The sequence below is a fragment of the Meleagris gallopavo genome, chromosome 21, assembly GCF_905368555.1.
Source record: "Meleagris gallopavo chromosome 21, MGAL_WU_HG_1.1, whole genome shotgun sequence".
NCBI lineage: Eukaryota > Metazoa > Chordata > Aves > Galliformes > Phasianidae > Meleagris > Meleagris gallopavo.
The window spans coordinates 2,463,856-2,681,080 of NC_139424.1; the positions used below are offsets into that span (position 1 = coordinate 2,463,856).

The 217,225-nt window shown below is 44.3% G+C and overlaps 4 protein-coding genes across 16 annotated transcripts; 1 reads left to right on the top strand and 3 right to left on the bottom strand.

The window, feature by feature from the left end:
* Positions 1-38,196: 38,196 nt before the first annotated feature.
* CASTOR2 (cytosolic arginine sensor for mTORC1 subunit 2) lies at positions 38,197-127,971 on the top strand. Of its 2 annotated transcripts, none has more exons than XM_085240541.1 (9): positions 38,197-38,646; positions 91,106-91,176; positions 120,131-120,324; positions 120,739-120,871; positions 121,729-121,852; positions 122,253-122,363; positions 123,546-123,628; positions 124,515-124,609; positions 127,444-127,971. In XM_085240541.1, the coding sequence occupies exons 1-9, from the start codon at positions 38,534-38,536 to the stop codon at positions 127,507-127,509; spliced, it is 990 nt and encodes a 329-aa protein (XP_085096667.1). In that variant the 5' UTR covers positions 38,197-38,533; the 3' UTR covers positions 127,510-127,971. The 2 variants fall into 2 exon arrangements, with proteins under 2 accessions (XP_085096667.1, XP_085096666.1); XM_085240540.1 differs by lacking the exon at positions 38,197-38,646 and adding an exon at positions 59,070-59,246.
* A 262-nt stretch (positions 127,972-128,233) lies between these two features.
* On the bottom strand, positions 128,234-147,757 carry RCC1L (RCC1 like). 9 transcript variants are annotated; one of them, XR_014887509.1, is made up of 14 exons: positions 147,419-147,756; positions 146,644-146,773; positions 144,221-144,349; positions 143,312-143,378; positions 142,153-142,204; positions 140,972-141,056; positions 139,876-140,057; positions 138,687-138,771; positions 137,536-137,709; positions 136,157-136,242; positions 135,276-135,326; positions 133,013-133,064; positions 129,970-132,185; positions 128,234-129,850 (listed from the first exon to the last, which is right to left on the bottom strand). XR_014887509.1 is itself a non-coding variant. In XM_085240535.1 (13 exons), exons 1-13 carry the CDS (start codon positions 147,713-147,715, stop codon positions 131,797-131,799), a joined length of 1,779 nt encoding a protein of 592 aa, XP_085096661.1. In that variant the 5' UTR covers positions 147,716-147,756; the 3' UTR covers positions 128,234-131,796. The 9 variants fall into 9 exon arrangements, 7 of the variants coding, with proteins under 7 accessions (XP_085096661.1, XP_085096662.1, XP_085096664.1 ...); XM_085240535.1 differs by having other exon boundaries at positions 128,234-132,185; XM_010721915.3 differs by lacking the exon at positions 128,234-129,850 and having other exon boundaries at positions 132,052-132,185; positions 132,914-133,064.
* A 581-nt stretch (positions 147,758-148,338) lies between these two features.
* NCF1 (neutrophil cytosolic factor 1) lies at positions 148,339-157,833 on the bottom strand. Its single transcript, XM_003211658.5, has 12 exons — positions 156,563-157,833; positions 155,023-155,168; positions 154,728-154,808; positions 154,368-154,443; positions 153,255-153,420; positions 153,094-153,149; positions 152,658-152,780; positions 152,071-152,178; positions 151,404-151,521; positions 150,958-151,062; positions 149,275-149,414; positions 148,339-148,927 (listed from the first exon to the last, which is right to left on the bottom strand). Exons 2-12 carry the CDS (start codon positions 155,092-155,094, stop codon positions 148,809-148,811), a joined length of 1,164 nt encoding a protein of 387 aa, XP_003211706.2. The 5' UTR covers positions 155,095-155,168; positions 156,563-157,833; the 3' UTR covers positions 148,339-148,808.
* A 145-nt stretch (positions 157,834-157,978) lies between these two features.
* GTF2I (general transcription factor IIi) lies at positions 157,979-213,472 on the bottom strand. 4 transcript variants are annotated; one of them, XM_085240637.1, is made up of 34 exons: positions 213,290-213,472; positions 210,079-210,184; positions 208,960-209,098; positions 199,623-199,757; positions 197,599-197,782; positions 197,390-197,418; positions 197,022-197,070; positions 196,287-196,330; positions 194,990-195,067; positions 189,900-189,959; positions 187,518-187,580; positions 186,189-186,290; positions 185,064-185,129; positions 181,966-182,149; positions 180,060-180,118; positions 177,370-177,441; positions 176,621-176,804; positions 176,226-176,293; positions 173,876-173,947; positions 173,179-173,362; positions 172,655-172,713; positions 172,143-172,226; positions 171,556-171,651; positions 170,564-170,629; positions 169,537-169,720; positions 168,564-168,616; positions 167,759-167,869; positions 166,988-167,071; positions 166,011-166,194; positions 165,101-165,129; positions 163,703-163,771; positions 162,377-162,415; positions 160,566-160,641; positions 157,979-159,103 (listed from the first exon to the last, which is right to left on the bottom strand). In XM_085240637.1, the coding sequence occupies exons 2-33, from the start codon at positions 210,175-210,177 to the stop codon at positions 160,583-160,585; spliced, it is 2,988 nt and encodes a 995-aa protein (XP_085096763.1). In that variant the 5' UTR covers positions 210,178-210,184; positions 213,290-213,472; the 3' UTR covers positions 157,979-159,103; positions 160,566-160,582. The 4 variants fall into 4 exon arrangements, with proteins under 4 accessions (XP_085096763.1, XP_085096761.1, XP_085096764.1 ...); XM_085240635.1 differs by having other exon boundaries at positions 157,979-159,107; XM_085240638.1 differs by having other exon boundaries at positions 160,544-160,641.
* Between the last annotated feature and the right edge of the window lie 3,753 nt (positions 213,473-217,225).

The window sequence follows — 217,225 nt, forward strand, 5'->3', positions numbered from 1 at the left end:
TTACCATTCTGCACCTCAGTTTCCCCATCTGTAAAATAAGGAGGAAATCACTGCGTCTGTGTTTTATAACCTAAGACCTATCTGGGAAGAGGTGTTATTTGAAAGGTTGCTGTGCCTCTGAAGTTTGCCTCCATAAGCCCCTGCTCAGTATATCAGGCAGTCACCTTGAATCCCTGAATCTCCTGTAATCAAATTCTGGGATTCAGCACTGGATGCCACAGAGCTATAAAATATCTTGTTTTACTAACATAAATAATGACTGTCAAGTTGTTTACACATGGCCGGGGCGGGGGAAGGAGCACACCACAATATTCTGTTAATTGCACTCTAAATATTAATGTAGCTGGTGACATTTACACCATTCTGAGTCACACACTTCCAAACAATTGCCACGCAAGTCCTTGTAAACAAGAGCAAGTAAAATATGAGCAGTAGCAGAATGCAAAATACATCGAAGCTGCAGGATAAGCCATGCTAACATTATGACAGCATTAAGACAAAACTTTCCTAGAACAACAACCTAGTCAACACAGGGAGAGAAAGAAGAGTTCATGTCAGCAGTATGCTAGCAGTATTTCCATCATTCCCAGGCAGTATGTAGGAATGTTTGAAACCCTGCACATGTTCAGAGGTGACCTGGTCATTCATACCTTGTTGTTTTATTCAAGCAAGGGTACTATTTTTTGTTGTTATTAATCATGCTTAAGGTTTTATATATGAACCAAGAAGCCTTTGTCGTAGCTACAATCCAAGCACAAACTTACAAGCGTTACTTACCCCTGTTCTTGCAAGTATACAATCATTATTTCAATAATCATGCATGTATTTGAGACCTTATACACAGTTCTCCCATGTTACATGGCCTCCCTCCATGTGGCATCTGTGTTTCCATTGCCTCACGGAGGACTCCCAAAGAAGGACTGTGTCAATGCTTATCACTTAAAAAAATGCATCACTTCATCAGAAACAATCTCAGTTCTCTGCAGAAGCATGACCCAAAACCAGTTTAAAATCAGTGGGAGCTTCCCATTAGGCACACTACGCCTAATCTCCCTGAGGAGTCATCTAACCTTCATTACTTTATGCACTGATTTGTACTACAAATGAACCCTCCTGCTGTTCTCCATCCTTCGCATTGTTTCATCAGTTTCTACCTTCCTGGACGTTTCTGTTGCTTTTAATATATAAAGGTAAAAATCTGTTTTAACCTCATTCTCCCTTATTAACTTCAGAGGAATCAAGAAAACTAGATAGGCACCAATCAAACCACATCCTTTATCCATCCATTGCCCTCAGCTGCTGCTTCCTACAGTGTAAGCAGTTCATTCCCAGGCTTGCTCAAAAACACAGTTTCCATGGAGAAAGCTTTAGCAGAGCCTCTCAGGGTAAACAGGACACAGGTAACAAGTTTCTTCTGCTAGAAAGAGCCTCGCTCACTGGTACCACTCTGCAGATGACAGCCTCCTCAAGTTTGCTGAGCTAATATGTATATAAAGGGAAACCCATCAGGGGGTTCCTTCAGACAGAAATATGCATCCTTGGCAAAATATAAAATGATGGAGAGGGGGAGAGGAAGCACCAGGAAAAGCTTTTAGAATAATGAGATTACAACTCTTACCCCCAGTGTTTAGGTTCACTTTGGTATGCTAGGCTGCACAGCAAGATCCACAGCAGTATATCATCTAAGTTTTAGCAACACAGCTGTGCCTCATCTCCCACAGCTGTGAATATAGAGGTGCTCATGCCATACTAAGGAGTCTGTTAAGGGAAACAATTGGAAAGAACTTCACTGTTTGAAAAGCAGGTCAGTTGTTATGGAGTTCCCAGTAAATGTTTGCACTGAAAGCCTCATATTTGTTTTCATCCTGCATCAGAATGAGTACTTAAAGTTTCCAACACTTCAATCTGTGGGGAAATCAGAAGCTGACTTCTATCAGTTGCAGGACTGTCAGTTGAACTTCACCCAGATGCAGCACTGCAAAACCTTGGTAGAGTTCACTCTAGCTTCAGGCAAAAGGCATTGGTGCTGGGCAGCTTGCTGTTACTTCTAGCATCATTTCCCCACCACAAGCAACGAACCTGTATTTTCAGAATAAGCATATTTGAAAGCATAAAGTATTCACTTTATTACAGGAAAACCACCATTCTGACCATGGTGTCCCTTTGCCTGAACCAGGCCCTTGGAAAGTTGTATTCACTGAAGTTAGGAGTTGGCTTGAAAACACAGCTCCATCCTCCTGAGACTGCCTCCCTCCCAGGCATTCTGTATGTATGCATACTTTACCAGCGAATACAAACACTCAGGTCTCTCAGAAAGATAATTTTTGCTGTAAATGAGAATTACTTTCACACACAAAGGACTTGAAGACAAAATCTTAATGGTACCTTATGGGTGAAGTAGTTACTTCAGGCTGCTTAGACCCACATATAAAACTTCAGTTTAAAAGAAACCAAATTACTGAAGCGCACAATGTTATCTTTTTTGCTTCAGGACAAAAGAAAGAAGAAAGAGGAAGGCAAAATTGCCACATACTTAAATTTTACTCATTTTCATCATTTTGCACTTCATGGTAAATCAACTTGTACTGCTCCTGTGAGGGTTTAGGAGTTCTCCCTTCCTTTCATCTCACCACCAAATTCTTATCTAATTGTTCTGTGCTCCCACCTCTCTGAAGCAGTGTTCCTTGGGGATGGAGGCAGGGTTCTCAGGCTGTAACTATCTAGCACAAAGGTTTTTGTTTTCTTTTGTTTTGCTTTGTTTTAAAATGTCTCACACACAGTACCAATATGAATTCTCCCTTTAAAATACCACCAATGAGTTAAACCTGGGCAGCCACATATTCTTATTCAGCAAGCTTCCACCACAGGTTGGTAGGGAGCCAGAAAACAAGGAATGGGTATCTGTGTTAGCAGCAAAATAACTGATCTCACTAAATCAACACGAGTTCTACAGAGCAATTAACATGAACAACCACACCACGCTGCTTGTTGCATTTCCAGGACTGCCAACAGACAGCTAGAGCAGGATTAAAAAACACTGAATATGAAAAATACTTCTAAAAATCACATTGCTCTAGCTTGATACCAAAAGTGCAGGAAAGCAATACTGTTTGCTGTGGAACTGCAACACAGAAGTCACAAAACAAGTTCTAGAATCATCGAATCGTTAAGGTTGGAAGGATAATGAAGATCATTGCCCAGAGAGAGTGGGGATGTGTTGGAATAGGCTGCTCAGGGAGGTGGTGGAGTCACTGTTAAGATGTAGTGCTTAGGGACATGGGTTAGTGGGCAGTACTGGTGGTAGGCAAAGGGCTGGGCTAAATGATTTTCGAGGTCATTTCCAACCATAACGATTCTATGATCTCCAGTGTGATTTCTTCACCTGTGTGCTTTGATCCCCTGTGCTGCTGTGCCTCATGCCCATCACCTGATTTAATTCTGTAGGGAAGATGTACCCATCTGTTGCTCAAATCCTTATTTCCATTTGTACGGCGCTCAAAGGGCTTCTGTCATTGCCAGATAGTCACTGTCACATAAACAGACGCTAATGTTATTTTTCTGCAATAAGATGTGAAACTTAAGTTTAAATAAATTGCCCCTGTGCTCTAAAAGGCATCACTAAAAAAAATTGTTTTTCTAGTGTTTCAGGAACACTTATGTAACGTGGAAGCAGGTGCAGTGAAAATTACCTATTTCTCCTGTTGAGAATTCTGCTCCCACGTAACCTTCGTAAGGCACCACTTTTTCCATGTGTATCATGGCTCCAGCAGTCTCTAGGCAGAAAATGCTGAACTGTGAATGACTTTCCTTGCCTTCAGGGATTCTGGCAAGTCTGAGTAATGATCGCTTCCATTCTGAAAACAGTTGCAGCAAGGAAAGTTTTGGACTGCTAAAGATTTCCCTGACTAATAACCCCTGGCATTTTTTTTATTTAAGGCAGAGTGACGTTGTCATTTGTCTGATAGAAAAGTTCCAGAGCTCAATAGGCCACCGAAGATATAAAGCAGGGTATATGTGTATTGTCTGCATGCGAACCACCTGTATTTAACCTACAGAACTTAAAGATAGTCCTGGGAATATCATACCAGCCTATTAGAATAATCTTTGAATGGGAAGCAACGTAGATCTCTGTTTCTTGCATTAGTTGGCAGCTAATTTGTTCTAAATGAAGTAGCAAACTTTCATTGCATTTGTGAAACTCCGTATGTGTATTTTTAAGGCTAGAAGATTCTGGCTGGAGCAGGAATGTCCCCAGTACATTTGTCTCCCTAATTAGCTGTCTGGAAACCAATTGAACTTTCATAGGATGTGCATTATTGACTCAACCAAAGCACTGGGTGTGTAACTCCATTTTCAGGTATGCTTTAGGAAGGGGCTTTGTAGCACTGAGTTAATATGACACATTTCCACATATGGGATAAAAACAACTTTCCCATCAGGAGAAATGGTAAAAAATAATAGCATAGAATTAAGTTTAAAGTATTTAATGTTTAAGGAAATCTCAAATGCATAAAGCTTGTAACAGCAAAGCTTGTCTCTCCGTTGTTGCTCTTTGATATTAGTTGAAATACATTCCACCAAACAAAACTACCAGCATAATTGACCCACTTGGGAACAACTCGCCTTTGTCTCATAGATGTAGTATGAGCTACTGAGGTGTCCTTCTGTGAGCTAAGACATGAGATATCTCCAATGGGACCAAGGCAATCTATAGGTATGTACAAGTAGTCACTGTTTTGAATTTAGACTGAAACTCCCAGAGGACTGAACACAGTGAATTTTTTGTTGTTGTTGATTCAACACAGAATGTTGGTAGGTCTCTTTAGCAGAAGGCATCTTTAAAAAAGACATCTGTAAATGCCTCCTCTACGTCATTTCAAGTTAGCAGTAATTCACTTAGCTGATTTGACGGGGGCAGCTCTTTTTCAGTTACCAAGCCACTCCAGGTCCTTGCCTTCATAGAGATGGCAGCAGCAGTCAAGAAGTTCTAAACTCACTCTCCTCCATTAAAAGGTTTTTGCACTGTAGCAGTTTGGTTTCAGAGTGCAAATGACATTTGCATGAAGTTGTTATGAGTCATGGTTTGACATCTTTAGGCAGGATGGGGTGGTAGTCCTGTCTCAGGAATAGTAGTGGTGGCATCAATAGCTCAGGTGTAGTACTGCTTAGCTCAGTTATCAGTAGAGGACTCTGAACTCTATGGTTTTCAGCTTTCTACATTTCATTCATGTTGAGTAGTGAAACTTCAGTGCTCCCTTGCCATGTATTATGTAGCCACTGAAAATTAGAAGCAGCATCTATCAAGCCATGGACTAGAAAAGAGCTTGCAAGGTCATCTGATCTGTCATCTTCCTCCAAAGAAGAATCATTGCTGCTCTAATCGCAGAACATGGAAGGTGACACAAGCTCTTCCACAGTCTGAAGACAGGGGTATCCATCAGAGACAGTTCTGTGAGATGACTGTGGTATTTATAGTTCTGAATTCTCTATTTTGCTCCAGTTTCCTGTCACATAGCCTTTGGCAATCGCTGCTGTCTCAACTGTTCCCTTCATGTTTCTTAAGATAAAAGTATCTCTGCTATTCTGAGGCCAAGCCGTGAATCCTCCGAATTCAGCAAACTGGAAGTAAGGAGACTGCTTACTGCTATGAGCGAGGGAGGATTTGGAGTCTGGACATTCTACAAGCTGCACTGTTTGACCTTCAGCTTGGGTGGTCGGAGCAATCTGCCTGACTCCTGTTTGGTGCGTGGGAGTCATGCAGTGCAGGATCATGCGTATGTTTATCCCTGAGACCAAAGAGTACATTAGTGAAACTGCATGCACAGCACTGGCTAATGATGCCGTTTCTGCTGGTGACGGAGTCAATGGTTCGAAAGGGATTATGTTTGTTGACAGAGAGCACATCTGGCTGCCACGCAGCCGTGTCCTCCAGAGAGCTAATTCTGTCCCGATTTACTCCCATCCGGTTCATGGCTCCAACTCTTCCAGATGTGCCACATGTTGAGAAATAGAATTATTTTATCAGTGACTAAATCTGGATAGAACTTGATCTTCTGTTTGTGCCTGTAGTTTTGACTTGATTTTAGTGATGCATTTTGAATCGGGAGGCTCAATACAAGTGCTTGCTGTATGTCTAGGTCTGTAACGTCAGCACTCCTTGACAGAAATGCAAAACTGTTAGAATGAAGACTTCTCCAAGTGCCCTGTTTTATTTAAAGAATTGTTTCTCCTCTTTAAAATTTTAATTTCTGGGTTAAAACAGCTGCACTGCTTAAAAAAAGAAGTTTTTATGTGAATATAAAGAATGATACTAGTAATAATCTCTTGGCTGCTTAAGAACTCCATGCGTTAATTTTATGGTTGCTTAATGTTGCAGGAGGAACAGAACTGGAAGATGGCACTTTTGGTTTTCTTTTGTGTGTCTGTATGGGAAGTTCTGGTACTACACTGTTAACTAAATATGAACTAAACATCTTATTTACCTATGTCATCATTCATCCTGGTTTTATTTCTTTTATGATTACATAAATTGTTTCTTCTCTCTAATGGCAGCTCAGCTCCTCCAAGTTATAAAATAAATTGTACCTGGAATGTACTAAAGGAAATTCAATTACACAGTTACATATCTTAATTCTCACCTTGCTATGACCGATTTCTCTCTGTTTTCTCACTCACTTCAGCACATTCTCAGGAAATCTTTTGTTACATCTTCATTTGCTTGTAAGAATTTCCCACTTCCATCCTGCCAATGTCTGGCTAGGAAGCCAGGTGAAATCTGGACAATGACTGTTGAATTTGGGGAAAATATCCTGTAAGTGTGTTCTACCTGCTTGTAGGCCTTCTCTGACAGCACTATTTCTGCACTCTTTTTGGCCCTCTAGTGAGGCAGAAGATTGCAACCATCACTTTACAGATGAAGAAGGTATTTTTGACCAACTAGTGAATTTTTCTTAAGCAAGTTTCAGGCTTCTTTGCTCATGTGCATACTTTTGATCTTTCATATTATATTTCTGTAGAATCATAGGATATCCCAAGTTGGAAGGGACCCATCATGACCATCGAGTCCAACTCCTGCCTCCACACAAGGCCACCCAAGGCTTTCATCAGAGCTAGACAGCTTGCATGTTCTCTGTCCATGTCCTCATCCAACTGGCCACCCTGTGTGCTCATATATAAAAACAAATAGTTCTTCCACTTCTGATTATAGGTTACTTCTGTATCTGCACAGAACTGAGATAATGGGATCATGAATGTAGAACAAATTGAATGGAGCTCATCTAGTAAGCAGGAGCCAAAGGAATGAAGATGAAACTTAGAGCTGCGTACTTCTGTGTTCAAATTTAAGTAATGACAATGATTTATGTTTCTGCTCCATCTTTCCTATCTGTGAAACAGGCATGGATGTGTTTATACCTTTCTAACAAAAGCTTTGAGTGGCTTAATTACTACATTGAACATGTCAGCTGCTAATATGGGTGTTGCATCACTAATTCTCTAATTGCAGCTTGCTTTAGACTTCCACAGCGATCCCAAATGTGATAACTCACCCCCTCCCTTTTTTTTTCTTCCTTAAGAGAAATATTCTAGCAATGCTTGTTTTCTGTTTGTTTCTTTCTTTTTTGGAAAATGCCAATGATTTACAAGTGTAGTGTAACTAATTCTCCACTGTAATTTCCTTATGCTGAACAGACTCATTCTTCAAACACCAGCCACAGTGAGCTTGCAAAGTAGGTTAAAATACATAGTTTGCTGCTTTGAATGAAACAGTTTCCTGATGTCTATCCTAAAGTCATTTAGGGAAGAAAACAGCAGTAATACAGACTATAAACCTGCCCATGCAGGGGGTTGGACTCAGAGATCTTCAGGTCCCTTCCAACTGAAGGCATTCTGCTATTCCATGATTCTAATTCAACAGCAGTACCAGAAAGCCTGCAGACCGAGTTCTGGTCTGGAAGAAACAAGGCAAAATCTCTGCTGAAAGAAAAGTACAGCATAAAGGTCTTGGTTCGGGTAAGAATCTACGGCCTTCAAACATCCTTCTCATCAGTTGAGTAAGTTTTAAAGGTGTGAGCTAGAGGTGAAGGGGCAGATGGTTGTGCAAAACTATAAAACCAGAGGTTCTAAATCTCCTTCCCACTACTCTGAGTTCAGTTCAGCTCCCTTTGACCTCCCCAGAGATGTGTGTACCATTGTGTAATGCATTAGAGAATCCTGTCTACACAGATTCTACAGTTGTTTAAATCAAAATGATGTTTAATTAAATGTCTGCTGTGGGCTGCCCTGATAAGTATATTGAAAATACAGCAGTACTACTGATCTTAAGTAATCAGAAATCTAATCAACCATACTAATCTGCAGAGCCATAATTCTGGTTGTAATGACTGAAAATTATTTCTTTGTATACTGTGCTTCTTTAACCTACAGCCATTTCAGGCTTTCCCTTTTTCTTTCTCCTCGTACTTAGCCAATGCCTTCTTCCCTGTCTACTTCATGCATTTCAATTAGAATATATTTTTTTTTACTAAATCTGTTCTCTGACAATATTCCATGGCGTACTTTATAAGAGCATATCTGCATGGGGGTTATGAGAAAGGATGGATCTTTTAGCTTTGAGATGATCATCTCATTAAGAAATAGGTGAAGAAATAGGTTATTCTCAGCTCTGCTCAGGCCTTCTTGTTTCCTGCTAATGTTTAGCAGTCTCTCCTTCAGAGAATCAAAATGAATCAAACCAATAGTGTACATACGTGGTTCATCTTAGTCAAAAGTGTAGCCCGTCCTAATATTTATTGTATCCTCCTGAAATAGTACAGTTAAATGTATCTAATAAATTTGGTTTATAAAGAATTAGCTTGATCACACTCATGCTGTTCAAAGATAATAAAAATAAACTCTCTGGTTTCTCTGTTCACACTGAGGACAAGCTAATGTTCATGGATGCTATTTAGCTCTAATCATCTCACCATTTGTCTCCATAGGCAGCAGTGAACTGTGCCACTTCTGTGAGTCACACTCTCAGCCATAATCTGACTACAAAAGACCATCCTACTTGGAGTAAGTAAACATTGCCTGGAATGCATCTTTTACCTGGGAATAACATGTTCTCAAGTGTTTTGTGCAAAGAAGGTGACAGGCTGCTTTCAAGTAATGCAGTCTGTGGGAGCTTGTCAGCTCAGGTTAGGGCAGTTCTGGCTGTGTTTTTCTGCACTAGAAAGGCAGACTGAGTGCACTGCACTGTGGGGCTTTGCTTCCCAGCTTAGAGCAAGGATACTTCTCCTGGATTCTGCTGTGCCCAAATAAGCTGACAAACCTGATGAATGGAAAAGCCTTGTACCTCTGAGTCAAGAAGAGCACTCAGCAAATGTTCCGTTCCAAATGCACTTGGATTATCAACTGTAGCCTAATAGCAGCTGAGCAAATGGCTCAGCCTTCAGAATACACCTTTGGAACCAAAGCCACTCGTGTAGCTGGGGATCTGTCAGTCAGCCTGAAAGCAAAAAGATCTCACTGGCAGCATGCAGTTGTGATACTTGGGGTCTGTGTCTGTTTTCTTCAGGAGGAATACTGCAAATCTCCTGAGTATTTAAAACATTGAAATTCTTGCCTTGTTTCCTTTTCAAGAGTTGAAGGACAGTGTTTCTCCTCAAGCTATATACTCCAAAAAAGCAACCTTGCTGAGCATGTGTTCCTGGTACTCTTCTGCTTCTGATCTTGAGATTAGACACCTGTGTGTGTAGCACAGGTCATGTGCATGACTTCTTACCTGATAGAGCAGGGGAAGGAAGCAACATTGAATCCCAGGCTTTGCTGCACTTCTGGGGCTGTAACCCCGTGTAACTCTGGCAGTTTTTCATCCTGATTATTTCAGGGTCAATATGCAGTAGATCCAAGCAGAGTAGCATAGTGTCTTTAAAGAGGAGCTGAAAGAAGCAGACTTGAGTTTTGCTAAGACTGCAGAAGGGGGAAAGACTGCAGACAGAGGGGAGTCAGCCCTAAGGCTCACTGCTCTGTCACTTCTATAGAACTGTATTCATTAAAGCAGAGTATTGCATTTCTTATCCAGATGATCAGCATGTCACAGTTTTACCTGCCTCTTCCTGTACATAAGTCTCATTTTATGAACACGTGAGTTCATCCTGTCTTGTCTCTGGTGTATCCCACCAACCTCTTAGCATCCCCCTGCAGGGCATGTTGCACAGCCTCACATCTCACTTTCTTTGCACAACCTTCTGCCTGTTGCACACACGTTGGCAGTGATGATGGCACAAGGCATTATTCTAAGCACGGAGGGAAGAGAATAAAGCTGGGAGCTGAACTTCTGCTTTGTGCTTCCAGCTTTGCTGCCTGGCAGTGCAAATCATTTAGTTGGGAATACCGAAGCAAAGAGGGATAACTTCCAAAGTGGCTTCACCTTTCTAAGGAGATGCTGATTTTGTGGTTGTTCAGCCTTGTTCAAATAAGCTGCAGAAGGCTGGAAGTCAGCTGACTCAGACTTCAAAACTCCCAGGTGGGGGAGGTCAAGTTGCTCTCTAAGAAGGAGAGACAGGTTTGGTTTTTTGGCCTTCCTGATTTCAGCTGCATGTGGCAGGAGAAGCTGGCTGATAACGCAGATGCCCAAAAGCATGCCTGCCAAAATAAAGACCTTTCTCTCAGTGATATCGTCTTCATTTAATAAATGAAAACCTGCCACTCACAACTCAGGGCATGGGAGGAGATGGCCTCTTCTGGTAATGATTTTGTTGATTACTTTATCTTGGATTTAATTGCAACATGCACGATTGGTATGTTCCAGGCAGTGTGTCATCTGAGAAACAGGGGAAAGTGAGTTGTTTGCTCTGCTCAGAGGTCAGGCATTTTTCTTCTTTTCTTCCTGTGATCTATTTTGTGTGCTCTCTACTCATGCACATTAATCAATGTAGGCAGCCTTTAATTATAGGCAAATTGTACTTTCCAGATCAGCACATACTCTAAGGGATGTGCTCACATACAAGAAAAACTCCATGAGCAAAAATGAAAAACTCTGCTTTGTACTGGAAGGCATCTTTGTGACCTCATGAAGTCTCACCTGACCTTTCAAACAGGTGGACTTCAAGGAAAGAAAACTTGTTTTCCTACCTCTGTAAAACACATAAGTGATTCTACAGTCCAATACTCTTATGATCAGAAGAAACAAGGAGAAAGCACATCAGTGAAGTGTCTCCCAGCAGGTAGGTTTCAGTAAGTTTGTTCAGCAGACTCAGTGAACTGTGTTGCATTTTGGCCAGATTTCTTTGATGCTGAACGTGTGTCTGTATGGGGGATCAAGCAAAGGCTTGCAAATGGAGTTTCATGACCCTGAATTCCACAGTTTTGCTTTTGGCTGCCTGGCAGCTGCTGGCTCTATCCTCCTGTTAATCTGCCTACTGTTAGTTGTAGGTAAAATTTGGTGGTACACAGGGGGTGTAGGATGCTCAAGCTGTAAGGAAGCATAGAATTGTGAAGGTTGGAAAGACCACTGAGATCACCAAGTCTGACCATCAACCCATCCCCACCATCCCCCAATAACCATGTCCTCAGCCACATTTCTTCAACCCCCATGGTGCATCCAGTGTGTTTCAAATAGAAAACTAATCCTGAAGGAATTAACTGTTTGGGCTGTAGCAATGTCAGAAAGGAACGCAGAGATGTTAATTAGTACACAGGCTGCTACTGATGTATACAAAGGGGTCTGGAGTTTGGAGATGGGGGAATTACTGATGAAGTCATGCATGCAGTTCTTCAACACAAGGTTCTTCTTCCTTGGAAATCTCTCCCTAACAATTTTAGAATTCAAGGATGACTGTGAGTGAGATGTTTACTGGGAGGAATGCTTGCTCTGCAAACTGGTGCACTGTGTGCCTGAACAAATGGAACGCTCGCACCAAAAGCTCACATGCTTTCCAATCAATATTCTGAATTTCTGTTCCTTTGTTCTTTGGGCACTAAGCTGTACCTAACGAAGTCATACCTAAGACCTTGCCTTGCCATATCAATAGTGTTAGATCCCTGTGCCATGCTTTCCATTGCACTGTGGAATTGAATACAGACAACAGCAAGGGGTTCTGCCTGCTTTCTGTTGATACCTAATAGGATGTCTATATTCTCTTCATTTTGCACGATTTTGCAGCATTTTCTTGTCATACATGAGCTTTTTCAGAACAATTCAAAGTATAATGTGACATTGTCACATTGCCTAGATTAAGCAGTGGTGCAAGGGAAAAAAGGAAGGCATGAAAGTACTTAGGTTTTTGAACCAATGCATTAACTATTCTCCATTGTCCTCGGGAGCTGCAACATCCTCCTGCTTTACATCTGCCTGCCCACAGACTACACGTGGTCAGGGATATGAGCTGCAGCTCGCTGTGTCTGAATCCTGCCCAGAGACAGCACTCAACAGTTCTCTTCCTTCAGAATTAAAGCTGCTCATGTGGTTTACCTGGCAAATTATACAGCTGTAAGTGCAGCCATCAAAAAGATAGTAAATATGTATCTCGTGTAGCAAAACATCACTGCAAGTTACCCTGACAGCTCATGACAATCTGATGTATTACAAATGCACATTTTAGAGTGTACTTAACCCTAGCACAGAAGTATGCACGAAAAGCTCAGCTCAGCTCAGCTCAAATGGTACAAAGGAGTGCATGTTGTAGAATGCAGCAGTGATGCGTTAGAACCAGTGATACGATTTTTAAAGTGAGCAGGCTTAAAGACTTGATGTGTGCAAAGAATTTATCAAGTGGGCCAAAGGTAGAGAGGGAACTGAACTGCATAGTCTGAGAAACTCTGTCTCGCCCCACTACTTCTACCCTGGACAGTTTGGCACAGCTACCTGTAGCCATCAGAGATTTCAGGAAAGCCACTTGAGCTTTTCTCTTCCAGTCACTTGTTCAAATTGCTTGATCATCTGGGAGTTCTTGAGTTAGACTGTTAAATACATGCAATGCCTCTAATAAAGGATCCCTCACATGAACTGCTTTATCAGATAGAATTCCAGGCACCAAAACTGCAGGACCTGTTGCTTCCTCTTCCTCTTGTTGCTCTTGGATACTGCAGAGACATTGGGATATCTGGTCATGCAGTTGTTTGCAGCCATTTGTTCCTGCTATGTTCTGTTTCATCTCACCAGCAGGAGTTCATGATTCACATTAATGTGAAATGCACGCTGGCTAATAGAATTCATCTAACTTGTACCAAAACTAGGGTTAATACCACGGCCATTATCACTGCAGCTCTGAGAGGAAACGCTGTTAATGTGAATAATCTTGTAATGAATAGTCTTTTTAATAGCCTTTGGTTTTGTATCTCATCCAAAAGGCAGGCACATCGTTCGATAAATTAAAGGGCTACCTAGCTCTTGTGAAGCTGTTATCACAGAGCTCGTTAATTGCAATATCCAACATTTAGTGGGCTTCCTTAAAAATCCTAGGTTAGTCACCTTCACTTTGGCATCATCTGGCCCTTATCTGACTGCACAGAGTGTTCTTTCCTACTGCACCACTCATTGGTAGTGCACTGGTCGTGATCTTTGCCATTGAAAGTTCTGTAGAATTAAGAGCAACAAATTTATAGCTGAAAATGAAATAACGTGTTTCCTTAGCTGGAAGCTAACATGCATTCACATCGTCTGTGAATTAGGCACAAAAGGGAAAAAGCAATGCAGGCTGAATAGCACCTTACATCACTGTCTTCTCTTAAAGCTTAGAGAAAGTAGAAATCTAGGCTGAAGAAAGTTTCATGTACCTTAGTGCAAATTTTCTAGAGAATACAATGTTTGATGAATTTGTTTATTAGTTTGCTTACAAAACTACTATACATTGATTTATTCTGAGAAAGCCTCTCCTTTTGTAGACAACTAGTTTACTACAGATAAAGCTCTTGTTGTCTCGTTATAGTAATCTGCAATAAAAGGACACTAAAAATGTCTTCAGTGAGTCCCATAATTATGAAAATAATAGTAATAACAGTGCATTACAAACACTTTCTGCATTTTGCTCCTGGCTGGAGAACAGAAATGAATTGGAGGCTTGAGGTTGGAACAGAGATGATCTGGTCACCTGCTGGGCTTCCTCATACAACAGTCGTAGGGAAGACTAAAAAAGATGATCAATGGCAAGAATGAGTTCATGAGCAAGACTGGCAGTTCAGTAGAGCTTCAGATCTGTTTGCACCTAATTTTGAACCAACATTTTGTTTCATTAGCATCCACTTGGCCTCGTCTTCCAAGGCGTGCACTGCCTCGCTCTAGCGCAGCCTGGCTAACTTCTATCTTCACCCTGTTTTATAAGAACAGGATGGATATTTCTGTGCAGTTCTTTCAAGATCTGAGCAAGATAACTAAAGAAAACTTCAGATCTTACTATCTGCCCCAGAAGGGTTATCGTTACATTAGTTAGGAGTTAGACTGATTAAAATCTGTGTCAATCCTTAATGAGATGCCCTCTGTGACTGATCATTTTTAATAGTCCCTTTATGACCCTCTGGGAGAAATTTAATTTCTTAACTACATTTATAGCAAAAGGCTTCCATGTGGGCACCAAGAATTTGTTGGATTTGAGTGCTAGATCTAATTTTTTTTTAAGGTGGAGTAATTTTATGACGATGATGATCTCACAGTTAATCTTAGTGGCTGTTTCCTGAGCTCTTCTAAAATTCTGAGGTGGGTCTTGCTCAACACGACTCATTGCGGAACTTCTCTCCTTTTTGTTACTGCCAAACAAAACCATGCTATAAGCCGCAGCGATGCACCGAATCATCACTGCCCGGATAGAGAGGCAATCAGTTTTTATCTTCTGCTCTCTGTGCTTCTCAACGTCTGAACAAGCTTTGGCAAGCTAATTTGCCATGGGAATTTTCATCTCAACGTACCTGGGGAACTGGTTGAAGTGGAATTCAGGTACTGGGTGTAGACAGCACCTCAGCAGGCTGCCTGAGTCAACCAATGCCACTAGGAAACAAATTTCCCCTCACCCATCGTGTTATACGCAGATCTCTGATCAAAAGGCACCAGAAGCTGCCACAGAAATCTTCACATGAGAGCAGACTGAACGTGGAACAACATCCAACATTTTTTTCCACGCAATTAAAAAGGATTATGGACCAAGTTTGGATATTTTCCAGATCCCTTGAACTCTACTTTGTCAGGAGTCTCATTTATCTGAAAGCAAGGAGATTATTCAGTCTCAGTCCCTACAAAGAACCTTCTTTCACCCAAGCAGCACATTCCTACTGAAAGCTCAGGGGGTCCTTTCCAGGCTAGTTTGCATGACACGCAGGAAATGCATGAGATCTGCATAGGTATGTTTAATGAATCATGATTTTTGCATGTCAGCAGTGAAATTTGAATAATGGATAATGCATATAATCTCTGCACATCATCAGGGGGGTTGTTAGAACATTAGGATACTGATCCCCAACCTCTTCCTGCCTACCATAACAGTAATTTACACAGGCTGCTCTTGCATAATTGGTTTAGAAGCACAGGAGATTTAACTTCTCTACCCACCTCTTCCACCCAGCCTTGCAATCTAGACAGCATAAAGCCCCTCCTGTCTTATGGATGCAGTGTGAGGGCACCCGCCTCTTACATCATGGCTGTGTTTTGTATGGCTTCTCTCTGCACGTGCTGTTCTCTAAGATTTGTCGTCACTTCTAAGGCATAACGCAGACTTTAGCACTTAGAAAAGATGTAGAAACAAAGATTTAATTGATTAGCAAATGTGCAAGATTTGGGATAAAATTTCAGTGGAAAATTTGCAATAAGGAGAAAGCTCGTGCTCATCTCTTTGCATGCAAGTTATCCAGAATATTTGTATCTACAGCAAATAACTGCACTCAAGACACAAGACTAAGGTAGAATCTTTTTCATTATCTCTGTTCCCTTTTATGTGAGTGCAGGGACAAAGCATCTCAAAGGCATTTATTGAATTCCTCCCTTTTCAATAAAGAAAAGAAAAAGGTTAGTAAATGTATTAGCTGAGCAAGAAGCATCTCAGATGAGCCACTGTGGAAAGAAAAAGCTGCAGCAGCAGCAGTGATATTCACAGGATGAAGAGTTTGAGTAACACGTTTCTTTACTAAGAGAACTAATCTGAAGGTCAAGCATTCATGCGTTTGGTAACAGTTCTCCATGGAAGGCTGTACCTCAACTCCAATAATGCTTTCTTTCTAACTCATGGGAGAATGAAATGGAAGGCTATAGAGTTTTGAAGCCTCCCGATGACTCAGCTTCAGTGGGAATAGATGGCTTATTGCTGCGTGTGGGCAGATCTCGATCTAGCTTCCATTTCTCCTCAATAGAAAATTCATGCCCTCAATAAAGAACAGTTTGTAAGAAACTCTTCCTTGCACGCTCTTATCTTTGTGCAGACATATCTCTCCTATCATCGTCGTTTTAACTAATCATCTCCGAGGTTCGAAAAGAAATTCTACATTTGTTGCAAAACATGGCTGATCAGCTGTTTGGTAACTGGTTCTCTATGTAAGTTGAGCGGAGGGCATCCATCGATCTGTAGTGCTTGGACACATGGTGCTTCTGTTCCTGATTATCTTAACATAAATAACTGAAGAATGATTTGAGCTCTTCTGTAAGGAGAAAAAAAAAAAAAAAAAAATTGAGTTTCTGCAGTTCATTTCTATCCAGGATCATGAGATATATGTCAAATTTCATACAGGCCACACGTGTCTTGGGAGCTTGTTTCCCTTCCAGAGTCAGTGCAGTTGACTCTGCATGCTGTTTTGAGGTTTTAAGTGGTTGCAGATTGAATGTGGCTAATGTTGCATGTGCAGATTGCAGTATTCACATAATGAACCCTGTGTCAACCTTTATTTCTTTCTGAGTGATGTATGAGTTCTTTTTTGACAAGCATGTTATACAAATTGGAGCAAGTGAAGCACTACCTAATGGTTGAATATTATTCAAAGTATTTTTGCAGCCTGTCCTTTTAATTGTTCTATGAAAAGGTATTGAAGGGTTGCACTGCCCTCTTCGGAGTGGGAGTTGATCAAATTTCCTGTGTGGGTATTCTGGCAGGAGAGCCTTTTCAATGCCAAAGGTGTAGGCAAGTTGTAATCTCAACTAGTTCTTGATTTGTTGGCCTCATAAAAGCAGGTGGGGAACTGGAGCCTGGCTTGGTTGAGTTGATTGTGCACAGCCGTGCTGCTTTCTGCTCTCTGATGCAGAATTATTAGCAGCAGCTTCCCTATTATCCTATTGCTGTCTGTAAGCACCTGATAAGGAGCAGGAAGCACTAGAAGATAAGGAGATGGAAGCTGCCACAGTTTTCAGCCCTGAGCATTTGGAGAGACACTGAAAATTGAGTGCTACATTCTTGTAATACCTGTTTGGAGAGGGAGAGAGCCTTGGCAACGTGGTGCTTCTTTTGACTCATCAGTTCCTTGTGCAAAATATGAAGGTAGAATCTTGAGCCGTATTCCTTATTGTCTGTTACATTTAGACATGTTATGACCCAGCTTATAGATTCAAAACAACATAGCCTCATATAATTTACTAAGAGATGTGGTTGTCTGAGTGTTTGAATTGTTTAAAGTACCTTTTTTAGAACAAGAGAGCACTTGGCTAGGGGGAGAACAACTGGATGGTTTCCTGAGAAGATTCTGCTCTGTACAGCCACAAATAACTGGTTTGGGTTACAAAGCTGTATCTCCTTCACTGTTAGCCTTTCTGAACCACTAGGAGAGAGTCAACGTGGTGCATGATTCAACAACGTGCAATGCAATGGGGCTCATGCTCCTTTGCACTTCATCTTTCAAAAAACAGGGAATTCAATAAGAAATCTCTACTCTCACCCTATCGTGTTACGGAATAAATTAATTTTTTATTTTCCTTTGTAATTTGGTCTACTACATGGTGTCCAGTTAAACTCACTGGAGGCTGTCAGGCTCAAGTTAACGAGATCTTGAAATACCAGTGAGGCCAATGAACCTTTTCAAAAAAAGTCCACTGGTGTTGTTACTTGTAAGCTTTTCACACAAAAACTGTCAGGTCAGCAGGTATCCATTGTATAGCTAATTATAGCCCATTCCACTGGTGGTTGCTATTGGTTTATCAATACAGATATCTATTTGCAGAGGTCTGGGAACCCGTATTATTTCAGGGGTCACAGTTTTCCACCTGCCTGAGACTATCAGACAAGAAAGCTTGTTACACCGCATAACACAAATGCAAGCACAGCAAATGTTCTTCTCATTTTCCTCCTCATTATCCCCACACCATGCCTTGGAGGAGTAAGTAGAAGTGCAGGCAGCTGGTTTGGCCAAGAGCTGCCAAGGTAAGATGTGTAGATGGCAGAAAAATCTCACTCTTCTGGAGCTGTCTGACCTCTGATGGATGTGGACAGCCACAGATGGCTGATAGTTCTGCAACAGTCCTCGAGCTGAATGAACTTTCATCCATGCACAGATTACTTCTTGTGTAGACTACATTTATCTGAGGTTCTACTGCAATTTTCCCAAACAAAACAAACGCCATGTTTTGCTCTTTAACAAAAGAAAAACAGATCAGGGAATATGGCTGTGCTGTTTGTGTCTAGAAGCTGAGATACTGGTGTCCCATCACTAATACAGCTGGATGTGAGAACAGGTTGCAATTGTTTTCTCCTTTCATTTATGACTTTTGAACAAGATGCTCATGTGTTTTTTGGACTATATATTTATAACAATGGCCCGGAAAGTAGTGAATTGCTTTGGGGGAGACTTCACTGCCCATCTTGAAACTTCTGAAACACCTCCATTGCACGATGGGAGAAAAAAGTTGAAGACAGAATACACGCAAGTACTGATTAAGAGATACCGTGAATAATATTTGCACAGCAATGAGAATGCTACAATCATATTATTTTTAAAAGCAGGTCTGTCATTTTGCTTCATGGCCCTGCTCGCCATTCCTGAGTTTACTTGGGGAACAAAAGGAAACTCTAATAAATCATTGGCTGTCAAATGATACGGAGAGCAATAAAGGAAAGAAGTCATCGCTGTTTTGGTTCCAAAGCCAAGAGCACTCCAACAAATTCAAGGTCACCCATGGGTGCTGGCTGGAAGATGAATGGCTCAGTGTCATTGCAAGAGGGTTTTCCTGCAGTGCCCAAATCCAGACCAGCAGTCAGAGTTATCTGTCTTCTGGAGGTCTCCTGAAAACCACAGTGAGGCCAAGGTCACTGGAAACTGCTTGGATAATGGATGTGTTCTCCATTGTAAAGGGCAGGGAATTGCTGAACAGGACAATTAATGGGTACTGCGTGGGGGTGGGAAGGTGAGAGGCGAGGATCAGGAGAGCTGCTCTCACCAGAAGGTTTAGCAGTGTCCTTTCACAGCTGAATGGAATAAGGCACAAGGAGGAAACAGAAAAAACATTCAGAATAAATCAGCTACAAGCAATTAGGTGCAAATATTCTGCTCTGTTGCCCACGTGCACCCTATGGATGTCCTACGTTTTCTTTACTACTCATACTTGGAAATGACAAGTTCCACTGAAGCTGACACATGCTAGATGCATCTGGTAGTCTGCAAATCGAGTTATCACCTCCAAAATGTACTAAGTACAATTGCTCCTGCATAATGGGAAACAAACAATGAGAGTAGTTTCTGTGCTTACTTGTTAATTATTGCCATGTTTAACTTTTAATTTATTCAATTTTTAAGATGCATCATCTTGAACATCTGTTACAAGGATATTTGGGGTTTCCAAATGTGAACAGAAGCCAATGAGATCAAAGGATGAAAATCTCATTAAAAAAGAATGTTCCCTCCTGCACTGTCATGCAAAATATCACTTCTAAGAATTACTAATAAACTCATGTGAAACTGAGAATCCTAAATTTCCTTAGCATTCTGGAAAACATGATGGTCATTGTTTTGCCCAATTCTGGTTCCTCAGTCCCAGCAGATTCATGTAATGGAATCAGTGAAAGAGAGACTACAAAATAAATTCTTGCTTTTCCCTAATGTTGATTTAGTGACCATTTCACAACTGTTCCCTTAAAAAGGGAAGAAACTTCTATGCCAAGGAGAATTATTTGTGGCTTAGCTGCTGCAGAATTAACTGCTCTAGCACATCTAACTTTCCTTCAGTTCTCAACCAAAAATTAACTTTTATTTTGCAGAGGTGTGTCTGAAGCTGCTTTGGGTGACTGAGCTGTGCTGGAAGGAGTTGTGTGAAGTAGTTGCTTTGTAGTTAAGGAGCTCGGCTTCCCCGAGGAATAGAAAGGCCTGAGTGCCTCCAAAGTCCAAACAGCTCTTTAAATAAATCAACATATTTCTTTCTTGAAATTCTAAGAATCTGAATTTGAAAATCCAGCCAGGTTATGTATGTTAGAAGTACTCTCCATCCTTAAGGAGCCTGCATTTCATTAGGAAAAAGACGTGTGAAAGACCTTCAGAGTTGGGGAAAACACTTAACTGAGCTGTAAACAGAAGAAAAAGCCAAAGCTGTTATGAAGAATACAACTGAGAAATATTTTCCCATTAGATACCAGAAGATATCTTGAAGTTCTACCAACTCCTTCGCCATCTTTCCTTCCCAGGGCATAGACATGGATTTCTAACAAAATAGGATTCCAGTAAACCCAGATCTTAGTTACTGACGAGTGATCCCGATAACCTCATTTGTGGGGGTTTGTTAAAGCTCCTCAGAGATATTTGTTGTCTTTCATTGCTGCCTTCAAAAATAGCATCTCAACCTACAGAGACTGCAGTCCATCAGACCCCGTTCAAGCATCAGTTTGTGCACTGAGCAGAGCCCTGAGCACACGCCACGTCCCTTTGATATCAAGAAGACTTTCAGAGGGGGTTAACAGTCAGCATGGGCTGAAGTGCTCTGGTAGATGGGTGCCAACGATGTTCTGTCACTGTGTTGGACAGCATCACTCTGTTGTCAGCACCACTCCTGGGCCAGAACCCTTTGCCGGCCAAAACCACGTTTAACCCTGTGGTCAGACCTGGTGTCTGTGCAGTTGGCTTTGCTAGTCTCAGGGAAGCTTGCCCTACACAAAGAGAAACTTGTTGTTGAAAAGGGTCTGTAATGAAAGCTGACTGCAATAATTGCAGGCTGTTACATTTGCACATTTGAAGGTTAATTCACGCACTGCATTCCAACAGCCAAATATCCAGGACATGACTGTTTTTAAAAATAGACTGCTTGGTACAAAACAAAATGAGAGAATATGGATGAAACAGCAAAAGCCCACCTGATTCCAGTACTACAAAGCCATCAATGACATACAGCAAGGAAACTTGTGCCTATTTAACTACTGTTTTTGGTTTTTTTTTTCTGGCATGCCACAGAAACAAGTCTGGTGCTAGAACAGGGGATCCACAACATCTCCTTATGTCTGAGCCCCCTCTTTTTTTTTTTTTTTTTTATTCTAGATGTGAAACTTGTGTGTCCAATTGTGATTAAGCAGAATACAGCCAGGATGGGCGTTTCAATAATGCTTCCTCAAGGCCTGCAGTCAGAAAGTGGAGGGTTGTATGTACAAAACAACACATAGCAAACCAGGGGGAGAGAACAATCTTCTAGCAAACATATACACACATATCTATATGCAGGACATTGCTGCAAAATGCTGACCTTTTCATTCCCTCTTAAAGTACTGGCAGTACTAGCTTCATTTCCTTCTCTGCTGTTTGCAGTGTCTCCTGGCTGCTGCTTTGCAGTTTGTGCTCCCAGAGCCAAATCTCAGTCCCAGTGAAACTAAGGGAGTTCCTCCCTGCAAGGGAGGGGTAACCTCTCCAAGGAAGATTACAACTTGGCCCTGTTAGGATCCAGAAGATCCAGCCAGCAATATAAATATAATGGCAGAGCTCTGTGTTTCCTCCTAAACGCAGCTCTCATGAGGATTAGTGGGTGGGACATGCATTTGTTTTTATGTTTGTTAGATTATATTATCATGACAGGGAGTTGTTTTTTTTTTAAAAAACAGATACTGCATTTACACAGATATTATGTACCTCACTTATAAAGATAATACACCCTTTGTGACGAGCTGAAATTGGATGCAGAGCCAGGGAAATGAGCTGGCTGACTGCTCTCTGGGCAGGACGCTCCCCTGTGGGCACTGGCTGTGGTCACTGTTGTTTTCCTGTTGATAGGATTGTGTGTGGAGCATGTGGAAAGGAAAGGTATTTGTGTTTGGTCTTCAGCTTTCCAATAAACTGCCTGTTTTTTGTATATTTCTTCCCCACCACTACCACCACCATGGTCTTCTCAACAGTAGAATTCAATCCCTTTGCTTTGATCTAGGTTACTGCCCTTGGGCTTGTGATGAAGTAGCCTCAGTCCCAGGCTAAGGGGAGGATGGATGAGACTGGAAGCAGTGGGCTGAGTGATTAGTAAGTGTTCTTGATTGTACTGGGCTCCAATCCTGCCTTACCTGTCTGTGGCCTACTTGCAAAGCATCCAGCTCCTGCTGGAGAGAACTGCAGTGACCCTAATGCAGTCACCTGCTTTGGAAAAGAGATGCTCATGCATAACTTCTCAAACCAAAAAAGGCAGCAAATTTGCAGCTCTCTGTCTCATCAAACTCCTCCAGTGTTGTTAACATCTGACAGAGCAAGGCTGAGTGTTTGCCCTGACCTTCCAGTGTTCTACTTCTGTCTTTCTACGATGGACCCACTTCCTGGGGTGGTATGTTTGGACCCATAATAGTGAATGGTTAAAAAAAAACAGAAAAATTCTCACCTGCTCCAGCACTGCAGTGGTTCAGAAACATTTCTTTGGATATGAATAAAAATGAAAAATTTTCTTGATAAGCTTCTACATTTTATATGTAATGAGAGATTTCTCACTGTTGGGGTCTTAATGTGTTGTGTAGGACAAAAAGGGAGGAGATCATGGAAGCAGATACATCTCTGATAAGGCCTTATGAGCCTCATATGAATTTCAGCCCTCATGTATGCCTTCCTTCCCCTCCTCAGTGCAACACAGCAGAACACAGGACGTGGTCACTTCTCTCTTCTCAGGCAAAGAGCTGAATATAGTCTTGTTTATAAGGTTTGCCAGCTGTGGAAGCCTGAGAGATGAATGGAGGTTACAAACAGAAGTTTTGGCTTAAAAATATACAGGTGAATGTTTTCAATGTGTTCGATTCCTTGACACGTACAAACTTCTGTTCAACAAACCACCATAGATGTGACCTTCTGGAACTATATTAAAGTTCATCTGGCAAGGCTTTGGCATTTCATAATCCAATAGTTGTTGCCAACGTCCTTTTCCTTCTCTCATCTATTAATAACATCTGTATTCCTTTAAGGTTTTTTCTGTAATTTGCTGCTGCGTAATAAGTATAGAAAGAGGCAGATTCATGCTGAGAGAGTCTAAGCCATGTGGGCAGACCTTTATCCACCTGCCCAGAGAAGAAATGTGTGCAGGAGTGAATAGTAAATCCTGAACTGGGGGCACATGGGGAGGGGAGGAGATAACTGAAGGGCTGGCACTGGGAGATGGCAAGTGGGAGGTCTGACCTATTCTCTTGCCCAAAATGTGACCGTTTTCCAAGTCATTCGAGTAAATATGAAAAGCAGACAGCAGCACGTCTTATTGCATCAGCTGTAGTGGAAAGCTTTCATCACAAAAATGTAATTGAAGCTTTCATTTTCACGGCAGCTCAGTGTTGCAATGGCGGTGTACTCCACTGATGAGTGGAATCTCAAGATTCAGAACACGATTCCTTTGAGGTTAGCAGGGGGAGTTGGGAAGGAGAAACAGCCAGGTGGCTTTGAGCACATACCTATCTGTAGCACCCTTCAGCTTATTCCTCAGTATTTCCAGCCTCAGAGATATGTCAAAGGATGTTCCTCCTCTAGAGGTTATTGGCAGGAATTAATCAAGGATTTCTCATTGAAACGTCTCTGTTGTAAAATAATTCATTAAAATCAAGCCTGTTTTCAGGAGAGGGCTTGTTCTGAGGCTATCCTATCACATTCTGTCTTTTTTAATCATTCTTACAGGGGAGGTTTTGACATTGTTGAAACATCTGCTTTGAACAATTTCTTTTATAAACTATGCTCCTTGAAATATGTAAATGGAAGTCTAAATTGAAAAAGATAAGACAAAACGAAGACTTGCGCTGGAAAAAAAAAAAGAGAAATGAAGGTGAATTTTTCATTCCAGTATAAATGGGAAAAAAAAAATTTAAATCACATACATATTGGATGGAAGGACGTTTCTCCTTTTGTTCTCAAAACGGATGGGTAAACATTTAGCTGGAAATAAGAGCATCGAGCAAATTAGCACTTAATTTCTGCTCTGTGTAGAGAGCACTTAATTCCTGATATCAATATGTGAGTGTGTGATGTGACCATTTACTGCCCCTGGAGCACTGTCAGGAGCACTGGGCTCGCTGCTGGCCCCTGCCCTCACCATGTTGCTGTTGGTGAGTGATCTTTAATAGTGAGTTTTGCACACCTCAGACAAAACCCTCTGGGTGTTCCAGCTTTGTAACGACTGCGGGGTCCACACAAAGGATTGTTTGCTGTTACTCCGCAGTAAATTTGTGTTTCTCACCCAATTTCAGATGCAGCTGTTGCACAGTGATAGGTCAGCAGAGCAGAACCAGCTTCCAGCTTCGTTTCAATACTATGAGGGCAAGCTGGGTTAATATCTGAGTCAGCTGGAAATGGGCAAAACATGATGCAAGAAAACACAGGGCAACTACAGAACGATGCCAGTCTTTTCATTACGTCTCTCACAATTGTTTCCATGCAATCATACTGGTAGGTTGAGGGTAAGGCTGAAAATCAGAGCTGGTGTACACTAATGTCATCCCAGCAGCCTGGTGGAGTTGTGTTATCTGAAGCAGCTTCCCAAGAGGGGCTTGCACAAAAAAGACGACAATATGGAAGTGACAATGTTATCCTGACTGCTTAAATTTGCTCCACCTGCTGCTGCAGCAGATAAAACTGGAGGTAATGTGAAGAATTTACTGGAAGACATTTCCTTGAAAAGTCTTTGCAAAAGCCGTCGGAGCTACAGCAACATGTTTCTCATTTAATTTGGATTTGAGGTCATATTTGATATGCTTAAATATAAGGAACAAATGAGGGAAAAGAAAACAATTATTGTTTACGTGTACTGCTCTTATGCAAAACCCAGCACTGATTTATAGCTGCTTGGAAAAGCAGCCTCAAAACAATTGCCTTTCTCTGCACAAGAAGGTACAGATTATGGCTGGGAGGCAGCTGGTGTTGTTTGCTCAGCTCTTTAGCAGTGCCATTCTCTCCAAACAGTCTGGATAGACTCTCTTTAAAGGAACAAAGAAGGCAAAAAATACAAACAAACAAACAAAAAACCTGTAATCATTTCCTCAGCAAAGGCACCTAAAGGAACTTGAAGCCATTTCCCCTTGTCCTATCACAACAAACTCTGCTGAAGGGTCTGTCCCCTTCCTTCTTACAGCCCCTTTAGATACTGAAGGCCATGCTCAGCTCTCCTCAGAACCTTCTCTTCTCCATGCTGAGCAGCCCCAGCTCTCAGCCTGTCCTGTAGGGAGGAGTTCCATTGCTTGGTGCACTTTTGCAGCCCTCCTCTGAACACACTCCAATAGGTCCATGTAATGCTCATATTTTTCTTGCCCATCAGACAATGCCACCTGTGAGCATGCTTGATACATGCCTTATAATTTGTCATGGATATTTCTGTGTTTCCAAGAAATTATTTTGACTGCAAGTTAGTAAGGAACAGACTTAAAAGGCTGTCAATGATTTTAAATACACAGAGAAGACAAGTATGCCAAAATCTGATTTTGAAGTGTGACTGAATCAAACTCCCCATGATTCTATTATGGTTCTCCCTTTTACCATTAGCCAAAAATCTCATAGCCAAACTTCAACATCATGCAAAGCTTATAAGTATTCAGACTGGATTACCTACACAAGTGACACTAGCATTTCCTGAAGAAAAAATCTGATGAGGCAAAATGAAGTCAATCACTAATGTATTTTCTTCCATTGTCATTTTCAGAGTAAGATAAAAGTGAGGCAATAGATTTGTTGTTCTTTTTCTAGCTGTACCTTTTTAGGTGCGAAGCAGCACTGAAGGAGGGTGCACACATACTGCTAAGGAAATCCCAACCTTCAAATCAGTCAGGTGAGGATCTGTGGGTGCTGGATGCCTATATTGTGGCTGGACTTAATAATCTTGTGGGTGGACTTGATGATCTTGAAGGTTTTTTCCAACCTGAGCAATTCTATGATTTTATATCCTAACAGTGACACGAGGGCAAGTTAGTGTTACTGCTGTGATCAGATCTCCTTGTCCCACTCTTTGGGAGATCGCCCATCCCTCTCATCCAGTGGCTCTTGAGTTTTCTTGCCCTTTCCTAACCTTTGACTCCTACAGCTCAAACACCCAATGGGCAAACAAAGCTTGGGACCAATGTGTACCTGCTAGCCTTTCTTTGGATAATTTCCTGTGAAGGTTTGATGGCACAGCACCATGCTTTCACTCTCCTCAGCCCTCTGTACGTGGCTCATGTGTGGGTTGCTGCTTTCTCCCTGGGCAGTTTCCTCCAGGAGTGGTTCATATGTCAGCAAACCCTGAAGTGCAGGGCACTGTCACTCGCTGCCACAACAGCAGCCGTGCACATGGAATGAAGGACATAAAAATGCATTTGCGTTTGGACCGTTCCATACATTCCGTGTAAGCTTTGGGCCAAAGCTTATTTTGGACCAACAGAAGGATGTGAGATTAGCTCATGCAGGGTTTTTGGAACAAGTGTGATTCAGCTAACAGTGTGCTTGTGTCAGGGTGGCTATGGGCTCAGGGCTCCTTTACTTGGAACATCAACTAATTTAAACTCAGCTTCGTTCCTGCACACAATGCCTTGAAGACCTTGCCTTTGATATTGAGAAGGTAATCCTTTCACTTGTTTTTGCCCAAGTTTATAGCAATTTGAAGCTAGTTGATAGTGCTGCCTTGGAAACAGATTCAGGCATAAGCACAGTTCTCTCTGGACTCTGAACAACTACAATGAAATGTGCATCACCTGCCTTTAGCAAGGATGCTACAGAGCAGCACACCCAACTCTCCAACCCTCAGCACACTCAGCAGCATCCCCCAGTATGGACAAGAGCATAGCCAGGCTGAGTTAACTGGGAATTTTCCAGGCAGCTGAAATGTTCTAAAAGATTTTTGGAGCTTCTGAACATCAAGAGAAAATGCAGCGGCCCTGGTTTGGGGGCCCATCTTGCACATTCCACTGATGGAGTGCAATGGGGCTGGCAGCCAGCATAGAATGTGCATGTAAGGGGAGTCAGCCTCAGGCTGAAGGGTAGAAAGAAGCAGGATTTTGTTCATTTTAAGACTTGGGCTTAATCCTTCTAAATGTAGTGCTACTGCACAGAGCTGCAAGGGTTTGTACTTGTTTAGTTTCCCTTAGTCAAAATAATTCTCAAATCCCTAGTGCAAGTACAATGAAACCATTTATGTTAAAACTAGAGAGTGGGAATGGGAACTGAGTGCTGTTTCATGACAAGTTTAATGGGTTTGTCTTTTTGTTTCCTCTCTTTTTTTGAAACAGAAAACCAAAATGCCAGAGCTCATTTTCTTGAAAACAGATTCAGAGACAGGATCCAGCCCCTTACCCGTATGGCAGTAGCTTGGTGGGAAAGGTCAGGTTCAAACACCTCCTTTAAATCTGGCCTTCCACACTGGAGGTTGCCCTTGCTGCTTTGTGTTTTTGTCTGTCTGCTGGTCTGTCTGCCCTCACAGTGGATGGATGGTGCAGAAGAACCCCATAAGGAATGCTTTATCTGCCTGGCTCTGCCAAGCAATTGCACTGTGAGCACCAGAACCTCTTCCCAAGTAATATTTCACGGAAGCTGATGTTTTTCCACAGAAGGCTTTGGTTTCAACAAATCAGCACTTTCCAACGGGGAAGTGTTTTGCCAAAGAAATTCCCCAAATATTTAGTTGTGGTTGTGGTAGCTCCTCAGTAGGGGGAGTTCTGGTATGCTTAGTTATAGGTTCGCATCCAAGGATTTGGAGAACGTCACAAAGTGCTTCCATGAGTGTGGCTGGTATATGAGGAAGGAATGAGATCCCCTAGGGCTTCTGCTCTTCTTTAGCCTTCATTAACACCCATTTTGCTTTTTTTTCATGTTCCTACATTAAGCAGATACTGTGTACCAGTGTGCTCCGCTCTGATTCCCCCTTGGGACAAGTTATTCCAGGGCAGACACCTTTCTACCATTCATCCTCTGGGAACAAAAGCAGTGAAATAATACTCCGATGGACTTGTTGCTTTACCTTCAACTCATCTGTTTGTTCTGCAAACACGAGAACCCATTTAAAACGTTATCTCTGTCTCAGAAGTTCATCCTGCTTCTAGCTCTGCCCCAGAAGCAGATCATGTAAGCACTGCTAATTCCACAGCAGGAGCAATCAGAGCGGGAATGGAGTAATGTGGGAAGAGAGGGAGGGAGGGAAGACAGTAGGCAATGCCAAGAACTGAGAAGGCATATTCCTCAGGTAAGAAGCAGATTAGGAAGCAGGCGTTGGTCTGAAGCCTTTTTTCTCTCTCTTTAACTCCAGCTGTTTCTTCTCTGCTCTCTGCTAGTGATGAGCAGCAACGCAAAACAAGCTGCTACAAGCAATCTGCTTTCAGTTCAGAAAATGGCTCTCCCTGCCCTCCCACCTGGCTGCCAGATCTGGCTCTCCCCACTCAGCAAGACCTGTCCTCCCTTTTACGTTTGTCAGGCCCAGTACGTAGCAGGAGACATTGGGTTTCAGCGCACGGCATTTGTTCCATCTCTGCTTTTCCCCACCCATCCCCCTCTGCTCTCTCCCCTCCCTCCTTGTTAGACGTGATTACATGTTGTTTGGCCTCATTCCACTTAGGTTACTTTGCTGTATCATCCTGAATTCGTGCATGGCAGAACAACTCCGAAGATCTCTCAGTTCGACCTGAATGATAGAGTAAGCAGAGTTCGTTAAGATAAATAACAGCATGGCATGAAACGTAGCCCTGAAGTAATCAAAACTGAAGTTTGAAACAGTGGCTGAGTGTAAAGAAGTCTGCTGCGCTGCTGTCTGAGACAGCCAGAAATGGGGTCTCAAAAACAGCCTGTTTTATATGCTCTATTTAAACCTGTCAGCTCTCCTAACAAAGATATGGACAGAACAAGGGGAGAAGAAGCAGTTGGGAGGGGGATATCTGTGACCATATTATAGCACCGAGCACATAAATTCCTCCCTCGATCCCTAAAGCTGGGACGGTTTTCATGTTGTTGTTGCTGTTGTTTTTACTGGGGCCAGTGGCAGAGGAAAGCTGTGATTTTAGCCCAGGAGTGGAAATGTTTTCTATAAGGCAAACTTTCTGTGCCATTAAATGCAGCTGAGTGCCTCCTCCTACTTGCTCTCCCGTGTGCCTGTCCCATTTCTTTAATCTGTTTGTTTGCAGTTTTTTTAGTGCTCCATTTTAAACTTTCTGTGACTTTTCCCCCGTTGTTTTTAAACCTCTTTGTTCCTCGATTCAGCTTTTTTTCCTCCAAATGTTGTGTTATTACTACTAAACTTTTGCTCTCAGAGCAAAGGTTCGAGGTCCAAAGAGTAGTTGAGAAGAATGTGAAGTTTTGTACCTGTTAGGCACTAGGCAGGGTGCAGCAGAGGAGACCACAAAGCTGACTTATTCTTGCATTCTGCTATCAGCATTTACCACTGTCAGAAACAGGATTCAAGGCGAGATGATCCAGTTCTGCAGCTCTTTATGTTCATCACTGAATTTATTTTGGCAACTCCTCCCCTGCAGCTTCCATGAATCTACAAATCTGGTGTAGATTCCAAGAGGAAAAGTATAGCCTGGTCATCCTGAAGGAGCACACAATGTAAAGATACGAAGATTTAGTCACAGGCATGGGTTGATGGTCAGACTAGCAGATGTTAGAGATTTTTCCAACCTCAGTGATTCCATCATTCTAAGAAAAACTCATTTCTAATTCTCTGCAGAGGTATTCTTCTCACAGCTGAGACATTTCCATGATCTTTGGGCTTGCTCACTGGAAACAGAAGCAATTACACCTGACTCACAAGTGCTGTAGGAGCAGGCATTGTGTAGGTAAATACCTGTGTTACTCAATCGTGAAGAGATTTTGACGTCCTCTGACTCCGTCCTTCATTTTGCTTTGGGTCTACCTCTGACATTAAACTCCACAAAGCACATGAGTAGTAGCTGTGCCTGCTGCTGTATTCTGTTCTCAAAGGCTAATAAGGGGTTAAAAGCCTTGCATGGTCTGAGAGGCAACAGGAGGAGTGTTTTCAAGTATTTGCTGGAATGCACTGTGTGAAATCAAAGGCTGAGACGCTTGAATCATAGAATCACAAGGTTGGAAAAGACCTACAAGATCATCTGGTCCATCTTGGAGGAAGGCTCCATGTTACAGCCAACAGGAACAACTGGTTTTATCCTCTACACCATTCTAGGAGGGTCCACACCTCTCTCCAGTGACCAAGGCCCCGTTTCACTTCTGCAGGACCTCCTTGCCTCACTGCCCCATTGCAATTCCTGCAGCTTGCCTCAGCTCAGAGGCACAGGCAATTCCAGTATCTGCTTCTCTTTGCTCATTTTCTGTTGCTGGAGCTCCCTGTCTGTCCTGCAGCCAGACAAAAGCTTTGACTAGCGCAGCAAATGTGTAGGAATTAGTCCCTTAGGGCAGGATGCAACTTCTAAAGCCGGCTTCGACAGCAGTAAATGCATTCCCACAGCCCAGAACTCTCTGCAAGTGAAGAGCATGGCACTTGTAGGCCAGTAGACAAAAATAGAGAAGCCCCAGGACTCATCCAAAGGTTTTAACAAGATTTGGTTATGCTGAGAGATTTCAGAGGTGGAAAGAGCAAGTCCTTAACAAAACCCAGTGAGCCCAACTTATCACACCAGTTGTAAAAGAAATCTTAGAATCATTAAGGCTGGAAAAGACCTTTAAGGTTGTCTAGTCCAACCATCCACCTCCCACCAATACTGCCCACTAAATCATGTATCCTCATTTCTTGAACACCTCCAGGTTCACTGACTCCACCACCTCCAAGTCCAGGGTGGTCAGAAGCATACTGCCTTCTGTACTCATAAGCCTTCTCTTTAAATACATGGGCAAGTAAAGCCTACTCACCATCTAGATGTGAAATATGATTTCTTGATTATGTGAGAGGTGACACACAGGGAATTTTTCCATGTGGTATTTCATCCAGGATTAAATCTCAAAGATACCTTCAGTAGAGCGTACAGGATTTTCTCTTATGGAACAAGATCTTTCCAGAGTGTAGAAAACTGTTCTGGAAGAATTTAATAGCTCATATTTTAAGCTGGTCTATAGGAGGTCCAAGATTGCTGGGGAGTCCTACCTAGTTTACCTCTCTCTGAGCATCTTCCATGTGTGGTGCAATCAGAAGAGACGTGTTCTTCACTGAAGGTCTAGCAAAGGACAATCACATTGGATATTGGGAAAAATTTCTTCTCCAAAAGAGATGTGATGCAGTGGCACAGCTGCCCAGGGCGGTGGTGGTGTCACTGTGCCTGGAGTTGTTCAAGAACTGTGAAGATGTGGCACTGAGGGACACGATCAGTGTATGGTGGGATGGGCTGGGGTTGGCTAGATGACCTTAGAGGTCTTTTCCAACTTTAATGACTCTATGATTCTATTCAACAAGATGCTACTCAATGCTTTTTGATGAAACCTTGTCCCCACCAACAGGCAACATATTGCAAAAAATGCATGGTCCACTGCCTCCTGTAGTGTCAAGAACTGGTCTCTTGTTGCCTTGGGTTTCTATAGTGCAAGAACAGTGTTGGATTCAGTGCAAAATGGTGAGGTTAAGGGGGATTGGTGGATAAACATCATCACGCGAGTTCCAAATCCTTAATTTGCAGATCATCAGCTTCACACTGTAACTCTTGGGAGACAAGGTCATCTGCTTCATGTACTGGGAAGGTGCTTTTGCAAATAAGGGTGTTTGTTCAACATTGCTGATCCCTGCTGATCCGTTATGAAAGCCACATTAGTTATTGTACCCACACACTATGTGCAGTCATGTGATGCTTGAGGCCTGAAATACATTTAGCGAGTCAGAAGAGATAAGGCAGGCTACAATCTGGCTTTCTTCCCTTAGGTTTGCAGAACGTGTTTGCAGATGTGTTGATCTTTAGGAGGCTGGCAGGAGGAGGGGGAGCATTTTCTCCCATTGCCTATTTCAATACCAGAAGATGAGGTCATCTTTAACACCTCCAGTAGCTGTGAAGGCGTCCCTCCCACAGCCAGAGCTGTGCTGTCTCCATTTTGCATCAGTGAGGATTTCCAGCCATCGTGAAGTGGACGTGGCTGTGGTCATTTCACCCGTTTTCATGCGTGAGCTGAACAGGTTCCATCTCAGTAATGCCAACTGCAGCCAATGGGTCAAAGCAAATTACCTAATTATTAAACCAGTGTGCAACCAGCATCTCATCTAGACACAGCTCGCAGCTTCTATGCCACATCATATTTTGGTTCAGCAGCACACGCACAGCTTTTCTTGTATTTGTAAATAATCCTTCTCCCTCCCAGACTTTAAATGTTTCCTGTAAAGCCATAGATGCAACTTATCAACACCTCCATGTCTTACTGCAAATGAAGGATTCATAGCAGTGGCTGAAGCCATTGAATATTCAAGGATGTGGGCAAGCTTTGTCAGCCACTGGCTAAGAGAATGGCACAGATGGGATCCAGGAGGAGAGGTATTCTCCTCCCTGAGCCACGTATGCAGGTGCAGTCTCTATTCCAGCTCTCTTATGGGACAGTTGGGCTCTGAGGTGTTGGTGCATCACCGGAGGCTCATCTGCACCTCTGCTGCCCCAGGAGCACGCAATGCCTGACCTGCTCGGCCCACTTTGCACTGCAACAGTAAATTAAACATCTTCATTAGCTTATTTGATAGTTGAATAAAATGCTTTGAAACACTGGCACATTAACTGCAATCAAGTTTTGAAAGGTCTCTGGTTGCTGGAAGGAAATTAGCCTGATAAATCGCTCTTTTCAATTAAACAAATGGGTAATTCTTCACAAGCAAGCCCAGAAGCTATCATTTGGGAAGGGTGGTTTTGTGTTGTTTTTCTTTTTCTCCTTTTTCTTTTTCTTTTTCTTTTTCTTTTTCTTTTTCTCTTTGTCTTTCTCTTTCTTTTTCTCTTTCTTTTTCTTATTCTTTTTCTTTTTCTTTTTTTCATATTTTACAAACCATTTTTGTTAAAGAACGGATTTATTCAGGGACTGATTGTCACCAGAGGTGTAAGACAGCAGCATGTAAAACCATCCTGTCCGCCTGCCCCACACAACCCCACGGGGGTCTCACAGCACAGACTGCTGAATTGTTCTCCCATAGTGATAACAGCTAATGGTGTGACCTTGGTTCTTTGCCTGCCTTTATGCTCCTCTGTTTACGTGTTTGTGTAAGGAAGCATTACCCTCCCTGGGTCAAAAAGGCCTGTTTAACTGAAGCAAAGAGTCCCAGGATAATTATAGTTACTAAGTAACTTTCATCTCAGAATGAACTGGTTAAGGCTATTGAGTTGTGTTGACTTCTCCTTTGGTCCAAACCATCTGACCTCAATATACCTCCAGTCCTCAACACTCTGAAGACAGCCTGCATTCAAAAACCATTCCCCGAGCTTAGAAGCCAGAACAGATTGTGTCCATCGTGTACTAAGTCTGGATGGGACTCCAGAAATGCACACTGTCCTCAGTTTCACACCAGAGCTTTAGATGTGCTAAGAACTTCATATGCTCTATGGCAGAAAAGTGAATGTTAGTGTAAACAACAGCGGCTCTGGATTTGTCTCGCCTTGGGCATATTTATCCAGGGCACTGCCATTACATCATTCACATTAAGACTTGTGTTATCGGCTGTTTCAGATCCTAGAAGCTGACACAAGCTCTAGTCCATAGGTCAAGATGCTGTCAGACATCAGATGATCCTGAAAGAATAACAGAACTCTGCCAACAGCAGGGAAATAGTAATTGCAGCAGTGCAATGTCAGACGAATCGCGTGAGGGAATCTAAATTATATTTATTTTTTGAAAACGAGGCTTTATTGCTGAGAATTTAGATACTGCGTGTCAAAATCCATCTGTAAAAGGCTACCACAGCTTCATCTTTGAGGACTGAATACGGTAATTTGGGGCTTTTTATGGTGTCGGAAGAGACCACAAATGATATAAGAACTTCCTTCCACCAACTATATAAAAAAAAGCAAAGATATCCTACTGTACTTTGGAGTAACTGCATAAAACATGATGATTCATGTGATTAGAAATTCTCCTTTATTTTTCCTCTGTGCACAGCGCTGCTCTTGGTGAACTGTTCATCACAGTGCGTAATTACATTCCTTTCACCTCAACTGTTTCTACGTTTTTTCATTTCTTTTTTCTAAAATGCTGATTGTTCTGGAGTGTTTTGATGTCCTGGAAGCAATCTGTATGCAGAGACTCTGTTGGCTTATGAGAAATTCAGCCCTTGGACAAAAGATTGCCTAGATGTGGAGTCCCTTAGCGGTCTGATGGTACCCAGCTCTATGTGGTTGCTGCTGAGATAAAGGTTCAAGGCAAAAGTACAGAGCGTCTTCTTGAACTTAGGGTTATTGTACAGCCCTGCTTTCCTCCTGAGGACCTCCACTGTAGGCAGACAGTGCCCTGGGGTCAACAGGACATGGCTCTTACCCTGCTCACCAGCATGAAGCTCCATCATGAGCAGAAGTGGAGGTGTCTGAGAACTGTTTGAGTACAGCTTGCACTTCTGTGGGGAAACCCACCCACCTCAGCCTCAGGGCTTCTGCACTTAGATTTCATTAGTGTTATTGGTGGTCTCTAACCTGGAGCATTCATCTACCAGGATGGTCTGTAAAGGCTCTGCTCTCCCTCGAGCACCAAGTGACTCACAGTGCCTAGTCCTCCTAGAATCATAGAATCACAGAATCATTACGGTTGGAAAAGACCACTAAGATCATCCGGTCCAAGCACCATCCCATCCCCACCATAGCACTGACCACATCCATTAGTGGCACATCTCCATGGTTCTTGAACACCTTCAGGAACAGTCACCCCACCACTACCCTAGAGCTGCTGTGCCAATGCATCATCACCCCTTCTAAGGTGAAGTTTTCCCTGAAACTCTCCTGGCTCAACTTCAGCTCCCCGAGCTCTGAATGGGCCGTGCCTTTTATCTGAAACACAAAAATGGCATCTGTCCAAACCCAGATCACAGCCTCACACTGAGGTTTGTTTTGCTGCTATCTCATCTTCCTGTTTTCTTGTCCGCTCTCCCCATCTCTTTGTTCTGTTTGCCCAGACTGTGCTGTGGTAACTGACGTTGGGAGCTGTGTGGGCAGGGAATGGGTTTTGTTTTTAATAAAAAGAAGAAAAAAAGAAAAGGAAAAAAAAAAAAAAAAAGAAGCATGGTTACATCATCTTGTACAACAGGTCCCCGCTCTGTGGCTGGGCCAAGAGAACCCGTAGGAGCTGCAAAAAATATGAAAAACTCAGAATGGCAATAATTAAATGATATCACAGCGTGTTGTATGTAATAACAATACGTTCTAGTCTGCTCCTTGCATGGAAACTCCCAGGTATACCTGGCAACAAGGGAGAGAGAGAGCAGAATGCTAACGACAGCGGAGGAGGGGGCACCTAATAGCGCTTTGGCTAATTGCCAGTTTGCCTGCACTGGAACAATCTGCCCGTGCTGAGCTAGGCATATTTTTGGCGTGTAGAAAATGGGGCTGGGTGTTGTTAGGGCTGTATGTTTTCCTAACGCTTCCTACAGTCGGTGGTGTGAAGGTCTGAGGAGCCACGAGGTCTGCGTCCAGCCCAGAGAGGCCTTCAGGGTTTGGAAACCCATAGCAGCGAGTCAGACCCAAGGAAAGAAACTGCAATTGTGGAGAGCACCAGATGTAAACTTACAGAATGGAGAAGTATTTTTGTGTTTTGTGGGTTTGGGGGGATTTTTTTTTTTTTCTTTTTTTGTTGCTTGTTTGCTTGATTCTTCTTTTTTTAGTCAATCCAGATGACTGACTCAGGGCCTCTTTTCTCCTTCCCCGCAGGCAGGCAGAACAGAAGTCTCTGCTGATTTGCTTTGTTGCAAAAGGTCCCCGCTGACTTTACCTTTGGGTCTGTTCTACCATCTCTCATTGTTTCACGTTAGCATTTCTCTGGTAATTAGACTGGTAATGACATAATCCCTGGTGGCCCTCCCGGAGCATCAGCCCTCTCTGGTTGAGAAAGCTCTGCTCGGGGGCAGCGTATTTTGTCTCTGAGTGGGGAGTCCGAGTGTTGTGAATGTTGCCCCGGTTATGATGGAAAACCTTTTAAAAGAGGAAAGTTTGTGCTGCATTTCCTAGAAGTGATTCAGAATGCGTTTGCCTGGTTTCCTCTGGAAGCTCACAGCAACCCTGGAGGTGAATGTTTTGTCCCTGGCTGCTTCCTTCTGGACTCTGCGGTCTGCACTGTCCCGGAGGAGCACAGATAGCTGCAGGTGCAGGCACTTTTTGTAGCTGGGCACAGATATGTTCAGGGCTTTGAAGACCAAGACCTTGAACTAGCAGTGGAAGCAGATTAAAAACTCTCTTCAGCTTCCTAAATTGCAACTGAACTTCTGCATGAAGCGACAAAGGAAAACAACCCCCTGGTTTCCAAGGGCTTTTTTAAACACAGCAGAGATTTCATGTTTTATCTTTGTTGCCTTTCCTCTAAATGATTTCAAACTACCCATGGATACGAATGCCTCTAATTTCAAGGTTTTCCTTTTGGGATACAACAAAGTGAAGGCAGCAACTCAGAATTTTGGCTGCAGGCAGGAGAAGAACAGACATGTCCATGAGGGGACACAGCCATCCGTGGCAGCTGGAAGAGTAGAGAGGATTGGGAAGTTCTGGTTTCAGAAGCTTGTCCTCAGAGCTGGATGTAAGGGGGTTCTGCCCTAAGAACATAGGCTCTACAGGCTTATTGTACAGCAGCGGCTCCTCTGTCTGTGTTGGGAGGAAGAAGAGCCTGGTGATGAGAGGCTTGGCCATTTGCCCTGGCCACAGTCTGCGCCTCAGTTTTCCCCATGTGCAGAACAGAAGGGTTGCTATTGGTGGTCGTTATAAAACCCATTTGAGGTCTACTAATGAAAAGCGCTATGGTACTATTGGTCTGACTTTTATTCCTGCAGAATTAGTGCAGCCTGAAATCAGAGGGAGCCCTTCTGCAGGGAGGTTAGGATCACTTTTGTTCAAGGTTCTAACACCACTCGCTTGCCCTTGATTTCCATTTTAGTCCATGTGGTGTCAGCAGGGCTGTGGGAAACCACAGGCTGGGTCTGGTGCCTGGGTTCCCTCTGCTCTGCCTGCCATTGCTGATGAGTGGCAGGGACGGACAGCCCACTGCCTTCCAGTTGTTGGCTGCTGTACACACAGGCTCTGAACAATTGTGACTCCACTTCTGATACACTTGCATGGAAAGTGGGTTGTTTCTTGTTCTTTATTTTCCACTTTAGAATCATAGAATGGCCATCTGGTCCCACTCCCTGCAGTGCACAGGGGCACCCACAGCTCCATCAGGTGCTCAGAGCCCTAATCCAGCCTGACCTTGGGTGTCTCCAAGGATGGGGCATCCACCAAACCCTTGGGAAGCCTGTGCCAATGCCTTACAATCCTTATTATAAAAAACTTTTTTCTTGTATCCAATCTAAATCTCCCCTCTTTTAGTTTGAAACCATTCCCCTCGTCCTATCACAGCAGACCCTGCTAAGGAACCTGTCTCATTCTTTCTTATCACTCCCCTTTTTCTTTGTAGGGAAACTGATGCAGGCTGCGTATCGACAATGTAGGAGAATGAACTGGGCGAGAGGAAAATATTTATTTATTATGAGAATGTCTGAAGTTTTCCTTTCTGCTGGCTTTTGGGTTGAGAAGGAGCACCCTGTGTGCTACCCAGAAGCAAACGATAAGTGCAGAGAAAATAACAATCAAAGAAAAAAAAAAACAGCAAGTAAAAAGAAAAAAAAGAAGAATAGAAAGGAAAAGGAAAGAGATAGCATTACAAGTAAAGCTTAAAAATTTACATTAAGAAGAAGAAGAAGAAAAAAAAAAAGTGGTTACAATGGGACAGACTGGGCTCCGAGTCCCGCCCGCTCCCGTCCCGCGGCGGCGCGGACTCCAAGGCCCGGCATGCGGCGGGGCGGCGCGCATGCGCGTTGCGGCGGGCTTGAGTGGCAAGTTGTTTGTTCAGCGAGCCCAGCTGCTCGCCCCGCGCTGCTGCTCTGCCCGGCTCCGCTCCGCGCCCGCCCCGCAACTTCGGCACCCGCATCCCCGCCCCCGGAGCCGGGTAGGGGGAGAAGGAGCCGAGGAGAGGGGAGGAAAAAAGGAAAAAAAAAAAAAAAAAAAGGAGGAAAAAAAAAAAACAACCACTACGAACGAGGCAGCGACAATAACAGCCCCCCCTCCCCCTCCCCATTCAAAAACACAAAATAAACCCCGGGGATAGATGAACTACAAATGAGAAAGAGGAAAAGATGGAACTGCACATCCTAGAGCACAGGCTCAGAGTGGCCAGCATAGCCAAGGAGAGCATCCAGTTGTTTACCTATGGATTAATCAAACTTGCTTTCCTGTCCTCCAAGACGAGGTAGGTGTCGGGGATGGGGCACCGGGGGGGGGAACAGCTCCTATTTGCCGAGTGGGGCAGCGTGCCGGGGTGGGGGCAGCCCCGTCCTGCTGGGTGCGAGGGGAACCGGGTGCTGTGAGGGTGGGGGGCACTCAGCTTCCTGCAAGGGTCACCCTCACTGCCATGGGGCGGGGGGCTGTGCTGGGGGTACCCTGGATTTAAAGGGGATGGGGGGAGGGAGTGAGGCAGCCGTCCGTGCGAGGAGGCAGGGGGCTGAGGCCAGGGGTACCTTCCTTCCACAGGGCAGGGTTTGGGGGGGAGTTAGCGGCTCGCTGCGTGCCCCCCGCAGCGCTCTGTCCCCGTCCCAACACGGGGCTTAGCGCTGGATTTGGGGTCCCGCAGTCACGTCGGGGCGGCCCCGTGGGGTCCCATCGCTCGGCCCCGGCTGGGAACAGGTGGGGGGGCCGAACAACAAAGGACAACAGCGGCAGCAGCGGGAGGAATGGAGCTGCTTTTTATCTTTTTTTTTTTTTTTTTCTTTCTTTCCTTTCCTTCTCCCCCCCCCCCCCCCCCGTTGTTGTTGTTGCTTGCAGCACTTATTCCTAAAGCCGTGTTTGCCTTAGGAGGCTCTTCTTCAGCGCTGCCAAATTGGTGGATGGGGGTGGTGGGATGGGGGGGGGGGGGGAAATGCTCACCTTGCACTTGGTCTTCTATAAAACCCGTGCTGTTGGGATAGCTTTGTGGAGAGAAGGGAAAAAAAAAAAAAAAGAAAAAAATGTAGTGGAAGGCACCGGGAGGAATTTTCCTTTTTTTAGAGGAAGGAAAACCCCATCGCTCTGCCCGGTTCCTTGCATGCATTTCAGCGCCTGGGCCTTCCCCAGCAAAACAACTGGAATTGCAAATGCTTCTTCTCGTGGCTTCCCTCGGCTGGTTGACTTTGTGGCTCTATTCAGAAAGAGGAATGGCAATGTAAATAATACAACCCGAACTCTTCTTGTTTTTCCAGCCTGGTAATTAGTATTTCAGCTTTCTCCTCAGATTGCATTCTTGTGACGAAGGTGGGAAATTTTCTTTGACAGTGGGACAATAATAAATAGCTAATACATTTCCTTTTTATTCCTGAAATTGTTTTAGCCCGAGCTGTAATTCAATCCTCTCCCTGCAATAACGCTCACGGATGAATGGATCTATTTGTGGTGTAATTTGATTACGGTCCCTTATCTTCCAGCTAAACTTCATGCATTGAAATCTCACTCTGATTTGGGGCTCATCCCATTCGGTTCAGCGCTGTGCAGTGTGTGCATATCAGCTCCTTGCTTACTGCCATCCCCGAGTGCTCCACGGGGTACCCAAAGCTCTTCAGGCTGATATTGCTCTTTTTCATGTGCTTTTTCATTACTTATTAAAAGTGGTTGCTGACTAGGGGATGGGTGGGGGGTGCTAATGCATAAAGTACCACCATTCACATCAGCAAGGAGACCTTTAAACCTGTCTCTTCTATTGCATGGGTTGGGTATTGGTGGGGTATTGACTTAGTTGTGTATTTCAAGTTCACGGCCACTTTTTCTTTTTTGCTTGGTGTTAAATTCATCTCTGGTGTTGCAGAGGGGTCAGGGCAGCAGGCAGTGTTGATCCAGGTGTGCCATCCCCTCCTGCATGCAGCACTCACATCAGAGCTGTGCCTGCTTGCCACTATGGGCTCTGACCCTTTCTGTGCACACAGAGCACCACCAGCAGTTCCATGGAATCTCACTGGTCAGGAAAAGCAAACTGTTTGTGGAAAGGTTTTGCTTGGCTTGGGAAGCTTGTGTTTATTTCCCTTCTGCTTGGTTGGTTTTTTTGGTTTTTTTTTGGAGGTTTAGGAGAGAGGAGGGAAAGCTGGTGCTGCTCTTGGGACAGCAGGTTGTATCACACGCAGATGGGATGCCCACCCCATAGCCTGGTGGTGTGAGAAGGGTGGAGGTCTTCAGTGCACCTGATCCCCCCCACTTCTTTAAGAAGTGCCCTGGGGATGGCAGCTTACTGCAAGGCAAGTGCCCCCTCCTGAGCACCCTGCCTGAAAAGGACCTGGGAGTGTGGGAAGGAAAAGGGGAGGGTGCCCCGTGTCCCTGCTGCTCTTTTCTGGTGAGGTTTGAAAGTTACTTTTACCACTGATGCTTTTCCCATTGAGACCTTAAACAGAGTGTTTATCTGTGCCCATGGGAGATAATGATCTGCGGGATGGATGCCATCCAGAGAGGTGGCAATGACATCGCTGGGATCCTTGTGTTAGGAAACGCTATGGTTTTACAGAGGCTCTTACTTCTGAGGGGTTATCTGGGAGGAGTATTGGAATCTCTTTCACATTCTTATACACTAAGGAGATGGGCTGGAACAGATTTTAAAATCTTGAATGTTTTTCTTGATCCTCTCGGGAAGGAGCAGTAACAAATACCCCACTCTTTAGTTGGCCTTTCGCCACTTTGTCTGCCCCTGTTCATGTCGTGAGCCTTTTAATTTAGCTTCTGTTACAACAGCAGTATTTTATTCAATTTTTTTTTTTTTTTTTTTTTTTTTTTTTTGCACAAAGAGCAGCAATTTTGGAATGGTTCCGATGGCCAGAAGCAAGAAAGCAGTTAACGAGGTGAGGAGGTGAGAGCAGCAGTGAATAAAGCAGCAGGCTGAGCGGAGCTGCAGGAAAAACAGTGAATCATAACTTTGCATTTTATGTAAAGCTGCCTTAAGACAGGTAGCCCAGTGGTAACTGATAGTGAAACTCCAGCTTAGTTGTGCTGCTAGTGCTCTGTTTGTGTAAAGGAGCACAGATCTATTGATTGTAGCTCTGCCGGGCACCCTAGTGGAGGATCTGCTCCATGTCATTTGTAGATGCATGCTGAAATTTGCATCTATCTCATCTTCTTTGCTCTTGCTCTCCTCTTGATCCTTGTAGTGCTTTGCTGGTTGCGGTATGCCTGTGTTTGGCTTGAGAGTTCTTCAGTGCCAAGGATCTCCAGCCTGTTCTGAAGGTGTACGTTGTGTTGGTGGGTGTCAAAACACCTGTAAGGGCATCTTTGCCCCATCCCTGGAGGCATTCAAGGCCAGGCTGGATTGGCTCTGGGCAGCCTGGTCTGGTGGCTGGCGACCCTGCACATAGCAGGGGGTTGAAACTAGGTGAGCATTGTGGTCATTTTCATTCCAAGCCATTCTACGATGATTCTATGATTCTCTTTTTACTACATTAATTATGAATGGAGAAAGAGGACTTGGACAGCTCTGAGCCACCAGTGTGTGTGGTAAGGAGGAGTAAAGTGAGCCCGACCTTCTCTTTTGGGTTCATAAACATATACATGGAGAGTTCGAGTCCTAGAGAACAAAGTGGGGTCGGGGTTCTTCCAAGCACTGTATCTGTATAATATAATTAGCCCCTGTTTGCTGGTATCTGGGTAATGCTGTGATGGACTGTTGAACATCAGGAGTCAGTGAGTTAGCAAACAGCCTGTCCTCTTTTGGTTCCACTAACATAACGCTTCGGTGGTAACCAAGGAATTACAGTACCTGAGAGAGAAAGGTATTCCTTAGGTTCTAACGACAATAAGTTACAGCTAGGATGAAGTTGAGTGCAGTGAGAAGTAAGGAATGATAAACATGCAGAACAAACTGGATTTTCTTCCGCCTTTGAACAAGCAATGGAACCAGGTTTGTTATTCTTGCTAAGTTTGTGATAGTATTTTTGGCGATCTGTCCCTTTTGCTTGCTGTGTGTAAGGAACTGACACTGCTATTTACAAACAACGTGGTGTTGCTATTAATTATGAGTGTTTGTCATTCCCTGATCACTTGCTTGCTGCCCAAGTGCCCTGAAATCGGAGGTGCTGTAATAAAGGTCCACTTTGGGTTTCAAAGCACGAAAGGACAAACAGATGTTTAAAATCTGTGCACTGTCTGAGGTCAATTCAGGAGATCATCCCTTTGGTAGAACCTCAGCTAAATAAAAGTCATTTGTGCCCTCTATATAAAGTGTAGATCAGTCTGCAATGTGGGGTGATCTGGCAAGGATGGGTTGCTCCTGTTATTAAAGCCTCCTTCTTTTGGCTTGTGCCATTCAGCAGTCAGAGGAAGGCCACTGAATAAAGGCTTTGGAGGTGTTCTCTCACCCAAAGCAGGTTGCTTGTGCTGTGTGGCAAAGACTCTCAAAGGACTTGAGTTGGGTTTTATTTGATGTGGTTGCTGAGGTTTTGAGCCTTTCTCAGCCCCACTCGTTGACCATCTGCTGTGGAAGTATCCACACACTGTTGTCCAGATGCCCTGGGAAGCCTTAAGCTACCTGCCTGCCTTCCTATAGCATTCCCATCTATGTGTGGGGTGGGCAGTCAGCATCGTAAGAATCCAATGGATGAGAAGGACAGAATAGATAGTTTGTGTTGGAGCCTCATGAAGGGCATAAGCTCTTGAATTGTGCATGTCCTCAGTTTGTGTTCCGGGCTGCTGGGTGTCCTCACTGGACTGTGAGGACATTCTGCACTATTTTAATACACTGAGCCTTGTAAAGAGCAGGTTTCCTTCCTGGTGGTCTCTTATTGTTCATCTTCAAATGCTGTTATTATTTCCCTTTCTTTCCCTCCCCTGGTGGGGAGGCTGCCTGGTGGGGCCCTGCTTTGTTTTCCTCCTTCCCTGCCATCCATCCCAGGGAACCAACTGGAGTTCCAAAGGCAGAACAGCAACGCTGGATCAAACCACACCTGGCTGCGGTTGTAGTGGGGTGGTGGTTGTTCCTCATTTCCCACGTTTAGCTGTTTCCATCCTTCAGTAGTGATATTGCACGGACACAGTGCATCATCTGAGGGTACAGTGTTGGATACAACCCTTGTGCCCACCAATGTTGAGCTGAGAAATATTTAGAAAAAAAAAAGGGGGGACAAAACATCTATCTTTTGCTGCGTAACTCATCAAAACTCCCTTCAGCTGAGTATTTATTACTTTAGGATGGAAGTCAGTATTTAAATGGAAAACGTAGCTTTCATTAATTCCTGGATGGCTCCCTCTGCAATCTAGGTGCTCCAGGTCTGTTAGGGCAAGTGTGACAGCTGTGCATTTGTCATCCGGAAGGAGCAGTCGAGTTGTTCATTAACACAATAGTTTGAATCCACAGGCAGTTCCTACCACTGAGTTATAACTTAAATTAGGCCCCGTTTGATGGCTGAAACTATTTGACAATGCCTTGCTTGTGCTCTATAAATACGTAAATCTTTCCACTTAATTCGACTTCTTTTTTTTTTTTTAATCTGTTGAGCACACTACCTCATTTATCTCGTACACAACTCCTTAATCGTCCTGCATGTTTTAATGCGTGTGGACAAGGGCTACAATTCCTTTTTTCAGGGGAAAACAGTGCGGATTTGTTCTTTTGTTTACTGCAAACTCCAGAGTAAACTCCAACTCTGATCTGCTGATAGCTGAGGGCTGGTGAAGGAAGGATTATACAGCAGGAATCTGAGGAAATAACTCCATTCATTGCAGCATCAACAGAGCAAAGCCTGTAAGTTGCAGTTACCATCAGTGCTCGGATTGGATGGTCTTAGCCATCTTTCCAACCTTAATGATTCCATGCTTTCAGAGTGGAAAAGATCACTCCCCCTGAGCTCAGCTTGGGTTTATAGAGCTGAATAGAAGGTGCAGTTGTTGGGAGAAAGAATACCAGACAAAAATTATGGCATGAAAGAAATGAAGATTGATTAAGCCTTTTTTGTGACTGTACGATCCCCTGTTGCTATTGGACTTGCTGTGCAGTGTTCTGTTATGGAAATAAAGAATCTGATCTCATTTTTGTGGTCTGATGTATAATAAACATTTCGTATGGGTTAATAAGTTTGTTTTTGTTTTAATTTCACATCCTTTTTTTTTTTTTTTTTCCTTCAATTCACATCCTAAATTTCCTCACCAACCAGGACTGACTTCTTTGCTTTGGTTAATTATGTTCAACTGGAGATTAAAATAAAGTATTTCTGGCTTGCTGCTTTGGAGGGCTCACTGCAGTAGTGCTGCTGAGCACGAGGTTGGCACAAGGAAAAGATGAGTGGCGAGTCTGTTTGGTGACAGCAAACCATTTGTTAGTCTTTGAGGGACTCCTGAGATACACTTGTATGGGCATGGCTGCATTGCTTGGAGGCCAAGTCCTTGTTTTTCAGACCTTTCTGGTCCAGTTCAGTTTCATTAATGTGATGGAATTGATGTTCTTAAGATGCATGTGCTATTCTTGTCTGGTACTTATAGGGATATGTAGGCTGTTAGTATTGGTAGGAAGTCCTTGACCCAAATACTTCCAGTACAAACTGTTGATTAAGTGGGGACCCAGCCCTTTCAGAAGTGTGGATGTGTGGTTGATTAAGATATATCTGTAAAAGAAAAGTTTTTTCTTCATTCACAACATGTTAGCATCTCCATCAGAGAGGATGCTGGGGAGGTGGTAAGGAGTCGCAGGCTGCGCAACGTAAGGATAGAGCAAAATGCAACCTTAGGATGTTATATGAAGTATTAAAATACGTGAATTTAAAAATAAAAGATGCTGGGGGAGCTTCTATAGCTTGGAGGGGAAAATTTACGGGTTTTGATAGGATAGAACAGTTAAGATGGAGGTGTGACTTTCTTTCCATCCTTTTCTGTCCAGGCTTTATGGAAGCACTGCATGTCAGAGAATCTGGGTGGTGATACGCTCCGGTTTTGGTGATGCCTGAATACTTACCCTACTTCGGTGCTTAAAAGTTGTGTGTTAACGCTGTATTATGTCACAGAACAAACCCTGTCACAGAGAGGGAGTTGGTTGAGGTTGACCTCAGGACCTTGATGGAAATGGCCCATGTTAATCTTCCTTAACATTTGTAGTTTTTATTTCTTTTCCTAAATAAAGATTGACTCTCCTCTCTTGATAACCTCTGAAGCGCTCACTTGCACATAAATACGGTCTTAGCAAAAAGAAAAAATATTGTTCTTAATAATGAGAGATACTCTGTATGCATCTAAGCAGCTGTATGCATTTACATAGATTTACTCAGTCTTTATTTTTTGAAAATGATGGATGACTTATTTATTACATGATTAATCTTTCAGTTGTGATCTTTTTCGAGCAGCTTTTGGGTGGAAATTGAAGCTTGAGTTTAATGGGGTAACAAACAAGCATTTTCATTTGCTGTTTCTTAAGTAATAAACAAAGGCAAATGTGCTGAGCGCTTAGAAAAATATCTGAACCTATTTAGTGTTTATGGCTAAGCAATTTAATGTGATCTGTACTGAACAAACTGAACTGACAGTGACTGGAGACTATGCATGTCAAGACGTGGGGCAGTCGGTCTCAGCCCCCCAAAGGTCTGCAGAGTGGGAGAGGGGGAAAAGCAAACAAACAAACACCGACTTGCTTGCATTTTCAGTTCCTAATTTGTTTCTCAACCCGGAATGAACCAGTGATCGTTCTGAACTAAACTGAGTAATTAGCAATGAGAAAACATTCTCTTTGCAGAAGGTGCTCTCGCTGTCAAAATCTGGCTTATTGCGTAAATGGACTGGTTCCAGTTGCCATGTCACCCATTCCTCCTCAACTGCCTCGTTACGTGTGCTGTGCAGTTTCAGCAATAAATACACTTCCTTTGATAATTCTTATTCTTACACCTCAGATGTCATCGCCCCAAAAATGACTTCAGGTATCTTCAAATCAGACGTGTTGATGTTAAAATGAAATCATACTTTTGTTCTCAAGTCTTAACTACTTTGCTCTGAAGTGGGCAGGTTAGAATTAACCTCTCACCACTGTGGAGATAAATGTGGGACAGATTATGATAGACTGAGATGGTGTGGCTCTGGATTTTGTCTGGTTCAATCTTGCACCTGAAGCCGTGCACGTGGCTTTGCTATTTTTTGTCTTGTGTTGGTCTTCTGAACATCACAACTCTTCATTCTGTTGGCACTATGTTTTGTATCCCGTATAATTTGTGATTTAATGCCTTGTTTAAAGAGGACAGAGTGTTTTTTGAAGTGAGGTTACGTGACCCCTCAGCTTTGGAGAGACCCTTCAGTATGGAGGAATAACTGCTGTGTTGGTTTATTGGTCCTTTTTGTTTCCTTGTGAGCATTTTACTCCAGACTGCGTAGTGGCTACATGCTGCTTAAAGGGAAGAAAGAAGTAGAAGGGGGGGAAAAAAAAAAAAAGCAGAAGTTTGAGCAGCCTCAAGCCTGCTCTGATTTAAACAAAATAGAAGCCAAAAAATTCCATAGCTGGATAACAGCAGAGCTGGCCTTCAGAAAGGGCACGTGCTCATGTATCAGCACAGACATGGAATTACAGTTTTAGGAGTGTTAGATGGATGTATGAGGCCAATGGAGCCTTTCCAACCCCAGCCCTCTTCGTGGAAGTTTAATTTATGTCCTTGATGTAAGTCAGGGAAAGTATTAGATTGGCCTGGAGTCCAGCTGTCCCCTGGTTGACTCAGCATACAGCACTTGTGGTGGATGCTGTCCCGTGGTAACTCTTGTGCTGGCATAGGCCAGGAATCCTTCTCCTTTGCACAGGAGTGTGAAATCAGCCTGGAATGATAAATATAAAAAGACTTTGTGCATCCTGGACCCGTTTGAATGGCTTTGTTCATTCAAATGGCAGCTGAATTGTAATCTCCTGCAATGATTTAAATATGAAATAGTCTCAAAACAATATGGTTATCTATTAGCTCCTAATGGGCTCGTGAAGCAGTGTATTTTCAGTGGGTGTCTCATTATGGAAGTGATAATGACCTACTTACTGGGAGGGGTTGGGGAGGGGAAAAAGTCAACATTGACAAATAGCAGGTATGTGTAAAATGTTTCGTGTCAGATTGGTGTCCTTCTGTGATATACTTGTACATCAGCATATGCTTTATGTTCATTTTCTTCTTTGTTCGTGGTATATCATGTTACGTACATCTGTGGCTGTTAATCCGTGTCTGAGAGCCTTCCATGCCGTGTTACTGCTGCTCATCTCCTCTGGGGCTTCCATGGGCTGGAACATGACTGTGTGGGGCTGGAACATGACTGTGTGGGGCTGGAACACGACTGTGTGTTTCCTTATGGCTTTGTAGACGGACGCTCAGAGCAGGTACAAGCTCTGTCTTCAGAATCATAGAACAGAATCATAGAATTGCTTGAGTTGGAAGGGATCCCCAAAGATCCGACTCCCTGCAATGCACAGGGACACCTGCAGCTCCATCAGTGCTCAGAGCCTCTCCAGCCTGACCTTGGCTGTCTGCAGAGATGGGGCACCCACCTCTGGGCAGCCTTTACCTTTCACAGTCCTATAGGTGCAGTCTGGGTGTTGTTGGAGGATCACAACCAAGCAGCTGATGAAATTCCCGGCCCTGAGACAGCAGCTCCCACCTCCAGTGTTGTGGAGCGTGTGATCCAAGTTTGGGGGATTTAAAAAAGGAATAAAGGCACCTTTTGAAGGCAGCTCGTTTGGGTTGTGTTTATGGCACGGGCCCACAGATGGTTGCTGTAGTGCAGCCGTGGGTTAGTTAATTTTGAAGAAATCCTTGTTGGACTTTCTAACCTTTATTACCGATCAGATGGTTAGATCATCTTGTAGGGATAAAATTAACGTGTGAAGGTGTGAGTAATGTAGTAATGGCTTTTCCAAACTAATAGGATAGACACAGCTTACACGTATTACTAGTATGCTTTGAATATTACATTTGCTCCTTTTATGTTTTTAATTCCAACAGTAACACTTTTTTTCCTTTAACTTGTCTTTGAAAGAGCTCAGTGACAGGAATAGAACAGTTCCTGGATTCAAAATAGAATGGTACTTTTCCCTTGGCTTGTTTAAACATACGGCGGATTATGTATTCCTTCCAGGATCAGCACAGAGAAAAGGACAATGAAAGAATTTTGTGCTGTTCCTTAAATGAATCTTCCATGAAGCAGAGCTTAAATTGGGTTGGAACCTTTTAGTCACTTGTCGAATGTACGCAGTGTCAAGTTTGCTTCCCACTTAATGTTCACTTTAGAGCAAATCTAATGCGGGTTACCTGCTGTAATATTTTTGGAGACCAAAGCACTTGTACCCCAAGGCTCACTGGGGACAATGGGGCATAGACTCTGCAATACCTGTTACTGTGGGAGGGAAAGGATGCTTAGGGGTTTCTTAATAATCACCTCCTGGACAGACACACTGACAGCTTTCCAGGGCACAGGCATGGTGTGCCGAGGTTCGTGGTGCTTCATGCAGAAGAGAGCAAAGATGCGCTGCTGAGAATTAGTTGGGTTGATCAGAATGGGAGTCTGTGCTTTTTTGGTGGGAGAGGTGAAAGCCATGCCTCCAGTTTGTATCAGCCACTTGAAGCCCCTGTTGTCTTGCTGCTCCTGCCTTCGTTTTCACTTGCCTTTCTGGGCCCTGGTTTTTCTGGGTTCATTAGTGAAAGCATGCTCTGCTGTCTTTGCTTATATATTGAGTTGAAAGATGTCCATCTGAGCTGCCAGTAATAACAGCAGTCTTCCTGAATATCATAAAGGAAACAGGAATATACTTGTATGAGTGTGTTTACGTATGTGTGTATTAAAAAACCACATGTATGCAAGTGTACATACATAGTACGTACGTATATACGTTATTCCACAGCCAGAGCACCCTTTTAATGGGAATTCTCCCAACTAGAAACGAGAGCTTGTGCAGACAAACAAAACCACATGCTTTAGGGGCTCTAATAGCTGTGCTTCAGGATGGAGAACGTCTCTCTTCCCCATCCCCTTCAGCTGACAGCTGCTACAGCGGAGGCTGAATGTGAAGAATACATTTTCAGGCGGCTGTATCCTGGGCTCTGGGAAGGCTGTGGAGCTCAGAACAATAGCAGAATGCGGAGCTGCCAGCAGGGAGTCTGAGTGGACAAGTATAATCATGCACCGCTCAGCTTTCAAGGAAATTACAGTTAGTGCTCTGACTTGCTCATAATAGCGACGCATTGTTTGGCTTAATAACTTATCAGCTCTCCAGGAACCAGCCAGCGATCACTGTCATCATACCCTGCTAATCATTCTGTTCTCCGTCTGCCCTGCCATGAACTGAGGACCTGTCACATCACCTATAAAACTGGCAAATTGAGTACACTGTAATTTAAAAAAATTTTTTTTTTTTTTTTTTTTTGCTCAGAAAGAACAATATCGCCCACCTTTTTTGTTCTTTTTTCTGTCTCGGATGTGATTGCACATTTAGAGTTTTTTGGTTTTTTGTTTTTTTTTTAAGTGTCAGGTTAAAAGCCCGAGCTTGAAAGGACGTCATGAGATTGTGTTGTGTCGTTGTTTTTTTTTTTCCCCATCTGTAGAGTCTGTGTTAAATTGCTCTTCTTTGTAGTAACTCCTGGGGAACCAAATCTGAAACCTGCTTTTTTACAAACGTTGCTTTTCTGTAAAGCATTTGGGATGGAGGGGCAATTTTCTGTCTGCAGTGCCTGGACTTCTGTCCGTCACTGGTAAGCAGCTCTGTAATAGCAAAGAGTGATTATCCTGCTACAAAACATGGAATTTAGGCACAGGAAGGTGAAGTGATTTACCCCCAGGCATGCAGGGAGAAGCAGGCTGGTGTGAGTCCTGCTCCCAGTAGGTCGTATATCCTCCCTGAGTGCGCTGGCTCCTTGTCAGGGCTGTTTGTCAGCAGCCAGCAAGGAAGGAGCTATTTCTGAGCATTTGTTCTTAAGGAACAGCGGCCACTGAAATTCAAATGCATTTTACTGGATAATATATCCACGCCTTTTCTTTAAGAGGTAACGCTTTAAATTCTTCTGGCTCTGCCTCTTCTTGCTGCCACTGCTTGTTTTCTTACGGCCTGGCTGTGCTGTGTGGCTGAAGGGCAGGGAAGGGGGGTCAGGGCACTGCAGTTTGGGGTTGTGCTTTGGTGTTGCCTGGATATGTGGCTGGGGATGGAAAGCAAAACTTCCTGTCTGAAGACTAATCCACCCAGCACTAACGTATCTATAGCTTTAGACTACAGCTTGGGTAAATGTGGTGCTGTAACCAGCTCAGCATAGCCTGGGATGGGCTGAATGACCAAATGTCAGCCCTGCTTTTAGGTGGGTTTTTGTAGTCCGTGCCAATCTGTGCTGCTGCATACATGAGAGCCTTTTCTTCGTTCACTGACAGCCACAATGGCCAGAGACCAAATGAAAACCTGTCTTTTGGAGTGCTGTAAAAGAGCTCTATTTGCTAACCTTTAGGTGGACAGATCTTCCCATGGAGCAAAATGCCAGAGCTGTGGGGACACCCACCCTCGGTCAGCAGTGTCACCGTGGGGGAGGTCTCAGTCTGGGTCCATCCTTGGGGCTGAAATGATGCATCTGAGAAAAGGGAGGGGGAAACAGATGGATGTGCCCGAATGAAACAAGCCTCCTTGCTGCTCTGAGTAGCACAGGCAGCTGTAGGGATAATATCCACTGATCTCAGGGATTGTGCAAACAGTGGGGTGGGCTATTTTTATTAGGCCAGGATGAGTACGCTGGGATTTAAATGAAATCCTGAGTATTTCACTGTGTTGGGTTGGTTTTCAGTTGTTTGGGGTGTTTGCTTTGGCTTCCCCTCTCTTCTGTCTGCTGTAGCTTGAGAAAGACAATTGTATCTCTCCGCTGGTGACGACCAGAATTAAAATAGGAAGAAGCCTTCTGCTGCAAGATTTATTGCCTGGCACATCTCTGTTGTCTGATGAAGTGTCATCTCTCGTGTTTTGAGAAGATGCTGCCTGACTGTGATGTCTCCGAACCGAATGAGAAAGCAGTTGGCCACGTCTATTCTTGTCAATTATTGGAGATTTAGTTCGTGTGATAGAGGTCTTTGTATAGTATTGAAGGATTTAAGTCCAGCCTCTGCTAAATAGACAGAAAAGATCAGGTTGTTGTGAAATGATTGTCTCTATAGAGACTTAGTTTTTTGCATGCTTCAAATGAATTTGTGATTTCTGGCATCAAGAGGTGGGAAAAGTGCTGAGTAAATCTCTCTCATTTCCAAGATCTGGTTTTATGGTACGGAAATACCTGGAGCTTACAGGTGTGTCTGTCTCTTCCATATGAAAGTTTCCCACTCTACCAGCAGTTTGCTGTCTTCATTTGAAAACAAACAGCAGTTGTTCAGGTTGTTCCTACTGCAAACATGTCCTGTTTTGTTGGCTTCGGTTGCTGTAGGGCTAACAAATGGCAGCTACTTTGCTCCTTGCACTGAAAAACAGCTGATTTTCAGGTTATGCTTGACCAGAGTTTTCTCACGCAGGAGCTGTTTTTTTCCCCCTTCCTCGTGCCTACAGATACAAGAGTATAAATGTCAATATCTGAGCCAATTACTTTGCTATGGATCTGCCCTGTTAACCTAATTCTGCACCTGGCAAAGACAGCAAGTTTCTTCCATTGATTGCAGTGAGCTGGAGCCCAAGCTGAAAAAATGGTGTAAGTGGCTCTGTTCTTGTAGACTTCTGTTGTCACAAATTGAACATCAAAATGGTTGAGGTTTCTGGGAAAACAAACCATTTTGCTCAATTAAGCATGCATTACAGTTCTTGGATTAATTCATGCTGTATTAAAGCCAGCTCTTGATCATCTCTGGGTGAATTATGTAAATGGAGAGAAGTTCCTGTACCAGAATGGCAGAAACACACCCAGGCTGGATCTGGGTGGGCAGGCTGAAAGCAGCATGCTGTCTTCCTGGCATTGCATGATCCGTTTCCCAGTTCAGGAAGCTTAGCATGCAACAAGATTGGTGACAGTTCTTCGCCACCAGCCCATTCCAGGCTCAGTTGTATCATTTCTGCTGCTTAGTTTTATCTTGCCAAAGCTTTCCCGACCTGTTGTTCTGCATAACTGAAGCTTACAGTGCTCCCATCCTATTGCTTAGCAGCTCTGCTGCCATTGCACTCTGTGCTGGGCTTAAAGTCACTGATAGAAGCACACGCACCTTCAATATCTTCCCCATAGATGTTTTGTTGAAGCTCTCATCACTGCTCAGGAGCAGCTTTGTGCTGAGAATAGTCCACAATACTTCAGAGCATCTCAAACTGCTAAGCAGTGGCTGGATGCCGTGCTGGGAGAAGAATACAAGGAAGACAAAGCGTTAGACTTCAACAAGAATCCAGGACATTTTGCATGTAACTTTGGTTTTTGGTCAATATATGTATTTTTTTTTTTAATAAATAATTATGGGGAGCATGTCTTCTGCACATCTATTCTACAAGCTTAGGTGAAGGGATTGTTCTGTTGGATACAATACTCAGTATTGCCAAACTCTGCCTACTTTGCTGAGGTGCTTAAATAATTCCAGTTAAAACATGCAGTTATTTTCTCTTCGCCAGATCTCTGTCACCTTTATAATTTCAGTGCTTCGTTTGGTGCTGTTTTCCAGGAGCCCTGCATGGTGGTTATAGCTGCCATGGTGGTACAGGCCCACTGCAGTGCACCCAAAGATGAAGTCAACTGGAGTGTGGCTCAGCACAGAGTGGTTTTGGTAGGCAAGGAGTGAGCTAAGCCTGTGTAACAGGAGAAATCATTATTTGATTGAAAGCAGTGGCTTCATTGACATTAATGTAATCGAAAGGGACAGACTTTGTCCCTTTCTGTTGATAGACTGAAGTGTTGGTTTTTTTCCAGCACTTACGTTCAGTTCTTTATGGTCCTTTGCATAGTAGATGCTGCCTGTTGTACACACAGCTCTAGAATGACAAAAACAAAAACTACAGCAGTTGCAGCTTTGCTCATTCTAACCTCAAGTTAAAATGAGGCTCATTTTACAGAAATCTGTGAATTTGTGGTTCAATTCTTAGGATTGCCAGAATCCTTCATCTTGGCCTACCTTCACAGCATGCAACATTGCTATTAAACTAATAGCAAACTTCAGTACAGGTTTGAAGGAACAGGCTGTATTAAGCTTTTGTTGGGCCTGTTTAGCTAAGTGGCGTCTCCTCCTGAAAGGTTTGTGTGTGTAAAGCAACTTCTGTCCTCTGCAGACAGCACTGGGAGCATGCTCCTTGCTGAAATATAGAAAAGCAGTGCCATTTTCATGCCATCTCTCCTCATACCCTTCTACAGACTAATGGCTGGGCCCAGAACTGGGGACGTGGCAGTGGGAATACCTGATCTTTTTGGTTAGTGGGTTCGTGGCTGGGTTTCTACGACTCTGATGGCTTTCTATCAGCGTTAACCTCTTTTTCTTGGTCTGGATTGCTGACACTTAAATAATGACATCCTTCATGAAAGCAGTTTGCACCTTTCCTAAGCAGAACACTGTTCTCTGTGGACACACAGCAGGGTTAGTTGGCTAGTTCTTTCGGATTGTGCTTTTGTCTTAATAAGAGTCCAGGGCGCTCGAGGATTCAGCAATTTGTGTTTATTCGTTTTCCAAAAAAAAAAAAAAAAAAGGATTTTGGTCCCTCTGCTGACAGTTTGTCTTCAGCTTGCTGCCTTTTGAAATCGCCTGCAAATTCTGCGCTGGCAGTCCGTCAATCTGTCGTCTGAGGCAGGGGATGAGTGACACTGCTTGTTTCAACATATCATAACTGTTGTGCTTGCTCCCGCTAGCCCTGTAAAGTCTTGTTATGTCAGGGCGTGTGGGAGGGGTTGTATATATTTTTGTAGTTGGAGGGATCTTCTTTTGAATCCTTAATGTTAATACATCTCGGGCCTTGGAAGGGTTTGGTTCTGCCAAAACTGTGTTGTTTTGAAGAAGTGCCACATGTGCTCAGCTGGCCAAAGCCTTTGCTGTCGAAGCAGTGGGGTTTGGCTGCTGCAGCTGAGCAGGCTCCTTGGGGCAGAGCCTGTCCCTGTGTGCAGGCTGGAAGCTGTTGCATGCAGATGGTGATGCAGCAAGCAGGCTGAAGGCACAGAAAAACTTTGGGTTTGATACAGCAATGATTAAATCAGGTTTTTCAGCCTGTGTTTTGCAGGAGGTCAAATTGTAATTACAGAGCCTTTCATCTTTCTCTCCCTCTCTCCTGCTCTGCTCTTCCCCTGATCTTTTTTGTTGTTCTTCTTTCTCTTGAGGCTGCAGAGAGCAAATTCCTGCAGAATTCCTGGCACAGAGACACAGGCTGATAATGCTGGGTGTAATACCAAAGCAGGAGCTTGCTGCTGTTCTGTAGTTTCCAGCATGAGCCCACTACAGTGTAGCTGCTGGAAGATCCCTGAGCAAAGCATCCCTGTGCTCCATGACAGCCCAGTTCTGTGCCCCAGTGCTCAGTGCAAGCAGAGGCAGTGGTCTCAAACTGAGCATGACAGGACAGAGCCCTTTGGTGGTGTTTGTGTCACAGGTACAGAATTGCAATCTAGGATCCTGATATTTATTCTTAGCTTGCTAACAATTCATTGGAAAGCCTCTTGACATCATTCAGACCTGATCCTGACCACATAGCAGCCCCAGTAAAGCCCTTGCAGTTATTCACGGGGGATACGAGATCAGCTTCTTACCTGCTGTTTTTCTCTCATTTAGTAGGACTGGGGGAATGAAAATCATCCTCGTGCAGAAAGTGTGATAATCTGTTAATGTTTGTGGAGTGATAATGTGAGCATCACCGTGTGAGGCCTGGCGTCCGCGAACGGGACTGATTGATGGCAGTTATCAGCCGGGCCTTTGGAGCATGGGATTTTTGGCCTCTTTCATTAGAATACAGTTTTACGTGATTATAGAGGATAATGCTGGAAATGTCTCTGTTCTGGGCTTGCCACATGTCCAGATGGCAAGGTCAGCACAGCGTGGACCTGGCTCAGTTGCTTTGTGTGCCGGGATAAGTGCTGCTGCTTTTTCCCTCTGTGTGCTTCTGGCTCAGCTAGAAACCAGGCAGTTCTATGGCTGTCAATAAATCCAGAGAGCTGGAAATCATTATCTGCAGCGAACTCTGCTTTTATTGGCCTCCAATTAATTTCCCACCCCTTCTTCTAAATGTAGTTCTGAACCCCCAGAGCTCGGCAGTGGATATTTTTCTCCATTTTTTAGGAAGTGTTTGTCAGTGTAGCAATGCTTCATGCTCTCGCCTGTGGAGTGATGGGTCTGTCCCATCCCTGTAAACACCATCCCATTGCTTACATATATTTGATTAATAGGGCTTTAATGTAGATTATGCGGATAGGGTCGGAGGCAGAACTATTCCCTCCTCTGCCTCTCAGACTGGGAGGCATCCTTCTGTCCTCCTTCACTCTGAATGGAAAATTATCCTGACCTTTCCAGCAAGCCAAGGGTGCAAAGGGGACATGGCAGCCATAGGCAGCAGCTGGAAGATGGCTTTTAGATGACTAAGGGTACGTTGGCTGGCTTCCTTGTGTTGAGGGGTTCAGGGGTAGGTTTGAGCCTCCAGTTCCCTTATCTGTTCCCTTGCAGAGAGGTGACAACCCCAAGTGCTTTTCACCTCAGAAGAGCAGGAAAGTTCTTCCCCAAAACAGCGGGTATCAGAAGAAGAACCAGGACAAAACCTTTGCCCTGCTCTCCGGGTGCACCTCAAGATGCACTCGGTTGTAGCCCAGTGTTGACTAAGCTGTTGTGTAGATAATACTTGCAGAATTTCAACCAAAGCTTGCCTGAAGACAGAGAGGCTCCTTTGCACTCTGATAATTTTTTTCCCCATGATTTGTACTGTGTTTTCAGCCACTTTTTTGTTTCCTTTTGCTGACATTGGAGTATCATATGATTTAGGGCTTTGTTTTCAAGCTTGATACGAAGGCTAATTACTTCCTTCTTGCATCCTCTCAGTTTGAAAACATGGGACTTAATCTTTTACAAAAAAGAATAATGAAGGGTTGCTGTGTTGGTTGTTTTTTTTGTTTTGTTTTGTTTTTTTTTTTGAGGTGCATGGAATTCTTTGGTAGATTTGAATTTATTTTTCATACATTTTTCACACATGACAATAAAACATTAGGAGCTGAGCTCCTAATGCATAGCTTTGTGTGGACACAGATTTCTGTTCATTTTTGTACTCACTAGATCTAATTATGCAGTTACATTCAGCCTGCGGTGAGTACTTTTAGTAATTAGGGGTAAACTATGGGTATTTGATGTTTATATAAAAGTCAGAATGTATTTGTCTTGTTTTCAACCCTGACTTGCTTTGATTATCCATTGCCTTGTAGGTAATTAAGCTGTATGCTTACACCATGTCCTATTTTCTCATGCTCTCTCTTACCTTAATTTGAGAAGAGAGGGGAAAAAAACTACAGCAGGAAACTTGGGAGCATTAGGAAATTGTTTCAGCGGGAATCTGTGGCAGTGTTGCTCAGAGATGCAGATGTAAGGGTGGGCAGCCTGCTGTCTGGGCAGTTTGGCTAGGAAGAGGTCATTGCTTTAATGGTCCTCATCAACTGCTAGCTTAATAGAGCCGTGGGAGCATCAACTGTGGGTATCACTCGTGTAATGCAAGACTGGCAGGAATCATTTCTCTTCTGATCAAAGTAGCTGTTGTTCAGCTTTTATCTAAGACTTCTGCTAATGGTCTAGCCAGTTATCTTCATGGGCTGACTGAAGGCATGGCTTAGAAAATAGCTTTTTGGTGGATCAGTTTTTAGGGAATCCGGGGGTTCCACAATATGAGACATTCAGGGTGATGCTTCTGTGAAAGCAGTGGCATCAACAGGAGGGGTTGCTTACTTTTTTTTAACAATAATAATTAAAAAAAAAAAAAACACCAAAAAAACAACACTACTTTGTTTTATATTAGGTTGTTTTTTTGCAAGGTCAACCTGCATAGCTCCCAGTATCCCGGGTTCATCAGGAGGCCTGCAGGCATGCCTCACTTCAAGCACATGAGTCACTCCGTTAAAATTTATTGCCTAGGTATGTGATTAAGTAACTTGATAAATGGGGAATGCAAGTTGGGAGCGGGGAGCTGTTCCCCAGTTCCCTCCTCTGGCCGGCCATAACCCTGTCTGTGGTGGTGTAATTGCAAGGTTCGTTTGCTTCCAAGCTTTACTCATTAACTTTTTCAAAGCGTGTACCCTCCTTTTGGCAGAAGAAAAGCTGGGTGGTACTTCTGGAGACAACAGTCCTGTGGGATTCCAAAGTGATAAAAGTAGAGGGCTGCTTTTGAAAGCAGCTAAATTCCGTAGGGTGTCATTGAGGATAATGTTTTGTCCGTGGCTGTCTGAGCCATCTTCAGCAATGCGTATAGAGGGATTGCAATTCTTTGAATACTTGACAGAAATAGTAACTTCCTGTAAGTGTTTGATATTCCTCAAGACTTTTTCAGCATGATGCATGAAAGACGTGTCAGGAAATAATGAAATCATTGGTAAAAGCTTTGTGGCAAAGGAGTTTGCACAACCTACTCGTGCCTGTGGCCATTTCCATTGGAATCTAGAGTAAAAATGCAGGATAGGTGGCTTCAAATGTTTTCACACAGATCTACTATACATACACAGTCAAAACAGTAACATTCATTTTAAAATCTTGATTTATTTTTTTCACTAAGAATTGGATTATTCTTACTGATGTTCCAGTCTGGGCCTCTTAAGTTACACATGTATCAGGTTTACTTTTTTTTTTCCCCTCTTGTTCAGATGCCTAAAATACATACCATGAGCTTCATATGATCTATTTTTATAATCTGGAGTTAAAAACAAACAAATCATATGATGGGGTCAGTGACAGCAAAACAATCAGGTTGGCATCATTGGATTTTTTTCTGAGTCAAATCCCAAACTGTTATATACCTTTGAGAATGAAAAGATAAGGCTGTGGTTGGACCTGATGATCTTTAAGGTCCTTTCCAACCTGAGCTATTCTATGATTCTGTAAGGAAATAGGTTGTTGGGTTTTTTTTGTTGTTGTTGTTTTTGTTTTTGTTTTTTTTTAAGCACAATAAGTGTGTAACAATATCTTCAGCTGAAGATAGGCAGCTGGTAAGATAGGTAAGATAGATCTTACCCAAATGGATGGACTCTGTTGTGAGTCTCTGTAGGGCTTCTTATATGACTCTCAGCCAAAGCCTGGGGTTGAGGTTGTGCCTCTGAAGGAGAAGTCTGTACGCTCCTTACCAATGAAGGACCTCTTTGTCCAGCATTGCCTCTCAGCACAGTTCTACCAACTGACACGGACTTCACAAATGTATTTGTAGTATGTCAGTTACTGGGGGCAGCATTTAAATGTAGACTTGTACACGGTGATCTGGTTGGTAAATGGTTTAATGTTTGGCCATCTTTTGCTATGAAGTTCAGGCTGTAAAAGCTGGTTTATTCTTTTAAGCAGAAGAAGGGTAGAATAAGTAGGAAAAAAAGCAGCACAGCACGACGTGGACAAGTGCTGATGGCATCTGTTCAAACAGGCAGAGACTTGCCAGAGGCCAAATGGAAAGAATGCGATGCAGTGGGCTTGCTGGAGTGGCTTCTCCAGGTTGCTACGGGAAATGATCTTTTTTTGATTATTGCTGCATGGAATGTGAGCACTGAAGATGTGCAGGCTGCCTGCTGGGCTCTGCTGCCTTCTGCTCAGTTACTTCTAGCCTGGGTGTGCAAGGAAGTGCTGTGCAGTGGCCATGCACATTCAGAGAAAATGCTACCTGGAGACCTCCCATAGCCAGCCAGATATTTTAGGAGCAGCATTACCACCAACTCTGAGTAGGAATAGCTGTCAGAGGACCAGCAGCATTTCATTAAGACTGGTTAAGCCACAGAACACCTGTGTGAGGTAGGTGTGGGTTGGGCATGTCGTTTTCAGAAACAACATCCCCACATATCCCCCCCAAAAAACAGAAGGTTGGGCCCCAGCAAATAAGAAGACTGCTTTAAAAGTTGAGTTTTATTTAAATATATTCAGTATGTTTGTTTTTTTTTTTCCCTCTGATTAGTAGCCAGACTTTCAGTTTAGATTTATCTGCAAACAAGCCTGAAACTATTTATTTCTTCTGCTTGGTCTTGCACAATCATGTTATTCTGGGTCGAGATTTGAGGGAATGATGCTTGCTTTCTTAACCACTTTGCAGTGAATGATGGCATGGTGTTGTGCAGGAGGTGGGAGAGGTGAGTGGTGTGTTCCACAGCTGCAGTACCACCGCAGTTCCCTCTCTAGATTTGTGGAGATTGTACAGTTGAATGTGATCCATTGCTTTTGCAGATGGTAATTCTCTCTCATCTCCAGCTGTGTCCTCTTCCATACTACCCAAAAGACCTTGGAATAAACTTTGGGTGTGAATATGTAAAGAGAAAACTGTTAGGGAGGCTTTGGAGGAGGGGGAGGACTGATAAATTACCTTTGAGATAGGAATAATAAATATGTGGCTCTTGTGATAGAGGTTTAAACTAAATACTTACAACTGTATAAACGATCCTGCTCAGAAGACTTATTTGACATCTGAACTTGAAGAGCTTTTATTTCTTGTCTCAAGCCAAGTTTTGACTAAGTCTGGAATTTCCTGCATGGGAAACTGCAGGGATGTGGCTTCTTGGTACTTCATCAACATGTTTAGCCAAGGGCATCTATTGGCAATTCTTCCTGGAAGAGTGGTTCCAGACCTTTTTGCCTTTGAAATAGCCACTGTTGCAAGTTTTGAGCCTGTGCAGTTAAAGGGTAATTAGTCCAATTGTATTACTTGTGCTCAGATGATATGTGGTTGCACACCTTTGGGTCGTGAGAGCTCCTCAATGATCCCAGCACAGTAACTTCCATGAAATCCCTGCTTCTGAGGGCTCCCAAGCAGATAAACTTTCTTCTCCCTGTCCTTCATCTTCACGTTTCCATCTTCCAGCAGGCTTCATGCTGCAGTCACAGGAGGCTGGTCCTGCCTCAGCACTTCTCCTTTTGCTGGGGGAATGGGTGATCTCTTACCCATGTAACCATGCCTTCCTCCTGCGGGCTGAGGGCTGCTGTGTTACAGCGTGATGAAGCCTGGGTTTGTTTGGTGTTTGCCATGGGATGTGGAAGGAAATGATGAGCAGGGGGGAAATGTCAGGGTGATGCTGAGGAGGGAAGCCAGACCTCCATTTGGTGTGAGTAGAGGGCCCACTCCTTCCCAGTGAGATGCCCAACTGAAGCACAGTTCTGCTATCAGAATGGCTCCCTGCCACGATTCCACATCCTGTAGGGGAGATTTAAAATGCATGTGAATTTTTATGTTGTTTGTGAGCATATATTCCAAATATTTCCTCTTCCCCACATCCTTCACTGGGCAGTCTGAGGCAGCTTTGTGATGCCAGGCACTGAAAGTCCCTGTTTTTTGACACCAGGTATTTTTAAAGTTGTGCACAGGTTCAGAGAGCATCTCTCTTTTCCCCAAAATAGACTGTTTTTTACATGCCCTCTCAGCAGTCAAACCCTGCACAGAGAAGCAGTGACCCTGTAGCAATGAACTGGGCTGTTTACTGCATTGTTACAGTGTTGAATCAGCTTTCTATTTTGATGAGTATTTCACTGGCTTGCGAGGTATCTATTTTCCAGAGACTTGCACTCTGTGTATTTTCATCTGTACTGCCCTCAAGTGTGAGAAGGAGCTTTTCAGTGGGAGAGATGGACCCAACCCTTAGGACCATCTCAAATCACTGAGACCTGTCTGAGCACACGGTTTTGTCAAGGATGTGAATGTCACTGGGAAAGGCAGTTTTCCAGGCTGTCACATTCAGTGTATACAGAATATTTTTATGACATAGATTGCGAGGAATCCTTAAGCCCACTCTGAGTTTGCACTTGTTAGCTTACACAAACAACAGAACAGTTCAAACAGAAGCATGAAACCATCCCTGCCCTTTCACAGGCTGAACTGAGCTACAAAAAGGAGTTTAGAGAACGTATAAACCTGTAATAATTCTCCATTGTGAATGTCTCTGGTAAATTAAGCCCTCAGTTCCTGACACAAGCACTTCTTTGGAGGGCAGTGCTGTGGGTGCAGCAGGTGCGTGCATCCAGCAGGCCTCGGTCTTCTTCAGCAGCATAAGTCTGTGATTGTAAAAGCTGTAGATAAGCAGCTTGCAGGAGTTAAATCTGACAAAACTGTGGGAAATAAACCGGTGATTGAGCTTAAACAGAGCCCAACTTCCGTTTTGTTTTTGCTGTTAAAAGTTTGACAGTTTCCTAACAAAATGCTTCCTGGAGTATATTGAATACATAGGTGGTTCAAACAAGTTTTCTGTATTTTCAGAGCCAGGGAAGTCTGCTTTCAGCTGCTTTCTTACAGCCATTGCAGCAATGCTGTTTTGGAGAGGAAATGTTTCCTAATATCCAGCCTGAACCTCACCTGGTGCAACTTGAGGTCATCACCTCTCATCCTATCGCTGTTACCTGGGAGCTGAGGCTGACCCTTGCTTTGCCACCACCTCCTTTCTGGCAGCTGTGGCAAGTGATAAGGTCTCCCCTGAGCCTCTTCTGCAGACTGACCCATTCCAGTTCCCTCAGCCATTCCCCATCAGACGTATGTCCAGACCCTTCATGGCTTTGTTGCCCTGCTTTGCACATACTCCAGAGCCCTCAACATCTCTCTTGAAGTGAGGGGCCCAAAAATGAATGCAGTAAATGCTCATATATATATATAATTCTATATATTTTTACATTTTAGGATTATCCATATGTGTACATATGTCTATGAAAGCCCTTTAAAAAAATACCTGTGAGCCCCCAAGGCAGCTCGAGTCCTGCTCATAGGCCTGGGTTAGCCCACCCGTCCTCCCAGACCAGAGAACCGGGGGAAATCTCTCATTACCCAGTAGAACTAACCGATTAATTAGCGGGGGACAAAGTGCACCAACCAATCTGTTATGCCAGATGGATGCTTCAGCATTAATTTGTGTTCTTGGAATAACTGGACATAGATACGTTTAGCACCGCGGCCTGGAGCCTGCTTCCATTGTGCTTGGTGGTGAAAATGCAGTTGGGGTTGGCGATGAGAGTCCATAAATCTTCAGGAAAAATGCATTTTGGCATCGAGTGGTAGCAGTAAAAATGAAATGAATAAAACCTGTCCAAAGCAATGGACTTTACCACCTTAAAGCAGGCATATTAGTGTGAAAACTGAAGTTATGCTTCTATCTCCCCAGAGCATTCCTACCACCGAATGCCAAGAAATGAGTAAGCTGTGTTTTTGTTGCTTTTTTGTTCTTCTTAAGAACTTTTAATGTATTTTCGTAAGGAAGTCAACTAAAGCATAGTGCCGGAAAAGTTAAGGTGTGCATAACTTTCTCTTTGGGAATGAGATTGAGGGAAGAAAGTAGTTTAAAAAAAAAAAAAAAGAAAAAGGTTATGGTGATTGCTTATTTGGCCACATTTTATTTTGAATGAAGGAAGAAAAATTCTGCCCATATTTCTCTTCCTTTGCATTCTTTTTTTTTTTTTCCTCCATTATTTTTCATAGCGTGCCTGACAGATCCATTTCTTAGACTGCTCATTGGAGAACTGCAGGATCCCTGCCCATCTGTGGTCTTCTTTCAGTGGGAGCTGAGAGCTGTTGCTGTTTGCTGGAGGGAACGCATGATCTACCATCTCTGTGGCACTAGGGGGGTCCCGGGGAGGATTAGAAGAGCTCAGTGTGGTACTGACTGTTCCTCCACCTTTTGTACAAGGTTGTCATGCTCGCATAGGAAGCCAGGTATCTAGTCCAGTTGTAATTTTAGAGCTTGAGAAAAGACAGACAGGAAGAAATCTGCAGTTGTCGTGGTGTTGTTTTTTTTTCTTGGAAATTCTAACTATTGATAATCATGGAATTGTTTGAGTTGGAAGAGACCCTTTATGGTCATCTGGTCCAACTCTCTGCAGTTAACAGGAATACCCACAGCTCCAAGCACATCCAGCTGACCTTGAATCTCTCCAAGGATGGGTCTTCTACCACCTCCAGTTGTGTCCAGTGGTTTTTGTTGGGTACTTCCAGCATATAAGCCAATTTAAAAGCCAATTCAATTCACTTTTCTCTTTGCTCCATTATTATGCTTGAAAAATAAAGCATTTGGAATGCACAGAGTGAGCTCACAGACTGCAGCTCTGTTTTCAGTGTTTAACCAAAGCATTGAATTACTTTTACCTTTGTGATACTGCTAGGTTTATTTTTAATTAAGTGAAGTGTTTTAACATGCTCTAATTTGTTTTTCTGCAAATGTGTCTAGCACTTGATAGAGAGGGGCTGGTTCTGGGAACAAGACGTGCTCTGTCTTGCCTCATTTACCTGAGAGTTGGGTAAATACTCCTCGAGGACCTGGGAAGGAGAGGTTATTGATGAATTGCCTGCTATTACAGCCATGTGCAGACCCCGGAACACTTGTGTGTGGACTTCAGGGAGGAGGCAACGTGTCCAGGTTAAATGCTCTGATAGTGAGTTGTGTTCTAGGAGCAACTTATTCCCTCAACAAACGGTGCAGAAAGCAGAGGTTGAATCTGAGCAAGTCATTAGCTCAACTCATTCTTACTCCCTGATGTACTCTCAGCCTACTTTTAAGGTTATACTCAAGCTTGAATATATATTTCCCTGAGAAAAACATGCCATAAATAATAAAAAGTATTTCTTCAGCAATGCAACACTGCACAAGCAGTTCTGTACTTCTTAAAGCAAGACAGCCCATGGGTGCGTGGGGGCCAAACCCACTGCAGAGCAGCCCACGTGTAGCTCTTTCTGCCAAGCTTGTGGGGTCTGGCATGGGCTCTACAGTGACCTTGTACCCTAAGTGGGGCAGCATTCCAGCATAAGGATTTCGGAGCAGAAAAGTAGGACTTGGCCTTTTCATTGCTGATTGTTCATGAAGAGTGCATGCGACTCTGTAGCGTGGGGAGGAATTGTGGCCTCTACACCTGGCCTTGGCTTGGCTGTAGAAGATTTGGCCAATCTTCTGAACTGCCAAATGGCTTAATCTGAAGGTGTGAAGGTCCTAGGGAAAAAGAGGTTCACAACAATGGATAGAAGTGTGGCAGAATCTGAGGAACCCTTCAGGGTGAGAGTGTCAGAATTCACAAAGCATCAAGGTCTGGGGCAGAGCTGAGCCACAGCAACACGTGCTTTGGTACTGAGACCTTCACCGTTTCTTCCTTACTCCCAAAAAGTAGATACAGATTTAGATTAATCTTACTCTCACATCCCCTGCTTACTGCAGGATTTGTAGAGTCATTAAGATTATAAAGCTCTCTAAGATCATCCAGTCCAACTGTCCACCTTCCACCAATGTTGCCCACTGACTGCGTCTCTCAGTGCCACATCACCATGGTTTTTTAACACCTCCATAGATGGTGACCCCACCACCTCCCTGGGCAGCTGTGACACTGCTTTGCCACTCTTTCTGAGAAGTTGTTTTTCCTGATATCCAACCTGAACCTCCCCTGGTGCAGTTTGAAGCCATTCCCTCTCTTGCTCTATGTCCTTGTTCCCATCAGCTTTTAGTGTGTCTCCTGGTGTTATGGCAGTAGGGCACAGGGCTGAGATGCTCCCACCATCCTGCCATCCCATGCTTTCACTACAGATGAGTGAAGCTTGCTAAAATGGAGGCAGTGTGTGACGATGGTGTTTCTGAAATGGATGCCTTGAACATATAGTCTGACCTGCAACATTTCAGGAGAGGGAGAGGGAGTAAGGATGTGTCTGCAAAACAAGAACTGGTCATGTTGTTCTGCTCCGCCTTGGTAGCAGGTAGGAAGCTTACCCTTATTTATTTAGTCTGCATTCAGGTGCCTCTCAGTATGACTTTCTTCCTGCTTCTGTGTTGGCCAAAGATATTTAAGCAGAGTATACAGCTAGGTGGTAATTTTATGCTTGGTAGCTTCCAAAAGCTCAGAGGGGCAAAAGAAAGTTTGTGTTTGTTGTTTGTTTTGGAGGGCAGGAAGAAGGGCAGATGGGTGACGTTGACCTTGTAAGCAGTGTTTAGAGAGGTAGGCTGGAATTCACGTTTATAGCTACCTAATGCCAACTTGATCAATAAAAACCCTGTTAGGTTTCCAAGAGTATCAGGAAACCCAAGTAGCGTTGGGAGAGGGATGGGAAGCCAGCTGCTTTTTATAGATCAGGTTGCAAAAAAACTTGGATTACCGTGTGTTGTATTTATTGCCATAGTGGGGAGTGTTATGCACAAGGAGACGGATGTGTTGCACGTGGTAGCTAGAAGTCCCTGCTGGTATGTGACTGAATTAGTGAGTGGCAGCAAAATCATACTAAGAAGTGAGTGCTTCCCTTTGCTATGTGGCAATGTTCTCTGTCTTCCATCCCAAACAGCCTGTGTTGCAAGCACGAACTTCTTGCAGCACTCAGTGCACAGAGCTGCAAAACAGCATGCAGCCATTCGGAATGCTGCAATGCCAGACCTGTGGGCTGCTCCAGGGAAAGGCTGTCCTCAGGGTCACAAAGTGGTTTTTGGTGTCTCTATCAGGGTGTGCTAGAGTGCAGCTTTTGAAGTACTGCAATAAACACGAGTGCCGTATTTGAGCTCTAATCACAGTTCTGTAGCAACACTGCTTAAATGTATAACAACACATCTATGGGGGGGAGTGTAGAATTACACAGTTTATTCACTGCACAGGTAGGAAAAATTGCTCTCCTTGTGTGCCTCCTCTGTGGCTCAGCTGGGATTTATTGTCGTTACTAAATAATGGCTACTTGCAAGTACAACATTTTCTCCCATTGTTACTGGGATTTGGAGGTGGAGAGGCAGCTCCCAGCTCCCCACAGCCACTGCTCCCTCCCAGCACAGCAGGCAGAGGCCCAGTGTAGTTCCTCCTTCCAAATTATACATCTCTTAATGGCAATAAATCTATGGGGAACTGGAGAGGTCTCCTGCAGCCTTCCTGGTGCAAGGAGGTGGTGAGCACTGCAGGAAGTGCTGTTCAGCTGTGGTACTGTCTGTGTAGCTGCTTGATGGCTTGCAAGGGTATCTTTGGGCAGCAGAATCTTCCCTGAAGCCAAACACTGGCATTTCTGACCTTCGTTTCTCCATCTCCCTTCCCTGTTTGCAAAGCAGGAAAGATGTTCTTCCATCTCTAACCTTCATTGCTGTGTCTGTCTAGGCAAGAAGATTGCTCACTGTGCAGTGGTAGCTTTGTACGGGGAAAAAGGGGGACACATCTCCCACTTCCCCATGTTGTCTTCCTCCAGCACAGCCTTGGGACACCACCAAGCACAAAACAACTTCAGGACCAGCATCTCTCAGTGCCGCTGTTGTTGCCTGGGCTGTTAGATTTGTTTGTGTGTTTTCTACTTCTTTCTAATTATGCTGATGTTTATGACTCAACAGCTGTAGTCTGGGAAGGGAAGCGGTGAGCAGCAGCTCTGCAGCTGACAACTGCCTGGTGCCTTGGCTGCCTGTCAGCAGAGGGCTGGGAGGGCTGTTTGGCTACTACCTTCAGTGGCTGAAGGCAGTTTTGGGATAGGTGATGCTCTCATGCCTCCCAGTCCTGTATCGTCTGCTGTGTGTCAGTCTGAGTTTTGTTGTTTTCCCTTTGTGTTCCCTGCTAAAGCCTCTGAAGGTGCTCCTGGAAATTCTTCTTGTGCAGAGTCCTTCTCTATGTGTTCCCTGCAGCCCAGCTTGCTGTGATGCTGACCCTACGAGGGCTCTGGATCAAGCAACAAAATGGGGTTTTTTGGCCTTAAATGCTAGATTTCAAAGTTCGCTAATGATTTGCCACTTGATTCTGCAGCAAGGCCTGTTTTATCTTTTAAAGCAGATTCACGCTCTTGTGACTCTGCTTTCAGGGGGTTACTGCTCTAATTCAGGAGCTGCTTCCACTTTCCACTTCCAGCGGTGGGAGTGCAGAGGGATGGCAGGAGCAGATAGGGGAGTGAAGGGGCTGAGTGTCAGAGCTGTGCACGGAAGGTCGTCCACGTTAACGTCAGATGTGGCTCTGAGCTGGGATCTGCAAGTGGGTTTCGCCTTTCTATCCATGCGCAGAGATGAAAGTGATGAAGTTAATGACAATTTACGCCTGATTGCTTCAAGGAGATGAGAAGACGTGTTTGTAAAATACATCTGCAAAGGATGCACGTCCCAGATTGCCCGTGTATCAGGTGGTAATGCAGAAGGGGCTGTTAGGAAGCCTGGTGAGTGGTGCTGAGCGGGCTCCGGGCCCTGTGTTTCCCTGGCAGCATTTCACATGAGTTATCCCCTGCTCTGGTGGCCGTGTGCCAGCACACGGCTTTGTACCCAAAGCTCTGGGCCAACATACAGTAATTGGTTGGTTTTTAATTTTTTCCCTTCTTCAAAAAGGACTTCAAATGCTACAGCCTTGCCACGGGGGTATAATTACATAAGCCATGGAAATGTACTTCAGTGACCAGTCAAATGACTTTGTTTTTGCCAGTAGTTTCAGCTTGCCATTTATTAAGCTGTTGAAGGAATATAATTGAAATTCATTGGGGAGTTTAATTTTATCAAGCCTGCTGTAACTGCGTGCTTTTGCTTTGTGTCTGCGTGCATTTGGGTTGCCTATAAATGGCTTGTTTGCTTTCATAAAGGCGTTAGCACAAAAGTGCAGCTGTGTGAGGAACAATCCCCGATCCCTGCCTTGTGCTGTTAGGGTGCAAAAATATTGACATAAACACGTGCAGAAATGGCCTCTGAGTGTTGAGAAGTTGTATATTTTTATGAGTTGTGTTGCCGCCCTTTGCCTCGCTCTGTTTTCGAGCATAAAAAGACACTGGAGGCCCAATGCCATGGAGGTTTAGTGGCTGCTCTGGGGATGTTCCCTTGGTTTTGCCCCTCTGCCCATATGTAAGCACTAAGAAATGGGAAGGGAGGAGCTGAGGGACTTGCAGTGCTCCTGCTGGGATTTCTGTAACAGGCAGATCCGGGGAGGAGTTCAGGCATCGCTGTCTGATCTCAAGACATGGATTTGCAGGGACCTTCTCTACCAGCTCCCACTCTGCACGCAGCGCTGCCTCGATGCTGAAGCCTGGATGGAACCCTGTGGTCTGTCGTTCTGTGGCTCCTGGGTGCTGTGGCTCTTCTGCCATCGGGGACTCGGCGTGCTGAGCATGTGTGCTGCCATATCTTACAGCTGCTAAGCATGCAATCACCGCCATCCCCATGGAAACACGGGAACTTCTTTTGCTGTGCATGGTAGTGCCTAGTCTGGATTGTGATGCTTTGGCAGTGTTGTTCCTTAAGGCAGTGACCTTAGCTGGGAAAGGTGAGCATGGGGGCAATGCCCGTTACAGAGAGCTGGGCAGCTGCTCTTGCTTTGGAGTCTTCTGCTCAGGGGGGTCAGGAACCCATTGCCTGGCAGGTGGGAGGGCAGTGGGGGTGGGCTCAGCTCTGCCCCACAGACATGGGGACTGGGGAAGGGGGGCTCAGTACCGTGCTAGGCTTTGGCTGAAGTTGGACTTGAGTCCTTTGAAACATTGTTCTCTGGTCTGAGGGAATCGGCTCTTGCTGCTCTCCTTGTTTGCCTGGCATCCCTGGAGTTCTTCGTGCTAAAAACCAAGCTGCTGGGGGCTGTTAGCGCGGGCTGAGCCAGCACTGCAGACCTTTGTAGCTTAGTCTCTCTCTTTTCTTTTAATCAAACTTTACAGTGTTCTAATTGCTTTCTAGTGGTTGTGCTCCACTCTGTTGACTCCATCCCTGAAAGGGCTCAGCCTGCTCAGTTTGTGCCAGAGCTTCTGGGCTTGTTAGCCAAGTGCCACAGTGCCAGTCCTCCTCAGAGTCTGTTTGGGTTGTTTTTGAAGTAGAAATGCAAGAAAGGGCAAAATTGCTCAAGAATCCTGCAAGGATGGTGCAGGAGGCAGCTTTGAATTCTCAAATTTTATTTGTATGACACAAGGGGAAAAAAAAAACCAACAACATCAGTTCACAGTTCCATGAAGGTAAATGCATCAAAGACAATTGAGAAAGTAAGATATTACGGTTCTGCATGTAAAGAGATTGTGTTTCAGGCTTGGGGTTGCTACTGTAATGTGAGATGTTGTAAAGGGCAGAATGAAATAGGAGGAAATGGGTGGAGAGAGGGAGCCTTTGGGCAGCCTTTTGTTTCCCGTGAAGCAAAGGCATTGATTATGGGGGGATCTGCTGTACTGTTCAGAGCAGTGCTGCAACTAAGCCATGCTTGTAAGAGCCTTGGGATAATAGGAGCGTGAGCACAATTAGCTAATATGTTAATCACTCTCTTCTACTTTATGTATGCTTATAACCAAGGGGATCCAAGGCCCTTTTTGCTCGGCTTTGTGATGGCTCTGTGCTCTTCTGCCTTTACTTTCTGTAGTGTTTAAGTTCAAGAAGTGCCTTAAGACCAGCAGATGTGAACACCAGTGGCGTTAAACTGGTAACAGCAGTTCAGTGCTTGGGAGTAAAGCATGGGGCTGGCTCATAGCTGCTACTGCATTGATCTCATTTGATAGGATTGTTCCAGCCCAGTGAATCACAGGCTCTTGCCTCTTATTTCCCCCCACCCCTGATGGCCTAATCCTCAACTGATTAAACTTGGTGGCAAAATTCCTGTTCCCTGTGAAGTTGCTGAAGATGCACCTTTTCCTGCCATGGTATTGTCCTGCCAGGACTGGTCTGATGGAGTTGGCAATAGAGAGCAGAGAGAAACCCCAGCTTTTGTCCCTGTGTCAGACAGGACTGATCTAAACCAGCATCTCTGATGAATTTAGCTGGTGAGAAACCTTACAAAAAGAATTACTTTTAACCAGGAGCGGTGCAGTTGTGGTCTCACAGGAGTGTAATGCTTTTCCAATGATTCCTCAAATAACAAATACACACAGAAAGGAGCAAAAGCTCCTCCCAGTAAGACTGCCTGGTTTCTGCTCTGCTGGGAGGGCCATCTGTCCAAGCACAGGGGCAGATATTAGCAGGATGGAGCTCCCTTCTTGGGTTTTTTAGAGCACTGCCTGCACCTAGCAAGTCTTTCTTTATCCGATAGCAGGAGGGAGCTCTAAGAGAGAAAGTGTAGAGGTGAGCACTTAATATAATAGGCTTTGTACTGAAGCAGCAGTGCCCTCAGAAACGCCCTAGTGTATGCCTTGCTCCTATTCCTCTGTAAGCTAAAAGGTGAGGACATCGTCTCCAAGCAAGTGGAAGAGATGAAAGTTATCAGGAGTATTCAGTGGGACCTGGACAGGCTGGAGGTTGAGTGGAAGGAAACTTAAGGGCCCCAAGAGGGGCAAGTGTAGGGGAATAACACATGGGGAATAACCAGTACAGGCTGGGGGCTGACCTGATGAAGAGGAGAAGGACCTGGGTGATCTGGGAGAACGAGGCAGTGCTGCTTTGTGTGAAGACTGCAGTCTGGCACTGCACTGAAGTGCATCAGAGTAAGAGTTGTTTCTATGCAAGAATGTGCAATTGTTATATTTTAAAGCCATAACTAGCTGTACTTGGAAACCCCGACTCTGTCTATTGCTTCCTTCTCTTCCCCTCCTCCCACACCTTGTTTATTTTTTGCCATTTGTTCTCTTTTATGTGCATGAATGCTTAATCCTCTCTGCAGATTTTTTCCAGGGCAAGCAGTGGTGTTGGTCTGGACATCAGATTTCTCTTAACTGGGGAAATAATTTGGCTCATACAAATCTGTTTCTTTCATCTATACAGTCCCCTCTTTCAAATGAGCTCCAGGTCATTTAAAGGGAAAGCAGCATTTTTTCAGATCTCCCCTGCCAAACCAACACTTGCTCAATTATCCTCTGAAAGAAAACGAATGCTCATTTGTTAAATGATAAAAAGCTGTGTGTTGGGCATGGCAGTGTTCCTGGGTGGTCAGGCACAGGGAATGAGTTAGCTGCTTTCTCTCCTTGCATTTTGCTATAGGTGAGGCCTGGGGCTATGAGCTATAGCTATGAGCTTCATTCATGCTGGATATGAAGAGGAAGCAATTCCTGACAGAAGGAAAGTTGAGTATTCTGGAGGTACCAATGATGAGTTACCTTCCAGAGTCAACATCTTACTCCAGTTTGTGGATGTGGATGCTGCCTGGACTTTGATCTAGTTATTTGCTTTCTTCATTTGTAGTTGGTATCTCAATATCTTCTTGGGAATACGTGAATTTATGCAAATGTCAATCCAGAATTCAAGCTGTGTCAGATCTCCAGGCAGGCATGTAATTTGGCATCCTGTTTTTGAGTTGTGGGTGAATGCTTTAAGACCTTCCTCCACACCTGCGAGGCTAGATTAGCTGCTTCATTCTAAAGGGCTCTTTTTTTAAGAGCACGTGATTACATGAAAACTTCATCTGTTTCCAGATATATCAGCAAGGCAGTCAGAAGATTTGGCAGTCAGAAAGCCATGCAAATTCGGCAGCGTGGCACAAGAGCAAATTACTTCAGCTTACTGAAGGTGTTGTGTGGGGCACTGCTTTCCCCAGCTGAGGACATTCTTGTCGTGATGTGTCATCGGTTTCTGAGTCACTGGTGCAAGATGGAGACTGTCTGGACATAGGGTGATAAGGTGGCAGCAACCTCTGTGATTAACTGGATTTCTTTGTATCTGGTTCTGCTTTAATAATAAAGCTTAGATTCTCCTGCCTCTATGCATGTGGAAATAGTCTGATGTCAAAAAAAAAGTAGTTTATGTGCAAATCTTGCCTTTGATGTCATAGAAAAAGAGGCTAACTTGGTGACATGGGGTGCAGTACTTGGTTCAAACTCTGGTCTTCTGTCCTCCATCACACCTTTTATTTCATTTTTCTAGTAGTAAAAACAGCTGATGCTCTTTCATTTGCTAATAATATGAAGCATGCCTAGAAACACTGGATAGCTTGCTTCATTCCTTTGATAAGAGAGCAAGGCAGAAAAAAACAGAGCTCTGTAAAGTTTATTAAATGGCAGAGCACGCTTAATCTTCCCACCCCACGCATTCAAGCCAGAATTCAGCATTTGTCATCAACAGTATCCCCAGCAGCATTCCTTAAAACCGATTTGTCTTCACCACAGCAGGTTGTTTTTTTCTTTCTCAGATGGACACAATGGGTTGTTTGTTCTCTCTCCTTGGGCAGCTGAATGAAATGTGCACAAACCCACTTCTGCGTGCTTCAGAATTCATGAAAATCAGCAAGTTGCACAGCTACCCATTTTGACAGTATGGTAGCATGCTGTCAGTGCTAATATCCATTAATATGCATTGGCAACTGCTTCTGTTTCAAAATGGAGTATTCTACAGTTCCCAGCAAAATGACAGATGAATGTAAAGAAGTTGCAGCTTGAGGGACAGGTATAAGAACGCTCACTTTATGTACATAAGCACTTGCATCCCCGTTGCTGAATCCTCTCCTTATCTCTGCCCCATGCTTTGGCACTTCAGTGCACTTCAGTTTAATGAATTTTAAGGATGGTTGTAAACTTCATGAGAGATGAATTTGGGTCTTGAATAGATGGATTGCCATAAACCCCTACCCAAGCAGCAGTAGCAGAAGACATTGTGTGTTACACTAGTTGCACACATTTTACATTTTCTGGCTTTTCTCCATAGTTTTAATGATTTTTCACGTTTATTGAACTATCATATGGAAGAGAAAAAAATTGGCTCCTCACCCAAAACTCTGCAGTGAGTCCACGTTGAAGCCATGAGCTACACCTCACAGCATCAAGTCCCAGTGCCTTCACTTCCATCAGATTTCTGTCCTGCTATCTGTGGGGAAAGATTAAGAATCCAAGCTCACAGTGGCAGCTCAAATGACCACGTACACTCACGTACCTCTTCTCATGTGGCCGTTTCAATTTTCACTAGCTTTCTTGGGCATGTTCTTTTTATCTAGGCAGAAACTGCAGGTAGCAATTTGCCCATTCCTGTGCTTAAGAGGAAAAAGCCTTTTCACTCATAGTCATAAAGAAAGCCAGGGAGGAATGCAGGAGTGAGTGCAGCATTCTTATTGAGCGGGTTAGACTCAAGGAGCTGGCCTTTTCCCAAGGGAATGGGACTGCCCTTCGTATTCATCTCTTGAAAACAAGAGCCCTCGCATACACTAAGACATCTTAAAAAGTGTCCTTTTTGGCCTTCACTAAAACGACATGACTTCGTTCCAGAGGACTCAGCACCTGTGTGTACAGTTTTTTCCCACACTCGAGGTTCTGGTTTGTATGCAAGTTTTGGACTTTGTGTCAAAATCTGTGGCTTGCATTAGGATGAAGATCAGGTGGGGCACTGCCTCCTTTTGGTCCTCAATGCCCATTTTCATAGGGCTGGCATTTGTGGAAGTGCTTTATGAGAACTGTTTTTGTCTTGAAGGTGCACAGCTAGGAAGCTGCACCTGCTCTGAATAAAACCCAAAGCAAATCTGTTTGGTTACATCAAGTAGCAGAAGCAGATGCTGGCCCATGTTGACAAAGCAGATGAGTCCTCTAGCTCCTCTGTGATGCATGGGATGAAGCATGAGCATTACTAAGTGAATGCATTTTCTGTTGTTTCTTTAGTTTCTTTGAGTGTTCCTTTTGTTGTAGCAGCTTCCTATACAAATGGCAGTACCTCCCTCAGAAAGGCATCTGTGGCCTTTGTACTTGAGGGTTGTCTTCCAAAATCCAACAGAGTAACGGGATAAATGGGGAAGGCTGATGTAGCTTTAGTGGGCAATATTGGTGGTAGGTGGATGGTTGGACTAGCTGATCTTAGAGGTCTTTTACAACCTTAACGATTCTGTGGCTGATCCCTAGCATCAATAATTCCCATTCCATTGAGTTGACAGTGTTTTGTAGGATGGCGTATGCTATTGGGCATGGTATTTTCTGGCATTTGCTAAAGGGTTGACTGAATACAAAGGGTTTTGGAGACTAATAAAAACAGCGGAAGATAAGTTATTTCTTTGTTGTTCTGACTGGTGTATTAATGTGTAATGATGCAGATGTGAATTTATATAGAAGGATGTAAATGGTGCTTAAGTAAGATAACTGCTTTCCTTATGAAGATGAGGACAGACAGTAATGGCCTTAAGTTGTGCCAGAGGAGGGTCAGGTTAGGTATTATGGAAAAAATTCTTCTCTAAAAGAGTAATAATGCGTTGGCACAGGCTGCCCAGGGTTGTGGTGGGATCACCATCCCTGGAGGTGTTCAAGAACAGTGGAGACGTGGCATTGAGGGATGTGGTCTAGAGCAGTTGCAGGCATGGTTGGTGGTTGGACTGGATGATCTTATTGGTCTTCCCAACCTTAATGATTCTGTGAGTGAAATTTCCCCTTCCTCTCTTACCAGCTGCGGAGTGGAATTTCACGTGATGATCATGGGTGCTGAGAGAAAATTAGCAGTACTAGATTCAGTCATGTCTTTAAATAAAAGACAAAAATAAAGCTGTCAGTCAGCTCCATAGCTTATATTTAGTGTGTCTGTTCAAAGGTTGCAGCTTGAATCTGTCTGAAACCTATGCAGAAGAATGAATAAGAAGCCACGGCATGGATGAGTGCAAGATGACGTTCTGTTCCACACTCATCATGAAAGCATTTGGCACCACAAGCTCACGTTGCTCTCACTTGTTGTGTCTTCTGCCTCCTACCAGCCTGGAGAAGTGCTGGAGCCTATGCCAGTGCTTCACCACCCTCACTGTAAAAATAAACTTCTTTCTTGATTTTGAAGTATTGAAGGAGATGTAGTCGCTCAAAGTACCTGGCTCCTTTTGCACCTCACAGCCTGCCCTGCCTGCTTTTGGAAGTCCGAGCACTGGCTTTTGGTTTGGGCTGGTGTGTAATGTGGAAAAGTAATGCTGTCAGCAAGGCAGAAGCAGTCAGAGTTGGTTTTCCCCTTGTATCAATGACTAAAGTGTACATTTCCCAATTTAACTACTGGAGTTTCTCCTTCAGCCTTGCTTGCTCTGCAGCTTATAGCTAATATGCAGAAGGTCCTGCTACCTACACTTCTGTGGTGATGCCACTAAGAGGCATTTCCAGCCTTCTGGGCAATGACATCAGCGAGTAGCAAAAATAACAACAGGCTGCTGTTGTGTTTGAGAGAAATATTCTATTTTTACAGCCTCATGTGGAGGTGACCAAAAACCTTCAGACTGCTGAAATGAAAGTTTGCCAGTCCTCAACCTCATACGTACTCCAGAGCCAGAGAGTTGGTTTTTGGCTTCTTAGCAGAGGAAGGCTCCTTTGGAATGAAGTTGCTGCTCCAGCAGGGCCCTCCTTCATCCCAGAGCAAGCACAGCCACAGCCCCCGCCTCTCCTGTTGGCATCCAGGTGCTGGGGAGGCTGCTGGGCTTGGTGAGGCCTGGTTCTCATTTTGGGAGAAGCTTTAATGCTCCCCATCAGCTCCAGCAGGCCCCGTGCTCTTCCCTTGGCTGAAGACACTGTTGGGTTTCCACCTTCTTCAGACAGCTGAGGCTGAGCAGTGCCCCAGCTTTGCAGGATTTCTAACTCAGATAGGATACTACCCTACAAAGCGTGCCCATCACTGATAGAAATGAGCAGCAAAACTAGCAGGGCTGGTTTCCTCTTGCTGTCTCATGCAACAGTTTTGCCTGGAGTCTGGCACAAAGGCAGCTGCAAGGGCTCTGTGGTTGGGATGTGCCCCTGTGCTCTCTGGTGTCCAGAAAGGTTCACACTTGTGGAATGGCCTTTCCTCAGTGCTGCTGCAGACAGGTTTTCCTCTTCTGTCCAGCACCCCTTTGAGCAGACCTCATTGCAGCTCAGTGCCTTTGCGATCTTCTGCACTTACTGAAAATTAGCCAGTAGGTCAAAAAATTATGTGGAGGGAACAGATTGCGTAGTTGTGTTTGCACTAACCACTTTTCTCTTTAAAACTAGGCCCAAAATAGGGGATTTGTCAGTGCTTTCTTCCCAAATCCCCCATGTCCTGCTTGTGGGAAGGATGTGATCCTCCATGCTTTGCTTGGAGAGTAAGAAAACAAGCAGAGCTTCTCATCTTAGCAAGACCTTGGTTCCTTCTGTGGGTCGCAGCTCCTCTGCTTCTCTGGGTAGGAGCAAAAGACAGAATGGCAAAGAACTTACCAGCAAATAGATGAATGGCAACTTCCTTCTGTTGGATTTATTCAGTACTTTGAGATATAAACATATTCTTGATGACCGGAGAAATTGGCCATTCTGCATTAGGAAGCTTGATTGATGTTTTCAGCCGGCCTTTGTGAAGGGCAGTGTAAGTGGATCTTGAAATAACCTACAAAAAATACAGCATGGTGAAGTTCATTTAATACGTGAGTACTCAGTTATGTTTGTGTTGGTTTTGTTTGTGTTTCTACTTAAGAAAATTTTGATCATACAGATTTATAACCAGTAAGTTACTGCATCCCTTAAACACTCTTTGTGTGACATTAATAACCCCCAAACTAATGCAACTTCAGCCATGCCTGAATTTTAATCAGTGTACTGTTTTATTTCTAGTTGCTATCTCACTGTGAGAGGATCAGATGGGCTTAATTATGGAACAAGATCCTGCTGTGTCTTACAGGGAGTGCTTGCCTCAGTGATGCTGCTCTTGAAGCACAGGGCTTCTTGGCTCCCATGGTCTGTGCAACCTGCTGTCCCTCTGGGGAGGGTGGACAAAGGACATCAGCATGGGGCAAACAGACCAGCATTGTGTGTTGAGATATCCCACGTTGAGAAAACACTGAACACTGTAGATTGGGACTGACGTACTGGAGTCTGAGGTCTTGTTTGTGGTGGTGGAGTAGATTAATGCAATATCTTGAACTGGAATAACAAAGAAGATTCTTGCACTGTCACATCTCTGGAGAAGGCTGTTTTGTTCCTAACCTTCCAGTGGGATTTCAATCTTGGCACCAAGCGAAGAAAAGCTTGTGCAATAACCAGTGGTTTCCTAGCACCTTCTGTGTTGCTCCCCTCCTTGATTTATAGCAGCTCCTAAGATCAGAAGTTCATTTATGATTGTTTTCTATTCTTTGAGCAGCATCCACCCCCTCACTCTTAGATCAAAAACCCCATGTTGTTTACTTACTGACATAGGTCAATGACAGCAGGAAAAAAATGGTGACTAAGCCAATTAATTGCTGCCTGAACAAAGCTTGCAGGCTCTCTCAAAGTGGGAGCTCAACAGTAAAGCCCAGGGCTCAGCAGAACAGTAGAAGTCCGTACCGAGCTGGAGATGTACCTCTCCCAGACCATCGTGTGCCTTTTTGAAGCTTTTACACCGTTAGTTGGGCTGATCTGACACTGAGGACATCAGGGTGCTGCTGGTGCTGTGGGTCTGATCCTGCTGGAGGACCGTGCTGTCCTCTGATCTCCTCGTTGCCTTCTCATCCTTTAGAGAATGCAGACAGCAATACCTGGTGCTTCTGTTTCTTTCTGCTGTGAATAAAGCAGAGTCCTGGCTTGAAAGCAAAGTCTTGTATATTGCCGAAGGCTGTGCTTACTTTATCATCAGCACAGGTTTAAAATGTTCTTTAACTGTTGGGAAGCAGTTACCAACAGACTTGCTGGATGAGCACTGAGTGTTCAGACCTGCCTGGGCTCTCTGAGGCTGGGGAGAATTACTGCTTTGTGCTTTGTCCTGCAAAGATGTAATAAAAGCTGATACCGATGCTGACTTTCTTTAGTAAGTGCTTTGAGGTCTGTCTGTGAAAAGCAGCAAATAGGAGCCAAGTGGAACTGTGCCTTTCTAAGAGTCTTTTCTTCTCTTGTTCCTCAACAACAGTGATTTAGTGATTCTCTATCAGGTCCACTCATCACCTAGCAATAACCTGTGTTCTCCAGTTTTTATTCCAGCTGTGGTTATTGTAGTTCAACATTGTACTTTGTTGGTTTGGTTTTGTTGTTTTTCTTATTGTGTTTGTTTGTTTTAATCCTCTCTGTGACCTAAGTACATCTTAAATACATTTAACTTGAGGCCTTCCCTGGCCTCAAGTTGCACTGGAGGAGCTTCAGGTTGGATATTAGGAATAACTTCTCTGAAAGAGTGATAGGACACTGGAGCCAGGGCATAGTGGAGTCACCAGTCCTGGAGGTGTTCAAGAATCATGGAGATGTGGCACTGAGGGACATGATTTAGTGGGCAGTTGTTGATGGTAGATGGATGGTTGGACAAGATGATCTTAGAGGTCTTTTCCAACTGTAATGATTCCGATTCTAAAGAAAGGGCCTCTTGATGGCACTAATCACAAGTGTGTGTTGGCCACGGAGAGCAAGAACTGTGTTGTGTAGGTGAGGCTGTAATCTCTTGTTGATATCTTTGTGCTTTGTGTAATACCCAAAGCCCTGGGCTGCATCTCACCTGAAGTCTGCTGTTCATCCTGATTTATCCTGAAAAGTAATAGAACTTTCACTGGACTGTTCAGGAAGCATTAAGCTGTATTTAGAACCTAGACAAACCAATTTATCCTCTGCGTTATGATCATGCTCAGAATTTTTTGTTTTGGAATATGTCTGGCAGAATGGGCTCTGGCAGTTGCTGAAGCCAGAAGTATTCCCAGGGATGGAAGTGATGCTGACAGTGCACAGCCTTGGCTTATTCTGCTCTGTTGAGCATCAGCATCAAACCAGGAAGATCCAAGACTATTCCTCATTACAATCTCACACTTTGGAGGTGTTTTTTGAAACTCCAGCCTTGTATTCTTCTGAGAGTACTTATTCCTCCCCAAGCCCTTAAAAGAGGAAGGTTGTGTAGGTTGGGATTTCACAATTTTCATTTTTTGCAAATCTTTGTCTACTGTTATTCTGCTGCTTTAATTTTTTAACATCTATTGTAATACTTATACCATACATCACTTGCTGAGGACAGGATACAGAAGATTCCAGCCTACTGGGTTTCATCAGGCCTGGCTGTTTTGCAGTCTTTGGTTGTCTGTTTGCAGAGAACATATCGATGGTCTGTACTGGCTACTAAAGTAGCTCCTCTTTCCTCTCCTCTTCCTCTCCCTCTCCATGGGGAAGCAGGGAATGGACAATGCAGTAAAGCACAAACTAAAATGGTGATTCAAAGTGGTATTTGAAGTGATTTTGCTCTTGATTCATCTATGTTTTAAAGCAAAGAGGTAGGGCATGGGTAGATCTGTGCCTACGGCACAGCATTTCCTTTCGCTTCCAGAATTCCTATCCAGTGCAAAACAATTGGAAATGGAAAGATGTTGTCTATGCCCTCAGGCTCTTACTTAGAACTACTCAAACTTCTTCCTACATCTGCATGTGGAAAGGTTTTCCCAGCATGCTAAATGTGTTGTATTTGTTCCCATAGACTTTAAAGGCCCCTTTCAAACACGCAGGCTGCTGCAATTTAGAGGCTTTTAAATTTGACTAAGATGACAGCTCATACCAAGCTATCTCTGGTAGCTGAAAGCTCAGAACTGTTACTAAAATGTCTGAGCTTTCCTCCTCATACGTTCTGTCCTATCCCTCTTCCCCTGCACGGTTCATCTCACTTAACTTTGCGTGAGTTTAGTAACCTCTGAGAGCCATGCCAGAAGAGGGTCTGTCAGGATAATGGGCTTTACCTGGTGTTTGGCTGCTCTTTTACCCATCCTGAAGTATATGAGGTCAGAAGTCAGAATTTGGGAATCAGGAGTTGAATCCTGTGGCTGGTCTCTAGGCTGAAGGCTGTGATTTATCTGCAGCAGAAACTTAACAGCAGAGGAGCTTAACTGCGCAGTGCTGGCAGTTCTCTCCTCGCCATCCCAATAGAGGAATGACAGACTGCTCCCAAGGTGGCAGCTCCACATGAAGAGCCCTTGTAGGATGTGTGCCCAAAGGCAGGGAGGGCACAGGTCCCACTTGACATATTGTGAGACAATGAATAATTCTTCTTTAATCACCTTGGCCATTGAACATCTCCTGTAATCCCACACCGCACCATTGCTTCTTGCAGCTGGTTCGCCCTCATCTGTTCAGTTTTCCATACCTTGGATCACCCTTGGGTCCCTTCTGTGTGTTTCTTCCAATCTGATTCCAGCCCATTTGGCAGCCTTGGAATGGCTGGGTCGTGGAGTACTTGACAGCTGGGTTTGTGCATTGGGGTAATGAGATGTTCTTTGCTCCCTGCCTGGTTACCGGTGTGCTCTTAGCCTCTGAAAGTCACTGAACCTTTTGGAGAACAGCCCATAGCATCTCCAAGATCTCTTTCCTGAGTGGTAATAGCTCATTTAGAGCCTGTCATTCTTCACGCAGAATTAAAATTATTTTCCCCCAGTATGCATTAATTTCCATGTATTGACTTTGCATTTCACCTGCTATAGTCGGCAGGCATTATAAGATCTTTAGGTGCAAACTGAGTTTTAGAACCCTGTTTTCTCATCACCTATTTAAAGCTGAACAACCTTAATAAAAAACAGTACTCCTAATGCATGCTTTCCTATCACTTGGATTAATGCTCCCTAGGAGTGTCCCCAGATAGTGGAAATCTGGCCGTGTTTCTGACCCAAACACTGCATTGTCAGTGGACTTCACCTCTCCCAGGGCTCTGGCTCTTGATTTGGGGTTGGTCTGACTGCTTTGGATAGAGCAGGATTCAGCCCAAGCCCACATCACACTCACTTGCTCAATAATGACTCAGTAGTTACTCATGTTTTTCTTGGGTCTGGTAGGCTTGGGGAGAGTTGTGCTGGCTCACCGTTCCACAGGTTCTTCCTTGGCAGCCTGAAGAGGCTGATACAGAAAAAACCATTTTGGAAGAGCATTTTTAAAAATAATACTGGCTGACATTTCCAAAGCTGAAACCTTGTGGGTTGTCAATACTGATTTATTTAGGAAAGAATAAAAAAAAAAAAAAAAAAAAAATCTTGGAATACGTTTTACCCCTTTGCTTGTGGGTGGTTTTTTTGTTCATGCTCAGCGATGGCTCTTAAATCATTGATGTGCATTGAATTTGGGTTTGATGTGCAGACACAGACAGCGTTCCCCTGTGGATGGGGTTATAGTGTGGGGTTTGGGACCTACTCACAAATGGAAGCTCTTTGAAAATGATGAGGACTGTAATGTGTTCCTCCTGCAGCTCTGTTTGGATGGAGCCCGGCTTGCTCTCCTCCCCCTCCAATCCCCCTGCCACACATGTTCTCAATTACTGCCTGCATCGAAGCTGCAAACATTTCTTGTGCATCTCGCTTTCTATATTGAGTGCTGGAAATATATTTTAGTAATCTGTGGGAGAACTATTATGTCCCATGCTGGGAAAACTGTATTTATGGTTCCTGCAGGGAAACAAGTTCATCAATTCCAGTCCACAGTGGCTTTGCTGTTTCTTCGTCCCTCCTTTGTGTCTTGGAGCAGCACTGTAAGAACCTCTTGCCCCTGTTGAGTCGGCCCGGGTTTCTCCTATCTTTGAAATAAAAAGCACATGCTCTGCAGTCTGTTTTTCAGTGTAGCCCACACAATAATGGCTGGGTTTTGGCTGAACACAATGATTGCTGCTCCATACCCTGGATAGTTGGGTTTGGATGTGCAGTAGCACTCCACTTACAAAAAGTTGGTTCTGTTTTATTGCTGGTAGGATTTCAAAGTCAGTATTCTGCAGCAGAGAGCATTGGAGGAATAACATACAGGAGACCCAGTCTGGGTAGCACTGATGTGCAGTGCCTGGTTTGGAAGGGAAACTGGGCTCAGTTTTTGTTGGTTCTCAGCATTTGCATTGTCCTCATAGGATAATCCTTCTGGATCCAATCAGTGAAATGTATTCACAAGCCTTTGTTGTACATTAAATCATGCCTTGTTTTCAGCTGCAAACCTTAGGTCCCACACCCACATCTGTAACGCGTTTCTCATCTCAGTTGCTGATGTGTAGAAGATATTTTTGTGGTTGTTGAGGACTCTTTGTTGCACTCCACCTCTCTTGGTTGGGCTGAAAGCAAGTTCAGCTGTGATAATGAAAGGCTGACCTGGGGATGCTGTTGCTGCTATAAAGGAAAAGCTTTTAAAGCATAGTTCCCTTCTGCTTAAATAAATGAGGGACTGTTTCCAGTGGAAAGAAGAGCTTGTGCATCTCCTGTGTAGATAAGTTGGGCTGTTAACAGTGCTGGCAGGCTGGAACAGCAGAGAGAGAAGAGGAAAAGGTGTGTCTGGATCAATTGGTTAATTGTTAGATAATAAATGAATCCTTTTCCAATGCACACAAATGGAGCTTCCTTTCTGTTTAATGCTCCAGCTTCCCTTCCAAGATCTCATTGCAGCATTCTGTCCCAAAACAAAAAGACCTTGCCATCTCGACGTCAACATTTGTTGGTTCTCTGTGGAGATTTGAAAAACGACTTCCCTGCCATTAACAGTGGTAAAACTGTAAGCAATATTGGTAAAGATACATTGGGGGAGAATCAAGGAACAAATTAAAGCATTCAGATAAGAAGTGATGTGCACTATTGCCACCATCCTAGGAAGTTAGTACAAGAAGCACTGTGCTGCACTTCAGATAATAGTGTTTAACTCTGCAAATAACGTTATGATTTTTGAAAGTTTGAGGATTCAAACATTTTACTGCTGCTCTGTTGCTTTATTTCAGATGCTTGTTCAAAAAATAAAGCTGGAGAAAGAACAATAAAATATCAGTGAAGCGATGCCTGAGGTGCTCATTTAATTCCCATTAGCACAGTAAATGAGGGGATGATGAGCTTTGCTTTGGCTTTATGTTGCCAGATTTCTCAACAGGGATGCTCACAGACCTGCTTTACAAATGGAAACTGAGTCCTGGCCCATTCCATAGAAGCAAGGTGTTACGTTAGAGCCTCTGGAGCCAACATCACTGATAGGTTTTTTTGAGTTCTGTTTTTATTGCTAATGATGTTTTTTGGTGGTGGTGGTGCTGTTTAAGAAAACAAAACAGAACAAAAAAAAAACCCCAGCATTTCTGGTGTAATTCATAGGCTTGACTGTAGGCTCAGGGCAGCATGCCTGCAGCTTTGGGACAACCGTGGTGAGCCAGGAGGTTGGTACTGCTCAAGCAGGAGCTGCCGTAGTGATTGCAGCCTGCTTTGTGCCTGGACTCACGTAGCTGGTAGGAGTAGCATGTTACTGAAGGGCTGCTTTATCTTCTGAATATTTCTGTTATCAGCTACTCGCATGTCTCTTGGGTGTGAGACTGTTTGTGCTGTGAGGATCATAATCCCTTCTCCCAGTTGCTCCTCATAAACTTTTAGGGGACAGAGCTACAGGAAAGTGCCCAGAGCCTACGCAGGTGGTCCTAATGGGGGTTTTGTGTGATGCACAGCCTTAAAGGCAGATTTCTATGAAGAAAAATACCCTCTGCTTTTCCCTTTTGCCCGTTTTGTATTGAATGAAGCCAGTGTTGGGTTTGATGAAACTCAGAAGGGTTGAGAAGAGAGTTAGTGCAGACCACAAACTGGGTTATGTTCAGTGAATTCCACAGACAAAAAACACATTTCTGCGGCTTCCTCTTAAATCAGAAAACCATACTAATAAGTCCTGGGCTTTTTTGGTTCTATTTCTGTGAACATTGAGAGCTTGTTGTTGCAATTCTTGGTTTGATGTTGATGTTTTCCTTCCAGAATTAGGAATTTGCGACTGTCCCTGAAAGTTCACTTTTCAGGCTGAGGTTCTGCAGCACAACACACATCGATCAACAGCAATGGCTGGAGGACAGTGGCTTTCCTAGCCATGTTTTCGGAGCTCAAAGCAGAAAATCTGCTGTCTTTGCATGCTTTGTTGCTTGGGAAATGTGAGATAAAGACTCCTCGCTCCATACCAGGCCCTTGGGAGTTGTGTCCTGTGCCCAGGGCTCAGCACCACGTGCCCCGTAGGCCCAAACGCAACCCTGGGCCACAGATCTGGCAGCCTGCTGAAGCCGTGATGGCCATGGCTGTAGCCAGGTACCCAGCTGTGTGAGACTCGAGGCACAAAGTTGTCAAATGTCTCTACTGTGAGAAAACGGGAGATCATTTGGGGTGAGGAGGAGCACCTCTTACTGACTTGATGGTTCTGGTGGCCTTCAAGGAGTTGTGCTGAGGCTTTCTGTACAGATAAGGGACAACGGTGCACACTGTACACAGTTCGTGCCTGCTGGTAAGCTGATGGATTTGGGCTCAGAATTGCTGTGTGATGACAGGAGGGAAAACTGGTGCCGAGTGGCCAGTATTAAACTGCAGCTCTTGAAGTTTGTGAGAATAACAGAAAACGATCAACCTGGTCATTCTGTCTTGATTTCTGTCCCTTGTGGTTAGAGCGTGGAGAAATGCCTCTTTTTTGTTCTAATACCTTTTTTTTAACCTCTAAGATTAGTGGAGGATCTTGTTCCTGTCTGCAGCTCTGAGTCAGGACTGCTGGTTTCCTCTGCCTCTGTCATCCATTGCGCAGAGGTGAATGAGCATTTCCCAAGCAGAAGGCATTAAGCAGTGAAAATTCTTCATGTATTCCTTAAGATTTAGTGAACTAGTGGTTGCCAGCCCTGCCCACAGCAGCGGGGTTGGAGCTCAATGAAGATCCCTTCCAACCTAAGCCATTCTATGATTTGAGAGGCTCAATTATGATGAATGAAATAGTGTCTTCCATGAGATGTTTTGTTGCTGGCGTGATTTTTTTAAATTACATTTTAATACCAAAGAAAGTGTTTCAACTTGAAACTATAGGAAGGTGACTTCCTAGTTTTGATTCATCCAGAACTTATTCCCTCAATTCCTGTTGCACATTTTTGGGAAGTGAGATGGAGAGAAGAAAAGAAAATGATGAATGAAAAGTGAGAGATGAGGTAATCCCATTTTACATTATTTTTTATTATTTTTTTTACTTCAGGAAGATTGAAATGATGTTGCTCTAGTTGATTGTTAAACTCTAATAGTTTTCAGGCTAAGAGCTGCTTCCTCTGTGAGCACCAGACAGGCTTTCAGACACATCGTATCCACCAGATCCTATGAGCATCACTGTGCAGTGCCTATAAACACCCTGTAAGAACACTAAAACCTGTAGAGTTAAGCTTGTAGCTGCACAAAGTCAGGTGGAGCGTAGGTGCAGTCCTGCTGTAGGTTCCTGCCCCTATGCTTTGCAGCCCCATGGAGGTGCCAAAGGCCAGATTGGATGGGACCCTGTGCAGCCTGATCTGGTGGGGAGCAGCCAAGCCCATGGCAGGGGATTGGAGCTCGATGATCTTTAAGGTCTCTTCCAACCTAACCCGTTCTGTGGTTCAGTGATTCTCAGAGGGAGCTTTCATGGTCCTTTGCAAACTCAAGTCCCAAAGGGCAAATGAGCCACTTGGAGATGACTGGGTGACTTTCTCAGCATGTGGAAGGGGGGACTTCTGCCAAGCACCTGGCACTTGTATCATCTGAGCACCAGCCAGAGCACCAAGGTTCAGATCCAGGCTTTTCATGTTGCCCTGTGTGCTAATATAGGTGGTGAGCGGTGATGTTTGAAGTAAAAACTGCACAGCAGAGCTCATTTGAATTAATTTATGACCCAGGAAGAAAAATGTGCACTAAGAATAACTTCTAATTACATCAGGTCAGTAAATTACTCTGCAGATCCATGCCTGGGATGAGCCTCAGATGTTGGATAAGTCTTAACTTTTGTATTTCTGCAGCTAAAGTCAGTGGCTTGTGTATTGTTCTTAAGTTCAAGAAGAAAATGCTATATTTAATGCCCTCGTTGGACAAGTAACAGATGAGCACAGTAACACTTGCGTAGTCTTAAACTGCATTTCTATTCCTTGTAATGCAGCTCGGATAAGCACTACGGGCTTCTTTCTATTGACATTTGCATTGGGCTGGGAAGCCAACACTGCCCGCATTCTTTGGACAGAGTGGCTTAAGGAGAGAACTGCACTTGGGTGGACTCACACCTTCTCATCTCCTTCATATAGTTCCCTTCACAAAGCAGCGCTTCCCAGTCTGTCCCAGCATGTGACACATCTTCGTTGCTTCACTTTCTCTTACTACTACTTCAGTGTAGCTTTGGCTTTTCTCGCTGCATTTGGCAAGAGTTTATTTCTACACTTAAGTCGAGTTAAAACAGATTTACTCACAGAATCTTATCTAAATATGATGGTGGAAGTCTGTTGAAAAATAAGCCAGCCAAGTTGCATGTATTAAAAAAAAAAAAAAAATGCTGTCATGACAAATGAGGGGAAAATTTATTTCCCAAGAAACAGCTTTAGAAGGCAATACTGCAAACTTTGTGCTTTGACTGGTGAGAGCACCGTGACTTAGACCTCGCTACTCCTACAAAATAAATGCCAATGTGTGTTTATAGAACCAAAAAAATGTCTGCTGTGGTTATGTTGCGAGATAACTCGAATATTGTAGCTTCATTTAATCCACAGCTTGGGAAGTCTGCAGTGACCAAGTCTGGCTCCAGAAAAGTGGAAATGGTCCCATAATTACCAGTCAGTATTGTTCCAAGATACTGCTCGTCTTTCATTTGCAGCAGTAATTTGATTTGCTTGGGCTCTTGTGGTCCAGAACACATGGAACTGTTCTGATGAAGATCAGAACCGTGGTTTGGTACTGGTTTAAGGAAGGCAGGTACCTTAACACCCAGCTGGCACTTTTTGCAAGTCTGTACTTAGGATCAGTATCTTTTTGAGCGCATCCACATCTTTCTGGGAAAAAAGATTTTGTTTCCTTTCCTGCTTTCTGCATTTCAGGGCATCCTGCCCTTGATCCATTCTTTCAGTGATAAAGATCATTTTTTTATTATTGTGTTCCCAGTTGTCTTAACACCTAAACAAAGGATTTGGATAACTTCTCCAGCTACACAAAAGTCGCAAGGAGATGGGTTAACCAAAGGTCCCCCTTCTTAATTGCAAGCAGTGTAATCTGTAGCTTAACCTGTCATTAATATTATTAGGGATTAGACAAGACGGTCATGGTTATTGTGCTGAAAGTTCTGACACAGCACAGGCTGTAGGGTTTCCTAGAATTTATGTCTGTTCGTGAACACTTGCTTTCCTTGGCCACAGATCTGTTAGTTTTGCTTTGTGTTGCTTTTGAAAATGATTAACTTTCTGTAACGACCCAAACTCTGCTATCATGGGGGCTCTGCAGGCGGCCCCTGGTTGTGTTTGCTAACGTCTGCATTGCAGATCTGAGCACAACTAATGGCTGCAAGGAATGTGACCGCTGTCCTTTGACCGTTTCTACCCGTGCTTTGACATCTTTTGTGTTTCCTCTGTTTGTTCGGCAGCTCATACGAGCTGCTTGAAGTTTCCAGTGCTATCTGACTGCATAGTCTAGTAATTAGATGGTGTAAAGTATTTAAAATATTACACAAATATGTCAAAACGTATTAACAGCACAAGTGCAATTTACTGCAGTTGTAAGTAGGTTTCACAATATGCTGTACTAGAATTCAGCTCTTGTGATTTATCGAACTGCACAAAAGTAAAGATCACCAGGAATGAGGTGATTAGCATCAGACTGTCTTTCTCCACTAAGAATGTATATTACCATGATAATGTACAGAGTGAAGCATATAAATCCCTTCTCACCTAAAATCAGAAGACAGCTGGGAGTAAAATCCAACAAATTAAGTTTTTCCATATTCATTCAGACCTCATCACTCTCTACAACCACCAGAAAGAAGGTGATGATAAGTGGGAATTGGTCTCTGCTCCCAGGTAACAGCAATAGGATGAGAGGTGATGGCCTCCAGTTGCACTGGGGGATATACAGGTTGGGTATTAGGAGAAATTTCTTCTCCAAAGTGTGATGATGTGTTGGTTGGCACAGCTGCCCAGGGAGATGGTGGGGTCACCGTCCCTGGAGGTGTTCAGGAACTGTAGGGATGTGGCACTGAGGGTCAGTGGTATGGTGGGGGTGAGCTGATGGTTGGACTTGGTGATCTTAGTGGTCTTTCCCAACCATAATGACTCTGTCTTGTGGTTCACCATCTAAGGTGGACTTTTTCCATTGTGGTGTTCCCACAGACATGCTTGGTGTGGGACCCCATAGTGGGGACATCATGTGGGCTCCTGGTGCTTAGGGGAGACTTGAGGAACAAACACCTCCAGGATTTGCTCCTGGTGCCCACTTCACTGGCACACTTCCCTGCTTGCTTGCTTCTCCTACAGAGACTTATGTGCTGTTTGCAAACGGGAACGATGCTGTTGCTGCATCCTACACATGCTTTCCTGCTCTGTGCAAGCTCGGGTATTGCTTAAATACACAGTGTAAGCATTGCAGTTTCAAAGATCTAATCTAATAATAGATTGGTCTACATTTGCTGCGTTGCCAGAAAAAGACATATGTTGTCAGGCAGTCGAAGTCAGCAACAGTACTGAAATGCAAATGTGCTGAAACATGAAGAAGGCAGAAATCCAGAAGGATCTATCAGAGGTTTGGCTATTAGGGAACTAAAAATATTTTCTTTGCATTTATGCTTTCCATACATACTTAGAGAAGTACTGTTTGCCTGATGTCTCAACGTGGTTAAAGGGCATTTCCTTTCCTTTCTTGGCTTTGGTGTGAGAGTAAGAGTTGGTGTTGACATTCAGCTTTTCTAGAGCTGGTGTAAGAGGAAGGAGATGGTTGGAAGAGTTTGAATGGGAGAGGAGCAATGGCACAAGTAAGTAGTATGGCACAAGAGAAGAAATACGGTATTGGGTTCCTTCTGGCAGTGATGCTTTGAGGCAGTGGGCACAGGTCTCTACACGGCCTATGCGGGGACACAGGGTTATAGGGTGAGGACGTGGGCTTTGGTTGCATGCAGTAATAACTTTCTGTGCCATATTTTATCACGCAGTGTTTGCAATTCCATTTTTAGCTTTTCCCTGGGGAAGAAAAAAAATGCCGAATTGGTTTGAACAAAGTGAATGTATAGCCCAAGAACTGATGGTCTTTTGTGGGCTGCTGGAAAGGCTGTGCTTTTAAATTCACAGCTCTCCGTGCTGCTGACCTTTTTGCAGGATTGCTGTGAGGTGGGGATTGGGCTTGGCACTGGTGTATGAAGATGTGAGGTTTTGACACACTTTCTGAGCCAGCAATTACGGGATTTCATCTGTACATATCCCTTAAATATCATCATTTTTAGATGTGCACTACGAAAATGGCATCTGTCAATGCTAATACTTTTTCTGCTGGGTCAGTGTGTGCACACAGACATGTATTACCGTTCTGGAACAGAATTGCTTTATAAATATCATTGCAGATCAGAGAAAGGTAGTTTGGGGATTTGAGGGCTTCATTTTGTTTTTCAATATTAATGTTTCTTCCTAGCTCTCCCCTGGTCAGCATGCATGTGGCTAGGTGGGCTGGTATTGCAAATAATTTCATTTCAGCGATGTGCCCAGGGAATTCACCCCCTAAATAATCAATGCTGATCTCTCCAGGGAGCCACCTGGAGCAGAATCCCAGGAATCCCTGCCGCCCAGATCGCCTGTCACAGGTTGCATCCTTGTGCAGTTAAGCAGTAAGAATTAAAAAAAAAAAAAGGGCTACCACTGCTTTCTGCTTCTCTTGGCACAATTCCTGGAGCGAGTTGAGTTAGTAAATGTGGCTGTCACAGTAGCTATTACCAATGACACAAAATAATTAAGTTGTGGTTTCTGTTGTGGTGGGGCCGCTGCTGTATTTTATAGTGATACATCTGTGCTAGGAGGGAGGATGTCATGCTTGATTGTCATGACGGATGCTTGTAAGGAAGCAGGATGAGTCTGTAAAGGCAGGTTGTGCAATGCGTCCATTGACGTGGCACCCTGCGGGCTGCATGCAGGTCACTGATGGAGCTGTGTGGTGTTTCTCCTCGTTTCCCCAATGAGGTGATAGAGAGGGTGGCAGCCCTCTCATTTCTCTCCCTCTTGTTTTTGGAGAGGGAATCTTTTTTCAAGCAGACGCTGCTGTGCGTACTTTGGTGCATGTCAGGAAGAAAATTCCTTCAGCTGTCTGTGATGTTACACCTTAAGGCTGAGGGGTTTTTTGTGTCTGCAGTGGAAGAATCTCATGTCACATTTGTTTTGTATCTGGTGGTAAGGGTGACACTGTATGCAGCACTGAAGGAGATGGAGAGGCTGTGATGCGTGTGGTCTGGGTATTAGAAGATGAGCACAGAGCAGGGACAGCAGGATATTAAGGCATTGCACCTTAGTCTCGGGTTGGGTATTATGGAAAAACTTCTCTAGAAGAGTGGTGATGCATTGGCACAGCTGCCTGGAGAGGTGTTGAGGTCACCATCCCTGGAGGTGTTCAAGAACCATGGAGATGTGGCACTGAGGGATGTGGTTAATGGGCAGTATTAGTGGTAGGTGGATGGTTGGGCAAGCTTATCTTAGAGGTCTTTTCCAACTTTAATGATTCTATGCTCTTGTGCTTGGTGGCTTGCTGCCATTTTTCTCTTCACCTTGAGCTCCCCTGGGAACAGAGGCTTCCCTCTGAAGGAAGGGACAGGGACCAAATTGGGAGTCAAGGTGATTTGGCTGAGAGATCTGACTCCAAACCTCGGTGTGTCAGGAGGCTTCGGGGACAAACAGGGAAGGTGCATGTGTGACCCATGGGGAGGCTTTTGAAGGCGTTGGAGCGAGCAGGCGGTGAGCAAAAAGCCTTTTTGTGTAACACAGCAGCTCCTGGGCTGTGACAGAACGCCTTAAGGGATGTGGTGATTAAGAAAAGTAACTAATAACTAAATCATAAAAATAATAAGTGTTTTACCAGCTCCGTTGTGCATAGGCAAGCAGCAGGGAATGTGGGTCACGCAGCGTGAACAGCTGAGCCAGGAATAAAATCTGTGTCTGTGAATGCCTTGGGCTGCTCTGTGCAGCCAGCCCATGGCTCTTTCCCCTGCACTACCTATTTTAAATGGAAGACCAAGCTCTGCTCACCTTGGTACCTAATCACATTCCGCTGTTTGCCTTTGCCAGGTGCAAGTTCTTCAGCCTCACCGAAACCCCCGAGGACTACACCATCATTGTGGATGAAGAGGGCTTCCTAGGTGAGTGCCAACGTGTGCCTCTTCAGCATCCAGCCTGGGGCTGGAGGAGGAAAATGTCATTTCTTGCTGAGATCGTAAGGTAAAGTGTTTGTAAAACAGGGCTGTTTGTCAGTGCTGGTGGTACAGCTATGAAAGGTGCTTTGATCACTTAAGCACGCTGTCTGTGCTGCTGAGCTATACAAGGTGTCTCGCACACAGAATATGAATGTATTTTAATTCCAAGAGAAGAATACACGCAAATCTCAATGAGCAGCCTAAAGATATTTGAAAAAGCAAAGCTATCTGTTATTATCTTGTTAAAATTGTGTTTTGTGCCCAAACCTCTACGAGCACACCGCATCTCACGTCTCCAGCTCGTTCCTCCACTCTACCTTTATAAGGAGCTCTTGAGGATGAGCGCTTTACATCATCCCCACGCCCTCCCAGCTCCAGGGAGTTGTGGATCAGCTCCTTTGGTTCATCACTGAAAGCTGTGACTTCTCCCTGTTCTCACCCACCTCTCCCCAACTCAACGTACCATCGTTGCCATGGGGTGAAGGTCATGATCAGTGAACCATGGTGAAGGACGTGACTTATGTCACTGGTGGAGTTGGTCGGTTAGGTGTCAAGGAAGGTGGTTGGTGTGTGCTTGGTGCTGCAAGCAAGTGCTGATGGAGAGAATAGTTTGGCTTTGCAAATGGAAATAGTTTCTAATACCATTTGTTGTGTGGGGAGGTTTTGTTTGTAGCAGCGTTGTTGAGATGGTGGAATGAGGAAGTGTGCAATTATTATTATTTGTGTTCAATGGCTGCTTTCTGTGGTTGGGATTCAAAGTCTACACATATTATCGGTTTGGAGAAAATTCATTAAAATATGAAAGAGGAGGATTTCATTCCTGGATGGGAATTAACTGTCAATAGCTGCTTGTGACACTGTAACATTCAATGGTTTTGTCATATCCAGATCCTGAGAAGAAGATGAGAAACTATTTAGTACAAAGTCAAAGTTTTATAATCAGTGTCACTGCTGAATTATTCCGCTTTCTGTTTCAGGAATACTCATAAACATAGAATAAATGACTGCATTTTGGAATACAATAATGGTGGATTGAACATTTTCCTAAAATAATCACTATGTTGACAATAGGTGAATGGATCTTTACAGATATTGCTGTGAATTGGGAGTAGTAGGGTTTGCTTGTAAGTCATAGTGCTGTGAGTTGGGAGTAGTAGGGTTTGCTTGGAAGTCACATGTCCTGACTTTGTTCCCAAAAGAGGGGGTGAGTTATGATCCTCCTGCCTGCATCTCTCTTGTTTTGCTTGTTCAGGTGCCATATGCATGAACCTTTTATTGCTGCTATTGATAGTATTGGCCTTTCTATTACGGGTGGCAGCTGGGGGAAATCAATTCAAATCTGGTTTCCCCATTATAACAGGACACAAAGCGTTCCTCTAAGAGCTTGATAATAACAGAGAATTCACCAAAGAGGAAAGGTTGTTTGTTTTTCTTTTTTCTAAGTACAGCACTATGTGGCAGAGCTTCTTTTCCCAGTTAATACAAAGTAGATTCCTCAATTTGGTCACTGGTGGCAAGCCTGGATGGCTAGCAGCCCTGCACAGCCTTTGCCATTACCAGTCCATGCTGTTATTTATCTCTCTGGAAACGATTCTGTCTTGAAACAAAGGTAATCCCAGCAGCAATTTGCTCATCAGCAGTGAGGTTGTGTTGCTCTGTGTGTCATCGGTTGTGCTTAGAGCAAATCCTGGGGCCAGGATGCCATGTCCTTGTGGGGCTGTGTGTCCTGCTGCTGCCCTGGGTTGTCTTTGGGAAGCAGACAGTGCTGTCGTACTTCAGAGCAGCCGTCCTCTCTGCTTGGACCCATCTGACTTTGTTACCTTGGCTGTCATATGCACATGAATTTACTGCTGATGCTTAGAGTACCCTCGGAGCTTCCGTTGGGCTGTGGTTTTGGCAACGTGTCGCATCCCTTTGGTCAGATGTGCAGCATGCAGATGGGGTGTTAAAGCAGAGCTTTGCAGGAGCAAAGATCATCTTCCAGGCAGTGCAAGGAAGGAGGGAGTGCACTAAGGCCAGTGAGCCACGTGCAGGACCCAGCACAGCCAGCAGTGTCACAGGACAGCAGCTTCATCGCCTTCTCTTTGCTGGGAAGTGTTGATGTGATGGCAAGACTTGGATTGTCTGCACCCTTCTAACTCTCCTTAACAGCCCCATTCCCATAGGGCCTGTGACCAGCCCAAAATTTTTCAGAACTGTCACCACCACGTTCAAAGCTTCTTTCTCAGGGTCAGCCCTGCTGGGATCCCTGCTGTTGCTCCGTCCCCGTTTCTCATTTCCACGTGCTGCAGTGTTTCACCATCCAGAGGAAATCAGAACCTTTCTCTCTCAGGCACCTCTATGAATTTTTGCAGTGGCAGCAGCAAGAGGATTGCCCTGCTAGCCAGTACCTGCCAGGTTGGCCAGGCCCCTTGTCCTACATAGCACAAACAATACTGGAGGGAGAAGAAAGCTGAGGAAATGCTGGCAATTCCAGCAATCCTTGAGGTTAACACTTCAAACACACTGATGTGCAGTAATCATTCTTAACTGTTTTGTCAAAAAATAATCCTCAGGCTTGTTTCCCTGCAAGAAACGAGTGAGTTGGGCTGGCAACCGAGTCATTATTTCTCCTTCTCAGAAAACATCCGTAGCACAAAGCCATAACCTGCTTAAGCATTCCTTGCTCTGGAAGGGAACGGCCACAGCCTAATTCTTTGCTTTAATTCCTTGGCACTGAGGTGGGGGATTAGATCTCCACAGAACTTCGTTTGTTCCAGTGGCCATTTCTTGGACTTCGACCTGCTAATGGGGGGGAATTCTAGGCAGCAAAATTACCCTGGGACGGTGCATAGAAGTGTCCTTTTCTGGCTGGTGCTGGGATGGATTGGCAGAAGGGTTTTGTGTGGGTCCTCCTGTGTGAGGGCAGTGGTCTCAGTGACCAGGTGCTTGCACAGATGTGATTTTGGGGGGCAGATGGGGTAGCAGCATTGTTCCAGTGATATTCCCAGCAGCAATCTTATTGCATCTTCTGTATCTATACCCACAGGACCTTTTATTGCAGGGAATGGGGCAGTTTGGGTACTTTGTTTTTCTCATCTTTTTTTCTGATGCTGGTTTCTTCAAATTGTTTGTTTGTTAGCAGTTCTGCTTATCCTTTTTTTTTCCTCTTGGAAATGCACTACTAAGTTTAGTGATAGTTCTGATTTGGCAGTGCCATTCATCTAGCTTCTCCTTTTACATAATGTCTCTGACTGTAGAGCACAGTGTGGAAAGGAAGAACTAACATTCTTCCAGAGCTGCCTTCAGGACTACAACACAAATGAAGGAACAACCCACTAAGGGTAGCCTGTATAGTCATATGAAGATGAGAGTGTCTGTGGGTTACTCTCAGATATTTCTTTGTTGCATCTCTTGCATTTGCTTGAAACAAAGCTGGACAGTTGGAAAGGACCTTCATAGAGTCACCACCTCTGGGACCTAAGGGAGAAGGAGTTCCTCTGTTGTACCACGTTTGGGGCATGATAGTCACTTTACATCTAGAAGGCAGCAAGCTCTGCTTTCTCAGTTTCTGCTCCATTTATGATGGTCCATTTTTAAGACCCCTGGAAAGGCAGTGGCTGGAGTCTGAATGCTTCCTGGGAGCACACACAGCCTGTTGCTGCACTGACTGAGCATGACCTTGGTCTCCCCATATCCCTATGATGGAGTTCATCTGCAAAGAGGAGGTAACAGTCCTTCCTTTAACCTTCCTGGGCTGCCTCAAATGGACAGCAGTTTCCTTAAGGCCAGAAGTCCATGTATTTACACAGCATCTAGAATGAAGAGGTTCCTAATCTCAGTGCAGACCTCACAGTAAATTGCCCAGTACATTAAGAATAATTGAACTATTTGGGAAAAAAAAAAAAAAAACTCGACTAGCTGAAGTGGCCGAGAGATTTTGTCAGAATTCATAAAATGTTTACCTCGTTCCAATAAAAAGAAAAGATGAAAAGGAGAAAAGCCCTCCTGCTGGCAGCGCTGTGTTTTGATAACCATCATCCTGAGACAACCTGTTCCCTGTCTGACCTTGGATTCAGGACCATCATATACTTTAATACTGCATTTTGTTCCCTTTTTCAATAACATCAAAATGGTAAATTGCTTTCAGCATTTTCTCTCTCATCCTGTATATAAAATGGGCAAGAAATCAGCTTATAAATAAGTGCAAGCACAGAACCCATCTAGCTGGGAGCAATCTGTAACTTTATTTAAAGGTAGTGGGGGAAGCAAGCCATTAGATGCATCTGTTTGGTTTGTTTAATATTTCTCCTATAACTGTTTTTCCTTTAATTTTTTTACTGCCCAGTGACTGGGCCTTTGTATCTCAGGCATGATGGCTTAATTTGCCTGCTGACATTTATAGCACTGAATTCCTTCCCCTGGCCCGCCAGGAGAGCTGGCTGGTTGCTAGGCAGAAGATGTTTTTCTCTATTAAACACGTGCACAGTCGCTCTCTTTAGGATCTCTGTATTGGCCAGACTATACTCTGTGGTGTTCAGGTTGTTTGGTGTTTTTTATGTAACGTGGTATTAATGACCTAAATACAAATTAAAAACACGGGGACTTGACTGGCTAATGAGAAATACGTGCTTGGTTGGGAAGGTTTTTACTGCAGTGCTGATGCAAATCAATATGCATGTTAGGGGGCTGTGATTATGTGGGATTTCTGCCTTCTCCTGAGAGGCAGTGAGGTTTGGTATTACAGTTTTTGGGGGAAGGGAAGGAAGGATAAGAAGCGTGTCATATTCCAAGGCCTGGTTTGTGTCACTAGGTAGAGGAACATCAGTGTGCACACACGAGTGGGTTTGCACACACTATTCCTTGTGCTAACCTGCCACATAGAGACTTTTGGTCCAGTTTCTCTGCTTGTTCCTATTTAAAGAAATACTACAAGCATAATAAAGATTTTTCACCACTTCTTCCTGCAGATGGGTGTGTATCAGTATCTGTTTTTGTTTCACAGCCTGTGGTGAGAAAGCCCAGACATCTCTTCTTGTACCATGATTTCTTTCTTCAAATTTATTCCATCTTGGCTGCTTCCTAACGCTTTCCAAAGCCTGAGACAGATGAGCAGATAGATACCTGTGGCTTGCCCTCATCAGCCCACTCTGGTGAATGTATGGCCTTAAGAATGCTCTTCTGTCTGAAACAGTTTAGGTTGGTATCTAAAATCAAGACAGAGCTCAAAAAAGAAGTAGCAGCCCTGCTTATTTGTTTCCACTAGAGAGCATTTGGGCATTTGCTTGCTGTTGCACGGGTGAATCTTTTAGTTATTATTCAGTTATTTTTTAGGCAGGACTTGAGGGTTGCTTTGCCTGTATCTGAGCAACCTTCCCAAGAGGGATTGGTAATAGAGCAGCTTTCTGTCAGCCCTGGTATCAGATCTCCAGAGCTATTGATGGATCAGAAGTTGCTCTGATAATCTAGGTGCAACGTGTCTACTTGTTTTGTTTTTTCTGTTACTGGAATCAATTGAATTCTTTGTTTCTTACCTGGGAATGCAGAGGCTGCTGTGCAGGTTTGACTCCAAGCTAACAGGTCTTTTTTGAGGGGGATGGGAGGAGGCTTGATGCCTTGAGCTAGTTGTTGTGGAATTAAAGCAGATAAAGAGGAGATGTTGGCTCCTTAGCCAGCCACGATTTTCAGGATGTTGGCCTGGTGATCATCAGATATCTGCAGGATTCATGGAAGGGTTGTGTGGGGAAACAAGCCTTTCTCATTTGCTGTTGCAGTCACAGGAAGAGGGGACAGGGAGCTGAAGCTCCCAGCTCTGCTGCAGGCTTTTCCCCCTGACTTTGGATAAATCTCTCATTGTGTCTCAGTTTCCTCATCTGAAACATAGGAATAATCCTATTAAATCACCTCAGAACAGGCCTTATACAGATTAATTAGTAAATGTGTACAAATGCTTCTATAATGTAACAGGCAGAGGCTATGATAAATAACAACTAAGGTAGCTTCTGTCCCAAAGGATTCACAGAACTTTTTACAACGGGTACGCTTGCAGACCTGCTGAATAAATCATCCCTCCAGTGGAACAGATTGGAGATTGCAGTCAAAAAATCACCCTTTTATGGAAAAGAAAAAAAGAAGAAAAAAGAAAAATTACATAATCTTTTTAAAATCTCATATCTTAGTATTTAATCTTGCTTGGGATTAAGTCACATAGCCTCAAGCTTACAGTCATACAACTGTTAGGAATGTAGTGGCTCCATCTTCAAGCCTTGTTTGAAATGTAATTATTTGCATTGCTCTGTCAGCCCTGTGAAATATCGCCTGAAATGCAATTTAAAAAATGCAGAAAAAAGGAATTCCTTATGCTGTTTTCTTTGAAAATAGTGAAAGAATTGAAAACATGAGCCCAACTGCATTGGTTGCCCTTTTTTCATCTTTTCTTTGTGTTTTTGGTTTCTCAGCAGCACCTGCTGCATGCTTCCCTCGACAGCAGTGCCCTGAGCCGCCGGCCCTGGCTCTTATGAGCAGAGCTTTGCCAAGGTATTTTGAAACACAGGGAAAATTCTGTCAGGAAATGGAAAATGTGCTGATTCTGCGATTTCTGCAGTTCCCTGATTGTCAGAGCCCTTGGTGCTTTCAGCCTGTAGGCCCTGAACGTCACTGGGGAGAACAGGGCCTTGTGAAGCCGCTGTGCAGGCCATGAGCAGTGCATGGGAGCAAACTGACCTCGAGAAGAGCCAAGCTCTTGGTCATGGCTCAGAGAGGGCCCGTATCTGCACTCTGATCACATTTGGAGCCAGACTTTGTTTTCCTTTGCTATGTCAGAGGCGTGGGTTGATGGTTGGACTAGATCTTAGAGGTCTTTCCAACCTTTATGATTCTGTGGCTCACTGGAGAAAAAGACCAAACTCTGCTTCTTTCTCCCTTCTCACAAGCAGGTTCCAGCTCCCCGAGCTGGGATCGGGTTTTTCCAGGTTTGTTCATTACTAGCAGTGCGTTATCCCATGAATAGGAAGGAAGAGAGCAGCCTGGTTTCCTGCAAGCAGACCAGAGCCCAACCTGGGTCTGCCTTCCCAACTTGGCTGTCTACTGAGAGTGAACACAGTGATTATTTTTGGAATCCACCTTGCCATGTTTTTAGCCAAGCATAATAATGATACTTTGTTTTTGGATTGCATTCATACTTCCTGTCTTATGATATACCCCTGTTCAATAAGAAGTCGCTTTTTTTCTTCTATGTACGAATAACCCAGTAAACAAAGGAGATTGAATACACATTTTTGTAGGACGGTTCAGTTTTTGCCTCAACTACAAGCCCATGTTTCCAGACTTTCAAAACGGGACATTATTTACCACTGCATTCCAGATATTTGAGTCCCTCTTCTGAGACGCGAGTGTGAAAATAGGATTTTCTGGATGAACCTCCCAGCAGTCTGTAGGTCTGATGCTATCAGTCGGAGCTGTTGATGTAGGGAGCTGGGAAGGGAGGGAACCGTAAACATATTTTCCAAATGGACATTTCTGTAGGTTTCACATGCTAATGCCAGTCCTGTTGGAAATACACTTCTTTGTGTTTAATTTTTAAAAAGTCACTGTAAAAGTGTAACCAGCTTAGATTTTAGATTTCTGTCAAAGTTTGAGGTTGCGAGGATTGCAAGAGGAGAAATGAATGGAAAAAAGCCGGGTTTTTTGTCTGAGCGTTTCCTTTTATCAGCCCTTGATTGCTCTCTTAGTGAGCACTTGTACTGAAGGTCTTTCCTCAGGAGGTGCTGATTATTTAAGTGGAGGGAAGGCAGTGCCTGTGCATACATATGGATTCGTAAGTTCCCCATTTCTGAATGCCTACACATCAGCCACTCAAGAAGGACTGAGATCATGTTATTCTGTGGCTTGATAGAAAAGGATAGCTGTGTGCCCCAGTTAGATGTTTAGTCCCTTGGAAAGCAGAGGAGCTATTTGTCAGAGTCAGGATTTCAGAGCTGGGCTATGTGTTTGTACAGCTTCATTTAATTCCAACTTACCCTTGGGTTATTTAATTTCCTGACAGCTGCAAAAACAGTGTTCTCAGATAACAATGGCCTCTAATTAGGCAATGCGCCTAAAATGGTAGAATGTTTTATTTGACCATGGCACTAATATTTTGCATGCAGCTTACACATGAGAAAGTTGAGCAAGTTGCATTTCCAGCTTCCCTTGGCAGAAGCATTTCTATCTTGTGATACTCGGTGCATAATGCTAAAGGCATGCCCGCTCTTCTTCTGCCCCTGCGGTTAAAACACTTCTCATCTTTTTGAACTGCGTCATCAGTAAGTCTGTCTTTCAGCTGTAACCACCTTCCAGAAATATGTTTTATCATCAGGACTTGCACAGCTGAGGATGCAGAGCAAGCAGGCAGCAAGAGAATATATGACATTTACCTGCAATTGAAGGGTGTTGCTTCTTGGGGGTTATGTTACCGCACAGAGGAGCCCACATGTTGCTTTTATGGCTGATGCACTTGGTATACCACCAGGCAGGGATGGAAATAAACATGCAAGTCAACTGTTCTTCCAGATCTATTCCGTTTGGAAAAGGTGTTAGTGTCAGGTTATGTTAATTAGATCTTGACTCATGATGTGTGCTTACAGACACTTTATGTGCTGGGCTGTAGGAATCGATGATTTCTGAGTTCCCTCCTGTGACACTGATTGTTCAGGAATCTTTCCCCTCTTCTAGCTCTTAAGCTTCTCTTGAAGTCTTGAATCCAAAAGAAAATGGGTATATTTATAAATACACACACACATATATATATATATATATATTATTTTTTTTTGCTACTTTACTCTCTATTCTAATCCACTGCCAGAACTCACAGTTCTGACAAATTCCTGTACCAAGTCCTCACCACTGCAGTTATTTAAGCTCTTAACTTTAAGTGCCATTTAAATAACCTTGACACAAAATTGCATTTCCTGATGTATTGGGTGCCTATTTAAAAGTCGTGCAGCCCTAATCAGCTGATTGCTAATCTACAGTCAGCGTGTTCAGTTGAGCAGTCTTACATGCACACCCTCTACCACGGACTGGAGGGCTCTGTTGAAGGTTTCTGGTATGAATTCTGTACATCCATTTCCTTGTTGGTGACTGATGTCCTGCTCAGGCACAGTACTGTGATGAAGGAGACATTGCTGCATCAACCACAGTGGATAATAACAGTGAAAATTTCTTGTCTATGTTAATCTAAATTTATCCAGTTCTGTTGAGGCATTGGTATATCTGAGAAAAATGGGGCCTGGTAATATTTTTTATTAGCAGAAAAAAAAATCCTGAAGTATGAATCACAATATAGCCGGATTCATTGTATTATGTACAGGTGTATATGTCTGTCAGAATTGCAGCATTTTTTAGATCCAAACCTGACTCCAGCAACCTCATTTAGTTTTAAGAAGTGATTGACAGCAGCCAGCTTCCTCCAGAGAGTCATAAAAAACAGGTTGTTTTCCATTTTCTACCATAATCCCTCTCCTAGCTCTTTACATTCCATCTAGGCAAAAAGGAGTAGACATCCCCAGTTTTCTTTGCATTAATTTTGTTCATTTGCTGCGATCTCCATCACTGTATTCTACTGAAATGTTTTCCTCTTTATTTTACAAGGCTTACTGCTCCCTTTTTCAGTTCTGCTTCCCCATCTATTGCATTTCTGAAGCTGGAACAAACCCCATCTCCACAGTCACGGTCTGCATTTACTTTCAGTTGGTTTTGGAGCACGTGAAATTGGAAAATTCCATGACATGAGAGGTGATGTTCTGACTGTTTGGCTCCTACACCCTTGAAGGGTCCTCAGCAACCTGATTTCTTCCTTGCTTGTTGCTGAGCAGATTGTAAGCACTAAATAAATGGCATTCTCCAGAGTCATGCTGGAGTAGCTGTGTATGCAAGGTATTCATTCATTCACACTTGTTTTTCTCTTCTGCTTCTCTGGGCTTGGGAAAGGTATTTATTTACTGAATCCCTTTGTGCTGAACTTGTGTAATGAAGAGTTGCCAATGTCTATTATGGCTGTATGTATGTATGTGAGCATAGCTATATTTGTGTATTTACACGTGTATATTTCTTCAGGGATGAAGAAGGGGATTAAGCGAAAGCATTTTAAGCTGTTCTTCTCCAGCAATCTCTCCTTAAACTGCAGCTCAAAACTGCAAAGTGTATTGGAATTTCAAACTTTGATCGATGTACTGAGAGCATCTGCCAGGATTTAGCAATCCAAGATCAAGCTTAAGTTTTTCCTGTGTTAGTGAATTGGATGGCTCACGTGAGACACCAACGTTTGTAGCTGAGAACAGTCCGATGGAGCAGGGTATCCAGGAGCTTGGTGGTGGCTTGTGTCCTGGCCTCGGATAGCAGGTATAAGCTGTGTGAATTGCAGGTGTTGTTTATTTACTTGTTTTTAAAGTTAGTCCCGAGCCTCGGGAGATGTGGGATGAGTATTTCTGTGGGTTATGGTATGGATCACCCCCTGGTGGATTTCTATTTTGGCATTTCAACCAACAAAAAAGCAGCCTCTCAAACAAGCTCTCTGCTGTTTGCATCAGGCAGCAGTGCCTGCTCTGGAGGATGTTTACCATGTTTCTTTATGCTCTAAACAGAGATCATTTTCCCCCCAGACAAATTCATTTTTAGAATTTGTGTAAACAAATTCTTGACCTAGATGAATATTCCAGCGTGCCACAATGTGCCTGGTTTAGCAGCTTGCATGTACCTTTACAAGGAAATGTATGTGTGTCCAAGGACCGAGGACAATCCATGCCAGCTTCTCAGATTGCCTCCCAGTCGGATGAAAGGAAACCACTAACTGAAACCAGTCTGCTGTCAGAAGTACAACCTGTGTCTCATAAACATGAAGTTCAAAGCAGCTGCAGAGCATGCTTCTCCAGCCCCAACAGAAAGCACTGTAGAGAAACAGAGATTTGATAGCGGTGCTCTTTGTGCAGCGGTGGCTGCATCTTTAAGACATGTGCACCTGCTTAATGTTCAGCATATTCTGCCACTGGGGCTCAGGGGCTCATTCATGTGCTGAAGCTGAGGTTGACTTAAGTATCCAGTACATCAGGACCCCTCACAGAATCATTAAGGCTGCAAAAGACTGCTGAGATCATTTAGTCCAACCCTCAACCCATAACCACAGTGCCCACTAAGCCATGTGCAGTCCTATAGAAATGTACAGCTTTGGAGGGAGGGTGGGGAGCTGGAGCAGGCTGGCTCTTCACAGTGAGAAAGAGGAGGCATCAGCAAGGGTTGTACTCATGTGAAAGCCTCATTCCCTGTGTCCAGTTTGGGTTATGTGACCAGGAGAGCTGACGGTCTGTTGGCACAACTGGATTTTGAGCAAGGTGCATTACTACTGCAGCACTGGTGCTGGAATGCTTGCAGGGCTCTGGCAGCTCAGGTTGTGCTTGTTGGCAGCCCTAATTCCTTCCCCATCTGCTTTAAAAATTTAAATGTTTCTGGAGGGAAATCTAGTATGAGAAAAAAAAAAAAGGATCCTATTCTATCGAGATTCCTGTGGTTGAGTTTGGCGTGTTTTTGATGAGTTATTCTAGGTGGGGATGCTGCTGTTGTCAGTTTTGATTAGTTGAGCTGCTGACATGGGGTGCAGCTTCCTCATTTGAAAATGGAAAGATGATGCTTGAAAAGCATTCGGTGGAAAATGGGGAAAAGAAGAATGAGACACTGCTTTGCATTCACTGCTCTTCCTGTTTTTGAATTTTTCTTATTTTTTCTTTTTCCTAGTGGACTAAGTCTCCTTAGCCTTTCCTACAACACAAATAATAACAGTATTGTGGTCCAGGAAGCAAAAAGCTGGAAGTTTTTCCAAGCAGCCATTGCAGCTAGAACATTCCGGGTGGCAAGGAAACATGAGATACCTGATTTTGCAAGATGAGCACTCAGCAAGGAGGATTAATGGGAAGAATTTCCCATGCAGAAAAGTTCTGGTTAAATGGGCAAACTGTTCATGATGGAGCTGTGGGTGACCCTGTTGGTTGCAGGGAACTTGGCCTAGACAGCCTTTAAGGGTCCCTTCTAACTCAAACGATTCTGTGTTAATGAGCAAACCATCTCTGCTGCTGGATGGCATCAATACATTTAATTTCTACAGGAGATAGCAATTCCATAACCTATTGCTTTTTTTTCTCCCAGCTTCCTTCTTCAATTCTTGAACAGCCAGGCTCCCAAGAGGAACTTATGGATCAGAGAGTAAAGATGGATTTGGCCTTTTTGCATTGAGGTGAAGCAGTGCAGGAGTTGCAGGAGTGGGGAGCACTTGATAAAGAGAAGGCCCTTGTACTCAGAAATGCCAGAGAGAAATTGTGTGGAAAATTCTTTCAACTAATGGTCTGAAAAATATTCTGCAAAGGCTATTTTCTACCCTTACTTCTAATTACATCTTAAACATTAATAGCCTGAGTGACTGGAGGATCACACACACTAATGTCACAGTTCACTTGGAGCAATTTGTTTTGTAAGATAATGAACTGTGTCAGCAAAAGTTGAAAACTTATTCTAGGTGGAGCTGGTAGTATTGCTTCGTGTTAACTGTGCTCAGTGCTTCCCATGGAAATGCTCTCAGCCTTTGGCCTGATTTCTCTGCTAGATTTGGTAACCTGTCCATGCAAGGGGACCTAATTGTCTGTGCTGGGGCTGTTGGGGAGGGCAAAAGGAAGCAAAGCTGGGTCTGTGAGCAAGGAGAATGGGAGAGCAGAGAGGTCCTGGAGGGGAAATGGAGTGGGAAGAAGGGAGAGAAGAGGAGCAGGCTGATGGCATTGGGTTTGTGGATGAGCAGAGCCTGCCAGATCCTAGGCTGTCATGTCATTCTGGAGTAAACTGTCCATACAAACAGGTGATGACCAGCAAGAAAAAGGATCATCCTTTTCACTGAGGGCACATTCACAAGGAACTTTGTAAATGTGAATAAGTAAGTGATGATGAATGCAGTGTTCAGCATTTCTAGACATTGCTTTTACCTGCACAAAGGGCCTTCTCTGCTGTGGCCGCTCAGCATTTAGGGTTTTCTTTCATCTTTGTGATCAGTTGGGATTCTTGGGACTGGAGAACCATCTGTGACCAGGTCTGCTTCAGGAGTCCAGAGTTGTTTACCCTAAGGAAGAGGTCATGTGAATCTATCGCAGACACAACAGCTTTGTTCCGCAGGGCACTTTGCTTCTATGCCCTCTTTCATACCAAGCCATCCCATGGCATCCCACAACAACAACAGGATGCAAAGAGCTGGAAAAGTTAGCTTGTCTTTTGATTTGTGTTATGTTTTCAGGAGCTAAGATTGGTGGCACTTCACACAGAGCAGGGTAGCACGTTGGTAGCTCTGTGCCCATCTCCAGCCATTGACGTGCCCAGCTCAGCCATGGAACCAAGTGTTCAGACTGCAGTGCTTGTAAAGCCCGTATCTGGGAGTCAGGCAGTTCTGTGTTTATACAAGGATGCCTGTTTTATTTCTTTGTGCTGAGCTTCTGCTAAGTCCTATCATGGGACTTTAGCTTTTGATTCCTTGCAATGCACAGAAATGTTCCACTTTGCACCTCTCCAAGTACATCTGTAGAAATGAATTGAAGCTGTTCTAGTCTGTCCTTACCTCCTTCCTCCCCTAACGTTGCTGCTCACTCCTTGCTCAGCACTCATCTGCAGGTCTCTTGCACCCTTTAAGTGCTTATTGCTCTCATGGAGTTCAGATGATCACTGTTTACCCATTTCCTTTCATGCAGACCAATCTGAAAACCCCTTAACTGGCATTATTTTCCAGTGCCTCCTATTTTTCTCCCTCTTGTTAAACATTTGCTTTTCTGTTGATGACGATCTGCAGTAATTGCAAATAATCTCTCGTAGCATCTCAGGAGAGAGTAAACACTTTGTGGAGGGAGTTGGGTTTTTTGTAAGTAGTCTTTTTTTTTTTTTTTTTTTCCTCCCTTATTTGAATAGAAAGCAACATTTCACTAATTTTTTAAAACTTTAAAGCTTAATTTTAGTTTGTTGCTATGTTGTTGTAGCATTCCAGGCTTTCCTGGCCCAGCTCATGCAGGCACACCTAGAGCTCAGGGGATATCAATGTGTCTGAGAGATGCTCCCAGTGGTTTGTATCAGTGCTGTGGCAATGCACTTAATCCATGCACTATTAAAGACCCTACAGAATATCAATATAGTTGGTTTCAAAGGATGCATTACGTTGAGATAATTCCACTGGGAATGGTGTGGAAATAAAAGGTATTGCCACAGACTGGCTGCATTATGCCTGAAGATCATAGAATCATAGAGGTTGGGAAGACCAGTGAGATCATGCAGTCCAGCCATCAGCCCATGACTGTGACTGCTGTAGGTCGTGTCGTCCACCACCCCACTGGGCACCCTTGCTTTTCTGTTGTGCTTATTGCAGATGTATGCACTCTCATCACCAAACAGGGACAGAGTAGCATTTCACGTGACATAAATGTAGGAAGTGGTGGGCCCATGCTCTGTACTTTTGGACTTATAAACAAGCACTAGGAGATGGCATAATGTCCTGAATTAGAGGGGGAGAGCTGAGATACAGAAAGATGCTCTGCAAGGAAGTCTGTAGGGTCAGGTCCTAGCACCCAGGACTGGTGTTCTGGGCCCTAAATGACCCTGTCTTTAGGAGAGCTGGTTTAAAAGCACATGTCAATGGAGCAGAGCTCACAGACCACTGTGGCTGAGTGCCCACAGCTGATCACTGGGCTTTTCACAGGGAGGTCTTTCAGAGCGTCTGCTTGATTAATGGTTCCTGTTTTGCAGATCTGAAGTTTTTCATTGTATTCTTAAAGGTACAACATCTCATTGATAAGAGATAAATATATTTTAATTCTGACTTAAATACAGTGAGGCAATTCCTCCACCTGGCAACAGCACATGTGCAGGGATTTGTGTTTGGGTGTGCAGCTGAGTAGTTGGCATTTGCCCTCCGGCTGTTTGCACCTCCACTAAAAGTAAGAAACCAAGGAGCTCTGAAACACAGTTGGGCTGAACCTCTGTGCCTCAAGGTTCCGAGGGGTAACTGCTGCTCTGGAATCATAGAATCACCAAGGTTGGAAGTGACCTCTGAGATCACCCAGTCCAACCACCCTTCTAGCACCAGTATTTCCCCACTATGCCATGTCCCTCAGTACGTCTGAATGTTTCTGGAACACCTCCAGGGTCAGTGACTCCACCACCTCCCTGTGCAGCCCACTCCAGTGCCTGACCACTCTTTCAGAGGAGAAATTTTCCCTAATATCCAACCTGAGACCCTCCAGGGGCGGTGACATCCAGGGCTCTGTGCTGCTCCGTGCCACTGAGGGACAGAATTCAGTGGGCATGGTGGGGTGGGCTGACAGTTGGACTTGGTGATTTAAGTGGACATTTGCATCCTTAATGATTCTGTGATTCTCCCTCATTTGCATACGTGCACGAACAAGCTGCTGATCCATATGTATGGTACAGCCATGTGGCAGCACTCAGTAACCAGGGATCTCATCGTTGGGCCATCTTTGCCTGCAGCACTTTGATCTTGAGAAGGGCACTCAATAGCAGAAACAGCACTGCACCCAGAGCTGTATCAAATGCCCTCATCCCAAGCACGTGTGGTAGAGGATCAGCAGGGCTGGGTGGCTTTGAAATGAGGTAGGAGCATTTCTCCTGAGAGCCATGAATGCTTGTTTCTTTTGAGCTTGTTTTTGCTGTTTCCCAGTGCTGCAGGTGATGGGTTATTGTGCAGTCCCTTAATGGCTTTTACAGAGGTGAAGAAAATCATGACAAATGCAAGCAAACTTACAGCTTTTGCTTGTTTTGATGCTTGTTTCTCTAATATTTTCAGTCCTGAATGACAAATGGCTGTGTTCTTTGTATTTAGCATGGACTACTTGTAAAGCACCGCAGAGCACAACTCCCATGCATTCATATCTGCAGAGCCCCAGCATCTTCCAGAGGCAGCTCTTCCAGCAAATTACCTTTTTCTCAACTTGATTATTCAGGATCCTCATACCTAGGTGTCAAAAGCCTGCCAACCAGAGCAAGGCAGCATTCCTCATGTAATAATGTATCTTGATGCGTTGGGTAAGTTTTCGTCAGCTATTCCATCTTCTCCAAACTGTAATATTTTAGCCCAAACCGAGTGCTGGCATGCCAGCTAATTCATTTTCCTCCCTTCTGCTCCCTCTTTGTCCTGTTCTCCTGTTGGTTTTTTGCTCCTGTTTACACGAGCAGCCCTGCCAGGCTTTCCTTTTGCATGGGGCTGTGATTGCTGCCTTCAGATCTGCACTCAGCACTGGGGTCTGCTCTGTGCCACGGCAGCTTTTAAAGCCAAAAGAACTTCTCTCCAGAGAGGTTTAGCATTCTGCAAGCAGCTGCATTTGTATTTTTTTTTTTCCCCCTCTCATCTCTCTCAGGGTTTTTGTTCCTGTGTGACACCCAGCGATGTGCTCAGCACAGTGCCTTCCCAGCGAGGCAGCGCTGCTTTGGGTTATTTATAAAGCTCGTGTCGGTGGTGTTGCTGGGTCCTGGGGAGTTGGAATAGTGAGACAGCAGAGGGGAGCAGTTTGCTAGCAAGGGACTGTGTCAGATGATGTCTTTGCTCTTTCTGGAATCGCCTCGTTTGTTTCAAAGACCAGCCTGCAAAAGGCAGCATTACCGAGCGCTGTGTTTGTTAGAAAGGCTCTGTGCTGGGATGGCAAAAACAAAGCAAGCCCTCTCCTAAGCCCTCAGGGCAGCGTGATGTGGGAGCTCGTGTTGTACCACTGATCTGATTTTTATTTTTGCACTCAGAAGCTGAACGCCCACCTCGGCTCCGCTTAGGTCTAGAGATAGGAAATAAAGGCAAAGAAATATTCCTTGCTTTTGGAAAGTTGCTCCTTTTTTTTTTTTTTTTTCACATAGCACCTAGTTGGGAAGCAGAAGTCTCTGCTGCTTTGCCAGTACGGCTGTTCAGAAGAAAAGATGTAAAAAAAAAACCACAGCATCTCTATGCCAGGATTTTAAAGGAGCACCAAGCAGTGCTGATCTCATTGGAAGATAAAGAAAATCTCCTTCAGCTTCTCAGCATCTTCCGTGTGGTGCTCTCCCTCTTTATTTTTGTCTTCTGAGCTATCATCGGTAAGAGATAAAGTAAAAAAAAAAAAAAAATCCCTCCGTATTGAGAAATTCAGTGTCTGCACAGAATCACAGCCTGTCCCTTTAAACTACAGATAAGCCTTAGTGGAATTTCTATTCTGGGAATAGTTAATTCTGTTTGAGGTTGGGCAAGAGCGAAGCGCACACAGGCTCGGTAACAATATTGTTACTCCATTTGATTTTTCTCTGAAGGATTTGCCTCCCTCATTTGATGGAAAGTGCAATTATTGATCAGTTTCCCACTAAGAGGAAGATGAGAAAAAAAAAAAAAAAACCCAGAAGAAAAGGGAGAGAGAAAAACAAACAAACAAAAAGCCCAAATGAGAGTATTTGTAGCTGTAGTGCTGTTATATAATAGCCATTATGTAATGCCTGTTGGTGCCAACTAAAAATACACTGGAAGATAACTTCCAATTCATTGAAGCATTTAACAAGCATCATCCCAGGATTTCTTGTGTCGGATTCAGACCTCCTGCAGATGTTAAGTAGAGCTCACAGTTCCCCTCGACCTCACAGCAACCTGTTCTGCCTCTTTCTTCAGTCTTGTTTTTCCCTTCCATCCAGGGTTTTAGCAGTGCTTAATGCCTTATCCATCACCTTTTTGGTTTGCCCATCCCACTGACCGTGCAGCCCCTTTCTAATGCTTTGTTCAGCTGAGCTTTAGATGGGTGACCTGATCTGGTGCTTGGCAACCCATGGCATGGTGGTTGGAATTGGGTGCTCTTTGAGATCCCTTCCAACCCCAGCACACTGTGATTATATGATGTCTGTGGGGACACTGCATTTTCAGAAGGAGGTGAGAGGACCGTGGAGCAGAGAATAGATTTTGCAATTGCTCATCAGCAACCATCAGACATGCAACAGCTTCATGGGTTGTGTTACAGGGAGCTCTTCTCCTGCATTTGAGCTGCAGCTAAAGGTGCACTGTCTTTTCCGTCCAGGCCTCCATTGAGCTACCAGTGCCTAGATGCACAGCCTAGGCTACAATTACAAAAATTGAGCAAAATCTCCAGGGAGTTCCTACCCAGCAGAACGATGCTGTGCCACTGGAATACAGATCCCAGTGCTGCAGGGTGCAGTGCCTTAGCACTGGTTTGGCATCACCCTGGCTAAGGGATGTGCTGTGGCCACAGGAGGTGATGTGGGCAACAACATGAGCTGTAGTGCTGGTGGGGACCTTGCAGGGTTTGTTGTATTGACAGGAGAAGTTCAAATGATCCTGGTTGAAAAAGCTGTGAGCGAAAGCACTCCACATATTCAGGATTTCAGTCTGCACAGTTTTATAGCACCGTGAGTAACACTGCAGATCTCAGAATGTTTTGAGTGCTCTAGTTAAAGCTGTAGTACTGGGAGAGGGCAGGGACGTGGTTAGTGGGCATGGTGGGAGTGGGTTGGTGGTTGGACTTGGTGATCCTACTGGTGTTTTCAAACCTTAATGATTCTGTGATTCTGTACCCAAGCCAGTAGCACCAGAACATCACCTCTGATAATAAGGAATAAATCTGTATTCGGGTCTTTTGCTGTAGTAGATCATCCTGTTAAGGAACTATGGCACCTCTGTAGTCAGTGGGACCAGTGGTTCTATTACAGGAGCTGGAGGTGCTCTGCTAAGCACCTGCAGGTCCCATCTAACTGTCCAAGCACCTCGAGGTTGCTGGCTTAGTCTCCATGAAGGTCAGTAAAGGTTTCTGTTTTTCAAAAAGGCAAAGGTTTGAGTCTATTTATCTTCAAGACTGACAGAGCCTCTGATGTGCAAGACATGGGATGTGGTTTAGTGGACAGCATTGGTGGTAGGTGAATAGTTGAACTGTGTGATCTTAGAAGTCTTTTACGACCCTAATGGTTCTGTGATTGTAAGAATTAACCAAGATCGGATTGAAACAAGGGTTTATAACATTGTGTGGCACATTTTGCTCTTGAAGGTGCAGCAGAAGTTATTAGAACCTATAATAATTAGTGTTGCTGTTGCTTTAATACAGCAATATAATGAAGAATGTGTGGAGATAACTCCTGGTTAAACTTAATTTCCTCTGTAGGAACAGAAACATTGACAAACTAATGAAGGGAACCAACAGTGCTTTGCACTTGACTTGGCTCTGTGTCAGTCTCAGTGAGTGCAATTATGTTTGTCCAGTCTTAAGGAGGGGAAAATCCTAGTCAGTGGAACTAGAATTTTACCAACCATAAATCATCCAAGGGGTGGAACACCTCTCCTTTGAGGACAGGCTGAAAGAGCTGGGGCTTTTCTGCCTGGAAAAGAGAAGGCTGCAGGGAGACCTGATAGCAGCCTGTCAGTATCTACAGGGGAGCTACAGGAAAAAAGGAGATGGACTCTTTAGATGGACTCTGTTGTGATAGGACAAGGAGAAATGGTTTCAATAAAGGGGGTGTTTAGATAGGATATAAGGAAGAATTTTCTTACAATAAGGGCAGTGAGGCAGTGGCACAGGTTGCCCAGAGAGGCGGTGGTGCCCCATCCCTGGGGATGTTCAAGGTCAGGCTGGATGGGCTCTGAGCTCTGATGGAGCTGTAGGTGTCCCTGTTCATTGCAGAGGAATTGGACTAGATGACTTTTAAGGGTTTCTTCCAACTCAAACTCTGTGGCTCTATGAACTACTTTTATCTGCTTGTTTTTAACTAAAGCTGCCTGCCTTCAGCCATGTGGGTGTTCTCGTGTCCCAGGTGGAAGAAGTCTTTCTGCAGGTAGATCCCCATGTGGGAAAGGTAGGAGGGTTAAGGCAATGGATGGAGATGTGAAAATCCCATTGCCATGCGATGGAACAGCATAACCTGGCCTGTTTCTGGCAGCTGCTAACAGGAGTGATGTGAGTGCTTACTCAAAACCACAATCAATTAGATGAGTGATAATTATTTAGCACTACGGCATAAAGATTTAGGACTCTGTGCCTCAGGCCAGCACGATTTGCTTTCTGTGGGATAAGATATTGTCTGCAGTGTGTTTATTGGTATAAACTGTTTTATTGGTATAAACAGGGATACAGCAGGTTTTGCTGTGTGTTAGCAGAGGCAGCTCCGTTTCCCTGTGCCTCTGTGAGTTAAATGCCAGGAGTGGAAAGGTGAAACATGAAAGATGTGGAAGAAAGAGCCAGTGGGGCCGAGCGTGGTTCCAGCAATTACTGACTTTGTCTCCCATCCCTCACTGGCAAATGGAAATCGACCCCTGTGGTGACCTGTGAATCTTTAAGCATTTGAATGAGTTCTACAAATTAGGCTTTTAGGATTAGTCATCCTAGATTTGCAGCATCATTGGTGTGTTGCCAAGGACCCCAGTTCTGTCGCCATGACTACTGCTGCGAGTTACAAGAAAGTAAGTTTGTTAAACAAAAAATTCCTGTGCCAGAACACCAATGAGGTCCCTGCGTGGCTGGGGGCACCTGGTTGATGGTTCCAGCAGTGCAGCTCTGAGCTTGGGGTCTGGAGAGGGGAAGATGCCATTTTCTGCCCAAGGAAAAACCATTCTATGGATTCCTTGTGCCCGTTAAATGAAGACTGTGGTTTCAGAAGCTGTGAGAATGTGTGCTGAGCCCACAAATTGCTCTCATCCTGTGGGGACTGTCCCCTCCTAGGAAAGGCTGTACCAACCCGTGGGATGCACAGCTGCTGGGAGTATGGAGCATCTGTGTTAATGATGTCCCCTGGTGCTGTGTTGTGAGACCGGTGGGCACAAACAGACACGTTTGGGGGATTTTTTTCTAAAGCTGAGCATTGAAAAACAGGATGCTGTGGTCTGTCTCCAGTGGAGAAAGTATAACCCAACTATTCCCTGCTTTCACCTCTTTGGATACGTGCCTTGTGCAGGGGAACATGTCTGGCCTGTGTCCACCTTCTTTTCTAGACATCAGATGTGGGAATAGGACACTGAGAAACAGGGCTGCCAGGCACTCTGAAGTGCTCTTGTATCATTTGAAAAGCCAGCCATGTAGATTTAATTTTTTCTTTTTCCCATTGGATGTCTTCATGTAGGAACATGTGCACACAACTTTGCTTAGAAATTCATGAAGAGAACGATTGTATTTGATAGCTTCAGCCTGGCATGGTTTTCTCCCTGCTGTGGTGGTTGTTCATGCCTCTCTCTTGACAGAGCTGTCTCCTTCTTCAATGAGCAACACAAGGAGCTCAGGACCAAAGTTTCTCCTGACCCAACCTGCTGTCCTCTTTGGCACACGTCTCTGTTATTCATAGAATCATCAAATCATTAAGGTTGGAAAAGACCTCTAAGGTCATATAGTCCTACCCCAACCTGCCCCCACCATACCTCTAACCACATCCCTCAGTGCCACATCCCCATGGCTCTTGAACACTTCCAGGGATGGTGATCCCACCACCTCCCTGGGCAGCTGTGCCACTGCAGCACTGTTCTTTCTGAAAAGAAATTGTTCCTATTATCCAGCCTGAATTGGATATTGAATCCTTGAACACAACAGTGCTTTAAACCATCTTGGTGTTCACCAGCACCTGGTGGTAGTGTCTGTATTACAAAACATCTTTTGTAGTACTGGATGGAGAAGGAAATCCAGAGGATGGTTTTTAGCTCTACTGAGCTTTGCAGAGACTTTGTCCTGCCTTTGGAAGCACTGGTAGGCACATTTATGTGCATGCACACAAACTCTTTATGTGTTTACGTGCTAGCAGGCCACCACAGCCCCACTGCTTCCTCAGCTCGGAGGTTTCCCACTTAAACCATTCTGGTTTCCCTCGGATGTTTTGGTTTTACCTCTAATTTCCCACAAATGGGCAGTCAGGGAGTTCTCCTGCTGCTCTCCTGAAGGTTTCCTTCCCCTGAACTAAACTGTTTTTGCAGAGGATTTTCACTTATGTAGTAAAGTGCTTGTTAGAGGTCTGTGTGGGTGACTGAATGCTGTTTGCTTTCCAGTGTCAGTCTCGTTCCATATTTGTAGTTGTCTTGAATGTTCTTGAGAAACAGGGGAAAATGATGTTTTAGCTTCAGACCCATCTCAGCGTAAGTGAATTCTGCGCCTGTTTCTTCCAAAGCTGGCTGCACTGATCTCATGGTTAAGGGAGTGGAAATAAAGAAGTAAAATCCTGAGCTATCCTAATCCTATTTGGGTGAACTGCCTGCCTCCAAAGCACGCAGCCCTGGAAAGCATCTCTCTGTTAATTATTCCTCGTGCTGCTGTTTTGGTGGCACTTAGTGCTGGATTACCCCAAAGCCTGGCTTTCTCAGGAACACTGTAAGAAAGTGAGATTTGCACACGTGCGACGACGAGCCTCTGTGCTTTGCTGCTTTCAGCCAAACTGGCCACAGTCAAGTGCTGCACGTGAGTGGAAAACAGCAAAACATCTCAGGAAAACCACGCGTGCTGCTGGTTGCTTTTCCTTGCTGTGGGTTTGGGGCAGGTTGGCTGTGCTTCTGCCCCATGTTGCAGGGACAGACAAAGCAAAGCTGCCTGCGGGTGCTCAGTGGTGCTGTGCCCTATCTGGAAGGCTCCTTATCAGGGCTGGCTTTGTTTACTGGCGTAATTCCCTCGGTGCCTTATCAGATTAGCATGACTTCGAAGTGTTAAGAGCATCAGTGCCTGAAAGAGTTTTTGCATTGCGTTTTCCTATGGTCTGGAGAGATGGAAACAGGTCTGTGATAATAGAAACCCATTTAGACAGAGGTGGTTTTTCATTCTTCCTGGATTAATAATAGAAGCATGGAGACCTGTTAGCAAGGAGCAGGGCTTCTCAAGTAGCTGCTTTAATCCTTAGTACCTGTCTTTGGTACCTGTCATTCTGTGGGCTCGCATTGAGGAGTGCTGGAGGGACCCTGCATCCCACAGCAAGGGCTATGTGCCTATGGATCCCTGCAGGCTGGGAGCTGTTCTGAGAGCACTTCATTGCTTCTGGGTGAGTTCGGAGGTAGGATTTGTTTAAAGAACCACAGGCAAGATTACACTGGAGCATTCCTCCCTCTGACTGCAATAGCAGAGCACACTACGTGCACCTGAAGTGCATATGAAGCAGAGAGGTTGTCCTGTTCCTAACAGCAGCAGGAGAAATTAGACTGGGATCTCTGAAACATCCCAAACAAGGAAGAGTTTTGGTGTTGGTTAAACAGGAGCAGTGTTGGCAGCCCCCCTGTTGCCTTGCAGAAGCATCAGCTGGCTGACCTTGCTCAGCTGGAGCCCAGCACTGAGTTCTGCATGAAGAAAGCTCTGCTCTCACCCCCTCCCAAAACCCCCACCCTCGGCTTACTGAATAATTTCAAGGTGCTAATTGGCCTGCACTGCAGCTGAGCCATTGATCTGGAATGCAAACAGTCTCAAAGTAATTTTCTGTCTGAGCCAGTCTGGGGCTTACACGAATGCTGGTGTTTGTTTCCTTGTTTTTAATTTCCAGCAAAGAAAAGCTTTTGTGTTATTCTCTCCAAGATGCCTGCGCCTCTATTGGCAGTGCCATGTGGGTGTCAGGGGAAAATAGCTCTCACAGTGTCCATTTCTTGGGTAGCTGAATTATGGGGGTGGGCATGGAAAAGTGAAATCCTCCCCCAGCAGCAATGTGCTGTGCGATGTGCTGTGCCTGCAGGATCTGATGGTTTGATCCATGCAGGGTTTGGGGTGTGCGGTGATGTCATGCACGCAGCTCCCAGTGCTCTGGATGCAGGAGGCTGTGCAGAAATAAACTCATCCGCAGCTGTTTCTCTCCCCAGCTTGCAGGCACAGGTTTGGTTTATCTGTAGGGTTTGCTCTTGTACCTTTCCAATAAAATTAGGGGTGGCTTTGCTGCGAAGGGAGCAGGGCTGGGGCTGCAGTTATGGGCCAGGGGGCAAAGGGGAGCATGGGATCAGACTGGGGGGAGCTGCGTCTTGTACCCCCAGTGCCTTCCCAGCAGAAGAAACCTTGTGTCCCATTCTGCAGGTGGTCTCATCCCCAGGTGCTGTGCTTATGTAAGGATTGTCACAGACCCATAGAACAGCTCAGGTTGGAAGGAATGTCAGTGGTTGGTGGGACACGTGGAGACTCCAGGCAGCATTCTTGGCTCTGCCTGCAGCACTGCAAAGTGCAGAGCTCAGCTCTCCATCACCTCGATGGGGAGACGTTAATTCTCTGCTGGAGCGTGGGGAAGCTGAGACTGGGAGGAATATTTGCAGGTTTGAGAGCAGATAGATCTTGCTTCACGTGGCTGAAGATCCCTCTGGCAAGGGGGACTTGCATTGCAAAACACGTTCTTTCCCCTCTGGGCAATCCTGGCCTTTCATTAGTGTGAGGTGATCCAGCTGCACTCCAGATGCAGACTGAAGGAGCATTCAGTGTGGTTGTGGGCTGGAGCCTAATGGGGAGAGGGGGGAAGCAACTGATTGGGTTGCTGCAGCTGTTACTGTTTTTCCTGCTTCAGAGTGAAAGGAGAGGCTTGGAGAACCCTCACCTCCTTGTGCCATGGCACTGTGATCACAGGTGGCTTTGGGAAACTGAATGGGAGGAAAATACCTGGAGACAAATACGGGGAGCTCCTGCCTGGGTGAGCAGCTGGCCAAGCTGCATCTCCTGCACAGTTGTTCCTGTTTGGTTATGGTATTATTTAGCTCTTCCCCAGGAATGAGTTTTCCAAGTTTTCTTTTCTAGGAAGAAACGTTGTTTTCTGTACCCACTTTTTAGATAGGAAACTGAGGCACAGAAATGCCGAGGTTAAGTACATCAAATGTCAAGCTGTCATTTCCTCGCCGCGGTGTTGGAGTTTGTGAACCTAACAGTGTTCTTCTGACAGTTTTGTGAGTGGGATAATACCTAAATAGGAAAACGAGTTGGCAGGTTTCACAGCTTCCCTATTGAGGGGGCACAGGATATAAACCTCCGTTTTGCGCCTCTCTTTTGCACGTTCAGGGTGTTCTCCAGAATAAAAGCTTCCCAAAAGGCTTTTGGAGCAGGGACCTCCAATTCAAACCCATACAGCATCTCAGATGTCAGGAAAGCAGACTGGAAGCCCATCCTGGCTCTCTGTGACCCTGCTGGTTCTCTGTCCATTGCACGCCCTTCTCGGCAGCACCCCCAGCCCTCCTTGCTGACCACACAGATGCAGAAGTCAGGGAGATGCCTGGGCTTTGGATCAGCCTTTGCCACCCGACTTAATCCCCCGCTTTGTGATAAGATGGGATTTGAAAACACGCACAGCGATGAGCACCTTCTGCAGGACAGTGGGGAGGAAACCCTTTAGTAAAGGTAAAAATCAAATTAAAAAGATATGGCCATAAACTCTGCTGCCACGCAGAGAGACGGGCGACAGCTCCCCCCATTTGTCATGAATTTTGCAGCTGGCAGCACTTTTATTTTTAATGCCTGACCGTTGGAGCCCTACAATTGCAGGAGCTTTTTCCTCTATCTTTTTAATATAAGCAAGACTCCAGCTGTCATTTTTTGCAGAGGGAGGCTATAAAAGGTGAAGTATAAGGGATCTAAAGCCAAAAGACTGTTAAAAAAAAAAGGAAAAAAAAAAAGGAGGTTATTTTTAATTGCATTATCTTTAAACATTCAGAGTTAGCCGTGGCTGCAAACGTTAGCCCTGTGATGATGAACTGATGAGCAATTGGTTCATTCAGAGCACCAGAACAAATCAATGAGCAGCACAGCACCCGGAGCGCTCTGCTGGAACACAAAAACTTCTGTGCTGAGTGAAGGTAAGTACTTAGGAGATGATCCAGCATATCGCACCAGAGAAACAAGCCAGCTTAGCATCTTCGTTTCCCTCCAAGCACAATAAATCCTCCCCATATCCGCCGTTTCATTTGAGAGCTAATGGATGTCCTCAAGTGCAGATCTGATTGCCATCAAGTTGGAATGAACTCTGCAGGGAATGGTGGGATGGCTTTCCAGTACGGAACTGTTCCTTTCCCAGCCACTGGTTTGGACCCTTAATTTTAGCCCCCCCATTTTATTTTTTAATTTTATTTTATTTTATTTTATTTTTGAGATCTGAACGCATTTGTGTCATCCTAAAGGCATTTTTGAGCCCCTCATGGGACCTGAATGTGGTGTATGTCCTGGTGTGCTGGTGGCAGCAGCTCAGCCCTGCTTGGGTGTTGGCCAGAATTTGTTGTCCTGGTGGAAATGCCGTTGGTTATTTGAGCTCAGGAGCCGCTTACGGCTGATCTGATGCTCACCAACACACATCCTGGAGAGATGATTCTGTGATACTGCAGTTCAACCACAGCAGCTAATTGGGATGAAGAGTAGTGGGGCAGCCCTCTTGCTTTTCACCCAGAGGGTGGTGAGGCACTGGAACAGGTTGCCCAAGGAGGTTGTGGATGCCCCATCCCTGCAGGCATTCGAGGCCAGGCTGGATGTGGCTCTGGGCAGCCTGGGCTGCTGGTTGGTGACCTGCACACAGCAGGGGGTTGGAACTGGGTGATCATTGTGGTCCTTTTCAACCCTGGTCATTCTATGATTCCATGATGATTTTTTCCACACTCCAGGTGTGGAAAAACAAATCTAACTCATGCACTAAGCCTTATTGTTGAGCTGTGCTGCACCTTGGACAAATCTTTGCTTTACTCTATATCTGTTACCTTCCTCTGCCTTAACAAGATCACGTTAACGTTGTATCTCGTGTTTTCAGCTTTCCTTGCTGCTTTTACAAGCTTCCTGCACACAGCACCTTCCCACGTGGCTTATTTGATGCTATTTAGATGAATTTGTTGAGCTTCTAGACTGGGTTTGTTCCATCAGAATTCGGGCTGTACTTTTCCATCTGGCTGCCTGCTGGAAACAGCATCCAGAAGTGATGTTTTCAGTCACTTTTGCAAGGTTAATTGAATTATGAGGAGCAGATTATTTGAGCAAACGGAGTGGCCTTGTCACACTTGGTAGGGCCAGTTAGACCTGCAGTAATGCAACCAGAAATGCCCAGGAGCTGCAGATGCCCCCGAGGAAGAGGTCAGTGAGGTTTGCCAGCATGGATTGCCTCCATCCACTGCAAAATGCCACATCTGCCATCACATCCCTGCCCTGAAATAGCTGATGGGATGCACTGAACTGCAGCCAGGTCACCCGTGTAAGGCAGCAATGCCATCCGCTCCGCTTGCAGGGAGGGAGACGAGCTGTGACATCCTCTGCAGCATCACCACAGCCCAGGGTGTGCTGGGATGGCACTGCTGTGGCTCTGGGGACAGTTCTGGGGGGAGGAGCAGTATCTTTTGACCTTTCTGTGATTTAGGTGCCTGTCTGCCTTAATGGCTTCGGGATGCAGGAGGTGGAGGTGTAAATACCAATGACGTACTGCCAGGGAGCAAATAGGCGTCCGATGAAGAAACGCATCCCTTTTTTTCCCCTTCTTATTTATCTCTCAGGCAAGGAGCAGAGGTGGCAATAAAAGGAGAAAGAACGTCAGCCTCCTGGTAGATCAGCAGCTGCTCTGAGCTCCTCCACGCCGGTTGGCGGAGTGAGCTGGATTTCTGGGGTGCTTGGCTGATGCAAAGGGCAAACCGATCACCAAATGGCATTTGGCTGCAGTGATTTCCCACGAGCAACTCACAGCGGTCTCTCCGAGGTGACATGCTGGTGATTAATGCACAAACTTACCCCGCTCCCTGGTGCATAGTTTTCGTTCCGTGCAAGCTCTGATTATTCAGTAAAAAAAAAAAAAAAAAAAAAGAAAGAAAGAAAAAAAGTAACATTGGCCTATGAAGCTGAGCATCAAAATGCAAAAGCAGAACCCTCAGCGTCCCCACTGTTTGCAGTGTATTTGCTCAGGGTTATTTTCATGCCACACACAATTGAGGTTATTGAGGAGAGCAAAACGAACAGTGTTTGTTATTCAGTTCATTTTGGGTTTTCAGTGCCGTCGTCGGCTCGTAGCAGCAGTGCCTGGGGACTGGGGGGTGAGGGAATGAATTTATTACACGGAGTGTGGAGCTGGACAGAAACAGCTCCCAGAGGCCTCCCTGAAGGAGAAGGAAAGGATACAGGGTAGGGGATGCTGGGGGGTAGGGAACGTGGGCATGGGAACGTGGAGCTGCTGGTGCAAAAGCAGCAATCCTTGGGTTTGTGTTTCCATACTGCTGGGCTGTGTCGAACCTCAAAGCCAAGTGTAGGTTTCTGCTGGGAGCTCCTCTGTGTCTGCGCTGGCTGAGTTTGCAGCTGAGGTCAGGTTCCTGAAGCCAAGGAGGTTTAACAGGGATTATGCATTTGTGAGGCTGGATCTGGCTCTGAGCTCTTTCCTTCTGTAATTTGCCAAACCAAAATCCAAAGTCCAGACAATCTTAGAGAAGGTTATGCCATCATTCCAGAGTCCGTGCCTGGTTTTACAAGCTGTTAATACACAAAGGTTATTTTAAAACGGTGAAAGATCTGTATGAGGTGGTTTCAGTACAGATTTTGAACTACTTACTACCAATGGACTAGAAGCAGATGTAATGGCACTGGCGTTATTCTTTAAAAGGTTTCGTTTATCTCAGTGTGTGATCACCTTTTAGTCTTGTTCGAGTCGGAAGGGACCTCAGAGGTCGTCTGGTCCAGCTCCCCTGCAATGAATAGGGATTCTGCTGTGGGCTCTTCTGCTCTGGGGCTGCAGGCAGCAGGAACCTGCTGTGCATCTCCAGGTCTCAGGCTGGTGCCCAGGCTCCTCTGTCAGCCTCCACATCAAATGGATTTAGAGAAGGAAAGCAAAACTAGATGAGAAAAGCCAAGCTGTGCAACAGTGTGGGATGCTGGGAGGCCGCCTGGGCTCATCTCTTGCCTTGCACTGACCACATGTGGACCAGGTGATGGAGCTGGCTCTCTGTTCCTCTCTAACAAACCTCAATGCTCCCCTTCTGTCTCTGCAGAGCTCCCTTCCTCGGAGCACCTGAGCGTGGCCGATGCCACATGGCTTGCCCTCAACGTGGTGTCCGGCGGAGGCGGCTTCTCTGGCTCCCAGCCCATCGGCGTGACCAAAATTGCCAAGTCAGTCATAGCACCACTAGCTGACCAAAACATCTCAGTGTTCATGCTCTCCACCTATCAGACAGACTTCATCTTGGTAAGAGACATCAGGGGACCGGGCAGGGTCACCTGCCGGCAGATGGCACTTAATGACACTTCAGTGACACTTGGGAGATCCAGTTGCTTGAGGAGCAGCAGGATCACCAAGGTTTGCTTTCCCCAGAGCTCTGTGCCATTAGGCTCTCTGACATCTCAGGAGCTTCTCTGTGGAGCAAGGCACTTGTTGGTATGGGTTATGTGGCAGATACCCATATTTATACCCTACTTATGGTAGATAACCTTACTGATGTTTGCAGTAATAGCACTGAAAGTGCTTCTCTAGATGCACATCTTATGCACCTGCGGCTTCACATGGGAATAATGTGTCCACTTCCCTGTGCCCTTAACCTCCACTGCAGCATTTTCATCCTCCTGGTGCATGCCATCACCAGCTCACCCTGTCATCCCCCAGGTACGTGAGCGAGACCTGCCCTTCGTCATGCACACGCTGGCTGCAGAGTTCACCATCCTCAGAGTAGTGAACGGGGAGACGGTGGCCGCCGATGACCTCGGGATAACAAATGGATTTGTCAAACCAAAATTGGGTAAGGAACAGCCTGGATTCAGCCCCTTGGGGTGCTGGTCTTCACGCTGCATGGGGGAAGAGGAGTTTGTTTAACACGTGCCCAAATCTGTCCCCGTTCATCAGGGACTGCAGAGGTGCTTAACTTTCTGAGCAGTGCTGATGAGTGGAATTTGAGCCTTTTAATGCTGGATTAATACCTCTAGAGCAGTCATGCCTTTTTGTAGGACAGAAGGTTAAAACACAATTCATTTCAGCTGCAAAAAGAAAACATTGTCCGTGGCCCAAACTTCCATATTTTAACACTGCAAAAGAAAATGGCTTCTACAGAGGCTTGGTTAAGCATTGCAGCGATTGATGCACAGAGAGTGGTGGTGTTCACCTTTCACACTTCAGTACCAGTCAGGATCAAGGCCACGGTGAGCCTGCAGCCATACAAAACCTTAGGATGTTTCCAGTCTGCAGGAACAAGCATCAAGCAAAGGGCATAGTCAGGAAAAGCAACTACTTAAATACATCTGTTCCTCCGACACCCAAATGCAGTTGTGTGCCCACAGCCAAACAAAGCAGGGATCCTTCGTGAAGTGCCACTCATCTTCATCGCTCAGTAGCTGTAGGTCTCCTCCTTAAGAAAATGAGCCTTATAGAAAAAGCAGTCAATAAAATAGGCTTTGAGAAAGAAAGGATAAGAAGACATACTGCCAGCAGCCAGAGAAATGCCCCTAAATGGTGGGAGCCTGAATTTATTTCAGCCTGATAGCCCACAGGTTTCAATAAGGAGAAACTTCCTGCTTTTACCTGGCCAGCACTGTGGCTGCTGTCTGGCCGTCACATCTGGTGGGACATGGCTTCATGGCTGTGTGTCTGTGTCTCTTGCAGTTCAGAGGCCTGTCATTCACCCCCTTTCCAGTCCGAGTAATATGTTCTGCGTCACCAGCCTGGACCCAGATACCCTTCCCACTGTTGCTACACTCCTCATGGATGTCATGTTTTACTCCAATGGGTAGGTCATGGCAGGGATTCAGGCTCGGGGGGGGCATAAATTCACACTGCCACACCGGGGGGACCTGCTGCAGCCTTGCACTGCTGTGGTGCCTTGTAATTAGGGATGGAGAGGATGGAGGATCGAGAGGGTTGTCCCAGGAGGTGGGAGCCAAGAGACCTCTGCTGGCTTTGCAAAGCTGAGCCTTTTCAGACTTAAGCTGAAAGCTAGCAGTGTGATCTGTGTGCTGCAAATCCATACATGAACCAGAGATGTACAGCATGCTGCTGTAATGGGATGTGATAGTGCTCAGTGACACTGCCCCAAATCAGTGTCTGAGCACCTCTGATGTCAGTGGTTGCATCTTCTTTAAATGCCCTCTTCTGGACACAGTTAATGCTGTTCTCTTCTGTTTCCTCAGAGTAAAGGACTCGGTGGTGGGCAATGAAGACTCGGGACACATTCGCTTTTTCTCCTTTTCTCTCATCGAGGGTTACATCTCCTTGGTCATGGATGTCCAGACACAGCAGAGGTGAGCTTTGGTCTTAGGATCTCCCAAACTCTGGAAAACAACCTAGGGTGTTCTCAGAGGAGCAGGAAACAGCTTAAGCTCCCACATGGTAATTCTGGGGAGCTTCACTGTGTGCCTGTTACGTGCCTTACACCTCGTTACCTTACTGACCATGTCCAGCATGTTGGTCCAGGCCCGGAATGAAATAACAGCATCACATGGGATCTGAGAGCTGTCTCACTGCTGAACACGGGAGCAAAGTGGTTTTGACATTTTCATTCCATTTTTCACAACTTTTAAGAGCAAAAACCCCCAAAAATCTGGTTGAAGCTTTACTGCCAAAAAAACAGAGTGGGGACTTCAGTGACATCGTCCTCCCACTTTGCCTTCACACGTAGCTGGGCTCAGTGCAGGCTCCTTGTGATGATAATACAGGCATCGCTGTGTGGCAAGAGCTCAACTCAGGGCTCGTTAGTCAGGCAAGGCAAAAAATCAGTGAGGGAGCAAACATGAGGTTTGTGTGTGTGCTTTTGCAGCTCCAACATCACAGCAGTCTCTGAGGTCCAGATACCAGACAGCACAGACAGCATGATGCTCAAAGATATCAGGCATAGATTTGCTTTTGACACGCAGTGCAGTGTTTGGTTTGATTCTTACCTGCCCTAAGGACTTGTTCTGCAAACTATTAATTGCTCTCTTGGAAATGTCTTAAACCTTAATTGGAATAAAACTCTGTCTGCCTTCAAGAGAGGCCTGAGGCTTGGAGCAGCAGCCAGTGCTTGGGGAATCTGGGTAGCCACTCACTGCTGTTGGCCTCAGCAAGTCACTTGGCCACTGACCTTCCTTCTCTGCTACAAACTGGGGATCTACAGGGAACCCAGGGTCCTCCTAGGGATGGTATGGGAAAAAGCACTGATGGTGCTTGGGTGCAGGGACAGCGGGCACCACTGCGTATCAAAGAAAGTAGGTAGAGGAGCATAGAATCAGTAAGGCTGGAAAGACCTTACTAAGTCCAACCATCACCACGTCCCACCATGCCCACTGACCCTCAGTGCTGCATTTCTTGAACCTCTGTGGCTCTTGAACACCTGCCACTGTTGTTGGCTCCAAGCAAGGATACAGGATCAGCAGCATCCCCGCGGGCAGCATCCGACACACCGCTGTGTTTTAATTGCTGTGTTTGGCATTCTCTTTCTTTTGCAGATTTCCTAATAATTTGTTGTTTACAAGTGCATCTGGTGAACTCTGGAAGATGGTGCGGATTGGTGGGCAGCCCCTTGGCTTCGGTAGGTAAACATTTGGGCCCTCAGTTGGTGCACGGAGAGTCGGTTGCCTCAGGGCCTTCAAAGGGAATGGAAAAATCCATTTGTGTCTGAGACTTTCTAAGTACCAGCAGCTCAACATGACTTTGTAGGCTGAGGTTTCCCAATAGGTGACTCCTACTAATAAGTCAGGCTTCTAAATATACTTTTGAAAGTGCTGCATGCTTGACAGCTCCGCCTAAATTACATCCGTCTGCAGGACTTCTGCAAAGGCAGATGCAACTGGGTTTGTATTTAAAGAGCAAAAAATGGACAAAGAGGTGGCACAGGATGCACTGCAGATTGCTGAAAGCAGTGGTGTGGCAGCACTGCCTTCGGACACCTCTGGGGCTTTGGTATATTGAGTGTAGATCTATAGAAGTGCAAATGGGAGGACTGTTTTATGTTCAATGCTGCAGATGTTTTCTCTACTCAAAAGAACATTGGACCAAAGAGCACAGAGCAAATATTCACTTCTGCAGAAGCATCCCTCTTATTTTTATGACCCCTGCAATTTTAAGGAGTTTAATCTGAATTCTGCAGCCAAGACCTGATGCTCACAAAACACAGAGGCTTCTTCCATGCTTTCTAAAACAGACTAATACAGACTTCAAGAACACTTCGGAAAAGTTTTAAATATTTTTCATTTTTGGTCATATGTCAGATGAACAAAAGTTGTAAGAACACAATTTTCGTGTACCTTCTTTAAATGCATCTGGGAGGCAAAATATGTAGAAGTGACGTGGCATGTTTCATTGATGGGGCATCAGGACACCCGCCAGCCCCCTAAATGTGCAACATTTAAACGTGTTAGCTTAGAATCCAGTGGGGGAATGGGCAGTGACTCATTTTTTTTTTATCTCCCCAATAGATGAATGTGGAATTGTCGCTCAGATTTCTGAGCCTTTGGCCGCGGCCGACATCCCAGCCTACTACATCAGTACTTTTAAGTTTGATCACGCGTTGGTGAGTATCCAAACTGCTTTTTTAGGGTAGGGGAGGGCTTCCTGGGAGGCAAACAGTGATGAGAACACCAGTAGCCACCCACTAACAAAGCGGACAGAGCTCAGCTGGTTTGTGCTCTTCGTTTTGTTTCCCTCAAAGTGCCCTTCACCACATTACTTCTTTCATCACTGCACACTCACTGTCCAATCCTACTTGTGACCTTCAGAAGCTCCAAAGAGTCCAAGGGGTTTTTTGCACTGGGTTTTTTCACCTCGTTTCTTGGGTTTTTCACAGCTGGCGCAAACCATTTGCAGCCCATAGGTCATGTGTGTAAAGAGTAAGAGTAAATATTATTCTAGATAGCAAAGGTCAGAGTGGTGTATATGTTTGTCTTATTTTCTTGAATATTAACTGTGCTGATAAGATAAGCTAATAAAACACCATTTTAAAATCAATACTGTTAGCTTTGCCTGGCATTCCTACCTGCTGCTGTGGCCCTGGAGCATGCACAGGGCACGGGGTGCAGAGTGCTGCTAATTGTCAGGCAGTATCTGGAGAGCTTAAAATAGATACTTCACTTAAAACTCGTGCCGTGCAATTGTGATGACTCTGCAGCAGCTCCGCCTTTTACAAGTGGCTGCATCCGACCCCACAGCCTCCAAGCAGCTGGCAGGCTCTTGTTTGGGCCACACATTGATTTCTGTGGATCTTCCTTTCTAAGCCACTATTTTGTCACTTTCCTTGCTACTTTTTGTTTTCTTTTTGTGTGCTTTTACACACCTGGATGGTGCTGTTCTAGCACCAAGGCGTGCTGACTGCTGGTGCATTGCAAGCCCTCCTTTGCTTTGTTGGCCAAGACCCTCACCTAGGCTCTTTACTTCCCAAATACCTTTATTTCCAGCAAGTAGTCCAGCAGAAAGGTCCAATTTTCTCAAGGTCTAAGAGCATCTTGATCATCTTCTCTCCATCCTCTCTTTGTTTAAGGTCGTTCAGTGTTTGCTGTCAACAATTCAGAGTTCTTTATAAAAACTCATTCCCCTTGCCCCCTTCTTTTTATTCCTGTGCATCTTACCGTGTTTTTTGTTGCTTAGTTTTTCCTGGCTGTTAACACTCAGCTCTACCTACCGTTAGCTGCAGGAGTGCTCTGGAAGTCGTTCCCTCTGGGAGGCATTGCCAAGATGGGAACCTTCAGCTCTCTATGGATGGATGAGGTGGGGCTGGGCTGGAGGCAGCTTCCAGCTCCCTGCAGGGTATGTCTGGAGAGAGCCAGTGAGCTTTTCCAGGTGCTCTGCTCCCTTTGCCTCATACTTGGAGGTTCCTTGCTCATCTTCCCCAGCATTTTGCACCTATACCGAGACTGGAGCTGTGGTTGGGAAGCAGTTTGGAGCTTTGCTTTGGCTCTCCTTGTGGATGTGTGATCTGCCCTCTGGCTGCCAAGTAAGCATGTTGCACCAGTTGCCCTCTTCAGGGATCTGGAAGGTGTTTGCACAACTAGGATGTGTCCCACAGATCAAAACTTTGCACATCTGTCCTGCAGAAAACGAAGCCCAACCCTTCGTTGTGTGATTGGTAGTGCCTTGGCATTGAGGGAGCCAGGCAGCATTCAGCATATAGGGAAAAACAATGAAAGAGGCGGTGGAGCTTCATAGTCCTATTTCATGTGATGGATGTTTGCTGGAGTTTTCTTCCAAACCCAGAAGAATTGTCTCTGTGGTGCTTTTAAGGTTATTTTCTTCCTTTCCCAGCAGACCTTTGTTCACACATCATCAGAGTTAGCAGCTCCTGTTCCATCTTCCTGCTGGAAAATTGAATGTTTTTCTTGTTATTTCTCATGAGTTGCTTTTTTTTCTTTTTTTTTTCTCTCAGTTTTGTTAAAAGCTCTCAGAAAATCACAGCACAGCCATATTTCCACTGAGCTCAGAGGGTCTCCAATGAATCCAGGTATAGTGCTCCTGGCCAAGGAGTCAAATACCTCGCAGAGGAAGCAGTCCCTTCATCTTCCCTACCAGGAGTTATGTTGGCTTCCCATAGCTGCTCACAGATCATTTATTTTCCCTCCATCCCCTTCTCACTTTCCAAGAGCTGTTGGCTGCCCGTCCCCCTGAGTGCCATCACTGAATGTAGGTAGTGGTCAGTGCCTCTCTGCTGCTAATGGGCCTCTACGTGTCGTTATTTTCCTTTCTGCCAACGACAGTCATTCCAGGATCTTCTGTGCCTTCTGTTACAAGACACCCACTGGTAATTGTCCAGGTGGACTTCTGTGGTGAAGTTCCATCACAGGGCTGGAATAGAAAGCTCAGGTGCTGTGCTCCACCACCAGTGCTGACCTTCAGCTCCCCATCACCCAGTATGCTCCCCACCCACAGCCAAGGGTCCAAAATCTGGTGAGTGCCCCCCAGAGGGGCAGGAATCTGGCATTTGGATGCATAACTCAAGTCTCCAAAAGAAAGGAGCTACAAGGACTCCGGGAGCTTTACCCGAATGTCCCCTTTCATAGAATCATTAAGCTTGCAAAGACCACTGAGATGATGAAGTCCAGCCACCCACTCATCACCACCCTGTCACTCAGTGCCATGCTTTCCTCCTGTCAAAAGCTGTATTGGGAAGTGCAAGAACAGAGGTGCACAGGGCTTTGCCAGCAGCAGGAAGGAGAGGAGGGAGAGGTAGAAAGAAAGTCCCATCACTGCGTTTGCATTAGCTCTTCTGAAATGGAGGGTCCCATAGGTGGAGCCCTGTCTCAGTGAGTTCAGGTGTCCAACAGCATTCCTGGCTGCTCTGCTCATCTCCTCCTTCTGCCTTTTGTCATCCAGCCAAGGTTTGTTAGAACCTGACCTTTCTTTTTTGTTTCCTTGCAGGTACCTGAAGAAAATATAAACGGTGTGGTCAATGCACTCCAAGTCAGTCAAGCTGAAAAGCATTAGAAATCTTCTGAGCTGGTTCCAGATGCTTTTTATTATTATTATAATTATTATTCTTTTTTTTTCTCACAGTATTTCTTGAAAAATCTGATTCCAGAGGGTGACATGAAAAGAGACTGTGGAAAGTTGAGCAGAAACAGCTCCAAATAGCCTTTGTTTTAATTATTATTATTATTATTATTATTGTTATTTTATTAAATTTCTTTATGAATGAGGGGCAGGAGGAGGGGAGGTCAGGTTGTTTCCTGAGGTTTAGCTCAGGGTGAGATGGAGCTGCCTGGGAACTCCTGTTGTTCCCCAGCACGGGGCATGGATGGACAGAAGGACACGGATGGATGGACGGATGTGGGCACTGCGCCCTGAGCCCAATAGCACGACCAGAGTGGGTGGGCTGATGGCTGCCAGAGAGCCCTGAGACCCCTAAAAATGAAATGTGGAATTAAACAGAAAAGACGTCGCACGGTGCTGGCTTGTCTGCTCCCATCAGGCTGTGTCTGAGGACTGTCCGTCGTTGCATATGTTGGGTTAGGATGGGGTTGGGGTTCTGTTTCCCCTCTTTGGTGCTGGAAAAGGGGAAGATATCCCCTTGTCTGAACTGTCCCATTGGTCTTTATCCCTGCAGTCAGCCTGGCTGCCTGCAGAAAGTCTGTGGGGGGCATTGCTCTGGCCCTGCAGATCACACTGTCAACGGTTTACGGGCTGGTTCGGCCCGGTTCCGTGACTAGAAGGGCGGAGGGATCCGCGGATCCGCGCCCCCGGGAAAAAAAGAAAATAAGGGACCCCGAAATAATTGAAAACAGTGGCAACAATCTGAGGTAAAACAAAGTAATTTACTAAATATGGTATCAACAGAATTTTATAAGGAGAGAGAATGTGAAATTGATAGTGGATCGGCCTTACCACAACGCTGAGATGAGAAGCGCAGGCAGAGAAGCGCAGGCGAGAAGCGCAGGCAGAGAAGCGCAAGCGAAGCAGCGCAGGCAGAGAAGCGCAAGCGAAGCAGCGCAGGCAGAGAAGAGAGCATCAGGTGACCTTGCCGGGAGTTATATCTCCTCGCTGACCGCAAAGCCCCCTGGGGAAACGTAGCTGCTCTTCTCCGCTGGACAGGCACCCGGAACTTGAGCATCAGCAGTCAAACCCCCAGTACATTGCATGATGTTATGATGTGGAATACCGATAATGAAAAATCATGAAACCATGACACACACCATCGGGGCTTCTGTCTGCTTTGAGTCTGGCTTAGGTATGTTTTCCCTCTCCCCAACCCCAGTGTCCTCCCCCTGTGTCCCTGCTCCAGGACAGCTGCTGTCCCCACCTACTAGGACCAGCAGAAGAGAGATTCCTCCCTTCCCATCCCAATTTTAGACATTTGTGGGGCACAAAGTGTTGTCCAGTGTCCTGATTGCTGCTCCTCTCCTACCCCATATCCTGGGCCACCTCAGACCTCAGGTTCTCCCCACCAGAGGCAGGAGGTCCCCAAGCCCTGTTGGGTCCCTCCTGTGGCTTTATCAGCTCCTTCCTCCCCAGGTTGGGGACTTAACTCATGGGGGTTTTCCATTGGCTTCAGATCTATGAAAGCTGAACTGTGCTGAAAACTCCCCCAAAAAACCCTACAACGCAGCCCAGTGCCTGGAGCTGATGTCACCCAGGACACGGAGAAGGAGAAGCCACCTGCACGGGGTTTGCCCTCCAGTCAGGAAACACATTTCTTGTGTTCCTATTCTTCCCATGATGGACATGGAGAAATGGCAGGTTGCACAGTTTCAGTGAGCATTTCCCAGCCTTGCTGAACGAAGAGCCTCTGGTGTGGTGCTCATGAGGCTGCATCCTGCAGCTGCGAGGCAGGGAATTGCAGCAAGCTGCAGGGGGTACAGAGGCAGGAGGTGATGCTGCAGGTGTGGTGTGTGCACTCATTGGTGTTGCTTCCTAAGGAGCAGCAAGAGGAGAACTACTTGAAACAAGCAACAGTTCTACTGAGCCTTAAGAAAAAGTGAAAAAATAGGGGTTTATTTTATTTTTAATTTTGCACTCAGGATGATTTAGAGGTTGTTTTGGTTGTTCCAGATGTTCCACTTCTTTCCTGGAAGGAAGTGGCCTTAAATTCCCAAAATCTGTGGCTGCAAAGCATCACACAGGGCTGTCCCACCCTGCAGACATGAGCCCAAAAAATGCCACAAGATGTACAACCCCACAAGGGCTCTTCGTGCCCCCCATCACCCTCAGCTTCACCTCCTCGAAGCCTTTCCTTTCTCCACAAGTGGGGCTATTTTCCTCCTCCTTGCCTTTTTCTTTCTTTTTCGGTCTTTTTCTGCCTGGTTGGATTTCAGCTGCAAAATTCCTTCTCCTGTGCGTGTGCACAAACATAGAAATGCCCGTGGTGGTGTGTGTTGGTGTGCCTGCACACAGCACGTACACCTGAGCAATAGAGACTCACAGATGCTTTGTGAGTACATGGGCACGTACAGATTTGGTAAATGCTGTATGCACGCATCTACTCGCTGTAGATTTTTAATTCCAAGTGTATCAGCAATAGGAGTACGTGGTCCTGCTCCCTCTGCATCTGGGTGCCTCGAGCACAATGATGAGAGAAAAGCTTCACCTTTTCCTCTCGTCCTTTTCGTTGCTGTGCTGACATCGTGGTGGTGCCACTTGGAATCAAGCATCCAAAATCCCTCCGTGAAAGATCAATGACATTGTGCACAAGGCTTCGGGTCCTGTGTTGGTGCAGTGCCAAAAAAAAATAAGCGAGCCACTGGTCTCACCTGGCTGCTGATTGCTGCTTTCTTGCTTTGGGGTCAGCCCCAGCGGTGAGGTGTTGCAGCCATCAGTGATGGATGTCATTTGGTGATGAGGATCCCTTCTTTCTGTTACTGCCGCTCCCGTGCGCATCTCCAGCAGCAGCTTAAGGCATCTCACTTACTGTCCCCATCCCGACTGCAGATGTCAGGCTGGATTAAACTTTTATTACCTGCTAGAGAGCAAAACCCGTAATCCTTTTGCCAAACAGTATTTACACTGTGTGGTGTGTGCTGGGGCATGTTTACATTGGCTGAGGTGTGCAGCTCTGCCTGGCAGCTTCAGCTGCCTCCTCCCATGAGTCCCTCCATCCATCCTGGGCTGTGTGCATCCCACGGGCAGCAGTCGGGGCACTGTGTTGTGGGACTGAGTCCATCTCAGCCCTTTTCCCCATCCCCTGCTCCTCCATCACTCAGCCCCCATGAAGCACAATACGGTGTAACGCCAGCTGTCAGCAGCACAGGAGAAGGGCCAGGTCCTGTAGCACAGCAGAGCATGCTCCTAGGGCTGCTCAGCAGATCCTGTAGCAGCATCTGCCCCCTGCAGAAGCAACACACAGCCCCTGATCCTGGCAGGAGATTCTGACAGGGGAATGAATGAAGTATTGCGAGTCAAGTGTATGACAGTTTTAGGTGTGAATGTGCAGAGAAACATTACCTCTTGGGAACTGAATAGCCAAGAAGTCCCTCCCTCCATCTCCAGCCAGCACCAGCCCCTTCTGCTGGTTAGGAAAATGATGGGACGCAGGGCTGGGGCTGAATGCTGCCATGCAGAGCACGTGGCCCCACTGCCCACACTCATTTCTGTGGATGAGGTGCATCTGGGTTTGGTGTGGCCTGGGGAGATGTGATGTGGTTGGGTCCCAAAGCTCATTGTGCACTGCAGGCACTGCCGCGTGCTGCTGGTACCAGTGCTGCCCTGGGAGATGGTGCCACAAGCACAGCTCTGTTCTGCCTCCTTGGATTTTTCCTCTGTGTGTGGAAGTGGCAGAAGCACTGTCCCCTGCATGGCACACTAGGCAGATGCTGTTGACAGCATGGGGTTCCCCCACTCCTCTCCCTCCCTGTGCTGAGGCACTGAATCAGCTTTCTGCAATAGCAGCAATCAGCCTTTTTCCCAAAGAACTCCCACCAGCTCTTTTATAACTTGAAAGAACGCTGTTTTCTGGGCACCATGGCTTTGTGGGGATGCGGGGGGCATGAGGTGTCCTGGGGTGACATGCAGCAGGACCCCTTTCTCATGAAGCTGGGGTGCTTCAAGAGCCTATCTTCCCCCTTCCCCACTAACACAGCTGAGCTGTTGACCCTGGGTTTGTCACTAAACTGAGGGGTGTGATGGTCCTGCTGCCTGCCTGCTGCTCACTGGGCATGACAAGGGTCAGCGTGGGGGGACTTTGTACGGAGACCCCCACCATCCCCCTCCCTTGAGGCTGTAGTATGGTTCCAGGGCTGCAGTGCCCTGCTTGGCAGCACCCAGGAAGGGTGCAGCCCTGCCCTAATGCCATGTTGGGGTCCCACCTGGCTGGAGCAGGGCTTGGCTGATCTCTCCACCCTTCTCTGCCCTTAGGAAGCCTGCATTTCCCCAGGGATGCTCACAATGTTGTCCCCCATAAATTTCCAGTGAGCTGTCGAGAGAGCAGAGGCTGCCCCACTGCTGCAGGGGGTACACAGCCCTCTGGACCCTCACAAACCCTTCCCACGAGCCTTTCCTTGGGGAATGCAAATGATGCATTGTATTTTTCCCTTTAATTCCCAGCCTAATGCAAACCATTGTGGGGCTCACCCAGACCAGCACTGGTCTGTGCAGCTGAGAGTGGCCGCTTTGCATTCCCAGCGTGCTGCTTTCCTTCACCAGTCTGCTGCTGCAAAGCTGAGGTTTATGTACTGTATGGAGAAAAAGAAAATCAAACACAGAACACATACAGGAAAAAAAAAAAAAGAAAAAAAAGAAAAAAAGATCCTAATGTTCCAAAACAAATGACAGTATATTTTGTACTTTGTAAAAGTGTTAATTAAAATGAAAAAGAAGGAAAAGAAAAAAGGTGAAATGCTGTCTGCTTTTGTACTGATCAAACTGATGGCAATAAAGCAGAGCTTGGCACTGTCTTTAGAAGATGTAGTGTGCCACGTTCCCAGCCAGAGGGGTTCACCCAGGTGCTCCCTGCCCCACATTGCCCCACATCAGTGGTTTTTGTCCTTCACCCAAAGGCACAAATGCTGCAGGAGTTGCTGGAGGGGGGGGAGGAGGCTCCAACTCATAAAAAGACAAGAACTGGAGTCATGAGTAATGTTATCCCAGCAGTCTTCTGAAAGCTCTGATTATTTGTCCTCTGAGTCATTTGTTTTTGAAGGCTCCTGGAGAGAAAAGAGCTTGCAGGTGCCCAAAATATCGTTGTTCTGGGGGGCTCTGAGGCACCCTGTGCCCAGCTGCATGGGCACAGCCCTGCTCCAGGCCTTGTCCCGCAGTGCCTGTGGGCTATTTTAAGCCCCAACTGACAACACAGTGGGGGGTTTTGGAGGGCAAATTACTCTTGCTAATCAATGCAAAATCAAGGAGGTTGTGTTGGCGTTAATTGGAGCTGCGCCCACGTGAGGGCCCAGCCTGCACCCACCTCACTGCAAAGACCTCCAGGGCTCTTTGAAGGACAAAGTGCTGAACACCACCTCCCAGCACATTGCTGCCCAGCTCCATGCTGCTGCTGGCTCCTCACCTTTGAGTGGTGAATCTGTAGCTGTAAGCCCTTTGGTGGAGCAGAAGCCTCCCTGTGGATGTCAGAAGTGTCAGGTGTTTACTTTGCACCATCTGCAGAGACTGCACTTCACATCAGGGCTGGCCACAGTGCAGTTCCCCACTGCTGTCAGGCACCAGAAAGATCATCAGTCAGCTCCATAGCAATTTCAATACATAGCAAATGCAGTGGCAACTGGTGTTGGTCCTGGGACTCCCAGCTCATCTTTGATCTCCCAAGCAAGAGTGACAGATGCCACATCCATTCCAGGCTCTAGCCTGATTGTCTGGATGTAATCGCAGCAGCAGTGCCCACCATAAGCAAAACAAAGGACAGTAGCATTTGTCAGACCTCAGGATCCACCACTAATCCCACGGCCACCAACCATCACAGCGTGGCAGAAAGCATCCACGGCCACTGTAATGAAAGTGCAAACACTCCCACTGCTGTGCAACACTTCTATTTCAGGTTAAAGACCTTGCTGGCATTTAATTAACATACAGACTTCGCAATTTATTGCACAGCAAGACTGAAACACAGCCAGGTTATGACTTGGAATCAGTTCTCATCCCAGCTCTCCAAAAGGCCCAGCCCCAAAGGGCATCAGGAAACACTTGTGAAAGAGCAGCTAACAGCCAGCAGGGATCCCATCCACCAACCAGCAATCCTGTAATCTCATTTAACAGCAACAGGCACGAAGGGGGTTGATAGAAACACCCTTCTGGCAGTAGGTTTTGCATTTATTTTCAATGCTTTAATACACTTCCACGTGATAAAAGGGCACAGCTACTCCCATGAGGTCAAGATATGCTTGGGCAGCTCAAGCCCGATGTAGAAGGTTTAAGTTAAAGCCAATTTAACAAGAATTCACAGCAGTAAAGGTCCTTCACAATTGAACATTCACTTTCTGCTTTCATGCCAGTATGGAGGTGCCTCAGCTGACAAAAGATGTTTCTTGCCACGGCCCTGTGCTCCACAAAGCTTAAGTTTAAATGAAGAGTTGCAAGACAGAGCAGCCCTCGTGGGAAGTCAAGCTGAAGAAAATTCCCATTATTACCAATACAAAGACTTTATAATTGCTTTATTAAAAACATTTGCTTGGATTCTGAAAAAAATAGTTTACAAAGTAGAGGTATCTCCTAGAGAGACATACAACAACTCTGCCTGAGGGTTGGAGTATTTCACAGCAGTTTTCCAGTTCAGTGCCTACAAGTCCTGCATCCCATCTCCCTTAGCCTACTGGATCTCAGATGTGCTTCCTGCAGAAACTTCTCTGCTGAGAAGTACCAAGAAACCAAGGCTTTGCAGTAACTCTGCTTCTTGCTCAAGACTCCCTCCTCTGACATGCACTGCAGAACTGCCAGGCTAATTCAAGAAGGCTCTTCCCAACTGAGAACAATCATAGCCCCACAGAACGATTGCTAGAACATCTAAAAGTCAAAGGCAACAGTATGAAGACAAAGTAGTGACAAACAGTAAGTGCTGCTCATTGCCACTGTATGTAGTTAGAAGGCAGCTTTGTTTGCAGCCTACTTCCACTGTCCATCAATCTGTGCTTCCATAGCAGTGGTAATATAGGCAGCATATGATCTATCTTTCCACATTGTTTTATTTAGCAGTACTTTCCCCCTGCAGACAAGTTCTCACTCTCCCAGTTTAATGAACATGTTCCTTGGATGCACAGTCTTCAGAGTCCACAGCTGGTGGTGGATGCAGGGGACAGCTGTGCTGGACTCCAACAGCCAGAATGAGTTTTCTTCCACATAAAAACATAGTAACAAAAAAAAAAAAAGTTTTCTCTTGAGAAATAGCTTGGCTCAGTCCAACACTGATGTGCCAGAGAAAGCATCCATAAATGAATGTCCTGAGCTACAGATTTCATCTCCTGTCAGTCTTTCCTGAAGGAGATAGATGCTCTTCATCCTTACACCCAGAGGGACTCACCAGCTGTGGGCTGGGTGTCAAGACTCTTTGGCAGCCTGCCACAAAGCTGCCAGAGCACTTCCTGCATTTCCACTCTCTTTGGGGAATGCAATTCCTTCCTGCAGCCAGGCTGGAGTGTTTCCACGATGCAGAGATGACAGCACACCCAGGCACTGTTATGGCTGTCTCTGTTCACAGTCACCTCTTGCCTGGCTCCCTGCAGTGAGCCTTCCTTTCCAAGAAGCTCTTTGCCACGACCCTCATCTTCAAAGCACAGTGCCAAGGCTCAGCAATATTACATGAAAGATTTAACCATGCTTACCATATGATCAACTCCACATGCAACATCCACCACTTCACCGGGTATAGTTACCTGGATCAGACATACAAGAGCAGATTGCTTCTCAAGATGAGATTTCGTACATTACATTTCCCATTTCTCATTCTCCCTTCTGCTTAACATACCTGTTGCTTTTGCAGGAACTTACACCTATGAAAGTATCATCTGGAAAACCCAGAGAAAGCAAGACTGAGCACCACAGATGCTTGTGCATTGAGCAGTGAAACATTCCTGTTCTCCCCTCACAGAAGCACAAAGTTTTGGAAAGGCAGTAAGGGAGGCCTCATTAGCAGACAGCACAAAAACAGGCCCAAACCTGAACATAACCCAAACAGGATGAGGATCTGCCCAAGCACCACAAGGATTAGTCTCTTCTCTCATCACCAAGGACAGGAGAGATGTAAAAACTCAACTTTGCCTAAGGCAGTTTTTGCTCTGATGTTAAGCAGACCCAGCCCACCACTCGTATAGCTATGCCTCTTTCACCTGTAGTACACTTAAAGCTCAAGGAAAGCAGAGGCTACAAATGGCAAGATGCAAGCTTTTCCTTGGAGCTAAAGGAATGCAGAGATAGCTAGCTCTAGAGCAGGACATTACAAAGAGAATGGTAACTGCTCTCACTTTGGTACAGCGATGTAGTAACATCCTGCAGGAGCTAGTTTTGGAGGGAACAAAACCCTCAAAGCAAACTCAAAAGTACCTCCACCCTGGGGAAGGCTCTTTGGAAAAGAAAGCAGTCCTACAGTCACGTTAGGTTTCCACTTAACCAAACTATGTAACAAAACTATGTGACGTTTCTTGCCCTCGTGATAACAAAGATGAGCTAAAAAATACACTCTTGGTCTTAATATTACTGTCCTTACCCTCCATGGGAAATATTGGTCTTCCATTCTTCCAATTCCCAGGCAGCCTCTTAGATTCTTGCCCCATACAAAGAGTTCTCCTCTGTCTATGCAAACAAAGAAGAATAGAAAAAATAATCAGGTGGAGTCATTAAAAAAAAAAACAACTCTGTTTGTGATGTTGGCAGCTGTGGCTATGGTGCTGCTGGGAGTATAAAAAGCCCTCTATGTCACTGATAGAGATGTTGAAGAGCACTGGTCCCAAAACAGACCTCTGGGGGACACCACTTGTGTCTGTCTCCACCTGGACAGAGCTGTTGACCACAACCCTCCAACCAATTATTTATCCACTAAATAGTTCAGCCTTCCAGTACATCTCTCTCCAATTTAGAGATAAGGATGTGGTGTGAGACCATGTCACAGGCCTTGCACAAGTCCAGGTAGCAGCCCTTCTGGGGTAAGCAAGGCAGTGAAACCCATCCCAATCCAACACCTGAACAGTGCTTATTGCCCAACAGGAGTGACCTCCTACTGGTAACTGAGGAAAAAAAAATAATTATATTCAGCTGTGTCAGGAAATTATCATTTTTTAATCCTCCTGACATACTGAGCTCTGAAGTATGCAGATCAGTTCCACAGAAGAGACAACCAAAACCATCTAAAACAAGTACAGTTTAGTCAGGCTGCAGTTTGTAGTGCCTCCTGGATAACAGGGGAGACCAGTTACAGGCACATCACTTCCCCAATGCTGACCAAGCACATCAGGACTAAGCACTTCTCATTAGCAAAGTACTGTTTTTGCTAAGCAAGCACATGGGTTTTCTGTGCTGCTGCCCTCTGCCGATCATTTTTAAGTGACCTTCACGTCCAAAGCTTCTTTTTAAGGCTGGTGTCAAACACATGCATACATACCATGCTAACACATCCTAGCATACTAACTGTATGGGTCTTCCCAACACATACTGCTAATGGAATTGGTCAGAAGAGGCAAGAAAGCCTGACATTTAAACTCTCAGTGTTAGTTGTCCATCTATCACCAGAATTCTTTTTTCTTCTGAAGTGTTATTGATTGATTTATTCTGTATGAGAAAATAAAAAACCTGCCTGGCTTTCTTGTTTGAGAGATTGATTTATCTTTTTTTTACTAGAAGAATAACACTTCCTAGAACTTACAGTTCATTTTAGAAGTGACAAGTAAGTAACAGACATGCTCCCACTGAAACAGGTTTCATCATAGCAGTACCTATGATTAGAGACCATGCTGACTCCTGCAAACATGTTGCCCCTCCTGCTGCGTTCCAGTGTGATTTAAGTTTAAAGAAAGATGGTTTTGTCTGTTAGTTAGGGTGAGAATAGCATGGCCATACAACTTCTTCATGACAACAGGACTAGAAACTTACTTGTAAGTGCTGCAAAGTGGCTGAGCCCACAGCGAACGCGAGCAACGCGGACATCTGGACTGAAGTCTGACCAGCCAAAAAGGCTGGGGGGGATCATCTCTGGCACTGCTGTTTCTGTCAGGTTTGGTCCTTTCCCAAGAATTCCATATCCCCAGACAAAAACACTTCCTTCTTCTGCATTACAGTAAGAAGACACTCTGTAATAAAGTCTGTGCTTGTGAAATTCATGCCATGACCAAGAGTTAATCAGATCCAAAGGGATATATTCTCCTTTCTCCCAGAGAGGTCTAACACTTTTTGAATATTCAAAACTAATAAACAATGCATTCCCATTCAAATGCCTTTTTTTTTTTTTTCCCTAAGCTGTGTAGACTCATCAAGCTTCACAAGCAAAACTTTTATGGAAGAAAAACGCCAACAGTGCAGGCTGGATAAAATACTTCGGCTAGAGACTGAATATTTTATTATCACTGCTTACTCCTTTGAGGCACAGCCAAACCTTTGAGGCAGGCTAGCTGCCCTGCCTGCCATTCTCTCTTAAACTGTATGCCTGAAAAAGGCAGCAGCTGGACAGCATAAGACAGAATAAGATGCTGTGACTGCCAGCTTTGCTTCCTTCGTGTTAGAAGCTCAAACGTCTTCACAGTAACTGCATTGTAAGTGGGAATCTCTTCATCAAGAAAATCCTTCCTCAAAGCAGCACAACCCTTTCCCCTGCTCCTTTATTCAGGATCTTCCTTCAAGCTGTGCTCCTCATACTGCTGGCAATCCCAAGAACATTCAGCAAGAATTTTTAGAACTCTCTGCTTTCTAGTCTGCTTTATCGAGATTTATTTATAAGTCAGTCTTATATAAGTCTGACTTATCTTTATAAGATATACATGATAGATAAGATATATGCTCCTCCTCTCAAGTGTTGCCTTACTCCTTCCCTATATTCACCCTCATTACAGGCCACCCATGTGATCAGAAAACAAGGGATCAGAAGGGATCTCTAGTTCACTCTTAAATCAGTGTTCTCATCATCCAAGCTTTTCTCATACTGACAGCAACTCCCTGCTTCTGGTGAACCAGAAGCTGGCTTCAGTATGTTATAATCCATCCACTGCATGGCCTTGCATTAAAGAGGATGACTGTAGAAATCAACTCACCAGTTAGCACAATATTGCCAGTACCTCCACACGCAGCCTCCTTTATCTTCCCAATCCTGAATGGCAAATGCTTGGGAACGTTCACCTGTATGAGGATGCAAGAGTTGTTTCAGACAAGAAACTAAACTGGAAACTACACCTACATTTTTAACGTTTTCTATAGTTTTAGTTTAGCAGGCAGCACCTGCTGTTCTGTAATTTGCACATTACCTATGTGATAAGTAAAACTCCAGCTTTAGCACAGGTGCCATTCAGCTATTCCAGATCCCTCCAACTTCAGCCATAAGCACCCAGTCAGGCAGCCACTGCACTGCTTATAACAGTCATTATTTTCAGGCCTCCCAAGCCTCAGTAATTAGCCCTACACTAAGGATAGACAAGGAGTAGTATAGGAAACAAAGTTACATATTTTACTAGGGCCGTGCCACTGTGACTGCTTGCTCTCAGCTTTCTGCCAGGAATAGCTGAGTATGAATGAATTCCCTGACTCTGTTTTCCACACTAACTCTAAGAGGAGACCATCTGTCTAATTACATCAGTACTACAACACTTAGTGTCAAGTCAGCACTATATTCTTTACCCACAGAAGTTTGCTCCAAAAAGCTCCTATGTGAGAAAAACTGGGACTTGTCTGGGGCCAACTCTAAACCTACTAAGGGAGCTGGTGTAAAAATCCAAGCCCATGGCACAGAGTTCAACATTATGAAGTTCATAATTAAAGAATGTAATTTCCCTGTTGTGTAATACATATGTATTGACAAAACCTTGATTCTAAAAGTTATTAAAACCACTTCTCTGTAACATACCTCCCCCTATCTTTATTTCTGTCTACAGATCCTAAGATTGCCTCATTAAAGCATCCAGCACAAACACTACTGCATCTCACTGCGTGCAAAAGCAATGGGCTGAGGAAAAGAATACAGTGTGCTCTCCTCCCCATAACAGACAGACAAACTGGGATGAGGTAACCCAAACCTCTGCCTATCAATAGCTGGGAAACATGCTGCCCTAAAGCTATACAACCATTTCAGACACATTGGTTTCGTAAACATTGGGAAAATCAGCTTGCTAGTGGTGTTATTTATATTGATTTATACTGCTGTCAAAAAAAAGAGCTGGGAGAAGCACTTAATTTTTAACTGCAGCCTAACAGAAACACGTGAAAACAAGGCCTTCCAGGCCAACTGACCTGGGTGGTTTCTGTGACAGATGCCAACTGCAAGTATTCTGAATTTCCCCAACCAAAGAGGTCTCCCTCATCTGAAACAGCCAGACAACAGTCCCCATAGGAAGAGACTTGGATAATGTTTACTCCAGCAATGTCACCACCTAGCTTAGTTGGAACACTAGTGATATTGTAGTGTCCAAGACCTGAAAGGGAAAAAAAAAAAAAAGAGCAAGATGATTAAGAATATTTTTCCAGCCATACTTTAATTCCTACACAGAACCCACTTCAATGGACAAGCAGCCACAAACACCAGCTCTACTAGCCAAAGCTACCTCTCTCTGAAATGCAAAACAACTTTATACAGCCTTACACAGGAAACAGCCTAGGCCCTGATCTCTCTTGTCTGCATGGACTGAAGAGTTTGAGAGCGCTGAACAAGCCAAGCAGACATCCTGATGGAGGCAAAGTCCCGCAGACCAGCAGCACTGTGTCTTCTGCAAAGACAGCCACGACAACAGCAGGAGAAGTGGCAAAAGATGCTGGGAAGCCAGCACGTGATGCGACAGCTGCTTGGACAGGAGACCAGAACACAGACAGACCACAGCATGCCTGCGTGACAGAACCGCAGAAAGAACCTGGCTTCAGGAGCAGCAGAAGGACTAAACAGCAGGAAAGGCTCAGAGAAAGTCCTCTGCCAGCAAGAGCCACCAGAACAAGGGCCTGGCCAAAGATCCCACGCTAAGACAGCAGCTGCAGCCAAAGATCTCTGTTAGTCCAAATCAGGAAGCAAAAGACGCTGAAATGAGAATCACGAAGCAAAGAAAGTCTGCATGGAAGCAGGGAGCTAACTTTCACATGCCACTTCCAGATAACCTCCCCTCGAGCTTCAAACAGCAAACACATCCTCCTCAGACTGCATGCTGGGATTAACAGCACGGTACCTGGGAAATGAACTGAATGCTCTGTCTCTCTGTGGCTACACAAGAGTACTGAGAACATCTGCACACAGCTGGGAACACGGCGGCCCCTTTCCATCCATACATGCAAGGCAATTTTAGCTCTGAATTAAGAGCTTGCATTTCAGTGAATGGATGAATATAACAAGCTGAGCTCCTACCTGTTTGTCCATCAGCTCCCCAACCACACGCAAAGACATCACCTTTCTTGGTTCTAAACAGACTGTGGTCCTGCCCACACACAACCTGCACACAAACAGAAAGCCAGACCTGGTCAGGAAAAGGTCATGTGTTCAGAATTGATTTAATGAAGCATTACTGGTGGACAAATTGAGCAATGAAGCTCTACAGTGCCCATCAGCTCAGATTTTGACCTTTCTCTGCAAATGAAAATGCTCTACAGGCAGGGAAGGCTACAAACAGCATGATACAACACAAGAAACAGCAGAGTTTTCTTTGTGGAAAGTCATGCTGCAGTTGTTTTGAGATCCAGAACAAGACTTAGTTAACAGAAAGCCACAGTCAGCAGTGCAACATAATAACAGTAAAGAGTAAATAAGAGATTTCCCTTTTCAGAATGCTACCACACAGCTCTCAATGCCAGTTACAAACTGCTACTGATCCCTTGCCCTGCAAATGCTCCAGGAACACATCTGTTCTCAAATTTAGGTTTACACTGAACCGGCAATCATGTCTGCCACAGGTTTGGCACAAATTAAAGTCAAGCTCTTCAAAAATAGAGCCTAAAAATTTGCCAAACATCAATTCACAATTTAAGAGATTGAATACCAGAAATTTTAAGCAAGCAGATGCTGCAAAAGTACAAACAGGTACCAATGACTCAATTCCCCTGAGAAAAAAAAACCTTTGAAAAGCCTAACTCTAAACACAATTAGGATGTGCAATGTTCTCTCTAACTGCTGACAAATACGTTATCCTTGCCTTTGAGGATGCTGCACAAGCCAGAAGCAACACCTATACACAAAGTACTACTATGGCAGCACAGCCCACTACTGCTGAACTGCTCCTGTGCCTGGAAATGCTGCAGCTGTGTGAGGAATGAGCATTGCAAGCAGCGTTCTGCAAACCCTCAGCAGGCCTCACAGTTCACTTTTGAAATGGAAAAGACAAAATTCAAAATAAAGCAATTCCCCTGTGAGAAGGACTCCAAGGGAATTAATGAAGGTGTTTCATAGGACTGGACCCAGCACTGACCCCCGGGACAGACCACCAGATAACGGCCTCCAAGCAGACCTCATGCCACTGATCACCATGCTCTGGCCTTAGTCACTCAGCCAGTTTTCAACCCACCTTCAGATTTAGATTCAGAAGATCCTCTTACCTGGACAACTCTGCTGTCAAAATCATTCAGTTGATGAATTAAATGGCTTTCACTGGACACCATCAAATAGCAACCGAGAAGATAAAAGGCAAAGAGAGCACTTCAGAGGACTGCAACTGAAAAATGTGAAGGTAGACCTCCCTTTACCAAAAGTCACTTTGCTGTTTGAAGAAGAGAGTCTTTCATGCTCTTATAGAATCAGAAAGCACAGTTCCACTGAACAAAAAAGGGAGCTATTTTGCATTCTCTTCTCCTAGAGAAGAACAGATGCTTTTAAAATATAACCTTTAATGGGAACTGGGGGTGGAAGTCCTCAAACACATTCCCTAGCCTGGAAAGAACACTGACAATAGATAATACTGCAGCACCTGCATAAACACTATGCTTAACTACAGACTAATTGGAATTAGATCCCAGAGCACAAACGCAGCAGTGTTAGCATTCATTTCACTCTTTCATAAAAACAGGAATTCTGAGCAGTACCTTGATTTTATTGAAATACCTCTGAACAATACTTCCAGTATCAAGGTGAAAAAGAGCTAGCTAAATTACAGCTATTTTCTTAAAATTCCACAGGCCAAGTCTTGTGGATCACTCAGCAATCTGTAAGACCTCTTCCAAGCCCAGTGATGGAATCAGTAACTTCCAACGTATTCCCACTTAGATTCCCACTCTCCTGTAAATATTTTTGAGAATGCACCTCGTGGCCCATAAACACACCGTAAAGGAAATCAGTTCAGATTCAAAGGCAGTCACAGCACAGAGGTCCAACAAAAGGATGACTCTTTCATGATGAAATGGCATTTCTAAGACCCCCAGAAAAGGCCCTTGCACAGCCCCTCTGAAAGGCTGAAGGAAGAAGGAAGGACTATTGATTCAGATTACCTCAGGCTATTTATGAAGGCTGTTTTTCCTCACTGTGTCCTGTGAAAACTGTCAGATATTGACTTTTTTTTTTCCTGTTTTATGAACGTGGTAAGAAGAATGCCCGTGTCCAACCTGGCTTTACAGTCAGGCCCTTTACATGATGCCTGCAGCATAAAAGCCTGCTCAAGATTAAGAACGGTATCCTTATACCACCTACAAGCTTTACCGAAAGGTTCTCTTCATGCAACAATGCTTTTAACGTTAACAAAGTTCCAGTCATTTGGATTCTCACCTGTAAACTTCATCTTCAACAACTTTCCGACCACACTGTCCATAAGAATTATTTCCCATGGTGAAGACTGAAAAAGAATGATAAAACACACTAATTTTGTTGCTGCCCAACCTCACAAAAGCTTCTTTATAGGTACGTAAGATATACCTGTAAAGTCCTCAATATGAAAGTTTATACACAGCACTTGAAAAATGGGCAGATTTCTCCAAGCCAAATCCACTTAAAGTCAAGTGACTGAATCCATTTCAGTCAACAATAACCAGGAGCATTGCTGCAGCAGTACCTGGAGCCCATTGGCTGTCCTTCAGTAACTGCACAGCCCATCCTGCCGTTGCCAAGGAGACTCAGGAATAGATCAGTGCTCCCATAGGAGTGTTACATCCATTACATCCACCATGCAGCTCACCCAGCGATAAGCAGCGCTGAAGCCACTGCTACAAAGAATTACCACGCAGGCAGAATGCCAAATTCACACACCAGACCTTCTGTACAGAGGCCGACTCATTCACTGCTTTTATAAATGCAGCACTCGGGCTCCACAGGGAAAGTAACACAGAACTATTGGCATAGCCATCCAAAAATGAATTCAAAAACATACCTGCCCAAACAAGACAAATAGCCTGCACTTAAAGGAGGCCTGAGGCTCGATAAACAAACCATATTTTGCAATACTTGCAGTCAAAAAGCATCCAACATGTTTACAGCTTCTGCCAAACAGAATGCAGAGCACAGCACGATTATCAGCTCAGGCCTCTGCTTCCTGGGAGCAATCCCACAAAGACCTGCATCACATTGACAGCGCAGGCAGTGCTTCTGGGATCTAGTTCTACAGGACATCAGACAATCTTTCTCAAGTCTTTTAATGAAAGCACAGTCAGTCCCTTGTTACCAGCACCAGCAATACTGTACCTCCTTCGCTATCTGTCAGGATCAGGGAATGAGCTCTGCCACAGGACACCTGCAAGACTCGAGTCTTCTGTGGCTTCTCCAGTGGTAACGGAATTGGAGATGGTTCTAAGACATATTCATAGCCTTTAGCTTAAGGAAGAGAGAGAAATAAAGAAGTCAGTTGATTCTATAAAGCAAATTCATCTTATATTTGTTGATTATACTGTACATACACAAACAGATTCCTAGTTGTTACAAAAGAAAACTTATTTTTGAGAGCTAGGATGCTAATCAAAGTAAAAAGGGGAGTGATATTCATCACTGGGAGGGAAGGATTAAAAGAAATAGGGATGGCTGAAGCCAAGAATCACTGCCTAACTAAAAATCCACCATACACGGACAGTGAATGTTAATAAAGCACCAGGAGGCCAAAACTGGGAAACTGAGGCTTTCAGCCACATGCTCAATCATTTTGTTGAATAAGTCTGGATTACTAGAAAGCCTAACACTAAGCTCAAACTAAAGCACTCTGTACAAGTGGGGATACTGCAAACAAGGTACAATAGCAGACACCACAAAAGGACAGCATGAAAGGCAAACGCAAAATCTGAGGGCTTCATATTTAAAGAACAGTAGATTAAAGACCCTTTCAGAAAATGGCATGCAAAAAACAATAGCAAGCACGGCTCTGTAAGGGATAAGAGATCTAAGGTTCAAGAAGGAAAGTGACAGGCTGTATTAAAAAAAGATTTAGTAACTTAAAGAATATGTAATCAGTTACATATGGTCAACTGGGGAAAAAAAAATGAACAGCAGAACATAACAAGTGCTAGGCCAAAGTTTAAGGGGAGATAAAAAAGCTGTGATATCAAAGACTGTAAGAGGTGAAAGCAAATCCCAGAAGACTCAATACAGTATTCTGCTCACATGTAGCAGCATTTTAACTAGCTCTCACTGCCTCAGTTAGAAAAAGAATACCTATACCTACTCTAAGATAGATGCTACCATCAGCAAAGCCTGTATCTGTCTAAAGAGATATGGACATCATAAAACAAAACCCCTTTTTCTCTCTGTTCCTTCCAGTTCAGCCACACCAGCTACTGGTATCTGTGGTAACAAACTCACTATCATCACTGATGGTATCTGAAGGACGTCAGAGGAAAACAAACAAGGTGGCTAAAGCAGGATAGGGTGAAGATAAAATGTAAGTTTAGTTTAGAAACAGCTGATTCTACAGCATGACATACGGCCATCTGGAAACCAGAAGGTTTAGGTTCCCTGTGAAACAGCTCTATGGGGACACAGCATTAGAACTAGCAGGTATCAAAAGCAAGGTTGCAAAATCAAGGAACAAGCAGCTTAGCCAACAGAAAACTTGTTTGTGAAAAGTTAAATGTGGAGCAGAAGCAACCTCACTGATCTGTACATCACTTTCAACAGCTCCCACAAAACAGTGTACACTCCCTTATTTAGAAGGGCTTAAACTGCAGAACTATTTAACCTTTTTCTGGACTCTTTAGCAAAAAGAAAAATCAGCATGCCATACAAAAAACTAGAAGACGAGAGGCCACTTCTGAGACTTGAACAGTTACAGAACTAAGGTAAGAGCTGAAACCTTAAAAAGTAAAAGTGAGCGGAGGCTGCTGTCATTTTCCTGCTGCTGTTTAAGTGCATACACTTCAGCATTCTCCACAACAGCAGTTATTTTCTATTGCTTAGCCATTAAGTTTAATTTCTTGCCCACAACAGACCCATCATACCTTGATTAATTATGCTCTTACAGGGTATAAAGAGGAAAAACTGGTTATAATGTGTTTTTTCCTAATTGTTTAAAGAACATTTTTAAACAAAAATCTTTTAAGGAAAGGAAGCTCATGGTTTTTGATATCTGGTTTAAGTGGAAAGTGACAGCTTCCTGCATAGAGATAATCTTCTTTACGTGTTTGAGAGTTTGGTATAAGACCAAATGTTTGAATAACGCGTTTTCCTTTCAAAATTCAATTCTGTATTAAAATAAAATAAACCAACAGTTTCACAAAAAGCCAACACTGATCTTGTCAGAAAATCTCTGTGTGAAAGGAAATTACTTTATAGATGCAAAGGCAACAGAAGGGAGCAAACTATCTTGCCAAAATCATTTTAATAACTGGTCCATCATATTGTCTACAGACTCAACAAAAAGGTGCTTCCATTTTAGTTATCTTTTAGGCAAGAACACAGGAACAGTGCCTAGAGAAGATGGATGGCTTCAACACCTACTTACAAACCATGAAAAAACACAGCTAAGTTCAAAAACCAAACAAACACGTAAGCATGTTTATATGGCCCTATGATCTGCATCAAAACCTCCAGCAAATTTTCTACACCTTCTCATCTGAAGTTTCCCTCATTGTGTGCACCCCACAGCGCTGCCCTGTAAGGCCTTACAGCACCTCAATCCTTACTTCTGTCTCTTATGCTTCTCTGAAATCCAAGCTGGGAGTCCTTGTTCAGGCCCATGCCCCACACTTTGGTGATGTCGGTGGTGTTAGAAGACAACAACGTGAATCCATAACCACAGGCGGCAGAGGTTATCTTTGAAGACAAACACAAAATAGCATTCGTTAAGCTTAGAAAAATGAATCACAGAATTGTCAAGGTTGGAAAAGACCAGTGAGATCACAAGGCCGACCATCAACCCAACCCCACATCCCTCAGTGCCACAACCCCACAGCTCTGGAACACCTCCAGGCACGGTGACTCCAACACCTCCCTGTGCAGCTGTGCCACTCTTTCCAAGAGCAAACATTTCCTGATCTCCAAGCTGAACCTCCCCCCAGCACAACTTAAGGCCATCACCTCTCATCCTACCGCAGTTACCTGGGTGTCCGACCCCCGTCTCACACCTCCTTTCAGGCAACTGAGGAAGCTCAGAGAACACCTCATTGCTCCCTACTCCACCCTGACCCAGCCCAGCCATCACACCTGTGCTCCAGACCCCTCACAGCTCTGCTGCTCCCCTCCTCACACACTCCAGCACCTCGACGTCCTCCTCATCACCCAAACCTAACGCACTGACAAAGCGGTTCCTACAGCAGGAGGCACAGGACAGCGTCTGTGTGGCTCTAAATCCCGCCGGAGGAGCCCAAAGCCTCTCCGTCTCCGACACCCTCACAGCGAATGACGTGCCCACACGGAGCTTCCCAGTCTCCAGCTCCAGCAGCCCGGTTCCCCGCCCACCTTCTCCTCCGTTTCCAGTCGGTAAGGCGTCGCTTGGATCCGCCGCGGCTTCTTCCAGCCCGCGTCCGGCTTCACGAAGCTGGGCACGCCCAGAGCGCCCGAGTAGGAGAAACCCCACACGAAAACTCGATCCTTCCGCTTAGCCGCCTTCCCCACGTACTGGAAGATCGGGGCGGCCTCATCGGCTTCCCGCAGCTGCCTGGCGCTCGGTGGCCCCGCGGGCTTGGCCAAACCGCGGCACGGAACCGGCGGAAGCCGCGCTGCCCTCGGCGCCCGCCTCACCGCCACCGCCGCCATCTTGGCGACCTCTCACCTGCGCCGCCGGGCGCTGTGCGCATGCGCCGTACAGAGCGCTCTTTCCGCGCCCCTCGTCTTAAAGTGGCAATGCCGGCCATCTCAGAGGGTGGGCCCGGCCCAAACCGAGACCCCAACCTAAACCCAAAGCCAGAACTTCGCCCAAACTCTGCTGGCGTCGCCGCAGTAGGGCTGGCTGCGGTGTCACCTCACATAACCCTCGTGTTCTGCTCCCTGCCGTGTAGCAGTGTCATCCCCCCACCATACTGGGCCCCTCTGCGACGGCCAAAGGCCACCTGACATGGCAGCAATCAGGCTGCAAAGGGGCAGGAACAGCCATGCGGAGCTCTTCAGCCCTTTGCGATACCCTGCCCCCATCTCACACCCCACCGCCATTTGGGGCAGCTTAGCCTCGTGGCCTCCTGACATGACAGCCACCTCCTCACGGCCATATCACTTCAGGGTCTCCTCAGTTCACAGCCGCCTCTCATGGCCGCTTACCCTCAAGGAAACTTCACCTCATGGCCGCCCCTGAGGCTCAGCTCACTCCTCACACTTGCACCTTCAGCCCCAGTATCCCACTAGAGGGAGCAGAGAAGAAAGCTTTCACCAGAGAGCTTTCACTATTTAACCGAATTGGTTCAGCATCGATACCTTGTTTATTGATCAGTTGTCCACACAGCATGAAAGCACTGAAATACACATATAAAGTGTCTCTTTATGCTACACTGCTTTTTGTGCACGTTATTTACATGTTAGGGTTTTCTCACAGTGATTGAAGCCCTGGCTACACTCTCAGCGCAATGCTGGTAACTGTTAAAAACCAGAAAAAAAAAATCATTCAGAATACAAATAAGGGATAAAAGTGAACCTGCTAGTGATGAGGAACCTGGGCTGTGGGAAGGCTCAGCCCACAGGTGCTGGTGGAAGTGCTCACACTGCTCCTTGGGGCAGCTTGAGGCCGCTGTGCTGTGGGGTTAACACAGAGCCTGGGCTCACAGCTGCTCTGGGAGACACGCAGACCCCCAGCCTGGCTCGATGCCCCCTCTGCACAAGAGATAAAGCATCTGATCGCAGGGTTTGGGGGCTGAGAGCCTCACATGATCTTCCTCCTGGTACTCTCTGTGCAGCGGTTCATGATGAGGTCTTTGCTGGGCCGGGGAGGAACTGCAGGCTGAGCCTTTGACTTGTTCTCTTCTTGCTCATTTGTCTCAGCTGTGGATGAAACAGATGTAGAGATGGGTCAGAGCCCTGCACAACCCCACACCTCCATGTGCTCCTCCAGGTCTTCCTGTGAAAAGGCACAGCTGGAGGCCATGCTGCCCTGTAAGGACAGGCCAAGCCTGTGGCCACAAAGTGCAAAGGGTTTGAGAGAAAAGAGGATTTACTTCCTTCTCTCCCCCTACATCTTTCAGTCTGGCACAGAGATTCTCAAGTCTATTTGTTTATGTCACACTGCCAGCAACCAGTGTTGGAGAGCATGAACCATGTCATAAAATCATAGAATAGCAGTCCTGCAGGACTTCAGTCCAGTCTAGGTCAAGGACCCTGCTGAGACTTACGGATGATGTCCTTGTTCTGCAAATTGCCCCTCATGTTCCTCCGGTTCTGCATATACTTCTTGCTGTTCCTCCTGTAGGTTTCCTGGCTGATCTGCTTCCGTCCCTTGTTGTGGATACTCTTTGCATTGCGGATGGTGGATCTGCAGCAAGTCAGAAATTAAATGTTCCGTTTCCACAACCATAGTTCTCACTCACACAGTTTCTCCAAGAATCCCCAGCCCTGCTTCTGTACACTGTGCTTCCTGCTCTGCCTTGCCTGAACACCCCTACCCACTTTTCATTTCCACTTGACAGAAGGCAGCAGGCGACTGCCAGCCCTGGGGGTGAACTGCTGTTAGGAGGCAGCTAGAGCAATGCTTTGGGAGCGTGTGCTGATGGGTGAAACCTGAGGCCTGGAAAGCGAAGGTGGGGATGGCAAGGTAGATCAGGCACAATGCTGAAAAGGGCAGGAGAGGCATGAGGTTTTCCCCAGAATTCAAGAAACTCCTGGAAGAGACGTACAACATTGCTTGCAGGTGGGTGGATGGATGGATGGATATGGTATCTATGCTGGCTGCTGCACTGAGCTTCCCAGAAGCTTCCCTGAGCTTCTGGGGACAGAGCCTGGGGCAGGTGCCCGTGCAGCTGTCTGCTCAGTGCTGAACCCACAGCAGACACCACAGAGAGAAGTGAAAGGCTGAGCTCTGGGCTATGCGGAGCCACACTGCTGTGGGAAAGCCCCAGCATTCAGGGCGGTCCCCAGGCAGGCAGACAGAGCCATTGCTTTGTTGACATGACCAGGATGAGAGTGGCGGCTTTCACCACCCACGGCACCATCCTGCTCTGCTGGAGGCACCTGCAGCCCTCTGCCTTCAGCCCCTGCCTAGTTTCAGTGTGTGCCCTGTTTTGTAGCCAAGCTCTTCCCCACTGCAACGGCAGTGCTCCGAGCCCAAATTCATGCTGTGGCCCTTCCTTGCTAAGCACTGTGCCAGTTCCCACCTGCTTCTGCTGTGCACTGCTATCAGCAGTGCCACGGGGACAGGTCACTGTCCTCACAGCGTCACCTCCCCAAGGGCATCAGTAAGCATCAGTGCACTCAAATAAGCGGATTTGTACCATTTTACACTGCCTCACCATCAACCCATGCTCCAGCAGAGCCGGATTTTGAGAGATTTTATAGAAAGCTGCCTTGTTTTCTTGTGGGGGAAGAAAAGATCCAGGCAAGCTCTGCCCTTCTTAGCCATTGTCGTTGCATCAGAATTAATGAGCTATTATTGGTTTTTATCTTTTTAATCAAAATAAAATCCCTTCCATTAGCTCAAATCCTCCCATCAGATTAGGCCATTTGGCAGCCCTGATTAGTCAAATCTCTCCCTGCTTCTCAAAGATTCAGTGGATGCACTTAGGGGAAAAAAAAAAAAAAAATCTAATTTGAAAATTAAACGAGATTAGCCCAGAAAAGAAACTCTGCAGAAGGGCAAGGAGAAATGTGCCTCTCTGATCCTGCCTGATCAGGGCTGTCTCTTCTGCAGTCCTGCAGGATCTGCTCCTGTTCTCTGTGCTCTGCTCACCTCTCTCCTCTCTCTGCATTGCCAGGGTGAACAGGGGACACCACACACCCAAAAGATTCATTTCACCCTCTCGAAGAAGAGCTTTTGCCCTCTTGCCTTCCTCCCTTCCTCCCTCCCTTAGCTCATTTCCTACCTCCGGGGGGGAATGTGGTTCCTCAGCCCACTTTTCTCAGCAGTGTTCACCTCCCCAGATTTCTGCAGGTACATGGAGGGGTAATAACCTGTGGTTTCATCCTTCCTGCAACACAAAGCAACACTGCTTGTTCTCCAGATCACAAAGGCAGCTGGGATTCCCCTAGGAAAGTCCAAAACTACACAGTGAGATAAGGCTGGGATGAAAGCTGAGGTTTCACCAAACAAACTGTGCCAGAATACTTAGAGGCAGGAAAAATAACAGATGCATTTTTTCCATCTGCTGCCTCCTTGGCGGTTGCACTTAGCAAAGCCACAAGACTACTAGAAGTCGTGCAAAAGAAAACGTTGGGCAGCAGCACCAAATGGTCCACAGATGTCACAGCCTTGATGTGAAGAACCTCAGGTCCATCCCATCCCATTGCCTGCTTTCGTGGTGTTTCTCACCTGATGACCCACCAGCCATCAAGCAGCTTGTGGATCACCTCGATGGTGTCACCCTCCTTGAGTGTCAGCTCGTCCTCCTCCACAGCCGTGTAGCTTTTCTGCACCACGTACAGCTCACCTGCACACACACAACTGGGACATCACCCCCAGCCATGGGGCTCAGCCTCTCCTTCACTGAGCAGAGGAAGCACCAGAGCATCAACCTGCAATTTTAGGCAAACCCAGAATGTTCCAGGTCTTCAAGCCTGGACTGAGCTCTGCTGGTGCAATAGCTCCTCCAGGTCCACCCAGCACTTCTGCAGGAGAAAGCTGGCGAGTGCAAGTAATGAAAGGACATTTATCTAGGCTGAAAAGCATGTTTGTAATTTGGGTGATTAAATGAGGAACAAGGAAGTGCTGTGCTAATAGAGTCTGCTACAGTATTTTGAAAACCACAAAGATGAAGCCCTGATAGCAATGAGCAGAAAGCTGAAGGACTCCTCCTGCCCGGCACAACAGGGACACGTGCTCACAGCAGGCAATAAGGGGAGTGCAGGAGCTCAGTGCAAGGGAAAGCCTGTGCTACTCCTACAGTGTTATCCCCGTGCCCACAGGTCCTGCCTTTCAATGAACTGTCCTCCAGATGGGTGATGCTCTTGGAAACGCTGTGATTTTCTGAGTGTTTTACCTGCATAGTTGGGCTCCTGCTCCTCTGATTCATCAGGACCATCCATCGGCTCCAGATAGGCAGCTGGCACCCAGCCCCGCTTGTTCTTTAACTGGCAAAACCACCAACCTGCAAGGAGAGCAGGGTGGGCAAGAACAGGGGCAGCGTGGAGGCTGCAGGAACGGCCAGCAGCGGCCGTGTTCCCCATCCCGTGTTCAGGAGTCCCCATGACACATCCGGAAGGGCACTGGGGCTGTTCTTTGTTTTTGTGGTGGTGTAACTGGGGAGCCCAGCCACTTCATGCTGCTTCCTCTTGGGCAGGAACTGTCCCGAGGCATGTGAGGAGGCTGCAGGGTTTTCTAGGATTGCCTCACAACCCCACACTCCAACCAGAACCAACCGTCACGGGGCTCCATGTGAATGTGAATCGGGAAGCACTGAGAAGTTTGGCGCTGGGCCTTTCCATCAGCGGCCCCTCACACAACCTTTATTGTTGTAACTGAAACCATAGGGACACAGTGTGTGGGTGGAAGACACAAAGGCTGTCCTCACCCCTGCTGAGTTGGTGGCCAGGAATGGTGCTGGCCCGCAGTAGCATGGACACCTACCAGTCTCACTCTTTTCCACGACGTCCACGGCATCCCCAGCTTTTAGAGCCATCTCAGACTTGGAGCTCTTCTCGTAGTCGGCGATGGCTCGGTACGTCTGCAGGACGATGGGGCCTGTGATGTCTGTGGGAGAGAAGAGAGACATTCCCTCCTCGCACAGAAATACTCTATTTCAGCCACATTAAAAGCAACTCCAGTACAGCCTAACACAAAACCTCAGCACCTTCTAGGACTTAACAGCTACGTCCCGGACTCTTTTCCCCATGGAATGAAGTTTTCACACAGCAGCAGGGCTGCTTTTGCCCTCTGCTGTCATCCACAGCCCCTGCCATGGGGCAGCCTGCCCCTGCTCAGCCCCATCCACCCACACTCCCCCTCTCCCTGTGCATTTTGCTGTGGCAGAGGCAGCCCCATGCAGACCCCCCAGGCCTCTCACCGCTGGCGTTTTTCTTTGCATCCTTGGGCAGGAGGAACACCTCAGGCTTCCTGATCCTACATGGAGCAAAGTGGTGCATTAGCTAGGTCCCAAGAGCTAATTATTACGTGATTAATTGGTGTTGCACCACGGAGGTGAAGAACTGGCCCTGCTGCACTCACTGGCTGTCTGTGACGGGGTTCATGTCATCGGGCCGGACCTCAAAGAAGCTGACCACGTGCAGGCAGCGGGAGATCTTGTGGGGCAGGTTGACCAGCGTGTAGCAGTACTCAGCCAGCGTGCCCTGCCTGCTCTGCGTCGAGCGCTGCCCATCAAACCACTTTGGGGCTGGTGGAGAAGGGAAAGGAGTCAGAAAAAGCAGACAGAAAACCACAGATTTACATCTTGCTGAGCAGGCTGCTCTGCACCTGAAAATGAGTGGCTTTGGTGCCAGTGAGCAAGTGTAGAACTTGCACAGCTAAGCTCATCCCTGCAGCCCACAACCCTTGCACAAGCCCTAGGAAAACCCCACTGAGCCCTATTTTGGTTACAGGATAATTCCCACACGTGCTCAGGCCATGCCCAGCTGTAACAAGGCTCGCTGCATCCAGGGCACCAGGAATGGCTCAGAGGACAACGCGGACACATGGACATCCCTCCTTCCCAGCAAACCCCACTTGCAGCTCCAACCCATGGCACAGCACTGAACCCCACATCGGGCACACACGTGAATGACAGCCCCATGGCTGTCCCACTCCTGGTGCTTTCAGTCCTCCAAACACAGCAGTGTGCTGTGCTGGGCAGTCCCGTGCTCAGAAGAGGACACTCCTGGCAGCTTGTAATAGCAGAAAGCAGAAAAACACTCATCCTGCTGTGCACTGCAGAGATCCTCCTTGAGGAGTCAGAGCCCACAGCTACTTCTCCCTCCCTGCCTTGTTTGAAGAAGGAAATTAAATGTAAGGGGGATTTTTCCTGAGCTGCACCTTGCTTAGGTACAAAGAGTCAGCTCTTTGCATCAGTTTATACCATCTCCTTGAACATACGTTGCATTGCTTCCCCTAATACCTTTCTCTATCATCACAAAAGCACCAAAAGCCATCCTGTGGATGGTGTCATCAAAGGAGGGCTGTGTTCAAGGCACCCAGCACCAGACAGACCCTGCTGGGGTTTTGATTTCCAGCCCCAAAAGCAGGAAGAGAGATGGCAGCCAATATCTGCAGAGGGGCAGAGCAGCTTGGGGCGATTTCTCAAGCGGCTGTGATTTCTAGTCCAGCCCCCAGTCCTCTGCCTCTTACCTGGTAAGTGTGGGATGATCCGGTTCTCCGCATTGATGTCTCCAGACTCGATGGGGAACATCTCCTTCAGTGCTTTCTATGGAGCAGGGCCGAGCAGGGCTGTGAGAATGGCACGGGGACCCCTCCGCAACACCCACAGCTCGCCCCTCCCAGCTGCAGTCTGCAACCCAACACCAGGAGAAACCTCCCTGAGGACACCGGACTCCCCATTCCTGGGGCAAAGGAGATGTAAAGATGGGGACCCAAGAGCCTCCCTTGAGCCAGGTTCGTTTGGGGGCAGTTCCAGCTCAAATCTGCTGTCTGCTTTTGCCTCCCTGCCCAACCCTGAATTGGGGGTGGTGTCTCCCTGGGTCTGCTCACATGGAACTCGTAGATCTCGGTGAACCGGCGGTAGATGAGCTTTTCAGAGAGGTCATTCCACTTCACCAGGAACATGTAGACCTGTGGGGCAGAGCAGAGTGCTGCAGCTCAGCACGTGGCCGGGACCCCAAACCCCAGCAGGGTTTCATCCTCTAGCTGCTTCCAGCCCGTGCCATTCCCATGACCCCCAGCTCCACAAAGGGATGCTCTTAAACCCTTAATCACAGCTATCTCAAGAAATACATTGGCCAAGCTTCTGCCCCAGCCAGCCCTCCACTGCTCACTGTGCACTTACATAGTGTTGGCTGGGGAAGAACCTCTTCTCATAGCCCAGCAGCTCGATGTGCCGGATGAAGGCATCCCCCATAGCTGCTCCCACTTGGTTCTGTGCTGCTCCTCCCTGTGCTCCACTCCCTTCTGCCTTCGCCTTGCACTGTTTCACTGTTAAAAGCCCCAGGAAAACGGAAGCTGTGTTGCAATCACATCTGTAACTGTTCAGCCGCTGTAGCTTTTATTGAGCCAGTATTTCCTGCTGCAGCCCAACCCCAGCCCACTCCTGGCTGGAGAAAGCGCAGCCTCCAGCCCCAGCAGCCAAGTGACACTGCTGTGGCTCAGGAGCTGCAATGCCCATTTTGCAGCACTGCAGGCAGGAACAAGCGCATTGACAAAGGCAATGGGAGCAGGAATCTGTACTCACTCCTTCTGGAAGCATCCAGTGTGCTCCCACTGGGCCCAGTGTGTTCCTGAGACCAGGGACAGTGGCACCATCCCCCTGGGGAAGCAGGTGGGACAGGTTGCAAACAGGCTGGGCCCTGCCTTTGCATCACCATTTTCTTCCCATCACCTGCAGCATCCTCAAAAAGCTGCCACCAAGGATCTGACCCCTCCACCGGTGGCCCTGAGCCAGGCAAGGTTTGCTCCAGCTGCATCGAAGAGATGAAACCCAGCAGCTTTACCCCCAACCCGAGGCATGGGATGCTGCAGCTGTTGAGGTAACGCATATGGGTCAAACAAACGTTTCTTTTTGACTTTAAAGTGGGGACTTCCCTATAAGTGAGTCAACATTAAGCAACAAATCATATAATTAAAAAAAAAATCCACCTAGAGCTGTTTGCATTCTGCTAATAGCCAGATTGCTGTTACATATGCAGTAACGTTTTTACGAAAGCTCATTTCTTAATTAGGGTTGTGCTAAATTTAAAACTGAGTTACAGACAGTGCATCGTTGGAAAGAGTGCACGTGTTTCTTTCAATTTCCTCATTTTTCTTCTTGCAAAGAAGAAAGTGTGAGAAGTGAAATGGAGGTTTTAGATCTCACTGCTGGCACTGGGTTAATCTATAATGCAATGCAAGGCATAACTCAGCGTGCTGCTTGGTATGATGCACTGATTAGTGCTCCCACTAATTGCCCAACAATTCCTAGATAGGAAGAAAAGTCACTTCAGAAGAAAATTCTTGGAAGAGTAATGACCCAGCTGAGACGTAAAGCTGATTTATGGAGTTCATCAGAGGATTCATGCTTATGGAAAACAAGGCTGGCACCTGAAGGCAGCACCTGACGCCTGAGAGATGCTGAGAATTTCCACTGGCCTGAAATGCCAGGAGCAGCAGTGCTTCTCAGCACTGCACACCTCTTCTAGGGGAAGCACAACTTCAGCTGATGGGGTTTGTATGGTCAAGAAGGGCACCGAAGAGGAAGCACTGGATATCTGAAGCTCCTTGGAAGAATGGACCGTCTCCCTTTCTATGGCATTGCACCCACAACCAGCACCAAAAGACTGTGCTGGACCTCCCCTGACACCCAGTCATTGCTGCAGTGAGATCAGGGTGCCTACCTGAGGGTGTCCTACACTGCCTGCAACCAAACTGCTCTTAAGGAGAGCAGAACAGGCTGTGTGTTCTGACAGATACTCCTCTGGCACTTCATCACCCCCAGGGTTCTCTGCTGGAAGAAAGAAAACATTCAAAGCTCTGGTAAGGTGTTACAATCGTATTTATTTCCTCATTTATCTGTACAGCCAAGGCTTTTTAGGGCACTATCACTCAGTGCCCAAAGAGTGGAACACCTTATGTGTTACTAGTTCAGAAATGAATCAGATTTTCATACATGGTCAACACCTTAAAAGTCTGCTGCCTACTATATGTATAGATCATTTTCAATATAAAATCGGTATTTGGAAGGTATAAAATCAGTGCAATTATTTTGTCAGTTTAATTTATCCCTACTGCTTTTAACCCAAAATGCCCGAGACCATCAAAAGAGCCATGAGTGCCGACTGCTGATGTGCACCCCAACACTAATGAGATCTGCCACAGGGATGGACCCAATCCCAGCCTTCAGCATTTCCAGTAAAACCACTGTCATCAGTTTTCACTTCATTTTTTCAAGCTCTCATACACCCGAGTGTGATACATTTACAGGACATCCGCGCCAGGCAGTCATGTCATGCCATTATTACAGTTCATTATAATGCCCCACTCAACTCATGTTAGCACCAACTCCATATGAGCAACAGAGCCCTACAGGACTGACGTGCAAGGAGTGCTGCCCTAAGGGCAATGACAGTGAAGGAGGGATGGCCTTCCCTTCTGCTTTCTCAAAAAGGGAAGCATGAAAAGCTGTGTTAACTCATTTCCCCACCCTAAAAAGTTTTGGCAGCAATTGTGAAACTGGCTGTCATTCTGTAACAACTTAATTATAGAGATCCATTGAAGTGAAATATATCAGTGGCTGTGAGCTGGGAGAGTCCCCACATAAGTGAGTGTCACCATGTAAAAAAATCCATTGGGCTCACTGATGTGGGGCTGACACAAGGCAGCACTGCATCCATCACCTGCTGTCAGCACTTTGAAAACGGTTCAGCACAGAGCTATCCCTGCCCCTACTGCCACCACGACGACAACCAGATACTTACAGTGCCTCCAAACATCATAAAGCAGGAGCACTTAGACCTATATGGAGCAATCATGCCAGCACACGAGCTACAGCCCTCTCCCTGCCTTACATTGAGAGCATGTGCTGCTCTGAACCTGTCTGCAGAGTTCCTCCTGTTGATGTTCCTCGGGACAGACACTACACCCAACTGCACCAAGTCTTCAAAGTTGTCCTTGAAGATGCACCACTCAGCACTGCTTTCGTTGTCCAAAGGGTGTGACAGGAACTCAGTTCTTCACTGTAGTATCCATGCTGTAGATATTCTACCTGCCTACAAAGTTACTGCTATATGAACATACATGGACAGTCACAAAAAGACCCATCAGAAATATCTTTATTTCTTAATGAGGGAATAAGGTTGAGCATTTGTGGATAATGCAGTCATCCCAACCTCTTATTGTCAGGATTTTACAACTCTCACAGGTTGTGAAACTTCAAGAAATGAATACATGAGACTCTCACATGATGTGGGGCATAAACAGGACTATGGGAGATTTAAGTTTTGACACAGCTTAAGTTTTTACAGCAGCTTGTGGTGCAGGATTCTGTAGGTAGTTCTGGATGAACGCAGGACATTACCCACAGCCTGCAGGAGAAAAACTCACTCAGGTCCATTAAGTTTTGTCTAAATTAGGGCTGCCAGAGCAGACCCATCATACAAATCCCACGTGATACTCTGATAAAACATGCACTTATTACTTTCAATTAATGGAGCAAACTATAAAAGGGTTAAATTTAAATGGGCTACAAGTCCACAAACTGATATACTGTCCATCTCATCAATGCATACTAGCAGTCAAGTGAACCAGCTTACCTTTTATTTTTTATTTATTTACCTTTTATTTATTTATTCTTTAGTAGCTTATGGTAGCAGTGGTAATGAGAAGACAGTTGGACTAGATGATCTTATAGGTCGTTTCCAACCTTGTGATTCTACGATTCTATGATTCTACAAAAAACATGAGAGTTGTGGCAGATGTAGGAAAAATTAGTGCAAATATACACATACCATTGACCAATCAGCCATGAAAGGAGTAAGAACAAAAAAAGTCAGTGATCTGTTTTCTCCAAAGTAAAACTAACAAACTGAACTACTTGCACTGTTTCTTCATTACAGAAGCTGAGATATATTCAGGCACAGTGGAATTCAGCTTTACTGGGAAATGTAGATGGCCTCTGTTAAGTCCCCGTTCATTTGAATCCTTATCATCTCCCCAGTATTGCTGCAACAAATTTAGTCCTTATAATATATTCCAGAGCAAAACCAGCCATTTCAAATCTGCAGTCATTCTTCACATTAAGTCAATTCACAGAACTGCTGAAAAAGTAGACATTTCTATCTCAAAGTACAAAAGGGTTTGTATAGAAGGTACTTCTCTTATACAGTTATATTACACAGCTCAGCACAGTCCCGGCAAGCTCTTCTCAGCTCTGGGTGCTTCTGGCTAGACAGAAGTAAAACAAAAGTGAGTTAGTTTCATTGCTGATCTATGATGAACTACAAATACTTGTAGGCTTCACTGCTTTGAGTTCTTCAGGCCTAGAATTAAAGACCACATGGAAGGTGAACACTGCTCTTCATCAGTGGGATTACATGTGTGCTTGAGTGCTTCCTGTATCAATTTAGATGGAATATTCGCTTTAATACACATTCTTTAGCTAGTCCTTTGCAAAGAACACAAGGACCACTGCAGCTCTGGAGCAAGGCCTGTACCATGCCACTGCCACACAGGGATGGAGCAGATGTTACAGAATTGCAGAAATGCTGTCTGCAAGAGGCTCCAGCCTCGCTCCCAAAGGACTGCAGCTCACAACAGCTTAGCCCTGGTGTTGACAGATCTTAACATCCACCAAGGAAGTGGGTTCTGCCACTTCTCTGTGTGACTTTTATCCCTTTTGTCAGAGCCTTGAGATGTGCTGGGAGTGCTTCACAGGGCTAATTTGTGCCCGGGTGCCCACAAAGCTTGTTTCATATCCCAAGGAAAGTGGAAAAGCGTTGGCAAGAGAACAAACCTACGTTCTCCAAGGTGAAACCCATCAGCTGGGATGCTCTTACATACACAACCTTCACGTGAGTGTTAGAACCACCAACAACAGATGCATAACATCAGTTAGGGCACATCATTTTCTCCATCAGTCAGTGTTCATGCTGCATTGACAGAGGGCCATGGCTTTGGCTGTCCTTGCCTCCAAAAATCCAGATGCTGCCAAGAGTGAAATCCCCAGGCTCCTCCAGCCACTGCTCCTTGGGAGCTGGCAAACTACTCTGGCAGGCACATCTGCTTAGGCCAGCAGAAAGTAATTGTGACCAGCCAGAGCTTGGAGTTGCTGATCACTGGCCTGTGCCCTCAGGTTGGAATAGCATACAGAATCATCTCCTCTGTGATGAACACAACGGTTCTGAAAGAAGTTAGTTTGTCATCAAAATGCTAATGTCATCAAAAGCTAAGTTTTTGGCCAGTGTCTCAAGCTTAGGCAATACTTCAATCTTAGTGAAGAGCTCTCCTGCCCAAGTACAATTTGGAAACAGTATAAACCTTACCAAGAATAAACACGCTCTTTCACCAACCACGTCAGAGCTCTTCACAAACATGATTTCCCCCTGAGGTTCATAATTACCATCTCCTATTTTTATTCATAGACTATGATACAGCCCAGTTCTCCCTTGGAACGACTCCCTCACAAATCTGAACACAGTACACTTTACGTTGTATTCTGGTAAGGCAGTGAGAACATTCGACACAGAAGAGAACTAAGACAAAATAATTCCAAAGTCAAGCAAAGGACTGGCACCTTCTGGCATTCAATCTTTGCCCTCTTCTCCCCACCCTACACTGTCAAAGCATTATTCCTTGACCAGTGTTTACTCCTTGACACGTACTAACTCCAAGAACCACAATTACCGCAGTAGGGATGAGCTCTACCACGTTGGGCCAGGTTCTTGCTTTATTTGACAACTTTCTTCTGTTTCTGTAACATCTGTTGAAAAAGGACAAATGCAATGAACAAATGAATGAACTGAATGTCTTCCAAAGCCAGCAAACAACATCTGACCACACACCCTTGTGCTCAAGTCATGCCTTCTGGTTAACAAATTAACATTCATTGCACAAGCTTGTTTTCATAGCACTGGCCATTTCTCAGATTTTATTTTCATCTGTAAGACCACTGTTCTCCACAACCACATACAGACCATTTCTGCATTATTATATTTCAATCCATGCAAAATGAATTTTGACCTTAGCTAATTTTTCTTCTCCAATGCACAGTATCACACAGGAAGGCATTATTAGATGTTAAAAAAAAAAAGAGAGAGAAATTTGATCTTGTTGGCTAAAGCATTCATCAACTTTTCATACAATATTTTTCATTTCCAAGAGACTTCATTAGAAAATCTTTGCTCTTCTTGTTCATAGGGATGCTGGGAGGTAAATCAAAGCAATCTCATGTCTTTATAGCACTGCCTATATGTCCTGGAGCCTGATTTTGTTCTTTTTATAAACAGAGAGTATGATGTTGAAAGGAAATTGGTTTTTTACTGAAGCTGTTTGCAAGGTTCAGGGCTAGAGTAATTCATCATAGCAAAGCTAGGCTGTCTCAGCACATGATGCTTGATCCCTCCCAGCCTAGTTCTGATGGGACCGTGTGCACTTCAGCAGCAACACACCTTTTCTCAACATCATTTCTCTGATAGCTGGACCCGACTGCAGCTTTGGATGACAAATTCAAAAACACATTTGTCTATTTCTTCAAAAGAATCACTTTAAAAGGCTCCCCTTTAAAGATTCAGGAACTGTCCCACTCCACCTAACAGTTTCAGTGATCCCACACCGTTTTGGCAGCACAAAGACATTTGATGTTTCAGCCTTCAGAAACCATAAGCAATGGAAATTAGAAAGGACATCTCCCCAGGAAAGGACACAGAAGAACAGAAGTGCTGCAGTTTGCAGCTCTCTCTTTCAGAGAGTTCAAGCAGGATTAGAGAACAAACTCAAGTTGTGAGCTCTAAGATGCAAAGCGGTGCTGCACAGCCACGTCCATTCCGGTGCTGCTGGCCATGTGGCAGCACTGCTCTCCACACTTCTTTTTCTTCCAGAGCTTCACAACTCCCCTCAACAAACCCTGTGAATAAGCTCAGGCCAATACAGCATTCAAATTTTCTGATGATGGCAATCGTTCACTTGCATAAGTTGTCAAAACGACTGCATGGAATAACTAGATGCTCACTCAGGATATGAGCAATCCCTCAAAGCCTATATATAGTCATGACTCACCCACCAAAAACAGCAATTCATAAAACTCTTTTGTACAAATTATCTGAATAATAACTTCTGCTGCAGAGTATCTTCCATGTGATGCAGCACAATATTAAAACAGATGTCCAATAAATGCCTCGTTTTGTTGTTTAAATTGACGAGTCTTCTTTGAAAAGAAAGATGCAGCTTTGTTCAAAATGATTTTAGGAAGAAGTTTTTCACCCAGAGGGTGGTGAGGCACTGGAACAGGTTGCCCAAGGAGGCTGTGGATGCCCCAAACCTGGAGGCATTCAAGGCCAGGCTGGATGTGGCTCTGGGCAGCCTGGGCTGCTGGATGGTGACCTGCACACAGCAGGGGCTTGGAAGTGGATGAGCACTGTGCTCCTTTTCAACCCAGGCCATTCTGTGATTTTATGACTTTAAAGTATTTTTTGATATAGCTGAAGACAAACACTCACCTCCTGAAGATAGCTCTGTTTGCCTTGGTTCAGCTGGCTCTTAAATGAAAAACAAACAAAAAATAAAAGTCAAATGAATATCCGTGTCGTTTCCAGGGTATGAAATAGGTAAGTGTCTCAGTAAAAGTTAGGAAAATTAAGTTTTCTCTGAAATAAGAAGAAAAAAAAGTCTCATTTTTTCCCCTCTTAGAATCACATAAGTATTTCTGAGACAAAGATCTGTAGCTTGCTATTGACTTCATAGTAAAATATAAAAAGCATCCAAACGTTCACTGTATCACATTAACATTCTCCTCGGTGTGTGGGTCACTGTGGCACACATCACTGAGCTCCAGCAAAACAATGCATACCTGCACAGAATGTATCAGATTTGCATCAGCTTAATTCAAACCACTTAAATATGTCTGGATTTCAAACATACATCACACCACTTCTGGATACTTTTGTTCTCAGTGGTGAGCACGTGTATTTTGGTGGAGAGGGGGAAGCTGCAGAGTAGAGGGCAAAAATCACATTTTATTTCCATAATGCCTTTTCTACAATCTGGGTTGATGGCTTAGAGACTGACAGCTGTTGGGAAAGCCACAGAACCTTTTCAACAGTGCGGGTGAGTTAAGGACGGAGTTCACCCAACAGAAACAGACGTTTTTCTCCCTGCCAACTTTTCCCAACAGAAGCAGAGGAGGGAACAGCTCCCCTTCTGTTACTACAGAAGTGCCCCTTACTCTTGAAATGTTTAATAAATGTTTTCTCTCTCTTTCTCTGAGTGGCAGTCTGTTCAGCCAATAGCAGAAGGCTAATAGTAACTTGAGATACAGATTTCACACAGAACAAAATTCTCAATTCAGATTAAGAAGGGCCACGTGAGCGCAGTCCAGATACAATCTAACAGGGCTTTCAGTGCTGTTTAGTGGATAGAAATTCCATCCAGACCCTTTTCTGGGTTCTTACACATTTTGCAGGCAAACTTAACTTGGCTGAACATCCATCTGGCACAGACACACACTCTGAGTTAAGCAGACATCATTAAACAGACACGGAATTGCCTTTATATATTGCCTCTACTGATCCTTCCTTTCAGCTCACTCCTCATCTGCAAAAATCAGATTAAGGAACACGCCAGTGACATAGCTTGAAGGAAGCAATGCTTCTTTCTATTAACGTGTTAATATTTAATGGCTATAAACATCATCATTGCATACCATCTGTCAGAATATAACAGCTCATCATAAGCAGTGCATACCCAGGGCATGGCTACTGATATCATCTGCCAATAGCATCTAGAACTCCACATCCCACCCCTTCTGCAAGGACACACTGCATCACCTGTTAGTGTGGGTGCTGCTGCTGCTGGTGCTGCTGGTGGTGCTTCTGCTTCAGTTTTCTCCATTAGCTCTAAGATCAGACATGATCATCATTAACTTTACAACAAAAACGGTCCCACATGTAACACAAGGGCAATTTTACCTCTGGTATCTGCAAATCCTGAAACTTGTTGCATTACAAGGTCACTATCTGAGCCACAGTTCAATATTTTTTGTTTCAGAAAAAAGCATTCTTGCTTTTTTCTTGCCTGCAAGTACCTACAATTTCCTAGTAATTTCTCTCATGCTCCCCAGAGCAGGAATGTTCCATATCTACAAGTAGGCTCAGAGACTAACAATAATTCACTCCAATATCAGTATCAGTTCTTTCTGATCAGAATTAACTGACAAAGATACTGAAGGAAAGTCACACATTCAGTGACCAATTTCCTGCTCTGGTAATGGCAGATGATCCCATATCTGCTGTTTTTCCTCAGTTAATTTGCCAGCATCAGTCCCAACAAACACTGAAAACTACGCTGGAGAGAAAACAGTTTAATAGATTCTTTCATTTTTAATTCAATCCTCTGGCAACGTCATCAATGTTCATCTGCCTGAAGTGTTCCCTCCTACAAAGGGATCTCCTGCCCACCTAAGGAGGTGTGCCCAGGATTGGTAAGCAGCTCAGTATGAGTTCCCAATTACAACACCTTCCTGAGAACATTCTGTCCTTGCCATTCACAGACCTCAGTACGTCAGCCAGAATATTATACGTGTGGCTTGATGCAAATGAATGAGTACTGGGATGCTAAGGCTGAGGCTGGGTAAGGCCAAACTACTGACAGCAGGTTATTTGGCCACATTGGCTCTGAAAGAATACAACACAAGGGTTCACTTGTAACAACAGTGTTTTGCTGCTTGCTTTTTCTTTAAATAAGATGTTAAAAAATAAGGTCACAATAATTACAAGCAATTGGAAATACTAAGACTTGTTTTTTTGAACCAAATTTGAGTAACATGCAATGCAACACACTAGCAATTGCATTCTGCCTCTCTCAACTGTTACAGCTTCAGCAGAACGCAGGACTTCTTCTTGGGACACGGTTCTGCAGCTGCTCTAAAGTTGTTTATTAACTTAACTCCTGCTAATTAACTGCTACTATGATGGATTCAAACCGAAAATAGAGACACTGCCATGAAAGTCTGTTGCACACTCAGGGTCCTAAATCTCCTTGGGACTCTGCAGCTGAAAAATACAAAATGAATGTCTTGCATTTTCTTATCAAAGTTAATGCTAATTTTAGGCGCTGATCACACTGTTCTCGTGTTCATTTCACATTCCACAAAGTCAACATGGAGAAAACTGATCCTGGTAAGTTACAAAATTACAGTTGCTATCAGTGTCACAGAAATTACTTACGGTTGTTCATCACAAGTCCTGGAAATGGTCTGTAAAAAAAAAAAAACAACAAACAGAAAGAACACATCATTCTGAAACACACTGTGTGGGATCTCCTTCTTGAGGCATCCTTACCTAAAAGCTGTGAGCTTTGCTACCAACTGCTAACAGAAAGTGGAACAAAACAGGAGGTACCATCATAGCACCTCCTGGGTGCTTAATGGTCAAGGGTTGAGAATTTAGACACCTTTAGTTGAAGTTACATTTAAAAAGTGTCTCTCTCTCTATAGAGACCAAAGCTTTCAGATACCTTTGGAGCAGACTGTCATTTCATGAGTTACAGCAACTTTAATATTTGTTTTCGGTTCCTGAAGTCCTCCTGAGTGTGATTCCAGTATTTTATCTATTCTGCTTCATGCAGACAAACACACTCTGTATAGATGTGTGTGCATATACACATATACAAAAATTAACTTATACTGCAATTGTAAATATTTTTTTGTAAATATGTTTTAAAATACTAGAAAAAAAACATCAAAAAATTTACCTCCACACAAGAATTTTGTTACAAATTTCAAAATCATTAGGAATAAAACAAGCACAAACATACTATCTATTGTCAAGTTTTGGAGCAGGGTACTGTCTCCAGGCTTAATCTTATAAATAGGACAGCAGAGCCCACAGCACTGCAGTACATAAAATGAGTAAGACAGCATCTCAGAAGACAGCTTGCCTTAATATTAACAATACATCCTTTGTCATACTGCTACCAACATCTGGGCTTCATCTGATCTGACACACTGCTAGCCCAAAGAGCCATATCTTCCACTACTGAAAGAGGCACTGCGACTTCTCTTCTCGCAATGTGAATTTCTACAAGCTACAGGGCTGTCCTCACATTCATACAATCTAATCCACGGCAGCTCCATACCGGATGACAGTAAATTTGATGAACTCTGATGATTCCAAAATCTTCCTCATGGAGCTGATCTCCAGATAACTGGGAGCTTTAAATGACACTCCAGGAGGCATCCCATCCACCACCACGCAGCCAGGGTTGATTGTGATTTTTCTGTATGGGACTTTCACGGGAAAATTCATACCGATGGCTTCACCTTAATGAGAGAGGTCATGTTTGTTTTCAGGTTCACATATTTATGATCACACCGAAGAAAGAAAACACAGTTTTAGTTAAGAAACTAAATGCAAATACAAGCTTTCTATCACATCTGTAAACGAAAATCTACTTGATGATTAAATCATTAGTGTTAGAAGTGGATGTTCTGGATTGCACTCATGAACATTGCTGCAAGATCATTAGTTTAAAACCCCGCTCAGACAGCTCCCACATGAAGAACACAGATCCCCTTTCTTCTAAAGAATAGGTTATCTAAAGAAATATCAAACTGAAGGAAAATAAAGCATTTCCTCCAACACCCACAAAAAAACATTTCAACACAGCACTAGCAAAGGAATTTCAGATAAAGAAATTCAGGTGATTATTGTTGTACAGTGCAGTTACACAGTAAAATAAAGAAAACTGGAAGTTGTATTTTGAAAATTACTCTAATTTCAAGTATAAATTGCTTGAGACTATGGAGCTGTAAGATGAATCATGGTTTGCAAGCAAAATAAATATTCTGTCCATGTATACACAGAAAGAAATAGGATGTGGGAGAACATAAAGCTATGTGTACTGCTGAGACTTGTTAGTTCAAAATACCCAATGACCTACTTGCATTATCAAAGATTCTTCTGGAAGCCAGAGCACAACTTTCATATACAATTCTCAAATTTGTCCACTTCATTTCAGTGATGATATACGCCAGAAATGATGATTCAGTAACATCCCCATGAGCACTAGTTCCATTCACACCTAAGTCAGAAGGGGAAGTAAGAAGCACTTACCAAACTTCCTGCTGAAGAGATCATTCACTTGCTCTCTCAGTTGTCTGGCCTTCTCTACCTTTGAAAGTCGTTCACTTTCATCATCTGAAATAAATTGTTAGAAAAGTATGAGAATTAAGTAGGCTTTTTTCCCCTGAAGTTTGAAAATAGACTTTGTCTTTGTTCCTACTTTTGACAGTACCACAGAATTGTATTTACATGAACAACATAAGATCTACTTCCTAGAGGTGGCTTTTTAAGCTTCATCTGAAAACCGAAACTGTATTCATTTGCTTATAGTACATATAATGGTGGAGGAAACGTAAAAGCAAAGTGAGATTGAATCATTAGCCACAGCATGCAATGGAGCTCCTTTCTAATGAATGTAATGCATGCTTGAGAAAGCAGTCAGTGTTGTTTAAGAGAAAACAGTTCAGCCTGCGTGGTTAATCAGTGAAGTCCAAGATCAGATCTCTTGAATTTGTCAAGAAAGCTGGCAATCAATATTTAATTTATTTAAAGAGTTAAAAGAAAAAAAAAAAAAAACGGAAAAATAAGGACACTTCTCAACCTGAGGGCTGGATCAAGAATATTCCAGACTCATCACCAAATAGATACTCATAAAAGTTAGAAAACATTTAACATCTTGGAAAAACAAGATGCTAAACGTTGCTTTTTCTTGACTGTACTGTGTTTCTGTCAACTGTCCAGGTTGTAAGAAAATATCAGATGAAACAAATACTGTGAAGACTGCAATACAAGGAGTACAAAGTGAAATCAGATTATGCACACCTAGCAAAGTTACTTGAATGATGTTAAGATCTTCAACTCCCGCTGCTGTGCTCACTGCTGTATTTGCTGTAGTGCTTGCTGTATTGGCTGTATTAGATGGATTATTTTTTCCTGAAAATAAAAGAGTTCATTTAAAAAACAGCTGTGGAGAAACACACATCTTGAATGTCACATATAAAGGAAATCTGGCAAAACAGCAGATATTTGCAAAGCTTTCAAAGCACACTCAATCTCGTTTCCAAAATGCATTCACAGAATAATTGCCCTGCAGTTGTATTTTGAGCCACACAGTCCAGACTCGGAATAAAAGTTAACAATGACTCAAAACATTTAATCCATGTTCTGCCTCAGCTGGCATAATTTTCTACCAGCTATCTGCACACCATCCGTGGAGAACTCCCCATTTAACATGAGCTACATATCAGCAGCAATTAACCTAAGATCTGAATTACTTCTACGGATTGTACATCACTTGTTGTATTTTGATGAAAGGCAGTAAAACTCTATCAGACATGAATATTCTATTGAGGATAACACAGAGTGTTAATACACTCTTGCTAAAGCTATATTCCAAATAGTTTGGAAAGTAGAGAGAGCTGCTGTGCATGCAGGCCAGTGGCACAGGACTTCAGGCTGGACCTCAAATTTAGCTTGGATAACAACTTCCCTACATCTTAAGACCAAACTACCAGCCACAACATAGAGTGAATCTTTCAGGGATTCATCAACACCAAGCAGCGTTCCTCATTTGCATTCAATCCTTGAAACAGACTTATCTAGGGCATTAAGCAGTTGCAAAACTCACTCTGGGGACTTCTAGCAGAACTCTCCTTCACCGCCGCCTCAAACATCTCAGGCCTGCAAAGAGATTAAACATTTCTTGTGCAACAATCCAATGACATTTATTTCAGCAACATTAAAGAAAATGTCATATCCCAGTGGTTATTTTTCAAACGACAGGAACTACCTGATACCATAAACGCCATAATCCTCTCGGCCAGACAGAGACCTCCACACTTCCCTTGCTTGTTTCCACACTGGCACATGGCTATCTAAATCCATGCTAGATGAGTAAAACCAATTCTTACAACACCCCAACATATGCAACACCATTTTTCAGCCTTCAGTACACTGCTACTAAGCTTTTGCTCTGGCTAACTCCTAAGTGCCCCATGCAATAGGAACTACACAGAATCATAGAATAATTGGGGTTAGAAGGGACCTTTAAGATCATTTCGTTCCACCTCCCCTCTAGACCAGCTTGTTCATAGCCCACTCAGCCTGGCCTTGAATGCTTCCAGGGGTGGGGCATCCACAGCCTCACTGCACAACCTGCACCAGTGCCTCACCACCCCTCATAGTAAAGAATTTCTTCCTAATATCTAGTCTGAAGCTACCCTCTTCCAGTTTAAATTGGCCCTTATCCTGTCGCTACCTGCCCTTATAAAAAGTCCCTCCCCAGCCTTCCTGTAGGCCTCTTCAGGTACTGGAAGGAAAAAAACAACTGATACAAACACTGAAATGGGCTAAGGAACCTGAACTCGTTCTTCAGCCCTAAACAGGTCGTCAGTCTTTTCCAGAGCAGAAGAAAATGACTACATCTCACTCCACCTCCACAAGAGCTTTCTAATTATTTGCTCATTTACTAAGATATCCCAGTGTGTATTTTAGACAGGTGAGAGAGTCATTCAGCAACTCGGCATCACAGAGTTTATTCTTCAGTGTACTACAATTCATTTCTAAAGGAGTGGATTACCAGACACATGTCAGACTCTTACTTTTTAATAATGAATTTTATCTTAGATTTGTTTCTCAGAATCTTCTCTAGCCTCGGAATTCCAAAAGTAGAAGGTCGTCGGAACGGCACTCCATCTGGTAGGCCTTCCACATAGAAAACCTCCGGGAAGGATTCGAACAACGCAAACGGTACCTTCACTGGCTCACTCAGCCCCAGTGCTTCCCCTGAAACACAACAGAGCCGATAATCCTCCAGCTAGACAACTGCTGTGCTCCTAGAAAGGAGAACACCTCGGGTATAAACAGGTTAGCACAGCTGGCACGTACACACTAGGCCAAGTGGAAGCACCAGGTTTTGCTTTTCTTGGTGATGGCTATGAGTAAGCAAAAAGGAAAACAATCACCAACCCAACACTTCCTCAAGCAGTGAACCAGATTATAATTAGCAGTTGAAAACATTAGACAGCTTATGACTGGCTTGGCCTGCATGCAAGGCTATTGTACTTCACTCAGTTATACACAACATATTTGTCTCTGTGTTTGCACCAATGGCAGATGACACTGGTGTTCTTGTTCCTGTCACCTGCAGGAGTAACGACTGTCTCACTGCAATTATTGGAGGAGATGGTTCAATATGTATACGTATGAATGAATATATATCCACTCAGCTTCTTACAATGACTTCAGATTAAACAGTAGGAATTGATTGGGCACATGACTCTCTAGAACACACATTATCATGCAGAGGCTCCAGCCAAACGAACTCCCATTCATAATCAGAGTGAGAAACGCTTAACAAGAGTGGCAGGATGTGGAATCACCATTTCTCTGGGTCATTAAAGAAGCAGTAATCAAACCACAACTTCTCCATTTCCAAACAGAAATAATGAGAGGAAATGTGACACAGAACTGCAATTACTCTATGTGAGAATGAACTCAAGTGAGAGAATGCCTACAACATGCAAGGAGTGTAGGACCTTAGGAAGAAATGTGTGAACATATCTGTCGTACACCTAACTGTGTGTTCATTAGAAAGGCACCTCAGTGATAAGGAATCAATGAACTTACCACATTTTTCATTAAAAAGATTTTCAACTTTCTGCTTTAGGTCAGTAATTTTGGCATTCCATGCCTCTGCCGGGAGAAAATGAGAACAATTAAATCAACACTCACACAGCGAATTAATCCTTGAAGAATATTTTTAAAGCCGCCTAATAAATTCTTTTGCTTGATAACCAATTTACTGTGACATTAAAAAGAACAAAATGGCTTTCATTCTGCAAATGGCCCTGAAACGTTCTGCTGCAGCCTAAACCTAAAGCCATGAGAATCCTCACTTTGCTAAAGCTCTGAAAAACACTGTTACTACATAAAATTAATGCAATCGTGATCCAAATTTACGATATCAATTAAAATTAAAAATACAAAAATCAATTAGTCATCTGAGCCAACTGTCAAATAGTAGCAGAAAGCTCTTACGCATTCAGTGACATGCCCAACTGTGTCACTTCCAGGCTTGCCTTGACTATACTGGTTTTATGGAATTGGTAGCACTGAAGAGGTCCAAAACAGAGGTCTCACAAAATCAGCTCTGTTAAGAGCATGGCTTACTAACCATAGTTCAGATTCGCCCTTCTCTTACATACCACTCACATACATCTGCACAGAGAGGCTCAACACTTCAGGTTCACTGAGGGCTTATTAAGCTTATGCACAACATAAGACCTCAGCTCTGTTAAAGCACTCTCATGGCACTCTGCACCAGACAGCAAATCCATCAAGAGTCTGCAGCACTGTGACATGACAGAGCAGCACAAGTCTCAAAGGTTTAATTCTGAAGGTTAATAAGATCTTAATGGACCTGTAATGCATTTGAAGAGCATTCTTCAAACATCATCCAGGGGTTCTGTGATGCATATTACTATTGATGACTGAGAACTGGCTGTATGTGACAACAAGAAGTTTGTGAATGAATTCAAAATCTCTCTGATATGAAGCCACCGGATTTTTCAACACTAATATGAATGGAATGTATCCATGCTAATTCCCATAATATTTACCAAAAGAAAAATCTCTTCCTCTTGGCTTGAAACTCATACCAGACCCATTGGTTTGAGAATTAGTTTGAACATCTGCTGCTTGTGCTTTATTAGGACCTGTAAAGAAAGATGTTACTTATAGACATGCAGAGAGCAGAAGCATACATCATACAGAAGAACAACACACCCAGCTTGATCACCAGAGAAAGATTAACTTCTGAATCAAGACTGGAATTGAAAAAAAAAGCTTTCAGAATTTCTTCTAGGATCGTAAGTAAGCATTTGACACAATTGCTCACATCTGTCATTTCTCTGCTCAGGATTACATCAGTTCCCACATCTCTGCTTGGAATAAAAGTCTCAAGCAAACTGTCAAACTCACACATTTTACATAGCCATCATTGCACAGAATCCAGTGTTATTCAGAAATGAAAAATAAAATCTTCTATACTGAAATGTATCTGCAGCCCTGAGATGATACTGGGTTTGTTACACAAGGTGCAGACAGAAATAAATTCTACAGTATGAAAACTTAAAAGAACAGGGTAAAACAATTACAAGAATAGAACAGGAAAGGGTAAGAATATTTTATTATATTTCTTCCTTACCTTCTTCAACAGTAACTTCTATCTCTGGAACCTGTAAATTGCTTGCAGGACTTTGTAACCTTTTCGAACTCTTTGGATTTGCTGCTAGAAATCAAGATATTATAAGCTGTAATGCACAGTCTATGCTGTGTAGCTTGCACAGCTAACCAAGAAAACCAAACTCCATTTTGAAAAGTCCAGCAGACTAACCTGTATCTGTACTAAGTACAGCTTACACTGTAAAAACTGTACAATCCAGACAGCAGCAAAATAAAAGTTGTAGAACTTGGGCAAATAGTATACTCTCTACTGGAATAGTCTTAAGTAAAGGAAAAAAAAAAAAAAGAAAAAGAAATATATTCAAGCAATTTTTCTTAATACTAGTAGATTCAGAGGCTACCCTGCTAGTTCACCTTAATGACTTTGTTTGTTTGCAACACCATGTTTTCCTACCATAAAGACCTCTGTCTGCTAAGGAAGCAGAAAGCAAACGCTTATGAATCTACAGCAGTAAATAATACTTAACTGTTTACCTTTAGTGTTTAATTGACTAGCCAGCCTTGATGGCAAATAGGAGGCAACAAGCTCAGGCCTAAAAATCAAACACAGTACAATTCAATTCCATATGCAAGAAAAATAATACAGCAAAATATCCCAAATTTCATGGAATTCTGTCAGATTCAGATGTACATAACATTCCCTTTCCACAAAAAGGTTCTGCTAGAAGCATGTGTGACTCTAGATCTATAAGCAGAAAAAGCCAGAAAAGAAAGCTACACATTCCACTCTAATAAACAAACAAAAAAATGAGGAAAGAAAAACAAAATGAAGCTTCCAGGTACAGGGCCATTTTTTTTCCCTAGATCTATGATGCACAAAACACAAATTATGCACTTGAAATTCCTAAGGAAGTTACACGCTTTTATGAGACCAATTGAGGTGAAAAAATCTGCTTTGTGGAAGCAGCACTTAGCTAGAATTTAAGCCCTTAGTTTTCTGAGAAGAAAATCGAGCAACTTCAAAATCAGGAGGGAAAGTAACTGAATTACAAACTTACTTCTTAACAACAAATTTGATTTTGTTGCTCCCGCGGACAATTCTTTCCAGGCGTGGAATCCCAAACCACGTGGGACTCCGGAAGGGAATTCCTTCTGGCAAGCCTTCCACATACAAGTACTCAGGGTTTGATTCAAATACAGGATAGGGAACTTTCACTGCCTCTGAAAGCCCCAGAGCTAAAGCTGCAAATGAAGATTAACAATAGTTTGTGCACTTGAATGGGAGCTATTCTAACTCAAGTGATTTTAAGAAGCTCGGTTTCCAGAAGTTGTTCTGCTCAGAGGTAATAAAGACAACCACCTAACCAAGAGAAATATATACACTGATTTTCTATTATCTTATGGAGAATATTTACAAATGAGGCCTTTGTCCATTGTGCCACAGGTAATATCTCTTATCTAAGCTCTTATATATTTGTATCTAATATTTTCTTCTGGCAGCTTCTTACACTCAAAAGCTTTCCATACGCTTATCTTTCCCACCATACAGTTGGAAAAAGTAAAGGCTGGTATGTTGTCATAGAGTCATTAATGTAAGTTATTGGGATGAGTCAGTGGGCAGTATGTAAGTCAACACTTCCATACATCCTAGCACATTTCTGATGACTTAAGTACAGTAGAATTGAAAACACCTTTTACAGAACAGTTTTAAAACGCAGCTGCTTTATAAAAGAGTTAATTTAACATTTCACTTACCAAATTTCATATTAAATATCTCTTCTACTTGCTTTCTTAGCTTTGTGATCCTGATGTTCCAATCTTCTTTGGCTGAGAACAAGAAACAGAGCATTATTCAATTCCAGATAAAGAGATATATTTGAACACGTTTTTCTCAACCTAATGAGTAGACAAGCACATGAGTAGACAAGGACATGCAGTAAATAATGACTATTAATGGAAGCTTAAATGATACATGGAACTCTCTCTATATGGTGGAAAATCTCTTCAAATGTAGTTACAAATTTCAAAATTGTCCGAAGTGGGAGAACTTGTTTTTCAGAGCAGGATGTCTTTCAGATGCAGGAAAGAATTATTCTAGTGGGTTTCCAAAGATAGAATTAATTCCAGTGTATAACATCCTTTACAACAGAAGACATGGACTTAAGGAGTGCTTTTCTGAATATTTTTATTAGCTTAAAAAAAAATCATCTTCAATCCTGTTTTTTTTGTCACAAAGAAGTCAATATAGGAGTGCTGACTATTGGTAGCTTTGATGAACAAATGATGCTCTTAGCAGCCAGAAAATGCCTTTCTTTTCTGGCAAACAGTGCCAGATCCTTCTAGAAGAGATGTTAAGGCAGATGTGAGATGACGGAGTGATCTGAGCAAGCCAGCACGGCTTCTCTAAGAGCAGACTGTGCCCAACCCATCTAGCAGCCTCCCATGATCCAGCAACAGCATCGGTGGACAAACAGAAATGCAACAGATGTCATCTACTTGCACTTGTGTAAGGTGCTTGATATGGTCCCACACCACGTCCTTATCTCTAAATTGAAGAGATATGGATTTGAAGGCTGGACTATTTGGTGGATAAGGAATGGTTGGATGGTTGCAGCCAGAGGGCTGTTGTCAATAGCTCTATGTCCAGGTGGAGGCTGGTCAGGAGCGGTGTTCCCCAGCAGCCCATATGAGGACCAGTATTCTTTACCATCTTTACCAATAGCATAGGTGATGGAATCAAGTGCACTCGCAGCAAGTTTGCTCAGGACACCAGGCTTGGGTCAGGGCAAGCCTGGATATATGCACAGACTGGGAGGAGAACTCCTTGAGAGAAGCTCTGAAGAAAAGGGCTTGAGGAAAAGCTGACATGAGCCAGTAGTATGCACTCACAGCCTGGAAGGCCAGGAGTACTCTGGGCTGCATCAGCAGAAGGGTGCCAGCAGACAAGGAGGGGACTCATCCCCCTCTGCTTTGCCCTGCCTTCGTGAAGCCCCATCTGGAATGCTGCATCCAGGCCTGGGGGCCCCAGGCACAGGAAAGTTGTTGAGCTTTTGGAGAGAGTCCAGAGAAGGACTACACAGATGATCAGAGTCTGGAACAACTCTCTTACTAAGACAACGTGAGGGAGCTGGGCTTATTGAGCCTGGAGTAGAGAAGGCCTCTTTATGGCATTCCAGTATTTAAAGAGAGATCATAAAGAGGAGTGAAATCAACTTTTTCTACAGGTAAATAGTGATAGGAAAAGGGGCAAGAGCTTAAAGCTAGAAGAGAGGAGATTTAGATTAGATGTCAGGGGTAAGTTTTTGACAGAGAGTGCAGATGCCCCATCCCTGGAGGTGCTCAAGGCCAAGCTGGATCATGCCTTGGGCAACCTGGTCTGGTGCTTGATCCAGCACTCAGCATCCCTGCCCACAGGAGGGGGGCTGGAACTAGATGGTCCTTGAGGTCCTCTCCATCCCAAGCCATTCTATGATTCTACAAGTCTGATTTTTTTCCCCCCTGCAAAGAACTCAATACAATTGATTCTTCAAGCCAGAGCTTGATTAACCAGAGAAATGTGTGGGAAAAAGCCTAGGACCTTCTGGATCTCAGTCTGTGTTATTAGTACAAGCAGATTCACACTTTTAAAAATAAATAAATAAACAAGGATCTGGATTATACACTTCTGTAGCAAGAAAAGAGCATCCTGCTGTCTCAGGCAAATAACAATAAATCATCACACTAAGGAAAAGAATCCAGATTAACTATTTCAAAAGCACTTGTGCTTTCAAGAAGTCATTAAAATTCCCTAACAACAGAGGCTTGAAGAAAAGCCCAACAAAATTAGCTGTGAAATGCTAAGGGACTTCAGAACTTTGCATCAGACCAGGATAACAACTCCAGCTCTCCTGGGCTGTGCATACGATCCATTTTAGCTACTCAAAGATAGCTGGACTGCACTACAGTTCTATTTTCATAGTGATCAGTGCATTCTGGTCAAACCTCACAAAAAGCACGTCATGGCATGCATCACGGAAAGATTACTTCTTGAAAAATGTTGTAACCATCCAAATTAGTTTCCACACCAATCCCTTGAGGTCACACCAATGCCCCTTAGAGACAGCACCTGTCTTGCCTGGTGTGTCTGTCCCGGGTTGAGTAACTTCAGGTGAACTGAGAGTTAGCAGCTCTGGCCTGCAAACAGAAAGCAGATCATCTACCCATTCTTCACACAACGTAAGTAATGCATGCTTTTTATAACATTAAGTGAAAAATTAGGCTCTTTCTGTTGAGCATTTCACACTCGTGAACACGCTACCAAAATATTTTGGAAAACTTGTCCAAAGTTGCAAATACTCAGTTTAAAATGCAGAATATTTCACGTGTCTGTTTGGCAAACGAAGACCGAATGCTTTGTGACTGAATGAAACCAAGTGGTTGATTACATAAATGCTGTTTGTTTGCCCTCTTTAAAAAAAAAAAAAAAAAAAAAAAAAGATGAGGCACTAAAACAAATTTTACCTTTTGATTACAAATTTTATTCTGTTGCCCACTTGAATTATTTTTTCGAGGCGAGGGATCCCATACCAGGATGGACTCCTAAAAGGAATGTTCTCAGGCAGACCTTCAACGTACAGGTCAGCAGAATGGACCTCAAATTTCTGGTATGGAACAGCTTTAGGCTCAGTGCTCCCCAAGGCCTCAGCTGTTAGAACAGAATAAATCCATTAACTGGACAGTTTGCCATCTCTCTCTGTTAAGAACAAGCTTCATTCAAAGCTACAAAACCTCCACATTACTGCAAGCATGACCTTGGAAGCTGGTCCAGTGCAGGATATCTGAATCCAACAGACTCCAGGTCTCAGCAGATCAAGAACAAACTGCATTATGTTGATGTGATGGCAGTCACATTGCTAGACATTATTAAGGGCTTCTTCACTAGGGCATAATACAGTGGTTTTATTCAAAGTTTTAAACCCACTATAGAGCAACACATAACATTTTAACCCAGAATTCTAAAATAAAATGGTCAACTTCATAAGATTCATAAAATCCAGAAATGTTCAAATTTTAATGGTACTGCATTTAACTTCTTTTACTAAGAATTTAACTAGTTGTATACACAATAGAGTAATACTTTTTTTTCTCCAATCAGCTGCCAGGATTATGAATAATCAAAGGTGCCACTTATGAAGACAATGACACAAATGATTGAGAGCAACCTTCAAGAAATACAAAACCACAACAGTAAACAACAACACTGTGCTCACCAAACTTCTTACAGAAGAGCTGATCTACCGTCTTTCTCAGCTTGTTGATTTTGGCATACCACTCCTCTTTCACTGTATTTTAGAATGACACAGGCAAAAAAAAAAAAAAAAAGAAAGAAAGAAACATTCCCTAATTACTTTGGTTATATTTTCAGTTGGATAGCTGAAGAAGTACGTATTCAACTCTCAACTGCAGTGCTTTTATATTCTTTCAATCCATAGATCCCATTTGGAGGTGGGATCAATCAGTTGTTTGTTTTGTTTTTTTTTTCCCCATTTTAATCATCTCAAATATTACCTTAAAGCTATGCACACAAAAAACTTGTTTTCAAGGAGTTTTCCTTAAGCACTGCACATCCACAAGCAAGCTTTCACAACAGATGCTCCAAGGATCATTCTGCTCCTAGTTGTGTACTCATGCTGAGCTTCCTGAATCTGTTTCTCTCATTGTTTGTGTACAATACCTATTAGAATCATAGAATGGCTTGGGTTGGAAGAGGCCTCAAAGATCAACTAGCTCCAACCCCCAATAAATTACATCAAATGATTTGAAATCATTTCAAATGTCGAGCAGCTTAGTTCCAAGTCTCTGAAATGTTGCCTTGACAATACTCAAGATATGAGTTAAGTCATAACTGAGATACAGAACACACAAGTGGCAGCTATGTAGATTAATGTACCCTGGTGAATAAAACAAGCTTAAATCTAGTTTTTCATCATTTTATTACTTGAGCTTCTTTGGTTGCTCATTAATATGTATGCATCTTCTGTAGAGTTTGTGAGAGGAAGTTTTGTAGCTGAAGACAGTGTGAGATTTGGTCCCGTGAAAGAGTAAAATGACGATGTCAGCTCTGTCCTGTTTGGTAGTTGGAATAGGAGCAGCTCTTGTTCACGTTTTGTCATGTATTATTTGGGATAAAAGCCCAGGAACCTTTGTCTGTAACAAGCAACCACTGAGCTGCCATGATGCGGGTGTAGTCAGCATGGACAAACAACTCCCACTGCAGAACTGCATTGCACCAGGCTGCCTTATCTTCATAGGCACCTGTTCACAATTCTTCAGCCATTTCCTGAGCCCCATCTGTCTTCTCAGAACTTCAGCACCACACTATTTTAAGCACTTTCCTGACCGCCCTGTTTCCCACGGGAACACAGACGTGAATCATCTTTCTTCTGCCGGTCCTATAAACAGCTTCACTCCCACTGGGGGCAACCAGTGGGAATACAGAGACACAGAGCTGAGCCCAGGGCTGGCTCTCCTTCCTGAGATAACAGAGGAGATGCTGACCTACTGGGAAAGGGGGAATCCAAGCATGGAGAAACCTGAAGGAAAGGGAGGCTCAGACAGCTGCTGTGTTCCGAGATGGGTTCCCTGAAATGGTATCATCACCTTTAGCAAATGTTTTCTGAGAAGTAACACAGCAGTCACACACAGATGTGGCATCATCACAAATTTGTGAAGGTAAGCAATGTAAAAGGCAACGGACTGCCACTATTCTTCTTAGCTACAAGGGATTTACAGGATATGTAACATACCTTTTCTGTCTTCATAACCACCACTTTACATATGACAGAAACAGTAGAGAAAAAGGCTTATTTTAAAACCCACATATGAGAACAGTTGTGTTTAAGAGTCAATCATTAGCTTACCTACTATTTTTATAGCCAAATTTGATGCTCAAAGGAACAGTGGGTTAAGACTCAAAACCCTAAGTTAACTTACACTGCACTAAAACTTTAAAGAGGCATCCTTAAGACATCATTTCTTAATTTAGACCTTCAGTGTTCACTTTAAGTACAGTCTTTGATACACTTTTTATAACAGAAGACCACAGGTACGTAACCCACTATAATGGTGCTGCAGTAGTGCAGACAACACAATTTATACCCTTGTGTCTTCTGAACTTGGAATTGCTCTGGTATGACTACAAGCACACAATACAGCCAAGCTGGGATTCCAGCCAGCTGCACGGTGGGGTTGGGAGCAACTGATCTGCTCCCACAGCTCAGGCACACAAAGCTCTCAGCACCTGGCATACTTGGACAGTTAAAAAAAAAAAAACAAAAAAACAAACAACAACCTGAAACCCAAAAGACAGTGGAATATAACTATAGAGGAAATCAAGCAAGTCATACACCACACTAGTAGATGTCTCTATTACCAGTGCATTCATTAATGCATTTTAATTCATCTAATTTTGGCAAATGCCAGATGCAAGTAAATATTCCTGAAGAGCCAATCTTGAAGCACATGACAAAATACTTTACAATATGTCTATTCCCACTCAAACGTTTACAATTTTACTTGAGGCTTTAATTAATGTGTAGTTTTTGTTGTTTTTGTTTTTTTGTTTTTTTTTTTTTTAAACACATCTCAAATTCACGAATTTTGGGATGGCACATCAATGATTTTTAAAATATCTTTCTACATCTAATTATATTATCTTAGAATAGTGTAGTGCTTATGAATAAAGAATAAATGCAGTGGAAAAAATTGCTAGATTTCCAAACTACTTGCAGGATCTGAAGACTTTATTGATCAACTGCTATCACGCTGTAGCTAAAGATAATCCAGAACAAGAAGAATTATTTGCAGTGTGTCATCAGTAAAAGCTGGTGATAGGCATTGCTAAGACCAACAGACAAGGAGGAAACCATATGGTACTCAGCTTGCACATCTGAAGACCTACCTCCTGCAGCTGGTTTGTCCACTGGTGCATCTTCTTGTGTTGAATTCAAAAGCTCGTGCCTAGAAGATTTAAGATCCACGCTTCAAAAGTGATACAAACTGGGGTAAACCAGAAGTTACAGCCCTTAGTCACAGCCTCTCTAGCAGATACATCTAGCAAATACAAGTCACCACTGAAGGATCAAAACCAGTAACGAGATATTAAGATTCATAATATTACATTCCAATTAACACTGAAATATGATAAGAGATGGGTGAAACTCTGACAAAAATATTTCTCATTTCTGACACTCATATCCACCAGAGCCATAACATTTCATACTAACAGAGACTGAAATCATCTCTGAGTTCTAAGATGCACTTACCAGTCAAAACCATCATCAGAGACAAAGAAGCAAACTGAAAAGTTAACCTTTAAAAAGCAACATTTACAGCAGACATTTCTGTTTGACAATCACAGCTGGTTTTATCCATACTAGAACACCACATTTTTTTAATTATGACATTTCTCACAGAGTTGTTGTGTTGCTCTGGTTACCATACACTGCAAGACTGATAAGCAGCATAAATGAGTTACTGTTACCCACTAACAGAAATCTGATCAGAGCTGGCTTCTGTATTGCATTAATATTAAAATCTTTGCATAGTGGCTGATTTTAAGTGAGAAAAAAGGCAGAGCTATGGCTCTCCCTCTTTTCTGTTTACCTGCAAGTTTGGGGTGACAGAAACAGAACACAAAACCTTTCAAAGGTGGCATGCACAGAGGCAAAGGCTGTCACTTCCACAGATTCTGAGCCTGACCACTGCAATCAGCACATCCCTACCCACTTCAAAAGCTCCTGGATTAGCCCTACAGCCTTGCACAATAGTACAATGCCAGCTGTTACTCACAGTAAAATATCAATACCCATCTCTGGTGTAAAACATCACATGTCTGAAGTGAAGCAACAAGTGACAAAAGGCAAATAACCAGGCACTATCAAATCTGCACATCGGTCTACCAAAGTGGTACACGGGGCACTGCATAATCTCTCCCAGCATATCCTGAATTCACACTAGGTTCAGGCACCCCAAAATCCCACCTGCCTCTGTAGCAAGCCATGTCAGTGTTCTCCTAGAAAAGACATTGAGGCAAGAAGTGAGAAAAAGAGAAAGGAGCCCAGAAGATGCCACAGAGTTAAGATGCGAGACTTAAAGGCAGATGATATCCTGCCAGGGTGAGAGGGAAGGCAACTGGGCCCTCAAACAGTTCCCATGTACATGTAAGGTCTGTCTTCATGTATGCTATCAGCTATACTCCATGATAACATCAAGGACACTGTAGTGCACACAATGGATTCTCACAGCACTGGAAAATAACCTCAGTATATCTCTTAAAGTTACAAGGACCAGATCACATTGATACACCTACCATCACAGAATCATAGCAACTAAATCCTAAGTAGCAGCCACTGTTTTGGCCTCAAACCTGTCCTGGGAGATGTTATCTGCGGATACAGACCTTTACAACATTGCAGCAAGAGAAAAATAAAAGCACTGTCTGAAACTGAAACTCAGGCCAGGATCTTCAGACAGCATTAAATGTGCTTAAGTCAATGGCTTTCAGTGCATCTTAGAGCTGCTGAGACTAAAATATTACAAAGTGATCTGCCCATGACAAAAAGCCTCTAAGATTTAAGATATCCATCCAGATCTAAGTCACTGCTGTGGCGTTCTGCTGATCTGATAAGCTGAATTTCTCATCTGAGCAAGCCTGAAGTAAAAACTACTCATCAATACTGCAAAGCAACGCCTCAGCAGAAATCAGTGTGGAAACACGCGAAGATGACATGAAGCAGAGTGGATCAAAAGAAAGAAAGAAAAAAAAAAAAGGGTGAAATAGGGACAAAACCCAGAAGATTCCTTACTTTTTAATGACAAACCGGATCCGCTCCTTCGCTACGAGAATCCTCTCCAGACGAGGAATGCCGTACGTGGATGGCCTTCTGAAGGGAACGCCTTCCGGCAGGCCTTCCACATAGAGGTCTTCCATGTGTGACTGGAAGAGGGCGTACGGCACGGACACGGGGCCCTTTGCTTTTATGGCCTGAGCTTTAAGAGAGAAGGAGAATGAAATAATTAGACCAGCTTGTGGCTGCTCTGCCATTATTGGTTTACAAAACTGTCTTACGGGGGAGGGGTCTGTTCGTATTAAAGTTTTGGTGTGCTTTAGGAATGCAAGAAATCACTACAGAACTTCAGAGTATACTTCTAACATCACCCAGAAAAGTTCTGCCCTGCTAATGAAACCTCTGAAGCCAGTGAAAAAACACACAATGGATTCTCACAGCACTGGAAAATAACCTCAGTGTATCTCTTAAAGTTACAAGGACCAGATCACATTGATACACCTACCACCCCAGAATCACAGAATGGCCTGGGTTGAAAAGGACCACAGTGATCATCCAGTTCCAACCCCCTGCTGTGTGCAGGTCACCAACCAGCAGACCAGGCTGCCCAGTGCCACATCCAACCTGGCCTTGAATGCCTCCAGGTTTAGGGCATCCACAGCCTCCTTGGGCAACCTGTTCCAGTGCCTCACCACCCTGTGTGAAAAACCTCCTCCTTACATCTAACCTAAACCTCCCCTGTCTCAGTTTAAAGCCATTCCCCCTTATCCTATCACTATCCCTTGTAAACAGCCATTCCCCCTCCAAAGTACCCTCTCCAGGTACCATGCTGTCACATGTAATAAAAAAAAAAAAAAAAAAAAAAAAAAAAAGACATGATAATTTGCAAATACCAAGAGCTCTAATCTCTTTTTACTCACAAGGGAACATTAATTTTGCAGGTCACGCAACAAGAATTCCCTACCAGCATTTGATTGGTCTGCAAATAGTTTGGAACATTCTGTTGTTTTGCTATGGACATCAGATGTAAGAAATTATGTGAGGAGAAAAATATTAACAGATCAAAGAGGTGCTTTCTTTGATAATGCAACTTATTGCATGCAGTTATGTATCTGCTTGCAGCACGAAACTACTGAAGGCACTTTTTCAAGCAATGGAAAACAGATAGCATATTTGCAAGAGTTCACATGAGCTCCTAAGTTCTTATGTGCAATAAAGCAATTTAGTTTTTAAAGGCATAAGGATAACATACCCTTTCTATCACTTAGAAATGATGATTTCAGGTGTGTTTATGGCACGAAAGGGGAAGCTTTGAAAACACCGCCTGCATTTTTGTCTTAAATTCTGATGAGCATGAAATACATAAGTTCCAGAAAATCATGAGGAGAGCTGTGTTTCAACCAGAGTTGGCTCCAACTGCTGATAATAAGATGGCCAAAACTAAAGCCAGAATGTACTTCTGCAAAGAGATGGACAAACAGACTAAAGAAAACCTATCCAAACATGACTGTCAGAGGAGACGTGGGACAACCACCAAGTGAACTGCTGTGTATCATCCCAGCCCTTCGCTGAAGCAGCTTCTTACTGCAGTTATGTACCTTTTCTAAGAAATGCAAACAAAACTTGCAGCCCTGGAGGCTGTTGTGAGTTGTAAGGAGCATAACAAATCCAGAGATGAGTTTCAGCTGGAAAGCAGGATTCATGAGTAACAGTTGGCCACGGGGGGGGGAAAAAAGCAAGGAAAGCAGTAAAAGCTAGATCATTCCTTCAAAGTAACAAAAGCTTCTTTAAATAGCTACAGCTGAGGAGGTTTTGTCTTTTTAATTATTTGTCTTTTTTAAGCAGGAGTCCTTATTTCACTTCAATCAACAAACGTTTCAGCAAATACTCTTCAATCAACCAATGCAATCAGTGACACAGTCTGCAAAGAGGCTTCTTAGATTTGCAAGCTTTTGCACAGAAATCCCATCGAATATAGGTTTCAATTTAGCCTATATTTGTGAGACACTATCTTGCATTTATACTATAAAAAGTATTTCCATTCAGTCTACATCTAAACACCAAAATAAATACATTTTCAGACATGCCAGTAATAATGTTCAACAGCAGCTGACATTGCTAGAATGCTTCAGAGCTCCAAAAGCCAACAAACCTGAAAAGCATTCTGAGAATTCTGGACATCCAAAACTCATTTAAGTAAATAAGAAATTGCATGCCCATGTAGACAGAAAGAAATGGAATCTGGTATGGAATTGGTTCACGAATCAATGGACTGTCATCCACAGGGGAAAAGGCGATGGTGTAATACCAAGACCTTAGATAGAAAGTCAGGAATAGCTCTCCCAACAGACTCCACAGGAGACCTTTACACTGGATATGTGCAAACACCAACATGAAATTTAAAGCAATTCACAGAATTTCTGCAGCGAAAACAACAAACAGAAGCAACAAAACACCTTGAGCTGTTCTCATTCAGTGTGAGCTGCCTCCAATGGGCTGTTTGAATGTCAGCTGATGGTCACATCTGAAACATGCAACAACTCTGACAGACCACAAGCTCCATTCAGAGAACACTTCCACTTTTGAGGGCAAAAGCACCACTGGGTATTTTGAAATTTGTGCTGCTGCTGTCTTACTCGGTCATATGGGGACACAAAAGATGCTTATGTACAACACCCAAAGCTATTCCAAAGTCTAATACATGTGCTTCTTTTTTTCCCCAGGATATGCTTCAGTGCAAATCAACCATGATCAGAAAGTAACAGTCAATGGTAACCAATCCCCAAAGGCATTCTCTAAGGTTATCTCACTTAAAGATCATGTTTAATTACCAATAAACAGTGAGTCTTTCAAATCCAGGTGCCCAAAGCATTACCATACTGGAGCCATGCTCCAGAAAACTGAACATAACTGAAAACTTAAATCAAGTTTTGCACTCCAATGCCAAACTTCTCTCATCAAAAAGGCTAATGCCCACTGTTTTAAGCACTCTAGTAACATTTTACTCTTTGGTGCTAGTCTGCTTCAGAGCCAACAACAACATGTATACGAAAATGCTGTGATTTCCATTGCCAAAGGAACAGAAGCAGTTGTTCTAAGAGGAATGTGACACATACCATATTTTTTCTCAAACAGTTCTTCAACTTGCCTTCTCAAGTCTGTAATTCGTGCATTCCATTTATCTGCAAAGAAGAGAGAACTTGTCAGACTGCAGATAAAAACGAGAATCTCTTGTAAAACCTGTTACCACTAACAGAAACATGCAGTGTGCTGTTATTGCTCATCTACATATAGGGGGCAATACTAAACCTCAAAAAATATGGATAAAATCAGAAAGGAAAAGAGAATAGAATGTTTAAGAATGCTTCCCAAACCTGTGTAGATCTTAAATCAAGTTTGTCCATAGAAGGACAAAACCCATGCTAAATCAAGTCCCAAACTTTTCTTTGATGCCTCAGACTCTGACCACCATTAGGTGAAAAGTCAGTTTGCAGCTGCCATTGATAGCTATCTGAATCCAGGGCCTGAACAGCTTGATAAAGCTTACAGTGAGTACGTGAACTTGTTTTGGTGTTAATCCATACAACTACATGCATCAGGAAGCACCATGTCTTCCTCTTCCTTAATCCAACATTTCCCCAAGTCCTGATTTTGCAAGACGTCCTCATAAATCCTACTTCTGAAGGAAGATGCAAGTTGCAAGACAGAATTTATCCAATTCCAACTGTGTATTCCCTGGAAAATTGGATTAAATGCCAACACATTAACATCTTATTTTCTGCTTATGACAGAGAGCACACAACAGCATTTTCTGTTGAACTGCAGGACAGTGGATTAACAGCAACTCTACCATAAGAGTCAGGAAGATACAAGTCAGAATTTATTGGGCTGAAGGGAAAACCCTGTTTCATTGCATAGAGATGCTGAACACACGGACAGTCCTGAGATAACGGTTTGTGTATCTGTGAGGATGAGAACATGCCACTCAGCACAACAGATTTACTGGTTGCCTTCACAGCTCACAGTGCATATCAAGGAAGACCATCTGGACACATTCTTGATCTAATGCTTGTCATCATTCAGTTCAGTAGCACATTCAGCCTGATTTTCTTGTACAGTAAGTCAACCGACCAAAAAACTGACCAAGCACTGGCATGCCTTACTCTGGCACTGTGAAACTCTCTAATACCTTTTTATAAAACAAATCAGAGAGAAATAAATCTTGAATTTTTTTTTCTTACCAAAATTGAACTCTCTTGCTTTTCTTTTCCCAGTACTGGCAGCTTCATTTGCTGTCTCAGTGTTCTTCGATCTCTTGTTAGGGGGCAAGTAGTCTTCATCATCTGAAAGAAACATGAAGATATCACTGCTTTACCATCCAGAGAAAAGATGTGCAATGTTGGAACTATTTGAATTTCAAGCTTTAGTACAAATGTTGATCCATGCTTTATGAGAGCTTCACGTTTTGCAATAAATTACTTGAGTAACTCTAGAAAGCTGCTGGCCTGTGTGGGAATAATTTGTGTGAGAACACTGGCACAAAGCAGAACATAGGAGAAAAAAAAAAAAAAAAAAAAATCAAAGCTTCTTTACATTTCCTAAGGAAAACAATATTGTTCTCTGAAACAGCTAGTCATCTCATGATCACACAATGAGTATGTGACAGCAAAAGAAACAGCAAATGAATTGTGCACATACAGACTAGATTTTGTACCTAACTAAAAGTATCCTTCCACCAATAAGCACTGACAAATAATGCCTAAGTTCAATACTGAAGACCTCAAAGGTGCTAAAGCCAGTTTAAAATCAATGTAAAACTGATGAACTTCAGTGAAATTCATTAAACAGAAGGTCTGCCCTAGCCCAAAAAAACATACAAGTGGATGCAGTAGACATCTGTGACCCTGAGGTCTTTTTTAAGCAAGGTGCTACTCAGCCAGTCAGCTCCCAGCCCACAATACTGACTTCTCTACAAACTCACAAGTTCTTGGAAAACTCCAATCACCAACACTTGCAATCTTTGAATGAGAAAATGGTTAAAGCAGACAGAGAAGTTAATTTCACATATAGAATAGCATACGCCCAGGTCGATGTGCATATAGTTTACTTAGAACCAAAGAATCAAAGCATGGTTGGGCTGACAGGGACCTCACAACCCACCCAGGATCCACCCAATGCCACGGACTGGTTGCCCCCCTATCAGACCAGCCTGCACCCCCAGGGATGGGGCACCCACACTTCAATGGGCAGCAGTGCCAGGGTCTCACCACCTTCTGAGTAAAAGAATTTCCCCCTAACATCTAACCTAAGTCTCTCCTCTTTTACTTTAAAGCCATTCCCTCGTCCTATCACTCTCTGCCCACGTACGAAGTTGCTTTCCTTCCTGTTTGTAAACTTCTTCAAGTACTGGAAGGCTGTAATGAGGTTTACCCACAGCCTTCTCTTCTTCATGCTGAACAAGCCCAGTTGCTTTAGGAAGTATAATATCACACATTAGGAAGTAGGAAGTACAGTATTACGTACTGACCTAAAAGCCCTACAAACAGAAACACAGGAACCCGATAACTAACCTTCCAGGGTGACCTCGACCTCAGGATCCTCACGTGTTTCTGAAGGAGGATGCTGGGAGGAATCTGAAGGGGAGAAAAAACAACTTCTGAACGATGGACACAAACATTTTTAACCAAGCACTCAATGATTTTCTGCTTTAACTGACACCTGTCAAGAAGCTCCCTGGCTCACTGAAATATTTTGCATTCACAGCATGCAATAAAAAAAAGGAGCAAAGCTATCTTAGCATAAGCCTTTAAGCAACTCCAGGCAGGGGTAAGGAGGCAGGGATTATACACACTAAATCACATGTACAGCAGCACAGAGAGTTGGCATTAATGACAGGAGGAAATTCCTTACTCTTGGCTTAATAGGATTAATAGAATCATAAATATTTTTCTCTTAGTTATCAAGGATTACCAAAAACAAACAAAGCCTGTGTAGCCCTACAGATGATGTATTTCTTTATCATTTACACAGATTCAGAGCTGTTGCACTACAATGGTTTTCCACAACAGACTCCAAAGGCTGACAGTGAAAATGAAAATGCTTGTGTAGGGGCAGCCTGTACCAATACAATAAACAGGATTAGGCCCATCAGCACCTGGTAGCAGAAAGCAATTTGAATTTAACTCCTAGAAAATTCAAAAAAAGCAAAGTCAGTCATCTCAGTAACTACTCATAGTTGTGCATGAGGGAAAACATTAACTATTCTGGCAGAGCAACACTGTGTTTGCACCCTTTGAGGACTATCTTAGCTCAGGTTTCTGTAAGATCTATCACCCCACATCACTTTGGGAACAAGTTGGAGGGACCCTTCTCTTCTTTCCACGTGATGCCACGTGTGGTAGAGGTCCAGCAATACTGAGATACCTTAGCTGGATGACACAAATTATGTCAAATATATCATCAGGCATAAACACTAAAGGCTTTTGGTTGCTTTTTTTTTTTCCAACACAGTATGATCATGGTGAGGTATTTTTTTGATCTTCAAGTACTTCCTTACATCAGGTAATAAGGTAAATAAACACAGGTGCAAAGCAGCAGCATCCTTTACGGTTCTTAATGTTGTCACTCTCTGGCACTGCCATTCAGTTTAAAACAATTCCTTTCAACAACCTTGACTTTCTGATTACTGAATTTCAGCAGTGCTGTTCTCCACCCTCACCCAGTCCTACTAAAACCAACAAGCACTTGGCAGCTATAGCTAAGCTGGGCCATTTCGTGCACGTGCAAGTTTTGTCTCTCCCTCATTCAGGAAAAGAATGTAAGAAATCTGTACTCTGACACAAAGTGCCACACACTGCATCCATCACTATGAAATTCTACATAGGCAAAAATAAAGCAAAGTCAGATTCTCAGCCATTTGCTATCACTCTCCATAATCAGGCACCGAGGGCTCACAGCATTATGCTTTGGAAAATAAAGTGCCTAGATTCTTTCCTTTCAAATAAGCAGTGCTAGCTGTGCAGCCAGCATGAGAGCAGAGAACTTCATTCTCCTGCATCAGGAGAAATGCTTTTAAATTTCATGTAACAGCACCTTTAAAGTGTGGCGATATGTATCTTCAAAGCATGAAATTATGAGACTGGGAAGACTGAATACTGCTCCTAGCATAACTTGGTCTTCATATCCAAAAAATAAGCTTACAGCTTAGGTTTGAGAGGCAGAAGTTTAGAATGCTGGGTGATAGGCACCTTATAATTATAATTCATTAATTAGAAGCATGACAACTCCCATCACAACTTGCCTACAGTAAGCCACAGAGCACCATGGCTAGAGGGATTAATAATAATAATAATAAATAAGTACAAAAAGGCAACCATGTAGAAAGAATACTTGGAGAAAATGTACAACTTTAATTAAGATGCCAACTTTTCAAGTATTTCTGTAAAAAGAAAAATCCAATTGCTTTGCTTTCATGGAAAGCACCTTCCACTGTTATTTCCTCTCTGCTCTTTCACTGCAACTGGAATCCTAGTGGCTGCCTTTAGACAAACGTCTCACAACACAAAAAAATAACTTCTGGACATTGAATATTCAAAGCAAGGACTTTCATAAGCCAAAAATCCAGAACGATAACATTCACATGAACACCATAATGAAGGTTCAATCTCTGAATTTTGAAACCTGATGACAGCACTCTGACCTTATAAAGAAACCCACTGCTTGAAACACAGATGAGTTTTTCCTAATGTCTGCAAATGGGCAGAATGGTACTTTTAATAAACAAGAAAAAGCTGAAAGAAACGCAATTTATGAATCAATTCATCTCAGATGTTCTTGAGATTCAGTAAGGAACTGCCTCCCCTAAGGATATGCTTTCTGTATGCTTTGTTCTGTGTGTGCTGTTCACATCACACCCTGCTAAACTAAATATATATATGTATGTACAGACCTACCTGTGTAACTTTTGGCAAGAGCAATTCTTTCATCCATCTCTGATGTTTCAGAAGGGCCTCCTTGGGAACAAAGAGAACGTTTTTTCAGTTGACTCTTACAACACACTCATCTTCCCACTCCACAGAGAAATAACCCAACAAATAACCCAACTTTATGCACCATGTGCTCACTTCAGACTTCCTGCAAAGTTGAAATTCAGCTGTGATCTATGAACACCTCTGTGCCTTTCCTCATTCACCTGAGCACAATTTGAAAAATCGAGGGGCTAATGGAAGGCACCTGCACTTCCCAGACTATGGGACAGCCAGGAAGACCCATGCAGAACAGCAGGTTTTGAGTTCTTGTATGCCTGTGTGTTATTAAACTGCTTTTGAAATATCAAAATGTTGATGGTTCAGCCCTTTTTCAATGCATTTTCTTCACTCTTTTCCCTGTTTTTCAAGATTCACATCCCCAGCAAGTCCTTTCTACAACTTCTACCTACTTGAAATAGACAAATACAGAGAGACTGAAAACATTTCCAATGCTACGAGTTCATCTGGTTTTAATCACAGCAGCTCTTCTGACTGCAGCATATGGAGGACTGCTTTACAAAGGCTGCTGCAGAAACCTCAAAAACCAAATTAACACCCCTAAAACCTCACAGCAGTTAAACTGAAAGAGCAAACTACTGCTAGCACGAATAGCTTCACACAGAGCAAAAGACATTCCATACCAACAGCATAGATAAGCAGAACTGGCGTGGCTGTGGCATGCAGGAGGGCTGTCCCACTGCTAACTGGGAATGCAGGATTTGGAGAAATTGATCTGCTTACATTGAATCACTGCTACACTCATTTGCAAATGTGACCTGCAGAGCATCACACAGCTCCACAGGAATTGTGGTCAGCCAGAGGAGGGTCTAAAAGTACACCAGCAGTAAGCATTAATACTTTAACCCCTAGGATTAAGTACAGAGAGTTCAATACCCATGGCTTCCACGTTGATAGAAACCACATGCATAGTGAACCCAGGTTTCTGAAGAGTGCCCCACAGAGATCACTTTGTTTAAATAAAAAAAGACACATTTTCCTTGAATAAGTCTGTGCAGGTATCAGGCAGATGCACACAACTCACCACTAAGAAAAGCCAAAACAAAGCAGAGTGAGAATTAAATCAAACCAAACTCCATCTAGTAATGAAAGTGGGAGGAAATCATAAAAATGAGAAAAGAAGAGAACTGAAGAGATAAGAACTTAATTCCACCGCTGCAAGGACAGCAGAGGAATGATGGTCACAAAGGTACAAAACATAACTGCTCAAATCACAGAGTCTGCACTACCAGATGTGCAGGCAGAGCTCAGCACCACCTCATACCAGAGAAAGTACTCAGTGCAGCATTTTTCACATCCTAATAGTTCCTTTGAAAAGAGGAGGAGATGTCATTCCATCCTGTCATTGCTGTCCTGCACATCCCTCAGCCAATGACTTACAACACGACCAGTGCCACTCTCCAAAGTCGTGCAGATGTTTTTCTTTTTGTACACAGGTGATACTAATGTGAAAAGTATGTAACTACTAGGGGAAAGTAAAAAAATACTCCAGGAAGCACAAGATTATGTCGTATTTTCATAGAATGGCCCAGGTTGGAAGGGACCTCAAGGATCACGAAGCTCCAACCCCCTGCCACATGCAGGGCCACCAACCTCCACATCTCACAGCAGCCCAGGCTGCCCAGGGCCCCATCCAACCTGGCCTTGAACACCTCCAGGGATGGACGGGGCACCCACAGCCTCTCTGGGCAGCTGTTCCAGCACCTCACCACTCTAACATATTCTCTAGAATTTTCAAGTTAGTGCCTATGTGTCAAGTCCTACATTGCCCCAGATTTATACAGCCAAGTTCATGTGGAGACCAGACTAAGAGCTGAAGAACCCATTCATTCACAGGACACGCTGCTTGCAGCCATTTCCTTCTGCTTCTAGTTCTCTTTGTTTAAACTTCCAGGCATCAATGGTAACTGAAGACTTGAACCTGTAAGTTTCATTGGGCAAAACATGCTTCTTTCAGGAAGTGCTTGGTAATTAGCAAGACTCAATTCTATATGGGCCATGTCTCCAAAAAGCCCTGTTTCATTCTATGCTGTTAAAGAGGATGGAAGATGGTACGTATCCCTGAATAATTCCTTTAACATATTTCTGCTTCTGTGTAAACTGAAAAAAATAAAATACATACAGCCCAATTCTATTTTGTTCACTGCTTCAGAGCTGTTCTCTTTCTGGCACCAATGGTTTCCCAACCTCATTCTTTCCAAGAAAGATCTTCGAGACAGCCTGCATCTCGTTTACAGCCTTCTAGCTCAGGTTTGTTACTGACCAACACTCAGTTAAACAGCCTCCTGAACACAGGGTGGGCATAGGCACAAGGATGTTCTTGTTTCAAGGACACCAAACCAAGAAACAGCATGTTAACTAACATTTCCTATCCTAAGAGCCTTACGAAAATGGTGCTTATAGATAAAATGCCCACAGCAATGTTAGATACCCATATGATTTTTGGAACTCATGATTTTATTTAATCATGCAATTTTACTGTCCTTTTCCTTAGTCACCGGTCAAATCTGGACCCTCCTTCCAAATAGGTTGTCTCCAGTGTCAGCCAAAGCATTTAACACTGCACTGATCTTCACATTTGTCCAGGATAGAGGAAAAAGTAACCAATAACCTTCCATACTGCCACTGCCCACTGAAGGAAAACTGCCCCTAGTGCCCCATCAAAACACTTAGGGGAAGTTTTTGAAGGTTAAAAAGTTCTATTTCCTTATCTTCTTGCTTTGAACTTCGAGCACCATCTTCCTAAATGTAGTAATTCAGGAGTAACTCACGGCAAGATCCAAATGCCAGAGCAGATTAGGAGATGATGAGGGATGAAAAGAACATCCATCTCCAATTCTAATTTCCATCCCCCTTTGATTAACTGGAGAGTTGTGTGTGCCACCAAGGCATGCAGACTCCTGGTCAGCATTACAGACGTGCGAGAGAAAACAAATACTCAGAAAAACAGTAACTGTGAAATTCCAGCAGTAAATCATCTCTCCGGGAAGCCCCAGGCATGTTGCTGCTCTGTAACATTTAAGTTATTTCTTCTCACAAATCAATAAACCCAGCTTTTGCTGTAGGATATTCATAGCGAGATCTCAGCCGTTTTCCTTTTTTCTGCAGTCTGTCTACACAAAAGGAAACGCCTGGGTAGGCTGATCTCATCTCTCAAAACACACCTTGGTAGAACTGTACTTCTCTAAGGCTCTCCTCTTTGCTCTCCTCCTGTTCCTGTTGAATTTATAGCTCTGTGTACTTCGTACAACCTTTGGCTTGAACCTTAGTGATAGCGACTCAAAGAAATGAAGGGGAAACTCCTTTGCTTTAGGGGAAGGTAACACACTGTGACAGGTAAAATCTCTTTGGCTCACAGCACACCATCCTATCTCCCAGCAGACTCAAGTGTAGTCTCCCCTTAAATACAAGTTTACTACACTGGGAGTGAGGGAAAGGAGAGTTATTACTGGAGCATCTATTTATCTAAAAAAGGTGTACATTACCCTCCATCCATAAGATTTAAATTTAGAGATCTCTAATGAAAGACAAGAGAAGCTCCCTAAGAAAATCCACGTTGCCTAGACTTCACTATGGGAGCATGTTGTATACATTGATTTTCTTTAGTTCCAACATCCTTGCATTACAAGTTACTGCTTTCTTAGCTATTTCAGTACAGACTCTTTTCAAACAGGGACTGATTGCACTTCAGGCTAGTGGCCAAATTCTGACATTGTTTCTTTTGCATGAAACAGAAAGCCACAAGGGACTGAAAAGCAAAGAAAGATAGCAAGGCTTGGCTCTGGAAGTAACAATGATTAGAACGTCTCCAAAAAAGCAGCTGTTATTACTGCATTATATCCTGCCTGTAAACCCACGGACCCCAGAGGCTAAGCAATGAATAAACACAAAGAAAAGATGATCATAATCCCAGATAATTCACCTTCCAAATTCTGCACTGACTAGAGACATTCTGATGTGCTTATGGTCATTCTGAATGACATTTGTACATCACAGCATCATAGAACCAACATTCTCTTATTACTATGTTTTAAGCAATTAGTTATTAAAAACAGGTTAGAAAATAATCTCAAGAATTTTTGTGTTGAAACATCAACAAAAATCTTGCTTAAATAATGTATTATTACAAAATACAAGGATGGGCTATTTTGCAGCCCACTCTTTAACATATAATTGTCCTTCAGAGATGCATAGCAACTTGCTTGTGTTTTTCTTTTTTTTTTTTTATACTGCTATCCTAATGACAAATGCAAAGAAGCTGAAATAATACATTTAGGAATTTTTTTTATTTTTTTATTTTTTTTTAATATTGCCATTTCTAATTAGGGTTTCTTACTTACTGCTCATTTTAACCTACAGAACACAATTTTCTTACGGATTTCTTTATTCGTTCCTGGTTGAGATTAACATGCAGTATTTTAATTAGATACGAACAGATGAAGCACAATTAAGAAATACTTCAAAATATACTCAGAGCCACAGTCATGATCTCACAGATGTTGCTATGCTTTGTCTATAGGAATATAATCTTAACTTTCAAGACAGTTTTGGCATGCACTGGTCTTTCCCTCCAAGGAAAGTGATTGATGCAGGATGCAATTTACTGAAACTCGAAACTAAAAGAAAAGATTCAAGCACTGCTCTGAGCATTACCATCATCAGGGTTTGCTTCCTGCTTAAAAACATCCATGGAAACAGTTTGCATGCAGGAAAAAAAAAGCAAAAAAAAAATAAAAAACAAAAAACAAAAAACAACAACAAGCTTCTCCCTTAAGTCCAAACACACTCATATGGTTACCAATATTCCTCTGAAGAATAACAAAAGATGTGAAGTACAACTTAATGGCAGTCAGCGTGGAGATGCTGTATCATAACAGCAGCAAGCAATTTTATGTCTGACAACCACACATAGGCAAAAGGAGAGATAGAGGGAGAGCAACTCTTTCAGCAGCCAACCCAGTGAGGAGATAAGCAGATGCAGAAGTTGCTATCACTACCTTGAATATTGTACCGATAGTAATCAGGATCCTCTGATTCTTCCTTCACTGTCACTGTTGACATTTCCAAAGGAATTCCTGTAGAAGCAATAAAAGAATCAAATAAATTGATTAAAGATAATCAAGATAGGACAAGGGGGAATGGTTTTAAACTGAGACTGAGGGGAGGTTTAGGTTGGAAATTAGGAGGAATTTTTTCACCCAGAAGGTGGTGAGGCACTGGAACAGGTTGCCCAAGGAGGCTGTGGATGCCCCAAACCTGGAGGCATTCGAGGCCAGGCTGGATGTGGCTCTGGGCAGCCTGGGCTTGCACATAGCAGGGGGTTGGAACTGGATGAGCACTGTGGTCCTTTTCTACTCAGGCCATTCTATGAAGTTCTTAAAAACTAAAAAAAGTCAGTAACTCAAAAACAAACAAACAAACCCCTAATATTCTAGCTAGCATCTAAGCCAGAAAAGAAAACAAATTGATTTTCAAGTGCTGAGACACTAAACAATTGCTGAGGGAAAACAAAAAACAGTAACCAAGTGACACATTGATGTTGCAGGTTTCTCATGTCTCAATATGGTTACCATCAGAGGTGATCCAGCACTAAATGCATCCCTACAAAGCAAACATCCCTGCAAACACCTTCTCACATCTGAAGAATTAAAAAGAAGAGCTTTCTTCCCCCACAACAAAACACAGTACTACAAAACACCAAACTGCACAGCCCAATCCAGGGAAGCAGGAAGGCACAACTCATCTCCAAACATCTGTTGTCTCTCTGCAATTATTGCCGTGTTAATCTCAAAGCATACACCTAAGCACTGCTTTGCTACAGGGAACACAGTGCCTTGCAGCATCCTGTCCCAGCTGCAGGGAATGATTCTATTTATTTTTAAATCAAAAGTAATATTTTCCTATTTGTTTCCATGTCATTACCAACATTCTGGTAGTACTATTATATAAGCTAATAAGTTCTTCTCTCAACATTAGGGATAAAATAGTGCTGAGTAAGAATGAAAAGAAGAGCTGACAACCTTTCCCTTTTTTCATTTCCAATGATAATAAATAATTTCAGTCTCCAAAACATGACAAACCTAGAAGTGGAAACCTCTGGTTAAGGTAAAAAATTTGACAAAAACTGCAGTGGAAAAGTGGCCATTTTTAACTAACAAGCAGTTTCTCTCTCACACGCAGGGTGGATTTACGCTGTTTTTATTGGATCTTCCCTATTACCATTTCAATACAGCCTTCTGAACAGAAACTGATGGTTCGGTTGTTTGGCAAATAAGGACAAAACTCTGAACATACCAGAATCCTCACTAGGCTCCGTTTTCACTTGAACAGGAGGGCAACTACAGAAACAAAAAGAATGAACACAGTGACGTTATAAAACCCTAAAATCCTATTTCTGGAAAGTTCCTCATATATTACAAGCTGTCTAGTGCTATCAGCCTCAAGGGAATGGGGATGGATCTCCCAGCCCTGCACTCGATGGATGTGCACAATGTTCCAAGTATGTTTACCATTTAATGAGAAGTGCACTCAGCAGAAGCACAGAACATTTCCCTGCTTTCACATTAAACAATTTTTTTTTTATTTATTCCAAATATAAGCTCTCCGTTTAGAATCAAATAAATATACAGATATATAAAGTTTTTTAATTAAGGAAGGGGAAGGGAAGAACATTTCATCTGTTCGCAGTCACTGCTTTAGCATAAGACGTGGCAAACTTATCACTGATAGACAGACTGTGAATTAAGAACACTCACTGGGCTAATTAAAGTGAACGGAAACTTCACCAGCTGTTTAATTTGTACTAGTTTCTCCACAAATAATGATCAAAAGAAAGAGACTGTCCATGCTTTTTATAATCCCACGCTATCAAAAAGTTGCCCAGAGGTCAGCTGGTCAGAAAAAGCCCATTAAGATAAACTATAAGAAGTTACATGAAAACACACTGTTGACACTGACATCAAATCACACAACAGAAGTAGATGAAATATTTAAAGACGTGCAAAAAACCCTACATTGTTTTAAACTCACCTTCCACCTGGAGGTATAATTGATTGTGAAGGATCTGTCACATGAGCTCCTGAAAGTCAAAAGATATCATCTGAATTTCCTGTAACACCTATTAATTCAAATTTTGTTTACAGAACTCATGCACGTGCATATGCAAAGATACGAAGACGAGAGATTAATTAAATTGGATTATTAAACTATCAAGTAACACCAATATAAAACTGCTTCAAACTATGCTTTCCACTGCTCTCTTTCCAAATCTAAAAGTTGAAACGTTGGGAAACAAAGCTAAGCAAATCTTTCACCCAAACTCTGCTAAAACAAAGGAGATGCTTACACTGAGATTCCAGTTTATTCCTAAATTAAAGTCTGAATAAGCAGGAACTTACCTAACTGTTTCTTGGGCTCTAGGAAAGGCCTGTAAGGAAATAAGGAAAAAAACCACACCAAACCATAGCTTTAGCAAAATAGATCAATATTGACTTTGTAGTACAAAACTAAAAAGGCAAGACTTCTGTCTAATAGAAACAGAAACAATTTAAGAAGTGAAATTTGAAGTCCAAAAATGGACAAACGAGCAAACTAGAGAGCAATTAACCTCTTGATGATAAACGAGATCCCCGACTTATTTTCCAAAATCCACTTCAGGGTTGAAACATCATAATTTTCTGGATGCACGAATGCAAGTCCCTTGGGCAGGCCCTGCACCACCACAGCAGATTGGTCTCTCTGAATCTTCTCATATGGCACTGGGACCACCGTTGACTTTCCTAAAGCTTTACCTAAAACCAAAAGGAGACTGTCACAAAATCAGCAGCTAGCAAAAGGATGCATGCCTCATAAATCCCATTACTTCGGAGAGGACTGGAGAGAAAACAAGGCACAGATGCAAACCCCTGCAGGAAACCAAGCACCTCATGCACCATGGAACCCACTGAGGCACAGATGCTTACTTAAAAGCAAAGGGGCCGTACTGCACGACAGTCTCAAACTAAATGCTGCAAAACAAATAAGAAAAAAAAAAAAAACTACCCAGTATATGTGCATGCTGTAGAATCAGCCAGTACAAAATAAGCTCATTACCTAACCCACAGTACAGTTGGAATTGTACTTTTTCTCAGCGGGGAGCGGGGGCTGCCGCTGCTGTTGCTGTGAGGATGTGGGGGGGCCGCCGGCAGCTTCAGTTCCTGGTTTCGAGGAAGGCGCTGAGCTCACCCAGCTGCGGTCCCACTGGGGTTGTGACATCCCCAGGCCGCCCCGAGCAGCGCTGCCCCGCGCCTGGCCCGACATGCGGGCATCGCCCTCCATCCCCGTCCCAGCCCGGGCTGCGGGTCGCACCGGCGATCGCTGTCACCCAGCCGTGGCTGTCACCGCGCCCACCCTGGTGCGTTGGGGTTCGTCCCCAAAGGGACCCGCAGCTCTAAGGGTCGGGAGGTGGGAACGATGCTGTGCCACTGGGGCCGGTGGGGACACGGGGGGGTTTCCATCAGGCAGTGCCACGGGGCTCCTCACGTCTGCGCTGTTTTCCCCGTTGTTTTTACGAACCGGGAACGACTGCCCGCTGAGCTGCAGATGGCCCCTGCCGGGTCTGAGGCACAGCAGCATTCTTTTGGCCTGCATGACCCCCCCCACCCCCTTCTCCCTTCCCCAAGAAGTGGTTTGGGTGGAAACGTGTTCAGACAAAAAGACGCTCTACCCCCAAACTTGCTCCCTGCAGGCAGCAGCCGGGACTGAGCCTCCAACCTCCCTCCCCCCCAGCTTCGAGCCCTGCGGGGCTGTCGGAGCGCAGAGCGGTGTTCCTGCACTTCACTGAGGTGTGAATGCTGCTTCGTGGTCCAGAACCCACTCTGAAAGGCCTCGGCTGCAGCTGGGGCTGATGGGGCTGAGTGACCCCACTGTACTGATGCTTGCTCCCCCACTGCTCCACGGATTCACAGTTGAGATTGATACCAGGTAGACATTTTGAAGTGTTGTAAGGGGAGGATACAGGTAACAGAAACAATCCTCCCTTGGGAAGAAGAGGGTATTGTCTGTGCTACGTCAACATGGATGAAGACTCCTTCGATCAGGTACTGCCCATGTTAAAGCAGAACACCTCAACCTTTATGTTATCCGATTCATCAGTACCAATTGATCCCCTTGGAAAACTGGCAAGAGGAGAAGTGCCCAGCTCGTTCTTAGGTGGCCATGCAAGTGTAAAAAGAGCGAGGGGAGCACTGCCCAAATGGCCACCAAGGGCCACGTAAGGGCTAGGACACAGCACAGGCACAGGTGGCCAGGAAAGCAGACCAAAGGGGAGGCGATATTATGATGGCTTAACTTATGGATATATAGGCAGGAGGCGTTCCTTCTCTAATAGAGAGGTGGAATATGGAATACTTGTGAACTTCATGTATAAATACAATGAAGAAAATTGCATTATTATGCTTGATTTGTGTAAACTTCCACCAGCACTCAGGCCCAAATAAAAAGTAACTCTCCAGAGTGTGTGGGAATTGGCTCACTGCACATTGGGTAGTAAATCTGCTTTTCAGACAACGAGATCATAGAGTACCCTCCTTCCAACTGGAATAAAAATTCAGAAATCCAAAGCAGGTATTCTGAAGACCCTGAAGCACTCACCATAGCAAAAGCAGAAATAGTCCTCTACAGACTTCCTGAGAGCTTCCAGTTCCACGGCATCCACTGTCAGTCTGTTGGCAGGTAGTACACACTTCGTTTCCTGCAGCTCTGCAGCCCTCTCCCCCTCTACAACACCTAAAAATGAGGCAAAAAAATCAAACAAGTTATCAAAACCCTCTCGACCAAGCTCCTCTAGTTTAGACCACAGAGGGGTTAGAAGGATTCCTGCTCAAAGTTCTTCAACCTAGAGGCAAATGTATGTGGGCAGTGGGTAAATATTATTATGCTCTCCATACAGCCTTTGTAAATATCCCCCTCTGAGCGTAAGAATGATAATTAACACAGCCAAGCTGACTTTTCTTTGCATGCAGATGTAGAAAACACCATTAATCCCAGGAGAGAATAATACAGTAGAAATTAAATGCCAAAAAGGCTCAGGAAGAAAGGGCTGGAATACTAAACAGGAAAATACTAAAACCTCTGTGTGGAAGGTCTCTAGCACTACACCTGATGTCTCATTCAGCAGATACTGCACCCTGTTATAGGACACAGCTCCTGCCTTTATGTGGCTTTTTCACCTTTTAAAAGACACTGAAGTACATCTACTGCTGAACAGGGGGAGCTGCTAACAACAGAACAAATGAAAAGAGTATTTCAGTCCTAAACCTTATCCTATTTTGATCATAAGCAGCAAACAGAAGTGATTTATTTTCAGGAGCAGCCTTTCCTTTCTGTCATTGTAGTTTTACTGAGAATCACCCAGAAAAAAAAATGGGGGAAAACAATATTTTTTTTTCTACAGATGAAAGAAAACACAAGAAAGAACTACGTCCCTACGAGTAACAGGACAATCAGTGTCAAAACTGCATCATGATTTCACTGTGAACAAGAACACAAACGCTGCCATTCACACCAATACTGCCAGCATGGTAACGTGGCTAACACAAAAAGCAAACATCAGATTGAACAACTGATTATAAATGACTGTGAAACAAGCTGAGAAGAAACACTGGCACTAAAAAAAGGCATCTGTCACCTAAAAAAAGCCCTCATCAGGCCCAGTACGGGTGGGAAGGTGAGGTGGTGGAAGAGCTGTGTTCTCCACAGCTGGGAGCATGCTGCAACACAGCACAGATACTCTGCTAGAGCCAACCTGTGCTCAGCAGGGTTACAAGCAAGCTACCTAGCAGCAACTCTCATCCTGCACTGAGCATCTGTATGGTCAAGCATCCTTTATCTTCCTGCCTTACCCAGCTGTTTTGGTTACTCAGAACCACCTTCTTGCCCTGAGCACAGTGGGTGGCAAAGCAACCACCCAACAGCACACAGCTGTCTCCATCCTCATGAAGAAAACAATCATCTTTCTATATAAGGGCTGAATAGGTTGCTTTGAAAGAAAAGCCCTCCAAAGATTTTGGTTGTTTGTTTTTGGTGACTCAAAATGCTGGAATTTCAGTTTGGTAGTTTTTATTTTTTTCTTGTTGCTGCAGAGCAGCTCAGCATCTACAGCCTGGCCTCTGTACAGCTCAACACTGCAGCTTCCTTCCCTAAATAAGTGCTGTGATGCTTATAAACTGAAGAAGAGCAGCACAGCTCAGCAGTGTTACACAACATCTGCTCTCAAGGTCCACTAAAGCATGTTCTCCGATTGCAGACAAAAACAGGCAACAAAGCACGTCTGCATTCAAACATCAGACTGCAAGGAAGGGAACACAGCTGCAGGCTGCAGTTCTTTACAGAGCAGAGCTGTGCTGCAGCCAAGTAACAGAGGGAGCACTGCCCACCTAAAAAAGAAAAATCAAGCTTTAGCAGATAAACAATTTAATTGAAGTCAAAAGAGGAGATGGTGTGCAAACAACAAGAGAGAGGAGGAGCTGGGATTCACTATTTGACACTCCACTAGCAAAAAGGGCACTGGGCCCGTGGTATGCAAGGCATCCTGCAACAAAATGTTGGCATTCCCCAAGGTACAGTAAATCAGGAAATGATTGTAGGAGTACCAATGTCACCATGTGCGGACACAAGAGGCACAGTAAGGCCAGCAACTCCATTGCAGCAACATGGGACATGCATTTCATCCTTTGTGCTTAAGGAAACTATTAGCCAAAAGTGACTACAATCAATCAGAGGGAAAGTCTTCACGCTTTTGCTCAGCTTTGCCCATATAATTCAGCCCTAAGCTTTTCTATTTGACAACAGCTCTAAAGAAAAATAATTTTATGAATGTCAAAGAGAAGATCACCTGAGGCAGACACTGAGGAGGTGGATTTGAAATGGATCTGCTACTGATGGCAACTCTGTTTGCAACTACAGGGAAGAAAATGGGTAGGCTGCAGTGAGATGAGGCTTAACTCTGAGCAGGTTATTTTTTTTCTTTAATTTTACTTTTTTTTTGTTGTTGTTGGTGGTGGTGTTCTTTTTTGTTTAAGTACTTACTAACTTAATAAACCTTAACTGGTGAGGCAGAGACAGAAGAGCGAAAGGTTCCTGCCAAGCAAACTAGCCCTAAAAAGGATTGAAAAGAGCTAACCACATCCTAAACAAACCCAGAGCAGTGCAGGCTGGCTAACATTGGCAGTGCTGCACAAAAAAAAAAAAAAAAAAAAAAAAAAGGGTATCTGGGCTGGCACAAGTCCTGCAAGAGCCTGTGCTCCCAACACATCCACATATTCAGGGCGGAGGGCAGTGGAAGCAAAGGAATCATCCCTGAGGAAGGCAGGCAGAAAGTTCTGAGAGGTCTTTCAAAATTCTTATATAATTACACACAAGTTGCATTTTCAAGAGTTCTCTTAAAGGTGTTTTGTTTTTTTTTTTTTTTCCTTTCTTTTTTTTTTTTTTTCCCCTTTTGAGAAGTTGTAAAAAGGCATCGACTAATTCTTAAATCTAAGTGAGCTGACAGAAGTAAAACTTAGCAAAAACAGAGTAACTCACCCCTAATGCTGCATGTGTGTTAAAAGGCAACAAAGGAGATACAGAAAAAGGCATGGCTAGCCAGGACAGACCATCAATCACTTCAGCTGGAGCCCTTGTACCAACTTGGGAAGTTGGAGGGGAAAAAAAAAGAAGAGGAAGAGAATCACAGTTAAGGACAAAAGCAATAGAATCTAACAGGCCACGAGGTAAGGCTTAAACAGCAAGACATGGATTATTAATGTGGAGTTCACCTAGAGAACACATCAGTGTTTAAGAAAAGTGCAGCATAAGACAGCCCAAGAATTGCACTGTGTGTGTTTCACAAGGTTAGACAGAAGGGGACTGGGAAGCCAAACCTGTTAAGTGATGAGAGAACGATGGCAGGGAAGCAGCACTCAGTTGATGATTGCTTTGGATCTTATTGTTACTTCTTGCAACTGCAACTGTTCAGTAAGTGCTAGGAAGGAATATTATCTTTATTTAAACTCAACTGTAACCATGATTTACTGTGAATATACTGATCAAGTCTTTAAAGGGGGATGCCTTTACTCTCCCTAAATACAGACTTGGAAGTGATGGAATTCCAAAGAGCTTTTTTAAGACTTAATTCAAAGAATGAATGCAATTCTGTTTGTTCTGTCAAGCAGTTATAACTGCAACAGAACTGCCCCAAAAATAGGGTGGGAGTAAAAACAAATGCACAGTGCAAACTAGTGCTTCTGATAAACAGAGCATGATGTAAACACCAAAGAGATGGGAACAGCAGAAGCTCAGAGTGCTGGAAGCAGCAAGAGAATGGAAGAGCAAGAAAGCAGGTAAGACAAAGCAAACAGTTACCATGCCCACACCTTTTGTACAAAATGATTATGAAACTATTCCCTAATTAACTCCAGGCAGAGCCAGCCAGGTTAGCATAATGCATCACTACCGAGGCATGACACAACCTGGCTCACATAACATGAAATGGACAAGGCAGTGTTCATGTGATCCCTTCCACCAGCAGGGCACCAAGGCCCTCACTCCCCAGTGACGGACACAGCAGGAGTAAATGTGTGATGGTAACCAGCATGCTTGGTCTGGGAGATGGTGACAGGCTGCTGTCAGCACAGCCAAGAACAGCTGTCAGCCTCTTCTCATCTTGCCATTTGCAGAAATGCCAGTTATTTCAAGTCATCTGCTGCAAAGAGGGAAAAAAAAAACAAAACAACACAACAAAACATTGAAAACTCAAGGACAAAACCAAGAGCCACAGCTGAGGAAGCTCCCACTAAGACTGACTGGAGATTGCCTGTTCCAACACATACTTAAACAGAACAAGCCTTCAGCAAAGGCCACTCCCAGATAGTGAAAAGGGAATCTGGAATTAAAAAAGACAACAAACAACAGGTTGAGACCTACAGAGCTTCAACAGCTCTGGCTTGGCAGTCAGAAAGCATCCTGCTAGTTAGAGATTGAAGAATGCAACCAGTCCAATCGTGCTCTCCTTCGGTGTGTTCTTTAGTGTGCACCAAATCTAAGGTGAGAATTGTAGTAGACATGGCCCAAAAATATGCATTTATAATAAGGAATGGATCAGAGATGGCACGTATGCACCTTCACAAGTGTGTTGTCAGGATTAATCCTCCACCTGTCTCTCACTGTTTTTCTTTCCCTTACTATTTAAGCCCACAATTTAACAAGTCCCTTCTCTTCTAAAATATTCTGTAGCTTCAGGAGCAGCAAAAGCCATGGAAGTCACAGCTGACCACAGAATAGCTCAGGGCCAAAGAAAATGACTGTGGGAAACCAGTTTTCCCACTGACACATCACCATCAAAGCAAAAGTGGCATTTTTCAACTAGCTGCATCAGTGTCAAGGGATCACCCTCCCAGCAACACAAAGATGTCAGCTAGTTACAGAGTGGTATCCTCACATTTGCCCTGGCACAAAGAAGTCTGCCCTTTAGATACTGTAACTAAGACAAATGGAATATGATCAGGAGCAGCTAGAGCCACTAGTAATCTCTTGTTAGAGTAACACTGAAAAATGTATTCAGCTCTTACCATATGTGCCAGAGGATGCGGCCTGCACTTCCAATCACATACATTCTGCTTCCTGGCTGAAGAGCAAACCATCCCACCTAGAAGCTATTTCTGAATTCACACAGGCATGACAAGCAAGAAATACACAGTAAGAATACAATCGGAAGTGATCAGGATCATAAGGAAGCAGCAAGGCTGCTGTGTTCATACTTGGTTTACACCACAGCTGAAGCATCCACACAAAGCCCAGAGTAGCAGTACAGCAAGTTGCTGTACCAGGAACTCTCTGTAGATTTAAAGATTTTTAAGCACAAGACTGAAATTAACCCAGAGCTACCTACTGAGTTAATAAGATATCCACACTGCTGTTGACTCCAACCTGTCATTCTCTAAACACAAGAGCATGATGCTCTCAGGCCTGCAAAAGTACAGTCTATCCAGCACAGCATATATGTAATACAAATGGATCAAACGTGTAAATAGCTTCATCCATTAGAAAGTGAAAGAGAGCTGCAAAACATACCAATCAGGGCTTCAACACATTAGGATCTTGTATTTATATGCTATATAGTTGACTGAGCTTGATTAAAAAAAAAAAAAGTCATTTATTTCTAGGTTGTCTTTTTTGAATATCATCAGCTACAAAGAAAAAAAAAACAAAAAAACAGTGATATAAGGGCTATTTAGATGCCTACAGGTAGATGGCACAGAGACTTTCAAAAGCACCACTCCAGATTTTCTAGGCAGATAAGCTGTTTTGTAAATCTGACTCTGCTGCTAGCACTGCTTTTTTAGTGCCAGTATTAGGAGTAACTGCAACTGCTGTGATGCAACGAGCAATGTCACACAACTGCAAGAGTCAAATTTACTGAGAACTCTTAGAAACAGATTGGGAAAGTGAGAAAAGAGGGGAAAACTGAGAAAAGTCACAAAGCCTTCTATTTCTGGTGTCCAGTCCAGCCTAGCAAAGTCCTGCTGCTTAAACACACAGGGTAGACAGATGAAAAGAGCTGCACCTTTTTATATAGTTAGGAAGACACTGCAAGAAAGGCAAGGTCAAGGTATAACAGATTTGCTTTCATCTTACACAGGTATCCTCCAGTCCATGGGGATGAACAATTAGGGATGAAGTAGACTGATGCTCTCCAGTGTAGGTGTTGTATGCAAACCGACACTCAGAATCCAGTTTGCACATCCTTGAAGATCAAAGGATGCCCAGGATCAAAACATCACTGTTTTTGTGCATTAGACACAAAGTCAAAACACTCATTCTCTATGGAGGAGAGATCCTGCACAGCAAACAGCAGCTCCTGTAGAAGCCAAACTCAGTACTGAGAACAGTCACTGCATGCTTAAAACTGCTGTTACAAACTAGGAAGCCAGCATCTATCGTTGTAAGACCCAAGGCATGGTTTAACTTAAGCTCTGGATGCTTAATTCCTCCTAGAATACAGAAGTTACTGTATAGCCCAGAAATGTTAAATTCAGTTACACAGATGGGATTTACAGCCCACACCACAAAGTCCAACAGTTGGAGACCTGAAAGTACTGCTTTCCTTTTTGTGAAGAGATGGTAAGATGCAGCCTTTCATGGTTCTGCTTACCTTATTTTTTCCTTTTAAATTGCTGACAAGAGGAAAAAAAACTCCCTGCAAAGCCTAACACATTCCCAGACGCCCAGCCACAGATCTTCAGGCAGGTCCACAGTAGCCTTATTTATGGGACAAGTCATTTTACTTGCCTGCAGAATTTGGAGGATATTGAAGATATTCAACAGTAATCCACGTACCAAAGATACTGGTGAGTCAAAGCTGAGCCATCTTTCTTGTAAAAATCTCTGGAACACTGTGTGACATTCTTTCATCACGAGTAGGAGGAACAGCTGTACTCATTTAAAACAGAAATTCTGATCACTCCTGAAGCTACAAGGAGCCCTTGCAACCCATGGCTAGATGGACATGGAAGTACAGGTAAGAAGAGTGAAAGACTCTCAGCCAAAGTCCCTCCAGGACTTAAAGCAGAACTCTGGCTAGATGCATTGCTAAGATCAGCAGAGAATCCTGAGGCCACTAGAAGGAAAAACAAGGCTTCTAAGAATCCAGTGCTTACCATTCAGGATGAGCAGTCTACAGATGCAATCCCAAAGCCCTAGCACCAAAGAATGAACAAGCAGCAATACTGAGAGCTGACAGAAAGCCATAGAACTTGCAGGACTGTACTTCCACACAGCCCATGTACTGAAGGTGCCACAGCTGGCACCAGTGGATGTTCAAGGACAGGTCACCAGGACTCTTGGCAAACACTCAGCATCTGGGTGAGGACTGGATACACAGTGCTTTCTAATCCTGCTCAAAGTACAGAGCAAGTGATCAAAAAGGCACTTCTGAGCCAACAAGCTCTTCTGAAAGTTTACTTCTGACTGGCAAACGCAGCTTGGGGATGAGCTGAGGCCTCTTCAACTGCCCTTTTGTGTGTGCAGAATCAATAGCAAACCTCAAGGGAAACTGTCAAGATGGCTACACGAAGGCAATGTCATCCTCAAGACATCCCAGCCTTCCACCTCCTGTTCAGAATGGCTGATAATCTAGAGAGCAAGGAGGCATTTCATCTCACCACAGGCCATCCATGAAGAACTGTGAATACATTTCAGTAGGGAACAGCAAGAGGTACTGGTAGGACAAGAGGTAGATGATCTGCACTGGTTCCATACCCATGGCTTGCCCATACTCTGTACGTTATTGGAGTGCCTCTCACATGCTCCTTTTTATGTAGAGCAGAAACTCACACAGGCTTAGAAGAACTGATGATGCAGGTTACCTGAGTTACAGATCATGCATGGAAGCAGAGTTCCACACTACAAAGCACAGCAAACCATTTCACTGTAACACAGAGCTTGCAGCCATCTTAATTAAGCACAGTTCAGAAGAGTGTATTATCTGACCCCACTTTAAACAACTAATGCCTTTTCAACATTCAGCACACAGCACATATCATCATTAATAAAAGCATTGCTACAATCTGTTCCCATCAAATTTTTCTTAAGGTAACATGGTACAGCAAGATCCTTATGGAGCTTCTTCCTTCTTCCACACCTAACCCATGAATATAGACTGAGATTTGGGTGGCTTTATTCACACAGATCTACCCCACGGTGCCCTGGAGGAAGCATATGGAAAATACTGTTTTCAATGTAGATATTGTTTAATCATATCTGACAGCATAAAAAAGATATTCATAGGTAGTATAATTGGAATAAAACAAAGGATCAGGGCTAAAAGAACTAGCATAAGATTTGAATAAACATACGCATATCTACAGAAATCTTAACTGATACAGTTCAACCAGCATGGAAAGAAAACCATGTGCTTGCCATGGTCCAGAACCAAAAGCACAGACCTAACCAGGGAGATCAAACAGACCCCAGCTACTGCAGATCCCAGATCAACACACACTGCAGACAAAGCCCACACCATTCTATCTGGGCACACAATACCTCTGTTCTGCCTGTACCACTGGCTTAGCAAACAAAGTACTTGGTTTCACAGGGAAATCCTTTAACAGCAAGACAGGTGAAAAGCTGAACTTCCTCCCATTATTCAGCTAATAGTTTTCATAAATACCAGTATCAAAACCCTGCCCCTGTAGAAATTATGAAGAGGAGGAATGGATTTATCTTATCCTCAATTCCTCACTGAGGTCATCACTCTGCATTTTGATATCATGCTACAGACCCACATTACAGTGGTTTTCTTAGAGTAAATACACTTAGGCCTACAGAAAGTCACTGTCCAACAGCACAACAGTAGACAAACCCAGACTCTCACCACAGCTGAATTCTTCAGAGTTTTAACTAGCAGCAAAAGCATTTTTAGGAGTGAATCTTTCTGTTACAGATTAAACATGGTTGCATTGCACGCAGTATTTAATTAGTCAAGCCAGAATATCTTACAGCTGTTGTTTTAAAATTCCCCCAGACTGTTTTTTTTCTTTCACATCCTGCTCTTGACCTTCATCTTCTCCCAGGCAGATAAAGGCACTCTGCATTATTGGCTAAGAACAGACCAGCAGCAGTGTTTTCCTATACAGGCATGTAAAGCCTCCACAAAGAATCACTGCATCTTTGAGAGCCCACTCTTAAAACACTGCTCTGTACACAATGGATCATGTTTTATAATCACAAAAAAACATATAAACACAAGTTCCACTATAAAAATTAATAGAAACAAAAAACACTCCCACAGATGTGAAGGAGCACAAAAATAATGCAGCTATAACTTCAGAGCAGTGTACAGAATGCAGCCATGATATACAGGACTTTGCTCTCAAGAGATACTGGTAATTTGCAGTATACATTAAGCAGCTTGATCAAAATACAAAAAGAAGAAAACAGCGTTGGAACTTACAGTATTTAAGAAAATCCTTCTGAAAATCTTTCCTGGAATCGAGAAAGGCTCTTCCCCTCTCAGTTCCAACTACAAAGACATCTGTTTCATAGACAGCGATGCAGGCAACTTCTGCCTTGGACTTGGCAAGTTCTTTACACTATGAAAAGAATCAGAAAAGCATTTATTGTCCTTGTTAAATGTATGTTCTATAGAAATGTATGGGGAATCACTTAAAGCAGTTACTGCTTCTGCTGCCAGCATCCACTCCTTAAAAGATATCGTGAGTTACATAATGTCAGTCAGCAGCAAAGGATAGTTTATGTATCTGGAATTCTTTTGATGAGAAACCTTAAAAGCACTGTAGATGCATTAATGAAATTGAGGTCTCATCTAGACTGAGAAGTTGAACTGCTTTTAATTAAAATGATTTATTCAATCTATCCTTTGGAAATTACCATTTCAATTAGATTTCAGTTAGATAATCGTGTTGTCCTAGCAAGAATTAGTATAGGAGTTTTGCCCTTCCACAGCACACTTAACACAAATACTGCTGTTTGGAGAAGTGTGGCTGGAAGCAAGGCTTCCTGTAGCCTGCCCTGAGCTGACAGCTGTGCTCTGTGTGGATCTGTGTGGATTCCTCCTGAGAAGGGGAAGGACTGCAGCCTCCCCATGAAGGTGTAGGTGTGCTCTGCTGGGAACAATTCCAGGCAAGGAAGTCAAAAAAAAAAAAAAAAAAGAAAACTTGCAGAGTATGGGGACAGGAAGTTCCCAAGTCAGTGAGATCATCTAGAAGTGACCACAAAAGGTTAACTATCCTTCATAACTCAGGAGATCAGGGTGACATAAACAGTTGCTGCGTGACACGAAGCAACAAAGCCCTTAGGAACTGAACACATCCCTTGGGGAAAACAGCTTTGAAACCAATTACCTTATAATCATTATATTCAAAATTTCATTGCTAACACCACCACAAAGCAAAAAGGAAGGCTGTTAGCATGAATTTCCACAAGCACAAGTCACAGTAGTTGGAGAGCACGCACTAAGGTGCAGACAGAACAGCATACACCAGCTCTCTGGAGGGAGGCAAGGTATTGCTGTAGCACTGCATGTGCCCAGAGAGCTCTGACAGCCACTCACCATGGACTCCAGCGCTGACACGAGGAATGTGACCACCATCCTGCTTTCTGATGGGTCTTCATCATGCATGGACGTTGCTGCTACCGTAGCTTGGGCCATTCTCTTCCTGGAAAATCAAATATAAAACCTGTTCAGATACACGCAACAGTGCAGGAATAGCTACCTACAGATACATGTACTCAAAAATCCAGAATACCTCCACGTGAGCAAATATGCGGGTGCAGCAACAGAATAAACTGTTCACTGTTTTGTTCCTCCATACCTCCTGCTGCTTGAAAGTTAAAATGCTGTGCCATGTCTAGACAAAACACCTAGAGAGATGCATATTAATTGATTAGCTGGATTTACACTGATTTTTCTTTTCGTGCATGTTTGTATCTGCAATAGCCTGAAGAGGCACAGCAGAAAAAGGCAGGTATTAACAGAATGACAACACTCTTTTGACACTGGTGTTAGAGTGACACGCCCTATAATTCTCACTACAAGTTCATTAGGTATCACTCAAATAAACACCACTAAGCCATCCCAACTCGAGGCCTGAGACTCCAGTGTCAGCAACCAGAGCCCGACGTTCTTATCTGCATATTAAACAGCTGCAGGATTAATTTCCAAGCTAAGAATTGCCAATTAAGGTGCTCAAATTAAAAGCTGCATTTCAGAAGTGACAACAATAGGATTAAACCCTATTTTATGTGCATCGTAACCGACTTTCAACTTAAAGACATAATAACCAGGACTTGTTCATGCTTATGTTGGCAGAACTGCCAACAGAGAAGGATGACTATACCAAGAACAGCTGCCAAGAGCACATTTTTTTGCTGGATGTTGCAACTGATGTTATTTTCACACATAGCTAATGCAACAACCTGACATGCCTGCAGGTGGGGAGAACTGGGAGAGATGTTACTACTACAGCCCTACATGTGAGCCTTCAAACCCCCCCCCCAAAAACCTCCAAACACAGAGTAAGGTGGGGAAAACAAACTTGCAGCATCGACAGTGCAAGCTCACAACAGACAACCAGCCGCCTTCTGATGCTCCAAGGCAGGTCTGCAAGGTTTAAACAGCTTTAAAACTGCCATGGATAAACTGGCAGTGACAGTCTGCAGCTATTTGAGGGTATCTGAAATGAAAGGCAGAAATGCCAGCAGCTCAGATTCTGTGACAACACCACTGCTCTGCACAACCCCCCATGCAAAAGCTTTGGGGAATATCCAGTGCCCGACTTGTCACCAGTGTGCTGCACAAAAAGGCCCATCTAGAAGCCATTCTTCCAACAGTTAGTAGCTAGCTGCCAGAGTACCACTATTTAACTAACTACTTCAAGGCAAATTTAGACAGATTTCTAACAACTAATAAGCATTCAGGATAAAGAGTACTTAGTATTCCTATCAACTACTTTAAGACAAATGTAAGCAATAGCTACTAAAGAAAGACATGTAAAAGAAGGTCAAGAGAAAAGAGATGAAGGGAAAGAGCCAAAGACAGAAAACAGAGACATTTCACCACTCTTTGGTCCAGTACTGTCCTGAGTCTGGGGTGGTGATCTGTGGGGTGGTGGGCTGATCAAGGTAAACACGTGCTCACTTTCCTATAGCCCAGGAGGTCCAAAACTGCCCTTGTGGAGGCAGCTCTGCAGCCAGAAGATCTGGAGTTTCCAACAAGGGTCTCCGGGGTGATGGACCCCTCATCCCTCAATCCGTTGCTCAATCTGTTGCTGTTTTACTTTCTTTTGTGCTCAAACAGATGTTCTTCCTCAAGCTGAAGTTTTTCAGCCATAGGAAGAAACAGATGTTGTCCATAAGAGACATAACCTGCTTCTGCAGGTTCACTTCTCTCCTATCGCCCCTCTTAAGCTCTTCCTGCTCAAGCTGTCTGAAGCAGCACAAGCCAAATTCCTCGTCAGTCTCACACGGTGCCAAAGCAGCAAACCCACCATGCAGCTCTACAAACACTAAAACCAATCCTATTGTACGGATGGAAAGGCTCGTAACCAAGAACCCCAAAATCCAGCTGCTGCTGCAAGCGTGCCTGCACTCAGCCTTACACATTGCTGTAGATCTGCTGCTCCCACGGGAAAGCAGCCCAGCAGGGGCCCTTCTGTAAGAAATGCCATTTCTTATGAGCACTTGTTGCCTTATCAAGTTGGAATAAGAAGGAACACAGACTTATAATGAATGCTCTATCTGGAAGCCAGACTGCTGCCTGGCTGTTACTGGTCTCATCCCTTGGCTGCTCTGCCTTCAGGGTCAAGTTGCATCCAAACATCAGCCTTCAGACAGAAGGCACTGTATCAGAACTGCACAGATAGAACTCACAGCTGTTAAGTACAAGCAAATCTTTTTGACTATTCATACTGGCTAAAAGAAAGCTCTATTTTTCTTCCCCAGTTTGATTCAGAAAACGTTAATCCTGATGTGCCTTAGCTAATGGAGCACAGAAACCCTGGAGGGAAGCAGGCAGATCTGTGATGCTCAGGAAGATGCAATGCCCTTTTACCTCTACTACTATTAAAGACCACTTAAAGAGACAAAACAATCCCAACACTAGCTACTTTAAGAACATCTCTGATTTCTTTCACCCTCAAGTCTGCAAGTAAAGCAATACTTAATTCAAACCTCACCATTTCTGGACCAACATATACTCACAAAGTTTTAGATAAAATGAAAAAACAGCATCCAACCGCACTGCTCACGAGGCAGGTATACAAAATAAGTGCATTACTCATGGTGCAGCACAGAAGCTGTCAGCACAGAGCTTCATCCCTGCACTGCAGACTCAAGAGCAGCTCCTGCTTCCAGGCAAACTCCCCCTCCCCCATGGCCCCATCCCAGGAGCCCACGGGGCCTCACCCCTACTTCATTTACATACAGACTACGCCCCTCTCCTCCCGCACCCAATCGCGGCCGCTTCTCGGTAAGCAAGCCCCCCCCCGCCAGCCAATAGCAGGCGGCGGCAGCACAGTGGTGCCCGACCCCTCTGTCCCCACACCTGGATCCCGGAGGGCGGGCAGAGCGCGGAGCTCCGCCTCCATCCGCGGAGGAAAAGAAGCCCCCCCACCCCCAGGGCTGGGCCCGGGGCCTCTCCCAGCCCACAGCATGAGTGTCCCCACTGCCCTCCCTCCCCCTCAGGGAGCCGGGGAACAGCAGTTCGCTCCCACCTTCCATCCCCGCGTCGCACCCACGAGGTCCGATCCCACCCCGGCGCTCACCGCTGGTTGTGGAGGCTGAGCGAAACGGCGGGTGCTGGCAGCGGCCGCTTTCCCGCGGCCTCTCGGCGCTGGGGCGGGCACAGAGGCGCCGCTGCTCCCCTCGCGGTCTCGGGCTGAGCACAGCGCCACTCAGGGGGAGGGGAGTGCAGGGGGAGGTTTTTGTTCACCGATGTACCACCGCGCATGCGCGCGCATCGCGGGTGCTGCTGGGATGTGTAGTCCGCCCCCCGTGGCCACGCCTCTCCACAGCGCGCCGTGCGTATCTCACCGAACTACAACTCCCATCATGCCCCGCGCGGGGCGGAGCGGCGCGAACCCAGCGCCCACGGAGGGAGCGCGAGGGCAGCGGTGGCCTTGGAGGGGCATTCTGCCCGATGGGGTCCAGCCGCCATTTCCTGCCCCGTCCGGTTGCACTGGTCCTTCAGTTTGGGATCTAAATTCCTCGTGTCGCTTTGCTTTCCCCATCTGCTTGTCAACCAGCTGAGCCTCGGCTGCAGGCTGAATGAGGTTTTTACACCAGGCAAGAAAAGCATCTCTCTTCATGCTGTAACACCAGAGCTGCTGTGGAGAGGAGAATTCGGAGTCATTTTTGTCATTGTTAAAACAGAGAAATTCCATCTTCAGCACATAGTCTCCTCCTGGAAACAAACTGTGACCAATCCATACTTATTTCTTCTGATTCATTTCTTCTGTTTCATCCCCAGAAACACGTATTGTTCTCTTTAGCACTCAAAGATTTTAAGGTACGTCAGAAAGCTTTGCTCCAAGATGTGCAGTGAGTTACAAATGTCAGCTCCAGCTAAGCACTGAGCAGGGCGTTTCACTTGACTCCCATTTCAAGTATCCATGGGAAAATCTAAGTATTCTTGACAAATTACATCTAAATATAATGTGTGAAACCAATGAGTGCTGAAGAGCTGGTGGCAGGGTGATGGGGAGCAGGGTGATGGGGAGCATCTTTTATACTCCCCAGGCCCTACAGGAACAGTCCTGATGCTGAATTACATGGCATCTGTGGGAACGGTGTTGTTTCTGCAGTTGATATTAAAAAGAGCAATTGGTTTGAAGAAGTAGAACATAATGCATTTGTATCCTGTAACTTATCCTTAGAAATAGTTGATCTAAGAAGTAAAATACTTATATGTTAGCGGTATGTTTTAGAAACATTATTACTGAATTATGTCATTAATTCTTTCTTGCAAAACTGTAATAGTTGTTAAATGTTCCAAACCATGCGAGTATAGCGTTAGGGATTAGAAAACATATTGTTAGGATAAGAAACTCCCAGCAAAAGAAAAATAGATTTAGCAAACATCAAAGAAGTTAGGGCCTCTACACAAGGCCAAACTGTCTCACTCTGTGAGAAGGCTGGGATGTGACAGGCAGGCACCAAGATACTCCCCCGTCTTTCTCCCGAGCTTATCTTTGTGGGAAGAAGGACAAGCAGATATCCACAAAATAATGATCAGGTGTGGAATAAGTTAATTAATTAACTACAGATATACGCTTATGCAGCAAAAATTTATGTTTAGTCCAGTTTTTCCATATTTAGTGAAGCGTCGAGAAGATTGTGAACCTAAAGTACCCAGCCAATGAGGAACTAGGGGAGAAAGAGATCAGCGTCGGGGAATAGGGAATAAAAGGTGTAACTCTGTCTTCTGGGTGCCCTCCTGCTTGCAGGAGGCCTGCTATTGCAATTGCGAATAAAATCTGCTTTATCAGAGACACTGTCCTAGAAAATTATTTGGATATTTCCAACACATCTTTTATACTCTGTGCAGAAGCTCAGTGTCAGACACAGATCAGAGCCTGGAGTCCAGGGCTCTGGGCTGCCCATTGAGCAGTGCTCTAGCTGTAGCTAGATGGGATGTCTTTTCTTCTCCTAGACTACGAGCTATTTTAATTTCAGTTCCAAAGCCAGGAACAGTGAAGAACCCTTTGCACTTGAGAACACTACTGGAGGACCAGAACAGCACATGGATGTGCTGCAGGCCAGGCTTCTCCAGAGCAAAGCTGCAGATGCCTCATCTCATGCTATTAACCTATTTTCCTTTGCTCCTGTTGGCTCGATTCCTTCGCAGTTTTCCTTCGCTGAGCTTTTTCTCTGTTAAATAGGAAGTAAGGACATCCTGTGTTTTCACTTGGAACATGATGCACGTGATAAGTACAGCTCTTTGCACAGTAATAGCATTCTTTTCCTCCATACTTTGCTGCTGTGCCCTGGGGCGTTCAGCACGGATGCTGATCCCAGGGTGCCCCAGGTCCCACCCATTTGCCCTGCAGTGACTTTGGCCTGGAGACAGAGCCTGCAGCCAGCTCCCACAGACTGACACCAGTACCATCCAGCTCATGGTATCTGTAGGACAGAAACCTGTGCCACCCCATGGCAAAGCAGTGGCGGTGCCACGTGTAGCTGCTTTTTTCATTCTCCTCTACTGTTTGATTCAAAGTTGGATACAAGGGGAAAGCCTGTTTTAGAAGAAGCTCTGGAGCAGGACAGTTGTTGTCATCACAAGCCAATGGACTACAGATCTTCAGGGTTCCCCTGTGCTGGGCTGTGCTGCAGCACAGCAGCCCCTTGCCAGTGGCTGATCCCTCGGTATTCATCCAAGAGAACAGACCAGATTGGGTTCAGCAAGACCAGCACCAAGCCAGAGCCAAGAGACACGGCCAAAGGACCATTGCCTCCTCCACACAGGCTACCTGCATTCCTCCCTGCTCTTCCAGACCCCCAGCAACAGGACAGCCAAGTGGATCTGCACATCCTCAGAGCTGTGTGTCTGGAGTCAAGCACATGTGATGCCTTCCCCTGGTGCTCACCCAGACCCCAGCTGCCTTCAGGAGGTTCCTGCCCACGATGAGCTTTGCCAGCTTCAGAGTGCTCAGCACTCAGCAGTTCCTGCTTCCAAACTTCTCCAGCCTCCCTATGAGCCCACACAAACATTCCATAGCACTCTTTGGAGTTAGCTGAAGCGTCTCCGGATCCTTGAGGAGGGAGCATCCATCCATCCAATTTTGCCAATAGCAAAATGGCAAAGCCATGGAGCTGCCCAGTGTGGTCCGGAGGGGGCCACGAGGATGCTCAGAAGGCTGGAGCATCTCTCCTGTGGAGCAAGGCTGTGGGGGCTGTGGGTGTTCGGCGTGGACGAGACTCACATCCCAGCCCTTTCCCCAAACACGCAGTGCTAACCCTAACCTAGCCAACCAACTTACTATTTCCCTGCATATTTTTTTTTCCCAAAGTGTTTCCTTGCAAATGGATCCGGGGCTCTGAATGCAGCACAGATGCTGTTTATGCTGCTCTCCAGCATCTCCGTGCACTATATTTTTTAAAAATGATTTGAATCAAAGCGCTCATTCTTTAATTAAACTTCATTTAGCTGCCATCTGCCTGGGATCAAAATGGCTTCATGTTTTGCAACTCTTAATGAGGATTGTTATTGGATTTGTAAACACAGAGACTACAACAACAAAAAAAACCCCCACCAAAGTCTTTGAAAAGTAATAAATGAGAACATGGCTCAAGTGTTAAGATCTCCATCTTCTAATTGTGACAGAGTGCATCCCATTCAGCAGAAAATCACGTTGCACACAAAAACTGTGTATAAAAATATCCTGTGCTAAAGGACCGAGAGGAGGGAAGATGCAAAATTACAGCTAAGGGAAAGCAGCAAAAAAGCAAGATCTGGAATTTGGGGGAATAGGGCAGCGTGAAATTTGCCCCCAGAAATTACAACAGGAATTGCTGCTCTTCACTCCCCAAAACTGTGACAAGAGTGCAGCACCTCCAAACCCCAGCCTGGTGCCAGCTAGTTGCAGAGCTTGGGGGCACAGGGAGTCCGAAACGTTGAATTAAGCCATGTCCAGAGCAGGGGTTACTGCACCTGGATTTGGGTCCAGAATGACCCTCATGCACCCACTTGGGGAAATGAGGCA

Coding starts and splice junctions, on each gene's coding strand:
- CASTOR2 (XM_085240540.1), top strand. CDS start 59,095: ATGCACATTCAGAGAAAATGCTACCTGGAGACCTCCCATAGCCAGCCA. Junction 123,629..124,514: donor TGGGCAGCCCCTTGGCTTCG/GTAGGTAAACAT, acceptor TCTCCCCAATAG/ATGAATGTGGAATTGTCGCT. Junction 124,610..127,443: donor TTAAGTTTGATCACGCGTTG/GTGAGTATCCAA, acceptor GTTTCCTTGCAG/GTACCTGAAGAAAATATAAA.
- RCC1L (XM_085240535.1), bottom strand. CDS start 147,715: ATGGCGGCGGTGGCGGTGAGGCGGGCGCCGAGGGCAGCGCGGCTTCCG. Junction 144,350..146,643: donor GAGAAGCATAAGAGACAGAA/GTAAGGATTGAG, acceptor CTCTTCCTTAAG/CTAAAGGCTATGAATATGTC. Junction 138,772..139,875: donor CTGTCACAGAAACCACCCAG/GTCAGTTGGCCT, acceptor ATCCTCATACAG/GTGAACGTTCCCAAGCATTT.
- NCF1 (XM_003211658.5), bottom strand. CDS start 155,094: ATGGGGGATGCCTTCATCCGGCACATCGAGCTGCTGGGCTATGAGAAG. Junction 153,150..153,254: donor AACCCCGTCACAGACAGCCA/GTGAGTGCAGCA, acceptor TGCTCCATGTAG/GATCAGGAAGCCTGAGGTGT. Junction 151,522..152,070: donor GCAGGAGCCCAACTATGCAG/GTAAAACACTCA, acceptor GTGTGTGTGCAG/GTGAGCTGTACGTGGTGCAG.
- GTF2I (XM_085240637.1), bottom strand. CDS start 210,177: ATGGCCCAAGCTACGGTAGCAGCAACGTCCATGCATGATGAAGACCCA. Junction 197,071..197,389: donor AGAGCCCAAGAAACAGTTAG/GTAAGTTCCTGC, acceptor TTTGACTTTCAG/GAGCTCATGTGACAGATCCT. Junction 167,870..168,563: donor TTCTGCTAGAAGTCCCCAGA/GTGAGTTTTGCA, acceptor TTTTATTTTCAG/GAAAAAATAATCCATCTAAT.